General features: G+C 42.7%; 1 protein-coding gene and 1 pseudogene across 8 annotated transcripts; both read left to right on the top strand.

The window, feature by feature from the left end:
• The first annotated feature begins 13,074 nt into the window (after window positions 1-13,074).
• Window positions 13,075-13,374, top strand: LOC130880589 (60S ribosomal protein L36-like; annotated as a pseudogene).
• Window positions 13,375-96,716: 83,342 nt separating this feature from the next.
• Window positions 96,717-282,154, top strand: Btrc (beta-transducin repeat containing E3 ubiquitin protein ligase). Of its 8 annotated transcripts, none has more exons than XM_057777406.1 (16): window positions 96,728-96,877; window positions 149,888-149,929; window positions 169,843-169,950; window positions 200,565-200,642; window positions 215,016-215,105; window positions 256,017-256,248; window positions 260,426-260,612; window positions 265,233-265,329; window positions 265,983-266,120; window positions 266,569-266,687; window positions 269,531-269,780; window positions 270,956-271,074; window positions 272,703-272,813; window positions 273,336-273,414; window positions 276,089-276,281; window positions 277,934-282,154. In XM_057777406.1, exons 1-15 carry the CDS (start codon window positions 96,830-96,832, stop codon window positions 276,248-276,250), a joined length of 1,860 nt encoding a protein of 619 aa, XP_057633389.1. In that variant the 5' UTR covers window positions 96,728-96,829; the 3' UTR covers window positions 276,251-276,281; window positions 277,934-282,154. The 8 variants fall into 8 exon arrangements, with proteins under 8 accessions (XP_057633394.1, XP_057633395.1, XP_057633390.1 ...); XM_057777410.1 differs by lacking the exon at window positions 96,728-96,877 and adding an exon at window positions 97,119-97,135; XM_057777413.1 differs by lacking the exon at window positions 96,728-96,877 and adding an exon at window positions 97,184-97,267.
• Window positions 282,155-288,358: the final 6,204 nt, after the last annotated feature.

The raw sequence follows: 288,358 nt of genomic DNA, 5'->3' as shown, positions 1-288,358 counted from the left end.
TGTCTATAAAGATGGAGAAAGGAAGGAAAGAAAGAAAAGGCGAAAGACGGGAAAAGACCATCCTGCCATAAAGCCCTAGCCCTCAGCATGTCCTCCCAGGTCTCTGTGCTTTCAAGGAACTCCCTGTGCAATACCAGCCTGCGTGATGCTAAGAAGAGCCTGCCTGGCACCTGCTCTGTTTCTTTACGATCTTTATCATGGGACTTATAATTTTAATATCTCTGATGATTTTGCATCAATAAAGCATCATGGTGGCTAAGAACCCTTGTCTAGGTTTGTCTTCCATGGGATAGCAACACTAACAGCTAAACAAGGGTCTAGGATAATCAGGATAGTGGCTTCATATATACTTACTGGATGACTGTCTGTTGAGCCACACAGGGAGCCTGTGCTTCAGTGTGAGCACACAGACATGTACCAGTGTGGACCTGAGCTGGGAGTCTATGTGGACCCCCAAATGTTGGATGTGCATGCCAGGAGTATCACTCTCATCCCACAGACACTGTGCCTTCTTCTCCCCAGCCTTCTACCCTTGGATTGTCCAAAGACAGGAAGCTAACGGAAACAGGCTGAGGCCAGTTCCACCTCTACACTAGGGTAAGTCAGGGCGGAGGGCGTGGAAGGGTTAAACTTGCAGGATGAAGGTGCAGCCAAGGCTTATTCTTCCCGACCTTCTGCACATTCTCCCACCTCACTTCTCAGGCCTGGTTGGGCCCTGGCTATTGTTTCTCAGAGGTGGACTCAGAAGAAACTCCTGACATGGGGTCTGGGGTACCCGTCACAGGGTCTGGGGTACCCGTCACAGGGTCTAGGGTACCCGTCACAGGGTCTGGGGTACCCGTCACAGGGTCTGGGGTACCCATCACGGAGTCTAGGGTACCCGTCACAGGGTCTGGGGTACCCGTCACAGGGTCTGGGGTACCCGTCACAGGGTCTGGGGTACCCGTCACAGGGTCTGGGGTACCCGTCACAGAGTCTGGGGTACCCGTCACAGGGTCTGGGGTACCTGTCACGGAGTCTAGGGTACCTATCAATCCCTGACAGCCTTGTCCCTAACACACAGGGACTCCAATCTTTTGCTATGAAAGTGGAGGCCAGGGGCAACCTCTGAAGGAATACAAAGTTCTCAGGCTTTGCCTAGTCTAACAGATTGTGAGGTCTACCCCTGTCAGCAGAGCGGGAAACAGAGGCCCAGGCCACATTAGGACAGTCAGCTAGAGTCTCTCCGGTCAGACTTTCCTGTGGTTCTGAGGCAGAGGACTCTGACTACATGTCCCCAGCTAAGCAAATTCCCACACACTGAGACAATGGGGATGTTCTATCAGGAACTCACCAAGGCCAGCTGGCCTGGGTCTGAAAAAGCATGGGATAAAACCGGACTTGCTGAACATAACGGACAATGAGGTCTACTGAGAACTCAAGAACAATGACAATGGGTTTTTGATCCTACTGCACGTACTGGCTTTGTGGGAGCATAGGCAGTTTGGATGCTCACCTTACTAGACCTGGATGGAGGTGGGTGGTCCTTGGACTTCCCACAGGGCAGGGAACCTGGATTACTCTTAGGGATGATGAGGGAGGGGGACTTGATGGGGGAGGGGGAGGGAAATGGGAGGTGGTGGCGGAGAGAAGGCAGAAATCTTTAATAAATAAATAAATAAATAAATAAATAAATAAATAAATAAATAAATAAAAAAGAAAGGCAGACAGCTTGCTATTTGTTCTAGAATCTGTCCTCTGGAGCAGGTAACTGCCTCTGTCCTCTCTCTCTCTCTCTCTCTCTCTCTCTCTCTCTCTCTCTCTCTCTCGGGTTCACAGAACTCAGCCTGTATAGAAACACACCAAGGACAGTAGAATGGAATCAGTGGTTAAGAACACAGTCAGTTCTTGTAGAGGACCCAACTTTGTGTTCCCAGCACCCACGTCTGGTGGCTCACAAGCACTTGTAACTCCAGGGGAATCTGATGCCTCTTGCTTCATGTACACATTTACACACACACACACACACACACACACACACACCACACACACTATAAAATAAAAATAAATCTTTTTTTTTTTTTTTTGATTTTTCAAGACAGGGTTTCTCTGTAGCTTTGGTGCCTGTCCTGGAACTAGCTCTTGTAGACCAGGCTGGCCTCGAACTCCCAGAGATCCGCCTGCCTCTGCCTCCCAAGTGCTGGGATTAAAGGCATGCGCCACCACCGCCCAGCAAAAATAAATCTTAAGGAAAAAAGAAACCCACCCACACAAAATAAAACCAAAAAATATAATAAAATAAAAACAATAAAAAACAAAAAACAAACCCAAAAGATGTTGGTTCTGTTCTTGGCCTTTCTGTCCCAAGAAGATTAAGACAGGGTCCTAGGCTCAGACGGTATTGGTGGGCCCAGGTCTGCAAGCCTCTTCATTACCCTCCCCCAACTCTCAAAGCTTCTTGTTTCCACATATGACTGGAGCCAGTTGCAGGTAATGTCCCTGTCAGGGCAGAGCTGGGCTCATCCATCATCGGCTAGGATCTTGCCCATTGCCCCTCTTGGGACGAGCCTAAGCATCTTTTCCTTTTTCCCGGTGACAACTTGATCAGACTCCATGCTCCTCAAGGATAAACAGTAAGCCTTATTCATCTAGTGCCTCCACAGTCCAGCTCAGTGCTCTGTACTTGGTAGTCCTTCAACGAAAGCTGAAAGAAGTAAACAAGTGAGTGGAAGGGTCTGGGGATGCAGCTCAGCTGGCAGAGTGCTGGCCTACCATGCATGGGAGCCCTGGTTTGATCTTCAGCTCAGTGAAAACTGAGCACGGTGTCCAATATCTATAGTCCCAGAATTTTCATGGTATAGGCAGGAGGATCATTCTTGACTACATAGTAAGTTCAAGACCAGCCTGGGTGGACTCATGAGACTACCTAAAAAAAAAAAAATCCAATAAATAAATAAATAGATAAAGTTAATGAGGAATAAGGGCTAGTATCTCCATGCTCTGGCAGAGGGCGAGTCTTGTTAACTAATGCATCTACGGCTGTAAGTTCTCCTGGGACTGGTCAGGAGAAGTTGCCCCCTTCCCTCCCACCTGGCCTTCTGAGTTTCTTCATAGCTCATCTGGCCAGCACTGGATGGGTGCTCTACTAATGAGCCATGGGTTCTATCTAATGTTCAGGAAGTCTAGGCACACTTAGAGCCAACCCACACATCCTCTCTACAGATAGAACTTGTCTAGGGTAGAACATAATGCCAGAAACTGGGAAGGGATCTGGTCACAAAATCTATAAAACCAGGATCTATCTCCCTCTTCCTCTTAGCCCCTGGCCCTCTGTCAATTTTTAAAAGATGGTTTTCATTTTTTATTTTATGTATATGGGTGTTTTGTCTGCATGTATGTATGTGCTTGCAGTATCTATGGAGGTCAGAAGACGGTGATGGATCCCCTGGGTCTAGAATTTTAGTTGAAAACTGCCATGTGGCTTCAGGGAATCAAACCCAGGCCCTCTGCAAACAACAGCTTCTGTGGGACAATGGTCTGAACCCTGTCAATTGTATTTTAATAAATGCTGATTGGCCAGTAACCAGGCAGGAAGTAGAGGTGGGGCAATGAGAATTCTGGAAAGAGGGAAGTTTCAGTCTGCAGTTGCCACCCAGAGAGGAAGTCAGACACAGAGCAAGAAGATGTGACTGCCTCGCAGAAAAAGGTACCAAGCCACGTGGCTAACACAGACAAGAATTATGGGCTATTATAAGTTATAAGAGTTAATAAGAAGCCTGAGCTAATAGGCCAATCAGTTTATAATTAATATAGACCTCTGTGTGTGTATTTGGGACTAAACGGCTGCAGGACCAGGTGGGACAGAAACCTTGGTCAACAAACAGCCAGCTCTTAACCACTGAATCATCTTTCCAGACCCTGTCAATTTTATCTAAATGAAATCAAGACCCATTCCTACAGGGTTATGGGATCAGGTTAGGGATCTGAGCCCAATTCATGTACACACCCTGGAGCACATTTGGATCCTTTCCCTTCCCATGAAGAAAACCAAATGTGAATGGAGGTGTGGACTATTTGAAGAAAAAAACCAGAAGCCTGTGTACCCCGTGTGGCAGGAGTGCAGGGGAGAGATAATGACACAGTGGAGGGGGACCCTCTCCCCAATTCAGACTCCAAGATCTCACTGCCTGCAGAGGACCTTAGTTTAGCCAGGATCGGTCTCTATGATAAGCCTTCTAGAACAGAGCTAAGGGTCTTCATTCTTACTAGGAGTCCTGGGAGACTAGCCAGAGTGAGACCATTGTGTAAGGTGCTTCAGTCAGGTGAAGGATGTGACTCTGAACTCCTGCACAGCCCAGGCTATGCAACTTGAAGTGCTCCTGCCTTCACCACCTACTTGGTGATCACACATACGTGCTAACATGTCTGACTCTGGACAAAACACTCCTTCTCTCCAGGTTTTCTCCTTCCTCTATGCTTCCTGAGCACCCAGTTGTCTACACCGGGAAGACTTGCCAGGATTTCCTGGCCTGCGTGGGGCTTGAGAGTTCCACATCAGCCTTCGGAGACCAACTATCCAAACCTTGCTTGGCTTGCTCAGCAAAAGTCCAAGAAAAGACATTGGCAGTATATTAGTCCTGGAAAGGGTGAGGCACCGCCAAGCTTCCCCGCTTAGCCAGGCAACTGATGGCAGAGTAGTCAAGGCAGAGGTCTTGAAAGTAAGATATCAACCAGGGATCTATAAGTTACTATGTCCAAGCAGGCAGGGAAATTTAAAAAGATTTTACTTTGCATTTATTTATTTATTTTTTTAAATTTTCATTCTATGTGTTTGAGTGCTTTACCTCCTTGTATCTCTGTGCACTTGCTGCACATGCCCAATACCCTCAGAGGCCAGAAGAGAGCATCACATCCCCTGGAATTAGAGTTGCAGACAGTTGTGAGCCACTGCATGGGTGCTAGAACTTGAAACGGTGTCCTCTGGAAAAGCAGCCAGTGCTCTTAACCATTGGACTGTCTCTCCAGCTCCTATCTTTGCTTTTAAATGTGCCTATCTCTACTTGAGTATGCACATGTGAACACAAATGCCTGACGAGGCCAGAGGCATCAGAGTTGCTGGAACTAGAATCACAGGCGTTGTAAGCCGTCTAACGTGAGTGCTGGGAGTGGAACTCAGTCAGGTCCTTGGCGGTAGCACTGTGCGTCCTTAACCACTACGCCATCTCCCAGCCCCTCTACTGAATTTTTTGAGACAAGATCTCTCACAGAACCTGGAGATAGACCATTTTGCCTAGATGGGGGTTCATCAAGCTCCCCAGGATCAGCCTGTTTCCACACCACCCCCACGAGCCGGGCCTGGAATTAGTGTGGAGTCGGGGGTTCCGAACTGAGGGCCGCATGCCTGCACAGAAAGCGCTTTACCCATGAAACCATTCTCCAGCCCCAGGAAATCATTTCACCAGGAAATTAGGGAAATCTTCTGAGATTTCTAGACAGAAGAAGGGGAACTGGGTGGAGGGCAGAGTGTCTCCATACAATATGGAGATGGGAGGGATATTGGAATTTATAGTATTTCTTATTATGGGGATAATGAGAATAGTTGTTATAGTGAGGTTGAAATTGAAGCTATTGGGCTGATTATGGTAATAGCAGGAATGGGGTGATGAGTGGTCGTTGTAAATGAGTGTTGCCATGGTGATAAAGGGAGTAAGTGGTGTTGGCTATTGTCATGGCGAGGGGTGTGGTGATATGCAATCTCAGAGTAACAGGGGACAGTCATTTCCGGAGTTGAGGTAGCGTCAGTGGGTGATCCTGACGATAATTATAGTCACAAATGAAGGCAGCTGCGCTGAATTGCTATCCAGGTGTGTAGGAAACCAGATTATGTTGGTAAGTAGGAGGTCTTTGCATGGTATTCTTCTTCCTTTAACCCCATCACTGTATGAGGTAGGCCTGACACACGAGATGAACTTCAGAGGAACACACCACAGCCCTGGGTCCCCCTGAGCCTTCCATGATCACACATGACCTTTCCTGGTCTACGTGTTCGGATTAAAGGCAAAAGGGAAATGGAAATAGCCCGTGTTCCAGCATTCCCTGCTCTGCCTCCATCTTCCTGGGGGTCTACTTGCTTCCTGAGATAGTCCTGCCCCAGGGTCCAATACAGGAAGCTGAGGCTTAGAAGCCAGAGCCTACTCCATGTGCCAAGCATCTGGCTGGAAATGGGATGACGCTGCCAAAAGGCCCTCCTTGCAGCAGTAGGAGCAGTGGTTACCGTAGCTGCTATTCTCGACTCAGGGCTAGTCCTCAATCCCTAATTGGTTTTCAGCCTCCAGCAATTCCCTTAGATCTGTGCTGGCCAATCCTACCACTACTAGCCAAATGTGGCTCCTGAGCGCTGGAAATGGCTGCTCCAACTGAGATGTTAGTCTGCAGACCTAGCATGAGAGAAAGGGTGTAAACGATCTACTTAATAATTTTATATGTTGCTCACATGCTGAAATACTGTGTGAATAGTGAGTCGGGTAAACTGTCACTAAAATCAAGCTTGCATGTTTGTTTGCTCTTATTTTTCAGGTGTCTGCTGGAAAACAAGGTAAATGCTGTATGTGGTCTATATGACATTGTAGGGCTGCCTTTGCTCACCTGCTCTTCCTTCGTCTGGGGATGACAAAGCAGAGAAGAAATGAGGCAAAGTCCAGCATAATGGTGAGTTAAGCACATGAGAAGTTTGTTTCTCTCTTCTACAAAGAAGCAGAAGCGTGCGGTGGCAGATATAGCAGTCATACCCCAGGTCAGGGCCTCGGGAGCCTTCTTCACCATGTGTCTACTGTCCACAACAGAACTTTTATCTTGAGGACTAAGTGGCTGCTCCAGCTCCCTACCCATTTTAAACCCAGCAAGAACAGGTGGATGGTGAGCTCCTTCTCTTTGGAGAAGAATCATGAGCTCCTTCAATGGTTCTGAGGGTAAAGGTGCTTACTGAGAAGTTAAAACAACGTGAGTTCAGTCTCTGGGGCCCATATAGAGGAAAGGGGAAAGCCAATTGTCCCAAGTTGTCTTCTGACCTACAAACACACACACACACACACACCATGGAGGGGGTGTGCCCATATACCTATATACAAGTACAACTAAGTACATAAATAAATGTGATAATTTTTTAAAACTCGCCCAGGAAATATTCATTACTACCTTTTTTGTTTTGTTTTGTTTTATTTTTTCAAGACAACATTTCTCTGTAGCTTTGCAGCCTGTCTTGGAACTAGCTCTTGTAGACCAGGCTGGCCTCGAACTCACAGAGGTCCTGTCTCTGCCTCCCGAGTGCTGGAATTAAAGGCGTGTGCCACCACCACCTGGCCATTACTTCTTTTTATATCTCATTAGCCAGAATCTAGTTACTTGGACAAATCTGGCTGCAAGATAATCTAGGAAATACAGTCATAAACTCAGTGGCCATTGTCCAGCCGACTCTTGAGGACTTTAAGCATTCAAGAAAACAAAGGAGAATATATATTGGGGTACAATGGCAGTCTTCGCGACACCCAAAGAAGGGCTGTACCTGAGGCCCCTTTCTCCTCCAAGTCTGAAATGCCGTGCAGCTGGCAGCAGAGGAGTGGAGAGATAGCCTCCAAGCAAAGCCTTCTCTCCTCTCTCTCTCTCTCTCTCTCTGTCTTGTTTTTGTTTTTCAAGACAGGTAGCCCTGGCTATCTTGGAACTTGCTCTATAGACCGGGCTGGCCTTGAACTCAGAGATTCTGCCTGCCTCTGCCACAGAGCAGGAAGACGTCTTTAGGCTGAAGGTCCTATTCCAGTTGCTTCGCAGCCTGCTGCCCCGTCACACGTTTGAGACAGGGTCTCTCTATGTAGTCCTGTCTTTGAACTTGCTATGTAGACCAGGCTGGCCTCAAACTCAGAGATCTGCTGGCCTCTGCCTCCCACATGCTGGGATTAAAGGAGTGCGCCACCATGCCCAGCTTCAGCCTGCTGCCCTTTTGTGTACGGAATAAACTATTTTTCCTATAAAAAGGGTCTGGAGGTATAGTTCTCTTGCTGGGACACAGACCATGACTGCAATATTCTGGAATTTATAGTCAGAGTCTTCACGGATCATATGATACAGTAACAATGGCTTCAAACATTGGGTGGACTCTGGCTACTTCCTTTCTGTCCTTCCTTCTGCAACTTTCTTTACCTCTGTCAGGTGCCCAGCACTGGCAGGGACCCTTGGAGATCCAAGTGACACGAAAGACCTATACTTCAGGGAGTGTATCTCTGGGAAATCAGTTTAAAAAAAAAAATCAAGGACCACCGTCCAAGTACCCACAGAGTGGATAGCATATGTAGGCTTGCTATTCTCTTTGATCCAGGTCTTCACAATAGAAAAACTGAGAAAAGTAAAACCTCACACCTGTCCCGTTCACTGATGCATTCCTTTTCTGCGTAGATAGCAAGTGTGAGGAACATTTGTTGAATGAATGAATGGGCCTAGGTGTATTCTGGAGTCCTGTTCAGAGTTGAGAGATGAGGAAGGCCTATTTAGGAGATTACTTGAGATTTTAGCAGGGAGGTAGTGGGTCCCCGACTCCTTCTCAGTGATTTAATACTGTGGACCTACAGGCCTGTCTTTCCCAACACCTTCTCCTCCACTGATGGGGTTGGTCTCCTAAACTCAGGGCGAGCTGCTTATGGGGAACACAGCATGAGATGGGGTGAGTGTAGGCATCTCTGAAGAGGTTACCTTTCATCAGGGCTCCCGGCTTCTTTGTTCTTCCCTGGGTTGCTGCAGGCTCCAGCAGCGCCTTCTCTTTCAGCCAGGGTCAGATAAGGCGACCACAATCAGCTTTAGGAGAAGGCCTGGCCTGGTAGTGGGGCCCACACCCTAGACTTCCCCCTCTCCCATACATCTTGGTGTCAAACACATTTTATTTCCTCACGTCTGGGGACCCAGGGGCTTCCCCTTCAGGATTACTTCCTCCTCCGGTTTGTTTTCCAGCTGGAGACTCCAGGAGCCCCACTGCAGGGGGCGGCTCCTCCTCTGCGGCCCACAGGCTTCAAAGGGCAGTGGAATGCCGGCTGGGGGACTGCTGGCGTGTGAGGAGGGGGCATTACCCTCCAAGGTGTGGGGGCTTTAGATGGGGTTCCCCACTCTGTTTCAAGCTGCCCTCCTCACCGAATTTGCTGAAGCTCTCTATCTATGGACAGAAGGAGACTTCAAAAGTCAGAAATAAGGGACTCTCTGCCACCCCATCCCCCAGGGCTCAGAGGGGACCAGGAAATGCCCCTCCATGATGGATTAGGTGCCTAAGAGCCATGGCAAGCTCAAGGGTGGGGAGACCTTCTCCCTTTTCATGGGGCTCAGATTTCACGATTTTGGGAGGAAGGAGGGGGTGAAATAATTAGTAATTTGTGATTAAGTCTTTTCATGGATATTTTGTTTCTTTGTTCTGTGATGTCGCCTGGAGCCATTTAAAAAATGACTTAATGACAAAAAGAAAATAATTGCTCTTTGTAACTAATGACTGTGTCAGAACTTAGAAATCACCAAAGCCTCAGAAAGTAGAAACCAAGACAAGGACTAGATGGGGGTGCTGCTTGCTGAGGAATCTGATCAGCAGTTGGAAAAGTGGCCCAAGATCCACTTGCGTCCCATGACACCCGGCATTCCCCTGTGGCCAGCCAGCACGGCCATTCCTGCCCTCAGCCTTAGCATACAGGCCTCCAGTCCCTGGGGAGCCTCTGAACCTGAGGGGCAGGCGATGGGTAGATTGCCCAAGGCCAGCTAGAGGGTCTCATCTTGGCCTAACCTTGGGATTGCTCCCCCTCTGTACTTGTCTCCTTGAGAAAGAGCACTCGACTCTAGCAGGGGTGCAGGTAGGGGACTTCTGCAGCCTAACAGGGTCCCACAGTTGTCCTGGGATTCGAGATTATTCTGAGACTTTTAAGACATGGCGAACTGTCAAATAAGACTGAGTAAACTTATCCCACTTGTAATCTGAACACTCAGAAGATGGAGGCAGGAGGATCGCTGTGAGATCGGGACCCATCTGGTTTACATTGTTAATTCTAGGTCTACAGAGTAAGATCATTTCCTCCCAAACAAAAGATCGAGTATATTCAAGGTGTTCGACATGATGGTTCTGTCGCCTTTTCTGGATCATCAGGGCTTTCATCTCTCGGGCTAGACTAGATGACAGTCCTGGACACAAGGAAAAGCCTCCTGCTTGCCAGCATCTTCTTCTTACCCTCCAGGGAGAGGCCAGTTGACTAACCTCCAGCTTCACCTTGGGCCTCCAGCAGGGAGCTGCTAGGGCCTACACCCCAAAGATTCCATGCAGCCTCCACCTCCTGCCAGCACCTCTGCAGCCTCTGGGGAATGGGCTGGGAGATGGGGAATTGCTCACGCAGCAGATTCCACTCCTGTTCCCTTCCAGCCCTCGCTCTGATCTCTCCCAGGGGGGAATGCTGGGGGGAGAAAACCCGTTAACTTGTGCCTTCTATTTGGTTTTCCTCTGGTTATTGTTTAAAATGCAGAGATTATGAGGTCAAACTCTCCCAGCCAATATTTTTCTAATGAAAAATGTAGTAAGGCACGATTGAGTAATCTAATCTATAAGTTAAGCGTTCCACACAGCAGCGATTTTCACCGACAGAACTTCAATAAATCTTGTTTTGAGAAAAATGATATGAGGCTGATGTTCTATTTTTGTCAATTTGAATGGACTCCCTGCCCCCCGTCCCCAGGAACACCGCATTGCACCCAGCCAGTCTCTCCCTTTCATCCCCCAGAGCTGGCAAGATGAAGGGGGACAAGAGTGATGGGCTATGAGCTTGGGTTCTGATCTGGCTGTGCTCCGGAGGGTCTGGGGCCAGGAGTGTGTGCTCCAAACAGGCGTAGTCTCTGCAGCTCTCATCCTGGGCAGAGAATCAGTGAAAGATTAGGTTCTGCCTACTTACCTTGCCATGGGGTCAGGGTGGCCAGGCAAGCCTGTCTCCCCCAGCTGTCCCAAGGCTGACTGAAGAGCAAGCAGCAAGCCTCCAACCTCCCCTCACCTTCCAACAAGCCATTGATAGATTTGGCAGGAAAGGCCTCACCTCGGGCAGAATTATGTAAATCCACCCTTAAAAATGCTGCTCCCCACTGTCTAACTTAAATATGACTGTCTAACTTAAACAATATGGTGAAACCTGCCACAAAATGTGTGTGTTGTGTGTGTGCGTGTGTGGTGTGTGTGCATGTGTGTGCATGTGTATGTGTGCGTGCGTGTGTGTGCATGCGTGTGTGCGCGTGCGTGTGTGTGGTGTGTGTGTGCGTGTGTGGATGTCTGTGTGTGTGGTGTGCGCGTGTGTGTGCGTGTGTGCATGTGTGCTCTGAGAAGGGAGCAGGGCTCTTATGATGATACACAGGGTATAAGACCCTCATGGGCAACGGCTGCCAAGACTAAATACAGAATGGTGTTTCCAGCCCAGGTTACACGCTGGAGGGTGGGATGTCTGAAGACGCTAGAGATGCTCTAAGGGCAGCCAGGAAGAATTAAGACCCTCATCAGAGAGAAATCAATTAGAGGAGGTTTGAAAATGAGGCCCTCCTGGCCCTTCCTTCCAACAGCAAGTCACTGAGCTGGAGCCATTGGCAGGCAAAAATGCTCAGGAGAGGTGGGGGAGGAGCATTGGGGAAGCAAGTGGCAGCATCTGAGTTGGGAAGAACTGAGGATGCCTCTGTGTGAAGCATACAGGTCTGGAAAACCAAGGAAGGGGGTACCTTGACTTTTGGGGGTTCAGGAGAGCTAAGGTGAAAGGAAGGAAGGGCTGGAGTTGGGCCACAGACTGCAAGACCTAGGCATGACATTGCCAGCCATCTGACATCAGGGCCTCAGCTTCTTTTGCTTATACAATGAGGACCATCAGAACAGCCCTGCTTGCTTGCTAGTGATGTAAGCAGGCCAGAAAAGAAGGCCTATGTGTTCAGGCGCTGCCGAAAGCACCACAAAGATGTGGCCATCAGCCTGTGACTGTGTCCTGTTGGGAAGCAGACCTGAAGCGACGCTCAAACCCCCTTCTTTTTCTAGAAGTCAGGTCAAGCTGGGTGGTGGGTGGGGTTGGGTGTAGAGACTTCTTTTCTTTTTCTTTTTTTAAAATTTAATTTAAGGGGCCTGGAGAGATGGCTCAGCGGTTAAGAGCACTGACTGCTCTTCCAGAGGTCCTGAGTTCAATTCCCAGGAACCACATGGTGGCTCACAGCCATCTATAATGAGATCTGGTGCCCTCTTCTGGCACGCAAGCATACATGGAAGCAATGTTGTATACATAATAAATAAATTTAAAAAAAAATTTAATTTAAATTTTTTGTTTCTTTTTGTTTTTTTTTGAGACAGGTTTTCTCTGTGTAGCCCTGGCTGTCCTAGAATGCCTTGATCTGTAGACCAGGCTGGCCTTGAACTCAGAGATCTGCCTGTCTCTGCCTCCTGAGTGCTGGGATCAAAGGCCTGTACCACCACTGCCCAGCTAAAGACTTCTTACTTCTTATAAGGAAATAAGGAGTTTGCACACTTCTGTGTCTTTCCAAGTGTAAGGGGGTCTGCAGCAGTGGAAATGACCTTGGAAAATGCTTGGAGGTGAACAATCTGGACAAGGACCTGGGAAGTAAGAAGAGGGTTTGTGACAGGGGAGGGGAAGAGTCGGAGAAGGGGTAGCAGTTCCTGGATCATGACGGGGTGTCTCTTTCTTCCTTGATGGGTCAATTCTTCCTTGCCCAAGTGTCCCTGCAGGGCCCATTCTGAGCCCCTCATCTGCTTCCCAGATGGGAAAGGGTGGGCTTTTAAAACTCTACACACCAAACATTGGTTCTGGGGATGGAGAGCTGGCTCAGTGGTTAATATCATTGACTATTCCAGAAGACCCAGGTTTAATTCCCAACACCCACATAATGGCACACAACCTTCCATAACTCCAGTTCCAGGGATCTGACTCTCTTTCTGAACTCTGAGGGCACCAGGCTTTCAGGCAAAAGACACAAAAATATTTAAAAGAAACAAATCATAATAATTAAAATAAAACAAGCAAAATAAGCTTCCTGTCGCGGCCGCCATCGGAGAGGAGCAGCCATGGCCCTGCGTTACCCCATGGCCGTGGGCCTCAACAAGGGCCACAAGGTGACGAAGAACGTAAGCCAGCCGAGGCACAGCCGGCGGCACGGGCGCCTCACAAAGCACACCAAGTTCGCGCGGGACATGATCCGGGAGGTGTGCGGCTTCGCGCCCTATGAGCGGTGCGCCATGGGAGCTGCTCAAGGTATCCAAGGACAAGCGTGTGCTCAAGTTCATCAAGAAGCGGGAAGCAGGAGGAGCTGAGCAACGTGCTGGCCGCCATGAGGAAGGCGGCGGCCAAGAAGGACTGATCCCCTCCCCGTTCTCAATAAACGTTGCTGTAGTGCAAAAAAAAAAAAAAAAAAAAAAAAAAAAAAAAAGCAAAATAAATAAAACATAGGTTCTAAGCCGCCCTTTATTTTTTGGCCCCCATTTTCCATTCTGCACCACTTACCACGAACCTACTCTTCCCAGAAATGGTTCCAAGAGCCAAAGGAAATCTGAGAGATGGTGGGGATGGCTGGGGCCTGCAGATGCTCCCACAGCCTCAGAAATTCTCCAGATCCATTCCCCTCCCCCCAAAGGAAAGGAAGTGAGAGAAAATGAGAAGATGCTCTCATGCAAGACTAGGGTGAGAGGATAAACTCTAAGGCAAGGTTCCTCTTGAGTTTCTTTCATGTCTGGATGTAGGAAACAGATCCAGCAGGATCTAACCAGGTAAAGGAGTCTATCCCAACGTGACTTGGAGAGTTCCAGTGTCCTGGCCTAGGCTCTCTTCTTGTACTTAAAGAGACCCCAAGACTATTAGATATAACAACCTTGGAGACCTGCAATAGGAATCATCAGAAACAGCAGTACTGTGGAGGAGACGGGAGCTTTGGAGACCTTAGGGGAACCCATACCCACTACAAGTTAGATTTTCAAGGAGCTTCTAATCACACAGCACTATCAGGACTGGGGAAGTGTCTCAGCGCTTAAGAGCACTGGCTGCTCCTCCAGAGGACCCGGGTTTGATTCCCAGCTCCCACATGGCAGCTCATGGCTGTCTGCAACTCCCTTTCCACCCTCACATAGACATACATCCAGGCAAAACACCAATGCACATCAAAATAAATCTTTTTTAAAAAAAGGAATATTTTCAGGATATGTTAAAAAAAATATCGTAGTTAATACAGATACAAAAATATAGTAGTCGATATCAAGTAGTTGACACAGAATGAGCCCATTTAAAGCAGGGTGTGTTAGTATAGTCCTATAACTTTGGGACTTGTGGCAGGACTGAGTTAAAGGTCAGTCTAGGATACATAGATTCTGTTTTAAAAATCTGGAGCAGGAGAGATGGTTCAGCATTTAAGACCTCTGGTCATCTTCCTCAGAAGACCTGAGTTCAATTTTCAGCACCTATATAGTACTCACATGATAGCTCACAATCATCTGTAACTCCATTTCCGGGGAACCTGATTCTTCTTTGGTGACCAGGCACACATGTGGCACACACACATAAAATAAAAATAAATAAATATGTTTTAAAATCTCATGCATGGAGCAAAAATAAATCCACATACTAAAAAAAGAAGAAAACTAGCAAAGTACAGAGAGTGATTGGGCTGTATGTGGCTTCCTTTATTTATTTATTTATTTATTTATTTATTTATTTATTTTTTGGTTTTTCGAGACAGGGTTTCTCTGTGGTTTTGGAGCCTGTCCTGGAACTAGCTCTTGTAGACCAGGCTGGTCTCGAACTCACAAAGATCCGCCTGCCTCTGCCTCCCAAGTGCTGGGATTAAAGGCGTGCGCCACCGCTGCTCCCTACCTTCTATCCTGAGGGGACAGAGATCCTGAGTCAGGCTCTGGTCAAAGGATGTATACCTTCTGCCTGGTGACAGATTCTGTCTACAGCTGCAGGAGACGAGTGAAGTGGCCTCGTGGCCAGTTCTGGGTTCAGTGAAGATTTATGGGGACGGGTCCAGGCCTGCAAGGCCCCTTCCTCTCCTTCCAGGACTCCGAGGACCATGAACTCTATCAGGAGTAGAAAGTAAGTGATCCAAGCTGGCATGGTGCCACACAGGGTCGGGCTAAGGATTTGGACCAAAAAGTCTCCATTAAACCTAGTTGTGGGCCAGTAAAAACCTAGCTACAAAATTCTAGCCCAACTTCAACTATTCAGTTACGTTAAAGTGGAGAAGAAAAGAGAAACACACAGAAGAAAGGCTTTTAGACTTTTTATTTGTGAGCACATGTCGGAGTTTACTTCAATCAAGAAACCTCTATGAGGACTAGTTAAGATTATCTCCTGGGAGAGGTGTTTTCAGGGATCATTGTTGCCATGGACAAAAATAAGGACTGAGTACACTCCTTCAAACACTTGCTCTCAGCAGGACAGACAGGGAACTGGTTTCTGAGAAGAAATCTGGATCCCATCATGCAGTTGTACCAACGAGTTCCACAGTAGCCCGGAATGGAGTATAACAAAGGTTTGTTTATTTGGGGATAAACTCACAGTAAGGATAGTGATTCACAGGCCTCTGTGTGCGCTGGGAACTGAAACCGAATCCAGCAGGAAAGAAGGCCATGAATGCTTTTGTCTTCACTTATAGTACATGAGACCAAAGTGGGCCGAGATCTTAAAGACTATTGGCTGAAGGAGTTCCCACAACACCATTAGAAGTTTATCAGAGAACTGCTTCAGCGCTGTTGTCAAGGAGACGGTTTTGAGGCTGTGATGGCTCAGTTGGTAATCAATGTGCTTACCTTGCAAACACCAGGACCTGAATCGGATCCCTAGAATCTACATCAAAAGTCCATGTGTGGTGGCACATGCTTGTAATTTTAACTGTGAAAGACCTTGACCCTTAGGCTTACTGCCATGCCTGGTTTATGCTGGAGATTGAATTCAGGGATTCCCACATACTAGGCAAATACTCTCCTAACTGACTTATACCCCCAGTCTCCCTGCTTTGTCTTCAGATGAAAACTCTGCCTTGGTTCCTGCTCCAGAGTGTCAACTCAAACATGAAGCAACTGATACACAAATTGCAGGGTCATGCATGTCTAGGCCTGTGCTGGGCACAGAAGGGAGAGCAAATCAAAGGGCAGAAGATGCGGGCTGAGAATCTCAGTGCAGAGTCAAAAGTTCCCTCATATTGGAGGCAAGATTGCTGATGAGGCAGGCACCCTCTAGCTTATAGCTTTGTATCTGCTTGGGGAACGTGGTCCTTTTGCAGAACATCAGGTGATTTGGGATGTGACGTTAAGTTACTCTAAATCAATAGTAAGAAAGCATTTTCCTTGTCCATTCTCTCTCTTTTTTTTTTCTTCCACTGGAACTTGGTCTCAAGAAAATAAATAATCATAGTTTTTTAAAATAATTTATTTTTATTTTATGTGCATTGGTGTTTTGCCTGCATGTATGTCTGTGTGAGGATGTCAAACATATAGACAGTTGTTAGCTGCCATGTGGGTGCTGAAACTTGAACCAGGTTCTCTGGAAGAGCAGTCAGTTCTCTTAACCACTGAGCCATCTCTCCAGCCCATAACTGTAGATGAAAGTTTCTGTTTCACCCAGTCCTGCAGCCATTCAGTATCAAAGAAACACACAGAGGCTTCTATTAATTATAAACTGTTTGGCCTATTAGCTCAGGCTTATTATTTACTAGCTCTTACAACTTAAATTAACACATAATTCTTATCTACATTTAGCTACATGCTCAGTGGCACATTCTCATCTTGTTCCCTCTCCATCTGGCTGGTGACTGCAGACTGAGCCTTTCCTCTTCCCAGAATTCTCCTAGTCTGGTTGAGTTTTATTAAACCAATATGAGTGGCAAATCTTTATAGTGTATAAAAGCCTTATCCCACAGTATTTCTCTTTTTTTCTTTCCAAAACAAGACCCTGGATCTAATCTACTTTGTTAAGCTTTTTTTTCCCTGACCATTGTCCATAACAACTTGTAAACAACATTCTAAACAAAGACAAACATCCATAATCCATATTTTGGAAATGTGGGCATAGTTTTCTAGGCTACTTCCTGCTGATTGGGGGCATTGATAATCTTATTGGGACCCAAAGAAAATTTAAGATTATGGTCAAGTCCTGACTGGAGTATTCTTTGAGGCTTGGTCATCTCAGTCAGAAGTCTTGAAGTTGTTTTGGATGTAGAATTCAGAAGAAACTGCAACAGGGGTGCTCTAAAGCATTGGATCATCTGACCATCTGCTCCTATCGGAGATTTTTCAGGGGGTTTTCCTCCATCAAACCTGATTTTTCTTAACCAAGAGTTGTGAGAAGGAGTGGACTGCGTTCCGTCACCCAGCTAGCTTAACCACCGAAATAACCACACAGAAATTGTATTAATTAAATCACTGCCTGGCCCATTAGCTCTACCCTCTTATTGGCTAACTCTCACATCCTGATCTAACCCATTTCTACCAATCTGTGTAACACTACAAGGTCGTGGCTTACCCGGAAAGATTCTAACCACCGTCAGTCTCAGGAAGGAGCTTCAGCTCCCAGGTGCGTATGTGCCTCATCACCTGTGCTTTATACTGCACAGTTTAACTGTTTCAGCTGAAGGTGCTGATTCATATGTACAGTCCCAGCACTTAACTATAAAAACAGAGCTGCTAAGGCTGAAGCAGGAAGGTTGCAGGCTTAAGGTCAGTCCGAGATGCACAGTAAGACCCTGTCTGCCCACAAATTTCACTGCTCTTAGTTTTATTCGCAATGGTATCATATCACAAATAACTTAAAAAAAACTTTTTAAGATTATTTTATATGTATGAGGTTTTGCCTGCATGCACGTTCCTGCCTGTTGCCCTCGAAGGTCAGAAGATGGTGTTGGATTCCCTGGGACAGGAGTTACAGATGGTTATGAGCTATCACAAGTGTGCTAGGAACTAAATTCAAGTCTTCTACAAAAGCAATAAGGGCTCTTAGCCACTCATCCAGCTCTCTAGTTGACTTTGTTGTTGTTATTTTGAGACAGGATTTCTCCGTGTAGCCCTGAATGTCCTGGAACTCACTCTGTATACCAGGCTGGCCCCAACCTCAGAGTTTTACCTGTCTCTGCCTCCTGAGTGCTGGATTTAAAGGTGTGTGCTGCCGTGCCGACCCTATAAAGTATTTTTTTTTCTATAAGGTATTTTTAATGATGAACATATTGGAGTGAAAACAGCACATTGATTTACAGAAAACTATCAAGGAAATACCATTCTAGACAGAATATGGATGTGACATGAACCGTGAAGCTGTTGCCTGATGTTAGCATTTGGGAAGCATGTTCTTAGCAGTTGCTCGGACGCTGGCTGAACCAGCGGCCACTGTGATTCTTCAAGGTCAACAGCCCTTGGGGCTGAGAGTGTAACTAGTTCAACTCTACTGCAGAACAGGCAAGGTTAGCAGAGTCTGATATTCTGAACAAAGCACAGGTCACAAGAGCTCAGCAAGTATCCGATGAGAGAAACGGCTCTGTGTAAGAGCTGGGGCCAAATCCTGGCCCCAGAGGATGAGTATGGACTATAAAGGAAGATAAACAGGAAACAAGAGTCTTTCCAGGTAGAAAGAATGGCATAAAGGTCTTACTAATCGAGATGCATGTGTGTGCTGCTGACTTGGTTTTTTGGAAGCAAAGACTAGTGGGGGTAAAAATAACAAAGAAAATAGTAAGTCAGATGTGTTGGCACAAGTCTGCAGTTTGAGCATAGAGGTAGAGGCAGGAGCATCAGGAGTTCATGGGTCACCCTCAACTACTTAGGGAGCTCAAGGCTAACCTGGGCTACAGGAAACCTGTTTCCAAACAAACTGGGTCAGTGAGATGGCTCAGCATGGGAAAGGTGCCTGGCGCCAAACCCGATAAACTGAGTTCAGTCTCTAGGACTGTAGGAGAACTGACTCCTCAAAGTTGTCCTCTGACCTCACGTGGCCAACCATGGCATATGCATGCACTCATTAAATGAATGCAATTTAAAAACACCCCTAATTGGGGAAAGGGAGAAAGGAAGAAAATCTATTTGGAAAGCTTGGGAAAAAAAAATCTGAGAGTTCCTGAGCCTTAGTTTGTGAGGTCATATGGAGCTCCAGAAAATTCTTTAGAAAAATTGAGGTTGGAAAAAGGTGGCTCAGCAAGTGAGAGCATTTGCCACACAAGCCTGCTGACCTGCATTTGATCCCCGGACCCCATAGTGGAAGGAGAGAAATGACTCCTACCAGCTGTCATCCGTCCTCCACACATGCACGTTGGCGCGCGCACACCTTCGGTCACACGCAGATGTCACACACTCAAATAACAATGATGAGTAATGAATAAGAGTGGGGAAGGGGCTACGGCTGCATCTCAGTTAGCAAATTGCATGCGCAAAGCCTTGGGGCTCAATCCGCGACACGAATAAACTAGGCATGGTGACACACATCTGTAGTCACTCAAGTCAGCAGGGGGAGACAGGAGAATCAGAGATTCAAGGTCATCCTCGCCTACAGATCAAGTTCGAGGCTAGACCTGGCTCGGAAAATCAAAACACAACAACAAAACATTTTAAAGTCAGGTACACTATCTCATGCCTGTATTCTTGGCATGTGGGAGGCCGAGGCAGGAGGACTGAGTTGGAGGTCAGCCTGGGTTACGTGGCGGCAAGACCTTGTCTCAATAGCGAAGATAATGATGCTTCGTTGTGACATTTTCACGCATGCATATGGTGTGCCTTAATTATTTTACCTCCTCTTCTCTCTCATTCTCCCTTGTTGAAAATTCATCTTTCTAAAATTTTACGTGCATGAGTGTAAGTATATGCAGCACGCATGCAGTGCCCCAGGAGGCTAGAAGAGGGCATCAGATCCCCTGGCACTGGAGTTACATATGCTTGTGAGTGAGCTACCTGTGATTTGTGGGACTCAAAGTGGGGTCCTCTGGAAGAGTAGCCAGTGCTCTTAGCTGCTCAGCCATCTCTCCAGCCAACACTGAAAGCTCTTGGTCAGGTGAACAGCGTGCTGGAAGAACTCAGATGTTGAGCGGGGAGCTCCTGGTTTATGGTGAAAATTCTTCCTTGTCCAGTCCAATTCTGCTCTTCAGTTCTTCCCTCAAATGTTCACCAAAGGCCCGGAGACAGCAGACACTGCCCTGTTGATTCGGCGATGCCTAAAGACAGATTGCTCATCTCACAGTTCTCTAGTGAGCCAGACACTAACCGCAACAATCTCCTCAACATCGAAGTACAAGTGTAGACACGTCCACAGGGAGGTGTTCCTGGGAGTGTGAGCCCATTCAGCCGCAGGAGGGCTGGTTTAGGAGCTCAGGCAAGGCCGTTTGGAGAAGTGCCATCAGGGTAGATTCTGGGAGGATGAGAAGGGATTAGACAGGTGAGGAGAAGAAAACACACGTTAGAGCAAGCATCTAAGATCCTGTAGCTGCAGAGGAGGGTGGCAGAGACCCAGGATTGGAAAGTCTGAAGAACGTCCCCGCCGGGAGTCGGGTCTAAGGGAGCACAGGGCGCCGTGGTAAGAACGGAAACGGGGTCAGTAGAGGCCAGCAGGCTTTAGAAGATTTGAGCCTTTCTCCTGAAACAGAAGGGTGTAATGACTTAGTCGTGATGTGAGCAGGGGATATTCTAAAAACAACCCTCTTGGACCTGTAAAGATTGTGAGTGACTTCTCTGGGACCCTCCATCTATGCCTGAGATGCAGATGGCAGTCCTGGGGGGTGGGGGGGGGAAGGGGAGAGAGAGGATCTCCTGGAGAGCCTTGGGCAGAGGCTCTGTGGATTCCCTGCGGGAGGCCTCATAAAGAAAAGGTGCGGGAGGCATTTGGCAGGCAAACTGTCAGGGCATAGAGACCGACAGAGGCTACGTTGAGAGGGAGGCGCCAAGGGGACGTCCATGTCCAGGGTTTGGGGGAGAGACCCTGAAAGGACCCATTAGCAGCCCCGGAGAGAGGCTGGCTCTTGGAGGACAAGGCAAAACCCAAACCAAACTCCCTCACAGGTGAAGCTGTGGCAGTGACCGTGTTTGCCCAGGAGAGGGCTCCACCTTGGGAAGACGGCTAAATCTCAAGGATGCAGAAGATCTCTGAGATCCCCCCCCCCCCCCCCCAGAGAAATGATGTCCAGGGACAGGGCCCTCGGGAAGCACTGCCACGCCTGGAGGAAAGGGAGCTGGGGACAGTGGTTGAAGCTGCACAGTGGAACATGACCAGATCAGAAGCGGGAAGGGTCCCAGGAAGAGCACCGTGTCCCAGTGACCAGAGTACAAGAGCCTGGACAATAAGGAGGCTGTGTTTGGGTGATCAGCTACCACGGAGGTCTGTGGGTCCTGGGTCACCCTACCCCAGGGGGAAGACACTGGTGGCTGCGATCTGTCTTCTCCAGGATGTGGGAGATAGCAAAGGGAAGTGGATGATGGGAAGAAGAGTGGTGACCGGAGAGAAAACCCCCCTCATCATCCACTTTCTTCCCAAACCTCCCTGAGCTGCAGAAAAATCGACAGGGCCAACTTCTTTAAAAGGAGCAGGACTGGGCGGCAGGTACGAAGAAGAGGGATTGGAACAGAACCTTGTGGTTTTATTTCCTATATTTTTATTTTTAAATTCAACTTTTTGTATATTTATGTGTCTAAGTGTTTGTTTGTAAGAATGTCTGGGAATCAAAGAGGGCATTGGATCCCCTGGAACTGGAGTTACAGATGTTGTAAGCTGTCACGTGGGTGCTGGATATTGAACCCAGATCCTCTGCAAGAGCCCCTGTTGCTCTTAACGGCTGAAAAAAAGTCCCAGCCTTTCCATATTTTAATAGTCTGAGGGGATAGGGTGGATTTGGGGAGCCTCAGGTTTATGTGAACATGCATGTGGGCACACATCACATGCTTTTTCAGACACCCAGCTATGCTTGCTCAGGCAAAGACTTGCTTTCCAGCTTTTTAGCTATTCTGTCTTCCAAGGACTTTCTTGCAGACATCCTGGACTTATTTGCTGTGGCGTAGTCTCTACACTTAACTTTCCACGTGGCCTCCTCTGTCTGAACAGGGTTTGCCCCGATGGAAGCTCAAGGCAGGAAAAAGGAATTCGGGACCCCAGTTCAGTGTTCCTGCCCAGAGATAAAGGAATGTCCCAGATGACCACAGCAGTCAGGGGGCCTTAGGAAGGAACCTATCAACCTGGGACTGAGGCTTCATCCAACCCTCTTCTAACACCCATTCCTGCCCACTCCTGTCACTGTGCTCTGGTTCTCCTGGAACAAGACCCGGTCACCCAGAGAGCCTGAGGTCCAGCATCACGGGGGCTGCAGCAGGCGCCAGTTTCTGTTGCTGTGTCAGTTTTAACACTAATCTTCTAGTTACCATAGGTATCTGGAGAAACTCCATTATTACTCTGCCCAGCTCAAGGCCGTGGTGCCCAGTTCAACACAAGCTCCTCAGCTGATGTGCAGGGAAGGTCTTGCTGCGGTCAGCTCAGATTTGCCTTTGTTGTGGTCTTTCTCCTGCCATACTTCATGAATTATTTCAGGCAACATTGCTTCTGGGTGACTTGCCTGCATTCTTGTGTTTTTCCTGTTCTTTCTCCTTTGCTTTGGAGTACTCACCCATCTTACTGTTGATGGAGAAGCTGGACTACTCCAGACTAAGGTGAGTCCTATTTTGAACATTTCTGTTTTGACTTTTGATGACCACAAGCTTGCGTTTCCCGGGAGCACCTCTGCTGAAGGGTAGGATACGCCAAGTGCTCACTGTTAGCACTGACCAACACTGGTCCAAAGTGACTCTGCTGTCCCAGCAATCAATGCGATCTACTTGTCAGTCTTTTCAGTTTCAGTCATTCCAGGGAATGTGCTGACTTCTCTATATTTCATAATGATAATCCATAGCACCTTTGGATCAGATGGTGGCACACGCCTTTAATCCCAGCACTTGGGAGGCAGAGACAGGCGGATCTTTGTGAGTTCGAGACCAGCCTGGTCTACAGAGCTAGTTCCAGGACAGGCTCCAAAGCCACAGAGAAACCCTGTCTTGAAAAACAAAACAAAAAAAAAAAACAAACAAACAAAAAAAGAAATTTAGTATTCATAGTCTCTAAAGAGTATTTTTTTTTCATTCTCTCCCTACGAACATATTAAAATTTAAAGTGTTTTTTTTTTTTTTTTTTTTTTTTTTTGGTTCTGGGGATTGAACCCAGAGCCCTCTGCATGCTAAGCATATACTCTACCACAGAGCTACATACTAGCCCCTGCAAGAAATCATTACTATCTCGACTTTACAAGGCTTCGAGTGACTAATGATTTGAAAAAGGTGACACGAATGATAAGCAACAGAGCCAGTACGTAAACACAGAACCATCTCTCTGGCCAAATATGGCCAAATGCGTCATTGCCTCTCTGCTGCCACACAATAGGGAGCAGGAACCTGGCTTATCCTTCAAGAGCTGCTCTGTGGAGCCTAAGGAAGAGCCTACTAAAGGGTTGCTGGGTCCGATGGGTGGGTGTCCAAGAAGTGTGCTTGGGGCAGACAACACAAAGGAGGGAGCTCTTGCTTCAGTACAGACCCACAGAGGGGTTCCCACCGGCCATGGGAGCCCGAAATCTGAACAGTCTTAGAGAAGGAAACAAAGAAACAAGGAAGGAAGGAAGGAAGGAAGGAAGGAAGGAAGGAAGGAAGGAAGGAAGGAAGGAAGGAACAGGGAAGAGAGGTAGGAAAGGAAGGAGGGAAGTAATAAAGAAGGAAAAACACCACGCTTAATCCACTCTGGCCTCAGTTTCCTCATCTGTAAGATATAGCAAATATATTTACGTGAAAGAGTGAGTGGCAATGAGTGCTGGCTGAATGTGAATTATAATTGTTTGATATGGTTTGTTTGGTTTTAACAGAATCTAACTACTATGTAGCCTATGCTAGCCTCAAACTTATACTCTTCCTTCTTCCCCAGCCTCCTGCATGTGATATGTTATCACTTTCAACCTCATAGGATTTTCTTTTTATCACAAGTGTGTACTTTTATTTATTCAACCTACATATTTTAATTAGCTTACAAACTAAAATTTCCACATAGGATTTTCATACACGCATATTCCGTTTTGCTTATTCTCGCCCAACCTTACTCCATCTTCCTTGCTGCACCCTTGGTACTCCCACCCCATAATTCCCCTTCCATTTTGCTACCTCCTCCCCAAAAGTCTCATTTTTCTAGTTTTGTTACTGGGAAACTGAGGGTCCCTTTCTGGGTTCTCAGTTTCAATAATGAAATAACTTGGAAATGGACTCAAGGATCATTTCAGGGCGGTGGTGGCGCACACCTTTAATCCCAGCACTCGGGAGGCAGAGGCAGGCAGATCTCTGTGAGTTCGAGACCAGCCTGGTCTACAAGAGCTAGTTCCAGGACAGGAACCAAAAGCTATGGAGAAACCCTCAAAAAAAAAAAAAAAAAAAGGGATCATTTCATTAGCGTTTAAGAGAAAAACAGTACAGGTAGGTTAAATGCCAGCAGCTACCAGGAGGAGAGTTGGCATAGAATAGAAATAGACATTTTTTTTTTTTTGAGACAGGGTTTCTCTGTGGTTTTGGAGCCTGTCCTGGAACTAGCTCTTGTAGACCAGGCTGGTCTCAAACTCACAGAGATCCGCCTGCCTCTGCCTCCCGAGTGCTGGGATTAAAGGCGTGCGCCACCACCGCCCGGCTGAAATAGACATTTTTTTAAACATCAATTTTTGTTGTTGTTGTTAGTGGTGGTGTTTTGAGACAGGGTTTCTCTGTGTAGCCCTGACTGTCCTGGAACCCACTGTAGACCAGGCTGGCCTTGAACTCACAGAGATCCACCTACCTCTGCCTCCCCAGTACTGGGACTGAAGGAGTGCACCACCTCCGCCTGGCTGACATGTACAACTTTTAAGAGCTTGTCTGGGTGGTTCTCATGCTAGGTTAAGGGTGAGAACAGCTTGGGTAGAGATCCAAGGCATAGTCATCGTCTTTCTGGGGGTGAAATAATGAATGCTCTCAGGGGAATCTTCTGCAAAGCCTTGAACCAATGCCAATGTCTTCATATCCTGCCCAGATCTAGAGCTTTGGGGGAGGCAGTTTCGGGAGTGTGTGGGCCCATGCCTAAGTGTTCATGAATGTGTGCATGGAAAAGACAGGGAGTGTGGGCAGTTCATAAGGGTCTCCTCCTGGAGGAGGGGACTGGGCTCAGGAAAATCCCACTGGTGTATGGTGTTCTAAGGTGGCGGGAGGCATCCAAGGATCTGACTTAAGAACTCAGTACACAGCTTCCTTATTCCTGCTAAGCACCCCCCCCAACACACACACCTCAATGTCTGGGAAGCAGAAGAGGTTTGGAGCAGAGTAAAGGTCACTCAGCTGTTTCCCTCCTGCCCAGGCCCTCAGAACCACTGGACTGCTCCCTACCCAAGGCCATGAGAACTTACTTTCCCTCATTCTTACACTCAGTAGAAGGAACCAGGGAACCCCATAGGGCTAAGATAGGGCTCCTGCAAGTCCTCAGGTGGGAGTGAGTACAGGTCCCTCTTTCGCTAGGGAAAGCGTGTGGGAAGAGACGAGGGGAAACAGAATAGAGGGCAGGATTAATGGAGTGGCTTCAAAAGCTAATAGCGCATTTACCAACATCTCCTCCTCTGACTCTCCCGTCCTGGGGGAAGCCGCCACAACTGAGGCAGCCTGTCTCTTGGAGTCCTGGTCCAGCCCCTCTGAATATCTCTGCTTCCCTTTATTTTGGAGGCTGGAAGAAGACAGAGAGCGTCTCATGGCTAGGGAGACTCTTCTACACCCCTAATGTCTGGAGATGATTTGGTGTCAGCCCCTCCAGGAAAACCTGTCTATTCCCAGAGCGGCCCAGCTCAATGGGAGACGCTGTAAGTGATGGAGCTTGGGGGATCCGTGCCCCCAAAGCCCCAGCACTTTCCACAGTTTCTTCCACCCCATCCTCATCATATCACCCTCCTCTCTCCAGGCCTCCTCTCTAGAAGCTGACCTGAAGCTGGATTCCCAAATAAACAGTAACTAATTGGATTAGGAGCTGATAATACTGTTGACCTTTCTTAATGTCTGCTGGCTGTCTTTCCACCACACTGAGGCTTAATTGTATGGGGTGGGGAGAAGGGTGGGGACTTCCAGGAGTGAATCGTGACCCCTGTTAACCTCAGATAAAATGGGCTCAGCGTCTTCCCAACTGCCTGTCATCCCCCATGGAGCAGGAACACACACATGCTCCCAGTCTCATCAAATAATTACACAGATGATACACACATGCATAGGCATGCATGCAGAGATGCAAAGGCTCCCAGAGGCACCCCGAATCCATACATGCACACAGTGGACGTTGAACCTGGATTGTGTGCATGCATAAGTCACACTCAAATGATATACATGCAAAATCGCCTATATGATAGACAAGTCAATTCATATGCACAGAGCCACAGATTTATAAAATGCATGTAGACTAATAAAATCATAAAGATGATGTAAATGCATTATTAATATACAGATACTGACACATGAAAGTAAAATATACTGACAGACACACAATCCTCCAAGCCCAATCCTTGGATATAACAGCATACAAACTACATGACACTGCATGAACATACATGCTTACTATGCACATACCTTTGCACATGGTGCACATGAGAGCCCTCCCCCCATACACACAGGCACTGGCCCCATCCCAGACGCCAACTCTTTCACAATCTCTGCTGCTTCCATTTTCTACTTGTTCCTGGAAACCGTCTAGGATCCTGACTTTATGGGTTAAGATCTTGGAGTTTTGGTCCAGTCTCTGTGCATGTCTCCATCTCTTGTTATCTTTGGGGCCCCGTCTCTGTACCCATTTCTTTCATTCTGGCATACGGGATGATAGGGTAATAGGAGGGCACGGGAAGAGAAGTGAAAACAGGAGGATTGGAGAAGGGAGCCAGAGAAGGTGGGGAAGAGGGCCCGGAACCAGGGGAGCAGCGAGGGGCGGCGAGCGCGGGCGGGGGAGGGGCGCCTGCCTGCACACAGCAGATGTTGCAGCTCCTCGGATGGAGCTGTTAATGTAAGTGGAGTTTCTGCAATGGTAATTAGGAGGGCCCTCATTACCCTGGCGGAGTCGGCTGAGAGCCGATAAAGCCGAGGGGGAGAAGGGCCGACATCAGGGTAATGGGGGAGTAGGGCCATTGAGGAACTGGAGCCGAGCCGGGGACTGCTCTGTGCGCAGCTGGAGTGGGGTGAGAGGCGGAAGGGGGGCGTGGGCCGGCCCAGAGCCCAGAGTGGGGCGGGACTTAGAGTGCCTTGGCTACGGCTGCCAGTGCCGCTACACGGAAGAGGGCCTGCAAAGACCAAGCTCGTGATGGTCCTATCTGCCAGAGAGGCAGATTGAGGAAGGTTCCCGCTGCCTTGCAGGCCTAGGTCTCTGCGACTGCAGTCACCCTGGCTGTGTGGACAGAGATGGGATCAGAGGGTGGGTATACGGAAGGGGCACCTTCTGCTTCTAGAAGGTCTACACGTTCCACAAGCATGTGGGAACCAGGCATAAGCTCTAGAATAGCCAACAGGAAAGTTAATGTCCACGTGGAAGACTGGAGGGGACCAGAAACCAAAGGTGGAGCCATAATCCCTAATTCTTACCTCTTTGGGGGTCTAGCTCTGTCCTTCCCCTTCCTTTCTCTCTTCTCATCAGTGCACAGTCTCTGTCTCTGTCTCTGTCTCTGTCTCTCTCTCTCTCTCTCTCTCTCTCTCTCTCTCTCTCCACACACACACACACACACACACACACACACACTTCCCTTTCTGGGGGCCATAGAGAACAGGGAGGCTGGGGAGATACCCACTTGCACCTGTGCTCCGCAGCCAGGATCTCCCACCAGGAAGGGTCCAGAACCCATTCTGCCACCTCACCGTCTGCACCAACTGGGTATTCTCAGACGAGCCCCGAGTTTCACGACTGAAAACTGAGGGAGACTTGTCTATACACACTCAACTGAGAGCCATCTCTACCAGGCAGTAGGGGCTTGGCTGGAAGGCGAGGGATCCGGGTCCAAGCAGAGACAGTGGATTTGAGGGGGTCTTCACAGGCAACCTGGAGCAAAGGTCCCATCACCCCTTCCTATGCCCTTTTTCACACAGGCTCCCCTTCAGACACCAAGGTCATTTGACCCCTGCCACTCAGGTTTACTGACTTCTCAAGGACTGCCTAAATCCTCCGACAGAAAAAGCATAGACCACATAGAGGGGCAGATTTTTCCTCCAGGCAAGAGAAAATTCGGCCTTTGTCGACCACAAAGGTACCCGCATTTCCCACAAGACTGAAAGGACCTATCTGGTGTCTCTGAAGAGACCAGGGTTTGTAGGGAGGGAGCTCCGAAGCTTGGGGAGAGCCCCAGATCCCCCTCCACACACAGCTGTGTGGCAGAGCAGGGGTTAATGGGAAGAGGCTGGAGCAGGCGGTGGCTCCCCGCCTCCACCCCCCAGAGTTGCTGACTCTCCTTTTTGTTCGGGCTGACAGCAAGCACCTGGTGTGCTCCTGCTACAATATTGCTCCTGCCTCCCCCCCCCCACCCCAGGCCCCAGGCTCTCTTCTACCCCTCCCTGCCTGAGGCAGCCTTCCCCTCTGCCTCTTATTTCCCCTGCCCCTCCTGCCTGTGGCCTCCCAGGCGCCCCCCCACCCCAACCATCACAAGCACCAACCCTGCGGTGTCAATAAACACAACATATGCTGCCATTAATGTGAAAATCGTGCCCTCCATTCATCCCCTCAGCCTGCCTGCCTGCTGGGGGGTGGGGGTCGGGATGGGAGTGGGGGAGGAAAGGTCAAGTGGGAACCATTAACCACCCTCTTTTTTGGTCTGCTCCATCCCCCTACCTCATCACTGTGCTGAAAAGGGGAGGAGCCTTAGGCGGGCATGGGCAAGGGCAGGTGAGGGTTTTGGAGACACGTTCTTCAACTGAACCCCCAGAGTCTTCCATAAGAAACACGCAAGCACCTGCTGCTGTCCAACCCCTCCAACTCTAGAGGAAGGTCAGTTGAGACTGAGCATCCTGCAGAGAGGGTCACGGGTCCATTCTTCTGCCGCAAACTGTGTCAGTCTGTCTATCCAGTTATAAAAGAGGAACCAGAAGTGCCTAGGTGGGCTTGGGTTTCAGGAAGCCATTATGGAGAGGACCACAGACTTTAGATGGCCAAGGAGGGAGTGGCCTGGCCTCGGTCTACTCAACTAAATCATCAGTTCCAAGACAGCGGGGAACAATAAAGATAAAAATAATATAATAACAACAGCTAACATGTATTGAGGGCTTATTTATGTACCGGGCATTGTGCTGAGCACTTTCAGGCCTGATCTAATTTGTTCCCCCTTAGACCCCTATGGAGAAGTTACAGCTGATAGCCCCATTTCACAGCTGAGCAAAACAGCTTAGTAGGGATAGCTGTGTGTTGTATGTTCACAGAACACCCGGCCCTGTGCCTGTGCGGAGACAAGGTCAAAGACACCATGAGGTCAGCATCACTATTACTGCCAGCTTACAAAAGAGGAAAATGACACTTGGAGAGGTTTAACAACTGGCCTCGAGTCACAGCCAATACTTAAAACTCAGCCAGGAACCTGGGTCTGTCTGACAGCAAAAACTTGTGTTCTTAGTCCCTCTGCTTTCTGGACTTTCTACTTTCTCCACCTGCAGAAGCATCAGCACCACACCCTTCCCGTCTGAGCTTCCACATCCAACCCTTCCCTGTGTGGAAACACAGCAAGGCAACGGAGAATGGAAAGAGCCCAACGCCTCCCTTGCTCTGTGTAGCCCTTTGCTATCGCTGAGCTGTGCCCATCCAGCTTTTGTCCTTATTGTCCCTCCACCCACTTTCCCAGCCCCGTTCTGAGGATTCACTGCGAGCAGGCAAAGTGCCCCTCTAGGCTCCCAGGACACGAAGCCATTGTGCTTGGCTCTGCAGCTCCTCACTTCGGAGACTCCAATTGCTTTATTGATATTAACCTAACCCCCACCACTACTTCCCCACCAGCCCTGGCCCAGTCTGACGGGCGGGTGGAAATCTGCTGCCTGGGCACCACCCTGACCTCTCTTTTCCTCTTTCATTATCTACTCCCAGGCACCAGGGAGCCAACACCAAAATTAAAACAATAACTAAGGCCGAAGTGGACCCAGCAGCCCCCACTTCCACCCCAAGGGAGGGGGGGAAAGGCCACAAAAACACCTGGAGAGGAGGAGAATAATCAATGAAAGTGGGAGGGGGTGACTCAATCCCATGCCAGCACCCCTACCTATCTTAACCCATTCTCTTGCACAGTAACTGGGACCACCGCCCCCATGTTATCCCTCTCACTTATCATATATATATATATATAATATATAAATAAATATATATATAAAAAATATATATATAAAATCAAAACAACAGACTCAGGCATCAGCTTGGCTTAGGGCTTAAGAAAATAAAAAGCAAATTTGGGACTATAAGGTCTCCAGCAACCCATACTTCATGGCTGAGATCCCTAAAACCCCCAGTCCTGCCAAAAGAGGAAGTTCCTCTTTGGACAAATTCTTGAGAATTTTCTGGTCACTTAGGGACCTGCCTTAGACACTTGGTAAAGAATATATGGCCTTATTTCATGTTCACAACTAGCAAAGTAGGCAATGGCGTTGTTGCCACTTTTCAGATGGAGAAAGTGACTTACCTACCCATGCTTATGTCAGCTACTGAGTGACAGAACCAGGAAACACTGGCAAGTGCAGGCTAAGTGCTCTGTCTCTGGAGCCTATGACTTGGCCGTTTTTGCTGAGCAGTCTGCATTGATCTCTCCAGAGTGTTGTGGAGCCTGGCTAAACAAGGAGGTCTAATTCAGGGACACTCCAGCTCCTCATTTCCCAGGCTGTAGAATGGGACCCCTGTGATCCGTCATCTCATTGCAGAGTGGCCTGCTGGAAGGAACGGAGGGAGAAGCAGGGCCAGTTCTAGTGCTGCTAAGGCCAGCAGAGGGGCCACTGCAGCTAAGGTCAAGTGGTGGGGAAACTCGGCAAAGTTTGTACCCTCTGGCTAAAGGTGTTTTCTCATGCAGCCCTCCTGGAGTCTAGGGACCAGAGGCTCCAGCAGAGGGTGCCATACGAGAGAGAGGAAACAGTAAGTGGCACCAAACTGTCCTGTATGCTGAATTCGGCCTCGCTGTTCCAGCCTCAACCACCTTAGCTGACCTAGAAGGAGGCTCTCTATCCATCCACACCAAACGTCATCCTTCAGCAGAGCCCTCCCTTCTCTTCGTTCCTCCATCCACACTCTGAGCCTCTAGGGAACTTCTGGTCACCCTATTATCTTATCCCAGCAATGAACAAGTCCTTGTTCACCTTATTTCTGCTGACACAAGAATGAGACTTTTCAAAGGCATTGTGGAGAGAGAGAGAGACCAGAAGAGCCAAAACATGCACTGTTTCTAAGGAAATGCTAATACCTAAAATGCTCACACCAATTGTTAGAGGCAGGGACCCCTAGTCTGGAAATGGAAGAAAAGAGGCTCAAGCTGGTAAATGGCACAGCTGAGATTTAAATCCAGGTGGTGCACCCTTATGTAACACTACATTTTCCAAAGCAGAGAGGGAGAGAGGAAGGGGGGGAGGAGGGGATAGAGGGGAGGTGAAGGGAAAGAGGGGGTAGAGGAAGAGAGAGGGAGGAAGGAGGGAGAGAAGGAGGAGAGAGAGAGAGAGAGAGAGAGAGAGAGAGAGAGAGAGAGAGAGACTATTAAAGCTCTTAAGCCCTTTCTAATTCTTTTGTTGTTGTTTGTTCTGTTTTGAGACAGGATCTTCCTAGTCCTGGCTGTCCTGAAACTTGGGTTGGCCTTGAACTCATAGACCTGCCTGTCTCTCTGCCTCTGAGGGGCTGGGATTAAAGGTTGTGCCACCACGCCCAGGTTCAAGTTCTTTGCTGTGCACTACACTATATACTTTACGTTCCCCATGGACATTCTTGTCTATCATTGCATTTCTATAGGGGATGGCAAAGTGGGACATGCGTAAATGATGTCAAAGGGATTCTAAAACAACCCAGGGCCTCGGAGGACTGCCTGCCATACTCCCCTGGCACAGGGACAGGATGCTTCCCCTTATCTTAACTTTGGCTGGTGTGGGCTCTACACCCAGCCACACTGACTGCTAGCCATAAGCTTGGTGCCACCAGAGCCAAGTCTGATCTGGTCCTTAGGCCTTTCCAGAACTTCTTTTCTTTTCATGTCTCCCTGGACCACGTGATATCAGGGTTGGCTTCGATAGTTAGTCTTAGAGTCTCAGATTCCATTTCCCTCCATGGGAGGGTTGTCTAGGGACACCCCTCTTCAAGCTCAGGTCTCGGTCGTGCCTGTTAGCCTGCAGCATATGGTTAGGACCAGGTCTGTCCTTCAGAAGCTCAGCTCCCTCACCCTGGCCCCTCCTGAGTTCAAGTTGTCCCAAAAGCCAGAAGCCCTTTCGCCTCCACTGTCTCCATCCCCAGCGGAGCAGACATTAGTTTGCTGCCCCCTCAACACAAGCCCTCTGCAGCTCTTGTTCCTGACATGAGAGTTTTCTCTAAATCCCCACACTGCTTTCTGTGACCCACTTAGAATCCTAACTCCATGTACCTAAAATAGAAAGCACCCAGTGCAAGCTTTTCACTTCCCGCTACTGCTGAATGAAGCTTGCCCCTTTAGAAAGAGACAGAGCGCCAACCAAAGGCATAGTCGCCCACCTACTTAAAAGGGGTAGCCGCCATCATTTGCCCAGCCCAATCCGACTGTTTTCTACTTGCCCCCAGCTGTCTTAGTTCATGTGGGTCCCTCGTTTGTGTGTGTGTGTAGTTGTGGACTATGTGTTTCCCTCTGGAGTTTGGGAAAACTCCAAAGTGACCGCTAGCCCAGGGCTCATCTGTAATCTGGGGCATTGATCTGACTCCATTGATAGCTGATTGTTTTCACACGTGACTCGGTTGCATTCCTCTAATCTCCACCCTTCTGCACGGTTTGCATGACAAGCAGCAGTGGCCTCAGCAGAGAGAGGTCGCTCACCTCTGACCAGGATATAATTGGAAAAAGAAGGTCATTGCCGCCTTTGCTTCTGGGGCAGATCAGCTTCGTTCCATTTGTGTCACAAGCTCTTGCCAGCACATATTGTCAATGACATGGAGACAATGGCCGTGCCCCACAATGGAGCCCACAGAGATGTGCTCAGTGTGACACAAACATACCACAGGGCCACACTCACTCTCATCAGGGCAGGCATGTCCACTGTCACACACAATAGGAGCTCTCAATAAACACTGACTACCCTGATGATTCACAGGACGATGGGTACCTGGTGACAACCAGACGCAGAGCATAGATACACAAAGAAAAGCATAAAGCCCTGCTTACCCAGCGGCACAGATACCTTACATTTACACATTGTGACATATGGACATATTCACAAGGGCAAATACCTAGGGCTGAGCTACCACATCCAACACATACACACACAAAACATAAAAAGCCCAACACATCAGTAATGGCTCTCTTTGGGTAACACCCACTTGGGAATGCATCAGAATTAAATGGGGGGGATCTCTGATAAAGTACATGTTTCCAGAACCCCCTGCTGGCACACCCACAGCCCTGGCAGTGAAGGGATATGAGTAAATTTGTTTGTGTTAAAGGAGACTCATCAAGCAATCCTGATAGAAACAGAGGCCCTGAATGATTGAAGTGCCACTACCATTAGACTCTCCTCTTCCGGATGGTACAGTTTGTTGGCAGAGATGTTGGGCTGTATTTTCTTTTTCAGTCCAGAAAGGGACAGGCTCCAAGCTGGAGAAAAGGAGGAAAGGAATATGTCAGTGAGTAGGTGATTAGGTGGGCAGCCAATTTCCAGGAACTGAAGGAGTTAAAACTGGGCTTCATGCTATTGATCCCTAGCAACCTTGGCTGGACTGGTTAGCGGCTTACACAGCAAGGTGAAGGACCCTCAAGTCGGGACATTTCCAAGATTCCATACACCGCTGTCGGGATCAGGATGTAAAGGCTCAAATGCTATACCCAGGCCGAGCTGACGGTAACCATTGGCTAGTCCCAGGCTCCATGACAGTCTCTGGGCACTAAATTGCTCCAGGGTCCCAGGGATACCAGCGCAATACTAGCAAAAGTCAAAGATTCTTTCTATTTCTGGGCAGAGGCGCCACCCTATTCCCACCCCGGCCACACCGTGAGGCCTCCGGGAGAGGGCAGAGGACGCCCGCCACGCGGGGATCAGGCGTTGGAGGCGACAGGTCACAGGCTCGGCAAGGAATCGCGGAGATCCCCTTGGCGACCAACAGGGTCGCGCCGCCCCCTGGTGGCTCCACAGCACAGTTGAGGTCGGAGAAGCCAAAGGCTTTGGGGTCGTTCAGCTCAGGGACAAGTTCCTTCTTCCTCGCGTCCTGGGGTCGAAGGATGCTGAAGCGATGCCCCCGCGAGGGCAGCCTGTACCGTCCTTCCCTTTGACTCTCCCTCAGCCCCCTTCCTCTCTCCCCCCCTCCTTTCCTCTCCCATCTCCACTCTTCCTGCCTTCCTCCTCCCCCTCCCTGCCCGCCGTCCTTCGCCTACCCCTCCCGCCCCCGCCGGGCAGCGCCTCGGTGCGCCAGCTTGGCAGTTAGCCCATTAGATCTCGTACTATTGATCCGCTTCTGAGCTGAAGCTGACAGTGCCCCCCTTCCCGATCTCCCCCGTCCCCATTCCCCGCGGCCCCCTCCCTCCTCCCCTCCCAACTCCAGGCAGTCCTGGCCTGCAATCACCCCCTCTACCCCCCCACCCTCCAGCCCTCAGCGGGCTGTGCCGAAGTCTCGCCCTCACGAAGGACAGGAACAAATGTAATTAAAGCGACCTGCGAGGGGGGTGCGTTCTAGCAAGCCCGCGCTAGCGGGGGTCCCAGCGGCCCGTGCGGGCCCGCCACCTCCTTTCCTCCCCGTCCCTTCTTCGCCCCCCCCCACAGCCCCCCGGAGCGGGAGCATTTGGGTTGAGCGGCGCCTGTCCTATAAATCCACATATAATTCTCGCCTTTCCTGTTCAGCTAAGGAAAATAAACGTGTAAGGCTGTTTCTGGGAGCCCAGCTCGGGGACCGCTCTAAATTCTCCTCTTATTGAGTCGAGGCTGGAAATCATTCAACTCGGCGGCGCGCTCCAGATCTCCCCCCAACCCCCTCCCGGGTCGCTAGGGTCCGGGCCGCGCTTGCCGCGCACACGCACGCGCGCACACGGAAGGCAGGCTCTGGGTATATAAATATCTCCAGCTCTCCCCATAGCCGGGCAGATTTATTCCGCTGCCAAGCCTGCAGAAAATTGACTTGTTCATGGAGGCGGCTATTGACACATCACCGGGGGGAGGGTTAGGGGAGAAAGCAGTGGAGCCGGCGCCCCTCCATTATACGTTAATGTAATCAGCAGTGTGCGAAATGACTGCGCGGAAAATAGCATCACTGACATTTATATTAGAGGATATTGATGGCAGGAGCTGTGACCGCATCACTCTGCCTCCCGTTTCCACGGATTGACACAGGAGCCTCTTGTTGGCTCCATCCACGCTTGCTTCCCCTCCCCCCTCCCCCTCCTTCCCTCCCTCTCTCTTCCTCTCTCCACCCACTCTGTGTCTCTCCAGCTCTCCCCCTCTCCTCGTCTTACCCCCACCCTGCCTGTTCCCTCATCTGACCATTCATTTTCCAAATAATTTTTGAGCACCTACTGAGTGCCCCTCTCAAGGGTCTCTCCCGTGAGTCTGCCTAGGTTTATCCCTCTCTTCCCCCACTATACTTTGCCCTCTTTATCCCACCTTCCCAGCTCCTCCTCCCCTCCCCCCTGCCTTGGCTCGATGGCTGGACCGCTGCTGTCACAGTAGATAGATAATTGAAAAATGGGCCTCACCTTTGCAGCCAGCAGGAGCGGTTCAGGCGGTAACCGCCGGGGTTACCTACTTCATCTCAGGCCCAGCCTCCAAAAGAGATTCTGAGGAAATTGGATTTTACATGGATGTTTTATTCGGGCAGAGGCTTTAGCGTATATAAATACAGGCAAGGAGGCCTTGGCGGGAAGGATGAGCGAGGCCAGCCATCTGATCTACCTGTACCACTCCCAGGTTCAGAGGAGGCAGGCAGGCCTTGTGCTCTACTCTGGGTCCCAGCCCCTGGCATCCGTGCATTGCCCCTCATCATCTGGGACAGAAAGAGGTTAATCCGCTCTACAGCCCCTCAAAAGCTGCCTTGGGAATACAAGTGTCTTTGTCAGGGTTTGGCAAGCGAAATACCAAGAAGAAAAGGAGGAAAAAGCCCGGAGAAGTTTGAAGCCTGACACTCTCAAGGACTATTTATGGAACCTGATCTCTGAGTATTGTGTTGGTGTGCAAGAGTAAGTGGGTTAGGCATAGGTATTACCTTCAGTCTGCTTAGAGAATGGCATCGTGGGGGCTCAGGTTAGAGATTAAGAAAGGAACAGCCAGGAAAGTGGTATTGAGATTTCTTCTCTGGGGCCTGATTAGGACTGGAACTTGAAAAAGAAGGGAGGAAGCTGACGGGTCTGGAGGATGGTGGTACCCCTCTCCAGTCTTCCCCTCTGGCCTGAGCCCCAGGATGTCTAAAAAAGCTTAGTTACGAGCAGTCGCTCTATCTGTGGGCTAGTTCACATCCAGGGTGAGGGTCTCTGGAGGGTTAAAACGATTGATTGTCCAGGGCCTGAGTACAAGTTGAGAAGAGGGTCTGCATGCGGAGCGCTTTGGGGGAGGCCGAAATGGAAGGTACAAGTGCGGTAGAGACCGTAAAAGAACCCAGACTTGAGAGATGGATAACGCCACGTGAAGGGAAGAATTTACCTTGGTTTATTTGGACAATGCAGCTCATGATCAATTAGGCCTGTTGTTTTGAGCCCGTGGCCAGACAGAAAACCATGGCAGGCATCCGTGGCAGAGCAAAACCACTCACTTCATAGTTGGGAAGCAGGAAGAAGAAATAAGGACTTTGTCCAGCACGTGGAAGGCTCTGGGTTCAAGTTCAAGCACGGAAGGAAGAAAGAATGAAACGAAAAGAATGAGGAGGATGAGGAGGAAGAGTGAGGGCAGGAGGTGGAGGCAAGGAAAAGGAAAGAGAAATCTCCTTGGGAGTCAAGACTCCCAAGTCCACAGGCTCCTGGGACTAAGTCTTTAGTACATGGGCCTTCTGGGGGCTGGGGGTCTTGAGCTATAAACTATAGCAGGAAGGAAGGAATAAGTAGATGCTTGGGGGGTGTTTTGACTGAAGAGTCTCAAGCCGCTGAATGACCCCTTCTCACAAAAAGCCTTCCAGTCACGGGCCGGGTTATTTCTACACGTTGCCTGATCTCCAGCATGGGTCTACGTAACTCATAGGTCATTGTTCCTTAGGAGCTTGAACCTTTGGCTGAAGGACTGGAATTGAGTGGTGAGCCCTGACAAAGACTGCTCACTGCAGGGCTCCTGAGCACAGAACAGACAGCTGCTACCTTATTGCACATCACTGAAAACTGGACCCATCTGCACCCCCCAGATTAAGCGCCCCAAAGCCTCCTGTTCTCTGCTACATTGTTATGCTGTTACATCATCAGCTTTGGGGCAGGACAGGTGCGGGATGGACCATAACCATCCTCCCAGCTGCTGCCGCACATCCCAAGCACTCCCAGATGGCATCCTGGGATCTCCAGTCCAGCTGTAGGATGGGTATAGTCTGGGGTAACTGGACTCCTTTTCTGAACTCTCAGCGTCTTCCCTCTCCTCTGAAGATTGCATCCATCTGACAGCTCAGCAGAAAGGAGTTCCTTCCCAGCTGTCCAGGAGCAAGGCCTTGCTCCTTGTCTTTATTACTTGTGCCTCGCCCTAGCCCCTGCCTCAGAGAAGCACAGGGAAGTGTGTTCTCACTCTCTAGGGCCCCCAAACCACACTGTGTTTATTTTCTCTTCCTGTGACTCATTTGACATATGGACCCTAGAATCTGACTTTGTTTCTAATTTAGGAGGCTGCTATGGGTTCAGTGTTTGTGCCCGCCCAAAAAAATCCTTGTTGAAATTTAACATTTGCTGCAATAGTTTTAAGAGATGCCTGTAAGGCATGACTGTAGCAGAGAACTTAATAGAATTAACGTCCTTATAAAAGGGCTTGGGGGAGCCTATTTGTCCTTCTTTCCACCCTACCATAAGAGGGAGCAACAAGTTGTACCATCTATGAAGCAGAAAGGGAGCCTTCACCAGATCCAAAATCTTCTGGCTATTTGATGCTATCCTCCAAAAGTGTGGAAAATAATGTTATTTGTATTTTGTTAATTGCAGCAGGAACAGACTAAGTCCTCCCAAACAGCCTGGTGTAGAGAGCATAGGTGCATACGTATAAAGATGGTGTGTGCATGTGTACACACGGAGCATAGGTGCATGTGTGCAATGACTATGTGTGCATGTGTACACATGGAGTATAGGTGCATGTGTATGATGACTGTGTACACATGGAGAATAGGTGCATGTGTGCAATGACTGTGTGTGCATGTGTACACATGAAGCATAGGGGCATGCGTATGATGACTGTGTGTCCATGTGTACATACGGAGCATAGGTGCATGCATCTGATAACTGTGTGCACATGTGTACACACGGAGCATAGGTGCATGCATCTGATGACTGTGTGCACATGTGTACACACAGGTGTCCTTCACATCTGGGACATAGGGGATATCATTTATAAAACAGTTTTGAGCCGTGCGGTGGTGGTGCACGCCTTTAATCCCAGCACTCGGGAGGCAGAGGCAGGCGGATCTCTGTGAGTTTGAGGCCAGCCTGGTCTACAAGAGCTAGTTCCAGGACAGGCACCAAAAGCTACAGAGAAACCCTGTCTCGAAAAAAAACAAACAAAAAAAAAATAACCCCAAAAAAACAGTTTTGATTCTTCCCTGCCATTCAAATTAGGAAAGTGAGGGTTGGAGCTGTAACTTAGTTCACAGAGGGCTTGGCTAGCACACATGAAGACCTGGGTTGGATACTAGCACCATGAGTGCACATTTGTTAATCTGAGGTGAAGGCAGGAGGATCAGAAGTTCAAGGTTATCATTGGGTGTGTAGTGATTTTGAGGCCAGCCTGGACTGCGTAAAATCCTGTCCCAAAATAAACAAATTAAGAACTTGGCATTTTGGAAGAGAAAGATTAGCAAGAGAAGTGTCTTCCCACAGTGGAGGGATGCCTCCTCCAGGCCTCGTGGAGATAGATTTCTAGGATGTCACTCAGGATCATCTGCCCAGTAAGCCATCGGGTGATTCAGGGGATGGGTGTTGGAAGGAACTGGAAGCCACATAAAGTCAGCTTTCACAGAGGCTCTGTTCCCTTTCACTGTGTGAGAGGTTGCGTGGAGACCCGGTTCAAAGGAGAAGGGACCTATGAAGGCAGCTAGCCTGTTTCTGGGGATGGAGGAAATTTGCCAGGAACTGGAGTTGAAGTTCTGGGTGAAGATCCAAGCTTAGCAAGGAGCACGCCCAGCCTCAGCATCAAAGCTGCTATTGGCTGTTTTGCTGTGATTGGCGCCTAGCCTCTTGGTGCTTTCAGTTTCTTCACCTGGAAAGAGAAAATAACCACAGACCAGTTCTAATTTCTATAGTACGTTTAGAGAGTCAGACTTGGGAAGGAGTGGAGCTATTTCAGACTTGAATATTCAGAATATTCCAATATGGGTAAAGAGAGCTAATTGTGGTACTGAAATTCAGTGGGGCCTGAAATCCCTCAAGGGACACTGGAGTCTAGGAACTGCTACGACCCGGGCAAGTGCACAGCAGTAAATCAGCCCAGCTGTGGGACTGCAAAAAGGTAGGACAGATCCAGCAAGCCGCGCCCCCTAAATTGTCTATGCCCTGGGATCCAGATTGCGAAGCCCAGGAATGATGGGAAGAAACTCCAGTTAGCAAGGCAGCTGCCAGTTGATCCCAATGACAGGAAATCTGTGCACTATTATGGTGCTCAGGCAAGGACTATGGGATAGAGAGTACAGATCTTTGCTTCCTTTCTCCAGTTCCTTAGTAAGTTGCCATCTTGAGAGCATTAGCGTCATTTTGGCTGTCAGGGTGGAGGAAGGGATCAGGGCACCCCTGGTGGCAAAGTTGCGGTTAGCAGGGGCAACACTTGTTAGAGGGACTGGGGACAGAGTGTGAAGCAGGTGGAAGGATCCAATGGGGGGCAGTGAGAGGAATGGAGACACCCCTCCCCTATCTTAACTTGGCAAGATGAAACAGAACAAGCCAATAGGGAGACCCGGAGCAGAAAATCACCTTGGATGATACTCCCCAGAGGGAAAAGACTAGAAGCCCAGAGCATGGGTAGCCAGGGGTCAGGAGAAGGGAGGTGAAGAGAGAAGAGATCCCTTTCCTCGGGTGTGCCTTGGCCCCTGATCAAGCAAAGAGGGGCAGATTTTCTGTCTTGTCCCAAGCCCCTGCATCTGCCACCTTGTTTACCTCATGTCTATTTATAGTCGCAGGCTCCAAGCCTGGTATGGGACTCTGCGATTTATATGACTATAAACTTCCAAAGGGCACTGAGAACTGGCAGGGCAAGGCTAGAGACAGAGGCAGGCCTCCCACGATCAAAATGCCTACCCTCCCACCCACACTGACCTTAACCGCTACTAAAGGACAAGTGATTATAAGACCAGGCCCAGACAGCCACGCTATGGGCGGGAAGCCACGGTCATCGTTCTGATTCTTTTACCCTGAGTTCAGGATTTGGAGTGAACTCTAGAGCCTTTCCATCGGTCTGATCTCTTCACACACATTGTGGGAGCAGGTCAGGAACTTCAGGGCAGCAGAGTGGATTTCACCAGAAGGCGACTGAATTCAATGACTCTAGATGTTTGAGGGAGAAGTGGAACTGGAGATCTGCAGCTCAGGTTCCCCTGCCCCATTCACTGACCAACAGAAAGAAGACAAGCAACTCTCTTGGCTTCCTTTGGGGGTGATTTTGGAGGTCCAAGACCTCTCACTCAGATCAGAGACTACTGACAGAGGCCTGACTACAGAATTCTGAGAGTAGCTCCTTGTCCCGTCTTTTCTACCCTTGGAGGCAATCTTGTCCAGCCTCTAGAAGACTTTCTGTTTAGCTTGTCTCCTTCTCTATGGTTGCTCACCCCCCTGCTCCTCATGTGTTTTCAGACCACTACCCCTTGCAAGGTGTCTAGAGTGCTAGTTCTCCACGCCCACTCAAAACAAACCTGTTGCACACTCCACTCCTCCAAACCTGGTTCCTACCCCAGGATTTGTCATGTGAGTATCTCTATCTCAACCCTCTCCCACCTTCTCCTCTCTCTCTCTCTCTCTCTCTCTCTCTCTCTCTCTCTCTCTCTCTCTCGTGTGTGTGCGTGTGTTGTGTAAGAGAACTTCAGGGGATGGAGAGATAGCTCAGCAGTGAGAGCACACACTATTCTTGTAGAGGACCTGAGCTCAGTTCCCAAGATCCACATTGGGTAACTTACCACTACCTCTAACTCCAGTTCCTGGAAGATTTGATGCCTCTGGCCTCTGTGGGAGTGTGTGTGTGTGTGTGTGTGTGTGTGTGTGCGCGCGCGCACGTGTGTGTGTGTGTGTGAATAATTTTTAGAAAAATTAATTTAAGCATTCTGGAGGCAGATATCTGAGAGTTCAAGGACAGTCTGGTTACACAGCAAGTTCAGGTCAATCAGGGCTACAGGGTGAGAATCTGTTGCAGAAATAAATAAACCAGGTGGATACCTTTAATCCCAGCACTTGGGATGCAGAAGCAAGTGGATCTCTGAGTTCGAGGCCAGCCTGGTCTACAGCGTGAGTTTCAGGACAGCCAGAGCTACACAGAGAAACCCTATCCCGAAAACTAAAATGAAATAAATAAATCTTTTAAAAGAATGTGCTTCATAATTAGATCAGAGTAACAGGCTAAGTAAGTATGAACACAAGGAGAAAGACCCAGGATGACTTTCCCTCAATTGTTTTGTTGGTTTCCTGCCCAGCAGCCTGCGGGATCAACTCTGAGGATTTGGGCATGCAGTTTCTCTCCTAGCACCAGCAAGACTCCTTATCATTTCCGGCCGGTTCCTTCTAACTGTGATGTTGGATTTAAGGCCCCTACCCTTAGTGATGCACTAAACTCAGTGAAGGGAGCAGAGTTGGGGTCAGGGGTCACTCAGCTAGGATCAGAGGGCCCTAGAGGATGATGAGTTAGCAGTTAGTGTCCATCCCACCTAGGATTGGAACTGATCTTAGAGGGATTAGCCCTGAGCAAAAGCCTTAGGGAAAGGTGGAGGCCACAGGTTGATTCTTAGGTCCTCTTCTCTCCCCTTGGTCTCTAGCACATCCTTGGGGAACGGGAGAGCTGTTTAGTCAGCGCAATGTCCTCTCCCTTTCTGGGGTGGAAAGGTAGTGAACAGAGAAGGCTTCCGAGTCCAAAGTCCATTTGTTCATCTTCAGGCTCACTTTGTTGTATTTTTGTTTGTTTTTGTTTTTGTTTTGTGTATTTTTAAAATAGGGTTTCTCTGTGTAGCAGCTTTGGCATTTCTGGAACTCACTTTGTAGACTAGGGTGGCTTTGAACTCACTGAAATCCATCCACCTGCCTCTCTCTGCCTTCCAAATGCTGGGAGTAAAGATGTGTGCCACCATGTCCAGCTACAAACTCATATTTTATCTGTTGCCTTCTCTAGAGTGAGGATGGAGGGGTCAGAAAGAATTGGTTAGGTGCAAAGATGGTGTCTAAAATGGCCAATTTTCTGCATCGACTTGGACAAAAGATATAGTGATAAAATGTTATTTCTGAACTGGGTGGTGGTGGTGCACACTTTTAATCCCAGCACTTGGGAGACAGAGGCAGGTGGGTCTCTGTGAGTTCAAGGCCAGCCTGGTCTAAAAGAGCTAGTTCCAGGACAAGCCTCAAAGCTACAGAGAAACCCTGGTGTAGGAGGTTCTTCTGTTCATGTGCTGCTTTCCTTGGTTAATGAATAAAGAAACTACTTTGGGCCTGATAGGGCAGAACTTAGGTAAGTGGAGAAGACAGAAGTGAATGCTGGGAGGAAGAAAGCAGAGTGAGGGTGAAGCCATGGATCCTCCGCCTCAGATGGATGTCAGTTAGAATCTTGCCAGTAAGCCACAGTCACGTGGCAATACACAGATTAATGGAAATGGGTTAAACTAATATGTAAGAGTTAGCCAATAAGAAGTTAGAGCTAATGGCCAAGCAGTGTTTAAATTAATATAGTTTCTGTGTGGTTATTTCAGGGCTAAGCAAGCTAGGTGGCAGGGATAAACAAGGGGCCCTGCTTCTTGTAACAGAAACCTTGTCCTGAAAAGAAAATGTTATTTCTGGATGTGTCTGTGAGGGTGTTTCCAAGGGAACCTTAACTTTTGGTCATTAGGATTCTAGAAGAAAGATTTTTCCTCACTCAAGAAAATGGGCAACATTCAGTCCACTGAAGGTCTGAACAGAAGAGCAGAGGAAGCCAGAGCTCATTGCCTCTCCTCCTGCCCTGGGATATGGCATTTCTGGTTCTTGGACCTTCAGACTCTCACCAGGACCGTCACCAGTCATGTGATCCTCTAGTTCCTGGGACTGGAACTATGCCACCAGCTCTACTGGTGACAGCTCACAGATGACAGATCTTGGTACTTCTCAGCTTCCATGATCTGTGAGCCAGTCCTTCACAATAATAAATCAATGCCCCTATCCTTTCCTTTCTTTCCTCCTACCCTCTCATCTCAATCATGTCTGCTTCTCTAGAGATCCTTAATTCAGCGTCTGAGCACGGGGAGAAATCTAGCAGCTGGGTGGGTCGGGCGCAATGAAGAGAAAACTGGAGGAGCTGAATCAGGCTAAAAGGAGGGTAGAGCTCCCCTCCTGCCCTCTCCAGAGGGGGGCAGCAGAGGACCATGGGAACTGCCCCATCCAGCTATGAGCAGAGCAGTTCCTTCAGCTCTTCTCTCCACTATGGGGCCCACATGGAAGGAGTCATGTGGTTTGAAGTTACACTTGCAGCCCATTTCTCTGGTGACGAGACGCCTTGGGAAAGCTGGGCTCTTCTCAACTTAGTCTCCAGCGCCCTCTATTCATTTCTAAGCAGCGATTTCTTTATCAAACAGACAAAGAAAAACCATATTTTTTGCCTGTGTCTATTCTCGCATCCCCTTCCATTCTTCAAGCTTCTCAACTATCATCATCTTGGGGACCTTGTGTCACCAGCCTAAACGGGGTCAGTCTTTCTGGGGTAGCTTCCCTGTGCCCTTTCAGTCATCACTATGTCTATTTTCAAGTAGTACATTCCCAGTCTTCTCTGGCGAGTTTTACTTCCTGGTGTCTCTTCTTCCCCACCTCCATTTAGACACTTGCCAGATGTACTTCCTTGGGTACAAGGACTGGGTCTGGCCCTGGAGATGCTCAGGAAGACAGTCCTGTGTTTGAGGGAGTCAGCCAACATTGGGCAGCAATGACACAGGAGAACGTAAATGCCTCAGGCTAAAAGCAGCACCCTCCTCCCCCAGGTATGGTACTCTGGTCCTTCAGTCTGGTTGGAAATTGACCTTGGGAAGATCAAAGACAAGTAGTTAAGAGAGAAGACGACACCGGTCAGGGAGACATCTCAATTGTTGGCAAAGCTAGGGAACTAAAAGGGATCTCAAGGCTGCAGTTAGACCCAGGGCAGAGACCATCTCCTGCTCAGGGTTGGGGGTCTGGTAAGGACAGGTAGCTTTGATTTGAGGCCAAAAGGGAAGTAAGAATGATCAAGTTCTGGAAACCACAGAAAGCCAAGGAGGTACTCTGAACTCTAACCCAGCAGAGTGGTCAGAGCCATGGATGTGAACTCTGCTTTAGTAGAATTGAAACCTCAGCAGAATAGGCACACGAGCCAGCCAGTGACCAGAGGCTGGCTACACGAGAGGCAGGTGGTGAGAGGGGGGCACGGTGACCCCTCTCCTACTGTGTCACCTGTCGTTCGTTCCGAGAAGCCCGAGTCACAGAGAATCCAAGGAAGGTAGACAGCTGCCTCCCCAACCATCTGGCCTGGCACCATTTTACAGACAGAGAGAGAAGTGGAGAAACCCTTAGTCCCCATGCTGCCAACACATTCACCAGCCTCATTCTCAGACCCAAATCTGACCTCATCCCATGGAGCTCCCAGCTGATCTGCGTGCCTAACCCAAACGTTTGTCAGAGCTTGGGCCTTGCTGTGGATTTTGCTCTATGTTCGATCCTGTGCCAGGCCTGTCTGATAGGCTGGGAGATCTCCCTCCCTTTTCCTTCCCCAGACGTGGGGGGGGGGGCTTGGGGAGTGGAGGGGGAGTGTCTTTCGAAGCCTGAGATGTTGCTTTCCTATTACAATGCCTTTTACGCTGGGCCTCTGCCTGTCTCTTTCTCTTGCAGCCACTGTCCCCACTCTTCTTACCCCCTCCTAGAACTGCTGAGATGAATCTCTGAAGCTTCGTGTTTCTGGGGTAATTGAGTTGTGCTCCTTGGTCATGGTGGGGGAGGAGGCAGTGTCTGCCCATGGGTCTGGCCCTCCCCAGCTCACTTAGCCCGGCCCCCTGTGATCCAGCAGAGGGTGAGGAGTGACAGGATGCTTCCTCTTCTCCAACCCAGCCGCCTTCTCTAGCTCCCTGTCTCCCCCCTCACCCCCTCCCTGCTTCCTCTCTGGCACAAATCACATGGTGACAGCCCCATCCAACCTTTGGGGAAGGGTTTGTAAATGTGTCTTCCTTAGCTCTGATCTCCAAATTGTCCCTTTTATTGCATTTGTCACGGTGAGGATTAAAGTCCCTGGATGGCCTGCACTACAAATCACAGAGTCTGCTCTGGGAGCAGCTGCAGGTTGGGAACCAAGGGAGGGGTCTGAGCCCTGTTACAGGGTGTGCTTGTGTGTGCACACATATTCCCCATGTGCGGTGCGAATGTGTACCTAAGAACAGAAAGATGTGCCCCCAGCATCGTCATTCTGAACCATTTGTCCCCTCTGTAGCAAATGATGATTTCTTCCTCTGGGCTGTCTTCCAGGATCCCTCTGCCCCACACTAGGGACTGGGGGGTAATTCAGTGCTAGAGTTCCTGACGAATGTGTCTGAGGTCCTGGGTTCAGTTCCTAGGACTGCAAGAAAAGAGGGAGGTAAGGAGATGAGCCTCTGTATTCTATAGCGAATGCTACGGTCTATGTTGGTCATCCTTGCATCTCTTCCGGTCAAGGACGGCTCAGCAGCCGACCTCCCAAGGTTCTACATCTTGGCTGCAGAGACACAGCTGACCTGGCCCTGTCCACAGCTCCCACATTCTTCCTTTCTCATCCGGGACACAACTGGGTGCAGAGAGGGCTCAAACGAGACAGAGGAGACACAGCTGAGGGACCAAGAGGACAAAAGCTCCCTTGTACAGGCACTGGAAAAACAAAACAAAACAAAACAGTCCCTTTCCTCCCCTTATGAGGTGGGCTTCCTGCCTGTCCCTCATGCACATTCATAACATTCAAATTTATGCCGTAATCTCCGCCACTCCATATGTATGAGCCTTTGATGGGTGTTTGGGTTTATGGGATGCACCCAGCCCTCCGTTCCCTCACCCGCCCACCGCCTCTAACCACTGCAAAGACACTCGTACATAATTGACATCGGCAGATTCTTTCATTATACAAGATTTAGCATCTGCTCAGGGATCGCTCGCTCCTCACTCACTATAGATGACTTTTCCCTGCGTTTCCTATTATCAATTCAAATTAGCCCCATCTCCCCACCCAACCAGTGCAGCGTTTACACTTGACAGTGAGGAAACAGCAAGGCTATAATGGGCTTCTCAATTATTTAGGCCCAGTTAGGCCAGGACCCAGAAGGCCTCAACAAGGGAGCATGCTGGGATGAGGTCATCACGGGGAAAGGCTAGGGTAATAACTGCTTGATTTCTTCTTTATCTTCCTGTAATCCTCTCACCTTTCACCTTGGGGACCCCCCCCAATATTTGGGTCTACAAGGCTGAATCAGTCTCTTACTGCTCCCACATTCAACAGCAGCTGCCTCGGGTGTACTTACACAATAGGAGCACCTACTGAACTGCTGACAGGAACCGAAGAAGCAGACAGCTTTCTCACTGGCTGGGCTGGCTCCCTCTCATGACAATTTCTTGTTTTTCTTTTTCTTGGGTGGGGTTGGGGGCGTTGAGACAGTGCTTCTCTGTGTAACAATCCTGGCTGTCCTGGAACTCTCTTTGTAGACCAGGCTGGCCTCGAATTCATAGAGATCCACTTGCCCCTACGTCCTGAGTGCTGAAGTTAAAGGTGTGTGCCACCAAGCCCGGCATGATATACTTCCTTAAGGCTTGGTGACAGTAAGTGGTGGTGCCCTAGGACCTCAGAGATCCGTGAAAGATATTTCATCCAAACTCTGGAGTGCCAGGGCGAGGCAGAGAAACACAGACCCTGAACACAGACTCAGGCAAGACTGAGAACTAAGAGGTGCTGCAAGGGCCTGGGGAGAAGCCACAGCAGAAAGCAGACGGAAGAGGCCCTGGCTCTGCTCAGACCATGGCTGTGCTGAACTGTAATTAGGTCAGTCATGCCCACATGCTGTGCCACTCTGACTAGTCCAGGCGCAGCCTCCTGGAATAACTCTGGACCCCATGGCTATTCAGAAACCACTGGGCTCTCTTAAGCCTCTAAAGGCCCAACTGGGCAGAAGTTGCAAGTCAGCACCAGGCCTGAGCCTCAGAATCCTGCTAACCCTTAGCCTTAGGCAGGGCCCCAGGCAGCCAGCTCAGCCCCCCACAGCCCTGGGCTTCTTCTGCACCCCCCATGTGCTTCTCTCCAGTCCAGATCAGTTTCTGAGGGTGATGATGGGGGAGGTGGCAGGTGGGGGTCTAGGAGGCTGAGGGATTAGAAGTGGCTTTCCCATGCTCGGCCTCTGCAGAATCAAAGAATTCCTCCATCTGACTGGATTTACTCTAAGTCACAGGCGTGTGGGACCTTCTTTCCCTCAGCAACAGCTGGAAACAGCCCTAAATATGATTAATTAATGCTGTGAAAAGCCCTGGACACAATTAAGATGTGTGTGTGTGTGCGTGCGTGCGTGCGTGTGTGTGTGTGTGTGTTAGACAGGGAGAGGAGGGCAACAGGAGGCATGAAGATTTCCAATTTAATCACCTGGGGGTGGGGCCTCCAGGGAAGCAGAGTGACATTTCCCCAGAGACACTTCTTTGACATGCAGGGGTCATTTTATCCTGCCTTCAGTTTTTGACAGATTAGTCCTTTCCTTTGTCCCAAGGGCACTAGGCTATTTTCTCTTTGATGGGGGTGGGGTGGTAGGTAAAGCCAGATGTGACTTCTCCCCTTTACAAGTAGAATGCTCTCCAAACCTCACTTCCTCTTGCTGATTCTAGGGATCATGGACATGTGTCCCACCATGCTGATCAGACAGACACAAGCCCAAATGGCCGTAAACCGGAGCTCGGAGGAGACGGAATGAATGACTGACAAGCCAAGCCTCCTCCCTAGAAATGGTTATCCTCTTCCTCTGCACCTCTAAGAAAGGACTGGAAGCCTCATCCTGCGTCCCCTTCATGCCCCATACCCAGCTCCATGTAAGTGGATCTCCATTCCCTAAAGTATGGACATCTTTGCTTTGACAAGATCTTGGTGATAGTATTATCTATAGTGAGAAAAAAAGAGGGACAGAGGAGCATAGACCACTAACAAATCACCCAGAATTTAGTACTAGCTTTCAATCATGTCTTAGGGTTTCTATTGCTGTGAAGAGACACCATGAGCATGCTACTCTTGTAAATGATAACATTTAATTGGGGCTGGTTTACAGTTCAGAGGTTTAGTGCATTATCATCATGGTGGGAAACAAGGCTGCACACAGACAGACATGGTGATGGAGAAGGAGCCGAGAGTTCTACATCTGCATCAGAAGCAACAGGAAGAGAGTGATGCTGGTCCTGGCTTGAGCATTTGAAACCTCAAAGCCCACCTCCAGTGACACACTTCCTCCAACAAAGTCACACCTCCTAATATTGCCACTCCCTGAGCCTATGGGGGCCATTTTCATTCAAATCACCACAGATAATAAAAATAATTATAGATTTGTATTAATATATAGAGGATTTTATGTGTCTACAGTGTATTTTTCATTTTAATTTAATTTTTAAAATTAAATGAAAATAAAATGAAACATTTCATATGTTTCATTCATGATCCATGGAGGTCAGAGGAGTCATTGGATCCCCTGGAACCAGAGGTAAGGATAGTTGTGACTCACCACTATATAGGTACTGTGAACCAAATCTGAGTCTTCCTTCTTCTTCTCCTTCCTCAAGATTTATTTACTTTTTATTAAGTATAGTGTTCTGCATGCATATATGCCTGCACACCAGAAGAGGACAGCGGATCTTACTACAGATGGTTGTGAGCTGCCATATAGTTGCTGGGAATTGAACTCAGGACCTCTAGTAGAGTAGCCAGTGCTCTTAACCGCTGAGCCATTTCTCCAGCCCCCTGCTGTTAATGTCTTAACTGCTGAGCCATCTTGCTAGACCTCACAACATATTTTCATCATTTCCATCCCCATTCTCCCCTCCAATGCCACTCGTGCCCTGCTGGACTTCTTGGGTTGTTTTGTTTTTTTCTGGCTTTGGAGATTGTTTTGTTTTGTTTTGAGATTTGTTGTTTGCTTGTTTGGCTCACTGTTGCTTTGTTTTTGTAAGCAAGTTCAGTTAGTGCTGCCCACGTGCCAATGTATGCAGGGCCCTCCACTGGGAAATGAGGTACCTCCCAGTGATCCCTCGACTTTCTGCAGAAGCCATCTGTTGCTAGCAGCAGCTCCTTAGCTCGAGGTAGGCTCCGTGAGCCCCTCTTCCTCCTCTGGTGGCATGGCGACTGGCTTGACCTTACGCAGGTCTTGTGCTGATGATCACAGCTGCTGTAGAGTTTGACTTCTGTGTCGTGTGCAGAGCGCAGCACTGCACAGCTCTCCTTCCCATCCGCTAGCTCTTACATTCTCCTGCCAACTTCCCACCGTGTTCTCTGAGCCTTGCTGGGGTGGGGGAGTAAAACAGAGCTTCTTATTTTAGGGCTGAGGACTCATAGTCACATGTTCTCAGAATTTAGTTAGGAGTCTACATTCTCTGCTTCCCACAACTAAAAGATTATGTGACCAAATTTGAGAGCATCATAAATCTATGGGAATAAACATTTAGAAGGCCATAAATTATTATTTATTGCAATGGACTGACATGCTGTAGTGGTTTTTTTCTTTTTGTTTTTTTTTTTTTGTTTGTTTGTTTGTTTTGTTTTTTCACTCTTCGCTCTTTGGGGACCTGCCACCCAGCTCCCAAATAAATACATGGAGACATAGTCTTACTTATGAATACCCGGCCTTAACTTGGCTTGTTTCTAGTCAGCTTTTCTTAACTTAAATTATCCTGTCTACTTTTTGCCTCTGGCCCTTTACCTTTCTCTCTTCTATATACCTCTCTTTCCTTCTTACTCTATGGCTGGCTGTGTGGCTGAGTAGCTGATCCCTTCTCTCCTTCTCCTCCTTTTCTCTTTCTCTTTTTCTCTTTCTCCTCCTCTTCTCTTCTTCTTGAGACTTCTTCTGTTTATTCTCTCTGCCTGCCAGCCCTGCCTATTTCTCTCTCATGCCTTGCTATTGGCTGTTCAGCTCTTTATTAGACCAATCAGGTGTTTTAGACAGGAAAAAGTAGCACAGCTTTACAGAGGTAAACAAATGTAACATAAAAGAATGCAACACATCTTTGTATCATTAAACAAACATTACACAAGATAAACAAATGTAACACACCTTAAACTAATATTCCACAATATGTTTCTGTTTTGGTGAAATGACTCAACCCCAGAAGACAGAGTAGAATGAGCATGAAAAAAGCCTCATACACTAATCCTCACCTTATATCCTTCTGAGGTCAGTGGGACATCTTAACAGCCTGGTGTGCTGGCCAGTTTTATGTCAACTTGACTCAGACTAGAGTCATCTGAGAGGAGGGAACATCAATTGAGAAAATGCCTCCAAAAGATTGAGTTGTAGAGCTAGGGAGCCTGCATGGGACCAACCTAGGCCCTCTACATGTGTGTGATAGTTGTGTAGCTTGGTCTAACTGTGGAACTCCTAGCAGTGGGGTCAAGGTCTGTCCCTAATGCTTGAGCTGGCTTTTGGGTACCTAATCCCCATACTGGGTTGCCTTGTCCAGCCTTAATACAAAGGGAGGCGCTTCGCCTTACCTCAACTTGATATGCCGTGCTTTGTTGACTCCTATGGGAGGCCTGCCTCTTCCTGAACAGAAACAGAGGAGGAGTGGATGGGGGTGAGGGGCAGAGGGGAGGCCCAGGAGGGAACAAGAGGAGAGGAGGGAGGGGAAACTGTGGTCAGGATGTAAAATAAATGAAAAAATTTATTAATAATAATAAAAAGATTGGGCTGTAAGCAAGCCTGTAGGGTATTTTCTTAATTACAGATGGATGGGGGAGGACCCATCCTGTTGTGTGTGGTGTCATCCTTAGGATGGGTATTGGGGTCTATAACAAAGCAGGCTGAACAAGCCATGAAAAACAAAGCAGCACCCATCCACGGCCTCTGCATCAACTTCTGCCTCTGGGTTCCTGCCCTGTTTGAGTTTCTGTCCTGACTTTTTGTCAATGATGGACTGTGATGTGGAAGAGTAAGCCAAACCAACCCTCTCCTCCCTAAGTTACTTTTTGTTACTGTGTTTCATCACAGCAATAATAACTCAACTAGGACCTATGGTTTCCAGGAGAGCAGCCCAGAGAGATTTGGCAAATGCCCAGGCATTCCTTGGGAAAGGATCTCCATACTTCTTGATGGAGCGCATAACATTCAACACTCGTGAACTTAAACCGCCATGACTGAGAGCCAACATCTGGGTATCAAAGCCAAAGGAGATGTGGATCATCCTTGTCAGACCTGGTCCTTGTCTTCCAGGAAGGAGCTGACCTTTGCAGGACAGAGGCCTTTAGGATCGTTGGTTAAATTAAATTGGTTTTTGTTGGTGACTGAGTAAAGATGATAAGCCTACAGCAGATCACTAGAGTGAAAGGTGTTCCTTAAGGAAGGAAAATGAAAATCACTTCTCCCCAGTAATCCCAAAGTAGGGGAGGCGTGTCCTGAGGCCAGATGTGCATTGGCTCTTGCCAGGGCTCAGCTGTGAAGAGAATCCTGACCATTCATCATGCCATTTCCTTCACACCTTTTAAGCCTACCATGTTCTGCATCAGGGAGGGGCTGGCTTAGAGATAGGGTGGTGTGATCGTGGAGGGAGAGGCAGGGAGTTGAAGGCTGGGAAGAGGTGGGCAGGAAGTCAGGAAGGGGTTTGCAGTTTCTTGGGAGAGTCTTACGCTTTTCTTATAGACCCTTGCAACTGCACCTCAGGAGTCTGACAGAGGTATGAACCCAAAGGACTTGTGGCATCCTCATGAGTGTCTTTCTTTCTTTCTTTCTTTCTTTCTTTCTTTCTTTCTTTCTTTCTTTCTTTCTAAAAGTTATTTTTATTTTATGTGTATTGGTGTTTTGCCTACATGTATGTTTATGTGAGGGTGTCAGACCCCCTGGAACTGGAGTTACAGACAGTTGTGAGCTGCTATGTGGGTGCCAGGAATTGAACCCAGGGTCTCTGGGAGAGCAGCCAGTGCTCTTAACCCCCTAGTCATCTCTCCAGCCCCAAGTGTATTTCGGTATGGGTGCTATGTCTGTTCAGTGACCCTGTGGCTATGGATAGATGGGTTAACAGAAGGAACAGGAACATAGCTATTTAAACTCCAGTTCTGGGGCTTCTGACCCCATCACACAGACACACATGTAGGTAAAACACCAGTGCACATAAAATAAGTTACACACACACACTAGCTAAGTGTTCTATCACTGAGCTATGCCTGTTAGCCCAGAGCAGCATTTTAAAAGCAACACCTCAAAGAATGTTTGGGTCATCAGGTGAGGTAGATATTTTTGTCATCTACCAATGACATAAGAAGACTGAGACTCTAGGAGCTTAAGAACTGGTTCAAAATCACGTGTCTGTGAAGTGGTGGGTTGGGCTCTTTCCACTTAGGAAATTCCTCAGTAAATCAACACAGAATCTCACATCGCTAGACCTGTGTTCTAGAGCTAACAAATGAAAATACGGGGATTCCCAGAAAACCTGGGTTCCAGGTAAGAAAACAGTCTTTCAGAAATGTTTAAGTGAAGCCGAAGAAGTGGTTCAGTGGTTCAGAACACTGCTCCTGCAGCGGACCTGGGTCCAGTTGGCAGCTCAGCTCCCATCTGGCAGCTAACAACCGTTTATAACTCCAGGCCCAGGGGATGCAATGGCTCTTTTGACCTCTACAGGCTCCTGCATCCAGAGGACGCACATACATATACTCAAGCACACACATACACACATCAAGTAAGTAACTATAAGTATATCCCAAATAGTGCACAGGATTACTTATTCTAGGGATTTATATATATCTGAAATTGCATTGTCTCTGGCTCTCTGAGGGTTAAGTCACAGCCAAGGTCAGCCCTGCCTCTTTTTCCTAAGAAAAACTGGAAAACCTTTAAGGAGGAGAAAACCTCAGTATGAGTGCTGAGGCATATTCCTGTAATCCCAGCAATAGGGAGACTCAGACAGGGTGATCTTGTACAATTAAACCATAAATAAATAAATAAATAAATAAATAAATAAATAAATAAATAAACAAACGTTACCTCGCTGATCCTTATTGTACAACTTGGCATTTCATTAGTGAATTCCATAGGGCAGGCAGAGGGAGAGTCAAATATGTAGCTCCACCCATGTCTAAGACTTAATTGCCTTAGCCGGTCATGGCGCACACCTTTAATCCCAGCACTCAGGAGGCAGAGGCAGGTGGATCTCTGTGAGTTCGAGGCCAGCCTGGTTTACAAGAGCTAGCTACAGGACAGGCTCCAAAGCTACAGAGAAACCCTGTCTCAAAAAAACAAAAAAAAAAAGACTTAATTGCCTTTAATCCTTTAATCCCAGCAATTGATAGTCAGAGGCAGTTTGAGGCCTCCCTGGTCCACAGAATAAGTCCCAGGACAGCCAGGGCTGTTAGGCAAAGAAACCCTATCTAGAAAAATAACAACCAAAACCAAAACAAACAAATAGCAACAATAACAAAAAAGAAACCCTGTCTGGAAAAACCAAAAAATAAAAAAACAAAAAACCTTATTGGAGCTGGAAAGAGCTCAGTAGTCAAGAATACTTGCTATTCTTGCAGAGGGACCTGGATTTGGTTTCCAGCACCCATATAGTGAGTCAGAACTGTCTATAAATCCAGTTATAGAGGATTTGATGCCCTCTTCTGATTTCCTTGGATACCAGGTACATAGGTGGCACACAAACATACATGTAGGCAAAACACACATACATGTAAAGTAAGTACATTTTATCGCCCCCCCCCCTTTTTTTTAAGACAGGGTTTCTCTGTGTAACAGCTGTCCTGGAACTCACTTTGTAGACCAGCCTGGCCTCAAATTCACAGAGATCCTCCTGCCTCTGTCTCCCTATTGCTAGGATTAAAGGTGTACACCACCATTGCCCAGCTAATAAGTATATTTTTAAAAGATAATTATTTGTTTTTACTTTATATGTATGGGTATTTTGCCTGCACGTGTGTCTGGGTACCAGGTATGTGAAGTGCCCAAGGAAGCAGAAGAGAGAGTCAGATTCCCCTGACACTGAAATTACAGTGGGTTCTGGGTCATCACTTTGATGCTGGGAATCCAGTTAAACTCCTTTGATTTTTTTTTGAAGATTTATTTATTTATTATGCATACAGTGTTCTGCCTGCATGTATGTCTGCACTCCAGAAGATCTCATTCAAGATGGTTGTGAGCCACCATATGGTTGCTAGGAATTGAACTCAGGACCTCTGGGAAAACAACCAGTGTTCTTAACCACTGAACCATCTCTCCAGCCTCTGAAACTCCTTTGAAATACCATTCAGTTCTCCTAATTGCTGAGCCACCTCTTCTGGGCCCTATTCCTTCCTCCCTTTCTACCTTCCTCCTTCTCTTCCTTCCCTCCTTCCCTTCCTTCCTTCCATCCTCCCTCCCATCCTCCCTCCCTCCCTTCCTTCCTTCCTCCCTCCCTTCCTCCCTCCCTCCCTCCCTCTTTCTCTCTCTCTCTCTCTCTCTCTCTCTCTCTCTCTCTTTCTTTCTTTCTTTCTTCCTTTCTGGCAGGGTCTCATTCTGCAGCCAATCCGGACTTGAGCTCACTACTTAAGCCAGGCTGACCTTGAACTCTTGGCAATCCTCCCGACTAAGCTCTGGCATTACAGGTCTGAGCCTTCAGGCCCAGCTAAGATCTAAGACCTCTGAAGGTCTGCCCACCCCACCCCCCACATTTGCGACAACAGTTTTTCCTTTCTTGCAAGAAATCCAAAGTCTGGCCCAGGAGACAGGTGAAGGTGGAGGCAGTTCTTTTATCATCCCTTAGGACCTCCCACCCCATTATGGTCCACCCTGGCCAGCCACCTGCTCTGGCTCCACTCTGACTCCCATCGCTTTCCTTGGCAGCTGAGCTCTGCTGGGCTCCACCCCAGGCTCCATCGCTCTCTCCAGCTCCTGCTCAGGCGTTTGCTCTCTTTGCTCCTGTTGGGCTCACATTCCTACTCCCAGCTTGCTTGCTCTGCTTGCTCCGGGCATCTCCCTACTGAAGAATTATGTTGCATAAAGCAGCCGCCACCATCTTGAACTGGCAGTGAACTTTGCTTTCTACATATAAATACAGATAGCAATCACACCCCAATCAGCGCTGAGGCTTCGGGGCATCATCTCAGCAACTCTAACTTTCCCATTACGATAATGTGATTTTCACTCAGTCTATAATATCACCAGCCATGAATAAAGCAACTGGCTCTTTCTGCCGCTCTCCTCCCCGCCCCCCTTTCTCTCTCTTTCCCCACCCTCCTGTCTCCTTTCTTTTTCTCCCTCTTGCCTTCCTCCCTGTCTGTCTCTGCAGCGCTCCTGGTAATGTCTCCATCTCTGTCTCCGCATCTCTGAACATCTCAGCCTTTCTCTCTCTCTCTCTCTCTCTCTCTCTCTCTCTCTCTCTTTCTCTCTCCTCTCACCCTCTGGGACTCACATTCCTTAAATACTAATGGTGGGATTTGCAGTGCCCCTGGGTTGTTTTAAATTCTGCTCCCCAGCCCTGCCATCATCTGCCTTTGCCTGAAGGTGAGAATCTGCCAGGAGTGGGGAGTGGGGGTGAGAATGGCTGGCTGCTTAGCTTCAGAGGGGGGTGAGGAGGTGGGGAGGGGAGACTATGAATTCCATCTTTCCTCCTTGTTCCTTCCCTTAGGTACCAGGATGCCGCTTTGCACAGGACTCCCATCGAGAATGCCCAAGCCATGTTTCAGCGACCAGAGGATTCAGCTAGGGAGACATTCTTGTTTAGCAGTGAGTTCTAGAGGCTCTGGTATTCTATAGACTGGGGGACCCACGCCCAGACATTCCAAGAGCCAGATAATTGTCAGTCAGATAGAGCTGGTGAGAAGGCAATTCGGAGAGGCCTGGAAAGGGGAGGGACAGGTCTGGTTCCCCAGAACTTCTCTTAAATCCATCTTGGTTCTAGCAGAGCTGTCCAGGCCAAAGGTGCCTTTCAGGACCTGGAGAGAAAAGCCTGCAGACCCTTGACCAAGGTGTCAGTCACCTTTTCTGCTCTGAAGAGGGTGTCTCTCTCCTTTATGGGACCATCCCGACCCTGGGTTGGTAGTGATGCTGGCTATTTTTTCCGTGCCCTCTGGGTTTGCTTACCATTCTACCTCTGCCCTCCCTTCCTTGACTTTTTTCCAATTCTTAGCTGAGGCACCTTGGACAGTGCCCTTGTCTATAAAATGACAATTACAGGAAACATAGTGTGATGCATAGGTCTCTAATTCTAGCGCTCAGAGGTTGGGGCAAGCTCAAAGCTCAAAGTCACTGTCAGCTACAAAGAGAGTTTCTGGCCAGCCTGGACTACAAGAGACTGTCTTTAAGGTGGGGATGGGCATGTGGTGGTGGCATATGCCTTTGATACCAGCACTTGGAAGGTAGAGGTGAGTGGATCTCTGTGAGTTCACAGCCAACCTGGTCTACAGAGTAAGTTTCAGGACATCAAAGGCTACACATTGAAACCCTATCTCAACAAACAAACAAAAAGACCTACTATCTGCTCTCTAAATTATATGATGTAGGTGACTTTGGTTTGTTTTTTTTCTTTTTCTTTTTTCCCTTTCCTCTCTCTCTCTCTCTCTCTCTCTCTCTCTCTCTCTCTCTCTCTCTCTCTCTTTCTTTCTTTTTTTCTTTCTGAGATAGGTTTTCTCTTTGTAGCCCTAACTGTCCTGGAACTCACTCTGTAGGCCAGGCTGGCCTTAAAATCAGAGATCTGCCTGCTTCTGCCTCCCAAGGACCATTTCACTAGCCCTCCAACCCCCAATTTTGTATGACTTGGAATACACTCTAGATTCTAGGGACTCACACATGCTATGCCTTTGAGCTTTGTCTCCTTCCTTCCTTAACTCCTCCCTCCTCTTTCTTCCTCCCTCTCTTTCTCTTTGGAGAGGAGATGAGTTCTTACTATGAACAATCTCTCCCAAACTTCAGGGCTCAGGCTATTTTATCCTCTTACGTTAGCTCCCTGGCTAGCCAGGACCACAGGCCACTGTATCCAGTCTAGAAAGTGAGGTTTTCTGTTTTGCTTTGTTTTGGTTTTCAAGGTAAGGTTTCTCTTTGTGTCCTGGAACTTGCTTTATAGACCATGTTGGCCTTGAACTCACAGAGATCTTCCTGCCTCTGCCTCCGGAGTGCTGGGTTTAAAGGTGTGTGCCACCACTGCCATGACTGAAAGTAACTTTTTTTTTTTTTTTTTTTTTCTGAGACAGGGTCTCACTATGTAGCCCTGGCTGGCCTTGAACTTGCTATATACTCGAGGCTAGCCATGAACTCAGATCCACGTGCTTCTGCCTCCCATGTGCTAGGAGCAAATGTGTATACTACCACACCTGGCTCAAAAAGTGATTCTTGAATGAGCTGTCGTAAGCAGGAATGACCAATTACGATAAGACATCTGCATCCTATTTCTGTATCTCAGAATCTTCTGTTTTCTTGCCTGTAGTTTTTCCTGGCTTCTCTCTGAAAGTTCCCTTGGAAATATTCTAGTGTGAATTCATACTGACAAGAAGAGTGGTCCCCACCTCCCTCGGATTAGGAACGGCTCTCAGTGCTATAAAAGTTAGAGTTGGGCCTGGACATCCAGCACCACTGGGGCAAATCCAGGGGAAATGTGGGCCCAGTGTCTGGCCAGAGACTAATCTGGGTCCCTTTCCTCATACTTAGTTTCTTAGTTAGGGTTTTTATTGTTGTGAAGAGAAACCATGACCATAGCAACTCTTTTTTTTATTATTGATTTTTATTGAGTTCTACATTTTTCTCTACTCCCCTCCATGCCTCTCCCTTCCCCTTCAACCCTCTCCCAAAGTCCCCATGATCCAAATTTACTCAGGCAATTTTATCTTTTTCTACTTCCCATGTAGATAGATCTATGTATGTCTCTCTTAAGGGACCACAGAAACTCTTATAAAGAAAAACATTTAATTGGGGTGGCTCACTTAGAGTTCAGAGGTTCAGTCCATTATTATCATGGTGGGACATGGCAACATGCAGGCAGACATGGTGCTGGAGAGGTAGCTGAGAGTCCTACATCTTGCAGACAACAGGAAGTAGACTGAAACACTGGGTGGTATCTTGAGCATATATGAGACCTCAAAATCTGCCTCCATGGTGACACATTTCCAACAATGCCATTACTTCCCAACAGTGCCACTTCCTTTGGGGGCCACACTTAACTTCTCTGCCTTGATCTTGGGGAGCCAGAAAACAGACCATTCTTATTCAGGGGTTTAAGCAAAGGGAGGGGACGGTTGTGAACTCACAAGAGGACTGGGAGTCTGGTCTTCTTGTTCTCTTGTTCTCCATGAGGAACAAGACAGGGTCCATGACTTCTAGGAGGTGACAGACAGTCTAGAGAGGGAGGCGGGTGTGAAAGCAGGCAGGGCAGAACACAGCAAGGGTGATAGCTGACTTTTTGTTACTGTGATCAAAACACCCAAGGTAAATAATTTTCAGGAAGAAAGACTTCTTTGACTCATGACCTCAGATGGTTCAGCCCATCATGGGGAAGAGGGGAGCAGTGTTCCTCCGTGCAGAGCTCTACCCATCATGGTGGGCCAGAAGTCAAGAAGGAGGAAACACCAGTATGAAGCTTAAGCATCAGCATGAAAGCCACTCACTTACAGTTGCAAAGGGGGGCTGGAGAGATGGCCCAGTGGTTAAGAGCACTGCCTGCTCTTCCAAAGGTCCTGAGTTCAGTTCCCAGCAACCACGTGGTGGCTCACTCACAGTTGCAAAGTATAGGGAGACAAAAAGAAGGAGGTATCCTTTCCAGCTGAAGAGCTCCTGGAGGAGGTAGAGCTGGAGAAGAGGAAGGGCATTATCTATTCTGTTCTGTTCTGATCTATTCTATTCTTTATATATATGGCTGTTTGGCCTGCATACCGTTTGCGTGCCTGGTGCCCACAGTGGCCATAGGAAGGTAAGTGAACCTCTGGAACTGAAGCTAGAGATGGTTGTGAGCTATCACGTGAGTGCTGGGATTGAACCCAGGTCCTCTGCAAGAACAAGTGTTCTTACCTGCTGAGCTATCTCTCTAGTCCAACCATCATATTTTTGCCCTGAGTGAATGTTTTGAAGAAGATGGAGACAGGAAGAAGTAGAATAGGCTTGGGATAAATCAATAAAAATAGTAAGTTTTTTGTTGTTGATACTATTCTTTATTTTTGTTTGTTGTTCTGTTTTGTCTTGAGATAGGGTCTATCCATGCAGCCTATCTTAGAACTCACTGTGTAGACCACACTGACTTCAAATTCACAGAGATCCACCTGCCTCTGCCTCCTGACTGCTAGGAATAAACGACTACACCCTTATGCCCAGCGTCCACCATTATCATTTTTTTTAAGATTTTTATTTATTTATTTATTATGTACACAGTGTTCAGCCTCCATGTATGGCTGCAAGCCAGAAGAGGGCACCAGATCTCATTACAGATGGTTGTGAGCCACCATGTGGTTGCTGGGAATTGAACTCAGGACCTCCGGAAGAGCACTCCGTGCTCTTAACCTCTGAGCCATCTCTCCAGGCCCACCATTATCATTTTAAAGCTAGTGAGCAGAAACCCGTTTCAAAGCCCTGACAGACTACAGATAGCTTTTCACATTGCCGGTTTTGGAGAGGGGCAAGCAAAAGTAGACTCCATGTGGGCCTCAGCTGTCCAGGTGGCCAGGGTGGTCTCCTAAGAAGCCAGCTCTCCTCTCCTTTCTTTCTTTGGTCTCCTTCCCCCCATTCCTCTCTCCTAAGTCACTTACTGCTGTTCTTTCTTCCCTGTCTTCCAGACCACAGGGCTAAGTGGAACTGATACTCTACCTTCACTCTTGGTGGGGCAAAGGCCTCACCCATTTAGGATGCCCACCTGAGGGGCATCCAGACCTCATTTCTTCATTCACAGGCTGAGGTAGACAAGCGTTGATCCCTGTGGAGGGGGCAGGAGGCAGACGGGGTAGAAGAAACAGAGGATTGGTCATCTTAAGGAAAAGTCCACAGGAGGGGCTAGAGAGATGGCTCAGCAGTTAAGGGCACTGACTGTTCTTCCAGAGAACTCGGATTCAGTTCCCAGCACCTACATGGTGGCTCACAACTTCTGGAAGTCCAGTTCTGGGCGACCCCACACCCTCATCCAGAAAAAGTCCATAGGGAAGCAAAGCGAGAGACGGTCCTGGAGGAGGATGGTGACAGGAAGGAGCCTTCACTAGAGACAACGTGAGTCCGACTTCTAAGTCCTGGAACTGAACCTGCCAGAGCCACCGGCCCTTTAAAGACAGACCACACACGCTGTTCACTGGCCCTGGCACAGACCATACACCCTGGGCATGGCAACTCAGGCCTGGAAGGGGGAGGCTGACACAGGAGAATCTCTAAATTTGAAATTGCTGGGGTAACGGAGTAAGATTCTCTCAACAACAAAGGGTAACACAACAGCAAAGCATGCTCACCTGCAGCTCCAGCACTGTGGAGCTAGGCAGAGATGCTGCAAGTTCACCACCAGCCTGGGATGAGTGAGAACGCGATTCAAACAATCAAACTAAATAAACAGGCAGTAAGCATGTCTCAGAACCTTTGAATCAGAGTGTCTGTGAGGAGAGCTGAGCACTGGGGGTTTTTAAGCTTCCCAGCCGCTTCTAAAGTCTCTCCACGTCAGAGCCATGTTAGGGCTGCAGAAGGGACTCTGGAAGCTGCACCTGGTGGCAGGAGCCTGTAATTGTTTGTAGCACTTGGAAGGCTGAGGCAGAAGGATCAAGAGCAAGGCCAACCTAGGTTACAGAGTGAGTTTAAGCCTAGCCTGAACTACATAGTGAGTTCAAACCTAGCCTGGTCTACATATTTGTCTCAAAAATAGTGAGGAGGAGTCAGGAGTGGTGGCACATGCCTTTAATCCCAGCACTCAGAAGGCAGAGGAAGAGACAGCCTGGTCTACAGAGCAAGTTTCAGGACAGCCAAGGCAACACAGAGAAACACTGTCTCAAAAAACAAAAAACAAACAAACAAAAGAAGAAAGCATAAAAATTCAAGGCCCACCCTTGTCCATTTCTAGTTGGGTGGTCTTGGCCAACACATCAGATCTCATTGGCCCTCAGTTTCCTTATCTTTATAAAACAGGACTCTCAACTTTACCTAGTATATTATACAAATTAATAGTATTAGGTGGACAGTTGGACATAATATAAATTAATTACGCAATTCTACTATTTTTAAAATTCAGAAGCTGTGTGGAGATGTGGTTGAATTAAACAACACAAAGGGGGCTGGGCTCTAGCTCAGTCAGCAGAGTATTTTATCTCGTGCACACGAAGCCCTCAGTTCTATTCCTAGCACTGTACAGACTGCATTCGGTGCTAAAGCCTATGGCCCCAGTACTCAGGAGGTAGAGTCTGGAGAATCAGAAGTTCAAGGTCATCCTCAGCTACACACTAAGTTCAAGGTCAGCTTGGGCTACTTGAGATCTTGTCTATAATTTATAATTTAGAAAAAAGAATAGTATACGTAGAGAGACAAAAATTAAGTCCATATATTGGGAAGGTAAGTGCACTTGAGTTCTTACACAAACCATGGGAAGTTGCTGGTGGGTTCTGAAAGCAGAGCTGGGGTTTTTTAGACATAGGCTTTTATGATTTTAGCTTTCAGAATATGCCATTAAAATATGGAGAGATGAACTACGGAGTGGTGTGTGTGTGTGTGCGTGCGTGTGTTTAAATGATTGCTAAAGTGCAGCATCATTTGAGTCCGCCTGTCAGCCTATCAGAAACGTCATCTATAACCTTCACTGTTTGCAGTTTAATCTCCCCTGCCTCCCCTCGGGCCCTGTTCTGACATTTTAAACCCCATAAATGACAGTAGTGCTCTAAGCCATTTTGAAAAAAGCCAAGCATTTGAAAAACATGTACGTGCACACACACATACATACGCACACACATGCACACACACACACACACCCCTAAATCCTCTTTCTCCAGAACACACGTTCACTCTTGAGATCGTAAGTGGAATCACACACATGCTCACACCTCTGTACTGGACAATTCAGAAGAAGTCGAAATTACTGCTACTGGTCCAGAAATGTGTATAAGTGTGACAGCAGTGCACACGCGCACGGAAGCATGGCTGGGTGTCTGGTGTCTGTGTGAACTCTAGAGGACACACAGCAAGGAGTGGGACACCTTTCTGCTCTCACCCTCAAGTGCTCTCTACTCTTGCACCTTGGCCTTGAGAGAAAAGACCCTGGAGTCCTTGAAAGGCTAGTGCGGTTTGCAGCAGATGGAAGAGAAGCATGTTTTAAACCACGGAACCAACTCTCTAGCCCAAGAACTTATTTAAAACTATTTTCATTATGAGTTGGGCATGATGGTGCACGTCTTTAATCCCAGCTTTCAGGAGACAGAAGCAGGAAAATCTCTGAGTTTGAGGACAGCCTGGACAGTGAGTTCTAGTGACGGTTGGGCCTATATATAAAGAGACCCTGTCTCAAAAAAATTTTTATTACATGCATTCATTTATGGGGGTGTCATACACACCATGGCATACATGCGGAAGTCAGAGGACAACTTGTGAGAACTGATCTTGCCTTTAAGAGTCCTGTCAGCTCAAGATCTTATCCCTTGAGGTTGGTGCAGATTCTCTAACAGAGCAAAGAGTAAGTGTTTACTGAATGAAATATCTGTGAACTCTGTAGCAAGTAGTGAAGTATGGGTGTGTGTGTGTGTGTGTATGTGTGTGTGCAGATAAGGCTGAGTGGGAGATTGTCTAGTTAATGACAGTTCCTGAGAAGAGATCACTTCTGATCTAGTGCTGAAAGAGAAAGCCTCTATCCCTTCTGATATCCACTTACTCCAGAGTTAGTGACTATTTTTGTTTCCCTTCCTTCCTTCTTTCCTTCCTTCCTTCCTTCCTTCCTTCCTTCCTTCCTTCCTTCCTTCCTTCCTCCTCCTTCTTTTTCTGTGTTGAACTCTGACAATGCAATAAGATCTCCCCACTCAAATAAAGCAGGAAACGGCAGGCATGGTAAACTAGACTACCTTTGTATAGTATTATTAAGAAATGTGGACCAGGCTGGGTGGTGGTGGCACACACCTTTAATCCCAGCACTCAGGAGGCAGAGGCAGGTGGATCTCTAAGAGTTTGATGCCAACCTGGTCTACAGAGCGAGTTCCAGGACAGGCTCCAAAGCTACACAGAGAAACCCTGTCTCAAAAAACAAACAAAACAAACAAACAATAAAAGAAAGAGAGAAATGTGGACTAGCTGAGTGGCGGTGATGGCGCACACCTTTAATCCCAGCACTTGGGAAGCAGAAACAGGAAAATCTCTGTGAGTTCAAGGTCAACATGGTCTAGGACAGCCAGGGCTACATAAAAAAGAAATCCTGTTTTTAAAAAAATAAAAGAAAAGAAAAGAAAAAAGAAAGTACAGAAAAGAAAAGAAAAAAATGTGGACCATCAATGTTCACAGCATTTCCCTGAGCTGGTAACTCTCTTCCTCCATACTGGAGATGTGTACCAAGGAGGAGAACAACTCTGGGAAGCTTGGCTTGATTCTGAGGGGCTCTGTGGATTCCTTATGACAAGGCTGTCTCCTGTGCTCTCACTCCCACCACATCCAGTCATCCTCCTCTTTGAGGAGCTTGTTTCCAAGGCAACCAATTAGTGTCAGGAAGTGAGGGCTATGATGTCAGAAGAGAGTGGGGGTAGGGTGAGAAACTCCATCCTCCCAGCCCTCTGACTCTGCTCAGCATCTGTAGCCTTGCATAGAAAGCTTCAGAGCGAAAGATCTAGGTCTTTGCCTTTTAGAGAACCACGGCTTCCACAAGAGCCTGGGTGCAAGCCCTGGGGAGAGATCTGGCTCCACTGGTGAGACCCTTCAGCCATTCATTCCAAGGGGCTGGTAAGGCTGTGAGGCCAGGAGCAGACACATAGAAGAGTAACCAGTCATGTGACCACTGCCAACCTCTTCCCTATTTCAGGGAAGAAAGAGATTTTGGGACTTTTTAAAGTAAAACTATTTAAAATCTGTCACTACTGTGAGGAAAAGGGCATGCGCCATAGTGCCCTGTGGAGGTCAGAGGACCGCCTTGCGGTTCAGCTCTCTCTAGTCTACCTCTGCGGAGTTCTGGACATCGAATGGAGGACACTGGGCAATTGCTTTTACCTGCTGAGCCATCTGACTGGCCCATCGCTTCCTGGCTCTTGCAGACAAGGTGGAAGAAGAGTCATAGCGTAAACTGAGGAGCTTCTTCTCTCAGGCTTTCCCTGGGAACCTGCTCCACCCTCACCACAAGGATGGAAGCTTTGGTCTATGAGGAAAGCATCTGCCTAGGAAGTCAACTAGGAACACCCCATAGAGTGGAAAAGGAAGAAATGCCATGGGTAGAGCTCACTGATTCTTTCTTAGTGGGGCTGGGGATGTGGCTCAGGAAGGTGGGTGCTTGCTTAGCATTCAGGAAATCCTGGCTTCAGCTCCCAGCACTGAATAAAACTGTGGTGGCTCCTACCTGTAACCCAGCATTTAGGAGGCCAAGGTAGGAAATCAAAGTCATCTTTGACTACAGAGCAACTTCAAGGTCAGCCTGGGCTACAAGAAACCTTGCCTCAAAAACCAAACCAAACTAAACTGAACTGAAAACGAGAGGTGGGGGACAGAACTGCAGAACTATCACGGCTGTCTTCCTGAACAACAACTTCCACAATTGGAAAGGTCGTTCTGATAAAGAGATAAAGTACAAAGTATAGAGGACCTTGTCCCTAGGGTAAAGCAAGAAGGCTGGGCATTTAAGAGTATTTAAGAGTACCGGCTGCTCATCTAGAGGACCTAGGTTCAATTCCCAGCACTCACACGGTGGCTCACAACCTTATCTGCAACTCCAGTTCCGGGGGATCCAACACTCTCTTCTGGCCTCACTAGGCGTGCATGTAAACGGATAACATGCTAGTGACAAAATGCCCATCCATATAAAGTGATAATGGTGACAATGATAAAATTAGAAAGAAGCAGGGCTGGGAAGAGAGGAAAGTTAGGCTGTCTTGGTCTCCGAAAAGGCCTTATCCTATCACAGGCCCTTCAGAATTCTCCTGACCTGTGGGAAGTGTCAGGTTCCATGGTGCAAGCTGTACTGGGAAAGGGATGTGACCATAGGCAGACTGACAGGTAAGGGCAGCAACTGAGAGGGAGAGCTCAGCTGAATCCCCAGGAAACCTGTCAGCAGGGAGAGGCCCTGTTTCAGACCTCTGGCCCCCATGTGCCCAGCTCAGACCTCTGCTGAGCTCCAGGAACCCCCTCTCCCACTAGAAAGGGGTCACCGCGATCCTAATGCCTCCCAACGCAGCCACAGCCCTCGCCACTCTGGGTCACAAGAGAAGCTTTCCTGACAGATTTGTCGGATTGACCAAAAGGAAAGCAGGCCGTGAGGAGATTATGCTGTCTGCTTCAGACCTTGTCCCTTAACCCTCAAGGAATAGAAACTCAGAGAATCTTTCTAGGGGCCTCTGGAAAACAGAAACAAAAACAGAATGGTGATCAGGGGCTTAGTGATGGTCTGTGTCCCTGACCAACTCCGGGAGCAGACAGCTGCTTCAGAAAGGCCTTGGCAGAAGGCCATGACTGAGGAGTCAACAGGGGTGAGGGAGGGAGGGAGTGGACAGAAAGCTGAGAACTAGGGAGGAGCTGGGATGGCTTTCCCAGGACCAGCCATCCCATAGCAAAGACCTAGGAAGAAAATCTTTGGTCTGGTTTTGCAGCCCACTAGTTTGGGGCCATCTAGTCTCTGAGTGTTATGTATGGGGTTAGGGTGACTTAATCAGGTGTAAGGAGAAAGTGCAAGGAAGGGAATCTGCTGCAGAAACACAGGAGGCCATGGGACAGGAACCTAAAGAAAGCGGCAAGATTTCTGCTGGGGACAACTAAGAGGGTGTACCATCTCCTGCCCACAGGGCCATAGGCTTTCTTACCCATTCCTGGGAGCCATGAGAGTGAGAGGACCAGCACCTGGCCAGGAGAGCTAGTCACAGGAGGACCTTTTTGTTTTATTTTAGTTTTAGCTCTGCTGCCCTGCTCCTCCCCACAGACACATCCCTTCGTGACCTTGTGACTCCTCTGTTAGGTCTCCTGGCTTTGGCTTCAAGAGAAAGTCAGGCAGGGCGGGGTAGGCTGCTGGGCTGGAGACTCAGAGGGAGCAGAGGAAGCGAGCAAGGCGAGGCGGGCAAGAGGCTGAGCTGGTTGCGAATCTGCAAGGTGCAAAGCAATCAGCAGAGCCGCTGGTGAGCGGGGTCACTCAGTAGTGTGCACATCAGGGTGAAATCCTTTCTGCTCTTCGCCAAACCCCTAGTGAAAGACAATCAGGCTCGCTGTCACTGAGCTAATTCTGTCTATATAAAAGCAGTAATGAAATTCACGGCAGGATTACCCTCTCCATCCAATGGGCCAGCGTCGTGGTGACATATCTCTCTTATTGCCCGAATGTAACACACCATCTAATTTACGTCGTGTAGCGAGCAGGAATGAAATGTTCATAAAGAATTGCTGCATCTCGTCACCTTAACTGCGGCCCGGGGCTCTGAGGCATCTGTCAGGGAGAGGAGCAGGAGCAGGAGCAGGAGGAGGGAGGGCGGGCGGGGCTCAGGGAGCAGCCGCCAGGGGCAGAGGTTTCTGTGGGGTGGTTGTTTCTTAATAGGGTGAAGTAGAGGCAGAGGGAGGCTGGGGCTAGAATGAGGGGGAGATCGGGAGGAGAAAGGAGGGGTGCAGGAGCTTTGGGGAGATGAGGATAAATAGGGGCAGAATGGAGTAGCCTGTGGGAAGCACTCGGAAGTCTGAGAGGGAGAGGGTGCGTGTTTGAGTTTGGGCGAGTTGGGTAGATGAATGTGAGTGCCTGAAAGATCAGGGTTGCTGGCAGAGAAATGACCTTCTTAGTGCCTCCCAGGACCAGCAGGGATCCTGTTCATTTTCTCATCCTTTGGAAAGGGAAATCCACTCACCTCTGAAGGTATCAGAACTGAACACACCAGTGACCAGGAAGAGCTTTTACAAACATCTTCCAGATAGATGCTCAGAACAAGTTTCACAAACCCAGGAGTCAGTTGGGGTGGAGGTGGTGCATGCCATGCCTTTAAACCCAGCACTTGGGAGGCAGAGGCAGGGGGATCTCCGAGTTTGAGGCCAGCCTAGTCTACAACAAGCTCCTGGACAGACAGGGTTACACAAGGAAAACTTGTCTTGAAAAACAAGCAAACAACCAAAACAACACAAAACCCCAACACAAGAGTAGCTGTGTTCCTTCCTCATCTCCATCTGCAGCTCCCCACCCCAAACTGTCAGTGAGTCTTCTCAACTCACTCTAGAACACAGGGCTTGCCCATTCTAGTCTCTACCATCGCCCTTCCCACCCTACTCCAAGGTCACTGCCCTGAACTTAAAGCCTTGCGGTGGTGTTCTCTGACTCTTGAGAGAAAGACCAGAACTTACCTCCCCACCTTCTTTGCTCAATGTTCATGGTTACAAACCATGGTCCAGCCATGTTCGCCTTTCCTGAAGGTCTATATGTGCCATGCTGGAAGCAGCCACTAGGAAAGATTTCCCTTAACAATTGCAGAACTATCAGCCCCGTCTTAACTCCAGTTCCCACTACAGATGCCTGCAGACATGTTACACCTTGGAAAAACCTGTGCTTACTCAGACTTGGTCAGCACTCCCTCTGTATTAGTTACCTTTCTATTGTTGTGGTTAAAACATCATGACCAAGGCAACTTATAGAAGAAAGCATTTATTCGAGCCTGTGGCTCCAGAAGGCTAAGAGTTCACCACTGTGGGCAGACATGGCAGCAAGCAGCAGGCATGACTTCAGGAGCACAGTTCTGAGAACTCACACCCTTTACCACAAGCACAAAACAGAAAGAGCAAGAACTAGCAATGATGTAGTCTACCTCCAGTGACGTACTTTCTCTAACAAGGCCACGCCTCCTAAACCTTCCCAAACAGTGCCACAAACTGGGGACCAAATGGTTAAACACCTGAGGCTACAGGGGACATTCTCAGTCAAACCACTGTACCCTTCTTCTTATATATAAGCTTATATACATAAATATGCTTTCTTAGCCTCATTTGCTTCCTTTTTCAACTATTTGATCATAACCCCTCTTCTCCCACTGACTAAGCTCTAACAAGGCAGGGGTCCAGTCCGTTTTACTCATCATTATATTCCCCAGCACCTATCATAGTGCCCCAGAGGTATTGAAGGCAATGGGTATATTTGTTGAATGAAACAATGAGAGGCCTGAAGGATCACCACAGTACTAGAATCCTTGTTCCTCCCTTTGTCCATGTAGCAAACATCTGCTTTTTCTTTAAATTAAAGGTATCTCTGTGTGTGTGTGCATGTGCACATGCATGCATGCACAATGTAGGTGCCCACTGAGACCAGAAGAGGATGTCAAAGTCCCTAAAATTAGAGTTACAGATGTCTATGAGATGTTGGTGCCAGACCCAAGTTTGAATCCTCTGAAAGAGCAGTACTGACTCTTAACTGCTGAGCCATCTTTCTAGTCCCACATCCACATTTCCTGTGGCATTGTCAAACATATCACAGCCACCATTCTGAACACATGAAGACACAGTATCAGCCCATGAAGGGCTCACAGCCTAGAGAGGGAAGATCTAGGATTGAACCTATACCCTGCTGTCTTGTGTCAGAGAATAGTCACGTCCTCAACTCCTGTTAATGTCGCCTATAAGAAGTGGAGATCCTCCGGAGTGTTACAAAATTCCCCAAGATGTAGATCAGTTACTTTTGGAGGGAAATGTCAGCAAGGAAAGACATTATTAGAAAGTTAGCATTGGCACACTCAAGCATTTATCAAGTGTCAACTGTGTGTATAACTGTGATATGTGGTTATGTTACTCTTCCCGTAGAGATGAGTGGATTCAAAGTAGTTGAGTTAAACAGTTTGCCCAAAAGAGGAGGCACACCTAGTACATGCTGCCTTTCATTAAATATTTATTGAATGAATGAAGAGATGGGGAGCTAATCAATAGAAAAGGAGAGAACTCAACCCTAGGCTTTCTGGCTCCAAAGTTCCTGCTTTTCTTCTATATTCCAAATAAACTAGTTTAGAATCCTTGAGATCAGTATTAGAAAAGAAAAAAAAAAAAAAACAACTAATGTTGGGCTCTGGATCTGATGTCCCCTGTCCAGACCTTCGCAGACACACATGTGACATCTAAGGTACCAAGCTTGCCTGGGGCATGATTAAGTCTGGAGAACTAAGACCAGACCTTGAGTCCACTGGAAAACACTTGAAGGTATGTTCTTTTTCATCCTGTTCCATCTATCTTTTCCCAAAATCCCAGGCTTGGATTATCTGATCAAGAGGCCCACAAAAGCCGGGCTTGGTGGTGCAGTCCTTTAATCTCAGCATTTGGGAGGCAGAGAAAGGTGGATATCTGTGAGTTCGAAGCTAGCCTGGCCTACATAATGAATTCCAAGACAGCCAGGGCTATGTAGAGAGATCCTGTCTCAAAACAAAACAAAAGAAAACCAAACAGAGACCTATAGAAGACTGTAATGTGGGAGTATCTCCTGAAACAATTATGTATGCTTGTGATATTGGGTCTTTTCTCAGTGTTCAGAAGTCTTTAAGTATCAGGTGATGTGCAGGTATGCATGTGCATGCTGCAAGTACACATATGATTTTGCACAAATTTTTACATGTGAGGAAGATCTTCAACCAAGTCAGCTCTTTGAAGCTCACTCCCTGAAGACATCTCTGGACTCAAACCCCTGCTGCCCCCTTTCCCGTTCATTTCTATCTTCCACACCTGGAAAATGCACTTGACTTTCTAGCTAACACTCACGGAAGGCCCAGAATGGGACTGTGAGTGGCGATCTTCCTCATACTCTGAGGATAGCCCTGCTCTCTGACAGCGGAAACAGTTTTCTTTAAAGAGCTATATTGGGCTTGGTACCCTGAAAAACATCTCTGGGGTTGAGGGCTTTTGGTAATCAACACCCACATTCCAGTAGGATCTTGCAGGTTCCTGGAAAGTAGCATGCACTTGCAGTTTTCAAAATCCCCATAAAAACACATCTCAGAAGCTGGGTGGTGGTGGTGCACAGCTTTAATCCCAGCACTCAGGAGGCAGAGGCAAACAGATCTCTGTCAGTTCGAGGCCAGCCTGGTCTACAGAGCGAGTTCCAGAACAGGCTCCAAAACTACACAGAGAAACCCTGTCCTGAAAAAACAAACAAACAAACAAAAAAAATCACATCTGGGGGCTTGAGAGATGGCTCAGAGGTTAAGAACACTGGCTACTCTTCTATAAGACCTGGGTTAAATTCCCAGCACCCACATGGCAGTTCACAACTGTCTACAGCTCTGGTTCCAGGGTACCTGGTACCCTCAAACAGACATATGCACATAAAATAAATACATTATTTTAAAAAACACATCTCAGAAATCTCAACACTGCACCCCAATCCTTACAGTTATTTACTTTGGTGGTGAGGAGGTCAGGGTTACACTACGTAGCCTAGGCTGTCCTTGAAATTGGGATTTTCATGGCTCTTCCTACTAAGTGCTGAGATTACAGCATATATGCTTCCATGTCTGGATCAAATAATATTTAACAAAAAAAACCAACCAGGATCTCCTACAGTATAGGCTGGCTTTAAACTTGCTATGTAGCTGAGGATAGCCTCGATCTTCTGACCTTTCAGCTCCCACCTCCTCAGTGCTAAGGTTACAGGTACGTGCCAAAACACCTGATTTATGCAGTGCTGAGGATGGAACTCAGGATTTCTTCATGCCTGCAGCGCCGTAGGGAAGTATTCTACTGACAGAGCTTCAGCTGCAGGTCTGCAGCTTTCTGTTTATTCCTTCCCTTTGTGACATAGTTTCACTGCCTCCGGAACCAGCTTTAAACTGGCCATGCAGCCCAGGCTGAACACTTTAAACTTCGAAGACACAAATTGCTCCCTAAACCCACCCTTTGCAGATAACATCTTTTCTCCTAGGCAGGCAGGACTGAGGTCATGCCCAGTGGCCAGTGCTTGCCAGGGCTCTCTTCATTTGGCTCCAGTGGCCTTCCTTCCTAGCCAGTGATTGGTGAAGTTCACTAACATATTAGAGGAGACCACTTCTTCTGGTGAGGGCGAGGCATCACTGTAGTTGGGTGGCTACCAAACATACCATAAGCGGCAGGGGTCAGGGAGAATGAGAGAGAATTCAACACTAGTTGCAAAGAATCAAAATTCTCTAGGCAATATCTGTTTGTTTTGTTTGTGTTTTTTTCTTTCTTTCTTATTCTTTTTTTTTTTTTTTTTGAAAGATTTTCTCTATGTAGGCCCTGGAACACTGGCTCTGTAGACCATACTGGCCTCAAACTCACAATGATCCACCTGCTTCTGTGTCCCAAATGCCGGGATTAAAAACAGGTGTCTGCCACCACTGCCTAGCTGCAATATGTTTTTAAAGAGGCAGGAGGCATTTGTTTCAGAGTCTGTGGAAACCTAGGGGTCTGTGTGTAGAACCGTATTAACTGTAAGTTTTATAGATTGTCTCTGGACAGGTGAGGGGGGAGGGAAGGAAGATTATGTGAAACAAACCGACTGGAAGACGTTGGCGATGAATTAAAATTGGCATGCAATACAATGTGTTAATTTGCGTTCCACATATCTCTGCCCCCTTTATTCCCACCTCCCTTCCCCCTACACCCGGTCTGACGCAAATGATACCTTGATGGCTATTTCAGCTGCAACCCTATATATCCAGAGAAGCCAGAGCTCCCAGCTGCCAGCCGATTCTGATCCCCTAATCCCAAAGAGACCAGCTGGTCAGAATTCTCAGGGATGACAGACCCCCAGTGCAAACGTGGCTTCTGATGCCAGCGCTGTGATCCCGGTCAGACCACTTAACTTCTTTGCATACTACCAGCCTTCGCACCAGCCTCCTGCGACGTGGCACACTCCCACCACCCCAGATGGGAGTAAGAAGAAACCTGAAGTTCTTGAGAAAAGTCTTCTAAAACCGCACCTGACCATTTCCCCCTAGAACGACCAGAATAGTCTTCACAGCATGGGTGGTCCAGCCAGTTTCATTTTCGGCCTGGACAGCTGTTGAATCATCGGTCACTAGGACAAAGTGAAGATGGCTCAGTGCCCTTCAGCCCTGCTGCTGAATGTGTATCCCATTACGATAATGGGGAAGTTAATCACTGGCCTCACGCTTGTCTGAGGGGTTTGAGAGTATCCCCAGATACAGCATGGCTTAAACCTGTATCAGCTGGAAAGAGCAACCAGCACACGTCTGCCTGGAGCTTGGTATGATGGTGAGGGGTTATCTATGATGTTGCTAAAACTGAAAGGCTCCTCAGAATAGAGAGGCTAATTGATAATTTGAAGAAATAGACATAAACTCCTACTAAGTGTGGGTTGATGCCCTTGTTTTCTAGCCCTTTCCAAAGCCAGAAGTTCAGCTTAGTGGTCATTGCCTGCTCAGTGACACTAAATTCTCCAGTAATCTGCAGGGATGTGTAATTATGCTATAGTTAGTGATTGCTCACTAAGTAAACCCTTGGTGTAGTTACCATGTAAGTCAACGGTATTTACAGGATATTTTTTCTGCCTGTAACTCAAAGCCTTACCGAAACAAATTGGAATTGCCTTCTGGAGGCCGTTGTTATAAATTACAGACCCAACATCTGTCCACATCTGCAATGTCTAGACAGCCTGTCTCAGCTACGAGAGAGAAGAGAGATGAACAACAGAAGCAAAAGAGACTGAGGACAGAGGGAAGCCTCATATTCACTGAGATTTTTTACTTCCCAGGTTTACCTCATGCATGCTGTTCATTTCTGAAATGGACTGAACCTTCAGCAACCCACGAGCTCAGGAGATCCACAGTGTGCTCATCACTTCAGGATGTGTGGGCAATGCAGCACTTCTGCTGGAACACTCTCCACCCAGACACGCTTTTGGTGGGGCCTAGAAGGTTAGGTTAGATGTGGAGAGTGAGAGGGATCAGGAAAAGAGATTTCTGCTTCTCTAAAGTTCCCCATCTCCTCTCTCCACCCTCTGTGTCTCCTGACGTGGCTCTGGAGGAGGGGAGGCATCCATTCGCCTACCTTTCTGGTGGTCTCTCTCCTGCATCCATGATAAGGAGCCTGCCCGTCAGCTGAGTGATTGTATTTTTTTACAGTTCCTAGCACAAACCTTCTCATTTATATGTAAAGCAGCCATTAGTCATAGCTCCGTTCCCACACACTGCCTGATGTACAATCACATTTTGCAGCGGATGAATCTTTCCACACAGCTGCTCTGCTATGAATAATCCGTCTCCAGGCCCATAAATCAGAAAAAAATCATGCACCTCGTTCGCCTGATCCTTACACAAAGTCATATATTTTACATGAGGACGAGCTAAATATTCATGAGTCTTAAAGGCTTTTTTCATAGGCACTTGTTGGGGTTGTTTTCCACTATTGGGGGGAATACCAAGGTTGTATCTACGAGCAAACAAGGGATTTTTACAGAGGAAAAGAAGGAGACAGAATCTGTGTGTGTGTGTGTATGTGTGTGTGTATGTGTGTGTTGTATATCTGAAAGAAAAAAGGAGAGTGAGAGATTGATTCCAGCTTATCTCTTGTTCTAGAAGTCACGTGGGACAAAAGATGGTCATGTGGAGTCTTAGAAATGCGATAAATACCTGAGCTTCTGACTTGCTCTGGGTCATGAATTTTGCCTCCCGAATCTTCAAGGTCATTTTATAAACCTTTGTCTTCTGACCTGTGGAGCTATGAATTTGACCTTTTTCTGTGTGCAGAGGATGCAGAATTTGGGGTGGGAGAGGACGAGGGGGAGATCAACACATGTAAAATAACTCACTCTGATGCTAAGGAAGCCTCTCTTCCTACCAGGGTGCATGTGGAGACACACCTGTGCTTCTAGCACTGGAAAGAGTGAGGCAAGATGCTCACAAGTTGGAGGCTAGCCTGGGCTACAGAGTGATTTATCAAAAAAGCTCCCTACCTAGGCATAACCGAAGGCTTCTACAACTTCATCATTCCCTGCCTATCTCTTATGCCAGGGAATGTTTAAGGTGGTTTTCCTGATCCATAGGTCTTTCTTTTCAAATAAGAAGCTCTCTCTGGAACTCACCTTAAATCCTCTCCCTCTCTCCCCAGTGCAAAACTTGGCCCTCCAGGAAACCTCCTCCCACTAACAGAAGGCAAGGTGGAGGAGTTCCTTGCTTTGCCGTTCAAGCCCCACACTCCCGCCTTCCCTGGCTAACCCACTTGTCATCCCGGCTCCTCTGCTGGCAGGTGCTTTTTCATTTGATCCTGGCATTCGCTCAGCATTTGTCTCAGTGTTCAGTGGCGCTGTCTGTCTGACTCATTAATGCCGTGGTCTGCAGTGGGGATGATGGTGATGCGTCCTCGCTTCCCTCCGAAGGTTGCGCTGACAACATGAAGAACGGGTGTGGAGACAGCATCTCTCAGGTTTAACACTGGAAACACCTAAGTGCTCAGACTGCCCTAGCTCTCAGTGGGTAAGGACAACGCCTGGGGTCAAAGGGCTGTCCTCTGAGGACGAGCAGGATGGAAATGTCGGGACACCTCTTGGTGGGTTATCCTTTATTTAAACTTTTCATTGCCGGGGCTGGGGGGTGTAATTCAGTCTGTAGAGTACTTGCCTGATTAGGTTACAGAGGAAGCTCAAGTTTGGGCAACTTAGTGATATTGTCTCAAAAAAAAAAAAGTAAGAAGAGCCAAATGTGTGCATGCCTTTAATCCCAGCACTCAGGAGGCAGAGACAGAGGGGTCTCTGTAAGTTCTACATAATCTACATAGTTACTTTTTTTTTTTTTTCGAGACAGGGTTTCTCTGTAGCTTTGGATCCTGTCCTGGAACTAGCTCTTGTAGACCAGGCTGACCTCGAACTCACAGAGATCCACCTGCCTCTACTTCCCTAGTGCTGGGATTAAAGGAGTGCGCCACCACTGCCCGGCTACATAGTTGCTTCTAAGACAGCCATATCTACATAGTGAGACCTTGTCATACACACATGATATAAATAAATAAATAAAATAATAAAAATAAGAAGAGGGCTGGGGTTCTAACTGAATGTTATAAGTGTGAGGCCTTAGATTTGATCCCCAATGCCACCACTTCCGCAAATAAATAAACAAGTAAATAAAATTACTACTCCTGCCTACTGTGTTTATAGGATCCGTGAGACTTTGGGTTTGATCCTGTAAGAAATATCATATATGAGTCTTTCTATCAAATACGATAAAGTATGTGTTTAGCATGAGAAATTTAAATCTTAATCTTCCCCATCTTGTAAGATTTTCATGGAAACAGTTTAATAACATTCACCCCCTGCCCCACTCCTCGCCACCCACACAAACTCCAGCTAAAACCTTTGTTTATACAAAGGCTTCCTATTGCATTCTGGAAATTTGATAACCTGGAGTGGTGGTCCCTTTCCCTTTCCTTTGTCATTTCCTGTGACCAACTCTTTTAAGACTAGCCAATTGAATAAGTCTTTGAGAGTCAACTCCCACCTGGGTTAAAATAAAACCGAAGTGTACCTCCAGGCTCCGTGCGTTCACTCTTCCTGGCACACTCTCCTGCCCAATGTAAAGACTCATACATTGGAATAGTGTTCTCTTTCCCTGTGACCCTAGACTTTATTTCTAACAATCCTAGTACTGCAAACCAACCAACCAACTGAACAAATAAAATCACTTCTTGTGTTGACCTATCCTCTGCTATCAGATTGATGCAACCTGGTGTCACCAGGGAAAAGAGAACGTCAACTGGAGAATTAACTCGATCAGATTGGCGTTTGGCCCTGTCTATAAGAGATTGTCTTTAATGATTATTGACCTGGGAGATCTCAGCCCCACTACGGGCAGCACCAATCCTAGGCAAGCGGTCCTGGGCTGAATAAAAAACCTGGCTGAACAAGCTAGAGGCAGCAAATTAGTAAGAAGTGTTTGTCCATTTTTTTTTTTTTAAAGACAGAATCACTCTATGTAGCCCTTGCTGTCTTGGAACTCTCTATGTAGACCAGGCTGACTTTGAACTCACAAAGGCATGCTTCTACCTCATGAGTACAGGGGTCAAAGGTGTGCCCAACCACACCGGTTGGTTCTTGGTTCTTGCCTCCAGATTCCTGCCTTGAGTTCCTACCCTGACTTCCCTCAGTGAAGAACTGCATCCTAGCAGTGTAAAATGAAATAAACTCTTTGGTCCCCAAGTTGCTTTTGGTCATGGTGTTTATCATAGCAACAGGACCCTTCTCTAACAGATGAGCAAACCAAGGTATGACCTTGGCTATGACCTTTTCAAGGACAAATCCAGAGGTGATGCTAGGTGATGATATAACTGAGTTCCCTTTTGTGATTTTTGACCTGGATATCATCCCCCCGACACCCCAACTTCCAGGGCCAAAGGCCATGGGTCAAAGCTTCTCCCTATTTCTCCAAACTCTGTGACCTTGTCCTGTTTGGTTGTTCCTTGCTCCTCTCCTGCTTGAAACCCACTATTTCTCCTGTTCAAGGAACATTAAGTCAGAGAACTGCCAGAGAGGAGGGAAAAGTCCAAACAATCACAGATGGCAGACTTGAAAATTTAATTTAAAATCATTCTTTATTATCCAAAATATTAAAATTAAAGCTATAATGCCCAAAGGAAAACACAGATTAAAACCCCCAATGTTTCACAGTCTCTTCCTCAGGGGGTCCCCAAAACATTGAGTGAGAATGCTTTTGAAAAGGAAGCAGGGGTGCTGGAACAAAGAGCCAGCTGTAGATCATTGAGCCAAATGCTCAGTGACTGACCCAATCAGCTTCCCTTCAAGCCAAACACCAACTGTTTCATATGCAATTAATGATTGCCCTGGCAAATTAAAGTGCATCAAGTCGTCACAGGCATCCTTGAATGACAAGGCATGCAACAGTCACAGGTATCTCATCCCTGGCATCTACATAATGATATTACTAGGCTAATCTGGGCTTGGAGATTTAATTCTGCAAAACACCATGCACTAAATATTTATATTCATAAAGGGCTGGGAAAAAAGTTTGCATGCTACCTCTTGGTTCCCCATTTGTCTGGACTAGGCCTCGGGCTCACTTGCTGGGCCCATGGTAGAGGGTAAAAAGCATCAGTTGCTGTCATTAGAATCCCACTATTTCCGGTCCCCACCTTCACTCTTCAAAAAGGGTTTATTGTGGGATTGGCTATTTGGAGGTACCTGAAGGAGAGGAAAGTCTCTCTCTTCCTTGGAGATGCTGAAGCAGAAAAGGAAGCCTCTTTCTATTTCAGGGTAAGAAAGGGGCAGCAGGATTGATGAACATGTCTGTTCCTCACTCTTTGGTGCAGGAAATCAGAGTCCAGAGGGGGGAATCAAGGACCATTTCGGCCATCCTTTACAGATCTTGAATTATCAGAGAAATCGCAGATGTTCATTTGGGAGGTCACTATGTTTGAACTATAAAATTGAAGAATAAGGCCTTTGTATGCAACCCTAAGTAAGCCAGTGCTGATGGGAAGGAAACGTGTTTTGTGGTCTTTTGGATTTGTCTCGGTTTTCTCTCCAGAAGCTTGGGTCTGAGCTATGGCCCTTCAGAGCATTCCAGCATATAAGGCATGGACCCGAAAGGGCTTGGCTGAGCCTCCACTCTCAGGGGGTTGCCCGTATCATTTGTGTTCAGCCAGACACTGATTTCCTCCCCTGACTGGCGTTTCAAAACCAAATTGTTCAATCCAGCGCCCTCTGCCATTTCTCTCTCCCTGGCACCAAGGGCAGATGGTGGAGCCTGTCTGTTCCCTGTCACACCATGACTTGAAGGCTTCAGCAGCTTTTCCAGGGCTCAGCATATTATAATCAAGATGGGATCAGCTAGTAAAAATTACATTGGTTGCAATCTAGAAAGATTAACCAGCCTTAAGGGTTTCATGACTAGGCATTACATTTTTCAATTTTCCTACAATTAAGTTAACAACAAATTATATTGACAGATGAACTGCTGGATCACTAACTGACGCCCTTCAACAGGAAGCGAGAATGGTTCTGCAAGTGTGGCCTTTGCCTGCTCTCATTTCCGCCGAAGGCTGGGGGTGTTGCACAGCTGTAAAGTGTTTGCCTAGCATGCATGGAACCCTTGGTTCAAGTCCCAGCTCCAGATAATCAGTGCATGGATGTATGCACCTATAATCCCCCAACCGGGAGGCAAGGGCTGGAGAATCGGAGTCCACAGTCATCCTCAGCTACTACCTCTGAGGCCAGCCTGGGCTACATGAGATCTATTAAGTATTTTTGAATCCCCAGTAGTGAGTTTCTCCACCGATGCAATAAATTAGATCAGGCCAAATTAAAAGTCCTGGTTTAAAGAGCAAAGCATTCCCAATGGAGGGGGAGAAATCACATGGCAGTTCTTGGTACTGGCCTTAAGTACTCTGTAGGCACCGTCTTGAGCAGCTACAAGGAAGGAGCCACCGTTTGGCAGATTTTGAGGATGGAGTTTAGAATGTGAGTTTCCAGCCAAACATCTGGGCAGGGTTTGGAACAGGACTTGAGCTAAGACCCAGCCTGTGAGCTCCAGCATGTCCCACAGTGGCATTCTCAGGCTTTTTGGGTGCAGAGGGAAGGGGAATAATTGTTGGTCTTATTCCTAAAAACATTTAAAAGACATGACAGCTTGACTCTGGCCCTCCTACTACCTCTGAGAAAATTTCCTGGATTTCATTGATTTCTCAGTCTTCCACTGAAGGAAATTCAGAATGATACGATATTGGTCACGAAGCACAACTACATCAACACATTCATTAATTTGGAGTCATGAATCCTACAGTGGGAAATGGCGGGACATGCCTGTAACTCAAACACATGAAGGATGAGACGTGAGTATTGCCATGGTTTCAGAGACAGACAGGGGAAGAAAGAAAAAAGTGAAACCTCAAGGCCTTATAATCGGCTGGAATCAAACGTGCATTTTGAACTTCTACTTTCAATCATGAAATGAGCAAACTGTTAAGTCCAAACAGTGTCTGTCTATAGAAGAGACTAAAGTTGTGCTCTTTTGTTTCTGGTCCTGGAATTGAATCCAGGGCCTCACACATGGTAGACAAAAACTCTACACTAAGCTAAGCAATATCCCCAACCTTCTCTTTATTTTATATTTTATTGGAGTTTCTTTTTATAATATCTCACACTGTAGCTCAGGTTATCCTAAAACTCATTATGTAGCCCAGGTTGCCTCAAACTTATGGCCATCCTCCTGCTTTATTCCCCCCAAATTTGAGGTGATAGGCATGACCCACTATGCCAGACTTAACAGAGATTCTCCACGTGTGATACTCAGGATGAGTCTTACTTAATTTAGGATTCTCTTGCCTCAGGATGTGTGTGTGGGTTATCCATCTGCACCCCACAAATCCAGCTCAAGTTTTGATCTGGGCTAGAAGTAGCCCTTTTGTTATTGGATCGTGTTCTCTTTCTTCAGCCCCTTCTCCACCTTCAGGTTCTCTTCCTTTCTGCCAGTAGCTCCCCTCACTGTCTGCCACCTTTACACAGAATAATCTACTACCTTCTCTTTCATCTTAATAAAAATTCATTGCTGGGCAGTGGTGGCCCACACCTTTAATCCCAGCACTCAGGAGGCTGGGACAGGTGGATCTCTGTGAGTTTGAGGCCAGCCTGGTCTACAGAGTGAGTTCCAGGACAGCTAGAGCTATTACACAGAGAAACCCTGTCCTGAAAAACCAAAACAAACAAACAAACAAATAGGTAAACGTTCATCAATATAACTCTCCACCGCTTAGTAAGGTGGGAAGGGGGAAATAAGGAAAATTTGTGCTTTGGTACCTTATCCTAGTGCACCCCCCACCTCTCTCTCTCTCTCTCTCTCTCTCTCTCTCTCTCTCTCTCTCTCTCTCTCCAGAATCAGAATCTGGCCATGTTTCCAGGCTGGACTCAAACTTGTTTAATTACAGACATGTTGCTACCATAGCAGACTAAAATAAATGTGTTTTGTTTTGAGAGTTTCACACAGACCAAGCTGACCTCAAATTCACCGAGATCTCTCTGCCTCTGCCTTAAATTTGATCTCTGGATTAAAGGCAGGGTACCTGGTATGGAACCCAGAACATTATCTATGTTAGCTAAGTGGTCCATCCATGTGCTGCGTCATGGCCTAGCAGATTTTATCTTAGGAATGTTTTGGTTTTGTTTCGGAATTATTTGAGGATGGTTTATCTTCTTTTTAAAAAAATCTACCGTGCATTCCACACAAAGGGGATATACGAGTCTATTACTTTTATTTATTTAATGTTTGGGGGGATGTATGCATGCTAGGGTGATCCTTTGGCACCCAGAGGACAACTTTGGGAAGTCAGTTCTCTCCTACCATTTGGGTCTCTGGGATGGAACTTGGGGTCATCAGGCTTAGGGGGAAGTGTCTTTATCACTGAGCCATCTTGCTGACCTTGGGCCTCTCTTTCTATCTCTCTCCCTCCCTCTGTCTCTCTCTCTCTGTCTCTCTCTCTCTCTGTCTCTCCCCCCCGCCCCACCCCCCGTTTTGTAGCTAAAAGTTTTGGGTTTCTTCTGGCTCCTGTTTCTGGGCCTTAGCTTGCACAGTCTTCCCTATCCAGCTACCAGTCCTTATCTACACTCAAACCAGTGACCTATAGAAATCCCCCTCTTGAGGCTGGAGAGATGGCTCAGTGGTTAAGAGCACTGGCTACCCTTCCAGAGGTCCTGAAATCAATTCCCAGCACCCACATGATGGCTTCCAACCATCTATAATAAGATCTGATGCCCTTTTCTGGTATGTAGGCACACAGGCAGGCAGGACTCTATATGTATAATAAACAAACAAACAAACAAACAAAAAGCCTCCCCTTTGCCCTTTAGAATGCATTCCCCATGGTCTCCCACCTCTCTTTGGATCTTGAAGCCAGATGGATGGTACCAAAACTTTCTCTGGCCCTCTGCTTTTCCTTTGTGTTTGACCAACAAGAAAAATGAGATTAAAACACAGGAGAGGCAGGGCGGTGGTGGTGCATACCTTTGATTCCAGCACTCTGGAGGGAGAGGTAAGTGGGTCTGTGAGTTCGAGGTCACTCTGGTCTAACAGAGTGAATTCCAGGACAGCCAGGGCTACACAGAGAAACCCTGTCTTGAAAAACCAATAAATAAATAAACTTGAAAAAGAGATGCTGACATATGACTCCTCCAGATGTTTCCAACTGGGTTGCCCATCCTTCCATTTGGAAGGTCGTGGCTTGTCAAGGTGTCTTGTTCTTTCACCTGTTTTCTTAGTCTTTGTAACTAATCATTCTCCCCCATCCCTTGACCTTTTGAGCAAGTTGCTAGCAGTATTCTTTGATAGCATCCCTAAATCCTGCTTTTGAGACAAGGTCTCATGTAGGCTGACCTCAAATCCACTATATAGCTAAGGATGCTCTTGGATTCCCTTGCTGCCACCTACAGAGTGCTGGAATTACAAGTATGCGCCATCATGACCACTCCCAGTTTATACATCACTATGCAAACTGGGCAAGCAGTCTACCCACTGAGCTACTTTCCCAGCCTAGGCTCTTAATCTGCAAATGGATCAAGTCAGCATGTGCCAGCACTGAGAGGGATACAGGCCCTGCCAGAAAGCCCTGTTAGTATATATCTTATGTTGTGGCAACCCCAACCATAAAATTATTTCATTGCTGCTTCATAAGTGTAATTTGGCTACCATTATGAACCATAATATAAATGATTTTGGAATCAGAGGTTTAACAAAAGGGTTCCAACGCACAGGTTGAGAACCGCTGCTCTAGAAAATGAAAGACTCCTTGAAAGGATTTTTTTCTTTTGTTATTGTTTTGTTTTGGTGGCTGTTGGTTTTTTTTTTTTTTTTTTTTTTTTTTTTTTTTTTGGTTTTTCGAGACAGGGTTTCTCTGTGGTTTTGGAGCCTGTCCTGGAACTAGCTCTTGTAGACCAGGCTGGTCTCGAACTCACAGAGATCCGCTTGGTGGCTGTTGTTGAGACAGAGTTTCTCTGTGTAGTCCAGGCTGGCCTTGAACTCAAAGATCTTCCTGTCCCTGCCTCTGAGTGCTGGGGTTAAAGGTATGCATCAGCACCAGCTGGCTTAGACAGTTTGTTTCCTATCTATCTACAGAGAGATTGACCCCAAGTGAGAGTTTAATACCCTCTAATAGAACTAATCCTAGCCTCGATCACCTCCTTCTCAAATAGTGCTTTGAAGAGACAGAAGGAAGGAAGGAAGGAAGGAAGGAAGGAAGGAAGGAAGGAAAGAAAGAAAGAAAGAAAGAAAGAAAGAAAGAAAGAAAGAAAGAAAGCAAGCTTCCAACAATATAAATATAAATGCCTGAGAACAATAGCAGTCAGATGAAGGGAATCATGACCGTGAAGGTATGGAAGTGCTGAGGTCTGACATAGTCCAGATAAACGGAAAACAACCAGCACAAACAGAGCTAAGTTTGCAGACTAAGCTGTGATGGATACTGTTTGTCAGACAGTCTAATGGATTGAGGCACAGAAATCTGGAGAAAGATAGCTTTGTCAGCACAAACAGCTGAGTGCTGGTTAATCTCTCAAGCCAGGAAAAACATAGTAAATAAAGTGTACGAACATGTCTCTGTGTATGTGTGTGTGTATACACACAATGTTTTTATAACAGAAGTGAGCACTTTTCCTTTGTTTCGACTTTGGATACTACTGTAATAAATAAGAGGCACTGTCACTGCAGTTAAGCTCTGGGGTTGGGCTAATTGTAATGTCTGATTCCATAAGAGTCGGGAGGCCTGGGGAGATGGTGTCATTAGTAAAGAACTTTCTATATAAACATGGGGCCTGAGTTCAGATCCCCAGCACCCATGTACAAAGCCAGATATGGTGGCCTGGTACTTCCAGTCCCAGTCCTGGGGACGGAGTTACATGAGGATCTCTGAGGCTTGCTGATTTCACAGCCAGCCTCCCCTAATCTGTGAGCTCTAGGCCAATCACTGAGAGACTCTGTGTCTCAAAAAAACAAGGTGGGCAACTGGAGCCCTGCAGAAATTCGCAAGGCAAGGAATTTGCAGATGCTTCCTACCAAGACACCAAATTGAAAGGTATGAGACTGAGTTATCTTTTTCTGTTTGTTTGCTTTTTTAAAATAAATTAATTTATTTTGAAAATTTCATACACGTAAACAGTGGGTTACAATCCTGTTCACCTTTCCTTATGCTTTCTTTTCCCCCTCCCCCATGCCCCCGTTCCTGCTGGTTCCCTTCCCCTTCTATTTTTTTTTTTTGTTTGTTTGTTTTTTGGCTCCCCGTCTGGGAATCGAACCCCGGTCTCCCGCGTGACAGGCGGGGATACTCACCACTATACAAACGAGGAATCCCTTCCCCTTCTAACTAGTCCCCTTCTCCTTTCTCTTTTTGTGCTGGTCTTAAGCAGGTAGTCACGGATGCTGTTTATTTGATTGTCAAGGCCGTGTCACTTTTCAGCTTTTTGAGACAGGATCTCATTCTGCAGTCTAGGCTGGCCTCAAAAGCAATCCTTCTGCTTCAGGCTTCCAAGTGCTGAGATGACAGGTACCAGTCAGGGCCCACCACACCTAGCTAGCCTAGCTACGTTTTTTGTTTTGTTTGTCTGTTTTTGGATTTTGGTTTTTGAAGACAGGGTTTCTCTGAGTAGCCTTGGAGCCTGTCCTGGAACTAATTCACTCTGTAGAGCCTGTCCTCTCACTCACAGAAATCTGCCTGCTTGCCTCTGCCTCCTGAGCGCTGGAATTAAAGGCCTGAGCCACCACCGCCTGGCACTAGTTTGTTTTTGAGACCTGTTTGCTCCGTGAATTGAAAACTGACCTTGAAGCGGGGCGGTGGTTCTGTACACCTTTAATCCTAGTACTCGGGGCAGAAGCAGGTGGATCTCTGTGAGTTTGAGGCCATTCTGGTTTATTGGGTGAGTTCCAGGACAGCCAGGGCTACAGAGAGGAACCCTGTCTCTGGAGAAGAAAGGAAAAAAGAAAGGGAAGGGCAGAAAGAGAGAGAGAGACAGAGAGAGAGAGAGAGAGAGAGAGAGAGAGAGAGAGAGAGAAAGAGAAAGACAGACAGACAGAAAGCCGACCTTGAATTCACTACTGTGTCTCAGCTTTCTAAACGCTGGAATGTGAACCAGAGCCACCACGACTATCAACTGAGCGCTGTGAAAGCAGGCCAGTCAAGCCTTCAGACTACTCAGCTCCAATTTAACATTGACTGCAACCCTCAGCTAAGCTGGCTCTGAATTTCTGACACAGATGATATGAATGTTTATTATTGTTTTAAGCAATTGTTTGGGGTGTGTGTGTGTGCACGCACACGCACACATATATATGGGCAAATGTGTGTGTTCTAGGGTTCACACATTTAATTTAGTTGTCATACCTCTTAAGTTCCTCTGCATTGAAGTCTTTCCTTTTTCAAATCTGAGAGTTCTCCACCCAACTTCCCCCTCCAGTCACTATGCTGGGTTTTCTTCCCTTTGAGCCACAGATCTTGTAAGTGCCTGAACATTATCCATTTCCTTCCCTTCCCTCTTCCTCGCACAGTCTCGGGGCACTCGTCGCCTGCCCAGACCTGTCATCAGCGGTCTCCTTTCTTCTCGGTTCCTGTAGCTTCCTCCTCCCCCCTCTTGTCCTGAGAATGTGTGGTTCTCCTGGACTCCATGCTGCTGTTCTTTTCACCATTTGGACTTTCTCTGGGCCATTTCTTCCTTTCAGTTACCACCTTTATGTCTACGAACAGAAACTTTCTCTTGCTTCAGTTCCAAAAGGTCAAGGACCTCCCCACCGTCTAAATCCACGGAAGCCTCACAGGCACCTTGAAGCAATACGTCCAGAAAAGAAGTGATTATCCTCCCACTGCCTGTTCCTTCTACTGTGCTCCCTGTCTCAAAAAGTGGCACTCCTCATTCATCCTGTTTCCTGAGCCAGATACCTAGGAGTCATCTTTGACACATCCCTTTGACATTGTTCATGACACATCTAATCAATCACTGAGTCTCACTGACTCTTTCTCTGAAGTGTCTCTGGAATCCATCTATCCTTTCGGTTCTTACCACCTCCCTCGTTCGGGCTGCCACCACCTCTCCCAGGAAGATTTCTGCAAACTCATAATCCTTTTCCCAGCCTCCAGCTGTGCTCCATTCTAATCTATTCTCCACCCTGGGCTCTGAGTGATTTTCTGAAAATACAAATCTGACCGTGCTGCAGCCCTGTTTAACATTTTTCAGTACTTTCCCACAGCCCCAGGATAAAGTATGAATGCCTGAACTTGGCCTGTGAGCTGGGGTGGAAGGCAAGATATTTATAGTCCATGAAGTATGGGCACAGACCCCAGACAGAAAGGATATAAACCGGCTCACCTGACCAGCTTGTGCCAGCTGAACAATGGCTTTTTATAAGAGCCTTACTGCTGTCCTCTGCATCTGGTCTTGGGCCACCTACTCTTCCCCTAAAGTCATACTGACCTTGTTTTTTGTTCCCAGACTATACGATCAAATGCACAACTACCTTTGTCTTTATTTTTTTTCTGATGGCCCTATCTTCATGCCACCCATCTGAACTCCACAGAGCGGTTCTGTAGGGACCGGGCTCTTCTAGCCAGACAAGGTGGTTTTGTGGTCTGTGATAATGAAAACCCCCATTGAAGGAACCTCTCTGGATCATAGTTCTGAGTTAATAATGTCTCCTGAGTGCATACAGATGGAATCAGCATTTTGTTTTGGTTTTTGTTTTTTTCAAACAGGGTTTCTCTGTATAACCCTGTTGTCCTAGACCAAGCTGGCCTCAAACTCAGAGATCCACCTGACTCTGCCTCCCGAATGCTGGGCTTAAAGTCATGTGCTACCACTGCTTTTTTTTTTTTTCTTTCTTTTGAGACAGAGTCTCACTGCATATGCTCTGTTTGGCCTGGAGCTCATATTTTCCTACCTCTGTCTCCTGAGTGCTGGGATTAAAGGTGTGAGCCATTGACATCCACTTTTGTATTTTATTAGAATTAGGATGGGAAGGGAAAATAATTCCCTCTTTAGCACTCAACTAAATCACTATCATTCCTGCCGAATCAAATACAAAAAACCAAAAACCAAACAAACCAAAACCCTCAAAACTTTTAAAATGTTTTAAGAATTTAGGACTTTTCAGCCAGGCAGTGGTGGGGCATACCTTTAATCCCAACACTTGGGAGTCAGAGGCAGATAGATCTCTGTGAGTTCAAGGCCAGCCTAGTCTACAAGAGCTAGTTCCAGGATAGGCTCCAAAGCTACAGAGAAACTCTGTCTTGGAAAAAAACTAACTAACTAAATAAATAAATAAATTTAGGACTTTTTGTGACAATGAGAAACAGCTGCTCCTGGCAGCACCCATCTACTTCAAGAGGATGATAGACAATTGAAGAGGCTCCTTATGGAGTTTGCTATCCATTTGGGCAAGAAACTGCTCTTGCCTAGACTGCTTAACTGAAGAAAGTGACTGACAAACTACCAATATAGGCAGAACTGTCTTTGAAATTTCCTGCTTCATGGAAAAATCTGCTGGATACTATGGGCCTGTAGGCTGAAGATGGATGCCCCAATGATACAGAAGAACTTTGGGTGACTGTCCAGGTAGCAAGCTGTCTCTGTCAATTCTAAAGTTTTGGAAGTTGCTTACAATGTACTTCCTGTTTACTTAGGTAATATTATATCCTTCTGGAGTCTTTGATGGAGTTGAAAAAATTTATAGTTATAGTTTTCTTTAGTTATGATAAAAGATAAAGTAGATATAAATATTGTAACTGTAATTCTTACATGATACCTGTTTTGTTATATGTAATTTTATTATGTTAAAGTTAAGACCTTCCTTTTTTATTTAAACAGAAAAGAGGAGGTGATGTGGGATTCTCTTCTATATGCTGTGAATACCATTGGTGAATAAAGAAACTGCCTTGACCTGTTGATAGGGCAGAACTTAGGTAGGTAGGCAGGAAAAACTAAACTGAATGCTGGGAGAAAGGAGACAGAGACAGAGAGAAGCATGATGGAACTTTAGCCAGTAAGCCACAGCCACGTGGCGATACACAGAATAATAGAAATGGGTTAAATAAGAAGCTAGAGCTAATGGGCCAAGTAGTGATTTAATTAATACAGTTTCTGTGTTGTTATTTCAGTTCTGGGCAGCCGGGATAAACAAGCGGCCTCCCACAACAATCCTGTCCCTAGGAATCCTCAGATTGCATCTCAAATAGAATTCTCAGACTGTATTGAGTTCCTACCTCTGCCTGCCTTATGGTCCTCTCTCTGCCCAGCCATATCGTTCAAGTCTCCACTTCTCTAGTGCTGGATTTAAGGTGTGTGATCCCAAGTACTACAATATTACTAGAGCTTGGGCTACATAGAAATACCCTGCTTCAACAATAACAGAGAGATATGGAAGATGGCTCAGTGGGTAGAGCACTTGCTCTGCAAGAATTTAAGGTCTGAGTTCAGACCCCTTGAACTTATACTAAAAAATAATAAAAGAAAATAGAGATTGGTCTGCATGATAGCATTATGTATAATGCAATTCTAATGTTTAGCAGGTGGAAACAGGTGATATGGGATTCCCCTCTGTATGCTGTGAAAATGTTTTATTACCATTGGTTAGTAAAGAAGATACTTTGGCCTATGGCAGGACAAAATAGAGCTAGGTGGGAAAACTAAACTGAATGCTGGGAGAAAGAAGGTGAAGTCAGAGAGATGTCATGTAGCTGCCAAAGGAGACAGATGCCAGAACTTTACCAGTAAGCCACAGCCTCGTGGCGATACACAAATGAATAGAAATAGGTTAATTTAAAATATAAGAGCTAGGTAGGAATATGTGTAAGCAATTGGCCAAGCACTGTTATAATTAATATAGTTCTGTGTTTATTATTCGGGTCTGGGTGACTGGAAACCAAAAAGCAGTCTCCACTTACAAACAGGGAATTCCAGGTTAAGCTTGGTAGCTAGACAAGAACCATTGAGCTCCAAGTTTAGTCTGCCTCAGTGGAGAGCCAGTGGAGGAAGACTCCGTCTGATGTTGCTCTTTGGATACTCACACACTTGTATGCTCCCATATATGGTGAGGAGGGGCTTGGAGAGACAACTCAGTTAATAAAATGCTTGCTGTGCAAACATGAGGAGGACCTGGATTTGAGCCCCAGCGCCCACATGAAAAAGCCAGGCATGGTGTGCATGCCAATATTTCCAGTGCTGGGGAAGTGGAGATTGAGAGATCCCCAGGGCTTGTTGGCTCGCCAGGCCAGCCTACTCATGAGGTCCAAGTCAATGAGAGCATCTGTGTCACAAGTCAAGGTAGACAATGCCTGAGGATTCGCACTGGATATTAATCTTGTCTCCTCACGCATATATGCACACATACAAGTGCCAAAATGAATACATATAAGCAATACAACAAAAGGACTAAAGATGTAGCTCAGCTGACAGAATGCTTGCTTAGTGTGCATGAAGCCCTGGGTTCTTTCTCCAGCAGCACATGTAAAGGGTATAGTGGCAAACATCTGTAATCTCAACACTTGGTAGGTAGAAGTTCAAGGTTGTTGGGGGAGGCCATTCGTTCATTTCCCAGCCACCCAGACTCCCAAAATAATCACATAGAAACTTTATTATTTGCAATACTGTTTGGCCATTAGCTGAAGCATATTGCTAGCTAACTCTTATATCCTAAACTAATCCATCTCCGTTAATCTGTGCATCACCACTAGGTTGTAGCCTACCGGAAAAGTTTCGGTGGGCTCCAGTAGAGTTGTCTGTTTCCAGCAGTGGCTATATGGCTTCTCCTTGACTCTGCCTACTCTTTCTATATGTCTCTTTCAGCCTGGCTTTACTCTGCTTAAGCCATTGGCCGACAGCACCTTTATTCATTAACCAATAAAAGCAACACATATACAGAAGGACTTCCCATACTACAAGGTTATTTTGGGTACATAGGAAGTTGAAGATTAGCCTGTGTTATATGAGATTCTGTATCATGAAGAAAAAAAAGTTCAGAGATGCACTGCCCACATCACTATCCTGCCCCACGAAGTGACCTATAACATTAAAATCAGAAACTACCTCATTGTAAAAGGCACAATCATAACAACACCATTGACATCTGTGACAGAAAATGACAAAATCCCCCAAGACAGTGTTATTTAACCTTGGTCACTTTCTCTGCATGAGAGTGGTAGTTCTAAGAGATGCCATGCCTTTCTGCACAGGAAAACGGATGTGTGTGGGAGAGAGCTTGGCTTGCAGGAAGCTGTTTTTGTTCCTGATTACCATTTTGTAGAACTTTAATCTAGACTCTCTGGTTGTCTCAAAGGACATGGCATCCCCCGAGTGGCCCGTATGCCAGGTCCTCATCACTCCTGCCTGAAGAAAGCCGGAATGTGTGACTTCTTTGATGCCATTGTCTGTGCTGCCTTTTCCTTGGGGCGTGATCCACTCCTTCCCTATTAGACACACCTTTTCTGGCCTCTCCTCTCTGCTTCCCCGTTCCCTCAGGATCCAGAGACTGACTTCATTCTGCCGTTCCCACTGCCATGGATGAAGGCTTGTGCCCATAATCTCGGGTCTTGGGAAGCTGGACACAGGATTGCTTTGAGTTTGAGGCCTGCCTGGATTTTATAGCAAGTTCCTTGTTAGTCTGGACTATGGAGTGAAATTCTGTCTCAAGAATACAACTACTATTTCTGTATACCAGGACTCTCCCTTTACTTCACACGAGGACATCTAGTTCCAGATCAATCGGAACAGCTTGTATCAACTCAGAGACCCCTCCCTGCTGAGTATCATCTAAAACACTCTTGTTTTATTGCCCCTAACCCCCAAACCTGCCTCCAGTCTTGGCAGTTTGATCCCAAATTAACCTTTTTACCTATTGAATGGTTAGGTCGTCTCACTTCATCTTCAATTACAGAAGCCATATTGGGCTACAAGATATTCTGTCTAAAAACACAATGATAATAAGCAAACATTTTGAAAGAAGATGGGAGCCAGGTAGCTGTGTTGACATATGTCTTTGATCCCAACATTTGGGAGGCAAAGGTAGACAGATCTCTGAGTTCGAGGCCAACCTTGTCTACTGAGTTTAAGGCCGGCCTGGTCTACAGAGTGAGTCCCAGGATAGGCAGGGTTACAAAAAGAAACTCTGTCTTGTGGGGGGAGGGGGGAAGAAAGAGGATCAGAAAGGTTCAACTAAATATAACACATTGCCAATAAAAGTATGAACTGGAAATAATTCTCTTGTTCTTTTCTCCAGTTGGAGGGAATGAATTTAGGGACTGATAGAGACTAAGAATTTGTGTCTTCAGGTCTCTTACCTCCAATCCAAAGAGTTTGCCTAAACTGAATGTATGTGAGGAGCAACATCAATTCAAATGTCTAACCTGGCTTTGCGTTTTAATACCTGTGAGGCTAGACAGGAAGATTTTGAGTTTTGTCAGGATGGGGTTAAATAGCAAGAATCAAACAAGAAAGGAAGGGAGGAAGGAAGGAAGGAAGGAAGGAAGGAAGGAAGGAAGGAAGGAAGGAAGGAAGGAAGGAAGAGCTAATCCCCAAAATGTGAGGGGAAAGACCACTGACCTAAATTAGCATAGCCAAATTAATTAAAACAAGCTTTTTTTATTCTTGTATATGGGCTGCCTCTGCCTAAGACGGGGTTCAAGAGGTCAGCATTGGACTTGGGGAAGATAAGGCTTCTGTAGTTCAGGGATTAGAACCTTCCAAAAGGTGGGATCTGGCAGTCAAACAGGCAGGGTTACAGCAATCGAACATAACAAGGTGGTCATAACAACGGGAGGTTATAATAACCTTTTGAAATAAAGGTAGGGCTGCAAGATGGTCCTAACAAGTTTTTGAAGTAAAGACATGGTTGCTGCTTCCTGGAACAGACAGTACAGAACCATTTGTAGTTAAGGTTACAGGTGGTGTATAGTCCAATCCTTGAGAAACAGAGGTTTAATCATAAACAGAAATGAGCCAAGTTTATCTTTACTATAAAATAGCTTTTAAGTCTAAGATGGAGGCAGGATGGTTCATCAAAAGTTTTTAATTTGGATTTCTCAGTTCCACCATGAGAGGTGATTTTTGATTTTGTTAGTTTCTGAGACAATGCCATGTACTTCAACCTGTTCTCAAAAGCCTCATCCTGCTTCTGTCTCCGGGGTGTTGGGATTAAAAGTATACACCTCCAAACCTAGCTGTAAGTAGCCAGTTTCAACAAAGATTAGCCTTTCTGTGGCCAGCCCCTGACAGTTTCCTTTGGATCCATGTCGACATGAGTACTTTAGCAAGAGGAGCTCTAAATGAAAAAAAATCTCTTTCTTTTACCAACCCTCACCTCTGCCTGGATAGAGAGAGCTGTAGGCGTGTGTCACAATGCCTGATTGATCAGAAATTGCCAATGTAAAATTTCTAGTGCTTGGTGTAAAATCTAATAAAGTGATGGTAGCAGCAACTGCTGCTGCTGCTACTACTTGTTTTTATTTTTCAAGACAGGGTTTCTCTGTTTAGTCCTGGCTATCCTGGAACTCACTCCGAGTTCGAACTCAGAGATCTGGCTGTCTCTGGTTCCTCAGTGCTGCGATTAAAGGTGTGCACCACCACTGCCCGGCAATGTTACTGATGTGGGATTCCCCTCTGATGGAGGAGTTACTTTCATTTAATAAAGAAACTGCCTAGGCCCATTTATAGGCCAGCCCTTAGGTGGGTGGAGTAAACAGACAGAATGCTGGGAGAAAGAAGCCGAGTGAGGTGAGTCGCCATGATTCTCCCACTCCAGACAGACGCAGGTTAAGATCCTCCCTGGTAAGCCAGCTCGTGGGGCTACACAGAATATTAGAAATGGGTTAGATCAATATGTAAGAGCTAACCAATAAGAGGCTGGAACTAATGGGCCAGGCAGTGTTCAAAAGAATACAGTTTCCAAGAGCTAGTTCCAGGACAGGCTCCAAAGCCACAGAGAAACCCTGTCTCGAAAAACCAAAAAAAAAAAGAATACAGTTTCCGTGTAATTATTTGGGGGCATAAGCTAGCCATGTGGGCGGCCGGGTGCTGGGGACGCAACCCCGCAGCTCATATTACAACACCCCTCTCTATGCTATGAATATGTTTTATTAACATTGGTTATTAAAGAAGCTATTTCAGCCAATGGCTTAGTAGAGTAAAGTCAGGTAGGAAATCTGAACAGAGATAAAGAGAGAAAGTAGGTGGAGTCAGGAAAAAGCCAGATGCCAGCCAGAACCTTACCTGTACGCCACAGCCTCGTTGCGATACACAGAATAATAGGAATGGGTTAATTTAAGATATAAGAGTTAGCTAAAAATATGCTTAAGCTATTGGTCCAACAGTGTTGTAATTAATATAGTTTCTGTAATATTATTTGGGTCTGGGTGACTGGGAAATAAGTGAGCAGTCTCCACCTACATGTTACTACTTTTTAAAAGACAGATTCTCATTCAGTAGCCTTGGTGGGTCTGGAACTCAGCTCTTCAGAACAGGCTGATCGTGAACTCTGCATCACCATGGCAGGCTGAATGGTCTTAGTTAAACCTATAGAGTTGTGTATTTTTGATGTCTGTCAAAACTAAGTTGGCCTAGAGAGATGACTCAATAGATAAAGGCATTTGCCACCAGGCCTGATTATCTAACTTTGGTCCCCGGAACTCACACTGTGGAAGAAGAGAACTAATCGTTGTTAGTTTTTTTTGAGACAAGGTCTCATTATATAGCTCTGGCTGTCCTGGAACTCCCTAGGTAGATCAGCTTGCCCTCGAACTCACAAAGATCCGGCTGCAACTTCTGCAAGCTATCTCCTGATCTCTACAAGTATGGCCATGTGCACCCACATATACACACACAAAAAAATAAAAGGTAAGCAAAACAAAGCAAAAGAAAAAACAAAACAGTCAGCCAACCAACAATAACCCAGGTTGGTGGTTGTGTTGTTCCTACATGTTCTTCTCTCTTGACTTTCCTCTTTGGGCCTCTGCTCCAGCCTATGATGTTTATAGAAGATGGTGCCGGTAGTTGAAGGTCTGCTCCCTGTGAGGCACAGCAGGTACAAAACAAAGCAAGACCCCAAGCCTCTCCACTCCTCATTCTATTCCCTTCAAACCGTCATGGGTTCTTCGGAACTTCAAGGGGCTACTCTCCGAGCACCTTGAAACCTTCCAGAAAAATTTTAATTTATTAAATTAAAAAAAATATGCATCTGACTGTGGGTATATACACATGAGTACTGCCTCTCCGCAGAGGCCAGAAGAGGGTGTCAGATCCCCTGGAGCTGGAGTTACAGGCAATTGTAAGCCCTTTGACTGGCGCTGGGAACTGAACTCATATCCTCTGGAAGAATAGTAAGCATTCTTAACCTCTAACCCATTGTACCATCTCTCCAGCCCCTTTGGGAATTTTCCTAACAAACAAGTTCTAATTCTCCATTTTCCAACTCTTCTTCTTTTGTTTTTGTTTTTTGAAAAAGGATTTTTTTTCTGGGTAGTTCTGGCTGCCTTAGAACTCACTTTGTAGACCAGGTTGGCCTCAAACTCACAGAAATCCACCCACCTTTGTCTCCTGAGTGCTGGAATTAAAGGCAAGAGCCACCATGCTTGGCCTCATTTTGCACTTCTGTAATTATTAAAAATTTTTAATGTTAATTTTTTAAAATCCAAGAGTAACTTTTTATTAGCAGCATGCCTCTTATTTGTTAGGTATTATGTTGAATTCTGTAGGCACGCAGACCATTAGGACAAGCATTAGCATATGAGAAATGGAAGAGCCTCGAGCTGGGTTTACTCTAGTACTGATGAGGCTTTACTATTTTTTCTTTTTTAAAATTAATTTAAAACTTAGTATACAAAATAGTAAGTTTCTTAATAGCATTTCCATAGTATGTGTTCTCATTCTTTGTTATAACTCAACATTTTTTGTTGGGGGGCAGGGTTTCTTTATGTAGCCCTGGCTGTTTTGGAACTCAGAGGTCTGCTTACATCTGCCTCTTTGGTGCTGGGTTCAGAGGCATTCACCACTATGCCTAGCTAAACAGGGCCATTTTATTTATCCATTTGTTTACTTGAGACAGAGTCTGTTATGTAGCTCTGGCTATCCTGGGACTCAATATGTCAAACAGGCTGGCCTTGAACTCACAGAGATCCTCTTGCCTCTGCCTCCCAAGTGCTGGGATTAGAGACAAGTGCCACCATGTCTGACCTGAATCCTCACCATCATCTTTCTCTTCTTCTTCATGTTGATATCTGCACAGTAATATGCTTACTATTTGTTGAACAAAAACATAAAATAGTTTACAACAGAGGGGTTGGAATGTAGCTGGGTGACAGAATACTCGCTTAGTGTGTGAGAAAGAGGTCCTAGAAGGTCTTTGCAGGAAAACAGTTTATATCTTTCTCTGTTTGTTTGACAGAGGTCTAGCTTTGCCTGTCCTACAAGTTACTATGTAGAACAGGCTGTCCTCAAACTGCATCGATCCCCTTGCCTCTTTAGAAGGGCTGGGTTGGTGAGCTCACTGCTTAAGCAAAAAGGTATTTTCCTTATTTGCTTATTTAAAAAATTCAGATATTTTGTACAGTTTTTATCAGAATCTGGCTTTTAGGCCAAGCCTAATGATTCTTTTTTCCTTCAGAGGTACACTCAATTTCCAAAATAAGCCCATTTGTCATTTTCTTTCTTAAAGGGTAGGAGAGAACTGAAGTTTTCAGTGGTTGTGAATCACGTGGGTGCTGAGTACTGAATCCAGATTCTCTGCCAGAGTAGCAAATGCAGTCAGGTGGTGGCGGCCCACGCCTTTAATCCCAGGCAGATCTCTGTGAGTTCAAGGCCAGCCTAGTCAACAGAGTGAGTTTCAGGAGAGGCTCCAAAGCTACACAGAGAAATAAAAAAGAAAGAAAAAAAAAGGTAGTAAGTATGCTTAACCACTGAGCCCCCATGCCCAGCTTTTTATGTGGGTGCTGGGATTTGATCTTTGAACGGCAAACACTCTTACCCGTTGAGACATCTCCCCAGCTCATTTTGTCATTTTCAAGGCCAGAGAAGCTATAGGTTGCATTTGCTTGATGGGGTCAGTGTATTTCATTGACTCAATACAGGATTTAGATTTCAGGGTTAGCAATGACAGCCCATATTTTCTGAGCGCCGAACTCCAGAATTTCCTGGACTGAGTTCTATCTGCTTCTGACTTGCTCTAGGGGAGAAAAGACTCTTCAGAAATGAGAGGCAATAGCTTAGGAAGACTTTGAAATCTTGCATTGGTGTCTAGGCTACTTCCACATGCACACCGGGCTCAGAGTCCCTAGGTTTTAGACTTTCTGCTGAAATTCGATGTATATAAAATTTAGGAAACCAATAAATAAATAAATAAATAAATAAAGCCGGGCGGTGGTGGCGCACACCTTTAATCCCAGCACTTGGGAGGCAGAGGCAGGCGGATCTCTGTGAGTTCGAGACCAGCCTGGTCTACAAGAGCTAGTTCCAGGACAGGCTCCAAAACCACAGAGAAACCCTGTCTCGAAAAACAAAACAAAACAAAACAAAATTAGGAGGGTCCAGTTCTCCAAAATCAATTAGGGAGGCCCAAGGACCCCGAGTTCTCTCAGTTTTCCTCGTGTTTGGAATATAGATGAAGCACTAGTCGCCATCTTGCTATCAAATGCTAGGCAAGCAGCCACTGGCGTCGTTCGGTAACCACAGTGACACCCTGGCTTCCCACTCTTAAAGGATAGAAACTACAAATCCCGTCAGCCGACTTCCCCTCTTGGCTCTCGAGGGCTCCAGATTTGGCTTGCACACAGTCGCGACTCTACGCAGGGGCCCGCGGGAGTTGCTGTTTGCCGCGTGTTCTCGCCTTGCAACGCACGAGCCTCCAAAACTACAAGTCCCGTGAAGAAGCGGAGCGCGCACGCGCTGTGCCACGCGTCCGCCTCAGCACCCAGCCTCCCCCCCCCCCCCCCCCCCCCCGCTCCCGCCCGTGCCAGGAGGTGAGAGAGGGCGGGGGAAGGAAGAGGAGGCGGGATCGGGGCGCTGCGTTGGCTGCGGCCTGGCACGAAAGGGGCGGCTCCGGCGGAGAGCAGACCCAGTAGCCCGGGCGATTATGGACCCGGCAGAGGCGGTGCTGCAGGAGAAAGCGCTCAAGTTTATGGTGAGGAGATGGTGCGGGCTGGGGAATGGTGGAGGAGGCGGCGTTGGCCCGTCGCCGAGCTCAGGCCTGAGTCGCCCGCTCACCGCGGGAGGGGGCAGTGGGACCTGGGGCCAAGGCCGGTGGTGGAGAGGCGGAGGGAGGGACTGGACTGGAGCTCGGAGGAGGGGGCAGGAGGGTGCAGAGGGGACCCTGGGGTGGGGGCAGCTGCTCCGCCATCTTGTGGAAGAGAGGCCAAGTGACAGTGGGAGCGCATTCGAGGTGGGGGCTCTTGGCGGCGCGCGGGGCCCTGGAGGGAAAGGGGCGTGGGGACAGTTACTGAAGAGCGGAGGAACCAGGGTGGAGAGACGCCTGTGGACGCTGGCAGGGGCCTTCCCGGTGTCAGGGTTACGGGTAAGGCCTGGGAGAGGAGGTGCATTCAGGAGTGGGGAATAGTGGGGAGCTCAGGATAAAGGCAAGACAGACACTGGGGGCAGGGGAAAACTGGGCAGGGCTGGGTACTGATGGGTTTAACGGTGAAGGGGGAAAAGCCCAGGCTGGGGAAGGCAAGTAGTTTTGTAGAAGAGCTGGGAGGATAGCTTTTTGGCTAAGGGCAGAATCCCAGTTGGCCAAACTAATGTTGTCAAACTCTGGAAGAAAACAGGCCTTGTGTAGAAGATAAGAACGCAGACCTAGAGCTATGGTGACAGTCCCTGGGAGAGAAAGGCACTGTTGACTGTGAGCCAGAATTACAAATATCAAAAAGGAGATAGATAAACGCTTTGCTTTACAGGGGAGGCAAGATTAAGAAATAATGTAGGTACAGGCAAATGGGGACAAATTTAATAACCAATAGGAGAGAAGGCAAAACAAAACTTAGGCCTTAAGTGGTAAGGCAATAAACTGTGGAGGCCAGGCGCTGTTTCACTTTCTGGGAGAGGAAAGGCCTTGGGGAAATGCTAAGAGCGGTTAGAAATTCTAGAAAGGATGAGGAAAGAAGTAGAAAATACACCAGGGTTAGTTGTTGCCCATGAGCTAGAGGTTTAAGCACAGTGTAGGCATTGCATTTTGAGGGTATGTTTAGACCTCTAGACCCTGTTTCTTTAACTTTGTATGGGGCTTTTCCTTTGCTGTGCTTGTGTTTAGCAACCTGGGTTAGGTTGATATTTGATGCTTTTAATCTGATGCTTCTTGGATATCCTAGGTGTAAACCAGCCTCTGGTTACATCTAAAGACGATGGGATGCATAGATTTTTTTTTTTTTTAGCTTAACAGGTGGTCCTAGGGACTTTGATATTATTTGCAATTATGTCTTTGTTTTTCAGAAGTAATTGTAACTCATCATTCCAAATAGCATTCTTTTATTGAATAGTTGTTTTTCATCTTTGCCTAAAATGCCATAACAAATTAGATAAATATAGACACCGACTCAGTTTAAAATTAGGTTTTAAATTGCCCCATTCATATTTATAGAAGCTGGTCAAATTTAAGTTTTTATTTTGGGGGCTGGAGCAATGGCTCAGCATTGCTGCTCTCCTGGAGGATGAAGGCTCGAGTCCCTGCACCCACGTGGTGGCTCACAGTGGTTTGTAACTCCAGTCCCAGGGGACCCGCCACCCTCCTGGCCTCCTTAAGCTGAAGGCTCACAAGTGGTGCACAGACATTCATGTAGACAAAACATCTACACACTTAATAAATGAATAAATACATTAAAAAGTTTTTGTATTAATACCTTCAAAAACACCTAACTAAAGTTTGTCATTAACAAAATTCTATTGAGCCTAAAGGTATTTCTTGCAGTTCTGACTTGGGTTGACATTCTAAAATATTAAGAGATCCCCTTCAGCCTGGCATGGTGGCTTATACTTTATAATCCAGCATTAAGAAGCTGAGGCAAGTCGGTCGAGGTGGCCCATGTCTTTAATCCCATCATTTGGGAGGCAGAGGCAGAGGCAGAGGCAGGTGGATCTCAGTTTAAGGCCTGCCTGACCTGCAGACTGAGTTCCAGGACAGCCAGAGTTACATAGTGAGTCCCTGTCTCAAAAATACAAATACAAAACAAAACAAAAAAAAAAAAGAAGAAGAAACTGAGGCAGGAGTGTTACCATGAGTTTAAGGCCAGCTTGGGCTATAGAATTAGATCTTGTTTCAAAAGACCATAAACAAACAAGCTGAGTGTGGTGGTGCATGTCTAGAATCCTAGCATTTGAGAGACTGAGGCAGAAGGATCTGGGATTCAAGACTAGCAAGTTAAGGCAGCCTGGGCTACTATCAGCAAAGAGACCTTGAAATTTGGGGACCGGGAATGGAAGTAAGTCAAAGTTGCTTTTATTTCTTCAGTCAGTTCAACATGGATTCAGAAAGCGCTCAGTGTAGTTTTCCACGTCAGAGGGTTGACTCTCAGTACAGTCTTGATAGTCAGATTTATGGAACAATGTATGGAATAAAGGGGTATTATGAGATCACCCCTTTTCACTCCTGTAAGTCTCAGCCTAGGAAGGTTCTGAACTCCTTCAGCTGTGCTTTGTGCCAGTGAGTTAGGTGTTGAGAATGGCCTCCTGATTGAGTTAAGAGCACTTGGAGATGGCTAAGTAATAGCTCGTAGCTTCGAGGGTACCACACATTATTGAGCGTGGAGCCAGTCACTGGAGAAGCCAGTTTTTCTTTAATTTTTAGTTACTTTTTGACCTTGCTATTGTGGCTGCTTTTTGAAGCAACTTGAAGAAAGTTGCTAAGAGTGACATCCCAATAAGAGAAACAGAGCACAGAGATTTACTATCCTCGTTTGGCTTAGCCACAGCCCTGTTATGAATCCAAGTAAGTCTCGACTTTCCCTTGGTGGCATTACCCTACTATAACACGTCTGCCTGTTCAGACTCAATTTTAAGATAAAGAAGGCATTGTATTTGATTGTATCAGATAATTAATGCATAGTGTAAAGTGGAAGGGTTATTCGTTTAGTCAATTCTTTTAGTGAAATTTTTGGTGTTTTTCCTCAGTTGTTAATAACTTTGGTACAGTTTTTTTTTTTTTTTTTTTTGACAAGGTCTCTCTGTAGCTTTGGCTGTCCTGTGACTATGGAGACCAGGCTGGTCTTGAACTCACACAGAACTGCCTGCCTCTGCCTCCTGAGTGCAGGAATTAAAGGCATGTAACACTACATCCAATTCAGTTGAAAAAATTTAATGTTAAATTTGTTGATAATGTCAACATGGAATCGAATATTGTCATGAATTTAATATCACATTAATGTAGCACTTTGCTTACAATAAATTGTTATTAATGCTACTACTAATTTCAAGTAGACTATTCATACATGTTTTAGACTTAAAACTTGTCCTACAGTACTTATGAAAAGTAGCGTAAGCTGATTAACTTGTGAAAGCAGATAAGAAGAAAGCAGTAGTTTGCATTAAACAGTCTGTGTGCTGATGTCTCCATCTCTAAGGGCCTTTCTTCAGCCAATAAAAGTATAGAACCCCAGAAGAGATAAGGACTGGAAGAGAGCCTGAGCTGCAAAATGAGAAGGATGGAGAGGAGCTAGAGCACATGGATATTTAGGACTGTATGGGGGAATAGAAAGATATACTAAGGGATAAATTGGTTTTGTTCCAGAAATAGGATAAATGTATTCTTTTCCAGCAGTCCCAAGATCAAGTGGGGAAAAATAATTTTAAGACATTTTATTTCAAATAATGATCCGATAAGCAGAATATCATAAAGAGGCGAACATTGCTGATATGACACAATCCTATACTCCTTACATGTAGGAGGCAGAGACAGGAAGATGATGAAGTTGAGGCCAGACTTTGAGTTCAGATAGGGTCCAAAGCCTGCTTTTCCCTGTGCAAACCTTTGAGTATAGTGGCTTGTGCTCCAAGAAGTAGTAGTGCAGGAAATAGGAAGTCCTTTTGTGCTAGATTTGAAGTTCAAGATAGGAAAACGTAAAGAGAAAGCCTAATTGTGTAGTTATGGTTGAGTCCAGTCAAGACTAATCTAAAATCAGCTGGTGGGGATGGAGAGTAACTTCTACCTATTGTAGTGAAGACTAGCATTAATGAACAGGAAGAAAAGAATTCCTGGGGGCTATCTTTTGCCACCTGCTGCCATAAATGCTACTCTAGTTGGGTGTTCGGGCTACATGTACAAATGGAGATCAGTTGAGTTTGTGGGCAATAATAGAGAATGCTTGGGAGGTGTCTTTGTTTGAAATGAACTTCTCAAGAAATTAGGAGGCTCTCCTGCATCAGTTGCTTCAAAGCTAATGCAGTAGGAATGATACTAGGTGTGCTTTAGTAGCCTCGTTTCCTGTGTATGTCCGAGGTCAGCCCCAGGTGTCATTCCTCAGGAGCCATCCATCTTGTTTTTTGAACCAAGAGTCTCTCTCTGGAGTATGGGGTTCACCTAGCCTAGTAGTGAGGATGAGTGGCTGTGGGGGGCAGTGGTACCATGGAATGTTTTGTTACCATCTCTCCAGGCTGGGATTCCAAGCTTGAACCACCATATCCAGTCTTCAGGCTTACAGCAACCACTTTCCCCACTGAGCTGTCTTCTTAGCCTTTCTTTACTTACTTGGGAAGCTGTCTTAGTGTAACGATGTAAATGAATGTAGACAGATTATAAAAATATATACAGTTTTAGTGGGGAAATAGACTTACAGGACCACAGGTTCCCGCGGAGAACAGGAAAGCAGAGCAAAAAAGGCTGCTGGGATCACGCCAGGCAGATTTATCAGTAAACATTAGCCCGAGGCGAACACGCCCCCAATGGGTGGGGCTTATCCCTACATCTCCCCCTTTTGTCTAAATAAGACAGAACTAAACCAAATACAACCATATACAATAATAACAAATAATAAATATAACAAACAATATTGAGAACAAAAGTTTTGTTAAACATTTTATCTCAAGGAGTCTAAATAACATAGAGAGTAACTACAATTATATAATCTTTAACTCCGTCAAAGATCTGAGAAGGGAATAAATATTACTTAACAAACGAGAGATATCCAAAATGTGCAACAATTGACAGAGACAACTGACTACCTGGGCAATCACCCAAAGTCTCGTTTGCAATGTTGAGTCAACCAACTTTGGCTAAGGCCTAACATAACTGACATACCATTCTTAGAACTATCCTATCCTGTCTTGGCAGGATAAGACAATCCTGTTTTATCCATTTAGGGATATTTTGTATCTTTGTCAGAAGTTGAGGTATGGGCTTTTCTTAACCCAAAGGCCAGTTCTGCCAAGAAGACAAGCTCCCAGTGGAGTGTCTTTGGTGCTCAACGTTCTCTCGAGAGTAGAGTGGCGTTGTCAGGAGTAATTGTATCTTGTTGGCACAGAAATTTTAGGTTAGATTAAAGGCTATTTTTTACAGCTCTTCGAAGAGGCTGAAGATCATACTATCTATACTAAATATAATCTCTATGTATCTAAAAGACCTGATTAACCTAAAAATAAATATGACAGACATATAATTCTCAATACCTATCTAACTTGAAGACTAAAAGAATAAACAACTGTGCAATATATGAAGACAATGATCTTTAACTGTAAACAGTGTCATAGTATCAGAGGTAGAAATGTACATTGTAGTATGGTAGATGTATCAATACTATATAGACAAAGTTATAAGCATACTCATACAAAAATAGAGGTAGGAACACTACATTCAATATTCAATATATCAATATACAAGAAACAGTACCAATACAATTTTCTATAAACAGTAATTCACAAATACCAATCATCCCATAAAACCAGTTAATCCCCCTTCTTCTTCTTTTTTTTTTGAAAATACCCCTAATTCCATAAAAATATCAAAATATCAGTAAACATTAGCCCGAGGCGAACACGCCCCCAATGGATGGGGCTTGTCCCTACATCTTAGGGTTGTCATTGCTGTAAAGAGACACCATGACCATGGCAACTCTCATAAAGGAAACATTTAATTGAGGTGGTTGCTTACAGTTTCAGAGGTTCAGTCCATTATCATCATGGCAGGGAGCATGATGGTGTGCAGGCAGACTCGGTGCTAGAGCCAACAGGCCTGACATCTCGGCTTAGAGACAACAGGAAGTCGATGGACTGTCACACAGAAGGAAACTTGAGCAAAAGAGACCTTCCCCCACAGTGACACACTTCCTCCAATAAGGCCATGCTTTCTCAATAGGGGCCATTTTCTGTCAAATCACCACAGAAACATAGATTTTTAAAGTGTCTAAAGACAAATTGTATTTGTTTTTTTTTTTGTTTTGTTTTGTTTGAGACAGGTGCTTTCTGTCCTTTTTAAAAAAATAATTTATTTTTATTTTATGTACATGGTGCACTGTCTGCATGTATGTCTGTGTGAGGGTGTTGGATCCCCTGGAACAACTTAGACAGTTGTGAGCTACTATGTGGGTGTGGGTGCTGGGAATTGAACCTCTGTCCTCTGGAAGAGAAACCAGTGTTCTAAAACACTGAGCCACCTCTCCAGCCCCAGGTGCTTTCTGTCTTGCCCAGGTGTCCTGGAACTCACAATATAGCTCAGGCTGACCTTAAGCCCAAGTAATCTTCCTTGCCTCTGCTTTCTGAGTGTTGATATTACATTGTGTGCTACCATGCATGCCAAATAAATCTCCAGATTTTATTCACCCCCTTTGTTTTTTTTTCTTTTCTTTTTTTTTTATTTTTTATTTATTTATTTTTTTTTTGAGACAGGGTTCTCTGTGGAGCCTTGGCTGTCTTGGAACTCAGAGATTCACCTGCCTCTGCCTCTGCCTCCTGAATGCTGGGATTAAAGGTGTGTGCCACCACCATCCAGCAAATCTCCAGAATTTTACAATGGATTTCTTTAAATCAATGAGTTTGATTGCAAGTTGCATGGGCTACATTTGAAACCAACTCTATTTGTCAGTTTCTCTTTATCCTTTTCCTGTTACTTATTTGTTTACTAAGACAGGATGTTCATGTGTTGTTCAGAATGCTCTCAAGTTCTTGGTCTCAAGTGATCCTGCTTCAGTGTCTTGGAGCTCTCAACAGTGGGTACCACGCCTACCTTTCCAATTTAAATTAGTGTTCAGAAAGTTTCTTTTCTGCATCCTTTTACATAAATATCAGGATACAAAATTATAACAATTTTTTAAATTTCTTTGACAGACTCTCTTATAGTCTAGGCTTTGAGCTGTCTTTGTAGATCAGAATGACCTTGAATTGTCTTTTTGCCTGCCTACACTTTTCAAATGCTGGATTACATGTGATCCTTAATGTGGTGCTTAATGATAATTCTTTGTGCCAATTTCCTCACTTTGTGTTTGTAAAAGATGTTTATAATAAATTAGTGAAAGTGAACTAATTAAACCGCACTTGGTGGTTCAGGCTGGGAAGCTGAGGCAGAAGAATCTTAGATTTGAGGACATTTTGGGTTACAGAGTGAGTTCAAGGCCAGTTTGGGTGACTTAGAGAGATTTTGTCTCAAAAACTAAAAAGTGTTTCATGGAGCACTTGTTTAACATGTCAGGCCCTGAGTTTAACCCCTGGTGTCTGAAGACAGTGACTAGAAAGAAGTGAGTTATTAAATATAAAGGAAAGATGTTATTTTGAAAGATGTTATGTTATTTGTTGTTAGGAATTTTTTTATTGCCTAATTATTGAACTTTCAGAAGAGACCACTTGTTAAAAGAGTCTTTCTCTGCTAAAGGGTGTTGAAGGAGGCCGCTTTCATTCCTGGCTGCTCAGCCCCTAAATAATCACACAGAAACTATATTAATTAAATCACTGCTTGGCCTAATAGCTCTAGCTTCTTATCGGCTAGCTTTTACATATTAATTTAACCCATCTCCATTAATCTGTGTATCGCCACATGGTAGTGGCTTACCTGCTAAAGTTCAGGTGTCTGTCTCCGGTGGGGCTACGTGGCTTCTCTCTGACTCTGCCTTCTTCCTCCCAGCATTCAGTTTCGTTTTCCCTGCCTACCTCTATTCCCTGTGCAGGCCCAAGATAATTTCTTTATTAACCAATGGTGTTCATAACATATAGAGGGGAATCCCATATCAAAAGGGAGACCAAATCTTGGTCATATATAGATAGAACCTTTTTGTCTTTAGTAAGTACTCCAATAAAAATAGGAGTATTAGAAAAGAAATGTCTTTGTGGTTTGGGATGTAGCTCCAGGCAGATAACTTGCTTAGCATGTAGAGAGCTCTGGAGTGAATGCCCAGCTCTGTAAAAGCAACTACAACAATTCCCCCATAGTCTTTGTAATAGCCAGATACTTTCCAATCTTATTCTAGGGATACTGTATTTAGCACAGAAGTCCTTTTGACATATGAGAATCTGTTGAAGGTAAAATAGAAAATGTTTACCGAAGTTTAACAATTTAATAATAACTCAGACAATGAAAAGCAATGTAAAAACTAGAGTTTGGTCCCCAGCACCCAAACAACATTTCCTCATCCTTAATAGGTCAGTTTTGGCGTCCTAAAACAGGCAATGGAGGCTCCAAAGTCTATAAGAAAGGTGTCAGCCAGTTTTTTTCTACTGGCCACCTTGTACTTAGGGGATCTCTGGATAGATCTCTGAATAGAGGAGCCTGATGCATATTCCCTTTAATTTCACAAAGCCCAAAAGAGAACATCTTTATACATGACTCAGATAACAAAAGTAACCTAGGTAGATTGAATTAATGTTGAACTAAGAATATGGTTGATCTCTAAGGCACTATCACCTTAGTGTATTATTATTTTACTTTATTCTCTCAATAACCCAGTGAGGCAGATTCAATACTATTATTTCTGTCATTTTTCATACAATAACTTGCTCAAAGTTACTCTGATAACAAGGAGTCTGAAATCAAACCCAGACAACCTGATTCAGAGACCCCCCCATAGTGTACTTGTGTGTGTGTGTGTATGTGTGTGTGTGTGCACATGCGTGCAGGCGCATATGTACAGAGGCCAGATGGGGGATTATTTTCCTTCTCCCTGTTAAACAGGGTCTCTCAGAATTTAGAGCTTGCTATTTTTCATCTAGACTGTCATTCCAAGTCCGAATAGTTCTCTTATCTCTGTCCTACCCCAGAACTGGAATTCTGAGGTGATAACAGGCATGCCTGACTGGAGTTACAGGTAGTTGTGAGCTGTCCAGTGTCTGGGAACGAAACCCTTGTCCTCTACAAGAGCAGTACCCCGCCCCCCATCTATTGAACCTTGATGTATATTACTTTAAAAAGCCTCATATTTATTTCCCTTTCTGACTCTGCTTGTGCCTTCAATACTTTCACAGCAATTTTCTGCTCCTCAGTAAGGTAACCCTTGATTCTGTCATGTACATAGCACACATAGGTCCTGCTGACGTGCTCCTTTGTTTTAGACAATCTCATAAAAACTTTAGGTCTTACGTAAGAACTGTAGGCAGAGACTGCTTGTTCCTTTCTTGGCTAGCCAGACGCAAATAATAATACAGAAACTATATTAATTACAACAGTGTTTAGCCAATAGTTTAGGCATATTTTTAGCTAACTCTTACATCTTAAATTAACCCATTTTTATTAATCGATGTATTGCCATGAAGCTGTGGCCTTTCAGTAAGGTGGCTGGTGCCTTTCTCCTTTGGCAGCTACATGGCCTACTTTCTCTCTATATCTCTGTTCAGATTTCCTGCCTGTCTTTACTAAGCCATGGGCTGAAACAGCTTCTTTAATAACCAATGGTAGTAAAGCATATTTATAACATACAGAGTGGAATCCCACATTAAAGAACCCCCAGAAGTCTGCCTGGGCACACACTGTATGCATATTTTGGTGCTTTCTCAACCTTCTTTGTTTCAAGGTAAAAAAAATCCTATTGTCAAGGGTTCAAGACATTCTAGTTTTGTTAGAGGCCTTATTATTATAGGAAAGCCTTCGACGGACCACTCTGAGTGCCTCCAAGAACCTTCCTCAGAAGAGCACAGTACATGCTCCTAACCACTGAACCATCCTTTCTAGCCCACATTACATTATTTTCTTGTTAGGTGGTAACCTTAGTGGAATAGTTACTGTCTGAACTTCAGTTTTCTGATTATTTGAATTATCCATGGGAATTTGAGATGTTGCAGTTGACATGTATTAGCACATGCTATGATAAATTTTTTTCGAAACAGTCTCATGTATCTCGGGATAGCTTTAGACTTGCTGCTGAGGATGTCCTTACAGTTCTGATTTCACTGCCTCCCTTCTGAGTGATGGAGTCATAGGTGTATGCCACCATGCACCACTGAGATCAAACCCAGGGTTCTGTTGCCCTAGGCAAACACTTTAGCAACTGCTACATCCCCAGTTCTAGTTATTTCTACTTAATAGAGAACTATAAAGTATGTTGAGCATGCAATAGATGTTATCATAAACTTGTGAGCTTTGAGGGGTTATTTAATCTAGATAGGCTTCATTGGGTGACTTTTTTTTTTTTTAACATGCTTGGAATTCAGAAGGAAAAGGCAGTGACTTCCTAGAGAAAGCCCTTCTCAGTCATAAGAATGACAGTGAACTTAGTTGATCAAGTGTCTTTCAATCATTGCTTGTGTATAATAACTGCTAAATATAATTGACCAAAGCCAGGCACATGATGAAGATGTAAATAAAGTGGAGGAAGGAATAATTTGCATGTAATCTACTACATTAATATTATATTTTTTATCCCAACAGTTGGGAGGCAGAGGCAGGTGGGTCTCTGTGAGTTCGAGGCCAGCCTGGTATACAAGAGCTAGTTCCAGAACAGACTCCAAAGCTACAGTGAAACCCTGTCTCAAAAAACAAAAAACGAAACAAAACAGAACAAAAAAATAGAGTCCCAGCATTTTAAAAGAGGTATTCATTTTGTGTGTATTTGCACCACTTATTTGCAGTTCTTGTGGAGACCAGAAGAGGGTGCTGTATCACCTGGAACTGGAGGTTAAGACAGTTGTGAGCCACCTGACATGGGAACTGAATTTGAGTCCTCTGGAGAGTAGCAATGTTTTTTTTTTTTTTTTTTTTTTTTAAATCAACCCATCTCTCCAGCCCTGGTATCTTTATTTAGTTTTTTTAATTTTACTTTTCTCTCTCTCAGTCATTCAGTCTGTCCCTCTTTCTAGTGCTGTAACTCAACCTTTGCACTTAATATGCATTAGACAGGTACTCTACCACTGAGCTACATCTTCAGCTTCGCTATTTAGATTTTTAAACTCTTCTTCATCCCCTCCCTCTTCCCCTTTTTCTTAGATTTGGCACAAATACCTTTACCCATTGGATCATCTTGCTGAATTTTGTTTGGTTTTGTTTTTTGAGACAGGGTTTCTCTGTGTACCTTTGGGATCTGCCCTGGAACTCACTCTGTAGACCAGATTGGCCTTGAACTCACAGAAATACGCCTGCCTCTGCCTCCTAAGTGCTGAGATTAAAAGCATGTGCCACCACTGCCCCCTGTTTAATTTTTTTTAAAGGTGTTATGTAGTCCTGGCTAGCCGCAAACTCATTTATGGTTGAGAATGTCCTTGAACTTTTTTGGGGGGTGAGGGGTGCATTTTAAGACAGGGTTTCTTTATGTAGTCCTGGCTGTCCTGGAACTCACTCTATAGATCAGGCTGGCCTTGAATCTACAGAGATCCACCTGCCTCCCCACCACCTGACTATCCTTGAACCTCCCGTGTTTCCTTAAGAAGTCCTGAGATTACTGCCAAGAGGCTCCTGCTGCCCTCCCTCTCTCCCTCCTCCGGTCCTTCCCTCCCTCCATTCCTTTCTTTCTTTTTCTTTGTGTGTATGTGTGTTTGTGTTCAGATGATCAAGGATCACATTCAGATCTAGGAATTTGTATTTATTAGGCAAGTGGTCTACCACCAAGTCATATCCCTTAGGTCTTTCTTGCTCTCTTTTTAAAAAATAATTTTATGAGTATAGCAGAATATCATTAGGAATCATTTCATTGACTTTTTTTCTCTGTGTATATGTTATGGCTGTCAACTTGGTGGTTTTTTTTTGGGGGGGGGGGATTCCTAAGAATGGGAGTGGGTTTATATCTTGACTCTTTTACCTCTTCTCGGGACTCTTTTCCTCTTACTGGGTTGCCTTGTCCAGCCTTGATATGAGGGTTGTGCCTTGTTTTGTTTCATCCTGGTTAGATGTCAGTCTCTTTGAGAGCTACTCTTTTCTGAAGAGTAAACAGAGGGAGTGGATCTGGGGGAGACTGGGAGGAGGAGAGGGAGGGGAAACTGGTCAGAGAGGAGAATCTATTTTCTATTTTTTTCCTGTTTTTGAGACAGGGTTTATCTGTGTAACTCTGGCTGTCCTGGAACTTCTTGAACTCACAGAGATTCACCTGTCTCTGCCTCCTGAGTGCTAGGATTAAAGACGTGTGCCACAACTGTGAAGCTGAGAATCTATTTTCAATAAAAATAAAATAATTTTATTGAGAACAGGCTCTTTCTTTTTCTTTTCAGACTCTTTTTTCTTTTTTGAAAGACTAGCTTTCACTATGTGTCCTTGGTTGTCTTGAATTGACAGAGATTAACTTCCTCTGCCTCCTGAGTACTGGGATTAAAGGCTTTTGACCACCATGCCTGGCCAGACCATCTTGGTATGTGATTCAGGCTAACCTAGAACTCAAGGCTGGCCTTGAACTTTCCATCTTGCTTTCAGTTTCCAGGTGCTTGGATTACAGTGTACATTCCCAGGCCTATGCTCTATTTCCCATTTTCTTTCCCCGTTCCAGTTGCTGCACATTCTTGGAATAATCAATGTGACATAGTGGAGTACACCCCCACCCTCCCCATACAGGGTTTCTCTGTGTAGCTCTGGATGTTCTAGAACTTGCTCTGCTCTATAGACAACTATTTGCTTCTCCTTATGGAGTGCTGGGATTAAAGGCGTTTTCCACCACTGCCTGGCCAGTGCAGCTCATTGTAGCTAGTCTAGTGGGTGAATGCTGCTGTTGTATTGTTTTAATTTGCCCTTCTTTGGCAACTGATATAAATAAGTACCTTTCCAGGTTTCCTGACTTTATAGGCTTCTTTAATGAAGTGTTTAAGTCTTAACTTTTTTTTTCCCGTTGGATTGTTTGTGTTTGTCTTACTGATTTGTTCTGGTTTTGCAAAAATACAAATCCTTTGTCATATTTTTGGTATTTTTAAAGAACAGAATGTTTTGTTTTCAGATTTTTCACTTGAGGAATCAATAAAAAAATACCATATTTTTGTACTAACTACAGAGTTCACAGGGTCAGCAGTTTTTTCTTTCTACACACTAATATGTAAAAAGAATGAATAATGGAGAATACAGCTTTGCAGTAGAACACTTGCCTTAAGTGATACCCTAGGTTCTGTCCCTGCATAGCAAAATAAATAACCCAAAGTAAAAGAATGGCCACCATTAGCTCTATTATTTTTAAAAAGAAAATGCTTTAATCTCTATTTCCCCAAATATGAAGGATATAACCACAAAATAGAAAAAAGTGTAAACATTTTTAAATTAGGTAGCTTAATGTCCATCTTTGCACATTGAAGCAGGCAAGATATCCAATTCTTCCTGTTTAAAATTTTATTTAGGTTACTAATCATTTGACTTTTAGGTAGGGGGTTTGTCCTAGACTCTCTGGGTTAGATTCATTCATTCACAAGGGTCCCCAGATAGATACAAGGGAGCCTCAGTGAGTAAAAAGCACTTTATATATAAGTAGGATGACCTGAGTTCAGTCTCCCATCCCTGGAACCCATGTTAAAAACCTAGATGTGGTGGCCCCATTGTAATGGTGAGATGGGAGTACTGAGCTTGGCAGACATGAAAGACCCTGTCTTAGCAAGACGGAAGGAGAGAACAACTTCTGACCTCCACATGTGCACCAGGTCATGAATGCTGTAGACGGAGTCTGCTTGTTTATTCCTGGCCGCCCAGACCCAAAATAATCACACAGAAACTATATTAATTTCAATACTGTTTGGCCAATAGCTTAAGCGTATTTCTATCTAGCTTTTACATCTTAAATTAGCCTATTTCTATTATTTTATATTTTACCACAAGGCTCGTGGTTTAGTGGTACCAGCGTTGGGTGTGTTTCTCCTCTGGAGGCTAGTGGCTTCTCGTTGACTCTGCCTGCTATCCCCTCTCTCTCTCTGCTTGGAATTTCTGCCTTGCTTTATTTTGTTAAGCCATTGGCTGAAAATAGTTTCATTATTAACCAGTGGTAATAAAAAATATTCACAGCATACAGAGGGGAATCCTACATTACTTCCCCTTTTTTGTCTAAATGAAAAGGAAGGTTTTAACTTTAACATAGCAAGATACATATAACAAAACAGTTATCTAGCAAGAATTATAGTTACAATATTTATATATAATTTATCTTTTATCATAACTAAGGAAAACTATAACTATCTATTCTTCAACTCCATCAAAGACTCCAGAAGGCTATAATATTATCTAAGAAAATAGGAAGTACATTATAAGCAACTTCCAAAACTCTAGAATTGATAGAGACATATTGCTGCCTGGACCATTACCCAAAATTCTTCTGTAATATTGGGGCACCCATCGTCAGCCTACAGGCCCATAGTATCTGGCAGACTTTTCCATGAAGCAGGAAATTTCAAAGACAGTGGCACCTATATTGGCTGTTTGTCAGTCACTTTCTTCTGTGTTTTGCAGAATGTCTGGCAGACTCTTTAATGAAGCAGGAACCCTGAAGGACTGTCTTGCCTTTAGGCAAATTCAGCAGTCATTTTTCTGTGGGTCCTGCATGTCCCAGTCATACAGTATAACATCAGGCAGTCCAGGAAAGAGCAGTTTCTTGCCCAAATGACTAGCAAACTCCATAAGGAGCCTCTTCTATGCCCACCATCCTCTAATAATCCAAGTATATTGGTGCTTCCAGGAGCAGATATGCCTCCATGAAAACTCCCAAATTCTTAAAACATTTTAAATGCCATATTCTGTTAGTCTTTGAAAGGTTTGAAGAATACCTATCCATCAGAAATATATCTCTGTACATCTAGAAAAGTAGCTAACATGACTAAACCTTGAGTATTATAGATGACTATTAACCTGTATTTCTTAATTAGCATTACATTTTTAAATGAGCTGTACAAATACAATACCTTACTCAGGAGCAGAAATATACATATAACAAAATTGACCTTAAATTTGTATCAATAGACCAAAATCCATTCCAGTGCAAAGTGTTCTTCTCTATACCATATCCCCCTTTAAATGTAAACAAGCATTTATAAACAGTATTTGGGAATTTTGACATAGTTCTCTTCATACTACTTCCTGCTTTTTGTTGAGCAAAGTAGTTTTGGAGTTCACAAAGACTTTTTAGGGGATCTTGGTCCATCAAACCACATTAGTCTGGAAGGAATCCACAGTTTCTCATCTTCTGTGGAAACAAAAGTAGAACCTCTTTTCCAAAGCAACATAATCTTAGACTCAAATTTTGAAAGAAAGATACCTTTAAAGTATATATGTTGGTTTAGCTTAGCAACCCGTACAATGAAATGTCTCTCTGTACTTACCTCCTTCACAGTCAAAAAATTCAAAGAAAACACAATAATATAGACTCTCTGTTATATTACATCTTTACGTGGTTTATTTTTCTTTATTCCTTTAATCTATGACTGACTGTACTGTGTCTCTTCAAAGACTTTGTTTTTTTAAATTATTTATTTCTTTTTATAACTGTTTACAATCTTTTTCTTTTCTCTCTCAGGATCACGTACATTTATCCAACACTGTGACCTATTTAGAGGTCTTTTCCATCTGTATTTGTCTTTATTGCATATCTGTAATAATTTTTTGACTAGGAGCGCTTTTTTTTTTTTAAATGCTAAGCGGCCATGACTAGGACCAACTCCGTGGTCTTGCCTGTAGGCTCCTCTGCCTACAATTGCCCACACAAAAACATGCACAGACACAGACACTAATCTAAAAAAGAATTAGAAAATGTGTGAGGGAGGCAGACGAGGTTAAGATGGTGCTTTGTGAACATTCCACCAGCTCTTGTTGACTTATAAGATGATACTATGAGATTTAGAAGCTGGAATACTGGCAAGAGAAGGCCTCCAGGATGGAATTGGATATGGCTCCAGGAATGCCTTCCTTTCAGGCTGGTCAGACCCATTTCAGATGTCTACCTACAGATGTAAACTACTAAGTTGTGTTATTTGTAAGTATGTGCCATAGAAAGCTAATGCAGTCTTCCAACGGAAGATACTTTAATTGGTATGCATGTGTGTGCTTTGTTGTTCAGGGTGGCCTGGAACTCACTGTCTTTCTACCTTAGCCTTTTAAGTAGTTGGAATTACAGGTGTACAGCACTGCACCTACCTTCCATTAACATTTTTTTTCAAGACAGGGTTTCTCTGTAGCTTTGGTGCCTGTCCTGGAACTAGCTCTTGTAGATCAGGCTGGCCTCGAACTCACGGAGCTCTGCCTGCCTCTGCCTCCCGAGTGCTGGGATTAAAGGCGTGCATCACCACCGCCCAGCTCCATTAACATTTTGAGTCGGTCTCAGATACATGTTATTTCTTCCTGAAACATGAAGACTAAATTGTTATGATCACTAAATATTGTAATATGCATTTTATACAAGCAAAAACACTGTATAATTCTGAACATCAAAATTTGGAAATCAGGCTGGGGAGATAGCTCAGTGGATAAAATTTTAGCCAGATAAGCCTGACTATCTGACTTTGGGTCTCCAGAACACACATAAAAGCTAGATTCAATAGCATGAATGTGTGTAATCCCAGGATGCCTATTTAGGGGAAATGGTAGGTAGAGATGGAATTGCCGGCCTGGTTATGGTGCTTTGAAAGAAAATGACTCCCAAAGGTAGTGATAACTGTTAGGAGGTATGGCTTTGTTGGAGTAGGTATGGCCTTGGTTGAGGAAATGTGTCTTTGTGGAGGAGGACTTTCAGGATTCATAATATGCTCAAGTCATGCTCAGTGTCTCAGACCACTTCCTATTGCCTGAATGTCAAGATGCAGGCCTCTCAGTTCCTGCTCCAACATGGTGATAATGGACTAAACCTTTGAAACTGTAAGACATCCAGTTAAATGTTTTTCCTTTATAAGAGTTGCCATGGTCATTGGATCTTTTCACAGCAGTAGAAACCCTAACTAAGACACTGGTGTTCCCAACAAAAGAGACCCTGTCTGTTTTGAGGAAGATGGAGGGTGAGGACTAGCATCCAGAATTGTGCTCTGAAACCCACAGAAGCCATGACACACTATACATACATTCATACATACACACACAGATGGACACACATGTACAGATATATATCATACACGTTTAAGAAGTTGGAAATCAACATGTTGCAGTACAGATACAGATTTGGTCTTCAGACCTTATTCAGATTCTGCTCATTCCAGTAATGGGCTTTGTAACAAAAAATTCCAGTTCAACATGTATGATAGTACATAACTTTTGTTTTTCAAGCCAGGGTTTCTCTGTGTAGCCCTGGCTACTCACTCTGTAGACCAAGACTGACCTCAAACTCAGAATCCTCCTGCCTCTGCCGCTTTACTCATGAGTGCCGGCCACTTTACTCATGAGTGCCGGGACATTTGACTTAATGGGAAACACCTTTTAATCTAGCCCTCAGGAGACTAAAGCAGAAGGACTGCAAGTTTGAGGTTAGAGATCATCGTGGGCTGTATTTGTGGGGTTGAGACTATTCTGAGCTACAAAGAAAGATCGACTCTATACATTGAATAAAATCGTTCTGACTCTTTAGTCTCTTTCAGTCTGGAAATGTTCTTTTTTTTTTTTTTTTTTTTTGATTTTTCGAGACAGGGTTTCTCCGTAGTTTTTGGTTTCCGGTCCTGGAACTACCTCTTGTAGACCAGACTGGCCTCGAACTCACAGAAATCCGCCTGCCTCTGCCTCCCGAGTGCTGGGATTAAAGGCGTGCGCCACCACCGCCCGGCTGGAAATGTTCTTATCTGTTCTCTGACATGGCTATGGTACTCTTGAGAGTGATGGGCTCAGCTGGCTCTGATGGTTTATACCTATCATCCTAGCATTCAAGATTCTTGGATAGGTGAATTGTTGCAAATTTAAGACCAGTGTGTGATACATGACTAAATCTAGCCTAGCCTAGGCTAAGGAATAAAGTCTTCACACACACATGCCCCATTGTATAGAAATGTGGATGGGTGGGCACACACATAACAGTTTGAGGAGGGTGTCAGTTATTTTCTATTACTGTTATTCTTTTGAGGTAGAATCTCTTTTTGAATTTGAACCACACTTTTTTTTAAACCTATGCTCCTGTATGCACACCCTACACAGCACTAGGGTTATAGACTCTTGTGAGACCACTTCCAGCTTGTTACGTGGTTGTAGAGATGCTCACAACCCAGGTTTTTTTTTAGGGTGTTCAGCAAGTGCTTATAAATACTGAGCCATCTCTTCTGAAAACTTTTATCTTTAAAAGCAAAGAGCCAGGTGTAGTGGTATATGCCTGTAATCCCAGCACTTGACTGTCTGTATTTGTCAGGAGGACCAAGAGTTCAAGGCTAACCTTGGCTATGTAGTGATGTCATTACGCCAGCCTATGCTATCTATATAAGACACATTTCAAAGTACAACCCTACCCAAAACTAACAAACACCTCCTTCCAAAGACAACAAGCAAACCGAACAAGGAAAAACTTGGTTTCAGTTACATGATCAGTGTGTTGATGTTTCAAACACTACTACTCCTGGTTACAGAAGAATATTAGCTTACTGTTCCAGCCCATTGATATATTTTTCACTAGACAATACAAAGCCTAGAAGCAGGCTGTCAGAGTAGCCCACTCCTAATCTCATGCTAATGTCTACATTTGTCTTTTTGAGAAGATGAGAAAACAGTTCTTAGTCCCCAAAATTACCTATTGTCATGACCACAACTGCCATAGCCCAGTCTCCTTCTGGGTCTCTTATTCCCCACCAGCAGCTCCAGCTTCTTTAGACCCCAACTCTTACATGCTTCATCTCTTGCCCAGAACTGAGATTTGTTTTTCTATTTATTTGTTTCTTTTATTTTTGAGATAGCATCTCCTGTAGCTCAAGATGGCTTTAAATTTGCAGTGTAGCCAAACTTGATAAGTAGCTGAGGATGACATTGAACTCCTGGTCTGTCCTGCCTCTCCCAAATATTGAGGTTATAGGTATGTACGATCACACTGGGTTTAGAACAGAGATCTTAACACTGTTGAGTTTTATAATCCATGCAATAGTAATTTTATTTATTTATATATTTATTTTCTGAGACAAGGTCTCTGTAGCCTTGGCTGACCTGGCACTCCCTATGTAGACTAGGCTGACTGAAAATTCACAGAGACTTCCCTGCCCTTGCTTGGTTCAAAGTAGAAAGGTGTGCACCACCGTACCTATAGACTTTATTTAATTTTCTTATTGTTATTTGAGACATGGTAGTAGCTCAGGTTGGCCTTTCTCGCTGTCCTCCATCTCAGTTTCCCAGATGTTGGGATTACAGGTGTGTATCACCACATCTGACATGCAAATATTTTTAAAGAGTTTGTTACTGAATGTCCATGATCTTTCAAGGTTGTGTAAGGTAAACTTGAGACTTGTATATGAAGCTTCAGTACAGAAAGCCATTATCGAGGTACATATCGAGGATGAGAAAAAACCACTCAAAAATTTCCACCTCCTCCCATCCTTCCATTTCCCTCCCCCTCCCTCCACTCTCCCTCCCTCTCCTCCAGTCCTAAGAGAAGTCAGGGTGCCCTGCCCTGTGGGAAGTACAAGGCCCTCCCCTCTCCATCCAGGTCTAGGAAGGTGAGCATCCAAACAGACTAGGCTCCCAAAAAGCCAGTACATGCAGTAGAATCAAAACCCGGTGTCATTATCATTGGCTTCTCAGTCTGCCCTCATTGTCAACCACATTCAGAGAGTCTGGTTTGATCACATGCTCATTCAGTCCCAGTCCAGCTGGCCTTGGTGAGCTCCCATTAGATCAGTCCCACCGTCTCCGTGGGTGGGCGCACCCCTCGTGGTCCTGACTTCCTTGCTTATGTTCTCCCTCCTTCTGCTCTTCATCTGGACCTTGGGAGCTCAGTCCAATGCTCCAATGTGGGTCTCTGTCTCTATCTCCATCCATCACCAGATGAAGGTTCCATGGTGACATGCAAGATATTCATCAGTGTGGCTATGGGACAAGGCCAGTTCAGGCACCCTCTCCTCTGCTGCCCAAAGACCTAGCTGGGGAAATCCCCTTGGACACCTGGGAACCCCTCTAGAGCCAAGTCTCTTGCCAACCCTAAAATGGCTCCCTTTAGTTAAGATCTCTTCTTCCCTGCTCCCATATCCACCCTTCCTCCATCTCAACCATCCCATTCTCCCAGGCTCTCCCCAATCCTCCCCTTCTCCCTTCTCTCTCCCCATCTCCCCTTCCCCCAATCCACCCCCACCCCCATGCTCCCAACTTTTGCCCAGCGATCTTGTCTACTTCCAATATCCAGGAGGATAAATATATGTTTTTCTTTGGGTTCACCTTCTTATTTAGCTTCTCTAGTATCATGAATTATAGGATCAATGTCCTTTGTTTATGGCTAGAATCCACTTATGAGTGAGTACATACCATATTCCTCTTTTTGGGTCTGGGTTATCTCACTCAGTAAAGTGTTTTCTATTTCCATGCAAAATTCAAGATGTCATTGTTTTTTACCACTGAAGTGTATATGTGCCACACCTTTATCCATTCTTCTATTGAGGGGCACCTAGGTTGTTTCCAGGTTCTGGCTATTACAAATAGTGCTGCTATGAACATAGTTGAACAAATGCTTTTGTAGTATGATTGGGCATCTCTTGGGTATATTCCCAAGGATGGAATTGTGGGATCCTGAGGTAGGTTGACTCCCAGTTTCCTGAGAAACCGCCACACTGATCCACTTAAGTTTTTTCTTGTAGTGTCTTTTGTGCTTAGTTTGAGTATTTCTGGCTCAATAAGTATTTATTTTAAGAGTTACCATAGGTGGTCAGCTTGACTTTGAGCTCATAGCAGTCCTCCTGCCTCATTGTTGAGTGTTGAGATCAGGCATATATTCCCATTCCCATTTTACAATGATCTTGAGCAAGATGGCCAATATCTACTTATCTCCTGTTCCTGGTTGCGCAGAGCAGTGTACGACCTTGAAAAACTTGTTTATTTTTGGGAACTACTTCAGAAAGTCAAGGTAACCTTTCTCTTGAGTTATGTACTTGCTTGGCATCTACAAAGCAAAAGTAAGTGATTGGTAATTAAATGTTTAGTGTTTATTTAGTTGGTATTAGCTTGAGGTTAAGCTTGTTTAATCAGTGAATATGGAAGAATTATGCTTTGTACAGTCTGAGTGCATGCTTGTTGATGATTGGTATGTTACTCCCATTTTATGAGACTGGAGCATAATTTCCTTTTTTAATGATTGCAGAGTTTTACAGTTACTGAATCTGTTTTGATGGTGTTCCTTATGCCAGTCCTTTCTTTGCTATCAAGTCTCAGTTAGGAAATAGCCTCCTCATTATAACTTGTTTGCATGGGAGAATATAAACCACTTGGAAGCAGTTTTCGGTAATTTATTGCTGTAGAAATAGATTGTCAGGTGGTGGTATTCAGGCTTAGTTTTTGTGTAATTTAGAAAAGGTGACTTAAGTAGAACATTTGGTGTATCTTTTTCAAATTGGAGTTAATTATAATGACAGTTAATTATGAGCTCCTTTTTATTCTCAGAATGTTGCCCAACTGTAACAAATTTGGCACCATTTGAGTTAAAAACAGACAATTTAAAAGTCAAATGAATCAGTTGAAAAGAATCCTGCCTCTTCAAATTCAGTCTCTAAGAGCTTTTTTCTTTTTCTTTTCGTTTCTCTCTCTCTCTTTCTCTTTAACCTGCAGTCATTTCCAGGCATGGGATTTAGAAAACCACAATGCACAGGGTGTGATGATACATACTTAATCCCAGTGCTCAGGAGACAGAAGCTTCTATGTAGCAAATTCTAGGCCATCCAGAGCTACAAAGTGAGATTGTGTCTCAACAATATGAACAATGGGCGTGGAGGTGGGGCAAGGAGGGGGAGAAAGGAACTGCAATGGGTGATTTTTACTTTTATTGGAGTTGAGAGTACAAACTTTTTTTATTGATATTTATTGAGCTCTACATTTTTCTCTGCTCCCCTCCCTGTCTCTCCCCTCCCCACTTCAATCCTCCCCCAAGGTCCCCATGCTCCCAATTTACTCAGGAGATCTTGTCTTTTTCTACTTTCTACTTCCCATGTAGATTAGATCTATGTAAGTCTCTCTTAGTGTCCATATTGTTGTCTAAGTTCTCTGGGATTGTGGTTTGTAGGCTGGTTTTCTTTGCTTTATGTTTAAAAACCACCTATGAGTGAGTACATGTGATAATTGTCTTTCTGTGTCTGGGTTACCTCTCTCAATGATGTTTTCTAGCTCCATCCATTTTCCTGCAAAATTTAAGCTGTCGTTATTTTTTTCTGCCGTATGGTACTCCATTGTGTAAATGTACCACATTTTCCTTATCCATTCTTTGATCGAGGGGCATTTATTTTTTTCTGCCGTATGGTACTCCATTGTGTAAATGTACCACATTTTCCTTATCCATTCTTTGATCGAGGGGCATTTAGGTTGTTTCCAGGTTCTGGCTATGACAAACAAAGCTGCTATGAACATAGTTGAACACATGTCCTTGTAGCACATTTGAGCATCCTTTGGATATATACCCAAAAGCAGTATTACTGGGTCTTGAGGAAGGTTGTTTCCTAATTTTCTGAGACATCGCCACACTGACATCCAAAGGGGCTGTACCAGCTTGCATTCGCACCAGCAATGCAGAAGTGTTCCCTTTTCCCCACAACCTCTCCAGCATAAGTTGTCATCAGTGTTTTTGATTTTGGTCATTTTTACAGGTGTAAGATGGAATCTCAGAGTTGTTTTGATTTGTATTTCTCTGATGACTAAGGATGTTGAACGTTTCCTTAAGTGTCTTTCAGCCATTTTAGACTCCTCTGTTGAGAGTTCTCTGTTTAGGTCTGTACTCCATTTTTTTTTTAATTGGTTAGTGAAGATCTTTTCCCATTCTGTAGGCTGTCGTTTTGTCTTGTTGACTGTGTCCTTTGCTTTACAGAAGCTTTTCAGTTTCAGGAAGTTCCATTTATTAATTGTTTCTCTCAGTGTCTATGCTGCTGGCGTTATATTTAGGAAGTGGTTCCCTGTGCCAATGTGTTCACGTGTACTTCCCACTTTCTCTTCTATAAGGTTTAATGTGGCTGGCTTTATGTTGAGGTTTTTGATCCATTTGGACTTGAGTTTTGTGCATGGTGATAGATAGGGGTCTATTTTCATTCCTCTACATGTTGATATCCAGTTATGCCAGCACCACTTGTTAAATATGCTTTCTTTTTTCCATTTGATATTTTTTGTTTCTTTATCAAAGATCAGGTGTTCAAAGATGTGTGGATTAATATCCGGGTCTTCTATTTGGTTCTATTGGTCCTCCTGTCTGTTCTTTATGCCACAGAGTAGAAACATTTTATGTAGATATTTGTGAATCACCTTTGACTGTGTGATAAGTCTTCTAAATATGATCTTTTTAAAAAGTTATTTCTATTTCATGTGCATTGATGTTTTGTCTGCTTGTGTGAGGTTGTCTGATTCCCTGGAACTGGAGTCACAGTTATGAGGCACCATGTGCGTGATGGGAATTGAACCCAGGTTCTCTGGAAGAGCAGCCAGTGCTTCTAACTGCTGAACAATCTCTCCAGCCCCTAAATGCGATCTTATTATCTGACACAAACTTCATCAACACACTGTCTAATTCTTGTTATTTTCTACATGATCATCTAAAAAGTATGTTTTAGAGAGAAGAGCCTTGCTATATACCCATGGCTAGCATGAAACTTGCCTAACTAGACTAGCCTGGTGATCCTCCTGCTTCTGCTTGCCTGGTAGTTTAGGATCTCTACTCTACTACCTAGACAGGGCTGGCCTTGAACTCACAGAGCTCCTCCTGCATTTGCTTCCCCAGTGTTGGGATTAAATGCATGCACCACTACACCTGGCTGTATTAGGTATTTTTAAATATATTTTAACTGTACCACATGGAGAAAATTGTCCTAATTGTTTGACAGTGTTTATCTTTAAAAAGCTAGAAATGACAGAATGATAGACAAGTTGAGGTTTCCCTTTCTTCTTTGGTACTGGGCTGAGAACCCCGAGCTGTGCTCATTAGGCACGTGCTCTGGTACCGAGGTAAATCTCTAGCCCATAGACCCTTCTCCTTCAGAGTCTTTAAACTGTAGTTTCAGTACACAAGAGTTCTGTCATGTCAACTGAAAACATGGATCCAGATATATTATAGATTATACGACGGAAGCCCAAATAAGACGCGTATTTTTTTCCTCAAAGAAGCTTCTTTAAATGGTTTTGTTAAGTGTAAGAATGTTCTGATGATTATCTTTTTAATTAAAATGAGAAATCTTTGTTTAAAGTGGCATTCGTTTTTTTTTGTTGTTGTTGTTGTTTTTTTTTTTTTTTTTTTTTTTTTTTTTTTTTTTACGGCCTGTTACAGTCTCTGTAACAATCATTTGCTAAGTCTGAACGTTTTATTTCCAGGAATCCATTTATATAAAACTATGTTTAGACTTAATTAAGGAACGATTCTTTCAAAGCTTGTAAATAGCCAGGAAAAAAGGGACCGGAAATCAAACTGACATTCACATTTAACAAAATGACTGTTACAAGGTATGTAATAAGCCATAAAAATACAATAAAACCCTTTTTATAAGAGTTCATATTTTTTGATCCTTGTTTTCAAAAGTATTTAAGAAAAATATCAAAGCTTCACACAGTGACATCTGAGTCAGTGGTAACTTCTTTGGCTGAATGATGCAACTATGATGCAAAAGTCCTACCTGTCTTGTTCATGCTTTCTTTGAAATACCTGTGACTGGGCTAGTTTAGATTATAATGCAAATTATAAAGTAAGACCTGGTTCCCAGGTTTTACTTTCTAGATATCAACAGACATTGAATAACTTGCTTAACTGCTTTGAGTCTCATTCCTTTATCTGGAAAGCACTGATACCATCACCTACTTTTTCTGTCAAAGAGCTGTTATGATGATAAAGGGAAACTTTAAGTATGAAGGTATTTTGTAAATTATAAAGGGCTCTCGGTATCTAAAATAATGTTTCCCATAAAGAAGGACTCTGTATAACACTCCTCCCTCTCACTGCCCCAGCGTTCATATAAGCTGGTTGTAGACTTGTGTAGTGAAGCTGGTCTTGAACTCCTGCTCTTCCTGTCTCTGCCTCCCAAGTACTGAAGCCATAAGTGTGTGCTTCCATGCCTTTTACATTCACTTTCGACTTACCAACATTTACAGTTTATATTCGAATTAGCTCCACCGAAGCTTCAGAGAGAATCTGTATTACTGTTTCTTTTTCATCCTTTTGTTTTTAGAAACAGCTTAGACAGGCTTAGAACTCAGATGTGTGTGTGTGTAGTAAGTTGAGTTTCCTGGGATAGACGATCATCTGCTTAAAAACAATGAACACACACCAAAAACAAACACAGGAGTAAATCACATCGTGTGTTATGTCTCTTTAGTTTCTGTCAATTTACAGTAGCCCCTCAGCATGGTTTACTTACAAAATTAACATTTTTCTTTCTTTCTTTCTTTCTTTCTTTTTTTTTTTTTTTTTTTTTGGAGCTAGTCTCTGTAGCATATTCTGGCTGATCCTGGCAGTTCTCTTGGCAGCCTCGGTCTTTCTGAGTGCCAGGATTACAGGTGTGGACCATCACCCTTTGTGTCTGAAATTCCAACTTTTCTTGTGAGTTAGGAGTAGTTTTACAGAATGACTCATATCTGGATTGTCTGGTTCTTCATGATAGATTTTGTTTAAGAATTTTTAGCAGAAATGTGTTCTTAGTGTGCTGTATATGAAGTTGGGATGATGTCACCTGTATCTGGTGACTCACAAATGCGTGTAACTCCAGCTCCATGGGGGAATCGAAGACCTTTGACTTCAGGCGTCTTTACTCATATTTACCCCCAGATAGACATGTAAACATAACAAAAAATAAATCTTACTTACGTTTATGTGTGTGTTTATGAGAGTGTATGCCATGTGTGTGAGGTGGTTGTGGAGGCTAAAGATAGTGTTGGAATTAGAGCTGGTTGTGAGTTGCTGCACATGTGTGCTGGGAACCAAACTCAGGTCCTCTGGAAAAACAAAAGTATTTTGAATAATTGAGCCATCCTCTGACTCTAACTTAAAAACCTTAATTGACTTTCGTTTGTGACTCTGGAATTGGGCACCAGTATCCTATAAAAAGAGACTGAGTGTTCTGATGAGCTGAGTAAGGAAGCCTGATTTTTTATAGGGGAAAAAAAGACTGAAGGAAGCAGAAACATAGTAGAGAAATGATTATTTGTTTCAAAGTTATTTTCCTTATAGGGTTAAAATGGACTTTCTTATCTTGCTGACCCAGGTAAGCTGAATCTCTTGGTCTTTTGTTGTTGTCAGTCTGTCTCTGTCTCTCAACTAAAAGGCCTGAGTTTTCCTATGTATAGAACTCCTGTTCCTCCTACCTCTACCCTCTAGTCCTGGGATTACAAGTAGGTGCTGTTGACCTTTCTTAATTAAAAAAAAAAATTGTGTATATGTACATATGCACGTATATGTGTGTGTGTGTGATGTATGTCTTCGAGTCGTGTTTCATGTGTGTGAGATCAGAGGACTACTTGTGGGAGTCCTTTCATTGTCTCCTACCACATTAGGGCAGTCTCTTTTGTTCCTCTGCTGTGCTTCCCTGCTCCAGGCTGGCTGGCTGGGAGCACACTGTTATATCACATTTTTTATGTGAGTGGATTCTTGGGATCACCCTCAGATCAGGTTGGTTTATCAAGTGCTTTTACCCACGGATCCATCTCACAGGTCACCCTTTGCTTACTTGGTACCTAACATGAATGGTACAGTCTAGTGTGCTGGTCTCAATAAATAAATGAATAAATGATGTGCTGGTCTCATCTACTTGACAGTATAACTAGTAAGTGTTCAACACATTGAACTTGGAGACAATGTAAATATCTTGTTTTCCAAATTTCTGTCACTCAGTAGCCTTAGCTTCCATTAATGAGTCTTCTGTTATTAACCAGTTCATTTTTAAGTGGTTAAAATCTTCTGTTTTTTAATCCTTGACTTTGAAATAGTGGCTTCCTTTTTTGGGAAGACATTGTGTGGACTTTATAATCTTCATATTTTTGTTTGTTTGTTTTTGGAACTCAGACCAATTAAAATTTAATTTAAATGTTTTCTGTTATTATTTTTCTAACTTAAAAATATGTATGACTGTTTTGCTTGCGTGTATGTACATGTTGTACAGTGCCTTCAGGAACTAAAAGAGGGCAACTGGACTTAAAGTTGTGAGCTGCCACATAGGTGATGGGAATGAAACCTGGGTCCTTTGGAAGAGCAATAAGTGCTTTTAACCACTGAGTCTTCTCTCCAGCCCACATTTATTATGGGCTGGTGTGTGGGTGCCACAGTGTATGTATGAATGTCAGGGGATTGTCTTGTATAGTTTGTTCTCTTTCCATCTTAATGTGGGTGTTAGGGATGGAACCCAGGTAGGCAGGCTTGCTTAGCAGGTACTTGTACCTTCAGAGCCAGTTTGGCAGCCTTAAAATTTAATTTTGCATCATGCTTGACATGTTACATGCTTGTTTCTTGTTTTGTTTTGTTTTTTTTTAAAGATAGAGTTGTACTCTGTAGTCCAAGCTGCCCTGGAACCCACTTTGTAGTCCAGGTTGACCCTGAACTCAAACTGTTCTCTTGCCCCAGCTAGAATTATAGACATGAATCACTATGCCCTGCAGATGCTTGATAATTGTTTATTATCATGCATTTAAGAGAGAGAGTTACTATACAGTGCTGACTGCTCTGGAATATGTAGGGGACATTTCTGCCTCTGCTTTCTCAGTTCTGGGATTGCAGGTATGAGCCACTACTCCCAACAAGTTTCTAAAATTATATTTATTGTGTGTATATGAGTGTGTGCATACGTGTGCCGTGGCTCTTTCTATCATGTGGAACCCTGAGATCAGACTCAGGTGGTTAGGCTTAGTGGCAAGCATCTTTACCTGTTGAGCTATCTCATCACCTTTAGATCTTCATCTTTATTGATGACATTAGTAAGGCGGGTGTGGTGGTGTGCTTATAATCACAACACTCTGGAAACTAAGGCAGGAGGATTGCAAATTCAAGACTAGTTGGGGCTTCAGTCTTAGTAAGAACCTGTCTCATAAATAGTAACAAAAACAAAAAACAAAGCATTACTTAGGCTCCTTTAAAGAAGACTAAATTTTAAGGAATGAATTACTGTTGCCTGGAGAGCTGTGGGTGTCTCCTGCACTTGTCCATTCTGTGGGTGTGCCTATATCACTTTCCTGGTGCTGCTGCTGGCTAGGGAATACACTTTAAGAACCTTTGTGGCTTCTATAGCTCTGTTAAGTCAATGCTTTGCTTATAGTATGTGATTTTGGGATTTTTTCCCCCTCCCTGACTACCAGAGTAGTGGAGAATAGTGGGACTATAGTATATTAGATTAAGTTGAAGTTTGTATTAGTAGATTTTGGCAAAATTCTGGGAAATTTTTAACAGCTGGCTAAATTAACTGAATTAGGATCTCATTAGTCCAGGTAACCCAAAATGAGCTGTGTTACAATAATAATGGCAGTAGGTTATTTTAAAATTTCACATAGCACATACTATTTGTTGGATTCTTTGTACTGTGAGCCCTATTTTGACTGATTTGACTAGGCATCCACAGTTGTCAGTTTGGACTTTCCAAGTATGTAAGTGATCTCTGCACTCTGTAGCAGCTTGGTTTAGTTACATCTGTGTGATTAATCAAGTGGAAAATTTGTCATGTCACTGGGATATTTTCACTTTATAGAAGTCAGCCGATTGGCCCTTCTTTGCTTCCTCTATTAGAAATGCTATGAACATCAGAGAGAAGAGGATGACCTTAATATTTGCTTCCCTGACTAAATCACAGCCTTGAAGCAGGTATTTCTTTTTGAATAAGAAGTTTAATTTCACGCCCTGATTAGTGCTAGTACGTGCAGATGGATATTTCTTTAATGTAGCTAAACTGATCTGCCCTTACAAATTACTTGCCAGTCAGCAGAACTGTAGTTTCTTATATGTAGTTGTTGGTGAATTATAGTTCTCATTAGTAAGTTTTGTGTCTTTTTTTTTTTAATTACAGATTTATGTGGTAGGGGTGTGATCAGTCACTAAATTTTTGCCAAACTGTAGTTTTTTTTCTCAAAAGCTCCAGGATTGGTGAGCTTAAATTAGCAACCCAAATTAATTAGCAGTAGGAGTCTGATCTTGCCTCCAGTTGATTAGAAAATGTACTCAGGATCTAGTAAAAGTGATTCCTTATAGGGAAGACCTAAAAAGAAATTACCTGACCAAGGAATAAAGTACTGTATACTCAAAATTTGAGTGTACAGAGAAGCTTAAAGAGCAGGAAGATAAACTGAGGAAAGGTAGAGAAGATTTGAAGTGCAAGGATGGTATTGAAATAGGACTTTTATTCTTTGCAGACAGTCTCATTATGTAGCTCTGGCTACATAGCGGTTGACCAGGCATGCTTTGGAACTCAGAGATACATCTGCATCTGTTGCAGTTAAATGCATGGGCCGCCACATGTGGCTATTACTGCATTTTTAAGATTCATTTTTATTTATAAATATGTTTGTTTCTCTGTGTGAGTGTACCATATGTGTGCAAGTACCTACAGAGATCAGAAGAGGTCAAATCCCTAAGAGCTTGTGTCGCAGGTGGTTGTGAGCCATCCACATGAGCGCTGGGAACTGAATTCAGCTCAAGTGCTCTTAATTGTTGAGCTATCTCTTGCTCCTTGGTATTAAGTTTTTTTTTCTTTACACAGACTCTCACTTCATTGCCCTGTAATTTGCTAAGTAGACCAAGCTGGCCTTTAACTCACAGAGATCCTCCTGCCTCTACATCCAGAGTTCTAGGATTAAAGGCGTGGCTACCATGCCTGACTGGTATTGAATATTTAGTTAGTTAAATGCCACGGAATGGAAAGAATGCTGAGGATTGAACCCAAGATCTTTCACGTGCTAGGTGCGTGCTAACCCATAGAACTATACCCTCATTCCCTAAGCATTTTATTTTAAAGTAAAATTAACTTTTATTGATTTTGAATCAAGAATACCTACAATTAATTAGAAGAAAGCATAGTCTAGTTTTGGTGTGACTGCTTTAGATAATCTTTTCTAAAATGAAACCAAATTTTCATGGGTCATAAACTTGAGGTATCTGGAAGATCATCTAATTCAAGGCTTCTTAAACTTTTGTGGTCATGGATTGCCCTGAAAATCTTTTACATGCTGCAAGAACCTCTCCACAGTCAGCACTTTTTGAACACTCTTTCTGGAGATTCAGCGATCCCTGAGTCCTATCTGCGAACCTAGGTTAATATCTCCTGCACTAATCTTTTTATTACTGTTTGATGTATTTTTATCAAGCCTTTGTTGATGGTAATTATCATTTGAGTACGACTAGTTATATCTATTTTAATAAGGCTTTGACTATGAGGTCTGAGCGTCATCATAAAAATGTCATTTTGGGAAGCTAATGAAATGTCGAGTATGTTGTTTGGTAGTGTTATGGAAAATGGTACAGAGATGACTTGGCTTGTGGTTATAAAAAATGTCTTACTGGAACATCCTGTTCTTAATATTCTCATTCCCCTAGCTACTCAGGCAAGCAGCCACAATTTATTCCTGTCTGCTATGATGGAATTTTACCTGTCAGGAACATGTTGGATAGATACACTTAAATCCTTTGATTCTTGTCGTACTGATATTTCCAGGATATGTCTGCTTTTTATCAGTTTTATTAAAGAAAAGGCATGACGAAGCAGACGCCCAGCAAGGTCAGTGTACCCCAGTGAGTGCACTTTACATCTGGAGTGTTTGAAATCAACTCTTCTATCAAGGTCAGCCTTAAACACTGTCAGCGTGTTCTGTTATTTATACTCTGCAGTCTAGGAGACTGGGAAACATTTATCTTCTCCTTTTCTACATCCTCTTAGGTATCAGCACTGGGAATGCTGTCCACCCACTTAGCTCATTCAGCAAAGGCAGTTTGTGATTTTTGTATAAGCAGCACATCCTGCCCAAAAGACCTAGTTAGAATTTCATCTTACAAATCACACATGCTGCATGGAAAACAGTTTTACATTGTTACCAGTAAACTGTATCATGGAATAATACCTTTTTGTGGAAAAAGGTAAATGAAGATGGGAAAACTTTCAAGGTCACAGATGACCACAGAGTGCCTTAGAGCAGTATTTCCCAAGTGTAAGGCTGACTGGAAGTCTTTCAACTTAGTGTTTAGCTTGCAGTGACTTAAAGTCTTCCCTACCAGAAGCTTATGAAAATAGCCTCCTTTATCCTACTAGATGTTTCTAGATGTTTTATAGCTCTGCTCTTTACATTTCCAATTTTAATCTTTGTAGCATTTGATGCATTTGTAGTATTTGATGCGAGGAAGGGATTCCATTATATGGGTTTCAGTGACCTCCAGGATCTAGCTATCTTTCTGTCTTTTTTTTTTTTTTTTAAGTGTTCTCTTCATCATAAGTCATGTCTGTATGTGTATTGGTTTGTCCTGGATCGAACTCACAGAGATCTGCCTGTTTTTCTCTCTCTACGAATTAAAAATAACTGGTCAGTGGTGATGCATGCCTTTAATTCCAGCATTCAGGAAGCAGAGACTGGCAGGTCTCTGTGAGTTCGAGGCCAGCCTGGTCTACAGAGTGAATTCTAAGACATCCAGACCTGTTACATAGAGAAACTCTGCCTCAAAATAAATAAATAAATAAACAAACAAACAAATAAATAAATAAATAAAAGCAAAATAGATAAATAGATAAAATTTTTGTTCTTTCCTACTATGAGGGTCTTAGAGATCAAACCCAGCTTTTTTGGAGTAACTGAAAACGTCCTTACCTACTGAGCTATCTCACTGGCCTCTATCCTTATCAGCAGCATACTGCCTTATTCACATAGCTTTTGCATGCCATACTCTCTCTTAGCTACTTGTGGATTTTTATACCTATAGGTATTTAAATTTTTTTCTTTCAAGACAAGGTTTCTCTGTGTAGCGCTAGCTGTCCTGGGCTCTGTAAACCAGCCTGGCTTTGCACTCAGTGATCTGCCTGCCTCTGCTTCCTGAGTTTTGGGATTAAAGGCATGCACCACCACCACTGGCTTCTTCATAGGAATTTTAGAGATGGCTTGTCAAAAAAGAAAAGTGCCTAAAAGCAAACAGTAATGAGGACTTGTTAATTATTCACTGAAACCAAAATAGAAGTTGTAGGGGAGACCCAGCCAATCACCTTGCTTGTAGGGCGGGGTCCCCCGAGGATATTTTTTACTTATAAAGATTGCGGGCGTGCTCCCCGCCTTCCCTTCTGCTTTCCTGTTCTCCGCTGGAACCTCGGGTTCTGTAAGTCTCTTTCCCAATTAAAGCTGAATATATTATTAAAATTTCTGTCTGCCTTCATTTACGCCGATACACTTGGCGCCCGGCGTGGGGCTCTTTGCCTCCGCCCCTGAGCGGCCTGGGGTGCAGGCTTGAATTTTAGTTCGAGAGAGCTGCACGCCCCAATCTCGCAGCTCTCTGCCTGGGTCCTAACTACACAGCGTGCTCCCGGCCCAGCTGCCAGGCACGTGACTCGGGCCCCAGTGCGCGGTACAGCCGCTGGCGACTCGGCCACGCACACATGGAAACTGTATTCTTTTAAACACTGCCTGGCCCATTAGTTCCAGCCTCTTATTGGCTAGCTCTTACATATTGATCTAACCCATTTCTAATATTCTGTGTAGCACCACGAGGTGGCTTACCTGCATCTGTCTGGAGTGGGAGAATCATGGCGACTGCCTGACTCCGCTTCTTTCTCCTAGCATTCTGTTCAGTCTACTCCGCCTACGTAATTTTCTGTCCTATCAGGGTCAAGCAGTTTTCTTTATTAATTAACCAATGAAAGCAACAGATAAATACAAGACCCACCTCCATCAAGAAGTTAATTTCAAAAATGAAACATTGGGCTAGGAGTTTGGCTCAGTGGTTGAGCTTTTGCTTAATATGTATGAGGCCCTTGAACCCCTAGCATTGAGACAAAATGATAAGTGTGTGTGTGTGTGTGTCTGTCTGTCTGTATCTGTGTATGCCAAAGACCGATGATCTCTGGTGTCTTTCCTTTTGTCACTTTCCACTTTATTTTTTAACATAAGCTCTTGCTGAACTCAGACTGATCCAAACTCAGTGCTGGGGATTAAGCCTAGGCCTCAGTGCATGCTTGCCAAATACTCCACTACTGAGCTGCATCTCTACCTCTGGGGCATATCATGTCAAAGAGCGTTTGATCCTTAGACAGATCTTTTGTGTGTGGGGGTAATTTCTTAGCTTTCCCTTTTTCCTGTATATATTTTGTCCTGCATGATGACTTTTGTTTGTTTGTTTTTGGGCTTTGGCTTTGGAATATCGTCTGTTTTGGTGACTCTTAATGTGTTGATGATCCCTGCCCATGTATTCTGACCTGTAGCTATCACCTCATACTTGAATATTGTGAAGTCTAAATTTCTTCCCCCTGGTCATCTGGTCTGATACTCAAAACAATATCTCCATTTGTCCACCTACTACAGCCTCAAACCTGGGCGTATCCCTAACTCCTCGCTCACATATAGTCCCTTCTCTTGTTGTTTTCTAAGAGCTGTCTCATATTCAGCCATTGCTGATTCCACCACTGTCGACTTTCTTTTGATTGTTATAACTAACTTTTGTGGAGAAATACAACTTTTATTTTATTGTGCTTAATAAGCCTTGAGATTTTTTTTGGGGGGGGGGGCTGGAGAGATGGCTCAGTGGTTAAGAGCACTGGCTGCTCTTCCAGAGGTCCTGAGTTCAATTCCCAGCAACCACATGGTGGCTCACAGCCATCTGTAATGAGATCTGGCGCCCTCTTCTGGCATGTGAGCATACATGGGGCAGAATGTTGTATACATAATAAATAAATAAAATCTTTAGCCGGGCAGTGGTGGCGCACACCTTTAATCCCAGCACTTGGGAGGCAGAGGCAGGCGGATCTCTGTGAGTTCGAGACCAGCCTGGTCTACAAGAGCTAGTTCCAGGACAGGCTTCAAAACCACAGAGAAACCACGTCTCGAAAAAGCAAAAAAAAAAAAAAAAATTATTCTTTTGGTTTTTAGTGTTTCAAGACAGGGTTTCTCTGTGTAGGTCTGGCTGTCCTGGAATTTGTCTGTACCACCACTTGGCAATTTTTGTTTTTGAATCTGATTTCAATGGGATTGTCACAGTGATCTTTCAAAAATCTGAATTTAGAATTTTCCAGCACCTTCCTTTTGCACTGAGAACAGTCATCATAGTCACATTGGTTTTTTGCTAAGCAAATGGGTCTTTTCTTGCCTACCCCTTAGGCCTGTATTTTCATTCTCCAAGACAAGTGAGACTGACCTTTTGTAGAGCTCTTTTTTTAAAAAAAAATATTATTTTATTTTATGTGTATGAGTATTTTGGCTGCATGTGTGTATGTGTACTACATGTATGCCTGGTGCTTGCAGAGGTCACAATAGGACATCCAATCCTTGGGAACTGGAGTTGTATCTATAAGCCGCCATGTGGGTGCTAGGGTGGAATCTAAGTCTCTTAACTGCTAAGCCAACTCCCCAACCTATTGTAGAACTCCTAGAAGACCCCTGGATGGCCCTTTATTTGCTTTTTTGTTTCTTGAGACAAAGTCTTACCATGTTGCCCAGGCTGACCTTAAGCTTGGAATTTTCCTTGCCCAGATTACAGGCATTAGAGGCCACCAAACCAGATGTTCTCCCTACCAGCCCTTTTAAGTGTTTAGCATTTGCCTGTTTCTGAGTTTTTTTGTTCCATCCAAACAGCTTTCAAACTTTTAAAAAAATTGCTCCAAGGTTAAGATCTTTTTGTTGGAGCTCCTGTATGGTGGCAGTAAACACTTGCCCACAGTTTCTAGTTTCCTCATAGTTTATAGGAGGTCACATTAGTTAGAACAAGCAAGTTTTATGTCTTTAAGTCTCGTGGGCAGTTTAGAAATATAATTTCATAATTTGTGTAAAAAGGAATAAATATAAATTATTATTATACTTATAATTTTATTGTTTGTATTTAATGTTTTTACCTTAGAAGTTTTTCCTGTAATAGTATGTATAGAAATGGGTTTCTTGAGACAGCATTTAATTGTCTTTCAGCCAGATTGATAATGTATTCCTTTAATTTCACCACTCAATAAGCAGAGGCAGGCCAGTCTGAAATTCATAGACCCTGCCTCAGAAACAGGAACTAACAAGGCAAACACTTGTGCAGACTACTTCTTGTCTGTGTGGTCACTGGAGCTGCTGCTGGGATCAGTTGACAGCCTGTGAGGATGGGTGTGACTCTGAGGGCTGGTGCCACTTGGAAAGCAGCAGCATTTGAAGCTCTGCAAGAGATTTGAGTTAGAAAAGTAGTGACTCTCAAATATTTTCAGGTGTGAGAACTACTTTTGGGAAATTGACTACTTTGGAATGTATATAAGGTTTGGTCATCTTTGTAACAAGACGCCTAATACTACCAAGATGTAGTGCTCTTACAGTTTTTTGTTTGTTTTTTTAAATTTAGGTTAATAAATTATCCAAGTCAACTGGTATGATAAATACAAAATAAAAGCTTGCGTTTGTTTTTTAGTTTCAGCTTTCACAGATCGGGCTTCACAAAACACTCCTTATTCATCAGGGACTAGTTGGAGTTGATTCAGAGAGTAGTAAAATGGAGAAATTGACATGTTCATTGATTTACTAATTCTACAAAAAAAGGAAACTAAGAAACTTGCTATCTAAATAAATAACCTTCTAACCCATCTGAAAATTGTTTTTAACACTTATCGTAAGTAGTACATTTGTGTTTGTGTGTGTGTGTGTGTATTTGTGCATGATTTATTTGAATCCGTGTGGAGACCAGAGGTTGACTTTGAATATTTTCCTCTGTTGATATCCATTATATTTTTTCACACTTACTAATTTATTTGGCAGTGTCACTATGTAGGCTGGCCCCAAACTCAGATCTCCCGGGATTAAAGACATGCTCCCCCATTCCTGGCCTGCCACGTTATTTTTTTCGAGACATGGTCTTCAGTGAACCTCAAGTTAGACTGATTGGTCATTGGGTCCCAAGGATCTACCTGCCCATTTCCCACCCCTTGTGGTGCTTGCATATGAGCCAGGACAGCCAGGGTTTCTTTGTGTAACAGTCCTAGCTGTCCTGGAACTAGCTCTTGTAGACCAGGCTGGCCTTGAACTCATAGAGATCCACCTGCTTCTGTCTCCCAAGTGCTGGGATTAAAGGCATGAGCCACCACCACTCAAGTACTTGCTGTTCTTTCAGTGGATTCCCAGCATCCATGAAGTGGGCTCAAAACCACCTCTAGTACCCTCTTTTGGCCACCAAGGGTACCTGCATGCATGTGCGCGCGCGCACACACACACACACACACACACACACACACACAGAGTCTTAAAAAAACAAAGAAATACAATCCAACCAAGCAAATAAACAATAGCAAATGAACTTGATGAAATGATTGCTATGAAAAACTTTAAATTTGTTCTTCATTTTCAGGTTTGGTTAAGTAAATTATGATTTTCAGTTCATTGCATTCTACAAACTTTATTAAATTATATAAGCTGTGATTAAAATTAAAATGTGTCTTGTTAATATGTGAAAATTGTCTTCAGCAAAATAGTACAATATTATAAATAATCTTCTCAATGCCTACAGGGAACTAATGGAAAATTTAGTAGCATTTGAATATTTTTTCCTTAAGTAGGAGTACTATTTCTGTTTTATCTGTAAACAGTAACTCTGTATATATTCATGGCTTTTTACAGGACTGATGAGGGCCTTCATCTCTGTAAGTTGATAAGGGATCTGAATTTAGTGATTGAAGACACTCATGATAAACCTTTTTAAAAAGATTTCCTTTGCTCTCTTATCCCCCTTTCTTCCCCCTCTCATCCCCCTCCTTCCTTCATTTTTTTCTTCTGTGTGTGCACACATATGGGGGCATGCAAGGTTGCATGTGGAGGCCAGAAGAGAACTGGAAGGGTTGGTTCTCTCCGGCCACCATGTGAGAATTGGGGATCAAATTCAGTTTGCATGCTTGGCAGTGAGCATCTTTACTTTCCGAACCATCTTGTCAGCCCCAAAATACTTTTATAATTTTATGTTGCCAATTTTGAACAATAATTGCCTTTTCTTTGACTTTTTGCTGAGTTTTTCTCATGAGTTTTTGTAAACACTTTATGCTGTTAAGGTATTTAAACTGAATTTCTGTAGGGTGGTTCTACCATAAGAAAACTTGAATGTGACATTAAATGGTGGTTAGCAAGTAAAAAGCCTACTGCTGTTTCTGTGTCACTTGGAACAAGTGAAATTGGACTAACTCAGCAAAGGGTTTGGAACTGTATTTATTTTTAGTGTTTTTAGCCTTATTAAAAAATGGGTATAAGTGTTTTATTTGCATGTATATATCTGCAGCTTGTGCATTCATTCCTGTTGCCTGAAGAAGTCAGAAGAAAGCTGTCAGCTTCCCTGGAACTCTGTCACCCTCCTCCCCCATTTTGGTTTTTCCAGACAGGGTTTCTCTGGGTAGCCTCGGCTATCCTGGAATTCACTCTGTAGACCAGGCTGGGTTTGAACTCAAAGTTCTGGGATTAAAGTTGTACACCACCACGCTTGGCTTTCCTTTGGAACTTGTAACTGCAGAATCAACTCTTCAGCCCTTTAACTCTTTATTCATAATTCTTTTACTTGGGACAGGTATTGGACACTTGCTCACAGCTCATTATTGTAATGGTGTTGGCTATGTTTTGGTTGGAGAACTATGTACCAAAATTAGTCACTGTTAACTGTAGCCAGGTGTAATAAGATAATTGTTAATGCTGCTTATTTAGTTTTAACTTAAAGATATTTTATTTAAACTTTGTTTTTAAAAATTAGATTTATTTTATGTGTGTGTGTGTTTAGCCTGCATATGCATGCGGTGTCCATAGAGGCCAGAAGAGGGCGTTGGATCCCATAGAACTAGTTACAGAAAGCGAACTTCCATGTATGTGCTGGAAGAGCAGCCAGTGCTCTTAACTACTGAGTTATCTCTCCAGCCTCGAGATGATTTGTTTGTTTCTTGAGGCAGGGTTTCTCTGTGTAGCCCTAGCTGTCCTGGAACTCTCTCTGTGGACCAGGCTGGCCTCGAACTTAGAGACCCTTCCGCCTCTGCCTCCCAAGTGCTGAGTTTAAAGGTATACACCACCACCACCTAGCTTGATGTTTTTTATTTTAATATAATGAAAGTACTTATGAAAGTAACTCTTCCACCAAGATTTTAAAATTTAGTGCTATTTTAATTTATTTGCTTTCTTTATAGGGAAATCCAATGTCCTTAAGACCTCAATCCTAAAACTAAGTTGTTACATATTGGAGAAAAGCAGAATGATTGTGTTAAGACAGCTCAAATAGGGAAAATGAAAACAGCACAGATAAGTTGCATCCTGTTGTCATAGTAACTGTAGTTGTGAAAATGATTAAGGCTGGTTGAGAAAGGAAATATCAGAGCTTTAGTCTGTTAAAAATAAGTCGTGAAAGAAAAGATGGGGAAATTGTTTTAGACACAAGTTAAATCAGGTGCCCCAAGTTGCTAGTACCATTGTATACAGACTGCTCTTGATTCCTTGATTATATTTCAACGGTGTTGTCTCAGATCATAAAAATGGCATGAGGGAAAACTGCATGTAATAAATGGTATGAAAAGACTGTGAATAAGTCATTGTTTTTTTTTATTGGCAAATTTAAAAGGAAATCAAAGTTAGAAATTTTTGTTCCTAAAATGATTTTAAAATATTTTTCTCCAGTTCTTTCCCATTTTCTTCATTTCTCAGCTAGTGCTTAATTTTCATTCTTTTCCATACTTTCTTGCTGTAACATTTTAGTCATAAATGGTGAACTGTAACACAAACATCTAAGGCCATGGCAGTTTATAAAAATTAGGTACAGCATTTTGATTGTATATGAGTAGATGGATTTGATGGTAAAGGATAAGCATCTTATAAGTGTAAAAAAATTAGTTTTAGCTCTGTCTTTCAGTGTAACCAAAGAAGCATTATTTTAAATGCCATTATTTCTTTCACAACTTCTGTTTATGCATCAAAGCAAAATCCTTATCCACCAGAGTGGAGACCTGATGAAAAGCTGGGTTCTTTGTTCGGCAGCTGACTGCTTGCACAGGTTTCTGTGGTAATGGAATTGGCATCTCTGTATTAGAGTATTAATCGCTGCTTCAAAGGTACTATGTACAAAGTCTCCCCGTTACAATGTTTTAAAGTGCTTTAAGTAGCAGTTTATAATAAATGAGATGGAGGAAGATGGAGTTCTGCAAGACTAGGTACGGACACATACTGTAAATATCCATAAAACTGCAGATTATTTTTCTAAAAATTCACATCTAAATGCTTGTATTTTCATCCACATTTCATTGCAAATAACTGGATATTACCTGAGCTGGAGCTGCATACTCTACTGTTGTTCCTTTTACCCTGAGTACAGGGTTACGTCTATACTCCTTGTGGTTGTTGAAGCAAAGATAGTGAGTTTTAAAATAGAGATAAAGGATCGTGCATGCTTCATATTTAAGAGCAGGTGCTTGTGTGCATGCTCTCTCTTCTCTTTCTCTCTCCTCCCTCTCTCCCTCTCCTCTCTTCTTCTCTGAAAAAGGATAATACATTCGCAAAACATGGGTACAGGCTTCCCAAAAGAGAGAAATATTTATATCCTGTGTGCGTGTGGTGTTTCTGATGTTGTTGGTTTTATTTTTTAATTAATTAATCAGTCAAGAAAGACTACGTAGCTCTGGCTTACCTGGAATTTTCCGTGTAGACCAAACTAGTCTTGGGCTTGCACTTATCCTTCTGCGTGTGTCCCGTAAGTACACCAACACACTGAGCTTTGAATTATTTACTTACTTATTAGACAGTCTCACATAGCCTAGGTTGTTGTTGAATCCACTCTTTAACTGAGACTGACCTTTTCTCTCTCCTCTCTCTCTCCTCCTTCCCCCTTCTCTTTCCCAGTCCTGGCTGGCCTGGAGCTTAGTATGGCTCTCACTTACAGATCTGCCTGCTTTTGCTTCCTGATTGTTGTGCTGTTAATAAAGGCACCTGACAACCTTGAAATCCATGGCCTTTTTGAAAAAGTTGTTACATGTGTGTAAGACCGGGTTTGTGTGTGTGTGTATATTCCTAAATACATAAATATATCTTGTTCATGTATGTTTTCTTTTAAATTGTTTTTATTGAGCTATATATTTTTCTCCGCTCCCTTCATCTCCCCTCCCCTTCAACCCTCTGCCATGGTCCCCATGCTCTCAATTTACTCAGGAGATCTTGTCTTTTTCTACTTCTCATGTAGATTAGATCCATGAATGTCTCTCTTTAGGTCCTCTTTGTTGTCTAGGTTCTCTGGGATTGTAAATTGTGGGCTGGTTTTTCTTTGCTTTATGTCTAAAAGCCACTTATGAGTGAGTACATATGATATTTGCTATTCTGGGTCTGGGTTACCTCATTCAATATGATGTTTTCTAGATCCATCCATTTGCCCGCAAATTTCAATATGACTTTATTTTTTCTTCTGTGCAATACTCTATTGTGTAAATATACCACATTTTCCTTATCTGTTCTTCGGTAGAGGGGCATTTAGGTTGTTTCCAAGTTCTGGCTATGACAAACAATGCTGCTATTAACACAGTTGAGCACATGTCCTTGTGGTATGTTTGAGCATCCTTTGGGTATATACCCAAAAGTGGTATTGCTGGATCTTGAGGTAGGCTGTTTCCTAATTTTCTGAGAAATCACTTGAATGATATCGAAAAGGGGGCTGTACCAGTTTGCACTCCTACCAGCAACGGAGGAGTATTCCCTTTATCCCACATTTTTTCCAACATAAGCTGTCATTAGTGTTTTTGATCTTGGCCGTTCTTAAAGTTGTAAGATGGAATCTCAGTGATGTTTTGATTTCCATTTCTCTGATGGCTAAGGATGTTGAGCATTCATTCCCTTAAGGGTCTTTCAGCCATTTTATATCCCTCTGTTAAGAGTTCTCGGTTTAGTTTTGTACTCATTTTTTAAATTGGATTATTTGATGGCCAATTTCTTGAGTTCTTTGTATATTTTGGGGATCAGCTCTCTGTCTGATGGGGGGTTGAAGATCTTTTTCCATTCTGTAGGCTGTCATTTTGTCTTGTTGACTGTGTCCTTTGCTTTAAAGAAGTTTCTCAGTTTCAGGAGGTGCCATTCATTAATTGTTTCAGTGTCTGTGCTACTTGGGTTATATTTAGGAAGTGGTCTCCTGTGCCAATGTATTCAATGTACTTCTCACTTTCTTTGAGGTTCAGTGTGGTTGGTTTTATGTTGAGGTCATTGATCCATTTGAACTTGAGTTTTGTGCATGGCAATAGATATGGGTCTATTTTAATTCTTCTACATGTTGATGTCCAGTTATGCCAACACCATTTGTTGAATATGCTTTATTTTTTCCACTTCGTATTTTTTTGCGTCTTTGTAAAAAATCAGGTGTTCGTAGATGTGTGGATTGATACCCGGGTCTTCGATTCGGTTCCATTAGTCCTCCTGTCTGTTCTTATGCCAATACCAGGCTGTTTTCAGTACTATAGCTCTGTAGTAGAGTCAGGGATTTTGATGCCTCCAGAAGTTCTTTTTTGTACAGGATTGTTTTGTCTATCCTGGGTTTTTTGCTTTTCCTTGTGAAGTTGAGTATTGTTCTTTCGAGGTCTGTGAAGAATTTTGCTGGGAGTTTGATGGGTATTGCATTGAATCTGTAGATTGCTTTTGGTAAGATTGCCATGTTTTACTATGTTAATTCTACCTATGCAAGAGCATGGGATATCTTTCCATTTTCTGGTGTCTTCAGCTTCTTTCTTCAAAGATTTAAAGTTCTTGTCATACAGGTCTACCACTTGTTTGTTTAGAATTACTTCAAGATAATTTGTTATTTGTGGCTATTGTAAAGGGTGATGTTTCTCCTATTTCTTTCTCAGCCCATTTGTCATCTGTGTAAAGGAGGGCTATTGATTTTTTTCTTTTTGAGTTAATCTTGTATTCTGCTACATTACTGAAGGTGTGTATGAGTTGTAGAAGTTCCTTGGTAGAATTTTTGGGGTCACTTAATGTAAACTATCATATCATCAGCAAATAGAGTTTGACTTCTTTTCCGATTTGTATCCCTTTGATCTCCTTTGGTTGTCTTATTGTTCTAGCTAGAACAACCTTGTCTTGTTCCTGATTTCAGTGGGATCGATTTGAGGTTTCTCTCCATTTAGTTTGATGTTGGCTGTTGGCTTGCTGTATATTGCTTTGTTGTGTCTATTGTATCCCTGCTCTCTCCAAGACCTTTATCATGAAGAAATGTTGTATTTTGTTGAAGGCTTTTGCAGCATCTAAAAGCTCATGTTTTTTTTTTTTTTCATTCAGTTTGTTTATATGGTGGGTTACATTGTCAAATTTTCATATGTTGAACCATCCCTGCATCTCTGGGATGAAGCCAACTTGATCATTGTGGATGATTTTTCTCATGTGTTCTTGGATTCAGTTTGACAGTATTTTATTAAGTATTTTTGCATCAATGTTCATGAGTGATAATGGTCTGTAATTCTCTTTCTTAGTAATGTCTTTGTGTGGTTTGAGTATCAGGGTAATTGTAGCTTCATAAAAAGTTTGACAGTGTTTCTTCTGTTTCTATTGTGTAAAACAATTTGAGGAGTATTGGTATTAGTTCTTATTTGAAAATCTTGTAGAATTCTGTGTTGAAACCATCTGGTGATGGAGGAAGGTCATTGGTTAAAAAAATAAACTGCTTGGCCCTCATAGGTTAGAACATAGGTGGGTGGAGTAAACAGAACAGAATGCTGGGAGGAAGAGGAAGTGAGCTCAGACGCGATGCCACTCCTCTCCAGAGCAGACACAATGAAGCAAGCCGCCAGGGGTTGGACATGCTGAATCTTTCCCGGTAAGACTGATGCTACATAGATTATTAGAGATGGGTTAATTGGGATATGAGAATTAGCCAGTAAGGGCTAGAGCTAATGGGCCAAGCAGTGTTTAAAAGAATACAGTTTGTGTGTCGTTATTTTGGGGCATGAGCTAGCCATGTGACCGGGAGCTGGGGCGGCAGGAACACAGTCAGCAGCTCCCCACTACAATCTGGCTCTGGGCTTTTTTTTTTTTTTTTGGTTGGGAGACTTTTCATTGATGGAGGAAGGTCATTGGTTAAAAAATAAAAGAAACTGCTTGGCCCTCATAGGTTAGAACATAGGTGGGTGGAGTAAACAGAACAGAATGCTGGGAGGAAGAGGAAGTGAGCTCAGACTCGATAGCTCTCCTCTCTGGGGCAGATGCGATGAAGCTCCGACCCAGGATGGATGTAGGCTAGAATCTTCCCGGTAAGCGCACCTTGGGGTGCTACACAGATAATTAGAAATGGGCTAAATTAATTCGTGAGAATTAGCCGAGAAGAGGCTAGATATAATGGGCCAAGCAGTGTTTAAAAGAATACAGTTTGTGTGTTGTTATTTCAGGGCATAAGCTAGCCAGGCAACCAGGAGCTGGGGCGGCAGGAACACAGCCCACAGCTCTTACAACCGAATGGCGACTGTTTATTTCTTTTGCAGTTACAGATCTATTTAATTTGCTTATCTGATCTTGATTCAAATTTGGTAAGTGATATTTATCCAGAAAATTGTCCATTTCCTTTAGGTTTTCCAATTTTGTGGAGTACAGGTTTTTGAAATATGACCTGATGATTCTCTGGATTTCCTGTGTCTGTTGTTGTGTCTCTTTTCATTTCTGATTTTGTTAATTTGAATATTCTCTCTGTCTTATGGTTAGTTTGGATAAAGGTTTGTCTATTTTGTTGATTTTTCTCGACGAACCAACTCTTTGTCTCATTGATTCTTTGTATTTTTTTTTCTATTTTGTTGATTTCAGCTCTCAATTTGATTATTTCCTGCCATCTAGTCTTCCTGGGTGAATCTGCTTCTTTTTGTTTTAGAGTTTTCAGGTGTTCTGTTAACTCACTAGTGTGGAATTTTTCCAGCTTCCTTTATGTAGCCATTTTATGCTATGAACTTTCCTCTTAACATTGCTTTCATTGTGTCCTATAAATTTGGGTATGTTAGTTATGGGTCATTTTCATTGAATTTTAGGAAGTCTTTCTTCCTTTTTTCTTCCTTGACCCATTGATGATTCAGGTGACTATAGTTTAATTTCTATGTGTTTGTGGGCTTTCTGAAATTAGTGTTGCTGTTGAATTCTAATTTTAAGCCATGGAGATCTGATAAAATACATGGGGTTATTCTAAATTTTTTTTTTTTTTTTTTGTTACCCAGTATGTAGTTGGTTTTCAGGAAGGTTCCATGAGGTGCTGAGAAGAAGGTATATTCTTTTATGTTTGAATGGAATGTTCTATAGATGTCTGTTAAGTCCATTTGAGTCATAACATGTGAGTTTCCTTATTTGTCCTGTTAATTTTCTATCTGGCAGACCTGTCCAGTGGTGAGAATGGGTTTTGAAGTCTTCCACTATTAGTGTGTGGGGTTTAATGTATGATTTAAGCTTTAGAAATGTTTCTTTTATGTATGAGGGTGTCCCTATATTTGGGGCATTGACTTTCAGTATTGGGATTTCTTCTTGATGAATTTTTCCTGTGACTAGTTTAAAATGTCCTTCTTTGTTTCTTTTGATTGATTTTAGTTTGAAGACTATATTGTTAGATGTTAGGATAGCTACCCCAGCTTGTTTCTTAGGTCCATTTCATTGAAAAAAATTTTTCCAACCCTTTGCTCGGAGGCGATGTCTGTCTTTGAGGTTGAGGTTTGTTTCTTGTATGCAGCAGAAGAATGGATTCTGTCATCATATCCAGTCTGTTAGCCTGTGCCTTTTTATAGGTGACTTGAGTCCATTTATATTAAGGTATATTAATGGCCAGTGATTGCTAGTTCCTGTAATTTTTGTTTTCATTGTTGATGGTGTTATTGCTGCCTTTGGGATTTGCTGCGGTGTGATCATCTATTGTCTATGTTTTTGTGGATGTAGCTAACGTCCTTGGGTTGGAATTTTCCTTCTAGTACTTTGTGTAGGGCTGGGTTCGTGGCTAGGTATTGGTTGTCTGATTCTGTCATGGAATATCTTGTTTTTTCCGACTCTGGTGATTGAAAGTTTTGCTGGGAATAGTAGTCTGGACTGTCATTCGTGGTCTCTTTATGTCTGCATAACGCTTGACCAGGACCTTCTGGCTTTCATTGTTTCCTTTGAGAATGCAGGTGTTATTCTGATAGGTCTGCCTTTATATGTTACTTGGCCTTTTTCCTTTGCAGCTCTTAATATTCTTTCTTTATTCTGTGGTGAAGAGACTTTTTTTTTTTTTTTTTTGATCCAATCTATTTGGTGTTCTGTAGGCTTCTTGTATCTTCATATGCTTGTCTTTCTTTAGGTTGGGAAAGTTTTTTTCTGTGATTTTATTGAATATATTTTCGGTGCTTTTGAGTTGGACTTCTTCTATCCCTATTATTTTTAGGTTTAGTCTTTTCATTGTGTCCCATATTTCCTGGATATTTTGTGTTAAGCTTTTGTTAGATTTAATGTTTTCTTTGATGAGTCTATTTCCTCTATTGTATCGTCAGCACTCGAGATTCTCTCTTCCATGTCTTGTATTCTGCTGCTTATGCTTGCATTTGTGGTTCCCAATCGTTTTCTCATAATTACCATTTCCAGAATTCCCTCAGTTTGTTGTTTTCTTTTTTTTGTTTTTGTTTTTTTTGTTGTTGTTGTTGTTGTTTTTTTTTTTGTTTCCCACACTGGGAGTCAAACTCAGTTTGTGTTTTCTTAATTGTCTCTGTTTTGGTTGTCAAATCTCAAATTGTTTTCTTCATCTGTTTGATTGCTTTTTCTCTAAGGGATTTCTTGATTTCTTCCAATTTTTTGTTTGTCTTTTCCCCCATTTCTTTGAGGGAGTTTTTCATTTCTTCTTTAAGGGCTTCAAACATTCTCCTAAAGTTATTTTTTAGGTCATTTTCTTCTGCTTCATCTATATTGGAGTGTTCAGAGCCACTAGTTTTTGTTGGTGTCGTGTGCTCTTTGTGGTATTGGGTATGTTCTTATGCTGTTTACCCATCTTTTTCTCTGGTGTAGTTGGGGCTCTCTCTTGTGATCAGTCTTCCAGGTGCCAGTAGGCTCAGATGGTTGCTCCTTGTGGTATAGTCAGGGCTACAGTTCCAGTCACTCTGTTGGTCACTAGGTGTTCCTGGAGGTTGCTCATTGCTTGGCACTCCCAGAGATCACTCTGCAATCCTGGAAAGGTCGTTCTGGCCTGCTCCCACAGAGGTAGCTGGCTCAGCCTGTTTTTACTGAGGTCCCTGGCTCGGACCAGGTCTTACAGAAGTCTTTGACTCAGGCCTGCTCCCTCGATGGTTACTCCCTTGTACCTGCTCCTGTGGAGGTTACTGCCTCAAGCATGCTCCAACAGAGGTTGCTGGCTCAGGCCTTCTCTGGCAGAGTTGGCTGGCTCGGGCCTGTTCCGCCGGATGTCTCTGGCTTGGGCCTGTTCCCACAGTGGTCTCTGCCTTGGACCGGGTCCTACAGAGGTCTCTGGTTCAGGCCAGCTCTCTTGGTGGTCACTCCCTCGTACCTGTTCCTGTGGAAGTTGCTTGCAAGGGCCTGTTCCGGCAGAGACCATTGGCTCTGGCCTACTCCCTCAGAGGACCCTGACTCTGGCCTGGTCCTGCAGAGGTCTCTGGCTTGGGCCTGCTCCCTCAGTGGTCTCTTCCTTGTACTTGCTCCTGTGGAGGTTGCTGCCTCAGGTCTGCTCTGGCAGAGGTCGCTGGCTCAGGCCTTCTCTGGTGGAGGTGGGTAGCTCGGACCTGTTTCTGTGGGTGTCCCAGGCTTTGGCCTGTTCCTGCAGAGGTCTCTGGCTCAGGCTGTTCCCTTGGCGTTACTCCCTCTTACCTGCTTCTGCTCATGGAGTTCCCCTGTGACTCTTGTCTCCAGGTGATCTTCCTCACATTCCTGTTCTTACTGAAAGTGAACCAGGTACAGTGGCTCAGGGATTCCGATTTACTTAGAGGTCATGTCACTTGACTGATCTCTGCCCAGGAGCCCAGTCCTGTTCATGTATGTTTTCAAGGCTGACCGTTTGGTATGGGATAACCAATTGTTGTTCTCTTGCCTGGGAAAGACTGTCTGTCCTGATCTCAACACTCCTTTTTTCCCTGTAAGTTCTTTGTGAAGGGTTGAGGCCTTTTGAGCTTTCCCCATCTGTGTTAACATGTCTATTACTGTGTTCCTTGTTCAGGTTATATATGCACAGCCATCTTGGCGAAACTTCATGGCTATAGCTTCAGAAATGACTAGGATTCACAACCTTTCAGCAAACTCCTCTTCCTTGGTTCTTTAATCTTTTTGACAGCTCTTAGTGACGCCTGAGCCTAAGTTGCAGGAGCTCCATTGTAGGTGTTTCAGTTGAGATTGGACTCTACAACTCTGCATTTCATGGGTTGTAGCTTTCTGTTAATGGTCTCCATCTGTTGCATAGAAAAGTTTCCTTGGTGAAGGGTGAAGACTAGACTTCCGTGGGTCTAAAGACAAATATTTAGAATGTAGTTAGGGATTATACTGGTTTAGTAAAGTGGCAGTTGTTGATACTCCTCCAAGATCCAAGGCTTCACTCGTGTTGGGGAATTGGCTAGGTTTCTAGAACTAAGGTATGATTTCTCTCTTTTGGGCAAGTCTAAGCTTTTAAAGCTGATTTATAAACCTATAAAAAGATTTCATATTGCCAGGCAGTGGTGGCACACACCTTTAATTCCAGCCCTTGGGAGGCAGAGGCAGGCAGATCTCAGTGAGTTCGAAGCTAGCCTGATCTACAAAGCAGGTTTCAGGACAGCCAGGATTGTTACACAGAGAAACCCTGTCTCGGGGGTGGGGGGGTGGTAAAAAAGATTTCATATTAACATCAGATGCAGGTTAAGTTGGTTTTCTGAAAGTGCGTGATACCAGGGTGTGCATTTGAGATGTACTGGTTTGCATCTTGGCTTATGATAAGCTGAGTTGGAAGATCATGTTCTTTGTTTTCCTTGAAGGAAGATTCTAGGTGTACTTGTCACTCTCCAGTTCTCTTTGTTGTCACATCTCACTTGCTTCAGAAATACTCATTTTGTCTCTTTCTTATGAATATGTAACTTTGAATACTAGCGTCCTGAGAGAGGGGAGATTTTCTTATCTAACCTCAGTAATAACCACAGCATCATAGAAAACATTCTCACAACACATCAAGCAATCTGATAGCCAATAAATCTATTCTCCTGCTAAATTCCACACCCTGGGTGGGGAGGGTCGGTAATGCTCATCTTTGTTACTTACCGGGAACATGACACTTGGTCTTTGAAGTGCTCATTTATTTTATAGATTGTAGCTGCCAGTCAGTCAGTTGTTCGCAAATAGTGGAATAAATGCTGCTGAGAATGAGTTACTTTTCTCTGTGGTACCCAAGAAATCAGGTGCAGTATGGTTGTCTTTATTTATGTAGCCATTTATTTTCTTTCTAATGAGGAGGTAATTTTCTTTATCTCTTCCACAAAAGTTAAGGAGTACCCGAGAGAGGTGGGAGACTTGGTTTGCAGTCATTGAAATCCTGTTTGGTACCAGGTGATCCTTTCATGAGCAACCGTCCTCCTTAGAGGAAACCCACAGACCGCGCTGTTTGAGCTTCCCCAGCTCATCTGTGGAGGAGTTGCTTCTAAGCGTCGCTCGAGGGATCTTACTGTGGTTCTTTTCGCTGCCCTTCCCTGGTGGGGTAGATAGAGTCTGATATGGTAGATAGCCTCAGTACGTGCTTTGTGGGGTAATGGCAACAACTCTGCATCAGTATGTAAGCCCATCATGGGAAGGTGGCCATTGGAAGCATGCAGATAGGCCAATTCTACATTACTAAAAGCTTAAACTGGTGGCCCAGTTATTAAAAATAGTATTTAATGCAGTAAATTCTAAGGTAATAAAGGAATCTGGACAGTTCTTTGGAGCTTATTGTACTAGGATTGTACCCAAATCACACTGACTTCCCATTCCTCCCAGGTCTGCCCCACACCCTTCTGAACTACTCCCATCAAAAGAAAGAGGAGAAAAGGAAAAGGAGTGGGGAGGGGGGAGTCCAATCTGTGTTGCCCAAATACTGGAGCATGGTCAGACTCCCAGTAGCCAGCCCACTAAAGAAAACTGAGTCTTTCCCCACCCGCACCTCTGCCCGAAGCCCCCTGCTGTGGAGAGCTACACGGCAGCATTATTATGGCAGTTTGAAAGAGTTGTCTTTAATGGCTTTTTGTCTAGGCTGTTACTTTTTGGGGTTGGGGTTGTCATAGAAGCCTTCTATGACCCTCTTTCTCAACTCTGAGTCTGTAGTCATCGATACCACTACAAAAGTACCTTCCTTGCCCTTTACTTGACATATATGTGTGTGTATAAAGTTATTTTATTCTTTCAAATTCAGCAGTCTTAATTTGTGTGCTCCCAGCGTCTTCACTGTTAAAATGTTCCTAACAGTTCCTTACAGATAAAGTTCTGCATCTGTAATTGAAGTCAGTATTCTAATACAGATGTTTATTTCACCGCAAAGCTTGGCGGGTAGAAAGGGAGGAAGAGCCTTTAACAGGAGGGAGGGCAGCAGCCCTCAAGATTCCTTTAACATCACAGTTCAAGCCTGGCTACCTCCTAAAACATTGCTCACTATTATTGATTAAGGACACATTTAGTCAAATATAACTGTCTGATAAACTAGAATTTTGAACAAAAAAATGCTTTAAAATTCTAATAACTGTGCATACCCAGTAAATTATTCTTACTTGAATTTCCACGGCTGTGTAGGGGAGGGTTCCTAAGTACATAATTGCATAAGAGAGCCACCCAGCTTCCAGAGGAGCCATTCCAGTGAATTGTGTAAATAATATGTTTTAAAAACACAGCCTCTTCACATAGGAATTTAGACTTTCCAGATATGGAGGAGCTTTGTACCTGTGAGACTAGAATCAACCCTAAAAAAGCTTTCCTAATTATGACTTTACCAGAGAGACTAGAACAACCCAAAGCAAATTAATACATAGCTTTTTTTTCCAGCTTTCTATAAAAACATTTTCACTGTTCTGCTTTAGTACAGAAAACAAAAGATCTTAAAAGCCACTGGCAAGACATAAGAATGAAATAAGAAACAATTTTCTGTTATCAACATTCTAATTTTCCTAATTGCCAAATATTTGTGTTTTAGTTTTCATTTGTATTAACATAAGTTAAACCTGGCACTTGGCTAAGTTTGCTGTAAGATTTTACTAAACTGGGGAGGTGTGCGCAGGATCGAAGTTCAAGGTCTTCCTTGGCTATATAGTGAGTTCCAGGCCAACCTTGGGTACATGAGAACCTGTCCAAAAAAAAAAAAAGTTTCCTGTCAGTTGTACAATAACCCATATGTACTAGAGTAGTGAGCAAGGCTTGCCAAGGTTATAATAAGAGCAGGTGGATTTTATGGCCATATCAAGCTAGCAATATTTTCTTTTCTTTTTTTTTTTTTTTTTTTTGGAGACAGGGTTTCTCTGTAGCTTTGGAGCTTGTCCTGGAACTAGCTCTTGTAGACCAGGCTGGCCTTGAACTCACAGAGCTCCGCCTGCCTCTGCCTCCCAAGTGCTGGGATTAAAGGTGTGTGCCACCACCGCCCTGCAATATTTTAATCTTAATTTGTGCACCACTGTCTGTCTTCTTTTCTTCTGTATCCTATACTGGCCTTGAATCTGCAGTAATCCTTTCTCTTCCCAGAGTACTGTAGTCAGGTGCGCGCCACCCACATGGTGTTGTCCAGTGATTTGTAAGTGTTTATAAATGTTAAGATGGGGCTGGCCAGGTGTGGGGGTACACACCCTAAATACTAGCATTCTGGAAGCATGTGCAGGTAGTCTCTTAGGGTTCAAGGCCAGCTTGGTTGAGATAGCAAGTTACAGGACAGCCAGAACAGCAATGTAGAGAAACTGTGTTTCAAAGAACAAACAAACAAAATGATGTTGAGGCTGGGGTGATAGCTCAGAGGTCAAGAGCACTCCCTGGCTCCTCTTGCAAAGGACCTTGTCTTAGTTCCCAGCACCTACACTGTTGCTCACAACCATCTGCAACTCTAGTTCCAAGGGATCCAGTGCCCTCTCCTGCCCTACTTGCACACCAAGCACTCATCTGGTGCACAGATATACATGCAGGCAAAATACCCATACTCAGAAGAATAAATAAATCATTAAAAAACACTTATAAAAAGAATATTTTTAAAACGTTAAATTAAACTTTTAAATTTCATGTTTTTTTACTAGATTATAAACTCTTTGGAATTATGTGTCATTATCAATTGCTTCTGATTTCAAATGTCAAGTTGCCTAATTCCCCCTTTAAGGATGGGCAACTCTTAAAAGATACAGAGATTGTTCATGGAACTAAAGGGAAGATGTACAGTTAGACCCCATGAAGAGTAGACCCAGGTATCAATTATCTTTAGATCCCAAGACAATGATTTTTTTTTCCATATGTAGGATAGATCTCACTTGGGCATGGTTTATAGTTCTGCCTGTATGTTGCTGGATTTTGTCAGTATTTTGTTGTTGAAAATGCTGCTTGTATGTTCATATGAGATATTGGTTTGTAATCTTTATTCTGCTGCTATTGAGTTCATTCAACGAGTTTTAAAGCTCTATTTATTTTCAATTCTAACACTTGCCATTTGCTTCTTTGCTAGTACTTTTTATTTCAAGAGTGTTTAGCCTTAGTTATTGGAGCATTTTCATTCTAGCTATATTAAAGTTTTCACAGTTCCAGCATTTCTGTCATTTCGGTTTTGGCTGACAGAAGTTGAAATTTTTGCCTTTTTGGTATACATATCTGGGTTGTCATATATATGTTTTTTTGAGACAGGTTTACTCTGTATCGCCCTGGCTAATTTTGATTTGTAGGTCTTGAACTCGAGATTCACCTGCCTCTGCCCCAAGTGCTAGGATTAAAGGTGTGCACTGCTACCACCACTTAAAAGGATCTGCATTTTATTCTAATTTCATAAAAATGGTTCTATTTTCTGATGCCCATAGTGTATCATCTACAGGTGCACACCTGTAATCTCAGAGCCTAGGGGAGGCTATGAGAAGAGAACTGTGAGTTTGTGGGTCCACCATCTTATCCCAGCTTTAAGCAAGCCTCTGCAGTCAGCATTGAGGTCTGTGTCTGTTGCTAATACTCATGGCTGCCCTGGGATCTGGTTGTTCGACTGTGTTACAGTTCAGTTCTGAGAGTCTAGCTTGCTTGTTTGTTATATCCACCCATATGCAGCGTGGGGTAAACACTGAAGTTCAGTAACCCTTCACGGGATTGCTTTCCTGGAGTCTTCTCCCCAGTCTGAGTATCGGTACTATCTAGTTTCTTAGGGTTACTTATTTCAGTCCTGTATCTAGAAAGGCAGGGCTTTAAGTCTGAAAAATGTTAATTCATGTGGGAGTAAATGATGAAAGGGATAAGGGGCAGGGGTTGGGGTGGTGGGAAGCAGTGAAGCTTTGTCTCTCCCTTCTGGTCAAAGGAGTGGGCCTCTTTATTTCAGAGTTCTGTGTTCCTGTGGGTCACTGTTTCTTTGACTTTTATCATGGGATTGCTTAGAGATATGCAGAGAATTTAAAGAGAAATGTGAGATTTTTAATTCTCTCAGGATACACTACAGAACTTGAACTAGAATTAGGCTTTTTCTGGAGCTCTGTACCTACACTGATGCTCACTTTTGGGTTTCAGGCTGCAGTTCCGGCTGGTGGATATTGGAGGAATAATAAAAAGGTAAATTCCTTGTTGCTTCAGTACTATGTTAAGGTCCTCTTCCCCTCCCACTTGCTACTATTTACTTTTCAGAGGCCTCTAATAACTGTTCCATGTGTTCTGGTCATTTTTGTTATCTGAATTCAATGGTAGATACAGGAGGCATGTGCTTACTGTGTCATGCATGGAACTAGGACCCTCTTTAGTCACCTTCTCCTGATAATTATGCTGGTCAGCAGTACATTCTGCAGCTTCAGTCTCTTAAACTACAATCATGCACCACCATACACTCTGTCCTGATAACAAGAGTACTTAAAAAGAATATGTGCACTGTACTGATGGGTATGGTTAAGTCATCAGGCCAGCTTCATTTACTGCATTCCCCATTTCCTTGTGCTGATTTTTCTCAAGTACCTGAAGGATATGTGTTAAAGTCTCAAACTGTGGTTTACAGAACTGTATGTTCTCCCTCCTTCCCTTTCTTTTGTGCATGATACTGATTTCTGGGCCTCACACATGTAGAAAAGATAAAGCACTGAGCTATAGGCCCTATTTTGCTTGTCAGTTGGAAGTTCTATTATTAGGGAGATTGAAATACTTTAAATTTTGAAGCAATTTCAAAGATGTGAAAAAAGCAGTTCACATTTTTATAATGTATTTTGACCCAGTATTCTTTATCATTTCAGCATGCATTCAGTGTAAAGTTATTGATGGTTTGTTTTACATTTTTAAAAAATTCAGTGGGTATTTAAAAAGCTATGTTCAGAATATACCATCATTTATGTGCACAGTAGCCACAGGTGACTAGTGTATTGTATAGTGTGTATGCACACACATGCACACACGCTCACACATATAGATATTTATATGGTTAAGTTTAAACAATCCACTTTGCTATTTGTCTCATCTGTTTTTAAACTTGGATTAATTAAATTTTGTTATTCTATTTCTTCTGTTGGCATAGCAGGAATTTTTTAATGCTTCCTTTAGAGATTAAAATATACTTCTTTTAGACAAGCTCTTGCTATATAGCCCAGGCTAGCTTTCTATCCTTCTGCCTCAGCTTCCTGAATGTGTGAGCCATAAGTGTCTACTTTCATGTTCTTTAATATGCATTTAAAATGCATAAAATGTTAATTATGTAGTTAAGAGTACACATCCACAATCTTTAATTCCAGAATATTTCTATTATGCTATGTTGTTAGAGGCAATTAGTTAGTTCCTAGCTGCTGAGCCCCAAAATAATCACACAGAAATCATATTATTTGCAATATTGTTTGACCAATATCTTAAGTGTATTTCTGGCTAACTCATATCTTAAATTAACCCATCTCCATTAATCTGTGTATCACCACAAGGCTGTGGCTTACCTGGTAAAGTTCTGGTGTCTTTCTCCCAGCATTCAGTTTTCCCCGCCTACCTCTGTTCTGCCCTGCTCTGCTATAGGCTCAAAGTAGTTTCTTTATTAACCAATGATATTCACAGCATGCAGAGGGGAGTCCCACATCAGTGCCATGTAAAACTTAGATCTGTTATACAGTCTATTTTCTCCTCCAGCAATTGCCAATATATATTCTGTCTGTATGTGTTTCCTGTTCTGGATATTTTATATTTTGTTTCTTTTTTTTTTTTTTTTTTTTTTACTTAGCACAGTATTTTTTAGTTTCATCCATGTTATAGCATGTTTCAGTTTGTTTTTGTGACTAAATAATGTCCTGTTTAACATATAGTACAATTTTTCACTCAATTATTGGTAAATATTTAGGCCATTTGCACATTTTTGACTATTTTGAATTATACTGCTATGAACATATGTGTACATGTATTTGATGGAATGCTTATTTCCAATTCTTTTATATATATAGGTAAGCAGAGTTGCTAGGATGGTCATCTGTTTACCTTTTTGAGGTTTGTCAAACTTTTCCCACAATTTCTGAACTATTTTCTGTCTCCACCAGCAGCATGTTATAGGTTCCTGTTTTATTCTCCATCCTTCCTAGCATTAGTTTCTCTCTCAGGATTGTTTTGTACTTTGACATCAAGGCCCCAGCACAGCTGGGTGTCTTGGCACGCCTTGTCCTGAAGTATCTGGTTGACCCCAGTATTTTTTGAATTGCCATCCTACTTGGTTGTGAAGTGTATGTTCTGATTTTTATTTCCGTAATGTTGAACAATCCTCACCTGCTTGTTATTAGTTGCATATTCTTCTAGAGCAGTGGTTCTCACCCTTCCTAATGCTATGACCCTTTAGTACAGTTCCTCATGCTTTTCTGACCCCCAGCCATAACATTATTTTTGTTGCTACTTCATAACTGTAATTTTGCTACTGTTTTGAATCATAATGTAAATATCTGATATGCAGGAAGGAGTCATTTTGACCCCCAGTGGGGTCATGACCCACAGATTGAGAATTGCTATATAGAAATTTCACAGGGCTTCTTGGGTTTTGGCCATTTGTTTGTGGTTTTTTTTTTTTTTTGGCTTATTTATTTATTTATTTATTTATTTTTGTTGTTGTTGTTGTTCTTTTTTAGGGATTTTTTTGACCTTTTTTTGCCTATTTTAAAATTGGGTTACTTGGCTTTTGCTGTTGTTATATAAGCTATCAAGTTTCTGGACTCAGACAGTCCTCCTGTCTCAGCCTCCAGAATGCATGTCCTAAGTACTCTGTTGTTTTTCTTCCTCCTCCTAGTCTTCTTTTCATTCTTCTACGCAGAGCTTATACATACAAGACAAGCTTTTTATTTTGCTACATATCCAGCACAAAACTTATTTGTGTATTTGTCACGTGCATATGTACGTACGTATGTGTAGAGTCTAGAGGTCAACCCCAGTCTTTATTTCTCAAGAGCCATTCGCCTAATTCTTTTTTTTTTTTTTTTTTTTTTTTTTTTTTAAGTTAAAAACTTGGTGTTTTTATTCTTTCTTTTTTTTTTTTTTACTTATTTATTTATTTTTATTCTTTTATAATTAAAATTTCCACCTGCTCCCCATATCCCATTTCCCTCCCCTCCTCCCAAATATTGCCCTCCCCCCACTTCCCTCCCCCTATCCCCACTCCTCTTCTCCTCCCCCCACTCCATTCCCCCTCCCTCTCAATACTGAAGAGCAGTCCAAATTCCCTGCCCTGCGGGAAGACCAAGGTCCTTCTATCTACGTCCAGAAAGGTGAGCGTCCAAACAGGCTAAGCTCCCACAAAGCCAGTTCATGTATTAGGATCGAAACCTAGTGCCATTGTCCTTGGCTTCAAAACCTCTCATTGGTTAGCCAGGAGCACACTATAGACTGGCTGACCAGTGAGCCCCAGGCTCTTGCTGTCTTTAACTCCGGTATTGTAAGCACACACCACCATGTTTTGCTTTTTACATGGATGTTGAGGATCAAGTTCATACCCTCATGCTTGCACAAGCACGTACTGACTGAGTTATCCGTCTCCTGAAAAGTTCTTTATAAATTTTGGGTAATAGACCCTTATTAAATACATACTTTTAAAATGCTTGCTTTGTAAAACAATATGTGCCTGGATTTACCATAGTCTCTCTTAAATAACTTCTTTTCACACTTGGTCTTTCTATTTTCTACTCTGTATTTTTTTGTCATGTTTTACTTCTATGTGTGCTGTGAGCACTGCAGTTCATTATTTTTGCTTAAATTGCTTATGTTATGCGAATGCATGTTTTGTGTATGTGTTTTGTACATGGATGCATACACATGTGTATGCTTGTGTAAACATGCATGCTCGCGCATGTGCTTGAGCATGCTTGCATGTCAGTGTGTAGATGTCAGTGTCAGGTGCCTTCCTTTTTTGCCCTGTATCTTAATTATTTACTTTTGTAATATTATTATTTCCTTCCTTCCTCCCTCTCCCCCACCTTTTTCCTTTCTTTCAGCACAGGGTGTTTCTCTGTAGCCCTAGCTGTCCTAGAACTCTATGTAGACTAGGCTGGCCACAAACTCACAGAGATCTGCCTGCCTCTGCCTCCCAAGTGATGGGATTAAAATGTGTACTACCACCCCCAGGCTATTTGCATTATTTTAAGTTGTGTGTGTGAGTGCATCTATGCACCTCATTTTTTAATCATTCATTCATTCATTTGCATGGGTGTTTTGTCTGTACTGGGGTTACAGATGATTGGAAGCCACCATGTGGGTGCTGGGAATTGAACCCAGGTCCTCTGGAAGAGCTCTTATTTGGGATGTCACCTTTCCAGCCTCCACTTATGTTTGTTGTTTTGACAGGACCTCTCAGTGACTCTGGAGCACACCATTTTGGCTAGGCTGCAAGCCCCTGGGATCATATATCTCTACTCACCATCCCCATTTCCCCAGTGCTGGGTTACAACTGAGTTCCCCCACACCTGGCTTGTATGTGGGTGCTGGGAATCTGAACCAGATTCTCAGACTTGCACAGCAAACACTTTACCACTGAGCTATCTCTCCAACCTGCTTATATTTTTCAAAGAAGTTTTTGGATGAAGACATTTTAAAACATGGAGTGTTATATTTATATTTCTGGTACTTTTCCTACATTTTATTGTCTCTGACATATATTTGGGAATACTATTCTTTTCAAAAGTATTTTCTGCTTGTTTTTTTCTTCCCTCTTCCCCGCAGATTTTCTTTGAGGAAGACCAGTTATATACATATGTTACACCAGTTGATAATAGTTTTCACAGGTCAGCGAGGTTTTGTTGCCTTTTTGTATTTTTCTTTCTAAACAATTTATTGATTTATTTTTGTTTTAGGTGTATTGGTGTTTTACATTCATGTATATTTGTGTGAGGGTGTCAGATTCTTTGGAACTACTGGAGTTATAGGCAGTTGTGAGCTGCCATTTGGTTCTAGGAATTGAATCTGGATCCTCTGGATGAGCAGCCAGGGCTGTTGACCCTGGAGCCAACTCTCCAACCTGTTTTCATTTTCTTTTTGTTTTCTTAGTTTTATTCTCTTGGTGCATCATAGTATGTATTGCTTTTTTCATATTTTTATATTTTTACTTTTTTTCCAACAAGGTTTAATCTGTAGGAAAAAATCTTATCTTGTGAAGTTACCTTTTCAGATATTGTATTTTTTCTTTTTAGAAAATCTCATTTTGTTTTCAGACAGGATAGGTCTTGGTCTTGCTGTATTCCAAACTATTCTTAGCCTCTGGGTGTTGGGCTTGCAGCTTTGTGCTACTGTGTCCATCTTAAATTTAGTTTTAGACACTGAATATTATATTGTTGAACATCTGTGGTTTTTTTTCTTTTTAGAAATTGTTGAGCTCAGCTGGGCAGTGGTGGCACATGTCTTTAATTTCCTCACTGGCGAGGCAGAGGCAGGCAGATCTCTTGAGTTGGAGGACAGACAGCCTGATCTCTAGTGTGAGTTCCAGGATTGCTAGGGCTACACACAGTAATCCTATCTTAGAGGAGGGTGGGAGAGAGGAAAGGGAGAAACTGTTGAGCTCATTTTGGTTGGTTTTGTAGATCAGCTTTATGCTGTTTTCGTGGATTCTTAAGGTTTTTTTTTTTTAGGATAGATTTCAAGTGGCCTTTATTCTGGTCGAGTTTATCAGTATAAACGACTTAGGTTTCTGGGGCTGTCACAGTTTTAGTGTCTTGGGTTTTTTGAGTGTCTCATTTAGGTTTCTGCAATCTGACTGGTCAGAACAGAAAACACATTCCCCTGGGTTTTTGTGATTTCTAGTTGTGGTGCTTATAGCTCTGTCATGGTCATTTGCCTAGTCTTGCGGAGTTTCACCATGTACAGAAAGAGCTTCATACTCAAGAACAGATTTAAAGAGGAGGTAAGTTCCAGGTTGAGTTATCTGAAGGCTTTTCCTTTAAGACACACTTTCTTTAATTCTAATCTAATCTCTTTATCTTCTATAAGTTCTACTCTGGGTTGCAAGTATGTAGTCCCATTATGCTCTGGGTTCCCCTTTTTCATGTCACTGATGGAAGCAACCCCCTCCCTCTGTAGAAAATTAGTACAGTTTTGTGGGCCACCTCATTCATCTGTCATTATGCATTATCTTCAAATATTTTCCTCACATATTGCACCCAGTTTTCGTGGCTGTGGTGGTTGATAAAAGCTGAAGTCCTATTGCCTGTCTTTTACACGTAATAGCCATGTGAGATGGCTCTTAGCTGTAATTCCGACATTTGAGGCGGGACAGTCTCCTGTCTTAGAAAGTTCCAGGCCAGCCTGGGTTACATAATGGGACACTGTCTCAACAAAACAGAAAAATCCCAAAGTAAAAAGTAACTTTAAATGTTTTGTAAGTTCTCATTTTGCACAGTTCCAGTATACAGAAATTAGTTAAGTAATACCAGTCTTCCCAATAGCATGGTTTGAATTTCAGTTAGCTTGGTATGTTAACTATAATTATACAGTATGCAGATGTCTTTTTACCAATTCTCCAGTCCATGGTAACTCAAAAAAATGTATGTTTTGGCCAACCATGTCTTCAAAATCTGCCACTGATTAGAGGCTTCTCCCTTGTTACTAAGTTTATGTACAAAGTATTTAGTTGTGTTGGTCTCTTCCCACTGTGATATTTTGTAAATACTGATAATAAGAATTGAAAATTGGGGAACAAAGGTAAAACAGAGTAACAAAAATAGTAACTGAAGTTTGAGTGAAAGGTAAAGATGGTAAAGAAGAAATAGCAGCCAATAATGATATCATGATATTGTATGATATCATGATATTAAAGTGTCTAGATGTGTAGCCACAGGAAGTTAGGGAAGGTGAATTTTGTTAACATAAATGAAGAAAAAAACTTTCACATTAAAGGAAAAGCTCTCATATTCTAAGTTTTCATATAATACTGGACAGGGTAGTGCGTGCCTTTAGTTCCAGCACTTGAGAGGCAGGTTTCATATAATACTGGACAGGGTAGTGCATGCCTTGAGTTCCAGCACTTGAGAGGCAGGTTTTTGTAGGTTGGAGGCCAGTCTGGTCTACATAGTGTGTTTAGGGCAACTAGAGCTGCAAAACAAACAAACCTACAAATAAATAGTTCTTATTTAGATATTTCACAACACAGGATAAATGGTCGGAACTGAACTGAACTTAGAACAGCAGTTTGTGAAGGCATAGAAAAAGTGATTGCTATGTATGGAATTCTTTCTATTCTTGTTTTATTTTGCCTTTTGTTTTTCAAGACAGAGTTTTCTGTGTAGCCCTGGCTGTCCTGGAACTAACTCCATAGACCAAGCTGGCCTCGAACTCACAGAGATCCATATGCCTCTGTCTCCCAAGTGCTAGGATTAAAGGTGTGTGCCTCCACTGCCTAGCTGTTTGTTTGAATATATATGTGTGTGCATGTGTGTGTGTGTATGTGTTTGTAATGTACATGGAAATCAAAGGACAGTTTTTGGAAGTCAGTTCTCTCTTCTGTGTGGCTCCTGGGGGTTGAACTCAGGTTGTCAGGCTTAATGGCAGGCACCTTTACTTGTTGAGCCATCTCACTGGGCCCTTAGTTATTTTTAAGTTTTCATTAGCTCCTAAATTTCAAAAGTGCTGACCCTTTCATTGAGATTATGCTATGCCTTGACTTATATTCAGGCATTTTCCTAAAATTTTCTCACATCTGTCTCTTTTCAAATATATAGTTTTTCTCCATTCTGTTTTTTTTTCACTCTGTTAGAGTTGGTCATTTAAAATGATATATTTCACATATACAACATGTTTTCATATACATAGTCATTGTGAAATGTTTGCCACAATCAAGCTTACTAATGTACCTATAACATTAATAGGATACATTTAGTATCTCTGATTTTTGGAGTAACAATTCTGAGCACAGATGACCTGGTTTCTCTGCTTCTAAAGTTCTCACAAGGACAAAAGTGTTGGTTTGATTGTCTTATTTGAAGTCTCGATGAGGAAGACTGATTTCCAAGCTTTCAAGGTGTAGTTGGCAGAATTCCTCAAGAGCTAGTGGACTGAGTGTCTCAATTCTTACCTGATTGTTGTCTGAAGGCCATCCTTCATTCTTTGCCATGTGGTCCTCTTCAGTCTGACTACTTACTTCATTAAATCATGCAAGTCAAGCAGACACTTCAGTCTTTAGCAAGATGGCAGTTAACTTTATGTAACCTAATCATGGATAATGGCATCTGATTACCTTTGGCATACTCCCTTAGAAGCGAGCTTCCAGGACCTACCCACACAAGGGAATGGGGTTAAACAGGGACATGGATACCAGGAGGTAGAAGCCATTAGGGGAGCATGTTACAGTTTGCTTGCCACAGTTATAATCTGTTAATACTATTTAACTTTTTTTCAGATTGTTATGCGCTTACCCTGTTTTTTCTGCAATATTCTAAGACTCTGATTTAGTCAATAATGGTATATAAGACAATCAACTGTGTTTATTGCTACTAGGGCTTTAGTAAGCCTAGGCATTCTTAGATAGTGTGTGTGTGTGTGTGTATACTTCCTTTCTCAAGATATATTTGTGTCACAGTAGTATCCAGTTATAACTCAGCAATGTAGCATTCATTCTGCTTTTCCCCTCTGAGAAGCCTAACTCTTATGCTATTTAACCTGTCCGTTCGCCTTTATAACCCATCTTGTGTTGCTCACATATTATTTTCTCACTTTTCTACCCCATACATCACATGGAAGCATTCTTTACTGTTTTGGGGTCATTTGTCAACTTGTACAATCTGCTTTCTACCTTTAAAACCTGGGTCTGAAACTGAGTTCTAGACCACGGTCTCTCCACCTCCAGCAGTACCTGTGCCCTCCTGAGGGACCTTTGCTGCTCCTGCCCCTTGCCCTGCCCGGTGTGGGTGTGAACACTCAGGTCATCCTGTACACTGCTTTCTAGTCAGACCCATCCCCTCTCAGAGATACCATTCTCATGCTGTTTGGAGTCCACTGCCGTCACTCAGCATAATGCCTGCTTAGCCCATGCCTACCTCGCTGTTTAGTGGAACTGTTTGAATAGGGAGGAGACAATGGGGAGTTAGCACTTATGTTTTTTAAAAAGCTTCAGTCAGTCAGTTTGTTTGTTTGTTTGTTTGTTTGTTCTTGTTTGAGACAGGGTTTCTCTATGTAGCCCTGGCTGTCCTGGAACTCACTCTGTAGAACAGGCTGGCTTCAAACTCAGAGATCTGCCTGCTGCCTCTCCCTCTGCTTCTGAGTGCTGAGATTAAAGGTATCTTACACCACCATACCTTTAGTGTGATTGGGGTGTGTGTGTGTGTGTGTGTATGAAACTTTATTGAAAGAGCTTATGTTTAAAATCACTGACATTAACCTGGGGGAAGTAAGAATGAAAATGAATTAGTATATTGTTATTACTATTATTGGGGGTTTTTTGAGACAGGATTTCATTGTGTAATCCTGACTATCCTGGAATTCAAGTCTGTAGACCAAGCTAGTCTTGAACTCAGAGATCTTCCTGCCTCTGCCTCCTGAGTTCTGGGATTAAAGGCATTTGCCACCACTGCTCAGCAGTACATATTATTTTTAAAAGCACTTTTAACCAAATGTGTCTGCACTTCTATAGAGGTAAATCACACACATACATAAATAATACAAGTAAGATATGTTTGTTTTTTTTAAAGAAGGATGATACACATACTACATACATACATACATACACACATACATACACGTCTATATGTATGTATGTAGTCATTTCAGAGGGTGTGTGTGTGTGTGTGTGTGTGTGTGTGTGTGCGTTGTGTGCGTATGTGTGCTTGTTGGGTTTTTATGAGCCAAGATAGCCTCATGCCAGGTCAGATGTATGGAAGTCAGAGAACAGCCTCAGGTGTTGGACATTATCGCCACCTGTTTGAGTCAGACTTTCACTTAATTTGCGTTGAGTATGCCAGGCCAGAATCCTTTGGGGATTCTCCTGTTTCTGCCTTCTGTCTTGCTATATAGACCACTGGAGTCGCAGACCATGTGCTATCATTTCCATCTTTTTGTGGGTTGTGTGAACTCAGGTCTTGAAATTTGCACAACAAATGCTTAGCTCCTCACTCTTTTCCTGGCTCCTGTTAAAGGTTTTTACTCAAGCCTTCATGCAGTATCTTTCTACTCACATACTTGAGGTCTACTTTCACATTCTTCTCGTGATTCCAGACTGTTCTCCCACCTAGAATCAGAGTCCACCTCTGCCATTCTAGTCACTCAGGCTTTGTTTGTTGTTTTGTTTTATTAAACATATCTTATTTGTATTATTTATGTATGTGTGTCAGTATGTTTCTATGCATGTATGTACCCATGGACACCAGAAGATCCCTTGGAACTGGAGATATAGGTGGTTATGAGCCCCCTTGTGGGTGCTGGAGACTGAACCCAGGTCCTCAGGAAAAACAGCAAATGTTCTTGTATTAGTCAGGGTTCTCTGGAAGAGCAGAACTTATAGAATGAGTGTGTGTGTGTGTGTGTGTGTGTGTATGAGTATATATGTGTGTGTATATATATGGGACTTACTAGAATGACTTACAAGTTGTGGTTCAGCTAGTCCAACAATGGCTGTCTACCAGTGGAAGGTCCAAGAATCCAGTAGTTGTTAAGTCCATGGGACTGAATGACTCAGCTGGTCTTCAGTGTGTACTGGAGTCCTAAAGAAGTAGCCTTTAATGCCAGTAAGTGAAATGAATTTGCTAGGGCAATCGAGAGCCAGAGCAAGCAGACAAAGAGAGCAATAGCAATCTTCCTCCTTCCATGGCCTTTACATAGGCTGCCAGCAGAAGGTGTGTTCCAGATTCCCACCTCAAAGATCCAGGTTAGAAATGGGTCTTCTCACTTCAAATAATTTAATTAAGAAAAAAAGTCCCTTACAGGTGTGCCTAGCCAACTGGGTTTTAGTTAATTCCAGGTGTAGTCAAGTTGACAGCCAAGAATAACCACCATGGTTCTTAATCTCTGAGCCATCTCTCTAGCCTGTCATTCAGGTTTTAAATATTGGAGTTATTTCTGATTTGTCCCCCTTCCTTTTTTTATAATTTGCCATTGAGTCTTATCTTCCCCACCTTTTCATGGCCATTAGTTTGGTGGTTACAACAGTCTTATGAGTAGGCCTTACTTCTCTAGGGTCTGTAAGTACTGGACCCCTAAACTATCTTTGGCTCCCTATGTCTTAATAAATTATGCAATTCTATGTGTGACTTTCAAAATGCCTCCACTGCTTTCTTTTTGAATCAAGTCCTTATCCCAGACTAACTTACCTCAGACTTACAACATTAAAAGGCTATTTTTATGTCTAGTTTACTAGACAGAATATTGTAGTTTAGAACCTCTTAACCACTTACTAGAGCAGTGGTTTCTTCTCTCTGGTATGTGCTTTGCACTGTTATCTAATGATTAAGGACACTTTTTTTTTTTTTTGGAACATTTGCCATGGCAAGAGTAAAAAAAAAAATTATAAGACAAAGAGTTTATTTAGGTCCATGATGATGACGCATAGGCAGCAGGGTCAGGCAACTAGGGCAGAACTGAAAGCTTACATCTTGAACTGCAGATAAGAGGCAGAAAGTATATTGAGAATTTTAAAGACATGAATCATATCACCGAGGAACAATCTAAGCAATCAAGGAGAGGAGGCAAATACGTGATTAACTTACAGTGATATTGCTGCAATAGAACTAAGACCTGTGTTTGAACTTTTTAAAAATAATTTAATGATTTTTTATTTCTTGTGCATTCATATTTTGCCTGCATGTATGTCTGTGTGAAGATGTCAGATCTCCTAAAACTGGAGTTACATACAGTTGTGAGCTGCCATGTGGATGTTGGGCATTGAGCCCGGGTCCTCAGGAAGAGCAGTCAGTGCTCTTAACTGCTGAGCCATCTCTCCAGCCCATATGTCTGAACTTTTCTGAATACTGCGCTTAGCCTGTTTAGACGCTCACCTTCCTGGACATAGATAGAAGACCTTTGTCTTCCCGCAGGGCAGAGAATTTGGACTGCTCTTCAGTATTGAGAGGGAGGGGGAATGGTGTGGGGGGAGGAGAAGAGAAGTGGGGATAGGGGGAGGGGACTGGGGGGAGGGGCAATATTTGGGAGGAGGGGAGGGAAATGGGAAACGGGGAGCAGGTGGAAATTTTAATTAAAAAAGAATAAAAATAAAAAAATATAAAAAAAAAGCAAAACATTAATAACAACTATTGCCTAACACAGTGTTATTTTTATGCCTTCTTGTAGTGACTGTTAATTTAGCTCCTAAAATAAAGTATATATTAGGGTGTAGCTTAGAATGTTTGCTTATCATACTCAAGGCTGGTTTCAGTTCCCAGCACTGTGCTCACACTGCAGATGTGTGCATGTGTGCATGCGTGCATATGTGCATATGTATGAACACAGAGGAGTATAAATTACATGAGAGTAGGGGTTTGATGAACCTCGACCTCATTTCTGCCATTGCCATTTAGTCACTGTAATGTCTCTGAGCTCCTTTTTCTGTAGAAATAACAATACTAACAACTCTTTAAATGAAATAATTAAAGGAAGCAAAATTTTTTAGTAAACAATTTCCATCTGATAATCTTTAGATCTCTCTTTATATACAGTTGTGTCCACTCTGGTCATTAGGAATAAATATTTGATTGGTGGATGAATTTACCGTTGTTATGAACTTTAGTTCATTCTGTCTTCCCAGAATATTTCGAAATTGAATTGGCACATTTGGGAGCCTATTATTAATAATAGTGGATTTTGCAAATTAATTTTGTTTCTTTTTTTCTTTTTTCTTTTTTTTTTCGAGACAAGGTTTCTCTGTAGCTTTGGAGCCTGCCCTTGAACTAGGTCTTGTAGACCAGGCTGGCCTTGAACTCATTGAGATCTGCCTGCCTCTGCCTCCCAAAGTGCTGGGATTAAAGGCATGCACCACCACTGACCGGCACATTTTGCAAATTTTATAACCCTTATTTAGTTTTTCTACAACTTTGTGTAATAAGCTAAATTGATTTGATCATCTTTCATTGTACAAGGAGATAGTTTCATTTTTGGAATGAATTAATAAATAGGACTCCTTAAAAGGTGATCATTGATGGATTGGCCAGCAAGATGGTTCAGCAGGCATAGACCCCTTCTATGAAGCCTGACAACCTGATCCAAGACCACCTAGTAGAAGGAAAGATTTGCTTCTCCCTAAGTTGTCCTGTTCCCTCCACATGTGCACCATGGCATGTGGACCACCTCTTTCTCTCCCATAATAAATAAGTAAATAAATAAACATAAGTTTTAAAAGGTGATCATTGACTTGGTAAGTTAAGAGTCTGAATGCCTTATAAGGCATATGGAATACTACTTTTCTCTTGACCTGAATTTTTTTTCAGTTGATAAAGTAGTGGAAAGGGAATTCTTTGCCATGGCTTAAGGATACATAAACTCTCAGTGCAGCAATCTTTTTGTTGTTGATTATTATAGCTTCTATTACTCCTAGAATTTGACCAACAGGGACCTGAGTTTAGGAGATTTTGTTATTCAGCTTTCATATAGTAAATGCTGAGGCCAGCCCGTTGCCTGGAGGGCCCTCCATCAGTGAAAAGTATCTGTGGCGTTACTTTAGGCAGTCAAGTGTGGGAGAGGAGTGCAGGCTCTCAGGGTTCTCAGGGAGGATTTGAACCTTTGAACATGACAGGCATGTGATGCTGTGCTCTTGAAGCACCACACACCTTTTGTTGCAACATTTCATTCTTCCCTCTTAATCTTGGATTTACTAGAAACTCGTTTAGCACCCCTTCTATTTTGCATAGGCTTTTTTATTTTTATTTTTTAAAAAGTTTTTAAATTATGTGTATGTGGGAGGTGTGTGGGTATGTGTATTTGAGTGTGGGTAGAGGTACATGACTAGGGTGAAGGCCAAAAGAGGTAGTTGGATCTTCTGGAGCTGATGGTTTTGAGCTGCCTAATGTGTGTGCTGGGAAATAAACTCCAGTCTCCTGCAAGAGCAGCAAGTACTCCTAAATGCTGAGCCACATCTCCAGCTTGTGTGTGTGTGCATATATATACATAATATATTTTTATGTGTATGGGCATTTTGCCTACTTGTGTGTCTGGTGTCAACAGAGGCCAGAAGAGGGTATTGTGTCCCTTGGACCTAGAGTTAAGGGCAGGTTAGAGCCACTATCCATGGTGCTAGGAACCCAGCCTTGGTCCTCTGCAAAAGTAGTAAGTGTTCTTAACCACTAAAGTGTCTCTCCAACCTCTATATATGTGTTTTAAAAGCTGATGAACTTACATAGTTGGAGAAATTAAGCAGTTTAAACAAAGTATTGTAATCTTTAACTTTCTAAAGTTTTTAAGAATGTTTTTACTTTGAATTTTATTTTTACTTACTGTGTTTTGTGCGTGTGTGCATGTGTGCATGTGCCATGGTCTCTGGGGATGGAACTCAGATCTTAAGACTTTTAAGGCTTGCTCATCAAGCACTTTTACTTGCTGAGCCATCTCCTCAGTCTGGCTTTCTGCAGTTTTGCCAAGGAGAGTCATCTGGGGTGAGATTAGAGAGAAAATGAGCTGAAGAAACGAGTGTGTGCTGTGCAGAACTGTGTTTACACAGGACAAGATGTTGTCTATTACCTGACTTTCTAGCTCTTGAGATGAATGATTAGTAAAAGCTAAATATTTAAATGTGGGAATATAGCTGTAGTTGCTGAATTGACACCCCCCACTTCTTTTTGGTTTATTTAAAAAATTAAGGGTTTTAGCCGGGCGGTGGTGGCGCACGCCTTTAATCCCAGCACTTGGGAGGCAGAGGCAGGCGGATCTCTGTGAGTTCGAGACCAGCCTGGTCTACAAGAGCTAGTGCCAGGACAGGCTCCAAAACCACAGAGAAACCCTGTCTCGAAAAGAAAAAAAAAAAAAATTTAAGGGTTTTGGGTATGACTCAGTGGCAAAGTGTTATCTTAGCATGGCTCTGGGTTTGCTCCCCCAGCAAAGAAGTTGAGAGGATGGGGGTTTAGAAATTTAAATATAATTTGCAAGGCCAGCCCAAACCTTAGTTAGAAAGCTATGCGCTTCTTAAATATTTATTAGCCTTGCTATAGAGCCCAGTATGATTTTAACCTCAATATTCTTGCTTTAGCTTTCCATGAATTGGGATTACTGGCATGTGCCATCATACCTGGATTTTCAAACATTTTTTTCAGTCCTGGGGATAGAACCTACACACACTAGGGAAGCACTCTACCACTGAGCTGTATCTCCAGCCCCTTTTAACCTTTTTTCTTTTAAGTACGGTATTGCCAAGTTGCCCAGACTGGTCTTAAATTTACTCCATAGATGAGGCAGGTCTTGAATGTATGATCTTCCAGCATTAGTCTCTAGCAGTTGGGATCACAGGTCTGACTGTCCCATCAAAGGAAATATTTATTAAATGGACAGAATATGTATATCTTTGTTTAAAATTGATCCATAAATTGGCCTGAAAGGCACAGAATGCATATGATCGTAGCAGCCAAGATGACAATGTTTTCTACTTTCATTGTCTGTTTCCTTTGCCTTTTCTCTCCCTTCATTTAAAAAATGTTCTTAAATCTGAAGAAAGAAGGGAAACTGGCAAAGTTAGAGCCTATTCCATTTATTTTGTAATGACCTGTTTTTCTCAAAGATTTAAGCAGCATTTACCAGTATGAGTAAGATTAATTATTACAATACAAACCAATTTGAAAATTGGTTTTTAAATTGAGCCATAATATGTAAAATCTTATGGTAATGTGCAAATCTGACTATATTCAAGTGCAGTTTTCATACCCATACCAATTGTCTTGTAATAATCAAGAATGCATCCTCTGTGTGGTATTTGGAAGTTAATACTATTTTGGAAATCACACTGGTATATATAGTGGCTTCCCTGGGTGTATGTGGCTCATTATTGATCATAATTTTATTTTGAAATTTTAGTTTAAGCAGATAGGGTAAGCCCCTTTCAGATTTTTAGTGGCTAGAGGAGTTTTGATGGAGGATTGGGATATATGAATGAGGAGGACTGTTAGAATGAACAACATTGAAAGAAGCTCAGATAACAGTTCATCAGGTGGTAATAAAAACTAGCACAGATTCACATGGAGAACAGGAGACAGATAATTCCTGAGAAATGCTTTCAAAACTTAACTGTGAAACTCTCACAAATACAAATAAATATGTGCATTGTAATGAGAAGGAAGAGTCCCAGGTCTGTGGATGAAGGGGTTTTGATTGAGTTCTAGACCCAGTGGTGCTGACTGTGCATTGTGCAGAGGGCTTCAGTATGCTTAGCATGTGTGAGTTCTGCCTCCTCTGATAGCTGTCTTCCAGGCTTACTCTGTTTCCCTCCATTGCATTCTTTTTTTTTTATGTACTTTCATCTTTTATGCCTCTCATATATCTCAAATTGAAATCTCCTTCAGAATGACACTCCTTTTTTACTCATCAGCTTTAACCAAACACTTAATAAATGCACCATAGCTCTAAAGAAAAACATAATAGTAAGTCTTAACAGCAAGTTTCTTTATATTAGGAATCTTTTTGTTTTGTTTTTTGGATATTCGAGGCAGGGTTTCTCAGTATCTATGGAGCTAGTCCTAGAACTCACTCTATACACCAGGCTGGCCTTGAACTCACACAGATCAGCCTACCTCTGCCTCCTGAGTGCTGGGATTAAAGGCATGCACCACCACTGCCCATCTTATATTAGAAAATTTTAATGTATAGGGATTTAATGCTGATGGAATGTTGTTAGACTATAAGTTCCATAAAGGAAAGGTTTTTTTTGTTTTGTTTTGTTTTTGTTTTTTGATGCCAGTTTGCTAATAGCTTTGGCTATCATGGTATTCACTGTGTAAACTTAAACTGATCATGAACTATAGGCAATCATCCTACCTCGGTCTTTCAAGGTCTGGGATTATTGTTGTGAGCCACCATACCCAGCTAAGAAAGGACACTTTTTTAAAGGCTAGGAATATAACTGAGTGGTAGATTGCTTGTCTATTATGCATGAAGTTCTGGCTCCATCGCAAGTGGCACCAAAAAGCAGTTTTCCTTTTGTCCATTGTTGTATCTGGTGTCCAGAATAAGAAAAACATTCAGTAAATACTTACCAAATAAATTGTAAGAACATTTTCCCTAAGAAAAGTTTAATGTAACTAACTTATGAAAGTTATTTCATTGAAGCATGTTTTTGGTTTTTTGTTTTGTTTTGTTTTGTTTTGAGACAGGGTCTCACTATGTAGTCTTGGCTGGCTTGGAGCTCAGTATATGAGACAAGCTGACTGGAAGGAAAGACAGTGAAGCATACTTTTTTTTTCAATTAAAATTTTGAGATTTTATTTTTGTTTTGTGCATATGGATGTTTTGCCTGCATGCATGTGCATACAGTGCTTGTAGAGGCCAGAAGAAGGCATCAGATTCTGAGGGACTAGAGTTACAGTCATATGGGTTCTGGGGATTGTACTCGCATTCTTCTGGAAGAGCTGCCAGTACTCTTAACAGCTGAGCCATCTTTCCTGCCCAAGAAAAGCATTCTTGGTTCCTCGGTACAGGGCAGGGATTCTCAAGAGATAGAATCTTTAAATCCTCCTGGCTGTCCCCTTTGTTCTCTTTTCCCAATGAGTATTTCAAGTGCCAGGATCATCTGGACAGGATTGACATTAGTAAATATAGTGCCAGGGAGCCACAGACTTAAATAATAGCTGTAGATGGCAGAAGTAAAGAGCACGGGAATTACAAATTTAAATATGTTAGGGCTCAGATAAGCATTTGAGTAGACTATCAAAGTAGTTAGCTAGCTGAAGTGGCAGAGCCAGCTAAAGGATAGAGAAGGTGAGTAGATAAAGGCAGCGAGAGCAGATCCAGTTGATAATGTGCTTGGTTTCATACAGCCAATCTAGGGAGCCGTTGTGAGTTGCATAATATACCACTGAAGACAACTATTCATTTAGCTGCTGTTTGTAAAATAAGTTGTAGCTTGAGGTAAAGAAATTCTGGAGTAAATAGAATTCGCTGCTGTAGCAGTTCAGGGTGATGTCACCGTTTGACTTGTGTTTTCTAGTGATGCCTTTAGCAGATCTTTGAAGTTCTCCATCCCCACTTTATGAAATAGGGATGATGAAGGCAGGAGGAGAGTTCTAGGAAGCAGTAGGTGTGGATTCTAGTCTCTACTTTCTTGTGCTGTTTTCTAAATTCATGAGCATGAACAGACAAGTACTGAACTGTAAAATGAGGAAAATGACCTGTAAGCAGGAGTCTAGATTGGATCATATTTGGAGCTTAGCAACTGTTATTATATAAGCAGTTTGAGTAGGATGAGTATCTTGCATCCTGTTGCTAATTTCTGCTAATTATTTAAAGAAATAAAAGAACCAGCCAGGCGGTGGTGCTGCATGCCTTTAATCCCAGCACTCGGGAGGGAGAGGCAGGCGGATCTCTGTGAGTTCGAGGCTAGCCTGGTCTATCTACAAGAGCTAGCTCCAGGACAGGCCCCAAAGCTACAGAGAAACCCTGTCTTGAACCCGCACCCCCGCCCCAGAACCAGAACATTGTCTCACATGCTGTGAATAAATGACTTCTCTTTTAAAATCTATCTTCATTGAGTGTGGTTGGGTACTATCATAGTGCTCAAGCTAATGGACAAAACTTCACCCAGGGTACTTTTAGAGAAACATAACGAATGTAGGCTCCATTCTGTCATACATAGTATCTTATGAAACTAAACAGAGCTCAGGGAGATGGTTCAGTCAGTAAAGTGCTCACCAGGCAAACGTGAGGACCTGAGTTCCAGCTCTCGCATCCCTGTTAAAAAACAAACAACCTGAGCATGTGCTCTTATAAGACAGAGACAGGAGGATCCCTTGCTCTTGCTGGTCAGCCAGCCTAGTCTAATCAGCAAGTCCCAGATGAGACTTCATCTCAGGGAAAAAGGTGGATGACTCCAGAGAAAAAACACCTGAGGTTGACCCCTGATTGCCACACACACACACACACACACACACACACACACACACACACACACCCCTGCAAACTACCCTCTCCTAGCCTCAAAGCACAATAATAACAATGTTTAGTGTCATTAGAACTGGTAGTTTTTTGCCTACTGAATACACTATTCTCTCCCATATTTCTTTGCTGAAGGTTTTAGTACCTCAGCTTTCAGAGTCCCTTCTCTTCTTCCCGTTATTTTGTTTCTGTTTGAACTGCTTCTTGTCCTGCCCCCTTTAATCCATCTGGAAAGATGAAGAGGCAGCTGCTATGGTTAACTGTGCATTCTGGTTAATGAATAACAGACTTAACCAGCTACATAAAGCATATGCAAACTATGCAGAGTTAGCTGCTGTTGGGGCCCTAGGGATAGATACAATGCTTTTTCTTTTCTTTTTTTAAAAAAGTTCTCCCCTGTCTCGAAAAACCAAAAAAAAAAAAAAAAAAGTTTTATGGTTTTCACATGGTATTTTGTTTTTTATTTTACCATTCTTCATATAGTAATGCTACCACAAAGTTCTCTTTTTTCTGCTTAGTCTGTATTATTTATGATGAATTTATAGAAGGTGGGTAAGGTCCAAAAAGGAAATGGATCAGTCAATTCTGTTTAAGAAGTAATTTTCCTATTTCGGGTATAATCGTAGAAAATGGGGACAGCTTTTGTGGCCTACTTGGTTTTTGGAACTCTAACTTGTTTTCTCTTTCTTGCCTTTTGGCTACTAGGGCTCCTTTTGAGTTTCTCTGGGGTTAGAATCACTATATATTATGTTTCTTGAACATGTTTCTTTCATAGCTGGGCGTAGTGACACTTGGGAGGCAGAGGCAGGCAGAGTGCAGCCTGGTCTACACAGCGAGCTCTAGGCAAGCTAAGGCTGCATAGTGAGACTGCACCTTACCTCTCCCAGTGTTTCTGTCATAAAAGCCAGCTACAACTTGAATATTGCATTCAACCAACCCTTGAAAATTCCTGTAATCTGCCATCCTGTCTCATACTGTCCCATCTCATAGTTGTCCTCTCTCTGCAGTGCTCTATGCCCAGGTCTCTGTGGCTGGGCTGCTCCAGCCTGGCGGACAGCATGCCTTCGCTGCGATGCCTGTATAACCCAGGGACTGGCGCACTCACAGCTTTCCAGGTACTTTCTCTGTCTCTGTGGGTTGTTGGTGGGGTGTGTGTGTGTCTAATTCATTAGTATGTCTTTCTTTCTTTCCAATGCTTTACTTACATCCACCTCTTCTCCATTATATAGCTTGTATTTCACATCACTCAGTATTTCTTTAATGACTTACTTTTAATGTAGACCCAAACTTAATCTATTTTTAAAACATCTTTATCATAATTGGCTTGTCAAAATGGACATAGCACAGCTTGATGGTGGGTTTCAGATCTTAAAGAAGTATGATACTAATTTTTAAAATAATCTAAATAGCAATTCATATTGTACTGTTTACTCTGGACCTTCATAAGGTCAAATCATGTGATTGGATGATTAAAATTAGATGCACACACATTTTATGTTTTTCATATGATAACTGCTATGTTGAGAATGCTTGAGTTACTATGTTACTATCCATGCGTGTATAATTTATCAGAACTATTTGTTACTTGTATCTTAAAGATGGTTTCTAGTTTCAGAGTGGGAAAGCTGTAGATACTTTGTTCATTTTGAGACACTCCAGTTGTCTTACATGATTGATGGGCTCTAGCTCCTCTCAGTCTTTCTTAGAGGCCAAGAGGTCAGTTCCAGGATGTAAGAGAAGCTATAGAAAAAGAAAATGGAACATTGGAGAGGAAAATGAAAGAACTTGGTGCTCAGAGCTTATAGACTAGGGTATCATGCACGATTGTTTTCTTAGTGGAAGTGTTGTCTGTTCACTTCAGGTATTTGGAATTTGTGTTTAACATTTTATAATAATATTAAAAATAGTCCTTTTTTCCTTTTAGATATATTTTAGTTTTATTTATGTGTATGCAGGTGCCTAAGGAGGCCAGAAAGGGAGGGTCGGATTCCCTGAAGCTGTTGTGTCTGACAGGCAATTGTAAACCACCAGACATGGGTTCTGAGACCCAAACTCAGGTCATCTGGAAAGAGCATTAAGCTATTCAGCTCCCTAAATTGTTTTTTTTTTTTTTTTTTTTGTGTGTGTGTGTGTGTGAGAGAGAGAGAGAGAGAGAGAGAGAGAGAGAGAGAGAGAGAGAGAGAGAGTGTTATGTGTGTGACAGGACTAAGCTCTGTAGAACAGGCTTACCTCAAAGCTGAAATTATAGGAGCGGGCCACATGCCCAGCTATTTACCTAGTTGTTTTTGTTTTTTGTTTTTGTTTGATACAGGGTCTCATGTAGACTGGACTAGCCACAAACTTACTCGTAGCCAAGGGATGACCTTGAATTTCTGACTTTGCCCCCACCTCCCAAGTGCTGGGATTATAAGTGGTTACCACCCCACATCACAAAACCTGCTTTAAATAAGTTTTTAGGGACTAGAGAGATGACTCAAATTAAAAGCACTTACTACTCTCACAGAGGACCCAATTTTTGTTTTGTTTTTTAAAGATTTGTTTAATATGTACACAGTGTTCTGCCTGCACAGCAGAAGAGGGCACCGGATCTCATGATAGTTGGTTGTGAGCACTGAAATTGAACTCAGAACCCTGAATAAGCAGCCAGTCCTCTTAACCTCTGAGCCATCTCCAGTCCTTACCTAGTTGTTTTTAACCTATGCAGTTGATTATCTGTTCAGAGGAAATTCATAGACAAGCTGTAACCAAATATGAAAGTACCCTTGGTTGAGTCTTAAGGAAAGGAAGTAAGTGCTGACAGTTAACCAGTCTTTAGTGATACTATTTTATCAATGATCCTGCTGGAGACTTTAATTTTCCTTCGTACAGTTTAATGTCAATCTTCCTTTACTTATACTCTAAAACTGTAAAGCATGTTGACTCTAAATATAGGTAAATCTTTTTAAATACATTGTCACTGTTTTAGTTAGGATTTCTATTACTGTAAAGAGATATATCATCACAGCAATTTTTAAGGTTTATTTATTTATTATGAATAATATTCTGTCTGTATGTTTGCCTGCACGCCAAAAGAAGGCATCAGATCTCATTACAGATGGTTGTGAGCCACCATGTAGTTGCTGGGAATTGAACTCAGGACCTTTGGAAGAGCAGTCAATGCTCTTATCCTCTGATCTATCTCTCCAGCTCTGACCACAACAATTCTTATAAAGAAAAATATTTAATTTAGGCTGACTTATGGTTGTTTAGTCTATTATTGTCATGGCGGGAAGCATGGTGGCACACAGGCAATGTGATACTGGAGAGTTTCCTGAGAGTTCTACATCCGGATCAGTAGATAACAGGGTGAGAGTGACACTGAGCCTGGCTTGAATATTTGGAACCTCAAAGCCCACCCCCAGTGGCACACTTCCTCTAACAAAGCCACACCTCCTAATAGTGCCACACTCCCTGTGGGCCTGTGGAGGTCATTTTCATTCAAACCAGAGTCACTCACTAGTAGTATGATCTTGAATAAATTGTTTTACTCTGATGCTCTTTTTTAAAATCTGTTAAGTGGTGACTGTGAACATGAATGAACACATGGTAATAGTTGTTGCTTTCCATCATCATCATCATATACATTGTTGCTTTGTTAGAGAGTATATATAATAATCTGAGAGTGTTAGTTCATCTCAGAATGAATTGTCTTATTAAGTTTGTTTTTTGTTCATTTTTTTAAACGATGTGTCCTGCTGAGGAAAGTATTGACCTAAGAAGAACTGAGTCCAACCTATTGCTGATTTTGAGTTTTCTGGTTTTGTTTTGTTATTGTTTTGTTTTAGACAGAATATCGTTTTATAGCCCAGGTTGATGTGGAACTCTAGTGCATCCTGCCTCAGCCTTCTGAACCCTGGAGTTATAGGTGTGTATCACCAAGCCCTGCTTGATCCTTTTGGTTTTTAGATGGTTTCAATGAGTTTGACTAGTCTGCAAAGTCTCAGGGAATAGGCTCTTCAAGATTGGCCTCGCTTTAGATGCATTTAGGGGCTCCACAGTCACTGTCGGGTTTGATAATTTGTTTGAAAGTATTCAAAGAATTTTCTGAAAACAGTGATACAGTTTATTAACAGGAAAAGGATACAGGTTAAACTTATCCAAAGGAGACATCCAAGGGCCAGAGAGATGGCTCAGTGGGTAAGAATTAGGAACTTGAATTCAATTCTTGGATCTTTCAAGGTAGCAGAAGAGAACTTACTCCCCCAGACCTCGGTTGTGTACACACACACGCACACACACACGCACACATATGCATATGCACACGCACAAATACAGACTCACAAATATTTTATTTTATGTGTATGGGTGTATGTCTGTGTACCACATGCATACAGTGCTTGCAGAGGCCAGAAGAGATTGTTGGTTCCCCTTAGACAGGAGTTACAGGTAGTTGTGGGTCATCATGTGGGTACTGGGAATGAAACCCAGTGCTCTTAACATCTGAACCATCTTTCTAGCCCTGAATAAATAATTTTTAAATAGTACTTAATTAAAAAACAAATAAACAAACAAAACCCAGAAGAGACATATAGGAAAGGATCTTGGAGGAATTGCAATGTAGAATTTTTAATCACTCTTTATTTGTGGAACCATGGATGGTATTATAGTCTCCCAGCCACAGCGTATGGTGATCTATACCAATCTTCAAAGTCATATTTATTGTGACTTATTCACTTACTACCTGCATGGCTGGCTTTTAGTCTCCAGCCCATCCCCGTAGGCCACACTAAGCCTATCTCCTCTTGGCGTTGAAACTGATACAGTGTGACTTCAAGCCCTCAATGTAGATTGTATTTCTAGTATCTAAAGTTCCCAGGCAAACAGAGACCCTTCTGTCAGCAAGAGGTCAAGAAGCCTAGAGACCATCTCTTGGTAACCAAGGGCAAAGGCCAAATTTCTTTTTGAATAACGTTAATTCTTCACTACATAGTTGTCATAACCTGTTCTGTGAATGTGATGAGACCTATTTATCTTTGTATATATAGAAGCCCAAATTTCATAGTTTTACATGTGTTTATGTTTACATATGTGTCATATTTTATATGCCATTGTGAAATAAGCAAGAGAGCTACGAAGCCACATCATCTCAAAGGCATAATCTCCCCAAATTGATTGGTTCTATGAAGAATGTGTAGAAAAATTGTAGATTGTTTACGAGAGGGACCTGCCTAGAGTTAGAGCTAAGTGGTAAGGGCATCTGCTTTGTGTGCAAAGGTCCCTACATTTTATCTGTAGCACCATAAATAAAACAAGGTAATCATGGTCTAACTTCAGAGTTGGGGTTAGAAGGATCAGGTAACCTGTGTTGAGAATCTAAAACAAGTGGAAATCATTTAAACAGAGTTAGACTGAGGACAGGTATGGCTCAGTGCGTTAACACACACACCCCCTCCGCCACACACACACATACACACAGAGATACAACTATTTCAGAGACTACAGAGGAAATGGGAGAAACTTACTGAGAAAGGCCTAAGGAAGCTACTGATCACCTAATCACTTAGGACTCGGCATCATGGACAAAGGTGCTGGAAGGATTTGAGCACAAATTTGACCTGGCTGGATGTGTGACACTGTGGTTATAGAAAGATTGTTTCAGTAACTTATCATTTTTGTTGGTTGTTTTTTTTGTTTTGTTTTGAGGTAAGGTCTTATGTAGCCCTTACCTATACCAGTCTGTGCCACCATACACACAGTTTTACTGAGGGGTAGGAGAAAGAGCGGATGTGGGGGAGAGGGGAGGTAGGAGAGGAACTAGGAGATGATTAGGCTGTAATATATGAGAAAAGAATAAATAAAAAGAAAAAAGGCAAAAACATTTTGAGAGACCGAAAACTAATTTTAATATTTCTATGATATTTATTGTTCGAAGTGAGAGTAGAAAAATACTATTAATTTCTTTAACTAACTATAATAAACCTCCAGAATGTGAAAGTACACAACTGTAATTTCAACAGTCTGGAGGGCGAGGCCGGAGGATCATAAGTTCAAGGTCAGTCTGGCTACACATCAAGTTTGAAGCCAGCCTGCCCTACATAGATAACCCCCATAACAACAATAACAACAACAACAACAACACAATAATGGATAGGACTTTTCTTTTTCAAGACAAGGTTTCTCTGTATCGCCTGGCTGTCCTAGAACTTACCCTGTAGAACAGGCTGGCCTGAAATTCAACAGAGATCTACTTACCTCTTTCTCTTGTGCGCTGATTTTAAAGGCATATGTGCCACTACTGCCCAGCTAGAAAGGACATTTGAATGAACTGTATTCAAAACATTAATACTGGCATTGTTTCATTTTGATACATCTAGTTTCTGGAGTAATTAAAGGCAGATGAATTTTCATATACGCTTCTGCATTCATTGTTATGCTTTGTTTAAATCATGGGAAGACTGTCTGCTCTATATATGCCTGCTGGTGGTGGCGCACACCTTTAATCCCAGTACTCGGGAGGCAGAGGCAGGCTGATCTCTGTGAGTTCCAGGCCAACCTGCTCTACAGAACTAGTTGTCTCAAAAAAAAAAAAAAAAAAAAAAAAAAAAAAACGGAGGTGGGGGTTGAAAGGAAGGAAAAGGAAAGAGAGGGAGGGAGGGAGGGAGAGAGGGGGAGAGAGAGAGAGAGAGAGAGAGAGAGAGAGAGAGAGAGAGAGAGAGAGAGAGAGAGAGAGAGGTTCCAGGCTTGATAATACAGGTCTGTAATCCCAGACTCAAGAATCAGCAGTATTGTGAATTGGGGGCTAGTGTAAGGCTATATAGCAAGTCTGGAATCCATGAGATCCTGTCTCTAAAGTGTGTGTGTGTGTGTGTGTGTGTGTGTGTGTGTGTGTGTGTGTTTAATCCTTCTAACTTGGGTATCAAAGAACCAAGAAAAATTCAAATTTTCATTTATCCTAAAGCAGTTTTGTATTAAAGTAGAAAATAATTCTGAACCAGTTCACTACCAGAGCTTTTTGTAGTTTTAATTTAAAAAGTCAACAGTTATTTTTAAAAGCTTAACACATTCTCTATATGTAACTACATTTGGAATTTATTAGGAGAACACTTAGAGTTTTTTTAAATGTGTATGAATGAGTGTTGCCTGCATATATGTATGTGCCTGGTCCCATGGAGGTCAGAAAAGGGCATTGGATCTGCCACCACGTGGGTGCTGGAAACCAGACCTGGGTCCTCTTCAAGAACTGTAAGTGCTAAGTGCTTCTAATTTCTAAGCCATCTCTCCAGACCTCTGTAGAGATTTTACTGGAAAACCAAAGAGTATATTGAAGCAGGTTAGCTGTTGATTGATTACATCACAGGAGTCAAAATTTTTAATATAAGCAGAAAGAGAGCTGCTTATAAGACCAGAAGGAAAGGAAGGCCAGAGGTTGGCATGTGGGAAAGGGACTAGGGCTCTAGTGCACAGGATTACCTGCAGTCTGAGCCTGGTTCTGCTCTTAACCACTAAGCAATCTTTCCAGCCCCAGGCTTTCTGTTTGAAAATGATCATTATTGGGCTGGAGATGTAGCTCAATTTGTATAATGCTTTCCTATTATGCATGAGGTTTTGTTTTTGATCCCCAGCATTTCATAAACCAGATGCGATGGCACATGTCTGTGATTCCAGAAGGACTAGAAGTGTAAAGTCATCCTTAGCTACATAGGATGCATGAGACCCTGTTTCCAATAATAGTTTTTAATAATAATAATTTATAACATCATATTTTATATAATACAATATTATATGATAGAATTATAAAAAATAGTAAATATATAAATTCTAATTATTATCGCTAATTAGCATACCTGTTTTCATCAGTCTGGGATGACTTAATTATGCATCCATGTATGCATAGGCATGTATAGACAAATAATAGTTTTTTGAATGTTCTTATTGTTTGTATTAATTATAAATCAAACATTTATTATTATCTATAGAAAATACAAAGAAGCAGAAAGAAGCCAATAGTGATGTTCTCTCAGATATTATCATTTTATTAATGTTAGCTAGTACTTCAGTATTTCACATAAATTAAGTGCTTGCTCATACTATTTACCAGCTGGTATACCTGATGATATTGACCACTCTTTATTTTGTGGACAGTTCCTTACATGGTTATAGGTTGAATGAAGTTTGAGCCTGGCTTCTACCCCACAACTGTTTTCCTTTCATATAATTCTCAGCTGTTGCAAAATTTACTGTTCCCTGCAATGCAAAATGAGTACAGGATTCCAATTTTGAAAATAGCAGCATTTGACCAAACTCTGATGCATCTCTGTCTGTGTCATCTGACCACTCCACCTGAGGACCCTGCCGTTCTGCCTGTGTGTGTTTACCTATCGAGATAACCCTTGAGAGACTGAGCTTAATAAGTTGGGATGGGATAAAACCCTTCGTGATGTTCACTCTTTTCCCTCTCCGGCTAGTCACACATTGTGCCCAGATTATGCAGCAACAATGCTATGCTGCCACGGGATGACTGTTCTGTGTCTTCTGTTAGACTGAATTGTTTAAAGGTTGGACTACGTTTTGTTCATTTACTTTTCCATTGTCAAAAGTAATATTTCATACTTTTGCTGAGTTAATGAATAAACAGACTTAGATAATTTGAAGAAAGCTATCCATTAACAAATACAGGGTAAGAAAAGAAGAAGCATTATATTGCTGGTAGTCCCTTAACATACATATATACAGATGTTCTGTATTCAGAAAGAAATCATGATAATTAAACAGTCATTCCAATCATCACACATTTGCACAGAGAAAAGAAAAACATGCAGGATCTGATTTATGGGAAGTCCTCAAATTTTATATATTTGGCTTTCTTACAACTCACTGTGATGGTCCCCTCTGAGTTGGATTCTGTATTCTGAATTTGGACTCTTGCTCATGAACAAATGCACATTTTAAGCTATTAAAGATTGGCACTGCCATCCAACTAATAGTTCAGTTTCAATGATGTCAACATCTTTATCTTCAGAGCAGTGTGTATTTGGGCAGTTATTTGACTATTTCATTGCCGTGTATCCCTTTGTAAAAGAAAGGAGTAAAATCAAGATGCTGAATATACTGAGCACTGGACTAGAGAAAGGTTGAGATCATCATAGTGACTAGACATGATCCTTTGTCTTGGTTAAGTTCAGTTTTGAAGCATATATGGGAAATGTTGGAAATACATTTTTTCCGAATATCATGTCTTTAAAGTGAGGGGTTGGGGAGATGGCTCAGAGGGCAAGAGTGCTTGGTGTGCAAGCATGGGAACTTGGGTTCAAATCACAGCATCCACAAAATAGCCAAGTGTGCCTGTGTGTAGCCTTTTGTAACTCAAGCAGTGTGGCGAGGGTGGAGGCAGGGGGATGACTGAAGCTTCCTGGTCACCAGTGTGGTTCCAGATTCTGTCAGAGGTAAGAAGAAAGACTGACACACATGACAACCCCCTACCTCTGTGTGTGTGTATGGATCTGCGTGTGTTCACGTGTGTGTATACATGTGTGTGTGCTCTTGTGTGTGTAAAACACAAAATTATTAAAAAATATAGTGGTTATGTTTAAAATATTATCTGTAACATTGAAATCTAGTGTTAAGCATATGTATTTTCATCTTCTTTGTATACTGTCAAGTATAAAAAGTAGAAATGACCTGAGTTGGCTACAGTTGTCTTGGGAAAAATCTATATTAAAGAAGTGACTTCTTGGACTGGTTATCTTTCCAGCAGCTTGCATGGTTGTTGAATTATTTTGTTTCAAGTTTGTTAATAACACAGTTCTCTGTTGCTGAGTATTTTAACATGTCCAGGTGTAGCTAATGTTCTTTTATGGGGTAATGTCTGACTTTATCTAATGTTTAGAATGCCAAAATCATCATCTTGTGAGACAAATCAGATTTTCTTGAGACATTTTTTCTTTGTAATGTATATATAAAATAAAAATCATCACAAAGTATTTATTTCTTAATTTAGATATATTGAATAAGAGTGAATTTTCCTTCAACTGCTTTAAGTCCATCAGAACATATAATGGCAGAAGGGATAGATAGTAAAGTCAGGTACTGCCAGAAATGAAAGAAACCCACAGGAATGGACCCAAACTGATGGGAGGAGGGCGATGGTAGCCTTTGGAGGCGTTCTGCCTAAGAGATGATTCTTGCTGTGGGCACTTGAATCTTCTATATTCTCTGAAGAGGGATACATGTTACTTCTTTATATTCTAAGATTTCTTGTTATATCCATGTTTGTTTGTGCTGGGTAGAGGCCATAGTTCCATATGTGTTCATTCAGGGTCCTTCTGTGACGGCCACGGCCATTTATACCTTCCTTCACTGGTGTTCTGCTTTATGTGGTGGGGTTTATTGTTTTGCTTTCCTTTCTTATGTTAGCTTCTAAACTTGATGTGTGGACTGTGAAGAGAAAGAATCTCGGTAGATAGGCAGTATTCAGGAAACTTTTTTTTTTTTGTCATATATTTAAGTCAGGTTTGGTTGATTGGTTGATTGGTTTGGTTGGTTTTTACTCTGTGTAGCCTTGGCTGTCCTGGAATTTGCTCTGTAGACCAAACTGGCCTTGAACTCAAAGAGATCTGCCTGCCTCTGCCTTCTGAATGCTGGTGTGTGCCACCACTACCCAGTTTAAGCCAGGGTGTTTTAAGAATGCTTTATTTAAAACTAATAGGAAACATGTGAGCAAACCAGAAGCATACACACTTGACTGTAGCTTCAAAGAACCCTAAGAACTCTACTTCTTTACTATTAGGAGCTGGCGCACACGGGCTTTGTTTTTCTCTGAATATGGTATCGAATAGATCTGAGCTTTTCTACATTCTCACATGCAGTCCCCTGGAGACCAGATTTGTTATATTTTGAAATAGTTATTTGAAACTGGCATGTGGCAGCAGAATTTTGCAGTGTATCTTTTCATGCTGGGTTATCTGTCACCTTCATGTTCGTAGATGTACAGCAAAAAGCTGGTGTCAGTTTCTTGTTATGAGCTAAGTTGCAGTTCTGTGCACTGTAAAATTTGCATGAAGAAAGCAAGTGCTCCTTTTCATACTTGAACCTTAAGTAGCAAGTTAAAGTCTTAGCCTGATTGGGTCTGACTTCTTTGCATGTGTTGGGCCATATAGTCATAAATAAGAGAAACCATGAGGGGTTAGTAATCTTCTTTTATTTTCATGTTCTACGTAAACCTACTCACCATTTCTAGCTAGTAATATAAAGCTATTTATAAGCATCAAAAGCTTTATGTTTGAATGAACATTCTTCATTAGCTTCATTAAAACGACGCTGCGGCTCTTATTGTAGTTTCTACCTATTGTATTAGTCACTGTTTTGTATCAGTTTCTTTGCTGATAGTAAAACATGAGGGACATTTCTGCTTTAATGTATTTCCCCTAGATTTTTTTAAGTGGCAGGTTGTTAATTTTTTAAGCATATCAACTGTAGCATAGTGTAGTCCTTTGAGAGAAATTAATAAAATGAGGATAAGATGGATACAGGATTCTAACAGCTTGAAAATAAGAGTATTTGACCAAAATCTCTTTTGTGCTCCCTCCTCTGGTTCTGTTTCAGTAGTCCTGGAGCTGTGCCTGTGCACTGTTTGCAGTGAGGCTATAAAACTGAAGCATAGTTTTGGTGGTGGAAGCCAGAGCGGGTGGTTCCAGCACCCCAGCTGGCAGTAAGCTCTCCCTAGGTTTATGAATGTAGTTAGATGGCCCCCAACTGTTTACAAGACAGCGGAGGTGAGATCTTTGATTGACAAGTCAGAAATGCATTAGATCATTCTCTCTGCCATTCTCTGGTTCATGCTGTTAGAAATGTCAGCCTCCAAGTTTGAATGGCAGCCTGAGGGCCTTAGAAGCTTTTTGTTTTCTGAGATGGAAACACAAATTGGATGTGTGCCTGAGCGCTTCATCCTGGGCTGTAATTTCATCTTTTAGCTAAGAACCACAAGGTACACGAGCAAAGCACCCTGTAAACAATAATACTGTGGAAAAAAAAAATAAACAAGGTCGTGTTTCTGGTACGTTGATCCGATGGTGTCCTGACCTCTATCACGTTGAACATCTCCACTCTGATTGCTGTTCCCTTTGGCATTACAATGAGAGAAAGAGACTGGCGTAGAGGGAAAGATTTAAAGTTGCAGTGTCGTTGCGCGTTCCTTGTATTGGTCATGAAATATTGAACTGTCAGAATGTGACACTGAGTTTTTAAGCAACCTTTCTTGTTTGAGGTGTTCACAGTTCATTCCTTTCTCCCCTGTTTGTCCACTTTCATTCATGGGGTTGGAAGTAGTTGCCTTAACCACATAAAAAGGGACAATGTTAAAGAGATCTGGCACTAGTAGAGTCAAATGAACCTAACACTTGAACAAAAATGCAAGCTATGAGGTTAAAGTTGAGCTAATACATAGATAATCAGGGTTTGTGAAGAGCCCCATCGTAAGGAAGAATCATATTAGGTCTCACCTCTGTGTCTGAGGCTGAAGTTAAGAAAGCTCTGGTAGGATGGGCGGTGGTGGTGCACGCCTTTAATCCCAGCACTTGGGAGGCAGAGGCAGGCGGATCTCTGTGAGTTCGAGGCCAGTCTGGTCTACAAGAGCTAGTTCCAGGACAGGAACCAAAAGCTACGGAGAAACCCTGTCTCGAAAAATTAAAAAAAAAAAAAAAAGAAAGAAAGCTCTGGTAGACAGGAGCAAACAGTGTGCCAACTATATCACAATGCTGCTGGTCAAATAGAAAGTTCACCCAATATTTTTTATTTTTATTTATTTAGATCTTTAAAACTTTTGAATTGCATTTACTTGTGTGTAGGGCGTATGTGTAGAGGTCAGAGGACAGCTTGCCAGAGTCAGTCCTCGCCTTCCCTCTGGGATAGAAGTCAGGCTTCATGGGAAGCACCCTTCCCTGCTGAGCCATCTCACCAGCCCTAATCCCACTATTTCAATATTAAATCGAATGATGAATTTATCAAAGATTGAAATTGTAGTAAGAAAAATAATGTTTTAATGTGCAAAAATTATATTTTATATTAATATTTAAGAAGAATCATTTAAGCCAGGTGGTGGTGGCACATGCCTTTAATTCCAGGACTCAGGAGACAGAGGCAGGTGGATCTCTGTGAGTTCAAGGCCAGTCTGATCTACAGAGTTGGGTTCCAAGACAGTCAGTGCTATTCAGAAAAACCCTGTCTCAAAAAAAAGGAAAGAGGGAGAGAGAGCAAAAGAAGAACCACTTTACTTATCTGTCCCCCCCCCCCCGATGTTTTGTCTGCATGTATGTGTGTGCAACACCCATGGAGGCCAGGAAATAGTGTTAGATCGTCTAGAACTGAAGTTACAGATAGTTCTGAGCCACCATGTAGGTGCTGGGAACTGAATCTGGATCCTCTGCAAGAGCAGCCAGTGCTCTGGACCATGGAGTCATCCATCTCTCCTGCTCCAGAACTGAAGTGAGGGTCTAGGACTGGAACCCAGGGCACATGCATGCTTGTGTGCTGCGCCAGAGAGCTACTATATTCTCCCAATAGCTCTTAACTCCTGTTCTGACGTCATGATAGGACACAGGCAGTAGACTTTGTAAAATAAAGCCCTGCTCCATTGTATCCAGAGATATACTCCTTATTTTTAGAAGTAGAGTGCTCAGAAAGTAAGACCCAAACCTCTAAAAAACCAAAACAAAAACTGGAATGTAGGGAATAAGACCAGGAATGTGCGCATTTACAGTCTCCTGAATTTAATACAAGGAAGTTCCAAAATTTCTTCCCATGGTATATTATTAATGCTTTAGTTAAAAACTGCTCACATGCTGTGTGCACTTTTACACCATCGCACCTGTGTGAGAATTAGCTTAGTTACTTTTATTCCAAGCTTATTAGTTCATGAGAAAAAAATCAGTATATCTACAAAACTATGGAATTTCAGTATTAGAAAGGACACCAGAGGACAATATGTCACTTGTTTCATAATACAGGTGTCCTTTATGATATGTGTTTGGCAGGGGGTCATCTAATCTATGTTTGATCTCTACCTGTATGGGAGAAGTGAACTCAGCAAGGTTTCTTGTTTTTGTTTTTTCCTCTTTGTTTGGTGTTATGAGGAAGATTTCCTGCAAGGAGTCAAATTTTTGTTCGTTTATTGTTCTTGACTCTGTGCTTTGTAGTAATACAGAGTAATTGTTCTTTTTTCATATCCAGTTGTCCCCACCCCTAGATCCTTGGCTTTACATTTGCAGAGTCAGCCAGTCGGGATCAGAAAATGTAGTTAGGCCTGTGATGTATACTGAACAGACTTTTTTCTTGCATTTATTCCTTAAACAGTATTGAATGACAGTTGCATGCATAATAGTTACATTTTACTAGATTTAAAGAAATCTAGTGAGAAACATTTGGGCAGATATGTCCATGCGAATCCTGTGCCCTATATTTTTATATATTGCTCTTGAACTACTAGGGATGAGTGGGGTTTTTGGGAGGGCTGAAACTGATCTTTTTGGATTCGGAATAACAACTTTATATGTTGAGGAGACCTGTCATTTTGCTTTATCTTCTGTTTAACATGTTGAATGTTTGTGATTCTGCAGTTTCTTTGGAAGATACAACCATCATTTCTGTCCTTTTTGTACCCTTATTTGGGGGTTACCATTTTTGTTTGTCCTTCCTTGTGAATACACTCCCATCTTGACATTGTCTTCATTGCAATTCAGAATCCATAACTAGTACAGTGCTGCAAACCAGTAGACCATAATAGGCCTGGGAGTGTGACTTAGTGAGAGTATACATGCTGGGCATGTATGAAAGCATCAGCTTGTAGCCCTAGCCCTGCGAAACACTCCGGAAGTCCTCTGTAGTTACAGTATGTAGAGGACATGTGGGTAGAGTTGGGCTTTGGGAGAGGGGTTTCCTTTGTTTGTTTGTTCGAGACAGGATCTGACGTTGTAGTTTGTCCTGCTCTCATACTTGAGATCTCGTCTTTTGAGGGCTAGGGTGCATTTGTTTTTAAATATAATTTAGAAAATGTAACTTAATTATGGCAGCGTAAAATTAGAAACCTTTCTAGGAGGTTAGCCTAGGCTGTTTCCTCACCTTTTGTTTGAAGTCAGAAAAGCATATGTAAGCACTTTGACAATGATCTAGCATAGTGGCGTATCGAAGTCATACAGGTATTTGAATCCTAGCTCCAGTTCCCGAAGATGGTGAACATCTGCTGAGAGGTATTATAGAGCTCCACAATGCACTAATTGAATTACTCTTTTCTGGAGTTGCCGACTGCACTAATTGAATTAGAGAGAGAGAGAGAGAGAGAGAGAGAGAGAGAGAGAGAGAGAGAGAGAGAATTCCAGCCTTTGTGGGAGAGGTTTTAAGAGATATGACTGATGGTGTGTACTGTGCTGCTATCTAATGGCAGCCTCTGGAACTACTCCATGGTCTCCAGGGAAGAGAAGGTAATCATCTGATCCGCTGTGACCTCAGTCTAACCCCATCCTGGTTAGTTCAAAAGGTCCTAGCATGTATTTTATAATTATGAATTGAGGAAGAAAGAATCTGATTAATTTCTTAGAATTAAGATGTCTTTTATTAGATAAAAGATTTTTATGAAGAAGAGTAATTATTCAACTGAATTAAAATTTTCTAACCTTTAATCAGTAAAACTGATTATGATATGCTTTTTCTCTTTTTGCTTTGTATGTGTCAAACATTTAAAAGGAATTGCATGCATAAATTGTCATAGAGGAATAGACAGAATGAGTAATAACAGATTGTATTCCTAAATAGGACTTGTTTCTGGTGGTCAGAAATACTTTCTGGCAGTCAGTAGATTTAAAGGTGCTGTGAGCTAGGCATAGCACATACCTGTAATTCCTGTACTCGGGAAGTTGAGATGGGAGTATTTGAGACTAGCCTGGGCTATGAGGCCTTGTCTCAAGATAGGAACAAAACACAAAAGAGGATATGAAATCTTGCAGGTATATGATTCTGCTTATATAAAACGAAAATTTGCTATAGGAAAATTAATTATGGCAGAACCAGAGCAAGCTGTAAGTAATGCATTGGTCTACTAGGTGGCTTAAATATAATTTTAACATAAATTTGGGTGTGTCTGAAACCCTCCATAGTGAAGTAGGTAGTTTTTTCTTTTTTAAAGAATGTGTTAGTCCTAACTTAGTGCTTTTTATTTGTGTATTTGGGTGTTTGTTTGGAACAGGATCTCATCATCTCAGCCTAGACTGATTTGAACTTTCGATTGTGGATGAGGCTGTCCTTAAATGTCTGGGGTATTTTTGGATTTTTTTTTTGTTTCCATCTCATAAATGCTAAGGTTGTAGGCATTTACCATCACATCTAGCACAATTTAATAATTCCTAAAGACATCGTGCAATGTATTTCTGTACAGCACTAAAAACAATAGAAGACCAATTAAGTGTGGAGTGGTGTTGCCTGCAGAAGAGGAAGAGCCAGATAAGTCTCTGTGAGTTCAAGGCCAGCCTGATGTACATAGCAAGTTCTAGGTCAGCCAGGCTGCATAGAAAGATTCTACCTCATAAAACAACATATTTTGGTTTCTTTTAACTCTGTGTATTCTACCTTTCAAAATAGTCCTTAACAGAAGCATGCATATATTAATATGTAGATATATTCATATGTATTACTCACTGGATTCATGGAATATGTATGTACTGGCACTTCATTAATCAGTATAATCAGGTGCCTTTTTGTGTGCATGTACTTGAAGAGATTGACAGATATCTTTATCTGTTGCTCTCTGCTTTTTTTAATTTTTTAAATTTTTATATGTATTTGTGTTTTGCCTACATGTATACCTATGTGAGGGTGCCAGATCCCTGGAACTGGATTTACAGACAGTTGTGAGTTACCATGTGGGTGCTGGTACTTGAACCCAGGTTCTCTGGATAAGCAACCAATGCTCTTAACCAGTGAACCATCTCTCCAGCCCTTTATTTTTCCACTCTTTACGTAGATTGAATCTCACCAGTCCTGCAAGTCTAACTAGCCAACTTGCCCTGGGATTTCCTGTCTTCACCTTCTGCTAGAATTGGTTATTCATATGCCTGTGCCATCTCCTTAGCTCCATGAACATGTCAGTATTTTATGCCTATGTTTTTACTTGCGAAGCTGGGTTACTTGGGTTTGATGTACTAATTACTTTCATTAAAATGACAGAAATAAGATATGCAGTTTGCTTGCTTGCTTGCTTGCTTGGGGCACAGTAACCTGTAGCCCTAGCTGGCCTGGAACTTGCTATATAGACTAGGCTGGCCTCAAATCTTCCGTGATCCTTCTTCCTTTGTCTCCATAGTGCTAGGATTATAGGCTTGAAAAACCATGCCTGGCATTGACACATAGTTTTTATAGTGATTTTAAGGAAATTTTACTGAATTATAAAATACCATTGACATCATAGAAATCTAAATCCTACAAATAACAGGATCGTAGCTTTATTCTACTCATCGGTATGTGCCAGGTGTTTTAGAAAGTATTGAGCATAAATTAAGATTCAGACTTGGACCTCAAGGAGCTTTTAGTTATTCACTAGACATTTATTGAGAACCTGTGTACAAGCTCCTGTGCATATGGGAGGATATTACTGTTAACTTACATTCCCTTTCCCCAGTCATTGAATTAAATATTTGGTTTTATAGCAGTCCAAGGAAAGTCATGTATTTATTGTCATATCCAGTATAACTCATTTCAGCCGAAAAGAACAATACATGACACACTTAGAATGCCTCTCGAAAGGTTTGCCTTTTTACTTTACACACCCTTTCAGGGATCACGGGTGGGTGACCTGGGCAGCTCTACAGGTAGTTTAAAGTGAGATGATATTTGCCACAGTGCCTCCTGCTGGTAGACGATTCTCCATCCTTCTCTACCATTTGGGGTTTGGTCGTTACTTCAAGTCTTCTGCTATCAATGAGTTTATTCCATTTAAGGTAGAAAGTATTTTTTAAACAGTATTTCTAAAGCTTAAATTGTCCTGGGACCAGCTCTTGATATAAAAATTCATAGAAACCAGTTTTTCACAGAGAGTGGTAACTCCTTGCCATAGTGCTAGAATGTTAAAATTCACATTGGCCAGGTTGTTCTGTAAATTAAACACTGACAGCTACCCTCAGGGGAACAGCCAATGTATTTATGATGATGTGCTGATTACACAAAATACACTGCAAGCAGAAAACAGCTGCAGAGAACAAACCTCTTAAAAAGAATACACTTACAAATAGCACCCTCCGTGTTTCTAGTGGTGAGTGTAGAATACAGCATGCTAATGCAGTTTTCTTACTTAGTCTGCCTGAAAACAAAACAATCTGAAGGAGATAAGTTCATTTCTGGTTGAATGCACAAGCGGCACCAACATAGCAGTGCACATATTTCCCTTCTGAAGAGCATGGTTAGTACACAGATTTCAGGGGTGGGGTAGCCCAAGCCCTCCCCCCCCCCCGCTCCCCCCAACTCCCGCTTTTGTTACTAGGTTTTATTAGTGCTTTTCTCATATACAGAAGGGCATGGCCTTGAGTTGCTAAAGGTTCTGAACACTTGAAGGATAATACACAATGAATTGGACAAGAGGACATCTAAATCGTGGTTACATTTTTCTGGTAGAAGTTCAGTGTTAGGGTTTAGTTATCAACATTTTATTTGAAGACACAGCTCAATGTTTTCAGCACTATTAATAGTATTGAAGATGTTTGCCCTTGGAATTAATAAAAGAAGTCATGACTCTTTGTGGTAAGGGCTTTGTGATGTCTTAGAATCTAGGGTTTTTGTTGTTTGTTTTTTCAGAAATACGGAGTTTTCAGACTGGAATGGCTGGATTTTCTCAGGAGAGTTTTAGAAGAATTGAGCCTCAAGTATGTCCCTTTTAGCCATGCATGTTACATGCATGTATACATAGGAAAGGAAATTAAAAAGTTTTTTAGGTTTCTCTGCTTGAGCTTTTTTTCTTTTAGAGTTAGGGTCCAGCATCTATAAATATATCTCAGCAGCAGAGAGTGCTAGCTTCTGCTTAAATCAGTAGAATATATGTTGATCTTCACAACATAAATCCGCTGGAGCCAACTGTAAGGGATGTCAGTGGGACGTAGTGATTGGAAACAGTTCACTTCACTGCCTGAAACTAAGAATCAACTCTTCAGTGTATGGATCACTGGTATGTAATAATCGACTATTATTGGTCTGTCTGTTGGTCGCTTTTTAAATCAGTTTGGAACCTCCTGGAGTTATTTTCTTGCTCTGCTGACATCAATCCCATGTGGCAGAGGAGTTGTGTATAATCGCTTTGGTTTAATCAATAGAATAATTGATAAACCAGATAAGATTTAAACTGATTATAGCTTCAACAGAATTCCCTGGAGGCCTTGGACTCTCTTAATTTTGACATGTGTGTTGTGTACCCTGAGGATGAAGTGCAGTTTGAATTATCTGTTTTTATTTGCTTAATGACGGGGAGGGTGTTAAAGTCAAATGTTTAATTAACCCAGCAATGGGCTGCGTTGTCACTTACACACAGCTGATTGAGATATCTCATGGAGAATACTGAATAGGAATGATAATGTGGCACCGGGACGGAAGATTGCTTTTGCAATCCATTTGCTGGGTCACTGCTTTGAATGTCTTATTGGATGAAAGGCATTCAGCCTGGAGAAAAAATTCAGCATTTAAGTACATTTTGTTCTCTCCTCCCTCTTTGCCCCCTCCCTACCCTGAAGTTAACTAAAACAGATATGTTCTAGGTTTAATAAGCCATCCGTGTACTAGTAAGAGATCAGGGGAGCTGGTAGCCTCAAGCTACATAATTTCCTGTGGAAACGGAAAAACCCTACTAGCCTCTAGGGTATTCTAACTGTTAGCTCTTTTGTCTGTCCCTCACATCTCTATCTATCCCTTGCTGTTATTGTAGGATTGTCTTTCATTCCTTGTCTCTTGCCTCTTTTGTAGTGTTTGCTAGTGCAGTTACCTCCAGGGCCACAGGCAGACACACCTTTTCTCCTCCACAATTCTCAAGGATAGTTTTGGCATTCAGCACAGCTGCCTTCTATTTGCTCCTGTTTCTTATTAGGTATTGTAGTGAGTTAAACTATTGAGAGATATGAGTAATATTTTTGCTACTTTTATTATGTGAACAATTGGTACCATATATATTTGATTTTTGAGAGGCAGTTTACTTTCTGTATGAACCATGAAACTAGGGCAGTAAAGAGCCCAATAGCCTGCACTATGAAAAAAATGCAGCCTAGGCAATTGGCATTTTAATGATTTGCTACCTACAAAATAAATATCTCAAACTTTGTAATCAAATGTAAAATAATTCTCAAGCATATGAGTAAAACTTTTTTTTTTTAAAGAAAAGAATCATTGTAACATTCTTTTTGTATGGTTCTTATGTTTTTTGGTTGGCTTTTTCTTTCTATTCCCTCAAAGATCTAAGCCAAGGATTTACTAATTTTTTCCTTTGCTTTAGTCATTTGTATTCCAGAGAGCACAATAGGGAGAAGGATACAAGATTGATTCTTTCTGTGTGTCCTCTTGAAAGCATAGTCTGGTGGGGTTTCAAAGCAATAGAAGCATGCAGCTAGTTTCCAGGCGCAGGTTGGACTTCTGCGGGTCAAGGCAGACCAGACAAGTAGCTTATCTTGAGGGACGCAAGTAATAGACCAAATATAGAGCAGCTATTTCAGGAATCATGTAGGTCATTTAATTATCCATTATGATTGAGTGGCTAATGCTCTTTTGGCAATTACATGACCTCTGTTATTCTTGAAACCTTTCCAGGCCCTCGTGGGCCGAATGACCCAGCAGTCAGTGCTCTCAGACTTCATTCCACTCAGAAGGAAAGGAGATGTTGGGAAGCACTGGCATTTAGAAATGACTGCTTTCTTTACTGACCACTACCCAGAATGCCCTTTGTACAGCAGTCAGTGAGAGGCAGCTGATTCTGGAGCCTTGTCTGCGGAAGAAAAGGATGTTCAAAAGGGTGGTTTCTCACAGAGGGATTTTGTCAGGATATACTGAAACGTGAATATTACAGATTTCAGAGGTTCCTCCTGTAGTATTAAAATCATTGTTTGATATTTATCAGACTCTGAAATAGGCAAGGCAATTTTAATTTTAATTCCATAAAATGACAAAATACTATTTGTGATAACTAATACCAGATTTTACTGAAAGATCATTTATTAATGCCAAAAATGCCATTAAGTTGAAGAGCCACTTTAAAGAGCTATATATACTGGGCTAAGTTTTCAGCCTTAGAAACCAAACATTTATTTAAAAAAAAAAAAAAAACAGAGAAGAGATTGTAAGGATATGTGATTGATGGGAAAGTTCACTGGATAACAAGAATAGAATAATTTCTCAATAATATAGAAAGTAAGAGAATGATCAAATATTGGTAAGTTCATAATAAAATTATTAGAATTACCTACCTCTGTCTGGATTTTTGGCAAGTACTTATTTAGTTGGCATGGTTTTTATTTTTATTCCAAAATGGTGAGGATCAAAACTATAATAATCCAGGAATGTCTGAATTAATGTTTCTCACTTGTTTTTTAACCAACAAAGGATTGTTAATATTACCAAAGAAAATTCTTCATTTTGATTAATGACAGGGAATAATTTTGTAAAAATAAACAATGCAGGTTTCATATGATTCTCCATATAGAAGACAGAGACTATGGAAAGTAGTAATAGTGTAACCAAGTTGTAGAATGCCAGAAATGTAAACAAAATGGTGTATCGTTAACAGAATGGATGATTAGAGGTGTGTGGATATTCTCCAGTATTACAACAACTTAAGACCATAGCCTCGGGGATAAATTTTTTTAGAACACACAAACGTATCCTTTTAAACTGTCATTTTTAAATAGAAAGAATTTCTATTATTATTTTGTTGGAGAAAAAACCTTTTTAAAATCTGGTATTTGTCAAAAAGCATTTTATTAAACAAAGAACACAAACAAGATTATTTATTGCTGGGGAAGTAAAATTACTTCATCATCCCAAATAAATATATTAAACTACTCCTGATAGAACTCCAAGTTAATCTGTTTTGGTTTTATTTTCATTTTGCTGTTTGATAATGTTAGCATGAACATTAGAGAAAACGAATTATCGGTGTGTGACTTTGGCCCTTCCAGAAAAGAAGCATGCTTCTCTTACATTTAAATTCTTAGTCCAATTCTACCCCCTGTAAGCCTACTTAGAGACCCGACGATCCAGTTGATATAAGTTCTGCTAGCTGCTTTCTTTTTAAAAACATAACCCTCTCCCCCTTCTTCCTGTAATAGATATTATCAGAAAATGAGATGGCAAGACTTAAAGTAAAAGCAAGGATTAAAAGATCAAGTATTAGAATATAGCTAACATTCTTAGCATTTTACGAGAAAAGCAAGGAGTATAAAGCATGGTACATGATCTTTTTTTCTTAAATGTGCCTCTGTTCTTTTAAACATATTTAAGAGCTATGCAGGACCAAATTTTTCAGTCTTGGAAACCAAATATTTACAAAAATCAGTGAAAAGAGCAGAGTTTATAAATTTAAGAAATATTTGTTAAGTGGGAAGGGTCACAGGGTAGTAAGATTAGAATTATTTCTTTTTTTTAAGCGTTCTAGTTTATTAAAAAGTAAAAAATTGCAAATATTTTGTAATAATAAAGGAAATAAGAGGATGATCAAATACAGGCAAGTTAATAGTAAAAATAAATACTAAAACAAGAACACAAAACAATCTGTGGTTTTGTTTTGCAACTAATTTAGTTGGGGTGTTTTTTTATATTTGTTCCAAAATGGTGATCATTTGGAGGATATTACAGTTTATCAAGTTAAAAAAAATCTTAAATTTCTTTGAAGATAATACTGCATTTTAATAAACTGGTAATACTCAATCCAAGAAGATACCTAAGATGAGGAAACCAAAGACCATGTGAGGAACAGGAATCCAAGAAGTCACAGTTCATTAGGGTATGGATCCACCTCCCAAAAGCTCTATAGAATGCAGATGCCTGTGAGTTACAAAACTAACCGAACATTCTTAGGAGAAGCAAATGTTTATTTGCCTCTTAACTTGTATACAACTGTATGAATAAGATAGTGTATAAAAAAGACAGCAAAGAAAATTGTACTTTAAAAGACATTATCCCAAACACATATTCAGGAAAGGTAATATTTTGAAGAGGGCAAAATATTCTTTGAGGTGCATTTAAATTTAAAAATTTTGTGTTTGGGTCACATGTTAGGTGTGCTTGGCTTTTTATTTCAGTCTTTCAATCTCAAATTCTAGCAATCTTATATTTATTTTACTATGCTTATTTAGCTTTATGAATTGTTTTTGGTTTCTTTTTGTTTTTTGTTTTTGTTTTGGTTTTTGGTTTTTTGAGACAAGATTTTTCTGTGTAACCCTGGCTGTCCTAAAACTTGCTCTGTAGATCAGGTTGGCCTTGAACTCACAAATATCTTCCTGCTTCAGCCTCCTGAATACTGGGATTAAAGGTGCTAGCTACCACACCAGGCTGTTTTTGTTTTTTTAAATCATGAAATATATTTATGAAAAAATTTTTAAAAATGAATAGTGGCCCTAATCTGACCAGAAAACCACCAATCTATGGGTACATATACAGGCCTACTTTGCTCTTCTACTTTCAATTTGAAAATATTAAGCCATATTGTTATAGTTTGGTGACTGCATTGTCATGTTTAACAGAAATAAAATATTTTAAAAACTTCACAGCCTACAGATTTGGGAGGGTAAGGAATAAAGTATGGTTGATTTTTTTTTTTTTTCAGTTAAGTCTTTAGAGCCCCAAAACTTAGTGTTGAAATGGACTATTATTCTGGTGTGGAACATGTTAACCTAATTACAAATTCTTATGTATACTCAGAGTCATTGCTAAGTTGATGTTCAAATCTTTGATTAAGAAGTCACAAAGCTAAATATGTTCAGACAGCTGTCATCTCTCCTCTTCAGAAAATAGAGATAACTGTTTTGGTTATTTTGGGACGAGGTCCCCATATTGATTACTGCAAATTTATTTTTCTCTCATATTTAGACTTTTAATGATACTGTTAAAATATTGTCTTGATTGGGATGTTTCCTGACTTGAAAGTTAGCAAAAGCAACATTGGTGCCCTTCCCTTTTAATTCCCTGGTGCAGTTCAGCTATGTCTTTATCTGAGCATCTCAGTACATAGTTGAACTTCTTTATCTTAGAAGAGCAGGAGTCAGGCTTTTAGGGAGTGAGCTACATGTTCCAGAATAACAGACTCCAATGCTGTTTGACTTGAAAAACATTTGATCTCTTACATTAACAGCCCATGTCACTGTAACAGCGACTACAGTCAGACTGTTCAGTTTTCTGATATTTAGCCTTGAAATAACCGTTACTGCTGCTCCAAAATACCTGTGTATAAAATTGTACATTGGCTGTCCCCCCAGGACTCGTAAGTAAGCATGGTGATGTGTGTGGTCAGAGGGAGGATATTTTGTTGGCTTTGTTTTAAATAATAACTGACCCTATCTAAAAGATGTTCTTTCTGACCCCAGTAGTGTACTGTATAACTTGTGTACATTTGCAGATCTAGCAACATCTTAAGCAGATTTTTGTTTGTTGCTAATAATATATGTACTATTGGCTATTAATTTGAACCTTTTTATTTTCTTCTCTTAATAATGAGTTTAGGTTCTCAAGCACTTAACCTCAAAGATTGTTTTGTTTCTCCAAGTACAGTTTGCACAGTAGTTGTTGAACATAGGGAAGCAAGACTTTAAGGACTTTAGGTTTGTTAGAATCTAGTACTATTTTGCTTTATTTGGAAATGTTCTGCTCATAATTTCTGTGTTAAATAGTTTGACAGTTAGAATTAGGTTGTGGTATTCAAAGAAAAAAATGATTTGTGAAATCAGGTTGGTTTCCTTTTTCTTTGAGAAAAATCTCTTTTAATGATAGAATGCAGCCTATTTTATTCATGGTGGGACTTGCCTTAATTATTTAATCCCTTCTTTCCTCTATTTCCTAAAGTTTGTTTCCTCATTTTTATTTTTATTATATAATGAAATACTACCAGGCCACCCCAGTACTTCTAACTTAACATAAACACACACATACACACACATACACACACCCTAGCATAAGTGTAAGTGGTTGAAAGGCAACCATCTATCTAGGGAATTGTTCTAAATACTTAAATGTGTCCATGTGTTTTTGACGTGACATATTTGTAATATTTATGAATACAGAAAGCACTTCCTGTGTTAGCTGTAGGTATCAAAGCAGTGTCTTTGAAGACTTTGTGCTGTGCAGATTCTGGCTTGTGAGGTAACGACAAGTGTTTGCCTGCATAGACAATATATTTTTCCCCCTGAGGTCCCCACACACCTAGTTTCCCTCAAGCTCATCATCTCTGTCAGGTTAATCAATAGGCACCGTATGGCAGAGGGTCAGTAATCAGTGTCATCGTGCCTTTAAATCGTGTTGAAAATTTGCTTAAAGCCTGGGCCAATTAACATCGAGATGATGAATGGATGGGAAGATGGGAAGAGCCTGCCGCTCAGGGGCTTTGTGAGGAGGAGATGCTCAGCTGTTGAGCAGCAGACACCAGCGAATAAAATCAGCCATTCATGTGAGCTCAGTCCACCCACTCTTAATGATAATGTCAATCTAGCAAAATATATACACATTGGAGTTGTCATGAGTTCATAAATCAAAGGAGTTTGTCAAAGGCATTCAGATTAACGAGGCAGCAGCAATAACAAGTCAAATTTGCATAGAGAATTGCTTGAATCTCAGTAAATTATGATCCTGTTTTTCATTTGATTATTTGCTAATGTCTCAAGAGGGAGAATGATTATATTAGCATGCAAAATCTCCTCCAGAAGTAGAAATCTGAGGTATAGAAGACCAGCACACTATGACAATTAATCAGTTTCTGCATACTAGCATAAATGCACAAGGCCCAGAAATGAACTTCTTTTTTATTATTATTTCTCCTTGCTACTGATCCAAATGGTTCAGCTTGACAGAGACTTTATATTGCTTTAACAGTGTTCTGAATTGTGCCTGCAGGCAAGACATAGTTATGCAGCTATAACCAACCTATCCATCTGCCAACCAGATTGGAATTCTCCTATCCAGGGCTTCCATTAACCCCCACTGACAGCTCCAAACAGGATTAAGAATTTGGAAGCATAAAAAATAGTTGTTCTTTGCAAACATATACAGTCCCTTTGCATTTTGAGAAAGGCTGCATCTGTAGTATTTTTATAATTAGTGTCAGACAATGTAGCAGGGGGAAAAACCTACTTGGCAGGTTTTTTGACTTCTGTCATAGGGAGTAAGGCAGTACTGATGGCCATTCTCTCCCAGTGAGTGCTTCCCATTCTATCTGGTTCCTACCACTTTTTGGATCTGTACGCTGTTGAAAAATAACACTCCTTGAAAACTTGGACTGGGGCGCTATAGAAGTTTAACGCTGTGTGCAGACTTTGTTTGATGTGGCTGTCGTTTAATAGAGTATGCCAAATGGTAAAGTTGCCAGACAAGCATTGTCTGTGGAACCATGCCAGAAAGGATTATTTCATGAGGACACTTCAGGTCTTCCCTAAAATCAATTCCTTTAATAGGAATTTCCAGTAAGCCTTCTAAATCTATACTTCTTTTATTTATCCCAGGAAGATTAAGATTAATTAAATTTGCTCAAATACACACACAGAGTGCTGGTAAGGTTTTGTGGGGTTTTGTTTGTTTGCTTGGTTTTTTGTTTGTTTTGTTTTGTCTTTGGTGATGGGTCTTACTCTGTAGCACTGGCTGACCTGGAACTCACTGTGTAGACTAGGCTGGCCTTGAACTTTCATTGATCTTCCTGTGTTTGCCTCCCAAGTATAAGGATTATAGGCATTATCAGCATTATCAGGCTGACGCTCCTCTCTCTCTCTCTCTCTCTCTCTCTCTCTCTCTCTCTCTCTCTCTCTCTCTCTCTCTCTGTGTGTGTGTGTGTGTGTGTGATGTCACTTTTCACTAAAGAGTTTTTATTCTTTATGTAGCTAAATTACCTTTTAACCTTGTAACAGAATAACTTCTGTTTTTATAAATTGGAAATCATGTGCATTTGGAGGTTAAAGTTACTGCTAAGTCACAGAACAAGTTAATGGGAAAAAGTATTATTCCAGTTGCTTGCAAAGCTCATTACATAATTTTGCAGCTCGTTATTAGAAATTAGTCTTAGGTTTTTGGTTTTTTTTTTTTTTTTAATGTGTATTTGCCAGTCTACATGATAGTGAACAATTGGGTTTTGACTTTAGGGTTTCTCTGTATAACAGCCCTACTTGTCCTGGAACTAGCTCTTGTAGACCAGGCTGGCCTCGAACTCATAGAGATCTGCCTGCCTCTGCCTCCTTAGTGCTGGGATTAAAGGCATGCAACAACACCACCTGGCTCTGACTTTATTTTTTTAATTGCTTCTTTTAGTGTTTGTGCATATGGGCAAACTTGTGCATGCCATGATGAATAAATATATTGAGGTCAGAGGACAAGGTGTTTTCAGTAGAATAAGATGGAATGGTTATGTTGTTTAACCTCATCTTAAGGATATTGGAGCTTGAATAATTTTCTTATGTTCATAATTGTCAGTCGAGCTACAGTAGAATTAAGGAATCTTTCACTCAGATTCAATGTCATAAAACAAGTTTGTGTGGCATATGAAGAGATTTGTTTGACAAAGGCAGAATATAAACAGTTGAGGGAAGTAACTGGGTATATTATATTTTAGAAGGACTCGAAAGTCAAACTGAAGGGTGTTTGGTTCCAGGAAAGTTTGTGTGTGTGTGTGTGTGTGTGTGTGTGTGTGTGTGTGTGTGTGTGTGTGTGTGTAGGTCAGTGGACAGCTTGAAGAGGTCAGTTCTCTTCTGTTAGAATGTGGAATTGGAAAAAATGGCCGATCTTGGAGGAATTTCACAGCGTAGGTTGAAGGCATATTCATACACAAATATGACATCTGGAGAACTAGAATGTGGCCCAGTGGTAGAACACTTACCTAGCAACCTCCAGCACTAAGAGAGGGTAGAGAGCTTCAACTTATGAGTGTAAGAGATCAAATATGATATCAAGATATATAATATTGAAAAGTGCCAAATTGGAAATCAGTATTCAGAGACATTGATTCCCCCAGGGAATGATAATCACCAACTTTTTTGTAATGGTATTTTAGTTGATACTTGAAATAAGTTTTTTTTTTTAATTGCATTTATTTCATTTTATTCTCTGTGTGTGGAGGCGGGAGGGGGAGTAATGTTTAAAGTCTTATATACCAGGATAGGCATATATTGAGGTCATAGGATAGCTTGCAAGAATTGATTATCATCCTACACCACATAGGTTCCAGGAATTGAACTCAGGTCATCAGTCTTGGTGACAAACATCTTTCACTGGGCCCTCTCATCAAACTTTGAATTAAGATTTTAATAGATCAAAAGATTAGGGAGAAAGGCTACTATTATATTGAGCAAATACAATTAGCAAAAGTGAACCAGGTGTGATGTTACACATTTGTAACTCAAGCACTTGGGAAATGAGAGGAATGAGATTTCAGGGTCATCATTGACTACATACTGAGTGTAGGGTCAGCCTGGACTATATAGAACAAAGTTAAAAAAAAGTTAAAAAAAAAAAAAAGAAAAGAAAAAGCCGGGCGGTGGTGGCGCACGCCTTTAATCCCAGCACTCGGGAGGCAGAGGCAGGCGGATCTCTGTGAGTTCGAGACCAGCCTGGTCTACAGAGCTAGTTCCGGGACAGGCTCCAAAACCACAGAGAAACCCTGTCTTGAAAAACCAAAAAAAAAAGAACAAAGTTGTTTCAGAGAAAAAAAGAGCCAGGTATAGTGACATATACCTATAACCCTGGCAATTCAGGTTGAGGCAGGAGTATTGTCACAAGATAGAGGCTGTTAAATAATGAGGCCCTGTCTGAGAGGAGGTAGGGGCATAGAGGAGGAAGAAGAGTGAAAGGGGGAGCAAAGAGAAAGAAGATAGGGAGAGAAAAGAAAAAAAAGATGCAGGTGGGGAGAAGAAAAGGAATTCTCAGTATCAAAAACACAAGAATGAACAAGTGCGTTCTTATTTTGATGGATGATAAATAATGCTATGCAAATAATGCAATGCTTTGTCAAGTTACACTGGCCAAATTACTAGTGTTGTAATGATTTAAGTTTGGGTCAATTATATAAGTACCAGGGAGCTATAAGAGATTTCTTTTTATTTTTTGAAGCAGAATCTCTCTACTATATAGCTCTGGCTGTGCTGGAACTTGCTATGTAGATAAACTGGTCTGAGTCTATAGATAGCCACCTGCCTCTGCCACCCAAGTGCTAAGATCAAAGGTATGTGCCACCACGCCTGACTTAAAGGGTTTCTGAGTAGCAAAATAACCTTTTTAGCATGGCAGCTCTGACAGTAGTGTGTATGCTGTGTCAGGTACAGACTGAAGCAAAGCTATCAGAGCTTGTCAAAAGTAAATATTGTTGGTCTGGACTAGAGGAGAGGCAGTTGGAATGCAGAAATAGTCTTGAGTATATTAAAATTGAATCAAAGGGGGAAAACTCTACTGGAAACTCAGATGTGCTGAACACAAAAAAAGTAATGGGTAAAATAATGAGTAATGGGAGCTTAAGTATGGGACCAAAAGGAAAGCTGGACCACTGGTGAGGAGCTGGTTATTTGCCAGATTTCTCCACTATAGAGTTACTCTTTTTTTTTTTTTCTTAACTATCTTAGGGGGATACATTTGAAATTAATGGAACAGCCCTACTATTTGTAAAAGGTTCACCTGCTACTTTAGTAGCCCCTAGGTGATTCTCCCCTGTGTCAACTAGTTACTCTTGAGTTTATTGCCTGTAACTTAACTTACTGGAGCAGTTGGGTACTTTTCTTGTTGGGATTCCTTCTCATAGGGTGCAGACAGTAAGTAATTGAACTCTTCTGAGTGTTAGTGGTGAGGTTCCTGAGGACCGCCAAGGTGACCTATTAGGCTCATGTGACAATTTCTTCATCCGTTGTTACTCTCATGTTGGAGTGATTATTCATCTCTAATTTACTGACACTCCACATTTCTCCTTCAATATTAGGCAACAACCAGTTCCTTGCCCCTTATAGCCTAATTACTTAGCATTGCTACCTCTGTTTTATGTAACTGTTGTGCTGGGTTTTTCATTCTGGTTGGCTTTCTTTTAATGGGTTGGCCAAAATAAGTGTTTAGTTAATCTATCAAAAAAGAACTAACTCTGAACAATGTTTACAGGTTTTTCTTCCTTTTTCTCTTCTTAACTGCCTGGTGGTGATGGCACATGCATGCCTTTAATTCCAGTACCCAGGAGGCAGAGGCAGGCGGATCTCTGTGAGTTTGAGGCCAGCCTTCCAGGACAGGCTCCAAAATCACAGAGAAACCGTCTTGAGAAACAAAAACAAACAAAAAAATTCTTCTTAACAATAACACCTAGCCTTTAATCACAACACTCTGGCAGAGACAGGCAAATCTCCACGAATCTTCTACATAGTGAGTTCTAGGCCAGCCAATGCTGCAGAGTGAGACCCTGTCTCAAAAACAGTACCTGGTTTCCTCATTTGTAGTACTCTATAGTCATTAACTCAACTATTTCTCCCTACTCCTTGGGCAGTTTCATTCCTTTCTTTTCTCCCAAAACAGAATATATTTTATGTTGATTTATAGCACAGTGGTGATTAAGTAATAATTTTATACATGTATGAAATTTTCCAGATAAATTCATATTTAGATTCAGGAAATATGTCCTAAATGTAAAAATAAACTCTAGTTAGAATGTGATGATTTTATATAATGTAATAAATTTGTCAGCTGTGAACTGTAATCTTTTACTGTTAATTGAGAATTCAAATAAATGTGATTGGGATTTTCTGTGTTTGTTTTGTAAATGGTTAACATTTGTTGTCCTTGTTTTGTTTGTTAGAGAGGGTCTCATTAGATGAGGCTGGCCTCAAACTTGAAACTCCAGAGAATCTCCTGCCTGTCTTCCAGTGCTGTGGTTAAAGGCATAAGCTACCATACTCAACTGATTTTGAACACTTTTGAATTTGCTTTTAATTTAATTGTTTCTCCTTGGTATATAAAAATCCCATTGACGTTTTAGGATCTTGTAGCTACTATTTGAAGTGATAGTGGCAAATAAATGGACCCTAATCTTAAATCCTAGAGTAAATATTACTTGTGTTAATAAGAACTACACTGCTTTTGTGTAAAAAAGAAAATCAAATGTGAGGTGAGAACAAGAGATTGATCTTTCTAAGAGTTCAGACTAAGTATCAAACAGTCACAGTAGTTGAAGACTGATTACATAAAAGAGAAAATAATAATCATGGCTTAAATTGTCATCAGCTAAATGTGACCTAGGACTTCCTTATCAGCCCAGTGTCAAAGTCTGATAAACTAGACTTCTAGTCAATGTGATTCTTCTGGGTAGTGCTTAAACAGACAGAATACCTCCACCCAGATCCCAACGTGAATTTATTTATATACATGGGCATATGGTTTCCTTTACACGTGTGTATGTCTGTATGTATATAAATCTTCAAATGCATAAATATACATGGTGTTCTCGCTTACAGAATTAGAAATGTAATTCAGTTTACTCCCACAGAATAAGACTGAAGATAATGAGAACTGAATTAAAGCTTACTTTCTTTCACAGAATTCCTCAGAGAGAGAAGACTGTAATAATGGCGAACCCCCTAGGAAGATAATACCAGAGAAGAATTCACTTAGACAGGTATGAAATTCAGTCTTACTTAAAATAAAAAGCTTCCAACAACAAAGCGAAAGACAGGAAACCCTTGACTATCGTTCTTTAAACACTGGAGTTTAAATCAAGAGCCCTGTATTCTGAAGTTGGTCTGGCCATAGCCACCAGTTTCAATCAGGTAACATACTTCAATCATTTAAAAATGTCCTGGACATTGTTCCTTACTTTGTAGGCTTTATTTTGCATCAGGTAGGGTTAATATAATATATTGAGGACTCTGCATTCAAATTGCCCAGTATACAAATCCTGTCTCTTCTATTACTAGCTTTATAGCTATAGCAAATCATTTACCTTTTCTGAGTATCTTAATTTCATCGCCTGAAAAGCTCAAATAAAACTAATTGACTCATTGAGTTAGCCTGAGAATTAAAATAAAATAAAATAAAAATGTCCTGGATGTAGCCGGGCTGTAGTGGCGCATGCCTTTAATCCCAGCACTCGGGAGGCAGAGGCAGGAGAATCTTTTTGAGTTTGTGGCTAGTCTGATCTACAGAGTGAGTTCCAGGACAGCCAGAACTACACAGAGAACCCTTTCTCCAAAAACAAAAGAAAACAAAACAACAACAACAAAAAATGATATTCTGGATGCAAAAGTACAAGGCAGTCTGTATATATAGTAAATATTTAAATTGAAGTAAAGAGGTCTTGTTTAGGCAAGGTGACCTTAAGTACCTTATAGAATGGTCATGAAATAGTTAACATTAATATTTCTCAGTAAAGATTATTTATACATTTTAGTTTTAAATTAAATAGCTCATTAAATAACCCAGGCTAGAAGGCTTGATGTTATAGGCCTCCCACCTCAGCATCCTGAGTCCTGGGATTATAAGCCCGTACCTCATGCCTGGCCAACGTTCATCATACATTTAAATAGTAGTAGTAGTAATAGTAATAACAATAATAATAATACAGTTCTGTAACAAAGGTAGTTTCTTTTAGTTTGAATTTGTATTGTTTTGTTTTTAGAAGTGAAGTCCACTATAGATGGTTACTTTAAAACCTTTTTTGTGGGACTAGAGCTATGGCTCGGTGTTTAAAGTACTTGTTATGAAAACATGAGGACCAGAGTTCAGATCCCCATAACCCATGAGCGTGACAGGCCGCCTGTAATCCAGCACTGTGAAGGCAGAGAGACAGGAGATCCCAGGAGGGAATCTCAATGAATAAGGTGCAGAGTGATTGAGGACCTCTGCATACATGCACACATGCTTGCATAATACACACACACGGGGGAAAAAAGAGAAAACTTTAAACCCCTTTTCCTCAGGCTTCTCTTCCCTGCTTCCCAGAGGTAATGTATTTTACTTGTGAAAATTTGGTCTTAATGATTTTTTTAAAGATCTATTTATTTATTATATAGTGTTCCACCTGAATTTATGCCTGCAGGCCAGAAGAGGGCACCAGATCTTGTTATAGATGATTACAAGCCACCACCATGTAGCTGCTGAGAGTTGAACTCAGGACCTTTGGAAGAGCAGCCAGTGCTCTTAACTGCTGAGCCATCTTTCCAGCCCATGATTTTTTTTTTAATTAAAATATCCAAAGTAGTGACTGAAAACAAGTCCTCACTACTATAACCTGTTAATACTTCATTATTTACTAGAAACAGAATAAGTCATTAATTATAGCTAGAAAATAAGTGTCACAGTCATTTTTAGTATCAAATTGTATAAAATGAGTACCAGCAGTAATACAAATAATTTTAATTTGTTGTGTTTATGGCCTTGTTTTAGGACACAGGAGATCCGTGATATGGTTTTTGATGGATACCCACAATGAACATATTTATTTCATTTAATCCTGTGATAGCCCTGCTGAATTGGTAGATATATGATTTCCAATTTACTGATGAAACTAATGGAAGCTTGAAGAGGTTAGGCTTGATCAGAACTGCTCATTGATTTGGAACTTGTACCTTACTATTTCCAAAAAATTTCTACTTCTGCCTCCAGAGTCCAGTTTTCATAGCTTTAACCTAAAAGGAAAGCACTTGAAAGCATGCCACAATCATTTTCCATTTAGTGTATGTTAACTCTTTTTTTGAATAGGCACTTTCTCATTTTTTTTATAAAAATAATTGTTTTAAATAGAATTGAGTCAATATAGAAAGCTTTCAAAACAAACAAACATTTGATGTTGAAATGATCAGTTTAATTATTTGGAGATAGATACCAGCTCTGTATGCTGAATGATCAGAGCACTATTGAGTAAGGTAAACTTGGAGGTGGAGACTCTCTGCCCACTATACAGAAGCAACTGTCAGAAAACAGTGATGCGACAAAAAGTTTTGGCAACTTTATTTAAGCTAACAAACGAATTTTCACTCTGCAAAGTTATAAATTAATTTTAATAGGCTGATCCAGATGGTCCATTTGGAAAATGGATAGGCTGATCTGTTGAAAATTAAACTAAATTTATCTCTCTCATACTTCAAACTGAAGCAAGAGAGAGAATCGTGCCTATTAAGTCCAGCACATACAGATGGACCAGCAGGTCACACATGGGACTAATCTGATTCATTTTAAAAATAAATGCATACATTATTGAATCATTTTCCTCTTGCAAGATCTGTTGTGTACAGTATTTGAAAGAGATTTAATGTTTTTTCCCCGTTGCTATTTTAGCAGGTTCTCTTCACTCCCTCCACTTTAATTTATTCCCCCCCCCCCATTTTTTCAGAATGATTTTTCTAATATCTGCCATTCAGGGTTGAGATCCAAGCTCTGGAGATTAATTAGGTCATGAGGCTCCCCCCCCCTCCCTTCTTTGTAAAGGGTTTTATCTCCATTCTCTTTGTGAAGAGCATGAACTCAGTGTTCTTGGAAAGAGTAATGGCCTTTAGAATTAGGGAAGTAGGAGATCCTCCTGGGGCCTCGGAGCCTTTTAGCTTCTGGGTGTAAAAACAGCCCCATGAATGCAGATTTGTAAATTTATTGCAGTGCCATCTGGTTTTTTGCTTGAACCAGATTACTGTTGGCTTGTATCTGTCTATTGTGGTGGTCACTCCCTAGGAGCTTGCCCTCTCAATCTTGGGAAAGAGTGATGAATAGCAGGGGTCAATAGAAGCGGGTCACAGGGCAGCTGTCCAGGACTGCCCTGAACTTGATTACCCCACTGCTGTTTTTTTTTTAATCTAGTGCATAATACACAAGCTGTTTAAACTCCTCTTTTTCTCTGTTGCATTTGACAATAAGGAAATGCCATTTGCTATTTTGTTTGCCTATTGTCATGATCTATAGATAAAAAGATGTCAAGGCCAGTCAATCTAAAGTGAGTGTTTGCTTCATGGGGGCCAGTCTCTTCAGTTGAAATTAATACGATTTAAGAAATCTCTTACTCTTAAATATAAAAAATTCATTTGTAATATAACAACCTAATATTGTGATAACTAAACCTTATAGTTTATATCATTTATTCTCAGGCAAAGGCTTGCCACTGTTGATGGGACATGGCCACTAATATTAATTTGAAAAGCTGTTATCACTATAATTCTTAGAGACATTAAAAGAATATTAGAATATTATAAATAACTTAATGCCAAAAATTGACTAGATAAAATGGGCAGATTCTTTGAAAATACAGCTTACAAAGTTAGCACAAGGTAAAAGAAAGTTATGTCTATTAAATATAATATCTAAGTTATCAAAATGTTCATGTGGTTTCACTGGAATTAAAAACCTTTTAAAACAGAAATAATAGCAATCTTGTACTACAAACCCTCTCTTAAAACACAAAAGGAAAGACTCCTTTGGGCCTGTGTTTTAAGACTACCATAATAACACTTTGAAAACTCGGCAGAGAAATTACCAGAAATAGTGAAGGAGAAAGTTGTGAAACAACTCCTTTTGTCATCATTTGGCATTAAGTATGAACTTTTAAAAAGTGCAACATAGATACAATTTTCCTTCTGCTTTTACTCCTAAACTGTGAAGCTATGGAAACCATAACCACTGTTTTATATTTCGTGTGTGATGGGGCGGCCAGAGAAGATAGTGAAAATGTTCTTTACTTTTTGAAAATGTAGCATTACCACATGCATCTCTTGTTTGTTCACATTGGGGCTAATAGGACCTGTCACTTCTCCTTTTCTCAGTAATTGAGTAAATTGACCGCTGCCTAATTCTTCTCCCATCCTCCACCCCTTTTGTGTGTGTGTCCACTTACCATCCTGAGAACGTGGGCAGTGATAAATAAAGCATTGAGTGGAGCGCTCTCAGCTCTTTGAAAGCAGCATGATGCCAGCCCTCTAGTTATATTTCTTTAAGTGTTTACATTTTCCTGTATTCTTTCTCTTGTGTAGCTGGAACCCTGGGGATGCAAAGCCATGAGAGAGGCCAAGAAGCTAACAAAGTAGCTGTCTCCCTTGTTAACTTGTTCCTTTATTCTTTAAAAACAAGATAAAAACCATCTGGCTCAGGGCATTCCATTTTCCTCCCCTGTGCACCTCTATAGATGGCAACTTCACCTGCAGTGAGGGTTTACATTGATTAGGTAGGGAGCAGTAATTCAAGCTTCCATCCTCTTCAAGGATACTTTGCAGTCTGTAAAGGTGCTGACCCACTGAGTTAAACTGTCAAGGGACTATAAAAAAGTATCTTCATCCCGGGAGGTAACAGCTGCCAGGTTTTCAACACCTTGCAAACTGCTGGAAAAAAAATGTCAGCCAAAAGAAAAATGAATCTGTTATCATCTTCTGTTCATGACTGGGCTGTACAAAAGGAACTATGTGGATCTTTTGGAAGGATAAGTAACTGTTACCCTTGCCTGAGATTTTTCTTTTCCCTACATTGTTATAAACATCACCATGGAGGAACTTAAAGTTAAAAGAGCCAATCGAAACATGGGTGGGCTTGGCTCCTTTCTACAGTTGGGCAAGTAGGAAGAAGATACACCTCACAAACATAGAAAATGACATCAGAGTGTGTATTAGCAAAACAGCAACAAAAAGTCATTCATAAACCAATAAGCTGAAAGAAGACATACGGTGTTCTGTTCTTTGGGGGACAGTTTGTTTTCAGGCAGCATCCAGATGGGGAAATACCACAACATTGCTTTTTAAAGAGTCACTTCTCCCTAAAAGAAAGGAATGAAGCCTCACAGAATTCACTGCCTTTACCACAGCCAGTGTTTGAGTATTATGGCATTCTCTTCTTTCTGATTTGATTAATGAGGGGAAAGGTTTAATGAAGTCCCTGCTATCAGGCAGGCAGTTTTTTCTTCTATTTGTTTTAGGTTAGTCATTTTAATTGTATTGAGTAATTAGAAGGTACACACAGCCAAGGGAGCTTTGTTCTGATAATTGCTCAAGAAAGCCCATTCCCTATCTGCTGTTGCTTTGTGTTAAGGCACTTCTCCCTCTAGTGGCAATAGTTAGCACTTTGGCTTGGCAGTAGGCAAGGTGTAATTGCAACATGACAAACTATGCTTAAGGGACTTTCTTGTAAATAGTTTAGGATTCAGCATTATTTTATTATATATGTGTGTTTTACCCTTTGAAACTTCCTACCTCCTCTTTCTTCTTCCTGAAGTGCTTTGGGCTTTGAGTGGGGGAAAAATTGCCTGAGATGTTTATTAAAAATAAAAAAACAATGCATTCTGGGTAATGTTTTGCAGCTTGACTTAATTTTAGTCATCTGTTTTAATTACCTATTTATAAAAATGCTTTTGCATTTGTAGACATTATTTAATACTTTGGAAGAAGCACCTCATTTGAAATAAATAAATAAATTGTACATATTTTAAATAATCTATGTAAAAGATCTTAAAGGTAATTAATGTAGGTCTCTTAAGTAAGACAAAAGTGATCTTTCTGCATCTCATGAAGTGATTTGTTTCTATAACTTCCCACTTCTGCTGAATTCTTCAGAGTCTAATAACATTGGGGAGGAGGCGACAACAAAAACACCCCAGCATGGTTTGGCAGTTTGTGCCTAGCTACAAAAATCCTTCTTCAAAAAGAAGCAATTTAATAACCAGCTTTCTTAAAATTACTTTGAGCAAAGAAGACCGTATAGGGTTGGTGTTTTGTTTCCTTTTATTTCAGTGTAATCATTCTTTGATAAATTGTGTAATCACTGACTTAGTAGAAAACATATTATTGAACTCCTGGGTTGTAATGACCATAAAAAGTGTGTTTTCATATAGAGAGTTGAGATACTGTGAATAAATTATAAAGGAAATAGCTTATATGCTGGTCAAAGTCCATATGGACCCAATTCATTTTGTTTTCAGTGCTTAATCTGAATGCATCATTTTTAAGAAGGAATAAAAGGGAAGGGGGGGGGGATAGAAAGCCTATTGTGCCCAGCTGCACACATTCTAAGTCTGTTCTTAGGTCAACATGGAAGGAAAGCAGTTAGAGCAGTGGTTCTCAACTTGTGGCTTGTGACCCCTTTGGGGAATCAGTTGGCCCTTTCACAGGGGTCACATGTCAGATATTTACATTATAATTCATAACAGTAGCAAAATTACAGCTATGAAGTAGCAACAAATATAATGTTATGGTTGAGGGACTGTATTAAAGGGCGGCCACAGTCAGGAGGGTGAGAAGCACTGAGTTAGAGCTTTGTGTCTTCGGTTGGGATTCGGCGGAGTCTGGGTGGCGTTTGGAAGGCCCAGTCCCAGCTTCCCTGGAGTTGTTTTGTAATTTGATTTTTCTAGCCCATATTCTTTCCTGGGACATTATTTGATGTTACTATATATCTAAAGGTCCCTGTTTTCCCACCACCCCCCCAGTCTCTAAGCATTTTCATTATACTTTATCTTGTTTTGCTATAGGGCTGTTGAACAGATTTCTTAAGCAGCCCTTTGCAAGGTTAAAAGAATGCAGCCTGGTAACAAGTTTGTGTCATTTTAAATATATACCTTCTAGTAAATAAGGAGAAGCCTGGCAATCAATCCCTTTTAGTGTGTTATATGTTTCACCTGACAACTAAACCTTCTATTGATTAGCCATTACTTTGTTAGATAATCCTATGTCATTGAATCCATTGTAAAAAATTAAACTCTTTAAAATGTTTTACCCTAGCAGCAGTGTGAAAATTGAAAACTTGTTCAGAATTACAGCCTGCTTTCACAAAGAAGGTAGTTTTCAGCCAGGCATCTTACTGGTTTATGCTTATGTGCTTTTTATGCAATATAAAAAACGTATTAAAGTACTCCAACGCAAAACTCTCTGCCTCTGGTTCAGCAATGAAGCTACCTTTTCAAATGCTGCATGGGGACAAAGCCTAGCTTGCCTGCAGCTATTATATTCACTAGTTTGATTTCAAACTGGAAGGAATCTTATAATAGTAAATAACATTTGAGACTTTTACTATGGAGTGGTCAAAGACTGACAAATTTTAGTCACTTATCTACATTTTTTTTTTTTTTGGAACATAACATAAAATGGTTATGTACCCTTTTTATAGATGAATTGCCAAAAAGTAAAGCCTATATCCTAGCAAGTCTCTACTCTGGACACTTAGTGCTGGAGTAAGCTTCCTGGCTCTACCTAATGTTCCCCTGAACGTATTAAAAGTCATTCATAAAGGAGAGGAAAGTTTGAATGAAATGAATTATTCTAGCATTCAGAAATTTGTTTTGTTCTTTGAGACAAAGTCCTGGCTAGCTTGGCATTTACCTTGAAGCTCAGCCTGGCCTTGAACTTGAAACAATCTTTCCTCAGCTACTTAATTCGGTATTATAGCTATAAGCCACCATGCCCAACTCCTCTCCATAAATTTTTTAATAATTCTACATTTCTACCAGACGGTGGTTGTGCACACGTTTAATCCCAGCACTCGGGAGGCAGAGGCAGGCGGATCTCTGTGAGTTCAAGGCCAACCTGGTCTACAAGAGCTAGTTCCAGGATAGGCATGTACTACAACTGCCCAACCATAATTTTTATTTTTATGAATTCTTTTGTAACTTCATTGTTTTTTTGTCTCTTTTCCTTGCTTTATTTTAATGACTTTGACTTCCAAATTATGTTGAATTGATATGACAAGAATATCTTTCCTTTGTTCCAGTTTTGGGGAACAAAAACTTCTGTACCAATGGAAACCATTTGAGTCTTAAATTTTATTTCTGGAATTTTTTTTTTTTTTTTTTTTTTTTTTTGAGACAGGGTTTTACTGAAGTTTTGGAACCTGTCCTGGAACTTGCTCTGTAGACCAGGCTGGCCTCAAACTCACAGAGATCCACCTTCCTCTGCCTCCCAAGTTCTGGGATTAAAGGCATGTGCCACCACCGCCTGGCTTCTCTCTGGAAAATTTTTACAGTAGTTTCAATCTCTTTCATAAGTAGAGCTAGCTATTTGGATTTTTAGCTCAGATTATGTGATTTTGGACAGTTTATATATTTTGTGCCCTATTTTTTCAATGGGTTGTATTGGCTTTTGTTTACTTTGGTTTTGGTTAGTTTTTTATATTTATTTTGTTTATATTTTTAATTATGTGAATGTGTCTGGGGTTTGTACATGTGCATACAAGGTGCCTTCATAGGCCAGAAGAGAGCAATGGATTTCATGAACTGGGGTTACAGGAAATGTGATTTACACGATGTGGTGCTGGGAACCCATCTTGGGCCCTGCACGAATAGAATGTGCTCTTAACCACTGAATCATTTCTCCAGCCACCTGGTGTTGGCTTTTCTTTTTCTTTCTTTTTTTTTTTCTTCATATACGGACTGCCCATACATTCAGCATTGCCAGGGCATAAATTTTTTTTTAAAGATTTATTTACTAAGTATACAGTGGTTTGCCTGCCTGAGGGCCAGTTAAGAGAGAACCAGATCTCATTACAGATGGTTGTGAGCCACCATGTGGGTTGCTGGGAATTGAACTCAGGACCTTTGAAAGAGCAAGCAGTGCTCTTAACCTCTGAGCCATCTCTCCAGCCCCAGGTGTTGGCTTTTCAAGACAGACTGTCAGACACTGAGCCCTGGATTCTTCAGCCTCTGCCTGGAATCACAGGCTCAAGCTCACTGCATTTGTTTTAAACCAGCATCTCACTGTAGATCCCGGGCTAGCTTCAGTACAGCTCTCCTGGCTCCCTGCCCTTTCCCTTCTTTATTCCTTCCTTTAGAAGACGTCTTCCTCTGTACACTATGCTACATAGAACACACTGTATAGTCATTCAATGGTGGCCTCCAACTCTCAGCAATCCTCCTGCCTCAGCCTCCTCACATATCTTTTTATTTTAATAAGCAGTTTTTTCCAGATTTGTCTTATATTTCTCTTCAAAAAATAAAGTGTGTGTGTGTGTGTGTGTGTGTGTGTGTGTGTGTGTGTGTGTGTGAGAGAGAGAGGGGGGGGGGAGGTCTGTCTGTGTCTGTTTCCACAGGTATGCATGCCTGTGGATCTAATGTGTAGGCAAAGAGGGTGTCAGATCTCTTGGAACTGAAGTTACAGGCTTGAGTTTCAGGTATGTCCCACCATACTGTCTGTCTCTAGGTTTCCTTCTCTGGTGAAAGTTTCTCCATCTCCTTGCTCATTATGATCATTATCTTTCATTAAATATTTCATTGAACAGATTAAAGACCTCTTTAGTGCTATTCAGATAGGTCATTTTGTATATTCTTCTTCTTGACTGCTCTACAAGTGTGGTGATTTTTATATTAGATAGTGTAAATTGTTCATTATAGAAACTCTGAATCTGTCTCTTCTTAAAATACTAACAGTTCAATATGGCCTTGTGGTTCCTTGGCCTTACATCTGAAAATGACGAGTGTGTTTGTTTTATCCATATGCCTAAAGCAGCTCCCTTAGAACATTTTGTCATCTCAACTCCTGGTCTTTTTCAGTGTCAGGGGGAAGCCTGAGATCCTTTCTGTATCCCTCTAATGAGGTAGGAATCTAAATTCTTACCTGATCTCATGGGCACAAGCTGGAGTCTTGACTCAGTTCCTTCAGTCTTCCAGCTGCTCTTCCCATTGAAATTCTCAGTTTCCCTTAATGTATGTCGTTTGGGTGTTAAACATGGATTTGAGGAGAATTTAAATGTATTTTCTAATACCTCTTCCTTCCGTTGTGGTTCTCTCCTCTGTGGAATTTCTGTTCTCAATTGCCAGCCACTGTTCTGAACTCCATGCTTTGATAGCTCAACCCAGTAGACTGTGGCTTGCCCGACTGTTGTATTTACCATCACCTTGCGCTGACTGGACTATTGAGTGGTTCCTGGAGAAACAGACTCACATCTTACCCAATGTAGTTCTTTTTCAGCGCCCCCCCTCCCTTTTCCACCCATTTTCAGTGCCTCGCATAGTTTGAAATATATTTTGCCTTAGTTAAGCTGTTATCCAGAGCAAGGTTAACTCATTGTAACATTTCTGCCATTGTTGGAATCGGAATTCTTTTGTTGTGTTCCTTTATCCCCAACCTCTCTCCCACGTTTTGACATGGTTTATGTAGCCCATGCTAATTCCAAAATCCTGAGATTATAAGCATAGACCACTAACCATCCTGAAAACAAAAAAAAAAAAAAACAGAATTCTTTGCCATAAGTTTTATTAGTTTATTCAATAATTATTAGTTCTTGTGTATTTTTAAAAATATTTTATAAGAATAGTTTTTAATTGATCTAATGAGCTCTACCTTTTTCTCTGTTCCCCTCCCTGCCTCTCCCCTCCCCTTCAACCCTCTCCCATGGTCCCCATGCTCCCAATTAGCTCAGGAGATCTTGTCTTTTTCTACTTCCCATGTAGATTAGATCAATGTATGTCTCTCTTAGGGTCCTCATTGTTGTTTGTTGTCTAGGTTCTCTGGGATTGTGATTTGTAGGCTGGTTTTCTTTGCTTTATGTTTAAAAACCACTTATGAGTGAGTACACATAATAATTGTCCTTCTGGGTCTGGGTTACCTCATTCAATATGATATTTTCTAGCTCCACCCATTTGCCTCCAAATTTCAAAATGTCATTTTTTTCTGCTGTGTAGTACTCCATTGTGTAAATGTACCACATTTTCCTTATAAGAATAATTTTAATGGGACCAGAGAGATGGCTTAGGGGTTAAGATCACCTGATACTTTTGGAGAAGACCTACGTTCAGTTCCCAGCACCCACATGGAAATTTACAGCTGTCCATAGCTCTAGTTCCAGGGGTTCTGGTGTATTCTGGCTTATTTAGGTACCAGGCACACATACTCATGCATTGTACATGTGTACATGCAGGCAAAACACTTATACACATAAAATAAGAAAAATTTTAAAAATACTTTTAATATGTTTTGAAATAATTTCAATTTAAATGATAAATGAAACAAGAAAATGTTTCAACTTGTTTAAAAGAAGACTAATATTGTTAGTGAGAGCTAGAACTACAGATGAAAAGGGTTTTTTTTTCTACCAATTTTTTGAAAAATAATAATTGGCCAAAAGCAAATTTTAGAATTCTGTTTATGCTTTTATAAACTGACAAGTGAGTGAATAAATAAATGTGAGAAGACACAATTCTTCCCTACAGAAGGATTCCAATTTATAAAAATGTAGACGGAAGAAGAAGTTTAAGATTCACCATTAGAAAGTTACTATAGGCAAGATCCTTCAAAGGTTACTAGAATTAGTGGCAGAAATTTAAAGTAGAAACTATTTGCATACCCTCAAAATATTTTCTGTAATCTATTTAATAATTCCCAAAGGGGAAATTACACATTCCCAGCATGGCCGAGTGGTGGAGGCAAATATCAGAAGAACTGTTAACACATGTTTTGATTTGATGCCCTGAGACGGAAGGGCCTGTCATCTCACTGGTATCCTTCAAATAATGACCTCATTCCGATCATGAGTTGAGGGAGATCCTATTGATTAACTGATTTAGAAGTGTCAGTCATGAAAGACAAGGAAAACTGAGAATTTGTGCCGGATTATGGAAGACTGAGGAGGTACGACAAACAAATGCAGACCAAGTTGCTGACAGGAGGAGACTGCATGAGGTCTACACTTCATGGACTGTCACGTTACACAGCCCTTTGTGATTGAAGGTTTTACCCAGCACTTAACTACTCTAGCAGAGGATCCAAGTTTAGATCCTGGCTCCCACATTAAGTGGCTCACAAATGCCTGTAGTTCCAAGGCAGTGGTTCTCAACTTCCTAATACCACCACCTTTTAGTATAGTTCCTCATGTTGTGGTGACCTCCAACCATAAAGTTATTTTTGTTGCTACTTCATAACTGTAACTTCGCTACCTTTATAAATAGTAACGTAAATATCTGTGTTTTCCGATGGTCTTAGGCAGCCCTTGTGAAAGGGCCATCCCAGCCTGTTGAAGGAGCTGCGGGCTGCATTCCTGCCACCCATCTCCCGGCCGCCTGGCTAGCTTATGCCCCCAAATAACAACACACAAACTGTATTCATATAAACACTGCTTGGCCCATTTCTATTAATGTGTGTAGCACCACGAGGTGGTGACTTACCAGGGAGATTCTAGCCTACGTCCATCTTGGGTCGGAGCTTCATGGCATCTGCCTCAGAGAAGAGAGCTATGGAGTCTGTCTGAGGCATCTTACCTCACTTCCTCTTCCTCCCAGCATTCTGTTCTGTTTACTCCACCCACCTATGTTCTAACCTATCAGGCCAAGCAGTTTCTTCCTCCATCACCAGCCCACAGGTGGAGAACCACTGTTCCAGAGGAGTCATGCATACCCTTCCAGCTTCTGAGACAGAGGCATACACACACACACACAAAATCTTTAAAAAAAATCCCTCCCAAACAGAGTCTTTCTATGTAGCCCAGGTTGGCCTCAACTAGTCATCCTCTTACATCAGCACTGAAGTGCAGGGTCTGTAGGTCTATGCCACCATGCTTTGGCTCCAAGTTATCTTCCCTGAGTATTGTGTGCTGCTGGGGATTGAACCTAGAGTTTAATGCATGGTAGGCAAGTGTGTTACATCTACAGCCCCGGTTTCTTAGTTTTGATAAATGTTCTCGGAGATATCATATTAGGGGGAAGCTGAGTTAAGGAAGTACAAAACATCCTTGTAACTTCGGTAAATATGAAATTTCTCTTTATTCATAAAATAGGGTTTTTTTTTTTTAATCAATGTTAAGTGATTGTGGCTTAAATGTCATCACCTTGGTTCTCAAAGACCATTCCCAGGCCAAAAGTGTCAGCATCTGCTGGAAATTGTGCTTCATCAAGCCCCCCAGGTGATTCTGATGGCACACCCAAGTGGAGAACAATGATCTGTGCTTTAGATTCTATACTATTCACAACAACTTTAAATTGAAAGCACACTCAGGAAGCTGAGGTAGGAGGGATTGCCATAAGTTTAATCACAAACAGGACTATATTGTGAGATTCATTCTCAAAAAGGGATAACTGGGGTCTGGAGAGGGCTCAGAGGTTAAGGGCACTTACTGCGGTTGTGTAGTGTTGGCACACGCCTTTTATCTCAGCACTCAGGAGGCAGAGACAGGTGGACATCTGTGAGTTTGAGGCCATCCTGGTCTAAAAAGTTCTTGGACAGCCAGGGCAGCACAGTGAAACCCTGTCTCGAAAAACGAAATTAATTAACTAATTAATAAAATAATGTGTTTTGGCCATGTGTGCACACCTTTAATCCCACCTCTTAAGAGAGAGAGGCAGGTAGATCTCTTGAGTTCCAGGACAGCCAGGGGTACACACAGAAACCCTGTCAGGGGGCAAGGGGATTAAAGCATTTTTTGCCATGAAAGAAAACTGTACTATAGTCAATATTTGTGTCCATATCCTAGAGTTCTGATTTTAATCTCTTCTGGTCAGGCTCCCAAGTGTACTTCAGACCTACTCTTTCTTTCATTCTTTTTTCTTTTGCTGTTGTGGTTGAAACAAGGTCCAGCTATGGATTCCAGGCTTATCTGGAACTGGTCATATAGCCTAGTCTGGCTTCAAGTTCACAGTCCTCCTCAGTGATAGTTTACACTGTGTGCCATCATGTCTGGCTTATAATTAATTACTATTTTAAACAGACCATGGGTTCTTAAATTTAACACTTGTTTTTATTTTATTTTCAGACACAGTATCACTGTGTTGCCCAGGCTAGTTTCAGACTTACAGTCTTCCCACATTGGCCACTATAGTGCTAGGATTATACCATATCTGACTGAAGTTTGCATTTTAAAAAAAATGTTGTGTATCCAATCTTCTATCTCCTGTTCATACCATGGAATCCCTACTCATTTGTTCATGTGGCTTCTATGGGCTCTATCCTTACCTCTTCTCTACTGTTCCTTCAGCAGCCGCAAATCTCAAATTTATAAATAGAATTGTATGTTGATTTAGAGAAATAGAGTCTGACAGCTATTGTCAGTATTTCAGTATCTAAAACAAAATAAAACAAAAAAGTGATTTTTTTTTCCTTGAAAATTGTCTCTACAGACTTACAACAGCTGTGCCAGGCTCTGCATAAACCAAGAGACAGTATGTCTGACAAGCACTGCTATGAAGACTGAAAACTGTGTGGCCAAAGTGAGTAACAGTGTTCACCCCTTAACATTATACCACATTGCGACAGACTATCGTATGATTGTATATTTATGAAAAGACTGTAGGCAGGCATTACTTTATACAGAGTGAACTGAAAGTTGGGTTTTCTAGCTCTTCAGCTGCAACAAATCTTCCAGTCATACTGATCAGTAAAATTTGTTAACAATTTGTTTTGTAACTTTCTGTGTGGCTTATTTTTGTTGTTGTTCATTGTTTTAGTTTTGGTTTTTTGCAAGACAGGGTTTCTCTGTGTAGCCTTAGCTATTCTTAAACTCACAATGTAGACCAAGCTTGCCTCAAGGTCTGCCTGCTTCTGCCTTCTGAGTGCTGGGATTGCCTAACCTCCTTCAAGTGCAGGTGTAGCGTACCAGAAATACACTGATGGTGGCAGTGTGAGCAGCATGGGATGGCTGCAGAGATCCCAGGTGTGTGGTGCCACTGCTACTTAAGAAATGTCATGATGCCGGGCGGTGGTGGCGCTCGCCTTTAATCCCAGCACTTGGGAGGCAGAGGCAGGCGGATCTCTGTGAGTTCGGGGCCAGCCTGGTCTACAAGAGCTAGTTCCAGGACAGGCTCCAAAACCACAGAGAAACCCTGTCTCGAAAAACCAAAAAAAAAAAAAAAAAAGAAATGTCATGTTTGGTGGTTTTGAGTGGAAAAGTGTGTTTAACTGACATAGGGGCCAAGTCTTTCATGTATAAATGTGTGTTGTATCTCTTGTTACAAAGATAATATTAAAAATTAGAAATCTTCGGGACTAGAGAGATGGCTCAGTGGTTAAGGACTGCTCTTGTCCTGGGTCCAGGTTCCTTGTCAGCACCACATGATGGCTCACATCATCTGTAGCTCCAGTTCTGTGGACCCAGTGTCTTTTTCTGGCCTCTGTGACCATTGCATGCACATGGTACACAGAAATACAGACAGGCAAAGCACCCATACATAGAAAATAATTTTTTTTTAAAATTAGAAACCTTAAAAATTTTTCTTTCAGTTTTCTAGATTGATTGGAGGGAGTTTTTGTTAGCTTTACTGTCTTGAGGATAATGTTCAATATGAGTTGTATTTCTAGAGTTTGTCTTCATTTTTATGCAAAAATAATCTTTATTACCATTTAGGGTATTTTTTTATTCTTTTTTAATTAAAATTTCCGCCTTCTCCCCGTTTCCCGTTTCCCTCCCCCTCCTCCCACATATTGCCCCCTCCCCCCACTCCCCTCCATCCCCACTCCTCTTCTCCTCCCCCCACTCCATTCCCCCTCCCTCTCGATACTGAAGAGCAGTCCAAATTCCCTGCCCTGCGGGAAGACCATGGTCCTCCCACTTCTATCTAGGTCCAGGAAGGTGAGCATCCAAACAGGCTAAGCTCCCACAAAGCCAGTTCATGTATTAGGATCGAAACCTAGTGCCATTGTCCTTGGCTTCTCATCAGCCTTCATTGTCCGCCATGTTCAGAGAGTCCAGTTTCAACCCATGCTTATTCAGTCCCAGACCAGCTGGCCTTGGTGGGCTCCCAATAGATCAGTTCCACTGTCACAGTGGGTGGGTGCACCCCTTGTGGTCCTGATTTCCTTGCTCATGTTCTCCCTCCTTCTGCTCCTCATTTGGACCTTAAGAGCTCAGTCTGTTGCTCCAAATTGGGTCTCTGTCTCTATCTCGATCCATCGCCAGATGAAGGTTCTAAGGTGATATGCAAGATATTCATCAGTATAGGATAGGGTCATTTCAGGTTCCCTCTCCTCAGTTGCCCAAGGTACCAGCTGGGGACATCTCCCTGGACACCTGCGAGCCCCTCTAGAGTCAAGTCTCTTGCCAACCCTAAGATGGCTCCCTTAGTTAGGATATGTATTTTGCTGCTCCCATATCAACCCTTCCTATATCCCAACCATCCCATTCCCCCAAGCTCCTCCCATCCTCCCCTTCTCACATTTCTCACCCCATTTCCCCTTAGCCCCATGCCACCTCACCCGCAAGTTCCCAGTTTTTGCCCGGCAATCTTGTCTACTTCCCCTATCCAGGCAGATGACTATACATTTTTCTTTGGGTTCACTTTCTTATTTAGCTTCTCTAGGATCACAAATTATATGCTCAATGTCCTTTATTTATGGCTAGAAACCAATTATGAGTGAGTACATCCCATGTTCCTCTTTTTGGGTCTGGGATACCTCACTCCGGATAGTGTTTTCTATTTCCATCCATTTACATGCAAAATTCGAGAAGTCATTGCTTTTTACCGCTGAGTAGTACTCTAATATGTATATATTCCACACTTTCTTCATCCATTCTTCCATTGAAGGGCATCTAGGTTGTTTCCAGGTTCTGGCTATTACAAACAATGCTGCTATGAACATAGTTGAATTGATACTTTTGTCATATGATAGGGCATCTCTTGGGTATATTCCCAAGAGTGGTATTACTGGATCTTGGGGTAGGTTGATCCCAAATTTCCTGAGAAATCGCCACACTGATTTCCAAAGTGGTTGCACAAGTTTGCATTCCCACCAGCAATGGATGAGTGTGCCCATTTAGGGTTTTTTTTACAACTTTCTCAACTTTCAGCTTAATCTCTTGTGTCATGCACAGGCTATCATTTTTTTGGGGGGGGGGGTTGGTTTTTTCGAGACAGGGTTTCTCTGTAGCTTTGGAGCCTGTCCTGGAACTCCCTTTGTAGACCAGGTTGGCCTCGAACTCACAGAGATCCGCCTGCCTCTGCCTCCCGAGTGCTGGGATTAAGGGCGTGCGCCACCACTGCCCGGCCAGGCTATCATTTTTAGATATTATCATTTTGCTATCATTATTAGAGATAGGACTTTGTCATGTGGACTTCATCTTTGTTATAAAATTCATGAAGAGCTGTCTTATTTCTTTTGTGTTATTATAACAAAAAATAAACAAGGTAGGCTGGAGAGATGGCTCAGAGGTTAAGAGCACTGACTATTCTTCCAGAGGTCAAGAGTTCAATTCCCAGCAACCTTATGGAGGCTCACAATCATCTATAATGTGATCTAGTGCCCACTTCTGGCTGCAGGCAGAACACTGTATACATAATAAATAAATTTAAAACAAACAACAAAAACAAGGTAGCTTATAAATAATAACTTATTTTTCTGTAGTTCTACAAATGGGAAGATCATTGTGACAGTAGATTCACTGTCTAGTTGAAAGTTCACTCTTGCCAGGCGATGGTGGCACACACTTTTAATCCCAGCACTTGGGAGGCAGAGGCTGACGGATCTCTTGTGAGTTCAAGGCCAGCCTGGTCTGCAAGAGCTAGTTCCAGGACAGGCTCCAAAGCTCCAGAAAAACCCTGTCTTGAAAAAAAAAATTTTTACTCTTCTTCATAGATGGAGCCTTTCTATAATCTCAGGATGGAAGGAATGACCAAGCCCTCTGGGATCTCTCATTAATCCATTCATAGATTTACTTAGGGTTCTAACTCTGTTCGTGAAGACTCTGTTCACAACTAGGTAGTTCAGGATATAGGAGCAACAATAATTTTTATTATATTTCCTAAAACACATGGTAATCTCTGGTCTTGCTTTATTTGCTGAAAACATACAGTTTATAGCCATTGGAATTAGCCATATGAGAAATGTCAGAATTTATTTTAAATTATAACTACAAAAGGTAGGTTCATCAAATTGTGTCTTAAGGTCACATCTTAATTTTCTACAAAAAAAAAAAGAGTAACATAATTTACACTTACTCTTCAGTTACTTAGTAATAATTTCTAAGTGCTACTTGGCCCTGTTTTATATTTAGCATTGGTGTCTGGAGACAGAGATCCAAAAAAAAAAATATATTCTTTCAATCCTTTTTTCAGACACGCTGCTCTCACTTCATCACAAGTGAGTTACTTCTGGCTAAACAAGGCAAAAACTTAGCCTGAGCACCAATCCAAGGACAGGGTGACAGTTTTAATGAGTTTCATTGAGAGCTGGCCAACTGAGCATCTGTTCCTTTTGTCTTCATGTACTTGGAGCCAGTGTTCCTACACTCCTTCCCCATGTTGCTGTGTATCTGTGCAGTGTGGTGTGGTTTGCTCTTTGTTGTTGTTCTGTCTTTCTTTTTCCACCTTTACTTCAGTGGCACACAATTAGAAATCTTCTGGCATCTGGCATGGTGGTGTAATTTCTTCCATGCTCTTGGGTGAGGAAATAAGTTTGCTCGTTGCTGCTCATCAATCTCTTTCACTTGCTCCCAGATGGTGACCTTCTCATCCCATTCTTGCTTGTTTTAACATTGTTCTGACACCTATTTTCTTTCATTGTCCCCTTAACCACTCTAATTGAATAATGATTTCTATAATTTCCAGTTGGAACACAACCAACTTCCTGGTTCCTTTTATTGGCCTACATCCTGTCTTCTAGTTCATTGCTTCAAATTTGAGCCAAATCATCAAATAAAAATATGTAACTGCAAAAATGTTTACTGCAATAGCAGCCTCCACTAGCATGGCAACAGTGAGTTTTCCTTTCTTACTGCTAAACGTGTTCTATCTGTCTCGTGATTTCACACTGCCTCTCCTGGCCTCATTTACTGCTTGACCTTTGGAAAAATGACTCAAAGTTATTTTTGTTGATCTGTGACCATTTCTCTATTTCTTGCTCTTCATCTTTAGTTCTTACAGTAGTTTTGTCTGCCAGTGACGTGACTGTGAGGCTTGCCTTCAGAATCTGGTACAAGTGTCTGATACTTATTCAAACTGTGCTCCAGTGTCACCTGCATGTCACGCTGTCTCCGTGTGAGAGCCACTGTAATACAGTGAAGCTAGCTTTTGTTTTCCTTTTACAGTTCAAAGCAACTGAATTTCAGTCAGTAATTATGGGTTGGATATAAATACTAATTGTAGTCTTAAACCTTTTTATTAAATATTACTTATTTACATTTTACAGAAGACATTAGTCCTTCTCAAAAGCAGGGATGAACCCTGTAGCATTTTATGTATAGCTTTCCTCTGCCAGTTACCCTGTAGCCTTGCAGTTCCTGTGTGGAAAGGACTTTCCCTTTAATTCTCGGTAAAGTGTAAGAAAGCACAGCTGCTTCATAAGCCACCTTAGGTTGACAGCAGTCTCCTGGGTCTTCAGCTTGAAAGAAATACTACAGATGAAAGTGGAGAGGGGTCCAGGTAATATTCAAAGCCATGAAGTGTCTTGCATATAGTTTGCCCTTTTTGTCTGTCAGTCAGTCAGTCAGTCTGTCTGTCTGTCTGATGTAGCTCTGGCTATGTAGACCAGACTGTCCTTGAACTCACAGAAACCCACCTGCCTCTGCCTCCCAAGTGCTGGGATCAAAAGGTGTGCGCCACCACTCCTGGCTAGTTTGCTTTTCAAGCATCTTATCTGCTCATAGCCCTAACATTTATGAGATTTGTGTGGGAGCCATGATGAGCTCTATATTTATTGTAGTTTTAAATGGACAGTCATTATTGACTGTCAGTTCAGTCTTTAAAATCTATAATCACATTGCACCTAATTGTCAACCTTCATGTTTTTTAATTATGAAAGAAAACTGATAACATTAATTTTTATGTTATCTTATTATTGACTTTATTGAAATACTACAGAAAATTTTAGTTCAAGGCTTTTCCATAACTTACGTTTATACCTCACACCCCTTCCATAAACATGTACAGTTAAAATTGAGTTGTTAGGATACCTCTACCTGGCCTAGACTGGAAGAGTTCTGTCTTTGTTCAGAATAAGTCCATTCAGTGGTCTTGTGTTCATTCTGTATTTCTGTTGTTTGTTATTACTGTTTTTTACTTGAGACTAATAATCTGTTTGAATCTGACTGAGACAGAAAGATGTGATGTTCCTTCCCACTCACTCCGGATTTTGATAGAAGACTTGTTTTATTTATTTCCAAAATTATATCCGCAGGAAACAAGCTGTTTAAATTCAGATTATGCTGAAGCAAAATGGTCCTGGTATGAGAAGCAACGTGCTGTTTTACGAGCACAGAGTCCCTTTTCTCATAACTGATTGATAGTAAATATTTTCCTGAAGAATTATTGCCAACTATGAACAGTACAACTGTTTCACTTTCTTTCCGTGCTCCTTGCTGTAGCAGCCATTGTCGGTAATTAAGATCTACAATTCACAATGCAGACGTTTGCACTTCCTCTGGGTCTGTGCTATTTATAAGGCGTTTCAGCTGTTCAGAGTTTCTTCTGAGTTTTAAACTACATGTTAACAGGCTCCTTTAATATACTGTTCCACAAGTAGGAAGTCAGATGTCTGTTCACACAGGCCCTTCTGACAGATCTGCAGTTAGCTTCGTGGTGAACACAGCAGGATGTAATTGTATCATCAAGGCCAATGTGATTGGGAAAGCGTGGAAGTTTAACACTGTTTTAAAGAGGGCAAGGATGAAATTCGGAATTAACATCTTTTCTTTCATCTTTAAATAGTCCATAAATTGAATGTTAATGGTTACCAAGGTTTTAAGAAATACAGAATAAAGTGACTTACTGGTTAGAATTCATAATATTTGTCAAATTAAGAGTGTGAAAATATATTCCGTCTAGTTGTGCATGACTTTTTGTCTCAAAAGACTTGGGACAGAATGAATTAGCAGATTGATAACACACTTGTCATGTAACAGAAACCTGAATGTGCATATGCTGTGTATAAGGAAAGTGTCAGCAGAGAGCTTAGCCTCTGTTAAAATTGGTCAAATTCAAACGGTTTTAAATTCAAAAGAGAATTGATTGTAAGAAGTCCAGACTCATCCAGGAATCTCCACGAATGGTGTCCTAAGCAGAGTTACTGTGCAGTCTTGTTGCCACGGCACTCATTGTCAAACGTACAAGAAGAAACAAGAAACTGAAAGCTGTCAACAAAATGTGTTGACAACTCTACCCTGGGTGGAGCTCACCCTGGTTGTTCTTGAGCCTAGATTCCAACTGCATTGATTGTGCATACTGGCCCCCAGCATCTTCCAGCAGAGTAGATCTGTGCAGAAAGGCAGGCACAGGTTTCATTGCTACTTCTTGATAGCCCTTGAGTAGAGGTGGAGTTTCTGACACAACCATTCCAAGGCAGTGTGATCAGAACCCAAAAACTTTCCACAGTTTTTTTCAACTCCAGTGATTGTGTGAACTTTCTCAGTGAACTCTCTGTGAAGGTTTGTGGTTTTGTTGTTTTGTTTTGTTATTAAGACAGCATGTTTCAGCTGTTGGGAGCCACTGATCTATCTGGCTGAGGCTTTTCAAGATGCCAGAAGACCCTGTTCACATTTCTTTTTTTTTTTTTTTTTTTTTTTTTTTGGTTTTTCGAGACAGGGTTTCTCTGTGGTTTTGGAGCCTGTCCTGGAACTAGCTCTGTAGACCAGGCTGGTCTCGAACTCACAGAGATCCGCCTGCCTCTGCCTCCCAAGTGCTGGGATTAAAGGCGTGCGCCACCATCGCCCGGCCCTGTTCACATTTCTATCTAGCCAGGGAGCCAATAGGATCGAGTTTGTCTTTGTGGATTGATCTACATCAGCATGAGATGAGCCCAGTCAGTGTCTTCCTCAGTGAGAAAGGAAAGGTTATGAGGAAGAGAGGTGAAAGAACAAAGTTCTTCATCAAGAATTGACTGCAGTATTGCCTACTGATGCATGTCGGATCACCCGCACAGAGAGATCACATGGCTTCTCCAAAAGTCAAACGATCAATTCGCCTCGTTTTGGCTCTGTACTTAATGCACAAACAGTGCGATCTGCGGGGCTGTAATTGCATTGTTAGGGCCAAGGAACAAGCCTGTGCCTTTTCAGCAGACAGCTGGCAGGGAGAGAGGCATGTTGTTAGGAAAGAGAGAGGCAAGGCAAATAAAATTACTGCTAACGCTCAGAGATCGGCAGGAGTCCTACTTGCCTAATCTTACCGGTGGGAGCAAGCGGCTGTTGTAATCCAATTATAGCAGCATAAGCAATTTGTTAGACACTCCGCATAATGTAACAATTTCCCAATAAACTCTGACTTGTAATAACGTCGGCAAGAGTCCGCATAAATCTGCCCGAATGGTGGGGGCTGGAGCGTTCGGCTGGGGGCTTGTAATTGGCGCCATCAGCACGTTTTGCGGAGTGCAGTATGGTGCAGTCTTTTAGTGCAGGAATTTTAAGGAGAAAGCATGGCACATGTTTCTTAGAAAAAGAAAAGTGGCCATTAAAAGGGGAGCAGCAAGAAGGGCACCCTCTTGCCTTCACATTACCTAGGAATCTCAGTGTAGAAAGAATACAAGAGGAAACCATGTTTCCTTCTATCTAGATCTAAAGAGAGATGAGGAGAAAATATGGATTGGTTAGATCCTTTATTTAAAAGGCATCAGTTTCTATTATTTATACCCTCAATCTCCAACTCCCTAAAAATGCTATTTGGGTAGCATCTAGATAACCTTTTAACAAATGGTCTTAGCTAGGTAAGCCTTGAAATACCAAGTTTACCTATTTTCTTTAGAAGTTTAACATTTTCTTATAAATATATATATAAATATATATAAATATATATATATATATATATATATATATATATATATATAGTGTGTGTGTATGTGTGTGTGTGTCTGTCTGTGTGTCTGTGTGTGTGCTCATTCATACGACCAGGACAAATCCCTTCAATGTTATCTCTGAATATCAAACCTTTCTGTAAACTCCTGCCTTCTACTTTAAAGAACCATTGTTTACTAAAAGGGTTTAAACGCAGCCAGGATGTTTGGCTTACTGCACTAGACTGCCCGCATAGTATCTTAATTCTAAAATGCATTACGAATATATGTAATACTAGGATTGCCGATTAAGTTTGTTGAAAACTTGCATTGAATAAAAGTACGTTATTTAAAATATAGCTGTATGATTCTTATGTAAATAGCTGTGGTTTCTAGGTAATAATATTTCTGTTTTATAAAAATATTATAGGGCATATTTGGGCTACTCTTGCTTATTGATTGGTGTATGTAGTCACAGACTGAGGCTTTTATTTATCAAGGTAAGGGAGATGAAGAATGCGTTACAGATGTCAGTTAATAGATGCGTTTTCATGCTTCTGAATATATTAAACGTTCCCTACTTTCTTATGCCAACCCAGTCCTTCATTGCTACATGATTTGTGTCAAAACCACACTTTCAAAATAGGCCCAGGATTCTCCAGAATACCCTGTTGCTGTGGGTATTATCACAATGAATATTTACTTTCTGTAGAAACATTTCCTTCTATTGAAGCGAATGCTGCCTTGTTTGACTGGAGCTACATCAATAAACTGCAGTGCCTCTAATAAAGCCACTGAGTGTCTGGGTTTAACTAATGGCTGATTTTCATGACTTTGACAGTGAGCTGTGTGCGTTATTTTCTCCTGATATTGTAAAAATAATGAGAGCAAATTAGAACAATCAGTTTACACAGATAGCTCCTGATTGGAGGCGATGGGCAATATGGCAGCATGTAATCCATCTTCGGGCTCCTGTCACATTAACTTCAGCAGTGTGAAAAGATCAGGTGGGGTAAGTAGGGATCCCGCCCAATCGGAACACCAAAATTAATGAGAAGAGCATTACTCTGTGATCAACCTTTTAATTAGCAAGACCAGAAACAGAGGGCATGAGAAAGCAGTACCTCAGCCGCACAGTGCCAGGCACAGTTCTGAACGAGGGGGGGGGGGGGAAGAAACCTGTGGTACTTGCCCTTCCCCTGCTGTGTGTAGGCATTGATTCTGCTCCAGAGCTCATTTACAGACTGTAAGAAATAACCCCTCCTTTCCAAAGTCACGCCACAAATACAGTCAATGTATTAATAATCTATGAACTGTAATTCTATTAGGAATCATTTAGGATTTTGAGTGCCAGTACTTTCTTTGGTGTTGTACTCTGGATTTTACATTTTGATTAAAACAAAACCAAACAAACAAAATTAATAACCATAGGAATTAAATTCTGTACAGTTCTCCTGTCACCCCTACCTTATTCCTTCATTGTGGGGTTTTTCCTTCAAGTAACACAGGGTTTTTTGGTTTGGAGTGTTCTGTCACTTTGAGTTATTTAAAAGAGGAGCAAATTCCAGGCAGCAAGCCGTGGCGTATTGGAATTGTGTTCCTTTCCAGGTTCTGTTTATTAGGGAATTTGCTGTTTTGTTTATATATTTCTTGTGCCATTGGCTTCTCAGTGTTGGCACTGTGTTATTTCAATTTATGTAATTGAGAATTGAATATCAATCAAGTATGATGTTTATGGAAAGGAGGAAGGGGATATAAAAATCATGAACTTAAAGCCTGATTCATTCATTTAAAGCTCAGTTATACTAATGTTGCAACCTTGCTAATCATCCTTATAATAGAAAAATTGTGTGGTACAATGGAAGGCATTAATGAGAGAAAGTTTTAGCAAATGAGGTTTTTTTTATTTTATTTTATGTCGGTGAGTGTTTTCCTGCATGTATATGTGTGCTTGGTACCCTTGGAGGTTAGAAGGGGGTGATGGATCCCCCTGGAACAGGAGTTATGGATGGTTGTGAGCCACCATGTGGGTGCTAGGAACCAAACCGAAGGCCTCTGAAAGAGCAGCAGTGTTCTTAGACCACTAAGCTGTCTCTCCAGCCTCAGCATGTGCTTTTTATGTCTTTCTAGAAAGTTTTAACTTTGGAAAAGTATATGATAGCATCACATTTCACAATGTTCCAGTCTTTGTCTCCATCCTTTAAACATGGTGACTTAATGTAAAAGGAAGTAATTTAGTACATGCTATTTGGTGGATTCAAATAGTAGAAAATAAGCTTTATTTCTTGTTATGAACATTTCATTGGCTTAGACATTACTAAATGGATTAATACAATTTGGTTATCATGTACCTATCTGAGGTTAGAATTTGTGGGAAAATGTCTAAACTATACTATGAAATATTTATATTATGTAGAAAACAATCTTTTTCATCATAGTTAATAGGACTTATTTAATCATTTATAACTAATATTGATTATACTTAACATAATTTATTTATATAACTCTCTAGGCCTGTTACTGTATGGTAAACTTTATACACTTAAGACCCTAGTATTATGCTGTCTTGCAAAACACAAAAGTGATTTTTGTGTGACTTCCCTGTTCTCTTCAGAAAGCCTTGATACTTTCAGAACAAAACTTTAATTACCAGTGAGTCTTGCCTGAAATTTGTATAAATCAGTTTTAGGGTCAATGACATGATACCAGATAGTGTCCAGCAGTCCCCCAATATATACTTCAACATATTGACGCAATTGTTCATATTAGTATATTTTGAACAATATACTAATTCATATTAAAGCCCACTCTATTCCTGAATGTGGAAAAGATATTTTTATTCTTAAAGCTATTATGGGTCCTGGTGGATGTTGGCAGGTGTAAACATTCTCGTTTTCTATGTATTTGACAGTTTCAGAAGCCTGGGTTCATAAGCTCTCCATGAATAAATATGTTCTTAGTCACATGGTGTAAAATTATCACTTACAAAGGTTGTGGAACCTGAACCCTTCTTTTGAACCTTTTGGTGTACCCATGAGCTCAGGATCCATACATGTAAAATTTTATTCTCATGTTGTGACCTCAGCTTGCAAATGCTTGCCCAGTGTGTGTCAGGTTTCACTAAGAATTTAATGGTGATGTCCTTCATTCCTAAGAGTCTGGAGTTCATCTGCCCTGTGACTGCCAATACATCCTGTTGTGGAGGTTCCTTTCCAGAGAGAATGTCTTAGAATCAGTGCTAGGGTTCTGTCTTGCAGGGTTTTATTGTTTAATGCTAGTAATTTCATAAGTGCGCAGCTCTAAGTAAGTAATTCCCTTTGCCTTCTAGAACAGCAAAGTACCACGTTGCCTTAAACTCTGCTCACTTCAGCATAGGTCATGGGGCTTAGCTTTGAGAAACTGTCATTAGGCCTTTGGAACTCAGCCAGTACATGCTTGTTTCAAGTTCTTACTTGTGAAATATTTGAACCTGTGAGGCAATCATAATCCTAAATTCACACACACAAAGAAGATCCCTTCATTCCTATATTAAATTGGGATTTTGTTTTGATACAGTCTGTCTGTATGGCCCAGCCTAACCTGGAACTCAGAATCCTTCCTTCATTTCCTGAGTACAGATACCACATGTGCACCACACACCTAGCACCAGGTAAAGATGTTAAATGTCCAGTTTGTTTCTTATGTGCTTTCAGATGGAAGAACCCCATCCCCCACCCCCGGCACTAGAGATCTAACACAGGACTTAGTATATGCTAGGCAAATGTGTAGTCCCAAACATGCTTTTTTTTTTTTTTTTTTTTAAATTCAAGTTTTCTACTCAAAAGTTGGAGGAAGAGCAAATACTACGTTAATCTGTGTTTGGTCCTGCACTGGGGACTGTAACTCTAGCTGTGTGTTTGGTCTCTGCACTGGGGACTGTAGCACTAGCTCTGTGTTGCCAGTTTTAAATGCAATGTTGAGATGAATTGTTACCCCTTTTTAAACCCTGAAGCTCAGAGAAGTTGAAAACCCGCCCCCATCTTTAAGTTATGGAATCGAAGTTTGAATTGCGAGCTCTCTGACCTCAAAATCCTTGCTCACCAGAATGCCTTTCAGTAGTATTTTGAGACCTGGTGTGCTCTCCAGCCACTCTGCTCTCCCTTCTTACGGTCTTTGTCCTTTTGACTTCTAGCCTTCCTGCCACCCCAACCAATTATTACTTACTATATATCTGTATTTAGAAAATCGAACACTTGGGGCTGGAGAGATGGCTCAGAGGTTAAGAGCATTGCCTGCTCTTCCAAAGGTCCTGAGTTCAATTCCCAGCAACCACATGGTGGCTCACAACCATCTGTAATGGGGTCTGGTGCCCTCTTCTGGCCTGCAGGCATACACACAGACGGAATATTGTAAACATAATAAATAAATAAATAAATGTTTAAAAAAGAAAAGAAAATTGAACACTTCCAGGTTACCCATTCAGTACTTCTCTGTAGTATTGGCTGCTTATTCAGTAATAATAATCATTTTCCTGACAAACGTAGGACGTGGGACTTTAAAGTTTAAAGGGTCTTAGGTGACGTCATATCATGCTTTTCTACATAGAAAATGCTGGGGGCAGGATATTGTAAACAAATGGTTCAAGTTGATGGCTCATATTTTAGTAATTGTTTTAAACGTTGTTCTGGGGAGTAGAGAGATGGCACAGTGGTTAGAAGCACTTGTTCTTGCAGAGGACACAGGTTGAATTCCCAGCATCCTCATGATGAATCATACTCCAGTTCCAAGGGATCTGATGCTCTCTTCTGACCTCCGATGGCGTCAGACATGCACGTTGTGCACAGACAGGCTTGAAAGCATTACAGTATATAAACATAAAATCTGTTTTAAGTTGTCCTGGAATACAACTCTTTAAAGTATAAGCATCCATTGTCAGTCTTTTTTTTTTTTTTTTTTTGATTTTTCGAGACAGGGTTTCTCCGTAGCTTTTGGTTCCTGTCCTGGAACTAGCTCTTGTAGACCAGGCTGGCCTCGAACTCACAGAGATCCACCTGCCTCTGCCTCTGCTGGGATTAAAGGCGTGCGCCACCATCGCCCGGCCATTGTCAGTCTATTTTTGGGCTGAGGAGGGAGGAAGACTTGATTGGGGGGGAGGGGAATGGGAGGTGGTGGCGGGGAAGAGGCAGAAATCTTTAATAATTAAATTAATTAATTAATAAAAAAACAAAAACTATTTCCCCACTTAAACTTAGTTATTAATTTTGACAGTTAAAAGCATTGCCTCCTGGGCTGGCGAGATGGCTTACCAAGTAAAGGTGCTTGCTGCCAAACCTGACAACTTGAGCCAGGTATCCGTGACTCACATGGGAAAGGGAGTACTGAGTCTTGTAAGCTGTCTTCTGGCTTCACATGCAGGCTATGGCGTATTCACACATGGATGTGTATGTGCACGCTTATGTACACTAAATAAGTTCACTTTTTAAAAAGACCAAAGAACATTGCCCTTTAAGGCTTCAAAGCCCTGGTTTTTCTGTCATCATTTTAGTAAATACTTTTGTTTCTATTCATGTTCTGGATTGTGAAGGTTGCTGAACATGTACATGTGGTCAGGGTGTCAGAATTTAATTGGACTTTGAAATCCTCTCCCTCAAAGAGGAGGGTGGAGTAAAGATAAATGGTTAAAGAGGCCATGAAAACCAAAATGTCAGTCTGTGGTTGTGACTGAGCATCCATCCTCTGGGACAGAATAGACATTTTCAGTGGGTAATTGTGACATGGATTTCCTGCACAGATTTAAAAAGCATGTAAGAAGTTCTTGCTCACAGAGAACTAAGATGATGAGCACAGGGATGCTAAAGTATTTCTTGAAGATGGAACATAAATTTAACCATGTTCTGTCCTTCAAATATCAATTCAGATTTAAGCCACATTTTCTAGAAATATCTATGACTGTAAGAAATTTAATTATACTTTTTTCTCTTAGACATGCAAGGGAGCCAGAAGGGGAATATAGAGAGAAAGCCATGTTTAAGAAGTGACGGTTCCTACAGTGTTAACTATGGAGTCTGTAGCGTGACTCTGTAATGGAGTATCATGGCAGGGGGTATAACACTGTAAATAAGATGGATGTGCCACTTGTGGATTAACGGGCAACCCAAGGAGTAGCTGTATTTACATATGCGTGAGGTCATTTCATTTTATATTTTTTCTTACTCTTGTGTTTGGACTTATTATAAACCTGATAGTTTAATTATAGAACTTCAAAAAAAATATCAGTTTCCTTGCTCTTACTGGTATTACCCATCATGCCCCTTCCTCCTCCACCTTTTTGTTTTGTTTTTTTCTTATGCAAGGTTTCACTCTGTAACCCAGGCTAGCCTAGATCTTAAAGTGCCTGACTCCACCTCTAGGGTGCAAGGCCATTCATCCTATGACACTGTAACACTGGAGTGTTCTTGGGGGTGGGGGGGTCATTGGGTTGAGTTGGGCTGGGCTTTTGTTTTGTTTCTGGTGATTTTTTTTTTTTTTTTTTTGGCTGAGTTTTGTGACCCATCTCTACCAGGTGATAGCTTTTTCTTTTCTATCTATTAGTGCTTTCCCAGTTGTTTCTCAGTGACCTGTTTGAGTTTTTAAATTTATGAATGGCAGGTTGATAATAGAATTCTTGCTGGCCGGTGGTGGTGCACGCCTTTAATCCCAGCACTCACTCAGGAGGCAGAGGCAGGTGGATCTCTGTAAATTCAAGGCCAGCCTGGTCTACAAGAACTAGTTCCAGGACAGCCAGGACTACACAGAGAAACTCTGTCTTGGAAAAAGGAAAGGAAAGGAAAAGGAAAGAAGAAATTCTTGGTAGAAAAAAAATACGTTTTCTTTAATTTTGTGTTACCTTGTTTTTAAGGATTAATATAGTGTCATTTTACACTTTAAAACTGATAGATGAAATTTTCTCTAACTTCTCTGGATAATAGCTTAGGGCAAAGAAATTATTTTTGAACTATATTAATTCCACGAAATACAGCTTTTGTTTCACATTTTGTTCTGATAAGTAAATTATTAGAATGATATGTATCAGATTACAATAGGGTTCACTTGCAGTGACATAGTTTTCTATAGTAAATGAGTCTTTATTACCACCTTTTTAGCTGACCGTTTAGGTGATTGTTGACTGCAAATTTAATGCCAATATTAGGTGCTTTGAAACTGCAAATGTTTGAGACTCAGACAGTTAGCTTCTCCCTGCTTTGACTCATTTGAAAATGTATGAGTTATTTCATTTATGTAAGTAGCCTATCATTTATTAGTTTAGTTTAGTTTTTTAAACAAAGTCTCACTCTGTAGCCCAGACTGGCTTGGAATTGTTTTATAGTTCAGGCTGGACTCACAGAATGCACCTCTCTCAGCCTCCTGAGTGCTGGGTTTCCAAACGTGAGCCACTATGCCTGGCTTCACATATGTTACTTTAAGAAGGCTGATTCTATGTAAGACAAACCTTGTAGCATATGTAGGATTATTTTTCAATTGTGCAAAGTAGAGACTTGCATTATTTTTGTTTGATTGACTTAAAATGTCATGAAATTTTTTATATTTACTCTGTGTGTTTGCACAGAAGTGTATGTTCAAGCATGCATGTGCATTCTTGTGTGTATGTGTCAGAGAACAACTTAGAAAGTGGGTGCTCTCCTTCCACTCTATGGGCCATGGAACCACACTTGGTTCATGATGCTTAGCAGCAAGTGCCTTCTCCCGCTGAGCCAGCATGCCATCCTGAAATACATTTTTTTCTGAAATACATGTTTAAAGAACTAAATTGAATAACCCTTTTGCACTGTTTATTGAACATATAATGGATCACACTCTTAGCTAAGACTTATATATACCTCCTTTGTCCCCATCGTACATCTTGGGTTAACTTTAACTCTAATCAGGAACATAAGGTACCACAAAACTTGGATTTGAATTCAGACAATCTAACTACGTGGCCCTGTGCTTTCAACCACTGTTTATACATTTTAATGCATAGAAAATTAGAGTAGATGCTGTAAATAAGAAGATTATCAAAACAGTTGCCTGTGGTACCGGTTAAATGCTCAGTAACTAGTAAGGCAAAAACTAGGCTTTGAAAACCATAGCAGTATGTGAACTGGTCTTATAAAATCACAGTACAGAAATACAGCTTAGGTTTCTTATTCGCTTGCACTCACTCAGTGTTTTCCTTTTCAGCATTCTGTATCGGATGATAAAAATTTTAAATCCCTCAATTAGCAACCACGAAAAACCACAAGTGTTTATTGAACCTTGTAATCTCCTCTTGTTGTCGGTTAGGATTTTCTTTCAGGCTTTGATTGTGTGTAATAAAACTGTTGCTTAATTAATGCCAGGGTTCTGAATCCTTTGGTTGCTACAAAAGAAAGTGAAATGGCTAAACCAAGAAGCAACATCCAATAGCTTTTCTGTCATGTTAATTTAGACCTGTCATTCTTGTTCTAGTTCATCATCTACAGCTCCCAACAGATAGCAGGTGAGCTGGAAGCAAAGCTGTCATGAGTGAGCCCTGTCTGAGAAGAAGCAGTGCATGACTGGGGCTCTCAGTAGGTTAATGAAGAACTGTTTTCAGATGACATTTCACTCCTAGTTTGAGCTGCCCTTGGAATGAGTATGATCAAACTAAGGTGTCAAATTGACACCTTATGGAATGTGCAAGAAAGACTGGTGTCTACCTTATAGTGTCTTGATGGGGTATGCTGGTCCATAACCAGAACATGAGTGAGAAGTCATAGACTGCTATTCATCTTTTCAAATAATAGAAATAAAATGATGAAGATGTGTTTGCAAATAGCTAAACTTCCTTTAATTGCAAATATGCTATTCCCTTATACATACACACCTCTTCTTCCCTTTAACTTCCTCCCTTCCTCCCCGCCTTGACCAGATACTCACACTGTATACCTCTGACTAGTTTGTAAATTTGCCAGTTTCCTGCCTCAGCCTCCTAAGTGCTGGGATTATATACAGGCTTGTGGCACTACATTAGCTTTAGTTATTTACTTTTAAAAGAGATTCATATGCTAAAAAAGAAAGAAAGAAAGAAAGAGAGAGAGAGAGAGAGAGAGAGAGAGAGAGAGAGAGAGAGAGAGAGAGAGAGAAAGAAAGAAAAGAAAAGAAATTACAGGGCTAAGGTGACTCATTGGGTAAAGAACTTAAGAACTTGCCACTCAAGCACAGTGACTGAAATTAAGATCCTCAAGACCCACATAAAGTCCAGGTATGTGTGAGGGCCACCTGTAGTGTGCTAGGAAACTGAGATGGAATATTGGTGCTAGCTAGCTTTACTAGTCAAATGGGTAAGCTCTGAGTTCAAATGCTAGAGAAAGACACCCATCAGTGTTCTGGTCTCCAGTTCCATGTACTCAAGTCCTCACACTCGTACACATGCACGGAGGCTGGTGAGATGGTGCAGCAGGCCAAGGTATTAATACAACATCTAATGACCTAAGTCAGGTCCTCAGTTCCCACACTGCAAGAGAGAACTGGCTTCCACAGTTGGTTTTCTGACCTCCAAATATGCCCCCTAACAAAAGATAGATGATAGATAGATAGATAGATAGATAGATAGATAGATAGATAGATAGATAGATAGATAGATAGATAGATAAGTTTATTTTTAAAATGGCTTAAACCTTGCTTCACATTATAATTCAAAAAAATACTTTCTTGCTGGGCAGTGGTAGCACACGCCTTTAATCCCAACACTTGGGAGGCAGAGGCAGGTGGATCTCTGTGAGTCTGAGGCCAGACTGGTCTAGGAGCTAGTTCCAGGACAGGCTTTAAAGCTACAGAGAAACCCTTCCTGGGGAGTTCAGAATGCAGATTACTGGATAATCCTCATTAGTCTTTCTTAAAATGAATTTACTTTAAGAAAATGTGTTTTTCTTTTTCTTTCATTCTTCATGATTAAAGAAATGGTAGAGGTTTCGAGACAGGGTCTCACTGTAGCTTTGGAACCTGTCCTGGAACTCGCTCTGTAGACCAGGTTGGCCTCAAACTCACAGAGATCTGCCTGTCTCTGCCTCTGAGGAATGCGGCTCTCAAGAAACATATTATTTGATTTCATATGTGTGTTGATTTTTAACAAGAATTTTGGGCCGGGTGGTGGTGGCGCACGCCTTTAATCCCAGCACTCGGGAGGCAGAGACAGGCGGATCTCTGTGAGTTCGAGGCCAGCCTGGTCTACAAGAGCTAGTTCCAGGACAGGAACCAAAAAAAGCTACAGAGAAACCTTGTCTCGGAAAAATCCAGGAAAAAAAAAGAATTTTGGTAAGCAGTTTTCATTCAGAATGTGTGTGTGGGAGTTGAAATCCAACAATGAAAAAAGGAAAACCCTTTACTTCTGGCCTCTTTCCCAAAATGGTTATATATGTGTTACAGTTGTTGAACTCACATCACCTGCTCAATTTCTGTGTGTAGGATTGCAATATTGTATCTGAATTATACTTTGTGCTGACACCCAAATGTGAAGTAGACATTGTTGGGCAGAGTCATCATTTTCAGTGGCTGAGATACCAGTGAAGAAAGAACTTTACAAAGACACAGGAAAGAATCTTGACTTCAAGTTCAATAACCTCTGTTGTCCAGGGTATCACTAAGAGCTAGTATATACTTGTCTTAGAATGGGTGGAATTAGGTTAATGTTTGCGGTCAAACCTTCTGATTGTTCTTCACCAAAGAACAAGGTTCCCAGCACTGACCTGCTTCGCTCCTGCAGCCAGCAGAGAAAGGAGATGAGACACGAAGATGTTTTCAGTAGGAAATGCTTTTAGTAGCATGTTTCTTTGTTGCTAGAACATAATGTTGCCACAAATCAGGAATAAATATTCCAAATTCTCTAATATTATAGCAGTTATAACCATTTTTAAGCCTCCTTTGTAAGTAGCTATTTCTCTCCTGGCTTTCTGTACTGTGAACTTTACAAAACTGGCATAAGCAGCCTATTAATTATTCATATCATAGCAACAATTAAAGCAAATTAAAAATAAAAATCACCGTGTTGCATTTAACCATGGGCAGCACTGAATTGTGTCAGCTCTGTCAGGGCCTGTGGTGTTTCCTTGGTCGGAAGTGCTAGAGGGAGCTCTAACCTTGCTCAGAGCGGTATCGTGAGAGCAGCTGTCTCGTGTGCGACCATGGGATCACAATAGAGATAGAATCTCAGACTCTTTTGTAGCGAAATTTAAATTTTTTTTTAATTTAATGCCTGTTTCCTTTTTATCAGAAAACAAAGTTTAGGACAGTCTGTCAATAAACAGACAGATTTTTCTCCCCATTCTCCCTTGTGTGAATATAATCTAGCAATTTTAAGAGTTTCTAGATTTGATAAATTTTCTCAAAGTGAACAGACTTACTAACAGCAATCTAACCATTTAGAAGAGAGAAAAGGAACATAACAGAACCCACTCCTGCTCCCAGTAAGCCAATGCCCTCCCAGGGGTAACAGTTATCTTCTCTTCCAGCTCTCTATGTTAGCTCTGCCTGGTTTTGAACACATGTAAATAGAACCATACAGCATGCATCCTTTTACTGTATATGTCATTTGGGCAGAGTATATTTAAGAACCAGTCACATTGTTGCACATAGTTACAATCCGTATATCCTCATCAATAGGTAATATTTCAGAATAATACATGTTTAAATTACACATTTCACTGTAGGCAAACATTTGGGCTTTTTTCAGTTTTTAATAATTAACCACTGAATTTTTTGATAAAAAATTTTCACATATACATTTTCATGAATATTAGATTAAATGAATTCAAATGTATATGAAACTAGGGGAAAAAAAAAACTAGAAACTGTTGACCTCAGAGAATTAGAGACTCCTTTGTTCCTTTACCTTGCCAATCAGTGCTTGGTGTTGCCTGGCTTTTTTACTGTAGCATTCTGGTAGAGTGTAGCAGTGTCGCATTACCATAGTGTGGGGGAAAGAGTTGAGGGTGTTTACAGTGGTTCCTCATCTCATACACACCCCTACACCCTAACCCAGTGCTTGAGATTGAACTAGGACATTAAGAACATTAGGTAAGCACCTACCACTGAGATATATATCACTAGTCTAGTTTTGTCTTTATATCGTGTCTCCCCAACATTCCCCCCCAAAAGGAAACCCACAGACTATACAACCATTTCTAAGTGTGCAGTTCAGTAGCGGTAAGGACATTAATATTGTTATTACATTTTGTATCGTTTTTTATTTCTGTCAGCAGCCTACTTTGTTAAAAACATACTTGCTGTACCCTGTTCTAAGTAATGTGTTTATGTCATCTGTTGTTATAACAACCCTCAGGAACAAACAGTGTAAGTCTTTGAGGTTAAAAAACGAGGAGTGGGGTTGGAAAGATGACTCAGTAGTTAAGAGCACTGACTGCTCTTCCAAAGGTCCTGGATTCAATTCTCGGCACCCACACAGCAGCTCACAACTGTCTGTAACTCCAGTTCCAGCAGATCTGACACCCTCACACCAATGTACATAAAGTTATTTAAGAAAAAAAAAAAATGAATGGGGGAATGCCTAAGGAGCTTGATGAGCTTACTGATGCCACCCAGTTTATAGATGACCCAAGACCTGATCCTGAGCTGGCTCTTTTGCCCTTCATTTCTGTCTTTAAAACAGTTCAGTCCTTTTGCTTCTTCCATAGTGTGCCCTGGTTCCATGATGTTATTCTTAAGATTCTCTCCAAAATGTCTTGGTCATTTTAATTTCCTTGGATTGTTTGTTTGTTTGAGCCAGTATCTCACTGCATAGCCCAGGCTGACCTGGAATATACAGCAATCCTCCTGCCTCAGTCTTCCAAGTGCTGAGATTACAGGCACGAGCCATCATGCATGTCTAAATCCTCTGTTCTTCCCTAACCCCTGTTCTCACTGCTGCCGTCCTAATAAGCTCACTCTTTAGTCTTTCTTACCTAAACTTTAACCCCTCTCCCCAGGTTGTTCACTGTCAAAAATGCTCTGTCAAGCTGGGTGGAGGTGGTGATGCACGCCTTTAATCCCAGCACTCAGGAGGCAGAGGCAGGTGGATCTCTGTGAATTCCAGGACAGCCTGTTCTACAAAGTGAGTCCCAGGACAGCCAGGGCTACATACAGAGACCCTGTCTCAAAATAATATTAATAGTAATAATAATAATGTTTTTAAACACTATTATCATAGAAGCAGGTGCCACATATTCTGCTTCTGATATTCAGCGAAACTTCTTTCAAGTGGAAACTCACGCCCTGGCTTGTCCTTGTTTGTTTAGAATGCCAGTATGCCATTTCAACTGTGGGAACATTGTCAGCATTTGGAATCTGAAAGAAAAAATATATATATATATATATCTAGTACAGCAAGCTCTTGAATGGACAGAGAACAGTCGCTGTCTGATCTTGACAATAAAACATTAGGACTCCAGTCTAATCTCACCGTCTGTAGGATGTCATCCTACTGCTTGGATTTGGCCCTAAGTAAAACCAGTTGGTATACAGCATTTCTTTTGCCTCTTTGTGTGAAGTAAAGAAATTTTTAGTAGATAAAAACATTCCTTTACTGATAATTTCCTAGAAAACTTTTCTTAATATTGGCAACCAGAGGGAGAGTGGTACAAAAATGTCAAGAATGTAAATGTAGAAGAAATGGGTCTTAGTGAGGAAGCATCAAGACGGTGTCATAAAGCAGTGCTCATTCCCCACAACTCTGAGTTTTATGAAAATGTTAAGCTAGCATCAATCATCATTCTTTTTGAAGGTTTAGTTTTAATTCTTGACTTCGGGCATAATGTTTTAAGCTTAAATTAATTGTCTTTTTTTTTTTTTTTTTTTTTTTGGATTTTTCGAGACAGGGTTTCTCCGTAGATTTTGGTTCCTGTCCTGGAACTAGCTCTTGTAGACCAGGCTGGCCTCAAACTCACAGTGATCCGCCTGCCTCTGCCTCCCGAGTAATGGGATTAAAGGCGTGCGCCACCACCGCCAGGCTAATTGTGTCTTTTTTGGAGGTGAGTTTTACTATGCAACCCAAGTGGATCTCAAACCAATTATGTAGTCTAGGCTGGTCTTGAACTCAAATCTTCCTGTATCCACTTCCTAATTGTTGGACTAAAAGGCCTTGAGCCATTGTGCCCAGCTGCTAGTATAATGTTTTAAATATGTTACATGCAAATGTTGAGGCCAGTCTTAGAACATAGGTTAAGACTGCCAGTTTTATCCGGGCGGTGCTTGCGCACATCTTTATTCCCAGCACTTGGGAGGCAGAGGCAGGTGGATCTCTGAGTTCGAGACTAACATGGTCTATAAGAGCTAGTTCCAGGGCAGGCCCCAAAAGCTACAGAGAAACCCTGTCTCAAAAAACCAAAGGGAAAAAAAAAAAAAGCCAGGTTTTCCTATGGGCAAAGCGTCAATACACTGAGAGTGGTAACATTGGTAGCCAGAGAAGGGGGTTTCAACTATCTCTGTATAGTTGAAATAACTACTCCTTGCATTAGTTTGAATTAAAAATTGAATTTACAACTTCTTTTTGTGCTGCTACTACTATGTAAATTCAAATGATTTATCACTGCCCTCTAAGGCTTAAAAGTCTATTTTGAAAGTAAAAGTTTCTGGATATTGTCGAAAAACCAAGAGATTCCATTTTGAAGTGGAAGGCTAATTATAACCAGCAGTGCATAAGTAGACTGTTACTGAGTTAAAACCATGATTGCCTTTGGTCTTTCCTAAGTTCTCTCTTTTGTGTATGTTACCTCATTTCATCCTAACGTTAATACTTGCAACAGAGTACAGTGTCGCCATTTATAGATGAGGAATTTGAGACCCAGAAAGATTTTTTACACCAAATAAGTGTGTAAGCAGTAGTGGCATCAGATCAAGACATAATGGTTGTTTGGTTATATTTACAACATTCTGATACATTAACATAACTTATACAGAGGGCCATTGGGACTGGCTTCAGTTGATGTCCATGGTCTTGGTGTGCATATAAACCTCTTGGCTGTCCAAAAGACATCTTCAGAGCAGTGTGGTCTCTAGCCCCTGTCCTGCCATTTACTTGGGAGTGACTTTATTATTGGAAGAAGGTGCTGGAGAGATAGCTCAGAGGTTAAGAGCACTGACTGCTCTTCCAGAGGATCCAGGTTCAATTCCCAGCACCCACATGGTATCTCACACCTGCCTGTAACTCCAGTTTCAGGGGACCCAACACCCATGGCAAAACCAATGCACATAAAAATAAAATATCCTTTTAAAAAAAAAAGAAGAAGAACCAGAATTGTGATCTAGAAAGACCATGCAGCTTATATAACAACTGCATTTTGAAATTTAGTCTGAACTTTGCTAGTTTATGAGAGTCTGAGCAAGTTATTCTGATCACCTCTGCTTAAAAAAAATAGATGCTGCATCCAAACTAAGCCTCTCCTGGATAAATTAAGAAAACAATTACCAAAGTATTCCAGAGAGAAATGTCTTTAGTCCCTTGATTCTCCAAGGGTTATTAAAGTTTTACCTGCAGATAACCAAGACTTCAGAAGTTACAAGTCATTTACTTCATTCACTGCAGCTGAGAGAGGCCTGCACCCTGCCTCATAGGATTATTTCTTGCTGCATTTAACATGCATTAACAAGCATTTGGAAAGAGTTGAATTTCTTCTAGAAAGCTGAGTTGGCTTCTTGAGAGTCAGTCCCCCATCCACACCCCCAGAAGCAGGCTTTAGGATTATGCTTTCTTTAAGAACAGGTTATACCAAGTCACTGACTTCCATGGACAAAAACCCCAGGTACCACAACACAACAAGGAGGACAGTTTTTCTGCTTTATCTAAACTCACTGTGCTTCAGCCACGTACTTTTTAGTTTGTTTTAGTCTCTGATTCTCATGACAGACCTGCCTCCCTCATTCCCCATTATTGATAGCAGAACTTAACTTTCTGATGCTAAATAAGGCAAGGATATGAGGGGGCAGTTGGAGAGAAGGCTCTTAGTTTAAACTTAACAGTGTTACCAAAATTATATTTGATGTTTTTAACATCATTTTACATCCAGAGGAGCAACTTGCACTTCAGGAAGTTACAAAGAAGAATCAACCAGATTCCAGATAATTAAACTTTATTACTCTTCTTGAGACATTAAATACTGGTTTTCAGAAGAAGTAGTTTTTCATCATTTCTCTCCTGATGTGGAGAGGACTTGTCTGTCCATCAGGCATATTGCTTCTCTTGGAGCAGGAGTTGGTCATGCTCCATTCTTGTGCATTTCATTATACCCATTTTTTTCTCCTCATCTGCTTCTACCTCTCCTCTTCCCATTCCATCTTTCCCAAGCTGTCCTGTCCCCTGCTTATCATGCCTCTCCCCTTCCCAGTCTCTCATTTAGCCCTAATGACTCCTCTTCACTATTCTCTGGCCTCTCCCACATGCACCCCCACCAATGCCGTTAATCTCTTTTCTCCTGGTCTCTTGTCGCCCTGACTCACTCCCAGTTCTACACTCCTTTCTTAGCTCTCTCCCTTCTTGCTGCATTTCTTCTCCTCCTCCTCCTTTCTTCTCTGTCACCTGCTTCCCCTTCCTCTCTGCCTTTCCACAATCATCATTCTGTATATTCCAGGACCAGATCTTGAGTTCTAAGGTGTTCATCAAAGAAAGCTTTTCTTGTTCCAGTTAATTTACTGCTAAGGGAGAAGTATCCTGGATATCATAAAAATACTCCCCCTTCCCCACGTGTATCAAATAATTTACTAATAGTTCTCTTTTACTTCTTTTTTAAAGGTTTATTTTTCTTTTACATTTGAGTGCTTTTCCTACATGTCTGTCTGTGCATCAAGTGTGTGTATGAATGCCTGGTGCCTGTAGAAGTCAGCAGAGGGCATCCCCTGGAACTGAAGTTACGATGGTTGCAAGCTTCCGTGTAGGTGATGGGAAATGAATCGAGGTCCTCTGCAAGAGCACCAAGTGCTATTAAGTGCTGAGCCATTGCTCCAGCCCCTAATAACTCTTTTAAAAGAATAGAAAAATAATCTAGACATTGAAATAGAAACAGTGTCTACTGATAGTGAAAATTCTGGGCTTTTTAAAAACTGTGTATGCGCATCCTCTGGAGGTCTTTAAATGTAAGCCTCAAGAATGACATCCTTGTCCCTCATTGGTTTCAGTTTAACAAACTAGGCCAGACTGTCTGGCCAAGGAGCCCTAGGAATTTTGCTTTTTTTCTATACATTTCCCCACCCCTACTGGTTGAGATAATAAGCAAATAAAAGTGATATTTTATTTGTGTGTGTGTGTGTGTGTGTGTGTGAGTTTGAATCCAGGCCCTTCTGTTTGCACAGCAAGGTACTTTACTCATCGAGCCTTCTTCCCAGTCCTTTCTCTCCAGATAGATTATTTAATGAATTCAGATTTGATCCTCTAGCAGCAAGGAATTTTGCTCGCTATTTTAATGTTTGTTTTTCCAGAGCCTGTCAACTTTCAAAATGGTGGGCTTTTGGATCGCAACATTAAGCCTCCAGAGTGCCTATCTGTTGTGGCACATAATGGGGAGCTAAGTACAATTGCAAACATGAGGTTAAGCCTCTGTAAGTCCTTGAAGACCATTCCTGATTATCTCCTCCCCAAATTTAGTTCATACTGTTTCCTTTATCAGCTCTGTGTTATGAGTGGCCTTGACATTTTATATACAGATGTGTTTTCATTCCTGTTATTAGGTGGCAAGAACAGACATTAATGAGTAGTGATTCTGTTATTTGATTGATCGGTTTTTGTTTTTGTTTTCTTGAGGTAGGGTCTCATTCTTAGTACAAGCTGATCTCAATCTTGCCATGATTCTCCAGTCTTTGTCTTAGCCTCTGCAGTGCTGGAATTGATAATAGGCCTGATCCACCACACCCAGTTACCGTATTTCTTTACCAGACCCCATTGTTACTCCTTGTCTGTTGTCCTTAGTCTGCCGCAGCCAAAGGTAAAATTTAGATTCAAGCTAAAGTATAATGCTCATCAGAAAATGTCTGCCTGGATTGGTTTAACTTTGATGTAGACAGTGAATATAAGACTAGATGAAGGGCTCAGAGTATGTTTTTCCCTAGCGGTATCTCCCTCAGAGGTCACAAGGTTAACTGGTGTAGTTAGTAAGTGCTTTTCTAGCTGCAGGGCTTTTTAAGTATGGAGGAAATCTGTGGTTAATTGAATTCTTCAGGCATGGACCCATGGTCATCGAAAAAAATCTGAGTAAAAATTCCCATACTTTGCTCCTATAGTTCCTATGGTCTTTCAGAAGGCCAGTATTCTTTTTATGAGGGTTACTCTCCCTGTTTCTGCCGCTTAAACATTTTATATGATAAACATGACATTTACACAATGTATTTGGTCCCTCATGTTGCCATTCTCCCTGATTTTTCTTCTTTCGCTTCCCCAAGTCTGCAACTCTTGTGCTGTTTTCTCCTCTCATGAGCAAAGTTTTAACAATACGCAGAAAGTTAACTGCCTGGAGTCTTTTAAATATAAGTAACACGCAACCAGTAATAAGCTGTCGGTGGTTTTTTTGCTGCCTGCAAAGAAACATAAACACAGCGCTCATTTCTGGCAGGTTTTTACTGTCAGAGTTTCTCCTATTATATTTATCTTACAATTTGCCAGGGGGTGAAGTTATTAAGTTTTAGCAGCAGCCATCGATCAAGTTCACAAGTTAACACGATAAAGGCTCTGTGCCGCTCCGATCCGGGGAAATGATGATCCTCACTCGGTAATTAACTAAATGAGAAAGTTAAATCTTACTTGAGAGCTGGGAGAGATGAAAGAGAGGTGTTTGTCAGTTTCTCAGTGGAAATTAGAAGCAGTTTTCTGCAATTCCCTAGGCTGCTGCTCTGTCATATTTTACATAAGCACTGGGAAAACGCCTTGTAATTAGTGCTGTCATGGAGGATTTTTTTTTTGCTGAAGGATGTTGGAATAATTCATTAGATTATCAAGAAAGGCTTGTGTCCTGAAATGATTAGCACAGTGAAATTTAAACCATTAACGATAACAAGTTTAGAGCTTGCTGCAGTGCAGAGGCACCCGGGGTATGTCTGTGCCTATTTCAATCATTTCTTATAATTAAACATTATGTGCTTTTTTTTTTCCTCCTCACTAGGACCCATCCAGAAACCCCTTTAAGGTGGCACTGTCTACACCAGTGGGTCTACCAGCCTTGGAGGTGTGTGTCGTTAGCTGTAATAATAGTATAGCAGTAAATTAAGCTGCAGTGAGTCCTTGGCTTAGAACAAAAGAACCCCATCACCCTGTGAGCTATAAAGTCACATGCCAGAGCCCACCAAAGAAACAAGAGTCGGGTTTGAAATCTAAAAATGTTATGTGGCTATCTGGTCCCTTTAACTACAGTAAAGATCAAGAAACCATCAAAATTGCCTTGTTTTGACTTGGTTGAATGTCATGTGTGGCTTTTTCTATCATCAGTAAATAGAAGATTGGCAACTGTCTAGTCTTTAAATAATCATATATAATCATATGTACTGAGGTACTTTGAGTTCATCTCCTAGTGAGTTGTATTTAAAAGCGCTGGAATGATCGCAAGCTTTGTCTTGCTGGTTATTAGAAATCAGTCAGATTCATAATGTGAACTTCTCTCTGCTGACAAATCTGCCCCTTCCTGTCTTCCACATTCACTAATCAGATCTGACATATTTATGAGTTCACCTAATATGTAATCATATTTAGTAGGAGCTGTTAAAATATTAATACAATAACCCCACTGAGAAATGTGATGTTTACTTCTGTTGGAATGTATACCTCCCCCCCATCCTGTACATTCAGCTCTCTTTGCTTTCCCATTCCCAATCCCAGGAAAAGATAAAGGATTATAATTTGGTCACTGAAAATTGTAAAGTCTTTTTAAGAACTAAAAATCAGATTGCTGAAAGTTGTGACCCTACTTTTGAGCATTTTACCTTCTCTCTACTTGTTCACCTTGTGTCCAGCCACATCCAGCTTCTCGTGAATCCCTTCCTAGAAACTTGCCCAGATGCTGTGGGCTTCTTTCCCTTGTTCCCCATCCTTCTGGAGCTCCAGAGCTGCTTTGGGCCTCTGTTTCACTGTCTCCCTCCCTAGGAGTGCTCACTTGTCCCCATCTCTCCAGCCTAATCAAGATGCAGACAACTCCATTTCCTCTCAATTCAACCAAGACAGCATTGACTCTTTTCTAGAAGGTGCCTTAGAAAGCAAGGGAGAGACATTGGGACTGGAGAGAATCATTATTTTTAGATTCGTGTTTAACAAAATCTGGCAGTGGTCTATAGAGACAAAGTGTGGGCCTCTACAAAGCTTGACTTTCTCCCTAAAACTGTGGCAAGCCATACATGATGGTACATCCTGTATTCCCAGTACTCTGGTGCCTGAGGCAGGAGGATCAAAAAGTTTAAGTCTAGGTTGGGCTGTATAACAAAAGCACAAAAACAAAATAAATAAGAATTCTCACAAATTTTTTACTTGTTTCTCCTGGCCATGGAACAAAACACCTGTAACTCTGGTTCTGCCCCTCTCTAGGCAAATATATTCAATTCTCCTTTCAGGGAAGAAGTAAATGATTATTTTCAAAGAAATGTCTTATGCCCTGGAATGATGGCACATGCCTTTAGTTCAAGCATTTGGGAGGCAGAGCAGGTGGATTTCTGTGAGTTTGGGGCCAGCCTGGTCTACATAGTGATTTCCAGGCAAGCCAGGGCTACATAATGAGACCTTGTCTCAAGTGAAGGAATGAATGAGTGAATGAATTAAATTCTAACCCAGACTTCCTTTCCCCTCTCCCCTCTCGTCCTCTCCCTTCCCTTTTGTTTTTCTCCTTCTATTCCTCCTCCTGTTGCTCTTCTTCACCTCGCCTCCTACCTCTCCTGACAAGACTTAACAACCTTGAAATTCTTGGTCCTTCTATGTCCACTTCCCAGTACTGGGATTACAGTCATTGGCCACCACACCCAGCCTTCACTTTATAAATCTCCATTTTGTTCTTTGTCTTTTCTAACACTTCCTAAAGAGCCTCTTCTAACCCTAATCATAATCACCTCTTGCTTGGATTATTGGTCTTCCTCATCACATCACAGCTCCTGATCTGTGCTCTGTAATGGAGCTAGTGTGTTTCCAAGGCACATTAGAAGGCACCATTCATGTCTGACTACTTCAGAACTTCCACAAGTTCTCCTTTCTACTTTAATGGAAATCCAGACTGCTTCCCATTGGCCCAGGAAGCTTGTAGCAGGCTACGTCATTGATCACTACATGCCCTTTATTGGTAACTCTGCTCCTGCCCACATGGGCCTTTCACTCTTTCCACATCCACCTTTGCACCCAGTCCTCCCTCCTTTTGTTTTAAGATTCTTCCTTCAGTTCCTGGTAAGACTTAGTCTTATGCCAATCTCAGCTTAGGTGCCACCTCCTGCAGTGACTTCCTTACCTTGCCAGTAAAGGAAGCTTTACTCCTCACTCCCTGCTTTACCTTGTTCTTATTTTTCTTTATTTACAGTCTGTATCAGTTTAAGTTAGTATATTTCTTTTGTGTTCTTCTCACTCTTTTCCAAAAGGTCAAGAAACTGCCTGTTCACTGTTTACCTAGACTCTGCTAAACTGTCCTGCACAGAGTAGCCAGTCTGGTCCTGGACAACACTCAGGTTCCAGCCTTAATCAGAATTCGTGTTGTGTCTCTCTCAGGTGCATTCTAATCCTCACCACAGTCATTGCTTTCTTTATCTTAACTCAGTACCCTGTCGGAATCATTGTTTCCTCCACTCTCAGTAGTCCCTAATGCTAGTGTCTCTCTCAAAGCCAGACAGAATCCTTTGATGTCTTCTAGCATTTGCTTCTCTACTCACCAACAATCTCTTCTCTTTGTCCTTGCAGCACTTCTTAATGGTGTCCTTTGTTTGAAATATTCTTTCTCAAGTAAATGTAAAGGGAATAGTGAATGAATGGATGATGAGTCCCAACAGTTTGATATTGACAAGTCCTCCATGAGCTGAGGAGCACAAACAAGCCTCCCATCTGATTTTATTATGTATTGTATATTAGATATCCTTAAATTCATAATTCTGTATTGTTTCTATTGTGCAGTATCTATACTAGGATGCATTTAACAACCAAACCAATACAACCAACTACCTTGTGTGCCTTTTAAAGTAAAGAGATGAGATGTTCAAAAAGGAAAAAAAAAGAAATATTCTTTCTCTACTTAGCCTACTTTCTCTGTTAGCTGGTTACAGCAGGGTTTGCGTGGAAACTGAAAATACGTGTCATCTCACAGTCCTGTTCAGCTAGTCCATGTCGTTTTTATGCTCATACATGATACAGTTAGTAAAGCCAGCACATGTCATGTTATTGGCTAGGCCAGTTGATGTCTGTAAGAATATATTTTCCCTCTTGGCCTAGGCAGCAGCTGCAGAGAAATTGATGGTCATTTTGAAAATGGTACATGTAATATGTTTTCAGGGGTAAGGCCCTTGGCCTTTTAGGCCTAAACTGGAAGACAGTGCCACAAACACTTAACTCCTTTCATTTTGTGTGTTTGTCACCTGACAGCATCATTTGTACTTTGGAGACAATTGTTCATTGCAAACAGAAAGGCAAAGAGATGTGCAGGGCAGCAGGAAGTTAGTGTTGTCATTAAACTGAGGTTGTTTGTCAGCTGTCCTAGACATTTGAACAGGATGGTTGAGTCATCAGGCTTCTGTTGGGAAAGCTGAATCAATTCTCCGCCACCAGTAACCATTATCATCTCTCTCTTTCCCATACACTCCAATATACAACCTTCTGGTTGTTTTAATAATTGAACTTTTTCACTGTACCCTTGTGGATTTTTCAGAGTTTCTCAACTTGAAATTTTACTTTAGATGTTTGTAGAAAAGTCTTTATGGGAGAATGGTCAGGGAAGAGACTCAACAGCAAAGACCTTCAGAGTTCTTTGTAAATGCAGTGTGTTAGTTGCAAATAAAATTAATATCGTGGTGGCATTAAGTATTATGGTTCAATAAATTTTGTCAGTCGTATGCTATGTAACAAGATGAAGATCTCCATGGTCCAAGTGAGTCCCCTGTGCCTTTCCCCGGCTAGTTTCACTCCCGTACCCTACTCAAACCTCTGATCTGGTTTTATAAATAGAATTTAGATTTGTTGTTCCTAGAGTGGCACATAAGTGGACTCCTGAACTGTGTGCTCTTCTGCTGGCTTCTTTAATCTGTGTGTTAGGAATCCATCTTTGCCATTTTATGCGTTTCCCTCCTGTTGTTGCTAAGTGTTCCACTGTGTGCTTACATTACAATTTATTGTTTGCCATTCTTCTCGTGATGGACTTGTGTCTTATTACACTGAGGACTTATTATGAAAACAGAAACCGTGAACATTAATGTGTAGAATTGTGTTTGGGAGATAAATATTTACATCATGGCAAAATCTGTGTTTACCTCCATAAAACACTGCCAACTTGTTTTCCAAAGTAATTGTACCATTCAGCATTTCAGCTGTGATGTATGAGAGGCCAGTTGTTCCGGGTAGTGTTTAGTCCATGTGTAGTAGTGTCTCGTGGCTATAATTTACATTTCCGTAATGACTTGAAATGTTGAACATCTTTTGTATGCTTACTAGCCTTCCAGAGGTTTGTTTCGGGGGGGGCGGTGTATCCCATCTTTTGCCAATTATAAAAACAAAGCAGGCATTTTCTTACTTAAGAAACAACTAGCATTATTCATTTCCTCACTATTGAGTCCTAAGAGTTATTCATATATTCTAAAGTCCTTGGTTAAATACACTCATTGCAGACCTTTCTCCCAGCTTCTAACTGAGCTGGTGAGATGGCTCAATACATAGAGGCACTCGCTGCCGAGCTATTTCATCTCCAGGACTCATGCAGTAAAGAAAATAACCAACTCCCAAAAATTGTCCTCTGACCTCCATAAATAACTATGCCAAGTGCATGTGCACACACGCGTGCACGCACAAACACACAGATTTATTAAATTCCTTTTGTTAAGTTTATTGCTTTTGCAACCTCTCAAATGTTTGCCTAGTCCAAGGGTACAAAAAAAAAAAAACTTCTACATTTTCTTCTAGAAGTTTTATAGTTTTAACTTGAACATACACAAGTTGATCTTGCATGTGGTATGTGTAAGGAACAAGGTTTGTTTGTTTACCAGTTATGACTGTGCAGTTGCTTAACATCCTTGGGGCTGGAGAGATGGCTTTCAGTTAAGAGCACTTGCTGCTCTTACAGAGGACCTGGGTTTAGTTTCTAGCACCCACATGGGAGTCTCAAAACCATCTATAACACTAGTTCCAAGGGTCTACTCCCATCTTCTGATCTCTGTACATACCTGCAAGCACTAGGTGCACATACATGCAATCTAGAATACACATGCATAAAATATGTAAACCTTTTTCCCTCATTTTTATTTATTATTCTTTCATACAGTACATACAACTGCAACTTCCCTTACGTACTGGCTGGTTTTGTGTGCCAACTTGATACAAACTAGAGTCATCAAAGAGGAAGGAGCCTCAATTGAGGAAATACCTCCATAAGACCCAGCTGTGAGGCATTTTCTCAATTAGTGATCAAAGAGGGAGGGCCCAGCCCATGGTGGGTGGTGCTATCCTTGGCTCCTAGTCCTGAATTCTATAAGAAGGTGGACTGACTAATCCATGAGAAGCAAACCTAGAAACTGGGTGATGCATGCCTGGTTTCTCTGGCAACTAATGTGGCAACTGGGATTAAAGGTCCGAGTCATTGTGGATACTGGGATTAAAGGTGCATGTTACCATTACCTGGTCTGTAAGGCTGACCAGTGGAACTGTTTTACTCTCAGATCTTTAGGCAGGTGTTATTTGTTAAAATACAGTTGAAATGCTACTACACAAGCCAGTAAACAATACCCCTTCATGGCCTCTACATCAGCTCCTGCCCCCTGGATCCTGCCCTGTTTGAGATCCTGCCCTTGACTTCCTTCAGTGATGAACGGCAATGCTGAAGTGTAAGCCAAATAAACCCTTTCCTCCTCGGCTTGCCTTGTAGTCATGGTGTTTCATCACAGCAAACCCTAAGACACCTTCCTTCCAGATACACCCTCCTTCCATCTCTCCCCAGAAAAGAAGCAGGCCTCCCAGGGATATCAACAGAATATGGTACAACAAGGTATAATAAAACCAGGCACACACCTTCCCATCAAGGCTAGATGAGGCAACCCAGTAGAAGAAGGGTCCCAAAAGCAGGCAAAAGAGTCAAAGATATCCCCGCTCCCATTGTCAGGAGTTCCTCAAAAACACTAAGCCAACAATCATATGATTATTCAAAGGACTTAGCACTGACCTATGCAGGTTCCAAGATTGCTGCTTCAGTCTGTGAGCCCCCATGAGCCCTGCTTAGTTCATTCAGGTGGAGGGAGAGACAAAGGGGATCCTCAACCCCTCTGGCTTCCAGAGTTCTTCCCCCTCTCCCGTGGGGTTCCTTGAGCTCGCTCTCTCCACCTAATGTTTGTCTGTAGGTCTCTGCATCCGCTCCCATCTGCAGCCTCTGATGACAACTGTGAGTGTAACAGAATATCTTTAGGAATCATCATTTCATTGATTTATTTTTTTTAATTTTGCCAGTTTTGTTGGGTTCTACCCTAAGTCTCTGGGCTGTCCAGCCTCTGGGTCCTGGTCATCCAAGCAGTGTTGTGCATAGGCTTCCTCTTGTGGTGTGGGTCTCAAAGTACACCAGTCATTGGTTGGCTATTCCCACAAGTTGTGCTCCACCATTGCCCCAGCACATCTTACAGGCAGGACAGATGGATTGTAGGTGGAAAGTTTTGTGGCTGGGTTGGGGTCCCAGCCCCACCACTTGAAGCCTTGCCTGGTTACAGAAGGTGGCCAGTTCAGGTTCCATATCCTCTACTAGGAGTCCTCACTAGGGTCATCCTCATAGATTCCAGGGAGTTTCCATTATGCTAGGTTTCCACATTGCACTCCCAAATGTCCTCCAGATTCCAACCATCTCTCCTCATACTCTCTTCCCCCACCCCCATGGTGGGGTAGGGGAACTTCAAAAAAAAAAAAAAAGTTATCCTTTCCCCCACAGGATTATCGTAGCACCAGTCACTGGCCAGTATTGAATACACACTTATAATCCTAGCATTGGAGAGGCTAAGATGGGAGCATCATGAGTACAAGGTCAATGTGAGCTACACAGTGAGATCAGGTGAAGGAAGAAAGGGAGAAGAATCATCTGCATATGAATTTCTTTTGGTTGATTGGTGCACATTTTCCCCTCGTGTCAAAGCCACACTATTTTGGTTACTATTGCATGTGTTTTATTTTATTTTATTTTATTTATTTATTTATTTATTTTTGGTTTTTCGAGACAGGGTTTCTCTGTGGTTTTGGAGCCTGTCCTGGAACTAGCTCTTGTAGACCAGACTGGTCTCGAACTCACAGAGATCCGCCTGCCTCTGCCTCCCAAGTGCTGGAATTAAAGGCGTGTGCCACCACCGCCCGGCTTATTGCATGTGTTTTAAAATTCAGTTGTCTCGAACCAGAAAGATGATTCACTTGGTAAAATCACTTGCTTTACAAACTCAGCAACCTGAGTCTGATCATCAGAACCTACAGTGGAAGGAGAGAACCAACTCTTGAAAATGTCCTCCACACTCACACCTGTGCATGCACACACACACACGAGTTGTGGGTAATAAGAAGTAGAATAAAATTCTGCAGTCTTGAGTCCTCCATCTTTTAATTTAGGTCCCTTTGCATCTCTATACAAATTAGTAGAATCTTTATAATTTGCCTGCTGAGGTTTTGATTGATATATATTCACCCTATAGATCAATCTAAAAAGAATAAACAATATTGAGTCCAGTTTATGAGTGTAATATATCTCTGTTTATTTATATTAAAAACATAGCTACTGGGCATACTGGTGCACTCTCTTTAATCCCAGCATTCAGGAGGCAGGAGCAGGGAGATCCCTGTAAGTTAGAGGACAGCCTCGTCTTCATAGTGAATTTCAAGATAGCCAGGGCTGCATAGTAAAACCCTGTTTAATAAACAAGCAAACAAATAAGTAAATGAATATTCCCTCAGCAAGGTTTTTCGTTTATGGGTATTAAATATTTTTTTATTAAATCAGTTTTTTTCCTAAATGTGTGGGACTTTCTCATTTTTTAAAATTTCTTTTTATGCTGTGATAAGTTACATAAGTAAATTATTTCCAAAAATGTATTTTAGCTGGGTATAGTGGCATACCTATAATCCTAAGTCTGCAGGCTGAAGCAGAAGCCATGCCACAGATTTGAAACTAGCCTGGGCTTCATAATAAGACCCTGTCCCAACAGTGAAATGAAAGCAGTGGCTAAAATGGGACACGTGGAGCTGGTGATGCTTGTGCTCATCTCCTCTTGACACTGTCTGTGACAGTCACTGTTCTGTGCACTTCATGTTAACCTTGCTAAAACTAAACTAAGAAAAACTTTCGTGTATTTTCTAAAAGGAAACTGTATTTTCAAAAGTGTGGCGGGAGGACAGCTCTAGCTGTGTTTTGTTACAAGATTTGATTTGGGGCTGAGCATGTAGCCTCAGTAGTAGAGTGCTCACCCAAGCCTGTGTGGAGGCACTTGGTTTGATCCTCAGCAAGGGTAGAGGGAGGCTACTAAATATCTCCCTAAGTGTGATTCATAACAAGCTTGTTACAGCTTTTGCTCTTCACAGAATTCCAATGAAGTTGTTTCTGTTTCTCCCATTTTACAAGAGAGGGGAACAAGCACAGAAGAGGAAGGTAGTAGGAGGTCTTGTAATTCCAGGACCACAGTTCTAAAACTGTATAGCGTGTGGTTATGATTAGGATGGTACCATTTGAAGTGATAGTGGATCTTAGGTACATGTCTTTTTCTTTTTTTTTTTTTTTTTTTTTTTTTTTTTTTTTTGGTTTTTCGAGACAGGGTTTCTCTGTGGCTTTGGAGCCTATCCTGGAACTAGCTCTGTAGACCAGGCTGGTCTCGAACTCACAGAGATCCACCTGCCTCTGCCTCCCGAGTGCTGGGATTAAAGGCGTGCGCCACCATCGCCCGGCTTACATGTCTTTTTCTTAAAGAAACACTCTCCTGAAGGGGGACTACTACAAAGTAGGAACTGCCCACATCTCCCAGAACAGGTGGTCAGTATGTGAGTGTTCGCCTCACTCCGCATTTCTGGTAACCAAGTGTTTTAAGACCCACTCAGGATCTGATCACTGAAAGCATAAGAAAACCTTAACTCCAACAAGAAAGTTACCAGGTTCCCTCAGTCCTGATGGCTGCTGCAACATGCATGGCTCCCTGTGGTTCTAGATATGCCTAGTCTGTACAGAGCAGAAACAGCCATTTCATCAGCTTGAACTTCTGAGCTTTAGCCAGAAGACAGCTCTAGCCCACAACTCAGTTAATTCTTTTTTTGGGGGGAGGGGGGATGGAGGAAGAATTACTTTGTTTGGTTTGTTGATTTATTTGTTTTTTAAGATACAATCTCATGTAGTCCAGGTTGGCCTCAAAATTGCTATGCAAATGAGATGACCATAAACTTCTAGTCTCTTGGGCCACAGGACCTTGTCCATACAAAGAAAGCATTGTGCCCCAAGTGCTCTCTGCTACCTCCCCATGCCATTTCTACCTTTTATGACAAAGTTAATGATATGGTGGGCTTTGGTTATTGAGATGAGAAGTGACTTTTGGTTAAACTTGTAAGCCCACCTGTCTGCTAGCACTCTAAATCTTACCCTTTTTTTGGTGAGTTTCCCTTTGCTGAGTTGCGAACAGCGGAAAGTAGCCTGAACTCCCCATGGTCAGTGCCCAGCAGGTTCTTCTTCATTGTTTCTACTCTGTGTGGGAACAATGGCATCTATGTTAGAAAACCCCAGCACTGCATACCAGGCTTGCTGCTCATAGCTGCCAGCTCTTTCATGCCATTCCTGAAAATCCACTAATAGCAGCTGACCAGGTTCCATTTGTGAAATGTTTGAGAAGATAAGACATGCCCCTGCCTTAATTGTGGAAGTAGAGTGTTCAAGGGTGGGGCAGTGTTATACCACATTCAGCATCTATAAGCATGATGGATTCTATAGCAACATTGGTCTCCGTGCCTCATTAGGGTCACCTCAGGCAAATACGTCTATTGTCCATCAAATTTCTTTGAAAGGTATTCAGTTGTGCTCATTTGTATCATCCTATATAAAAATCACTTTTTTGAGAGCAGCTGTTTCTGTTGATTTCTGAATCTTTTCCCACTGTTCTGCAGCTTCAGACTTGGGTGTGAGCCTCATCTCGTTTTCTCCTGTCCACATCCAGGGTTAGTGCTCTGCCCTCAAAATACAATGCTTACTAATTCTTTCTCTCCACTTGTACAGCCACCACTGTAGTCTAAAGATGCTTTCTCTTCCGTGAATCATCAAAGTGGCTTCTAGGTTGGCCTGCTGTTGTCCATTCTTTACCTCCTGCTGGAGGGAGGGTGCCACTTGTTCTTCCGAGCTGCCTAGCTAGCTTACGCCCAAAATAATCACATAGAAACTGTGTTAATTAAATCACTGCTTGACTCATTAGCTCTAGCTTCTTATTGGCTAACTCTTACATATTAATTTAACCCATCTCCATTAATCTGTGTATCACCACAAGGTCATGGCCTACCAGCAAAGTTGCAGCAGGTCTATCTCTGGGTGGCAGGTCCAGGGTGTCTGACTCCACCCTTCTTTCTCGCAGCATTCAGTTCCATCTTCCCCACCTACCTAAGTTCTGCCCTATCAACAGGCCAAGGCAGTTTCTTTATTCATTAATGGTAATCACAGCACACAGAGGAGACTCCCACATCAACCTTCTAGGACATGCTTCACCCAGTCAGGATCCTTATGTGTGTGTGTGTCACCCTCATACCTCTGAGTGCTTGTCCCTGTGTTCTTTCATCCTCCATTTCTGTCTAAGCATGGTGGCTCAGGCTCTAAGGAGTGAGTGGAAGTTCCCAGGGCTAGCACCTTGGATAGTGACTCCACACCCTGTTATCAGAGACTCAGCTGGTGGGAAGAGCCACCTTCATGTAAGAGAGAAGGTAGAGCTGGTAAGAACACATGAGGAAGTCAGTGATCAGACTACTTCCCCAACCATCCCAGACCCTGTGCTCTCAAAATTTCCACCACCTAGGTTGCTCTTTCTCCATGTAACAGGATGTTAAGTTCAACTCTCACCCCGTCACGAAAGCTGTCTGTGACCAGGTAGAGTTAAGTAATTACATTTTTTTTTTAAGTTGCTGCATAACGTCATGGACTTGGCAAGTTCCGACGCACCTCTCTGTTAGCTCCTAGCTGAGAAGTCTGATTCAGAATGGTTGTAGTCTCTGTTCAAGGCTGAAATCATTGTGTTGACGAAGTTCCTACCTAGAAGCTCCTGGGGAAATCCTCACACCTTATTCCCAGTGACAGACCAGTCCTTGCTGTCACGGTAAAGCTAGAGTCATGGTTTCCTCGCTGCTTGTCAGTGGAGGCTGTTCTTAGCACTTTGTGTCTAAGCACATTCTCCATACCTGTCCACCTTCTGGGGCAGAAAGACCTCGTGTAATTAGGTAGTATTTATTGGCAAAAAAATGTATAATTTTTATGTGGCCAACTTGAGGCTTGTTAAGTAACACGAGCTGACCTTGAACTTGCAATCCTGCCTGAGATTTCTGAGTGTTTTCCATTTAGTAATTAATCTCTTTTAAGTTCAGTGATTGTGTTCTTATTTTAGGCATAACAGCACCTATAATAGTGTTTGATCTAAGGGAAGGTATGTGTATAATTATTTTTTAACACCAGGTCTGAGCCGAGCAGTAGTGGCGCAAGCCTTTAATCACAGCACTCAGGAGGCAGAGACAGGTGGATCTCTGTGAGTTCGAGGCCAGCCTGGTCTACAGAGTGAGTTCCAGGACAGGCTCCAAAGCTACAGAGAAACCCTGTCTTGAAAGTGTGACCCTGACTGGCCTAGAACTCATCACTATGTAGACAGTATGGTCTCAAACTCATAGAGATCTATCTGTGGCACATGCATGCCCTGTGATGGGAATCTTCATGGAGCAGTCAGAGAAATTTGACTGCCATGATAACATACTCCCCCTTCCTGCTCTTTTTTGCAATTTTATTTTTGCATTTATTTATATGTGTGCACATGCAGAGACATTCCACAGAGTATGTTTGGAGGTCAAGACAGCTTGTAGTAGTTGGTCCACTCTCTCCACCATGTGGGTTCCAGGGATCAACTCAGGTCATCAGCCATGATGGCAAGTACCTTTTTAACTACTAAGCCATTTCTCCATTAATCCAGAAATTATTTTATTCTGCTTTTCTTGGCAGCATTACTTACATCATAAGTGACATGTGCCTCTTACTCTAGAATATATGTTCCTGATGATTCTTTGCTGGTTTTGTTCATTATTGTATTCCTAGCATCTAGAACACTGTTAGATTCATTGTAGATACTCAGTACATATTTAATAAATGACTTAGTTATTAAAATGATAGCATTTAATGCCAGGCGGTGTTGGCCCACACCTTTAATCCCAGCACTCGGGAGGCAGAGGCAGGCCGATTTCTGTGAGTTCAAGGCCAGCCTGGTCTACAAGAGCTAGTTCCAGGACAGGAACCAAAGCTACAGAGAAACCCTGTCTCAAAAAAAAAAAAAAAAAACTATAGCATTGATTTTTTTTTTTTTTGATAACCATGAAGATGGGATTTTTGGAAAAAAAAGGTTAACTTTAACATATGAATTATTAGACTTTATCTGCAAAGATACTATGAGAACTGTAAGTATTCATTGGTCTTTCTTTGCATGGAAGATTTCTTATTTGACTATTAAAAAGTAAGTGTGAAGAAGTAATTATCTAAATGTCCAGCAACGGCTACATACAAGAAAAAGCAAATTAACTTTTTTGCTTGCTAGTAATAATTATGTACTTCTGACTTTCAGTTCCATCTGCGAAGTGCTGTAGCTTGAGAATGTCTGTGAACTTTTAGAAATGAATACTTGGCCTTCCTGCAATATGCCTGATATTCCACCTTACTCTGGTATTTGTAAGGCTTTCCACATAATTATTGTTCACAAATATCAATTACTGTAAATCCAACAAGAATAAGTCACTTGTAAAAATACAAGTTAGCATACCAGACTAGAAAATTAGACTGTTGCCTTCATTTTTTTTAATTTTTTTTTAAATATATTTATTGTATATACAGTATTCTTTCTGCAAGCATGTCTTCAGGTCAGAAGAGGGCACCAGATCTCATTACAGATGGTTGTGAGCCACCATGTGGTTTCTGGGAATTGAACTCAGGACCTTTAGAGGAGCAGGCAGTGCGCTTAACCTCTGAGCCTTCTCTCCAGCCCCTGGTGCCTTCATTCTCAATGCTTACTGTTACATGTTTCTTTTACTCCCTTCCTTTCTATAGACAAAACTTGCCAATGGCACTTCCAGTATGATTGTGCCCAAGCAGCGGAAGCTCTCAGCAAGCTATGAGAAGGAAAAGGAACTGTGTGTCAAGTATTTTGAGCAGTGGTCAGAGTCTGATCAAGTGGAATTTGTAGAGCACCTTATATCCCAAATGTGTCATTACCAGCATGGGCACATCAACTCCTACCTAAAACCTATGCTGCAGAGGGATTTCATAACTGCTCTGCCAGGTATGTGTGTGCTTCCTTGTAAAGTATTAGTTAATTTGCTACAGTAGTAATGGAACTGGATCTTCCAGCCTTACCCCACCTCCCTCTTTGAGAGCGAGGAAGAGAGAAAGGGTTTCACTCCATAACCCCAAGCTAGCCTCAGATTCACTGTGTAGCCAAAATATACTTCAAACTCACTGCAGTTCTTCTGCCTCAGCATTGAACGTTCTGGGATTTCAAGTCTTTTAACACTCCTGGCTACATTTCTCTTTTTAAAATTTTATTTGGTTTTATAGTTACATGCCAAGTCACTAATTATACCTTCTTCATCTAATACAAGAAAAAACACTGGGCATGGTAGCACTTGGGAGGCAGAGGCAGGTGAATCTCTGTGAGTCTGAGGCCAGCCTGGTCTATAGAGCGAGTTTCAGGACAGCCAGGACTACATAGAGAAATCCTGTCTCAGAAAAAAGAAAGAAAAATAAAAAAGAAAACCCAAAGTACAAAAATTAAATTCTATTTTACTTTGTTTTGTGTCCTTCTGTTCAGCCGTTTTTAATTGTTGGTTTAATCTATATACAGTTTCAAATCTGGTTTTTTTACCCTTGAGTGTTACCTCAGGTATGACTTTTATAATGTGTTTTATTTTCAGTTTCTTTCACATTCTTAGATTTTAATTTATGGGAATTTTAGCAACAAAAATGTATGTTTGCTGGTTTGCTTGTTTACTTGAGAACAGAGTATCTCTACCTAGTTCAAGCTGGCTAAAAACCTGCAATCCTCCTGCATCAGCTTCTACTACAACCCATGACAGAATACTGAAGTTATAGGGATTATTTTTTTATTTTTTTTTCAGTATTTTTTTTTTTTTTTCAGTATTTTTGAAGGAATGATAAATCACTTATTTGATGTGTATCACACATGAGAGAGAGGTACTTGAGAGGACGCCATAATTTTTCTGCAGATTAAACCAGGATCTTGTTCATAGAGGGCAAACACATTGCTACTGACTTGCACCCCCAGTGGGGAGGGGAGGGGGTGTTGATGGGAATGAACCCTGAATCTTGTGCAAACTAGGTAAGTACTCTATCACTGAGTAGCATCTCCAGAGTGTCCCAACCCCATCTTGAATGGCGATGTAAAACACTGCAAAGCATGGGAATATGAAGTTCCTACATGGGTTACAAATTTGTTAGGGAAGTAGTTACACACTTGGTGTTAACTAAACTGTCAGGTCTTGTTTGGGGGTGCTTTTTTATTGTGACTGCATTTGATGGTTATGAAATAGAGAAAATACAAAGAAAAAAGACTGGAAAGATAGCTCACCCAGTAAAGTATGTGCAGGCACGAGGGCATGAGTTCAGTCCTCGGCTGGAAGAAGGAGTGCATCTGTATTCCCAGCTCTGGGGAGGCAGATGTAGGCAGATCCCTGAGGCTCACTGGCCTCCATGCACACATATGTGAACACACATACATGCAAAGTAAAAAATATAATTACCCAGAACTCTACCATACTGAGAGCCCTTTGTTTGTTGGTAAATTACATACATATTATAAAATTCTGATCATGTGTTTATTTCCCAATAGAACTAGGGGGTCTGTCTTTTAAAGCTTAATATATTCTCCTAGTATACTTTTATTAAATATGTTAAGGTATTTTTTCTTTTTTTTTTTTTTCCAAAGCAGGGTTTCTCTGAGTAGTTTTGGAGCCTGTCCTGGAACTCGTTCTGTAGACCAGGCTGGCCTCAAACTCATCGAGATCCACCTGCCTCCGCCTCCTGAATGCTGAAATTAAAGATGGACACATTCACCACCCAGCTCTATAGTACTTTTTGCAGTGGTCTGACATATTATTTAATTCCTTCATTAGTCATTTTTCCCATATAAATTATACCATGGTGGACATTCTTATGCACCCAAAGTAGAATTGCTCTATTAAAGAATATGAGGTGTTTCGATGTGGTTTGATTTTTTTGTTTGTTTTGGCTTGTTTGTTTGGGTTTTTTTGTTGTTTCTGTTTGTTTTATGAGTGTGTTAGAAATCGAATCCAGTGCCTCACAGAGGCCAACAAACACTCAGCCTCTAACCTTTACCTGCTGTGAAGCATGAACTTTTTGAAGGCTTTCTCCTCCTCCTCCTCCTTTGAGGCAAGCTCTTACTGTGTAATTCAGACTGGCCTTGAACTTTCACCATTCCTCCTGCCTCACTCTCCTGGGAGTTTTTAAAAGGCTATTGGTACACGTTGGCAAGTCCTCCTGTAAGAAATAATGTACTATTTAGTAGCCTTTTCAGGACTACATACTATTACCTTGCTTAATCCTTGCCATCTGTTTTTAAAATTTTGTTTTTATAAACCTAAATTACCTTTTAAAATTAAAGAAATGCTTATTTGTATATTACATGTAGCCACTTTAAAACAAATTGTATCTCTATCCTTTGCTAAATAAAATAGATGTTTGCCCCCTTATAACATCTGGATTTTTTTCTAGCCATAGGCAAATAGTTTTCTTTGTAAAAAATCCTAGTGTACTTACTGCCGTGTTCTTCCCAATCGTTGAGACATGCTGCTGTCTTAAGCTTAGACACTAAGAATTGAACTGGAGTCGATTGGACTAGTGTATTATGCCTAATACTGATCCCTAGTGTGTATCTGCTGACCAGGCTATCCGGTATTAAATCATGTCCAGTGCTTAACAGCCATTTAAATTTCTAAACCTACACCATCTGGCTGCATTTAGTAAACCAAACTACTTCAAAAATTGCCTATAATCCATTAATGTAATGGTTTTGTTTGGAGTGTTAGGTGAAATTACTTTCAACGACTTATTACTCTGGTACATTGTAAAAAGATCAGGAGCAATTTGATGGCAGCCATTAAAAATGTAAGAATGCCTTTTGGAAACTTGTGATGTTGTAGAAACTTTGAATATAAAGATTCAGGAAACGTATCATCATTGTATTTTGTATGAAAAACTATTTATTCTATCTTTAATTGGCTTATAGTCATATTCCTTTAATAAGAATTAGGTGATGGATGCCTCCATCTGCTTATGCTTAAATATGAGCATGTGATGCCGGCAAACAAGATCCATCTAAAGCTTTCTCCCCAAGTCTGCTGGAGACGTGACGGATATCCGTACAGTTTTTATAATTAGAATAATGTTTAATAAGCATATTTGGATTGTTGCTAATGGCATCCAAGTGTGTCTCCATATGATTCAGGGGAAACACGCATGCATGCTGTCAGTCCTTCTCAGTTCATGCCTGCAGAAGACTGTATGACTCCTTCCCACCTTTTGAGCCTTCAGAAAACCTCAGAGATTAATAATTTTGAATGTTTTTGTCTGACCTGTGAGCTTAGAACAGCTATGACAGGAAGTGTTATTAGGGTGGTCATCCTGTTTGACAGGCTCCTTTCCGCTGAGACTTTGATACATATTTGGGTGGTAGAAAGCTTTAATTGGGGAGCACACTATTTTCCACCAGTCAGTTTGCCATGATTTCTTCCGAATGCTACCCAAGTTACCTATTGGTAAGATTTTTTTTTTCATTTTTGGTCAACTGTCACTTAGGTTTTATAGCAATAAAATAGTTGGTTTTTTTTTTTTTTTTCACATGCAGTGTAGCTCATCTTCGAACTTTAATATCCCTGTGTGCCCTCTCAGGATGTTCCTGTGGCCGTGTCTGCTTCCCTCATTCCCTACCCCAGCACAATCCGGAGTGCCGCCTCTCCCCAGTACATATGAGGCATTTCTTTCATTGGATAGCTTTGGAACTGCAGCGGTAATAGAAGCAGAATGAGGGATGGACCTAATATCAAGATTTCGGGGGGTCTGAATCACAGAGTTTGAGATACCATCTGTAGAACATCCCCTAGTGTTGAAATCCATATAGATAGATGTGAACAGTTTTCTGGACTCCTTTTTATTTTTAATGTCTTGGGGGTTTTGCTGGTTGTTAGCTTTAACTTCCTTATCTAACAGAAGATGGAAAATACTGTTCATTTCTGTAACCTTATGGAAAAATTATTGACACTCATTTTACCCAAGTCTCTACTTGAGAAAGAAACTGGCCCACACTAGGGAAGTGGCATGCCTTCCTCACACAGCATGTGCTGTTCTTTTAAAGGGCTTTCTGTGAAAAATTGCTCAGCACCCCCTCTGTTCTTTTTCTGTGCTTCCTTCCCCCCCCACCAAAGCACGGGGTCTGGACCATATTGCTGAGAACATTCTGTCATACTTGGACGCCAAATCACTGTGTGCTGCTGAGCTTGTGTGCAAGGAGTGGTACCGCGTGACATCAGACGGCATGCTGTGGAAGAAGCTCATCGAGAGAATGGTCAGGACAGACTCTCTGTGGAGAGGCCTGGCAGAGCGCAGAGGGTGGTGAGCCTTTACCTTCCTCCTACCACAGCGTTCCCACTCGGAGTTTTGGAAGTCAGTGAGGCCACTTCACATCATTAATAGTTATTATGCCAATTTATAGATAAAAATATGAGAGAATTGTTGTTCGTGTACTCAACAGTTTTTCTCTGACCATCATTAAATGACATATTTTGTTAATACTGCTTTGCAAAAGAAAACTGACCACCTCTTGATTAAATGAAGCATTCTGTTCTCTGGACGGAAATTGGGACTCCGCGGAAAGGCCAAGGGGCAATTGTTAAGGCAGATAGAATAGCTTTGATCGGTTAGAAAATATCCACTCCTGCTTCTTCGTCTTCTGGGGAAAACAGAATTATTCTCCCTCAGTAAGCTTCCTCTGTTTAGTCCCCACTTCCAGTGTCTCGTTACCTTTATAATCAAAAATTAATTTTTATGCCAAAGTCAAATAAAACTATAGCTACCAGGAAGAAAAATAGAATTTAGTATAAATCATTGTTTCTTCTTAAAACTTGTATATTTCTTTAGATTTGTGTGTTTAATTGTGACTTCCCTAAGGCCTCACGTAGTCAACAGCCTTCACCAGTGGTGGTGTTCTCTGTGGCACTATTTCATTAAAACTTCTTGAAGATATTTTCCTTTTTAGAGTTTTGCCTCAGAGTGTGTCCCTAGAATGTCACTATAAGACTGTCAGGTATGAATAAATCATTAAGTAAGTTATTGAGTATATTTGATTTAAAAATAATAACAGACATGTGTGTCCCATGATTGTCTTTGAAATTAACTTGGGGGGGGGTCTTTTTTGCCTATAGTCATATACAACCTCCAGTAGTGGGATTAGTAAAGGAAAGACAGGCGTGGGAGTAGAAGGAAGAAGGCTGGCAAGTGTGGGACCCCTAACTCTGTAGCACGACCCTGTGTCAAACAAGTTTAAAACCGGTCAAGGGCTGCAGGTTTCCACATTGTATATATAAGGCTTTGGGTTCAGTCCTCAGCGCTACAAACAAAAAACAAGTCTTCATGTAGCTAGGAGGGCATGGTGGTCCATACCTGTAATCCCAGCGAGGAAGGAAGTTGAGGCAGGAAAGAGACTGATAAATAATCACAGATCAACTTTCCTTAGAATTTTCATAAAATTACTCTGGACTCTCTTGCTTTTGTATTCTTGGAATCCGTGGGCTCATGGATATGTCGACCACTGAGTGGTACACCAAGAGTCTCAGAGGTTTCTGTCATTTGAGCTATTGGGAAATTAAAAACCTTTACTCTTAAATCCCAGGTCAGGGATCCAAATGCTATCAATCTTCTTGCAATATGACTATAAACCAGAACTTATTGGGTTTTTTTTTTCCTCTTGTTTTCCTCTCAGGTGTTTTTCCTATCCTTCCTTACACTGTAGAAAAGTAGAGATTACCTTTACTTACTGACTTTATACTCTGATAGTTAGCATGCATGTTGTTCAGAGTCCATCAGCTTTAGAAATGGAGCACACAGTTGCTTACTTGTGGGAATTTTAGGGTGTCTGAGAAGATTTCTCTATCCCTCAGGAAAGCAAAGAAACTCTCCTCCAGATTCAGGCCTTAAATAACAGTTTTAAAAACTCACTTCTTAGCTAAAAAGATTTCATGCGCCATTAAAATACTCTTGTTTCCATCTGTGCTGTAAATGACAGTAGCCTTCCTCGTAAACAGTAGCGTGTTTTGAATGCAGGGAGAACAAGGAGTGGGGGCTTCTGAGATGTATAAATGCAAACGCAAAAGCAGACTTCTGTTTAGGGTTAATCCTAAACAATGGGGTCTTTTATGTTGGTTATAAAGACAAAAACCATCATTGAAAAGATAGGATTTTAGCCTTTATTTTTTTTTTTATTAAATAGTTTTTGTGGTGCCTGGGCTCAAACTGAGGATTTTATACATGTTAGGCAAGTATTCTACCAATAAGTTAAATCCCAGTCCACTTTTTAGCCTTTTAAAGGGGTCCTTGAAGAGCGATGTCTTCATGCAGTTAGAGCCACTATTTCCCTCTCTTCAACCTCAGAACCCCCCACACACACACAGTCTTTGCAGGTCGTTCAGCTTCATGACAGATTCCCTTGTCTTTGATCACACTGATAGAATTTGATATAACTTGTTATAGATCCATGAAGTGGCAAACACAAATACTTGTGTGATCTGTGAATATCTGTTAAGTGTCTTTGGGTGACAATTACGATGTCTCCCTTTCTGTTTATTGTCTTTGTGTTTGGTGGTCGTGGTGTTGAGGCCTCAGCCTTCTGAGTGCCAGGATTACAAGAATATGCCAAATTCTCTCTTCTTCAGAAGAAATAATTTATGAACAATTTCTCATTTCCTTCCTTCCGTTCTTTCCTTTTTTTTTTTTTAAAGATATTTCTTTATAGCCCTGGCTGTCCTGGAACTCACTCTGTAGACCAGGCTGACCTCAAACTCACAAAGACCCTCTTGCCTCTGCCTCTTGAGTGCTAGGATTAAAGCCCAGCTCATTATCTGTTTTTGAAGTTATTGTTACCAAGCCCTCTGTGTTAAAACCTTTTCATGTTGTTCCTTTCCCCATACAAGTGTCTTTGAAAGTGCCTCCAATTTCTTTTAAAAGTATACAAATAAATATGTTCTTCCCAGAATGATTGAATCACCAAGATTTAACTTCCACTTTGCTGTTATATTTCATACCTAGATAGATTTGACAGTTTGCCCCTAGGACATGAACTTTGCAGTTTTCTCTCTTAAATAACACTAAGTGATGCTCTCTGCTCAGTAATGGTAACTCTTAAAAGTATGATAAAGGACCACTGGGGAAAAGTCCATTTTCTTAATCAGGAGATCACATTTTATGATAACATTCTAAATTTAATATTTCACATTTATCATGCATTCACATTCTCACAGGTACCAGACAATTTGCATAGAAGTGGTCCCTGTTGTCAAAGAACATACACCTTAAAAGATTTTGACTTAAAATAGAAGACTGGAAGCCAGTTCTCAATATCTAGCCACTTCTTTGTAGCATCTTTGATTGGAGAAATTAATATACGTTTGTAAAGGCATGGTAAAGACAGTGGGATAGAAAACGAGATTAGAGGTTCATTTGAATCCAATTTCCTGAGAATATAGAGAAAATACATTGAATGTGAAGAAAATCTTGCAATACCTTATAGGAACAACAAAGACTCAAAGGAAGACAAGAATCTCAGGAATGGTGGGCACTGAAAAACAACAGTTAAAAATCTCATCTGCATCCAAGTGTTTACATAACCAGACTGTTCAGAGAAGGATACCACTAAACAAGAGTTATTTCTCAAAGCAGCTTACTCACCCTTTATGTTGGTGTATCAGATTTCATAGTCCTCCTTTAAAAAAAAAATCTGTTCTTTTCACTTCTCCATTGCAGATTTTCTTTTCTGTATTAAGATAGACAGCAGACCCAGCTGCCTTCCTGATAGGAGATTTCCTCAACTAATTTTCAAGGTGTCTAATAGGGAGAGGGCAGGGGAGAAGCTCTCCTGAAGACATGAAACAATTAATTATATTGTAATGGTGCTATAGAGGCACAAGTGGATGACTGGCCCAGAGAAAACATGATTTCTCTGGTGCCAAGATTACACTCAGAGGCATTTCTGCCTATCTCCACTTTGCAAGGCACGGTGCCAGTGAGAACAGCAGTTAGCACACCCATAGTGGGCTTTACTAGCTTACACACCGTGTTTGGTGGGTTCTTAACTTCAGGATGAGGAATTAAATTTTTTGCCCAGCAGGAAGTGATTGCCGTTTACCTTTTTTGGGGGGTAAGGGGGTAGGGAGCACTCTAACTTGCGATGTGAGTGTTTGGAGATATGCTGTTAAAATGCTGCTTGTGGAGTCGAGGAAATCAGGAACTACGTCTGCGTGCGCACACAGAAACACCTGTGAGAGCTAGCCTCCTACCTCACACATGACAGCATGGCGTGCTGAGCATGTCTCCTCGCCTCTTTCCTGCCTGCTGCTGGGCATCGTGCAGTCCCTTTGTTTGTTCTATGAACTGAGGACTGCCACGTGGTCAGGATAGCCCAGTGACTGAGCTAGCATACCTACCCCGTGTGATAAATCACTAGAGTCTTGAGCTCCATAGCAGAGACATAGCTGTTACCCAGCATGCTAGGCTTCCTCTGACACTGGCACAAACTGGCTCAGGGGCCTGTGGTAGAGCAGCAAATGACTTACCTAGCAATGTGCACACAGCTCGGGGCTCCAGCCCCAGAGCCAAGGGAGAAAAGTAATAGTTATGATTATTAACCAGAGGAATTACCATTATTATCAAGTGATAAAATCACTAAATGTACAGAAGCCTAATCAACCAGTAGATGGGTATACGTTTATCTGAGTATACGTTTATCAGCATCCCAAAGGGGTTGGTGCTCTGATGTTCTGTACTGGAATTAATGTTGATCAGGCTCCTTAGATACCAGGAGGTTAACACTTTTGACACGGGACTCCTAAAATCGACTTACCATCATGCCTTGCCAGCTAGTCAATGACTATTATGTGGAATAGTAACTGAAACACTTTGAAGAACTACAAAGCTTCTTCTAAATGGATTTATGATCTTCATTGGTAAATATTTGTTTTTTAGGGGACAGTACCTATTCAAAAACAAACCTCCTGATGAGAATGCTCCTCCCAACTCCTTTTATAGAGCACTTTATCCTAAAATTATACAAGATATTGAGGTAAGAATTGATGTATTTCTGGATGTATACTGAGTGCTGGGGATCATTAGTATGTTTAGCTTACAAGTATTATTACAGGAAACCCATTAAGATGTTTGGTGTGGTCTAAAAATCAGTGCCTTTTCCCAATGAATAAGGTTGGTAAAGTACAGAAGACTCCCAGTCGGTTTTTGTGTAGCTTTAAAACCTTTGTTTACCGACAGATGAGAGTGCAAGAGGGGATTACCACCTTCCTAAAACACCAGGGAGACCTAGAACTCGTAAGCTGACGAGCTTCCTTGAAAAGTTATCAGTAGGCATTGATGCTGCACATCTAAGAGGAGCACTGAGCATGCAACTTTACATAGCATAGCTTTTATACGTGTGTATCCCACAGAGCTGTGGCTCTCACCCTTCCTCATGCTGCCGCCCTTTAAAACTGTTTCTTATGCTGTGTGACCCCCAAACACAAAATTATTCTCATTGTTATTTCACAACTGTAATTTTGCTATTGTTATGAATTGTAGTGTAAATACTCATGTTTTCCAGTGGTCTTAGGCAACCCCCGTGAAATGATAATGTGAGCCACACCCCACATGTTGAGACCTGCTACCATAGAGCCATTGGTTTGAGTTCTTTCCTAATTAACTGCTTCTTCAAATTCTCCTTTTCAGACAATAGAATCAAACTGGAGATGTGGACGACATAGTTTACAGAGAATCCACTGCCGCAGTGAAACAAGCAAAGGAGTTTACTGTTTACAATATGATGACCAGAAAATAGTAAGCGGCCTTCGAGACAACACGATCAAGGTGAGGTCTCTTCAGCTGAGGAGCGTAGCTGTGGGAGCAAGGGTGACTGTGTTCATAAAGCAACCTAAAGCGTAAGTCCTAAGTGTCGTTGCTAGGAAGTGAGAACTTTAGATTGGTTCTAGTACCAAAACCAATTTCCTTAAAGGGCAAGTGTCTGCTTCTCCCCAGAGAATCATACAAATGGATAGTTCCAGGGTTGAACTCCCTTCTAGAAGTGTGCTGATGGAAGCTGTTGTTATTTTGGCCTTCCTAATTGTAGGCTGCTCTTCCACCTTAATGAAAGGATAAAGTTAGCATTAGACTGAAGTCAGCACATCCAGGTGTTGGCTCTACCTGGAGGAAAGAATGCAGTCTAACCCCATCTGCCTTGCCATTTGGGGGTCCTACGTGTACAGAGCAGCAAGTCTCCACAGCACCCCATTGTGACAGTGATCCTTTGCCCTCCTAGATCTGGGATAAAAACACATTGGAATGCAAGCGAATCCTCACAGGCCACACAGGCTCCGTCCTGTGTCTCCAGTATGATGAGAGAGTGATCATAACTGGATCATCAGATTCCACTGTCAGGTAGGAAATCTCAGGCTCTGAAACACTCTTTCTGTCACAGTAATTCCCTTTTCTTTAAAAGTTTTTATTTAATGTGAATAAATATGTATGTCTGTGTAAAGGTGTCAGGTCTTAGAGTTAGCTTTTGGTTGGTCACTTGTCACTCTAGAGCCAGACCCTTGATTTTGGAACCATTGGGTAGATTTCTACTTTGGCATGTTTAAGAAGCTACACACAGGTTTTAATTTAGAGAAGCACCTGGCATAGGATCTTTCCCTCTCTTTATGGGAAAGCACCTCACGGGAGTGCAGGAAGGGAGATTGTAACTGCAGTGCCGGCGTGCATGAGCCCTTCAAGTGTGTACAGGTAAGCAGGGCTCGTTCCTTGCCAGCCCCTCCCCTGCCCTCCCCACAGTGTTTAATTGCAGGTTCCACTCAGGGAGGGGTTCTCAATTTCCAGATGCACTGGTGATTTGATGGCACAGCCATTATGCTGCTGGGGTCCAGTGTAGCTTGAGTTCAGGGTACCAGCCTCGCTGCTGAAAACCTGCTAGGAATTTCACCTGAAGCTAAAGAATTTAGCAAACATGATACATCAAAAGTAACTTTTAAAAAGCTAGAATAAAAGGCAGTTAACTACATTGTTAAATTCTCTGAAGTTATTCCCTGCAAGTAGGAAAGGCTGCTCCTTTGACTGCGAGGCATAGCAGGCCGGTCCTTGCAGTTGTTGGCAACTAACTCTATCCGTGCTGTGGAGTGCCTTACAGGGGCTGGAGCATGGGGAGAGATGATGTTTTGTTTGCTAGTTTTGGCAATGTTGGGATTGAACCCAGGGCTTACCTCTTAGCAACACTGCAGAACAACATGGCTTTCCAAAAGGAGGGCTCAACTGAAAAGGGCAGCAATAAAATGTTTTAAAAACCAAAATCGGCCGGGCGGTGGTGGCGCACGCCTTTAATCCCAGCACTTGGGAGGCAGAGGCAGGCGGATCTCTGTGAGTTCGAGACCAGCCTGGTCTACGAGAGCTAGTTCCAGGACAGGCTCCAAAACCACAGAGAAACCCTGTCTCGAAAAAAAAAAAAAAAATCGATGTGCAAAAATAGAGTAGTCAAAGTAATTTCCATCATGACACTGTTCTCAAGCTATCCAAGGGTCCCCACTGCTATGAAAAAAGTACTTGGAGTAGGAGGGAGGACTCTTGTTGACCTCTTGCCCTGAAAAGCACAAAAATGGAACCTTGAACTTAGAATATACATAATTCTGACCCTTAACCCAGGTGGAAAACTTAACATTCAGGGAAGTCAAACTCAAGTCTACATTACTAAATCTGTGGAAAACATCGTGGCCATTGTGGGCAGTCACTGGCACAGGTCCTACTGCTATTCTTGTTTTTTTTTTTGTTTTTTGTTTTTTTTTTTTAGCATTTTTGTTGATTATTTGGGAATCTCACATCATATGCCCCAATCATGCTTACCTCCCTGTGATGTGGAATTCCCCTCTGTATGCTGTGAATACAATTGGTGAATAAAGAAACTGCTTTGAGCCAATAGCAGAGCAGGGCAGAACAGAGGTAGGCAGGGAAAACTAAACTGAATGCTGGGAGGAAGAAATCTGTGAAATGAATAGAAGCCATGTAGCCCTGCCAGAGACAGATGCCAGAACTTTACCCAGTAAACCACAGCCACGTGGCAATACACAGATTATTAAAAATGGGTTAAATTAATATGTAAGAGTTAGCCTCTAAGAAGCTAGAGCTAATGGGCCAAGCAATGATTTAATTAATACAGTTTCTGTGTGATTATTTTGGGAGTCCGGGAAGCCTGGAAACGAACAAGCAACCTCCTACAACATCCCTGTCTTCCCATGACCCCCACCCCCAAAATTCCATTTTGTGTTATCCACATATTTAGTGGAGCATAGTCAAATACCTAGTGGCCAACTGTCCAGGGAGAATGGGTCTTTCTCCACCTGCATCTGCTAGAAGCCATCAGCTGAGGAGAGCGTGCGGTGGCCAGAGCAGGGTGGAGCTAGCTCTTCCATGATGCCAACTTGGCACAGCAGCAAGGGGCAGGGCCAGCTTTCCCATGCCCACAAACATTAACATGGCTTCAGGTGGCAGCCCCAACCACAGGCATCCATGTGGGCTTGGGTGGTAACACAGGCACAGACCCACTCTTGGTTCTCCCTATTGCTATTCTTTTTCCTGGTTTACATGTGTGTTCTTAATAGAATAATATTAGGATAGTAATCCGAAAATCTGTGATAAATTATCCGGTGATAATGACTACTTCCTCATCCTTGAGCACTATAGCTTGGCCAGATTTCCCATCTTAAGGTTTTACCCAGGAAACACCTACTTCCTGCCTTTTCTCTTTGTCTACTCTGCTTCCTCATGGTTCATTCATACCCTGCCTTGGAGCTACAAAGGAAGAGCACAACAGTTGCCATGTAAGTGGGGGGTGAGGAGCTGGAGAGATGGCTCAGAGGTTAAGAGCACTGGCTGCTCTTCCAGAGGTTCTGATTTCAATTCTCAGAAACCACATGGGGCTCACAGCCATCTGTAATGAGATGTGGTGCCTCCTTCTGGCAGAACACTATATACATAATAAATAAATTTTTAAAAATGTGGGGGTGAGCCGAGCATTATGGTCTCTTAGTCTCTTCTTAGGAGGCAGGTGGATCTTTGAATTCAAGGCCAGCCTGGTCTACAGTGTAAGTTTCAGGACAGCCAGAGCTACAGAGAAACCCTATTTCAAAAAGAAAGTGGGTGTTTGAGAGAACAGGCATTGATGGTAAGCTCCATAGTCAAGAAAAGGCACTGCACTGAAGCCTAAGTACCATATAATTCTCCGTTATCCTTTTCAGAGTGTGGGACGTAAATGCAGGTGAGATGCTAAACACATTGATTCATCATTGTGAGGCAGTTCTGCATTTGCGCTTCAATAATGGCATGATGGTAACATGCTCCAAAGATCGTTCCATTGCTGTATGGGATATGGCCTCCCCAACTGACATCACCCTAAGGAGGGTGCTGGTGGGACACAGAGCTGCAGTCAATGTTGTAGACTTTGATGACAAGTACATCGTTTCCGCATCTGGGGATAGAACCATAAAGGTAATGGGCCACTTTTCCGTGTGTTCACAAGGTGTAATAAGGAGTTGGTGTAAAAGTGTGATCAAAGATAACTGTATACATAAGCATTATGGTAGAATAATGTAATGTTTAATTCAGTTTTTATTTCTATAAATAACAGTAATGGGCTGGAGATGTAACTTAGTGGTAGCTTAACTGGTATGCCCAAGACCCAGCTTAGAAACATAGTAACAGGGGCTGGAGAGATGGCTCAGCCGTTAAGAGCATTGCCTGCTCTTCCAGAGGTCCTGAGTTCAATTCCCAGCAACCACATGGTGGCTCACAACCATCTGTAATGAGGTCTGGTGCCCTCTTCTGGCCTGCAGACATACACACAGACAGAACATTGCATACATAATAAATAAATAAATATAAAAAAAGAAACATAGTAACAGTTATTACAAGTGTGAGAAGAGCAGGTGTAAGTTTAAGATCAAGAAAATAAACATACTGGAGCTGAGAAAATGGCTAGACTGATGAAGTCCTTGTCGCACAAGCATTAAGGACTGAGTTCAGATTCCTAGCAGCCATGTAAATGCCAGATGTGGCAGCCTTAGTTTGTGATCTCAGTGATGGGCATGAGGGCAAAGATGGTAGAGCTCTGGTACTCGCTGGCCAGCCGTTCTCCAAAGCAGGAAACTTCGTGTTTCAAGACCTGTCTCGGAGAGTGAGTTGGAGGAGCTGAAGAGGTGACTCACTGTGTTAAGACAGAGGACTCAGGTTTAGTAGTCAGCATGCAAATAGTGGCTTAAAACCACCTGGAACTGCAGTTCCCAGGGCCCTGACACCCTCTTCAGGCGTCTGTGGGCTCCTGCACACACGTGATACACACAAACCCAGGTAGACACACATGCACATAAAAATAATAAATATATATATCTCTGAAAAATTGGGTGGAAAGGAACTAAGGAGGCCATTGAGTATGCACACGCAGCATGGAGAGGAGGCCAGTTCTGTACGAGAAAGACGTAAGAAGCAGCCAGCTTCATATTAGTCCCCTGTTACCACGAACTAAACTCGACTCTGATTTACATCGCTGTTCTTTGAGACATTGGCATTCTCTGATGACTCACTTCTGTTTTCTCCTTACCCAGTACTCCATTTTTACTGGCAGATGTGTACCGGTCAACTGCTCAGTTGTCATTTTTCTCTCTCAGGTATGGAACACAAGTACTTGTGAATTTGTAAGGACCCTAAATGGACACAAACGAGGAATCGCCTGTTTGCAGTACAGAGACAGGCTGGTGGTGAGTGGCTCATCTGACAACACCATCAGGTGAGCAGCAGGTGCCCTTTCATAATGGAGCCCATCACCCTTCCAGTCACCATTTGTGCACAGATCTCATGGTCTTTAACTGTTTGTTGTGGTTTGTTGTTGTTGTCTGGGTTTCGAGACAGTTTCTCTGTGTAGTCTGACTGTCCCGGAACTGACCTCTAGTTCACAGAGTCCACCTGTCCTGCTTCCTGAGTGCTGGGATTATAGATGTGGAACACCACCACCTAACTTTGTTTGGTTTGGTTTTGATTTTGATTTTTTTTATTCTATTTTCATATATCCATTCACTCCTCCCAGCTCCCCACACACACACCTCTCCTCTCCTCTAGGTCCAATCAAATATGTTTCCTTTGTGTAGCTTCTTACAGGTCTAAAGCGTGCCCTCCCAGAGAGGCAGCACAGAAAAGCTTTTTGTTGGTGTGTTTCCTTCACCAAATAGACCTATTTCAGGGGAACTGCTTAAATAAGAAACTTAAGACAGCTAATGAAGGTTAAGGGTCGAGCAGTGGTGGTGCACGCCTTTAATCCCAGCACTTGGAAGGCAGAGGCAGGCAGAACTCTTTGAGTTCGAGGCCAGTCTGATCTACAGAGCAAGTTCCAGGCCAGGCTCCAAAACTACAGAGAAACCCTGTCTCAAACAAACAAACAAAATTCTTTCCTATAGCTGAAAAATGCTAATAAAGGCCATTTCTCCATGTCTCTGTTGTTGAAAACATAAAGAAAAAGGAGGGAAAAAAAGATTGTTTCTCTGCTAGAAATCATGACTTTTCACTTCAGTACAATAGTTGGCCAGAGAGCTGACTGTCTGTAAATTTGAAGGTTCTACAAATGTGTACTGTTTGTATTTTTGTCCTTACAAAGATGAATGACAGAGAGGTGGTAATAATTTGGAAATTTTATCTGTCATCTCCTTTCCTTCAGTGCCTGAGGGAAGAAAGAGCTAGGCCTGGTGCATATCAAACCTACCACTCCTGGAAATCAATGGAATTGGGCTGAAAGCATTCAAACTATTGCCGCCGACTTCTCGAGGTCTGGCTTTGCTCCTCTGTTGCTGGTGATTGCCCTGCACAGCATTGAGGCAGTGTCCTCCAGCAGAGAGGGAGCGACTTTGTGAGAGTGGGGGCTCAGTGACACAGTGTTTCTCACTCTTAGGGGTGACTTCAGAAAGAATTACTCTCCCTTTCTAGGGACTGCACGTTGAATCCCCACTGGAAGAGCCTGGTTTCAGAGTTGCATAAAGCATTGCGTTTTGAAAATATTTACAGCATTTGGACTTAAATCACACTTTTTCTGCCCAAATTATATGACAGATAGGAAATGTTATATTGAAAGTAATATGCTTTTATATGAGTGACATTTTTATTTTATGTGTCTGACTGTGTTGCCTGTGAATAGTATTCACACCCATGTGTGACTCACACCCAAGTTGGTCAGAAGAGTGCTGGGTCCTCTGGAACTAGAGGTGTGGAAGGTGATGAACCACATGTAGGTGCTGGGAACCAGAGCTCCTAACCGCTCGGCATTCTTTCAGCCCCTCTGTGAATGCTCAACGGATGTGTGAAATATATTGTAATAGTCAAGACTTAGAAATGAAGCCATGTAGTTACTTGACTCAGTTTTCCTTTCAGATTGTGGGACATAGAGTGCGGTGCGTGCCTGCGCGTGTTAGAGGGCCATGAGGAGCTGGTGCGCTGCATTCGATTCGATAACAAAAGGATAGTGAGCGGGGCCTACGATGGGTGAGTTCACTAACAATGTGACAAGACAAACAAATGTAAGAGCTCAGGCTGTAGCTCAGTAACAGAGCATGTGCTTAGCATGTGCAGGGCTGGGCTCAATCCCTAGCACCTCCCTTCCCCAGAGTCTGTGTCTTCGTCCTTCCCAGTTTATGGCTCTAAAGTTAAAATATACCATTGCTTAATTGGTATTCACCTCTCTCTCTCTTGCTTACTGCTTCCTAAAACATTCTTTCTAGTCATTAATTGTATTTGTATTGATCATTATTTTGGCTATTAGATTCTGTATTTGTCTGGTTTGCCTTATAAAGCAAAGAACCAGACAAATCCAGCATCACAGGCCAGGCATGTAGAGTGGATGTTCTAAGAGAGGATGTGAGAGCACAGCCCCAGACCCAGATGTCCTCCGATTCCTGGGAGCTACATTTGCTACCCATTCTTATTGCCCTGGTTTTGTTCTGTTCTTCCTTGTGTTCCCTTACATTTGCTTTTAACTAAGACTTTTGTCCCCCTTTTGATCTTCAGAAAAATTAAAGTATGGGATCTTATGGCTGCTTTGGACCCCCGTGCTCCTGCAGGGACTCTTTGTCTACGGACGCTTGTGGTAAGAGCCTTATTGTTAAAGGGGGCTGAAGAGCAGGTAGGGGAAGAAATTAAATGTTAATGTGCTGTAGAATATAGATCTGGATTTTATAGTTAGATTCTCACAAAACCTACAAAGTGGAAAAGCAACCAATACATGACAATAAAATATGTTTATATAGTGCCTTTCATCCAAAAGTGCTTTAGAGACTGTATATGGAGAGGACTGTGGCAGCTGCTTAACAGCTGCACGGTACCTCTCCCACATGTAGTGCAGGAAGTGAATAAGAATTCTGTATCCACCAGAAGCAGCAGGCGGTACTGAGGGAGAGAGAATATAATTACGCAAATTGGAACCTGTCCAGAATCTAAGGACCTGAACACCTGTACTTGAAAAAAAAAAAAGTACTCTGGGACTCACTGGGCCCCTGGTCAGCTCCTTAGGTCTGCATCTCATTCACTAGGCAGTGCCTCCAGCGCCTCCAGTCCTAGCACCGTTAGCCCCTGTCCACCCCATGCTTGAGCATCTTGACACTTGGCGAGAGAAGTGAGTCAGGAGGAGAAATGACACCTTCAAATGCTTTGTAGCGGGGCCTCTTGTGGCCCTGGCTAGACTGAATTGTGCTCCTTCTGCTCCCATTTCCCTAGTACTGGGACCACAGGCCTGTGTCCACCACAGCATGAAGTTCTTTGTCACATTATAAGCCACAGGCTCAGACTGACAAATGTTGCTTTAGCTAGATGTGGGTGGATCCAGAGTAAAAGAAGGAGAACTTTGTCTTTCTTGGGTTTAAAGCACTTGCTTAAATTGTGTATGGTGACATACACATGTTGCTCAGCATTTAGAGGCTGAGACAGGAGAATTGCCATGTTTTCCTGAAAGGCCTGAACTACAGATTGAGACCCTGTCCCTTAGACCCCAAAACCTAAGATTGGATGCATTCTTTGAGTACCACATGAGCTTTACCTGCTTTCTTCATACATGTCTTCAAGTGCGTACTCTATGCACGTGTCTGTAATCACAGGCCTTAAAGATGAGGTAAGAGGAGTGGTGATGGCGCACACCTTTAATCCCAGCACTCGGGAGGCAAAGGCAAGCGGATCTCTGTGAGTTTGAGGCCAGCCTGGTCTACATAGTGAGTTCCAGGACTTCCAGGGCTGCATAGAGAAACCCTGTCTCAAAAAAATTAAATGCATAGATAGATAAATGAGGCAAGAAAATTGTGAGTTTCTGACCTGACTATATATAGAGATCCTGTCTTTAAAAAGAAAAATCGAACTTTACAAATAGGGAATGGTGGTGAGTGCTTATAACCAGAACTCAGGCTTAAAGAAGAAGGATCTTGAATTCAAGACAGGCTAGGACTGTATAGCAAGACTTGTTTACCAAAACAAAACAAATAACAGTAACAACATAAGAGTATTCAGCTTGGGGGCTGGAGAGATGGCTCAGCGACTAAGAGCGCTGACAGCTCTTTCAAAGGACCTAAGTTCAATTCCCAGCACCCACATGGCAACTCACAACTGTCTGTAGCTCCAGTTCTGGGAGAGCTGACACCTCACACAGACATATGCAAGCAAAACACCAATACATGTAAAATAAAAATAAATGAGTCATTAAAAAAAAAAGAAAAATAGGTATTAAAAAAAAAGAACATAACCGAACGGTGATGGTGCACACCTTTAATTCCAACACTGGGAAGCAGAGGCAAGCAGATCTCTGTGAGTTCAAGGCCAGCCAGGTCAGTTACACAGAGAAAACCTGTCTTGAGAGTCAAACCAACAAACAAAGAATGTTGACTAAAATAAGCTGGGCACAAATAAATGTGTGTGTGTGTGTGTGTGTGTGTGTGTATGTGTTATATGAAATTTAAGAATAAGTAAAAATCAGTAATAGCACTGGGGTGCAGGTGAGACTTGACTACTAACAGTGTCGAAAGCACTTTCCAGGAAGAGTAGCCATGCCTGATGTAGGCAGTGCTCACTACCCTGATGCGCTAGACTAGGCTCCTGACCTCACGAAAGCCAGCCATTAGAATTTTGCAAGTTGTTGACCGAATGTGGATAGCTTCAAATTGGTCATGGTAGGACTTGGTGCATCATGAATATCTGTAAATGGTTTATGTTTTTATTTTATGTCCATGGATATTTTGCCTGCATGTATATCTGTACAGTGCAATACCCTCAGAGACCAGAGGGTATCAAATCCCTCTACAATTGTAGTTATAGATGATTGTTAGCTCCATGTGGGTGTTGGGAATTGAACCTGGGTCCTTTGGAAGAGCAACCAGCATTCTTAACTGTTGAGCCATGTCTCCAGCCTCAAAAAGTTTAGTTGGCACACAATTTACCAACACCTGCTGTTCACCCCTTGACATCTGATGGTCAGAGGAGCTTGCAGGAGATGATAGGCCAGAGAGGTACCAAGAGTACTCTCCTCTCCTCTTGCCTAACCCCAGTTGATAGTGACAAACCTGTATCTTCTTTGCCATTTTGCCTACGTAATACTGCTTGTTTACTGTGTTCCTGAGACCAGTTATTGCCAGGTATTTGAGTATTCCATCCTAACATTAGTGAAACTGCTTCCTGTCTGTGTTTGAAACAATGACTGAGCACACCATAGCCTTTGTAGGCTCCTTTAGACATGATGCTTTTGATTTGGGGTCAAAATCATACTTTTGTTTCTGCTTCCTTAGGAGCATTCTGGAAGAGTTTTCCGACTCCAGTTTGATGAATTCCAGATTGTCAGTAGTTCGCATGATGACACAATCCTTATCTGGGACTTCCTAAATGATCCGGCTGCTCATGCTGAACCACCCCGCTCCCCTTCTCGGACATACACCTACATCTCCAGATAAATAACCCAACACTGACCTCACACTTGCCCGGGTATGAAAAGAGCTTGTATACGTGGCCCTGTAGGAGGTGGAGTGTTGGCTGTGAGGTGCTGCTAGCTCCTGGGAGTTTCTCCCTCTCAGTCCCTTGTCTCACCAAGCCCTAGACAGCAGGAGGCATGGACTGAAGCAGGGACTTCCATGGTAGAAGCTAGCAAATTCCAGTTCTAGAGGACTCCAGGATTCTTGTGTAGGAGTACCAGTAGTTCCTTCAATACAGTTTTTATGAAAGTACAATGACATTTGAACCAGTTGGAAAATCAATGGCCCAAAAGCCTGTTATTGTATAGGTCTTAGATCAGGGAGGCCTTCCAGTCTAGCAGCTCATCCGACACGTGACCGGAAATGTCTGACATTGCACATTTCCGCCTTTTTTGTCTCCAGTCTCTACTCCATCCACAGGAGATTTTTCGTGGTTGGTTGGTTTGTTCATTTCCAGCAGTAACATGAAGTTGGTATCCTTCCTAGATCTCTAGCACTCTCTAAGGCAGGACAAAACCTAAAATGCCCAGGTATTGTCTATGAGCACATTCTCAGTTGGCTTCCGGTGCCATCACTGGGTCAGATGTGTTGGGTTATTGAGTCCTAGGAAGAGCGTCAGCTTGGGGAATGTTGCCTCTGTGCCTTTCTGTTTGTCACACTCGCCTTGGTTGTTCCAGCAGACATGCCTCTCACTGCACTCCTGCGCCTGTCAATCTTCCTGAGGGAGGGAGTATGTCTCTGGGGGCTCCCCTCATGTCTCTGCTGTTGGAGGGAGCATAGTTGGTTCATCATTCTTCAGCTAAGTCACACTGGCTGTGTGCTCGTGGGTGTGTAAATTCACAGACTGTCATATCCTGATGAGCGAAATGAGTACAGAATCTGCCTCATAGGTCTGCATGGAGATAACCATGGTTACAATGTGCCTTGTCTGCCCTTTCCAATGTAAGGGGCTCCTGGGTATTGAGTACCTGGCCTGCCTCGTGTTAAGTGTTTAACCGTGGAAATGTGTGCCTAACCCTCGCTGTTCCTATTCTCCCTCACTTTGCTTACATCTCTCTCCCCACACTGATGAAGCAGACATCCCCTGAGAATCTGGTTCTGTCTTTTGTGACTCATCTAAGGTCTCTTCTTGGACAGCCTTACCCTTTCCCATGACTTTAGCCCTCACTTCAACATAGATGACTAGCAAATTTGTATCTCCAGTGTCACCCCTGCCTTAATCTCCGGGCCACATTTCCAGCCTCCACCTACACATCTGTCCTTGAAGAGACCAGGAGCACTTTTAGTATCTCCATACCCCAGCCAGCTTTCCACCATACATACTTCTTAGAGAGATAGCACTGTGCTCCAGGACGGTCAGGCAGAGCCCACAGAGCCGTCCCTGCCTGCTCTGTTGTTGCAGGGAGCAGGGGAAAGCATGCACCATCCCGCCATTGTTCCCTCTTAACCTCAGGATGTCAGAGTGCTTCTGCACAGAGCTAACCCTGTCCTCTGTGTAAGTCCCCAAGGAGACTGGGACAGAAGCACTTTGTGGGCAGGGAGCAGCCCTGGGGATGGATCCCCAAGCTTTTCTCATTGCCAGCCACATGAACATTCTTTTTGTCTTAGAGCAAGTGGAAAGTACAAGGAAAGGGGCTAATGACTGTTGGCTGTGTTTCCACACAGGACTCGTTAATGTCGCAGTATTTAACATATCTGCCAAGACCAGGGTGAACAACAACAATCACACTCCTACCCGGATTCCCCGGATGGATCAGCGAGGAGCAGGGCTTTGAGACTCCTGTTGGGACACAGTCGGTCAGCAGCTGACCAGTATGGTCTGCTCGGCACACCCGGCTGCTTCAGTGCTGCTATCAGAAGATGTCTTTATCTTGTGTGAATGATTGGAACTTTTAAGCCTCCCTTCCTGTTCCCTCCCCTTCCCCTCTGCACCTATTTCTCTCCCATTGGGTTCCAGACAAAGATGACTTATAAATATATTTAGTGTTTTGCCAGAATCTCTCTTCCTTTGCCATTAAGCAGAAGAACTAGTTTCCCCATATGGCTCACTTCTAGGGGACAGGGGCTGCAGCTTCCAGGCAAAGAATGCCTGGCCTCTCCCTGTTAATGCAGGAGTGTTCAGCACCTGGCCAGAGCAGTCCAGGCCACTGCGTGGGAGGAGACAGCTGCCTGCACATCCTTAGAGGAGAGAGAGGGACACACACTGGAAGATCTGCACCTGCTGCCTCCTCCCCCACCTGGGTTCTGTCCCCCTTCCTCCTCTCCATCTTCAACCTGAGAAGGCCGTGCCGTGTCCTCATCTAGCACAAGGCGGATCACCCAGGAAATGGGACACTTGGAAGAGTTTGAGTATCCTAATTTCCAGGCTTTTGCTGCAAGTGACCCCGGGGCAGCGATGGATTCATGAACATGACACTCGCCATATTTGCAGCTTTCTCTCTCCTTCCCTGTGCCCAGGGGGAGGGACAGGAATGTCCTGGGCGCCATCAGTGGTTGTGTTTGCTCTGGACTCAGCAGTCTCCTCAGTTCCATGTAGAGTGGAAAGGAGCTGCTGATTGCATTTCCTCTCATTAACAATTAGATGTGTAATAAAAAGCATTGTGCTTCATCTTAAATCACTGGCAAGGCTTGGCCTGCAGAAAGGCTTGGAGTGGCCAGCGCCAGGCACCACTGCACTCTGTACCATGGCTCACATCTGTTTCCTTGACCGAGCCGGAAAGCACCCGGGCACCCGTAACTGCCCAGACTGTGAGCACAGCAGCTTAAAAGATGATCAGGAGAAAGCTGGTTCTCCATTTAGGCCAGTAAATATCTGTCAGTCTAACTGCCTCAACCTTGCACAGCAGATCCTTCCTTCTGCTTCCCCCAAACCTAGTATTTGCAGAAAGGCAAGGCTGCCAGAGGGGATCAGGGTGAAGCTTAGCACACAGGGTTACTAGTAAGCAGGAGCCTTCTCTTCCTTTCCCTCTCCCTGCCTTATTTTGCTGTCCACTTTCCCCAGTCAGTAATCTCTGGCAGTCAGTAAAAACATAAGTGACTGGACTTCCTCAAGGGCTAAGCTGGCCACATGAAAGGCAGCACTGGGCCTCTGCCAGCAGACTCCAGACACAGAGGCTCATGGGTAAGCCTGGGAGAACATAAACTGAGAGCCAACCCACTTTCCCCCAGCATGCATTGCCTGCTAAGGGATGGTTAAAGCATACCATTGGGCCTGAGGCCACACTACAGCCTTGCTTTTCCCTTGGAAACCAAGCAGTCAGGCTCTCATCACTGTTCCTAACCATGCATTTGAATTTAAGAAAGCCAACTGAACCAGCTGCTATAAAAATAGAAATGGGGGCCAGTCCCAAGTGGCCTCTAGCCAGGCCACCTTCACTTCAGCAAGAGAGAGAGAAGAGAACATCTTCATTCTCTGGTTTGCAACTCGTCCCTTACCCAAAGTGTCCCCGAGTGAATGCCGTTACATGCTGAGTCAGGTCACGTGTGTGCCATTTCCTTTTCTTGTGTAAATGTAATCTCAAGTTACATCCAAGAAATATCTCTCCGTATTTGTTTCTCTTTTCCCGACCACCCACATGCTGGAGAGAGTCATCCGATTAGCTGCACTGAGCTCCTTGTCCACTGACTATTAATAGTGAAGGACTTTGCTGAAAAACAGGTCAGACATTAAGAGACCTAAACTGCTTCAAGAAATGGTCTAGTGGCCATAACTTGACTAGCCCTTCAGTTATATGCTGCTTTGAAAGCTAGGAGTAGGAGAACATCTGCCCAGAGTCTGGAGGCCCTGGGCTGGATGCCAGGCTTTGAGGGAGATGTGGGTACTCCTGCACACTCGTCAGGCCAGCACTGCACTCTCCTTCCGAGGTCTAGCTGTAGGTGTGCTGCTCTGACACCCTTGAGAAGTGTGGCCACCCATTGTACTTAGGCCCGGGTGGACCCTGCGCGTTGAAGCTGTTAGTTGGGGTCAGCTCTTTCTCCAGGCTGTCCTCTCTGCTGCTGATGGAAATGGGAATGAAGTTAAGTGGTCTGAGAAACTTGAATCACTCACATTCTCAGCTCTGGGGTCATTTACCAGTTCATTGTAGAAGAAACAATCAGGTAAGTAGAAGTTCATTTCCAGAGAAGGTAAATCCCACTTACCATCTCTGCATGATTTCAGTGGGAATTGATTATCACCAGTCCCCAACTGGGCGAGAATAAATGTAAAGTTTGACCTTTTTAAAAGAAAAGAGAAACAAAGAACATCTCAACACATTTAAAGGAATAGTAGACAAGAAGCTGCAAGTGTCCTGTGGCTCTGAGATGACTGTCCCCATGGTCAGTCTCTCTTTTTACTAAAATCTACCTTCCAGTGTATGGCTTGAAAGACCTCTCTTACAGACAGCTGAAAGCCTTCTTAGGCGGATGAGCCTGTGCATAGGGTAACCTGCTGGAGGCTGGACCACTGTGTCACTGGTGATGCCTGGACAAGGCCAAGATTTCTTGATGCTCGTGTGTGTGTTTGTGCACGCGCACACGCACACTGGGTACATCCCTTCCCTTGAAGTGCAGTCAGAAGGTGGATGTGAATTATGGATGGGGAGCCTTTTACACTTGTCCCTTGGCTAAATTCTTTCAGATTTGTTGTAACTTTAGAGACAGAAACTGTTTGGAACTCTGTTGATGAGTAATAAAGTCTGGCCCCCGTAGCTTGTTTTGGAACTGGAAATGACACTGAGACTCCTAAATCATTCTGTAAAAAAAAATTATTATTAGCACTGCAAAGCCGAGGAGAAGGCTGTCCTCATTCATTCTCTCTTTTTTTCTTGCTGGCCTCTATCTGAGAGGCTGAACTTGACCTACATGGTTAGCTTTTGACTAGACGGAGAAAGCTGAAAATGATTAGGCCCATGGTGATGTTCATTGTCTTAGCATCTCCCTTTTGAGGTAGATGGTGATACCTTCTGGTCCTGAATCTGAGACGGGTCCACCTAGATTAGTGTAGTACTGGGTAGAATGAGTCATGCTGGTACCCAGTCCCTGTGACTGCAGTCCATGCAGTGGTGATCAGTTTACAGTGTAACTTTGGTCCACACAAATCTCCATCCCTATTTGATTAAACTCAGCACTTTGAAGTGCACTCAGACTCCCAATGGGGCCAGTCCTAGGACTCAACACAGATGACCTCTGGCAGCACAGAACCCTTTTCACCACAGTGAGCACGGTTGGTACCAGTGAGGCAGCCATCTCAGGGGAATAAAGCTGAGCTTTGCTCCTGGCTATCTTGAGGTTATAATTTATATATGATGTCAGTCTCCTTAAAGTTAAGAAGAGAAACCAAAGCAGCAGGTGGCTGCCCACTTGCAGGTGGAGTCTACTGCATTGCTGTCCAGAAACCCCTAATGCTGGCAGCCCTGTTTTAACAAAATAGCCCAGTGCCTGTGGTCTGACATTTCCTGGAGGCAGTTGACTTCCCAACTATATACTTCTCAACGAACTCAGTAATCTGACTTAGCTTCTGAGTGTGTGTAGGGACAGAGACTGTGTGTTATCTCCCCTACCAAACCTTCCCCTTGGATGCTGAAGGAAAAAGCACAACAGGTTAGACCTCTGGGTACCAAGGAAGCTGATACTTTCCCAAAGTAGTGACCCTCGAGCCCTGGCAGACTCCCTGAGGGTTCTCTGGACACTGGCGGGAGCAAGCCTGGCAGCAGTGTGAGCCAGAGAGCTTTTGGTTGTTTGCGCTTCGTCTCCTAGATTCTCCAGTGCTGACTGCTTTCATTTTTGTGATTATGTTACGGTGATGTGTAGTCAATATACCAATATGTTCACAAGCTAGGACCATGGTAATAGAGTGTGTTTGGTTTTTTAACTGTTTGGGGGAAAAAAGTAAATTATAAGTACAAGATTAAAGTGAATTTTCTAAGTGTCTTTTCTCTTTGACCCAACATCATAGGATGGTTGAGTTTTCAGAATACAGTCAAAGAACTGTATGGTAAATTATTTCTTTTATGAGAAAACCAGATGAGCCAGTTGTAGCACACACCATTAATTCCAGCACAGGGGACACAGAGGCAAGTGGATCTCTTCAGTTCAAGGCCAGCCCGGCCTATGTAATGAGACTCTGTATCAAAAACAAACCAAGGTCTAGCCACTTGTGTGTGCTGTACTTGGGAGGCCAAGACAGGAGATTCTTGAGTTCAAGGCTACGTGGCAAGATGATCTACCTCAAAAGTAGGGGAAGAAAAAACCGGGACTGAATGTTGTAAAGAAGCAGTTCAGCATCCAAGTCGTTCCTGCAGGGAACCACAGGGAGGGCTGTGGTGACAGCTGGCCTTGATCTGAGCTCTCCTCTGCTCTTGGATGGGGACCTCTCCGCTCCACCTCTTGCTCACTCACAGGTTCCCCAGCCTTGGGATCATTGCCAGAGACTCACAAGCCTCTTGGGAATAACGGTGCTGCTCCCAAGTGAGCCTCTCTCTCTCCCCCAGGACCAGTATACAGACAGGAAAGGACTGCTTCCTCCTACCCTTCTCTGTGGTGGTCCCAGTAGGGCTCTAATCAGAACTGATTCATCTTTGGACTCAAAGACCTGTAAACCCATAAGCTTATAGTGTAAGCTTCCCTCAGCTGTGGCCTCGTCTTACCTGGGTAGTCACTGTGCTCTCTAAGGTAGACTTGGGCTGTGGTCAGTGTCACTGGCCTCCCCTAAGCTTACAGAATGGGTAGTGTAAAGTCACCTGACCTTACGCAAGTGTTAAATGCCCACAACCACATCTGTTCACTTAATAGGCAGCACCCCAGAGAGTTGCAAGGAGGGGGTATCAGCAAAGATCTCTCTGTAGCTGCCGGCAGCTACTAGATAATGTCTTGACCAGCCTGACTCCTAAGCCCAGGACAGCCTGAGGCCATGGACCTAGGCTTCCCGTCTAGTGTCAGGCCCTGTCCCCAGGTGAAGGTCCAGGGCCTATTCCAGGGACAGCCCTTTGGCTGCCCTTCCTAAGGCTAGGCTGGGGTCCCATTTCCCTTTAAACCTTAGGGCTGGGTAGCCAGCAATGACTAAAAAGAGATTTTGCTTCTTCCTGATTGGCTCTTGCCAATTAAGAGCATTTTATTAGGCTGCTAATTAAAGGCACTTGGTTAGCAGCAGGAGAGGCCGGGTGGGTGCCTGGTGAGATGGAGCTGAAGCCAGGAGAAATTGTTTTCCTCCCCCATGGAAGCAGATTCTCTCAGTCCTGAACCTTTCCTGCTGAGCCTACCACGCCCCTTGCTTTCAATTAGTGACTCTGAGGGGAGTGAGGTCATTACTGAGCCCAGGTCCAGATCCCCCACCACCACCTCAGGCCACAGGAGGCCCTAGGAGCTGTCCAGGTCCCCAAGCACCACCTCCAGGGAAGGAGAGGCCAAGCCCAAGTGAAGGTGGCAAGATCACAATAGGTCACATCACTTTCCTCACCAAAAGGCTCATGTTGCATCTCATATGGCATGATTTCTGTCAGGAGGAGACTGTCCCCCCCACTCACTTTCTAAGAGTAGAGCCCCCTTAGGCCCTGAATGGGTCCAGGTTGGGGACTGGTGGCTGTGGGAATTCTGTAGCGCTGAGCCACGAGCATAACCTTGTTTCTTGCTCAGATAGCCCTGAGTTTATTTCACCCTTTAGGTCCATCCCCTTGGATGTCCCAGTGAGGCCTCACTCAGGCAAGCCTTTCTTTCCTGCCAGAGAGGAGGACTTGGCTGTGACCGGGCACACGGGGGCAGGCACACCGGGTCATCAAGGACATCCCCTCTTCAGAACTCCCCTCACCACTTAGCTGTAGAATTAACACCAGCCTAGGCTGGGAGAGCAGATTTATGGCTGGGCCCGCCTCCCTCCATTTAACCTGAGGCTGGCCCAGGCTCCAGACACTAAATTAGACTTTTGACAATTAGAGACTAATGGGCACAGAGTCATCCCCAGAGCCAGATATCTAGCATGGCCTTTGTGTAATACCCACCACTGGCTAGTCCCTCCCCCACCATCCCTCTGGTCTCCCATGGGTGGCATCTCCCCCTCCAAGCTCTGCACTCTGATGGGTCACCTACTGCCCCCTCTAAGCCCCTGACCCCATGCTGGTTAGCTCTGGTCATTTACTGTCCTTGTCCTTCAGTCTTCTCATTGCCTTCAGGTTGCCTCCCTCCATCCCCCCTTTTCCCGAGCCCATCCATCCGCAGTCTGTGCCACCACCAAGGACAGACTGCAAGCCCCTTGAGGGCAGGACTTGCGCCCTGTCTCGATCCTAAATTCAGTGCTTGCTAAATATCACCCAGGCGCTCGTGTCCTTTCCCTCCCTCCTCTTGAGCTTCTGGATCTCCATGACTCCCATGACCTCACCCTGGAGACCTTGGGCTGGGCCCTCCACTCTGGCCAGTCGTGATAATGAGGGTGCAGTAAGTGGCGCTGGGGGGAGCTGCTCACACTCACTCAGGCAGACTCATAGCTCTGTCAGGCTGATTGGTCCTGAGTGGAGGCACAAACGGCCCCCCATGGACACGCTGAGATTGGTTATAAAATTACAAGCATTTGTTCAGCTGTCAGTGGCTCCCTTCCCTCCCCTCTGCCTGCCTGCCAGTTCCTGCCTCCCCACCCATCCTCTCTCCCCTGGGGCCAGTCCCAACACCCTGAAGAACTGGCCAGGGGCCACCACAGCATATAGATCAGAGAGGCTGAGGCCACCAACTTTCCATCAGGACAGTCACAGCTCTGATTGGTCTCAGATGACCTCATCCTGTGCTCAGGTTTCCTAGTCTCTGAGTGTGGGTGGGGCCACAGACAAAAAGGCCTTAGAACCCTCAAGAGAACAAATGGTCTCGGTACACCTCCGTGGGACAACCGGTGTCCTGTGCAAAAGGGAGGAGTGATGGGTAACAAGGGCCTGCTGTACTGAAGGAGGAAGCAACAGTAGCCAGCCTGGTCAGTGGAATCCATCTTTCCTCCATTCAGGTGGCCAGTCACCTGCCTAGTTATCAACCCCTAGCACACCTTGCCATGGTCTCAATAGAGCCTTGCTGTGCTTTCTCACAAGCAGGCTTAGCCCCTAGCCTGGTCTCTGCATACACCCCATTGAGCCTTTGCAAGAGTCTAGATACATACCCCCAGCATGTGTTACTAGAAATTCCAAACAGCCCTTGGGGTATCCTGTAGCCCCAGGTATCCCTGGGGGCTCTCGGTTGGGCTTGTAATGATCATACTCCCTGTCTTCTAACTGCAAGGGCCCTTGTCGCTGGGGCCCTGACCTCAAGATCTATTGACCAACCTTGATACTCCAATCCAGACGCTGGTCCTTGCCTGTACCCCCAGCTGCAACCTCAGTTCCTATCTGGATGTCCCAGAAGCCCTGTAGTCAGCCTGGTTCCTTGGCTCTAAGAGGAGCTTATGGTAGCAACTGTTGGCTGCTGGCCACAAGGTACGTTCCTGCTGCTCTTCATCCGTTCTCAGCCTAGGATTCTATTGCTGTAATTACATCTTTGATTAGGGTGGTGACTGCTCATTGTCCAACAGTGTGAAGCAGGGGCTCCTGTCTACCATCACTCCTGTCCAGACCCCCAGCTCAGCTCTCCTCTTGCTTTGAGGATAAGAAGAGGACCAGACAACCGATTCTCTGTTCTCTGAGTCCCAGGCCCCAGAGTAGGCTCAAGGTTTGATGCCCTCTTGAATCCCTAAAAGTTCCCAAAGTACTTGAGAGACCCTGTACCTCCACCCAGGGCACCTATAAAGAGGCTGTAGGTCTCCCACTAGCCACCAGATGTCTCCTTGGTCCAAACTGACCAGGCATTGCTTTCTTCAGAGTGACCACCCACATCCCAACCCAGGTGCCACACCATGGCCCCCCAGACACAGCACATTAGCTTCAAAATTCCCAACTCAGTGGCTGGAACTCGATATCCCGTGTGATTCCTGGCCTCTGCCTAATTTGGGGCCCCCCACTGCCCTTAGACACACACTTGTGGCCATCCAGTCTGATTTCCTGGCCCCAGGACTGCGAGTGGTAGATGTGTTATACTCCTCATGGAGGCCACTGGGAGGGGGTGGCCTGCTGGCCAGGGGCTGAAGGTTCTGGGACAAATATAAGGCCTCCAAACCCCCAGGAAGCTGTAAACCCACACCTTGGCAGTTACTGGCTGAGTTCCCTGACCTCAGTTTCCCACTTACAAAGTGGGGATAAGGCCGGGCGGTGGTGGCGCACGCCTTTAATCCCAGCACTCGGGAGGCAGAGACAGGTGGATCTCTGTGAGTTCGAGGCCATCCTGGTCTACAAGAGCTAGTTCCAGGACAGGAACCAAAAGCTACGGAGAAACCCTGTCTCGAAAAATCCAAAAAAAAAAAACAAACAAACAAACAAAAAGAACCAAAGTGGGGATAAGAAGAGGGTGCTACCACATACAGTAGCTGTCCAGATCCAACCATGAAAATTAAAAAAATAAATTTAAAAAAAAAAAAAAAACACCCAGAGGCTGGAAATGGTGGAGGTCACCTTTAATCCCAGCACTTGGGAGACAGAGGCAGGTGGATCTCTGAAAGTTTGAGCCAGCCTGGGCTGCATAGTAAGACCACCCAGGCTTGTGGTGCCTGTGGCAGGGCAAGATAAGGGTTACAACTTTGTGGGGAGCCATCCCAAGCACAGCCAGGCTGATGGGAACCGGAAGTGGATCCCCTCAACTCCAGGAACTGTGGGGAATGCGGAAGCCTGGGACACGATGGACTACCATACCCACTGCAGAGGCCTGGCCACAGCCCTACCCCATGTGTGTGGAGCTAGGACAGGCCATGGGGAAAACGCAGTACTGCCCTGGCCTGATACAGAGGGTGGAGCCTTGGCAGAAGAGCAAGGGAGCTGGGCTCTGAGATAGAACTGTTGAAGAGGGTGGGGCACGGGAGCTGGGTGCACCTCTGCCTCCCACTTCCAGTTTAAGTTCCAGAATGTTCTGTCTTTCCCCACAGAGCCTCTCTCTTGCCAGGGGTGGGGCCACTAGAATCCCTCTTCCCCGGTGACCCTCTACTCCCTCCAGAGACCCTCTCAGGTTGACTAGGAGGCCCAGGCTGCAGGGAAGAACTACCTAGCGTTAAGTATGCGCAACATTACGTATGTATATTGGAGAGTAAATAACCCCAAAAAGCGCCTTGTAAATAGACTCCGAGTTTATCCTTTATTAATGAGGCACCGAGTGCCCCGCTGTTTTAGAGCAGCGAGACTTTCATAATATCAAAACCTAAATTACACTTGCGTCTCTCATCCCAGGGACGGGTTGAGCGGAGCTGTGGCTGCTGGGCTCTGCTTGCAGAGTGAGTAAGCAGGAATTCCGCCCCTCTCCGGGGACTGCGTGGCACCTTTGGCTGGAGAGATGACAGGAGAACATGTGTGCACATGCACACACACAGACACACACACACACACACACACACACCCCAGTCCAGAGAACTCCACCCTCCGGCCTCAGGATAGAGGAATGTGGCCTTTGTGCCTGGGTTGGACTTTGTTGGTCACTCCGAGGCTCAGGGGCTTGAGGGACAGGATTGGGCGGGAGATACAAGCTCTGGGACCACATCACTTCCCACCTTTCAGACTGCCCTCCTTCCCTGTCCCCACCAGCAAGGCATTCATGGATCAGAGGCGAGGTGCAAGGGATTAGCACAAGGATGCACACAAAGTTGATGAGAATGACCCTGTTGATGACAATGACAGCTAATTCCTCTATGACAGCCGCTCCCAACCTGTGGGTCATGACCCCTTTGGGGCTCAGACAACCCTTTCACGGGGGTCAGATATCAGATATTCTGTATGTCAGGTGTTTACATTATGATTCATAACAGTAGCAAAACTGTTATGAAGTAGCAACGAAAATAATTGTATGGTTGGGGTTGCCACAGCATGAGGAACTGTATCAAAGGGTCACAGCGTTAGGAAGGTTGAGACTCACTGTTCAACAGACGTGACACCTTATCTTCTGCCCACTCAGTCCTCATAGCTCCAGCCCCTTCTGGCCAGCGAGTGACACCAACTTGTCATTCACCCATGCTTCTAGCACCCAGCTTGAGCAATAAGCACCAGGACCTAGGCTCTCTGGATCACCCTA

This window comes from Chionomys nivalis, chromosome 8 (genome assembly GCF_950005125.1).
Source record: "Chionomys nivalis chromosome 8, mChiNiv1.1, whole genome shotgun sequence".
In the NCBI taxonomy this organism is placed as follows: domain Eukaryota; kingdom Metazoa; phylum Chordata; class Mammalia; order Rodentia; family Cricetidae; genus Chionomys; species Chionomys nivalis.
This window is presented reverse-complemented; position numbering and strand designations above follow the sequence as displayed.

Coding starts and splice junctions, on each gene's coding strand:
- Btrc (XM_057777406.1), top strand. CDS start 96,830: ATGGACCCGGCAGAGGCGGTGCTGCAGGAGAAAGCGCTCAAGTTTATG. Junction 200,643..215,015: donor AGAAGAATTCACTTAGACAG/GTATGAAATTCA, acceptor TTGTCTCTACAG/ACTTACAACAGCTGTGCCAG. Junction 266,121..266,568: donor TTCGAGACAACACGATCAAG/GTGAGGTCTCTT, acceptor TTGCCCTCCTAG/ATCTGGGATAAAAACACATT.